At 44.9% G+C, this 288358-nt stretch overlaps 1 long non-coding RNA gene across 1 annotated transcript; it reads right to left on the bottom strand.

The window, feature by feature from the left end:
* Positions 1-21915: 21915 nt before the first annotated feature.
* LOC138247169 (uncharacterized) lies at positions 21916-234608 on the bottom strand. The gene is made up of 3 exons (XR_011194353.1): positions 234415-234608; positions 101026-101192; positions 21916-27363 (listed from the first exon to the last, which is right to left on the bottom strand). It is a non-coding gene; the product is annotated as an uncharacterized lncRNA (long non-coding RNA).
* Between the last annotated feature and the right edge of the window lie 53750 nt (positions 234609-288358).

The raw sequence follows: 288358 nt of genomic DNA on the forward strand, positions 1-288358 counted from the left end.
ACCGAAAGATATTTTTGTAAATAATGGCTAAACCGCCGCCTCTTCCGTGGAGTCGATCTACATGCGCCATAGAGTAGGTGGAGGGTAGAGAATTGCAGATATCTGCTGCTGAGTCACTGCCCAACCAGGTTTCGGTAAAAAAAAAGGCGTCAGGGGAAAGATCTTCTATGAGGGTATATATGTGAAGGGAATGTGCTGGTAAAGAACGACAATTGAGGAGCAAAAATTTGCCGGTTACGGATGGGGGGGAGGCAGGGGGTGAGACAACCTTAGAGGAACTCGGGCAGGCCGGGCAGAAAGAAGAGGCGTAAGACCCACGGGGTACTAAGAGAGATGGGCCAGATCGTGCCCCTCTGAGTGCATGAAGCTGCAAGGGAGAGTAGACTAACCTGTCTGTGGAAAAAGGAGCAGCATTCATGATGGTATAAGTCTGCTCGACTCAGCCATTCACTGATGATCAAAAATATAATTGCATCTTCTGCAACTTAATAGAAAATCCAGCATCTAGCAATCTAGCACATTGCTCCATATTCTAGCAATCTGTGGTCCACAAGGCCTGTGTTTCTGATCTGCTACTATTCACTCTGTCCTGCAGTATCCAACATGACTATGGATCAACTTCAGGTGCATCGAACAAACCCTTCGCCCATCTATATGAGGACACTGCCCTCAGGTTTATCAGAGCCATGTGTAAGAAGGTAATCTAGTTCAGGTTTTATTTTGCATTCTGCATACTTGTAGTCCCAAATTTATGAAAAGAGAAACAGGAATAAAAGTAACAGAGTACATCCCCATTATCTCTTAATCTTTAGCACCGCCAGAAAAGTTTGAGGATTATATATTTGTGTTCCATTCTTTTTGGTGCAGTGGCAACTAAAATTGTAAGCATGGTCACAATCTTCTGCTCTATATTTCATCATGGAGGCTTTCATACTTTCCTGTTTAACTATAGATGATATAACCTGTGCTACTCCTTTGATTCTAAACCAGATCCCTTGATTCTAAACCAGAGCCCTTGGCAAACTACACACAAGTGAGTTCAGTCCAACATAGCTATATTTACATGAGGCTTTGGACACTCCTTTGAACACACTGTTTTCACTCAGTTAAAACAAGAAAATAAATCCTACAGAAAAAGCTTAAAAAGCATTTGATTTTAGTGAAACTAAAGACATGTGCACATCAGAAATCTAATAGTATATTTCACAAACGTTTACTGCAAACTACCAAGGCCTGTATCACATAATAGTTGTGTCTGGTGGTATTACATGTCCTTGGTGGCAAGTAAAGCAGTGCTTTGTACAAACATCTTTTGTCACTGTATTATGTAACAGATTTCTGTAGATTACAAGCTATGACAATAATGTTTGTGCGTTGTGCGACACTTATTCGTTGTGATGATATGATGTGTGGTGTATGTGCTGTTTTGCTTATGCATGTGAAATTTTTGTGTTGAACTTCCTGCTTTGACTGTTTTGTTTTATACTTTTTGTGTTGTTTTTCCTGTTTTGTTATATAGTACCCTTTTATGTGTTAGTGGTGGTATTTTCTGCTATGTGTATATAATTGTCTTATGTTTTGTTGTTTACCTTTGGAATGTCAACAAATGCTGCTAAATTTCCTGCCAATCGCATCATGTTCCTTTAAAGTTTAAGTGACATTCATCCATTTACCACTGCCCAAGGTGGTAAAGTAACATTGCTTTGCATTTCAACTATTTAAAACATGGGTCAATCCAAAACTGTGGCAGAGACTAGCCTTTAAATAGCACTTTCTGTATGCATCTTATGTAATACAAAGCAAACTAGTTGTGAACCTGTACACTTACAGCACATATTTGCTTATGGCCATAGTTTTGTGTTTTATATGTTTATAAATGGTTGAGTTTGCATATGTATTTGGATAGGAGAATGAGAATCACTACATACGATTTGCAGATACACAGATGAACCAGTGGCTAATTACTGTATGGGGTATCTGGATGAAAGGATGAAGGAATAAGCGTGAAAGGTATGTTGTGAGGATGAAAGGGTGGCTGGGTGGACAGACAGATGGATCAATGAATATCTGAACTGGTTTGGGGCATATGCTGAAAGCAGAGGCCTCAACTGTCGCTCTGCAAAGGATTGTTGTCAGAGCAAGACAAAAGGCTGGGCATCATAATGCACAAAAGCCCCATCATTTACCAAATGGAAGTTCTTCAGAAAGAGTAAGCTGTTACTCTTCTCCTCTGGTGGGTGAGCGTCTGAAGACACTATCACAGATTTGGAGCCAAGGATAGTTAGATTTGGGTAGAATTACACTAACAGACTAGCATCTTATCCCACTGCTTTGAATGACAGAGCTGCAGGGAAAGCATGTGGTGCTTGGTTTGAAGTACTACCCCTATGAAGGACTAATATAGTTCTAGGAGCTTTTGGAACAACTAGGAGCATGTGGCTCAAGAAATAGTTTACTGTGTCTTGAAAAGGATTTTGTCAGCTTTGAGTCCAAAATTGCCTCAATGAACTGAATCGTTTTGGAAGACACCTTGGAGTGTTTTGGGTAGTTTACAGTCAGTGCAGCATTGACTATGGGCATGTGAGCTAAAGTTTAAATTAGTTCTGCTGCATATGTTGTAGTTTTGGTGAGTCCGTAATCCAGGTAGGGGTAGCAAACAACGTTCCCCAAAAGAAGAGAGGGCAGGACCCAGTGGAGTGCACTGTGGCCACAGTGCAACAAACTGCATCAGTAATGCCAGTTTCTTCCTGCAAAACAGAGGGAATTTCGGTGCCCCTGCAGAAAGGCCTATGGAAAGAAGCATCAGGTAGGAAACCATAGTGCAGCCAGGCATTGGTCTGGATGTCTGTCAGGACCTGATCCAGACTTTGCATCTTCAGATTCTGCATGGGGAGGAATTGATTCCAAACATAAATGTGTGTTTTTTTCAACCCCATGTAAGTCTGATTATCACAACTATTCTTTGGTGTCTTTACATCCAGCTGTATTCTCTTCGGTGAACTAATAGCTTCTTTACTGCCTGTAGTGAGGCATTCTCCCTACTCCCCTCCAATTGTGACCTGTTGGGACTCTTGCAACTCAGGGTTAAGAACAGCAAGGTTAATTCCACCTTCGAACAGCTCTGCTTTCTTGTATTACACTGCAGGACAGTAGGGAAGGACTGATTTTAAATGCAGGAAGAGGCAATATCGGATTAAAGAGAGGAAACACGTGCTTCTAGCAGGGTGGTCGGTAGATGCCGTGCACTGGATTCTTTGATACAGTATGGCGCAACATCACAAAGGCACAATACAGCCCACGGTCAAGCGAGAAAACAGAAGGCAGAGATAACGAGATATTAGAAGAAAAATTTCAAAAATAAGTAAGTACTTTAGAAATACTTGAGGCGGCTTACCTGGTGTGAGGTGAAGTGTCACAGTGACTGTCTCAGGGCAAACCTGGAAACTGCCCAAGAACCAAAGATGCATAGTGATCCTTAGCACTAGAACGCTGAATCGTACTTTCCAAACCAAAAGAGTAAAAACTAAGCCAGGTCAGAAATGAATTCTAGTTGACAAAGCTAAATCACAAGGAATAGCATGAGCAATATCAAAAAGCTTTGGGCAAGTCAAAATACCGGGATTCGTCCAAAACCAAATGCAGGGGTCAGCACAGGGAAGCGAGAGAAGAAAGACCGGGGTAACTGATAACGGGAAAAACAAAAAAAGATATGGGAATTAATTTACAGGTGTGAATTGTAATGTCAACTGAGGGAGTCTACAACTGATGTTGCCTGACAGGGTTGTCTGCGTCCACAAACCCTCAAAGGACTCTACCATTTCTGACCTGGAAGTCAACTAGAGACAAATTAAAATTAACCAAAAAACACTAAGTACTGTTTCCTAAGATTTAAATAAGATCTAATTCCCACCTAAAGTATAAAATGCAAATTTCACTATTATGCAGTAAACATTTTTAAAGTTAAGTATAGAATCAATTTAAAACAATTTAAGGATTTAAAAAAATTAAAAGTACATTAATGTTTACATTTCTCAAAAAGGTTATTAACATATCCTATAATGAACTAATATTAATGTTTTATTTTATCTATATGTCAACATTAACTTATATGTACTTATATTTTTTTAAAGTAAAATAAGTTAATTTAATTTAGCATTATTTCCTATAGGCTTCTATTTTAAGTCCCTGGCTCCATTATTTTCTATGGGAGGATGATTCAGTACCTATGGTTAATCATGTATGGTGCCGAACCTACCAAATGTCTGAGCTGGAGTACATTTACAAATGTTTTGGATCTTTTTTGGCAGTAGTAAGTATAGGAGTGTAGTCTGTAAACAGCAATGGGCTTACTCATTTGTGAATGAGTGCATGTCATTCCCTAAGCCCCTCCCTGTTGTTCCCTTAAACTCTCCTTTCACCTCTGTAAACTTCTCCTATTTGGTTCATAAACATTCCCTATTTTCATGCCACTCCTTATGCACCTCCAACAATTTCTACTAAAATGTACACTTACGCGTGCAGAGATCTCCGTAGACAAGCTGGAGATCTTCACACATGAAAGGCGGGAGAGGTGGAGGCGTAGAACTCTGCGCATATGTTATCGAATAGCATTTTTTTAGAACGTTAGCAGTACTATTCTAGTACTGCGAAATGAAATAAAAAATGCAGTGTGTAGTGGAAGGATCAGTGAGAAAGAGCAAGAAGGGAAAGGGCACGCTGTGGTAGGAAAATTGGAAAAATGCATCGTCATCAGGACGCTGAGGACAGACGACATGGGCGTGGTCTGGGGATGGACACAGAGAGAGGATCTGGCAGCCCCAATACTGAGAACTCAGGAGGATCTTAGTAGAATGATTTGTCTTGTTTGGTGGGATCATGTCGAATTTAGGGGTGACACTACACAAAAGAGCAAGGAAAGATACTTGACAGAGGAAATGGAGAACAGGAAAGTGGGGACTACAGCTTCCAGGATGGATATGCCATCTTCTGCTCTCTCCCTTTTAAGCAACACAGCAAATTCAGTTGCTGTGGTACGTGGCATAAAGCACCACCCATGCCACTTTCCACACGCGGAGCTTTGCCGTTCAAGGTAGTGTTTTAAAAGACTTCCAGAGTAAAACATTTTGCATCTGTTTGCACATAACTACCGCATTACTGTCCTTTTCTCCTGCGCTCGCGCACAATGGGTTGACATGCTCCAATGCAGGCACCGTTGCACCGTGGTGCAATGGGGTCTGCGTTGTAGAGGTGATTGTTTTTGTTGTAGAGATGATTGTTTTTGTGCAGGAAGGAACACCTTCCTGCACAGAAACAATCATTGGAGGATTTTTCCTCTTTCTATGCACACATGGAGACATAGAAAGAGGAAAAAACTAGGAGAAATAAAGATATTTCTCCATGTTACGCCTCCCCTTGGGAGTTGTAGGCTTTTGACTTCCGAGGTTTACGAAATCTCATAAATCTGAGAATGTGTCAAATGCTATGGGTGTTATATGGGAACACCCACTGTAACGCCAATCGTATGCCTCTCTATCGCAGTGTGACTTGGGCTGTGCTCTCACTCCATATCTACGAGGACATGTAAAGCCTCGCCGGACCATCATAAAAGTGACAATCCAGTGGCACAGAGTGGCTTGTAAATAAGCCCCCCAATGTCCTGAGTAGCAGAGGGATATCACACTAACCTACATTACTAATTTTAGGAGCTAGAGCTCTTTTGTTATCACTATCACCTAAACAAGTCATTGTAATGCTTCTGGAAGAGTTGTGGGTTACACCTGCTCAGAGGTGGCTCTCTAAGCAATACTGTTTTACAGCAGCTACTGGGACCAGATCATGATGCAGTTTTCAGCAGTGCACCAGCACAGAAGGGGTCTGTGCACTTCTTTTTGAAGCTATGAGATCTTACATTAATTCAAAATATCTCGGTGTTAATGCATATTTTGCTGACAGCAGAGAGGCAGTAAATGCCTCTTTATGTTTCTGAACTCACCTGTCCGAAAAACATACATTACCTCAGAGATATTTTGAGTCAATGTTTCTTCTTGATATCCCTAAAAGCACCTCAAAGGTCTCTTCTGTGCTTGGCAGCACAGAAATTTCAGCAACAAGTGATGGATGAAATGGTTGAAATAATCTGAGCCACAGGCAATCACTCACGCTGTATTCAGTCCACCATTTTCTGCTTCCTATGCTACCCTAGACAAAGGCACACCTTATGCAAATCAGCACCAACCCTTCTCTATTGATTCAGGGTCAGGCTGATTTGCATATGTCTGGGTCCAAAACAAAGTGACAAGGTACGCAAAATAACAATGGACTGGGATGCCACCTGAGTAATTATCAGAGGCTGTGATTAATTCAAGCATTCCTTCCATCAATTTTTTGTTGTACACTTCAGTGCAATTCCCCAAATGTGACATCAGTTTCGCACTCACTGTACCAGTGGAACCTAGCTGCACCTGGCAATATGTGGACTTTATGCAGTGTTTATTTTGACAACAGACGTTTTGCTGCCTACACTGCATTGTGTAATTAAACTGATTTGCATTTGAATGGGTCCCAACCAAGGGCAACGGGGATGGGGCCCAGAATATTTAACAGAGGGTGAGATTAATTCAAGTACTTCATCCATCACTTTTTTAAAATTCTTTGGTGCAACACCAAGTGTGGCGGGTATACCACTGGTACCAAGATGCACACTCTTGACGAGCCTCAATGAAGGCAGAACATGACCTGGGTTGCTTGTGTTTCAGCTCTGGTAGGACCTGGCCCGGCAGGATAGCTGGACTGTTCCTATTGAAGCAGAGCCAAGACTAATTTGCAAATGGCTGGGTGCAAACTGATGTGGCAATGGGCTGGGATCCGGTCTGAGTAATTACCAATGGCTGAGATGAATTCAAGCATGCCATACATCACATTTTTTAAGCCTTAGATGTTAACATTGCACGGCATTTGTATGTTTGCTGTTGACTTGATGAGGTAGTGAGATGAAGTCTGCTAATGTGCTAACATGACCCTCATTTATCACGCTTGACGTCACTTGGGTCACAACCTGCAGAGTTATTCCTTCATGCTTCGTCCTTTGTCATGTGCTATGATTTCTTGTGACAGGTTAGTCCCACTGATATCATCATTATGCTCTCTCATGTTTGTGAACTCCTACCTATTTTTGCCCCCAAAATGGTCCACGTGCACATGCACAAACCTATGTGATTTATGGAAAATACATGACCACTGCCACACAGTTTGCTGTTTACACACACACCGTGAAAGACTCTGGCACCCTCTTCACTGGGATTACTGCAGTGATTTACACTGCTTGAAGTGTAAACCACCACCCCCACCTTGTTCACCCAGTGCACACATAAATACTGTTTTAATCACTGCATCTCCTTCCATTTTCCACTAACTGGCTTCATATATAGTGCTTTAGTTAGAAGACTGTTTTCAGAAGCTCATATCAGAGTCTGAGACTAAGAGAGTTTGAAGCAGTTGCGGAAAAAGGTCATTGACATAGTTAGGCATTTTTAAATCAAATTATGAGTGCAATTTACCAGGAGGTTTTAGAATTTTTCCACCTGCTGGAGAAGGATATATATATATATATATATATATATATAAAAAACATAGCTTTACACAGAGAATAATGGTATTCTGGGATGTCACCACTGGCTTCCCTGCTTAAAATACAACCTTTTTATGCCATTTGCAGAATAAAAACATGATTTTTTGCACAGTGTTTAAAAAAACAGTCATTCTGAATGAAAAATGTGTGTTTATCAATAGAAATTATAAAAAGAAGTGCAAATCCACAAATCTGTGGTATAATTACAATACTCAACTTGTGTGAAGAAAGGATATGAAGGTTTGAATGCCAAAGTGGTCTTAAATCAAAAAGGGTTGTCTGGAGATCAGAGCCTTCAGAATTCAAGAAGGTAAATAAGTCAAGATAGAGGTCTATAGATGGAGTTCTTAATTTCTACCTGTATTTCTCGTATAGTTGTTGTGCATGCGACACTGATGTAAATTGTATGCTCTGTTAATGGAGACCTCTGCTGACACATTGCATGTAGCATAAGATGGTGGTTCCCTGAAGCTAAATAAGGTGATTCTAGCTTTGCTTTCTTTGGAGCAGCCCCTCAGGTCCACACCTAACAATGTCTGGTTTCCTGACTGGAATCTACTCTTGGCCGTAAATCTGCCCTGCAACAGGATGTTTTGTTGTTGCAGGGCAGCAACAACAAAGCATGGCCTTGGCTGCTGGTGAAACTTGGGAAACTGAATCAATCTGCCCAGGAATGGCTTGACCCATCCTCAGATGTCAGTCATGTAACTTCCCGAAACCAATAACCATGACTGTTTGTCACTCTGCACCTTGATGTCCAAGAAGCTTGGTGAACTGCCAATGAAGATGCTCTCTGCATTAGTTATCAGAGAAACATAAATCTGAAGCCAATACTCTCTAAGAAGGGGCACTAGTTTCCAGGAAGTTTTCACAGTTTTAAATATGTACTGATTTTCTGTACCTTGAGTACTCTGACCTTCCCTTTAAGCACTAGAGTCACAGTTGAAAGGAGGACAAAGTATCAGTGACCATGTGTAGCTGTCATCCCAGAGGTTGTAAAGAACGTAAGACCAAGGAGAATTTCTTGCAGTATAAAACCTATGCTAAACTCACTCTGACAGCTTTGCACTATGGTGTAAAGGTGTGTGCCTGGTGTTCAGCACTATGGGCCTGATTCTAACTCTGGCGGGCGGCGGAGGCCGCCCGCCAGAGTTCCCCCCTCCAAAATACCGCTCCGCGGTCGAAAGACCGCTGAGGGTATTTTGGGTTTTGCACTGGGCTGGCGGGCGACCGCCAAAAGGCCGCCCGCCAGCCCAGGGCAAAACACCCTTCCCACGAGGACGCCGGCTCAGAATTGAATGAGCCGGCGGAGTGGGAAGGTGCGACGGGTGCAGTGGCACCCGTCGCGTATTTCAGTGTCTGCAAAGCAGACACTGAAATACAAAGTGGGGCCCTCTTACGGGGGCCCCTGCAGTGCCCATGCTGTTGGCATGGGCACTGCAGGGGCCCCCAGGGGCCCCGCGACACCCCATACCGCCATCCTGTTCCTGGCGGGAGACCCGCCAGGAACAGGATGGCGGTATGGGGTGTCAGAATCCCCATGGCGGCGCAGCGCACTGCGCCGCCATGGAGGATTCTGATGGGCAGCGGAAAACCGGCGGGAGACCGCCGGTTTTCCGCATCTGACCGCGGCCAAACCGCCGCAGTCAGAATGCCCTGCGGGGCACCGCCGGCCTGTCGGCGGTGCTCCCGTCGACTGCCGGGGTCAGAATGACCCCCTATATATCTAGTGTCTAAATTGCACAATGTGAAACTAAAAACTTGAGATTAGTCCCGGCGTGTACACTTAACTGAATCGTGTGATCCTAGGCAATTGTTTTATTTCACTTTCTCTCCTATTTGTCATTATCACATATGAGGACCTCGGAAATATATGACTTCAGAATGTGCAATGTACAAAGCCTTCTGTGTTTGATTTAATAAACTATATCGTTCATGTATAGTAGAAACCCAGGTCACCCAAAGAGTGCACATAACTGAGTTGCCTCTTAGTTCAGCATTGCCATTGTTGTCAGGGTGGTGGGGAGACTTAGGGGGAGAATGAATGTTTCGAAATTCATGTTTAAAAACTATCACCTTTAAAATAATACTTCCCAATGCCTGATACATTCTTATGTACTAAGGTGAAACAATTCTGCATGTTAAAGAAATACACTTTTTGAATTTTGAACAGATTATCAGACTTTTGCAATTTTACTACAAAGATTTCTTTAAAAATGAAATAGTTTCTAAAGTTAAATGGTGCAGGACACCCTAGTTATTTTATTTCTTTAACTTCAAAAAAACCTTTAAATAAATGCTTGCCTGTTTATTAAACATCCTTTTAATGTGTGAGCACAGTGGAGTACACAGCAGCCGAGTGCAGCAGTGGAGGAGGGGGTAACATGTCAAGGTGGGGAGGGCTGCATGCGGCCCCGAGCCAAACTTTGAGTATCAAAGATCCAGGCAAACCGTACATTATTTGTTTCTGAAGAGCAGTACGTCCCCTGTGTACTGCATGAAATCCTGAGGAAAGGGATGAATGTGTTTGCTTTGCTAGCTCACTGTGTGGAATATGGGACTAGCACTAAAATAATTTCTGGACTGGTCAACTTTGTAATTCCAGTTGAGTCTCGCAGATACAATGATGGTGGTCAGGTGGTTCTGATGTAGTTCATGGTCGAGAAATAATTCCTAATAAAGGCAGGGTTGTAGCTTCAGAGAGGTGTGTACATCCCAAATATATGCTTTCTTGGCTTGGTAGTTGACTCTGGTGGCCCTGAGTCAGGTCTGCTATGTTTGGGTCAGTCTTTCCCATCGTTCAAATCTTATTGAGAGGTTTTTCTATTTTTTTGGATCAGGAATTTAAATATTCACAATAGTGACCAGTTTATCCGAAACATAGTAAATCTGTACAGTACTCCATGAATGGGTGCACACTTACTACTTTTTGGAATTCACAAACACTGGTAGTATACTTGGAAAGCTGCAATGTTTCCAGGCATGCTACTGTCAATCAAGCACCCAATAGGTGATGGGATGAATGCTTGAAATAATCACTGGCAGTCTCCCAGGACAGCATTACAAGCAGCGGTGCGTGAAATTCGCAGAATTTGCTTTTGCATAATTATGCAAAATTTCTGCAGAATGATGCAATATTCAATGAAATGCAAATGGGACATCTTGTCTATATTTTAGGGGAAGTGCATCCTCGCATCAAGTTTTAGTGCACTTAGTAAAAGGATGCGCTCAAACAACGCACTGGGAAGAACAGCCGATTGTGTTCTATAATTTGTGATAAAGTTTTACAGCAATGGCACATTTTGCTGAAAATGTTTACTGCTAATGTCTCTTAAATACACGAAGTGGCTCAACGGCGTGATTTTGGGAATGTTGCATAATATCACATTACTAAAATTACGCGAATTACACTGGCGTAATTTCACCCAATCCTAATCCAATCATTGTTTTTCCCCAGTGTGCCATTCTAAACAGAGCCTCACCTAATGCCAATATGTTATTGACTCTGGTTCTCAAGAGAACTGTGTGTCCCGAACCTTGGCCATCTCACCCCTTCACCCTAGGGCGCACTGATTTTTTAGGTGAGAAATTTGACATTTACACCCCCTGAACATAATTGACTGAGGTATGACTAATTGACTGACTCTGTATAAAGGGACAAAGGTTTTTGAAGTTCAGCGACAGCATATTCTTAATGGAAATTCCAGGCGTTGCATTTTTATGAAAACTGTGTAATTTACCAATACCTAGTGATAAAACAATGCACCACTACTAGTTTACACAACTCTCAAATTATAAAACAGGGGGGCTAACCTCGTAGATGAAAACAGGCCTCGTCAGGAAGTCGGTGCTCGGCTCTCCCTACAAACGATGCTGCCGGAGTCCAGCAATTCTAAAACATGCTTCAGCAGCATCGGTGGAAAGACTTCAGCGAAGGCACCAACCCAGGAGGTGAGAAGGAAACACGGGCTCCAACCAACATGAACGCTGCTTTGTAAATGTAGTGAGAAATAGCAAACCTTAAAGTACAGTGATAAGTCAAGTCAAGATTTGGAGGTAAAAAAGGAATTCAGGCAGGAAAATAAAATGTTTCCCGCAGCCTCCCTTTTCAATGCTGCAGCATTTATACACCAGCTTCTATGTTATCTGTGTCTTGTGCCTCCAGGGATGTGATCCTTAAAGTGGTCGTAGAAAAAATGTAGCAGAGAGCAGCAGCTGCAGAACAAAGGCAAGTAGAAGTCAACTGTTCATTTAAGGCCTGAACTTTGCCCCCAGTGGTGTAAAGCTTTGCAGTGAAAGACCAATTTTCAGAGTTGGACGTGACAAGATTTACTGACCACCCATAGGAAAGAAAGTCATTAAAAGTCCTATGTGGATGAAACATTTAACCTGTTGAATCCAAGGCGTAAAGTTTCCGCAAGGTAAGATCATGGGCAGGTGTTATTTTTGTTCAAGTTTGATGTCCATTTGTGGCCTGAAGATGGTCTGCACAGCGCTGGCTGCCTGGTCCATGCACTTCAGAGGTGTCCATAATACTCACTGCACTTAAATCTAGAATGGACAATTTCAAGGATATTATTAGCCTGGATGTGAAGAGAAAGTTGGTCAACAACACAGTTTTCTATCACCTTCTGAAAGGTGTTTCTTCCTGCACAAAAACACTCTCCCTCTCAACGCGACCATGTTTGCACTATGATGCAAGGGTGGCTGCGTTAGCTCACGGAGGTAAATTTAGCACAGGGGGAAACACAAGGGTGCGCCGTATTCTAGAAAATACAGCGCATCCTTGTGTTTTGAAAATGACGGTGTGCAGCGCTGCCAAATTTGGCGCAGGGACGCGCAGCATCATTTTCTGTTAAACCTGGCCTTTAAAGTTTTTCAAAGTGATACCTGGTCCTGTGAGCTTTACAGATCAATTTACAGTAGTCTGAGCTTTCAGATGCCGGTGGTCAATAGAATTTTATTTCTCACTAAATACACAAAGTCCCCACACTTGGTGTCAGGAACATAGAAATTTTAGATAATTCTTAGAGGTCTCTGGGAGCGATTTATTGTAAGCGGAATAAGCTCTAAAAAATATAAAATGTATAGCTTATTTTAGCATCTCTACGAGTTGGTAGTTTTCTCAGACATGTTCTTATAATGTAAAGATCATTTGAGACCCAAAGGAATGATGGTTTTGCTTCTTCTTTTATTCTTTTTTTTAGCGGTGTATAATCATCTAGTTTTTTTTCACAGTAAAGATCATTTAAGAAACGGAGGAAGGGAGGGTTTTTCCTTTTCATTTTGCTTTTGAGCTGGGCAAATTCATCCATCAGGTCCTTCATAAACTTCTTGTGGGCAGGAAATGCTGCATTAATGACTAACTGATAACTAGGAATGGAAAATTCACCGAGCCTTGTTGGAAAGAGCACTAAAGTCAATGTTTTAGTGCTGCAACACCACATCTTGTCTTGTTGCCCTGAGGTTTTCTGGTGTACAATTTCCAAACTTAAAGGGAAACTTGAAGGGGATCTGAAGGTGGCCTGATCACTGAACTGGGATGGGGTTGTTAGAGCGTCAGACCTTAATAAGTATACTTACAAGAGGACGCGTATAGGTCGATGAACCTTTTGACTCTCAATTAAGAAGTCCTTACCGTAGCTCCTGCACAGGAATCAATACACAATAATCAACAAACATTAGTAATCAACAAATCAATAATCAATGGAGTCAGTAATTATCATGCACCATGACCTTTCAAGTCATGAATAATCACACCTTTAGTAAAAGTTTAGAATGTTTATTTTCCTGTATTACCAATACTAAGGTCATTTAGATTAATCTCAAAAACAAATGAAACACATACAGAAACAACACTGGTTGTTCAAAGCCGTGGAAGAAACGCAAACTAATCAAAGCTTGAACTACAACACATTCTAAAGTTACAGTGCAAATCAATAGCAAAGTCAGCTGCGTCAACAAGATTAAATATGTGAAGTTAAGTAGAGAAATCCATCAAACATTAGTCTCTTTTGTCGTAAATCAGGATGCTCAACTAACACCAGATTAGCATCAGCATGTTGGGCTTCATGCAAAACAATTTAGTAACACCAATTTGCAAAAACATCTAACTATGGTAGAGTCATAGACAAACAGCACAGTTGGCACCTAGAAGGGAAAAGCAAATATGCATAATGATCACATTTCAATTTATACCTGTCCTCGGTATGGGTCAGCAAAGCAGAATCAGTCTTTGTCCGCAGGACATCAGCCGATCAGGAAGGCATCAGGCTCTCAATCAGGGATTATGAGCCCAGTGAGACAGAATATTGGAATAATCTGTCTTCCCTCAGAATGTTGGAGTGAATTGTCCCTCTCGTAAAGGCTAAAGTCGCTAATCTCTCTAACTTTGCTCTCTGCGGTGTTGTTATATCAAAGTCACCTAAACTATCCCCTAATTCCCTATTGGTCAGTTAATCGTATGTTTACACTCTGTCCAATAAAACTGCTATACCAAATCTATGAATTCTAATATTTCTCTGTTCTCATATTGTTGATTGGTTTGTCTTGCGATGTTCTCATCATCCAGCTTGTTGCAGCTTCCACTCTAGTCAGTATCTTCATAGTTCTTGTCCTGAGAAAGTCAGTGTCATGCATATTACACATAAAATGTTGCATTAAAAAAAACATCATCTCCTAACAGTCAGTTCTCACGAAAAGCTTCTGTTATGAACACACTTAAACAATACAATAGACATTTCACAGTTTAATTCACTTGGTCAGCATTTTTATTAAATGCTAAAAAATACAGCTTCTGCGTGAAGCCAGACAAAATAGGCCAAGACACTTGCTAAGTTAAGGCCTACAATTAATAAAGCTAAAGCATACTTTGTAACCCTTATTATGACATACTTCTGCATTAGTCTAACAGATATGCAATATTTCATAAGTATTAATCATTGATTAGTACATTTCGTTATCATTGGTGGCCATTCTTTGAGGCCACATTTCCAAATGCGTGCCTTATTTTTCTATGTTATTTCATTTTCTACATAAACTCATTATTCAAAATACATAAACACTCATTAATAATTTCTTATTAAAACACCTGCGCTAGCAGGGTCATTAGTGGAGAGTAGTGTATCCTTTGAGAAGATCAGGTCAAAAAGAGAACTGGTATTTTGGCAAAGCTGGAACAGGTTGTAGTCGTTGGCAGATTGAAAGCATCAAAGAAATTCTCATTCAATTGAGTTATAAATATGCCATTGTGAAAACTAGAGATGTCTTTCCCTGTGAAGTGTGATGATGGGGAGTCTTTCGCTTTTGGCCACAGGTGATGATGGGCATTAAGAAGATAAACAGGCTAATATTTCATTAGTCTACCCATGCATCAGTGGTAAAGGTGAAAAATAGAAGGTCAGTTTTGAGGGTCTTTTTTCTGGGTACAATGATATTGATATGGGATTAGTATTTCCAGATATCATCCTGGATTTTATTTGACGTTTTTAGTAGCACAATTGAGGCATAGCCTGGCATATAATGTATGAAAATTGCTGAATCATATTTTGTGAGAAATTACACCTCTGGAAGTAATTTTTGTTAATGTAAATGCACAAATGTAGTATCTTCTGGGATAATGAATCATTATGATTTGAAAACCAAATATACTGAATAGCAGTTTCTACAAAGGTTAAATTTACAAACTGTAAAGGTCACAATAGCAATTGGCAGCCACACTTTTTAGAAAAATGTGCACAATTGCAACCTCCTAATACGATTAAGAAACTCCAATCATTGTTGGGTTTTCTAAATTTTGGCAGAACCTACATTCCTGATTATGCTACACGTATAAAACCATTGTACGAGTTGATTCGCCCAGATTTTTTTAGTAGATTTTGTATGATTGAACATACACATATTCTTCGAGACTTGCAAACTGATCTCTTGGCTGCAAAACATCTACACACACAGGACAATAAGACACATCTGGTCAACAGGGTTATAGCTGGGGCCGTTGGGTTTACGTATGTCACCTTTAATGAGGGTGAGACAGTCCCTATAGGATACAAGTCTCACTTGTATTCTGATGCAGAACAACGTTTTGCACAAACTGAGAAAATTCTCACTGCTGTACAGATGGCTGTGATTAAAGAACGACCTCTTGCCCAGGGCCAACGCATCATTGTTGTTTCCCCGATTCCAGCTTTTGAGGCTGTTACAAAAGGGAGTGTTCCTAATGCGAAAGCATTACACCTGCGATGGATACAATGGGGTACGTCTTTGACAGCCACTGATGTAGATTACATTTTTGACCCAAAACTGCAGACACAGGAATTTCTCCAATATGAAATGGAATACCCGGTTCCTGCTGGCAAGTTGCCTATTGATCAATATCAAGTGGTCATGTACACCGATGGCTCTGCGCAACCTGCGGTGGGAACTAAACAACAGTATTCTGCTGCATGTGCGGTAGTGAGTGGCTATATGGAGGGGGAGAAGTTCTGCCCCCAGCATACTTGTACACAGACCTTGGGAGACTGTACGGCACAGTTGGCTGAGCTGAAAGCTCTGTTATTAGCCTTGGAACATGCGGATCCGGCACAGTTTACACTGCTTGTTTGTGATTCCTATTACTGTGTTCAGTCTTTCAATGAATATTTGCATTACTGGAGGTTAAATGGGTTCAGAGATTCCAAGGGTAACACCATAAAACACAGGTTACTGTGGGGGAAGGTTGCGCATCTGAAGGAGACGCTTCCTAAGGTCCATGTTGTGCATACACTTGGACACCAGGGCGTTGGAATACACGTTGCTGGAAATACTTTGGCTGATGAAGCCACCAAATCGGCAGTGGCTGTTGCCACTGTGGCCGCAGTAACTCGTTCGAGTTCCAAACCAGACACAGAGATATTGGCAGCCGTAAAAGCTACGGCTGATGGCACGGCATATCCTAAAGGATTTCCGTCTAAATATCATTACTCAATGGGTGGTATGCTGAAAGCTGAAGTTAAGATTCCAGGCGTTGGTATACGCGACATGCCCAACAAAGTTGTGCGAGCTCAATTAATTACTGCAGCACATGAAGGGGCGGCATCTGCATATGCTGGCGTGGCTGCCACAATTTTGCTGTTACAGGCCTGTTACTGGTGGCCTGGTCTCTATAAAGAGACGAAGCAGTATGTCCTTTGTTGTGACATCTGTCAACAAATTAAAGTTTCCACGGCTAGACGCCCACAGCAATCGCCCCTTCTAATATCAAATAAACCATTACAGTGTGTGTACTTGGATCATTGTGGTCCGCTGACACCAGATAGTGCATACAAATATATTTTGGTAGCTGTAGATTCGTGCTCCAGATTTGTGTGGGTGTGGCCACAGCGCTCGGCTGACGCTCGAACTGTTATTAAAGATTTGCGCATCTTTGTCGATACATATGCAGTTGCGGCTTTCCATTCGGACCACGGCCCTGCTTTTGCCTCTAAGGCATTCAGGGACGCCATCGCTTCGTTGGGGGTCCAGCTCCAGTTCTCGTCTCCATTTCATCCCGAGGGAAATTCTGTTGTGGAGCGTTTAAATCGCGATTTAAAGCAGTCCTTAACAGCCAGAGTTATAGGTACGGGTCATGGTTGGCTAACCCACCTGTATGGAGTAGAGAGAGCACTGAATAACTTGCCTAGAAGGTCCCTGGGGGGTCATACTTCATATGAGTGCCTGTTCGGAACACAAATGTTTGTTCCAGATCTAGATGGTCCTGGTGTGGAGGCGGCAGAAACACCGTTTGACATAAATGATTGTCACTGTTTTGCAGGATTTACAATTCCATGAAGATAACTCTTCTGCCAGTGCTGCCTGCACAGGAATAACGGATGAGCCAGTAACGCCTACTGGTTGGATTCCCAGAGTTGTGGATCTTGAGCGTGAAAAGGTCGCAGTGAAGAAAAAATTTGGCCCTTCGTCTCGAGCGCCAGTCCCTGTACTGGGGGTCCACGGAACAAGAACTGTGATTTTGCCGCCGTTGCAAGGAGCCAAAGGAAATCGCTTTGTCTCCATCGACAATGTCAAGTTACAACATGTGGCCGATTCTGCACAGCAGACCAAGAGGAACGCCCAGTAGTTCCCGAATCCCTCTTACTACTGGGGATGATGTTCCGCTGCAGGTGATTTGCACCGATGCTGTATCCTCTCCGGGCGTGGGGAGGGTGGACGCTGATCTTGCGATTGTTCCACTGACGGCAAATAATTTGGACTCTTTTGATCAAGTTGTAGTGACTACTGATGTTACTGAGGGTGTTATCTACAGTGTGCCACGGCGAGAGACGCCTGCTGCTCCTTTGTTTACAGTGGCACCTTTTGCGAGAACTGCCTCCAGATGTTTTAATACCAATGATGATGGTATGTCGGACTCTTTGTCATCTTCAACACCAGACCTGGGTCCATGTAAGCTGATGTATTGGCTTAAAGATACGTATTTTATTTTTCCTTGGAACTATCTATGGCTTTTCATGACTCTGATGGCTTTTTTTCTGTGGATATGGTTTGTTGTTACCTTTTTTCTAGTAATACATGGTCATTTTCTTCCTGAATGATCGGAGGTTGAGCAGGTGGAGAAGGTGTTCAAACCACATTTTTCATCGCATAAGGTTCGAAGAGACTTGTCCTTTGTGAGCATTTCTGCTGTACCTATTCCGGATGGGATTGTGTGGGATAGAGTAATGTTTGATATATATGGTCCCACTGAGATAATTCAAATACCGTATGTTCTAAAGTTATCAATGAATGATATAGTTATACCAGGCATTGTATCTGATGATTGGGATGTGAAGACAGTTGATTCTATGTTGACAGAATTGCAGTATTATACTGTCTATGAAAATGAAGATGCTTACCAGTTTAGAGATAATTATGGTGACATGCTTTGTTACAATTATTATGGACACCACTTTATTCATAAAGCCAGTAGCCCTAAAACGATATTTGACTATATGCAATGGGAACATTGCCCAACTCCTCCGCAGGGGAGTTCTAAAACATATTCTGACAAACTTGCATATTTTTCTGGGCATCATCAATAAAATGCTAAGTCGTATTATTTTAAGATAACTCCGCAAGCAGATAAGCAAATACTGTTGACCAATACCAAATTTCTGTATTAAATTTCGTTTGTTTCCCAGCTGTCTAATGAAGGGTATGAATATTGGTCCAAGAATGTTGATTTGAAATGTGTTTGGGGAACAAAACATTGGGAAACGCGGGGTAGAGAAACATTGTTTAGGGCATGTATCATTCCTGTCCAAATGATATTCTTAAATGACACTGTACAACAGACTAGCTGTCTGGGCTTAGCATCCATTAGAGAATTGAATATGCCTAGCATACCTGTCCCTTCCAAAATGAAAGATTGGCAGCAACATATTAATGCCACTTTTACTGAGCTTACAGGGTGGGTCCAGAACTCTTCCTTGACACGTCCAGGCAGGTGGTTATTGTGGCCCATTGACACTAATGGGTGTCATCAACGTTTTGTTACTTCCTCCGGGGGTTTCAGGACAAGTAGGGCAGACCCTTGCTACATATCACCTGAACATGCTGATATCATTACTACATATAGGTGGTCATTACGACCCTGGCGGATTACTTCCGCCAGGGCCGCGGGAGGCGGTGGCACCGCCGACAGGCCGGCGGTGCCCCGCGGGGCATTCTGACCGCGGCGGCTTAGCCGCGGTCAGAGAAGGGAAACCGGCGACCTCCCGCTGGTTTCCCGCTGCCCCCAAGGAATCCTCCAAGCCGGCGCAGCTTGCTGCGCCGGCTTGGGGATTCCGACTCCCCCTCCCGCCATCCAGTTCCTGGCGGTTCTCCCGCCGGGAACCGGATGGCGGGAGGGGGAGTCGCGGGGCCCCTGGGGGCCCCTGCAGTGCCCATGCCAACGTCATGGGCACTGCAGGGGCCCCCGTAAGAGGGCCCCAAAATGTATTTCACTGTCTGCATAGCAGACAGTGAAATACGCGACGGGTGCAGTAGCACCCGTCGCACCTTCCCACTCCGCCGGCTCGATTACGAGCCGGCTTCATGGTGGGAAGGTCGTTTTCCCCTGGGCTGGCGGGCGGCCTTTCGGCGGCCGCCCGCCAGCCCAGGGGAAAACTTGGAATACCCTCCGCGGTCTCTGGACCGCGGAGCGGTATTCCTGACGCGCAACATTGACGGGCGGCCTCCGCCGCCCGTCAATGTTGGAATGAGGGCCATAGTGTGGGGAAGCTTTGTCAACAATGGTTAAAGTCATCCACGCTAGATGCAGTTAAAACACATATCACGCTTCTGTCTAATTATACTGACTTGCAAGATTTTTTGTCAGGCCCGAGAGTGCCCCGGAGAAAGCGTTTTTTGTTTGAAGTGTACAATGAGATATGGAAACTGTCCCAACAGGAGGCAGCGGCCCGGTTGAGGCAAATAGATCAGGAAAATTTAAAACAAGCATTGTCTGTTGTGGATAATGGAATACACACCCTGTCCGACTGAATATATACGATTGACAACATCGTTTCCTCTGCTATAGACATTATTAGATCTGATATGTCTTCTTTATATCATGGACGGAGTCAAAAGCGGTCTATTATGCAGTTGGGTTGGACACTTCAGACACTGAAGGCGGGTCGCGTTCCGTGGCAGCATATCAGAGCCAGGGAAATATTTTTTTCCTTCAATCTGACACGTCAACAACAGCTGATGGCATTGTTGAATATTGAAAAATTGGAGAGGTTGCCTTTTACTGTGGCCGAGATTCCCTCAGCCGAATGGTTAATACACAGGGTTATTAATCTGCCTATTTCCACTTTACAATTCACTTCTTGTTTGAAACATGTTCCGGTGGGCAGATATGAAAGATTGGGAGACAGTTATATACATGAGGTGTGGGAGCTTCCCTTTTTATACAGATGTTTTAATGGCATGAGAGAGGTTTTTCTTAGCGGTAGTGAATGAGAAACTTCTGTCAGCCATTCGATGGTTTGTAAGCAGCTGTCCTTGCATGGGGAGTGTAATGCCTCGGTTGTGAACTTGGCTTGCTATCTAAAGGGAGTTCCAGTCCCTGTGATTAAAAACACATTCCATTTGCTTTCAAACGGCAGCTATGTCCTCCTTAACAGTGAAGATTGTTGTGGCATGCGTGCCGGAATAGTTTATGTGGTCTTGGTCACCAAGGCCATTACATGCTGCGGGAATGTGTTGTTTCCCCCCACTAAATTAAGGGAGGTAGCGGATATCTGGCCTCACATTGCTACTTCCAAGGTGAATTTCGACAAGTTGAGTCGACTAAAGGCTCTATTGTTTCAAAAGCATGTGGCCCTTACATCTGCACGCGAGACCTACGCACTTCAGGTGGCGAGGTCATCGGCAGAAATACAGTCCCTGTTAAATACTAACTTTCCGAGCCACTTTGGTGAACTCGTGGGATGTATATTTAATGCGTCCAGCACTGCTGGAATTGCACATTTTTTCAAAGCCATTGGTGTTGGTTTTGCTCACGCCTTCTCTTCCATATTCGGTTTGATACCTTCGGCTATTCATTCTATTTTCGGAAGCATTTTTGGAGGATTTCTGATAACTTTGGCTTTGTTGGCTGGTGTTTTGCTGTTGCTGTTGCTCTTCCGCAATGGCTGTCCCACCGCAACAAGAACAAATGTGGGCGCTCCCATCGGCGCAGCTGTGTCGTGAGCGCATGATGCTGCATTTTGGAGCAACATTCCTGGAACATTTGGAGTGTGACTGGTCTCTGTCATTCAGACCGGTTTTTGATTGTGTGCAATCCGTGTTTCTATGCCTTTGGTGCTCTTTTGAACATGCACTGTCTCTCTGTCTCTCACTACAGCACCCCCCAGTGGTTGATGCTGATCTGTTGATGTTCCCGGTTAGGGCTCATTCCCAGACATGTGCCCTGTAGTTGCGTTTGCTGCGTGAGGCAGTCTACGAGATTCCCTTCCTGGAGGAAGATGGTATTATCTCGTTCGTGGGCCCTGCACGGGATGCCGCCTTGGATGGTTCTGAGGCTTTGGAACACACCTGCTCCAAGGTAGTGTTTGGCATGGATTTTCTAGTTTTAACATCTGCTGAAGTGGAGAATATCCTGCTTTCCGTGGCTTCCATTTGAAATTGGACTTCTTCCAAATTGACATTGTATGAATTTGGCTCTTCAGTCACATGCTTACACATCTAAATTTGGTTTTTGGGCTTTGGTGTCCTCTGGACTTGTCGAAATATGTTTTGTAGATTTGTAGATTTTTATACCTGGGGCATATTTTTTATTTTACGTTTTTGATTAGAACCACTTTCTACCGACAAGGGGAGGGTGTAGTGTGGTCATTTTTATGTATCCTTTGCGCGTTTGCTTCAGGCGTTAGGCCTTCGTACACTTTGCCTTGGATGTATTTTATTCCTTTGCTCACAGCATCGGGCCTCTGTGCACTTTGCTCTAAATGCATTTTATTCAGCTTCGTACTGTTATTATTCAAATAGCCAGATCTACGGTCTTGTTTTATTTTTTATATCACACTGTTTAGCCTACTTCAGCACTGGAGTTCTCAATAACACATTCTTGCTCACTCTGTGCTTCAGTCAAGGATACAGTCTGGTACATTGCCGATAGATGTGGTAGGAGTTTAGTCTTTGGGTTACATCTTGCGTAGGGACGTTTTGTTACCACATCAACATGATAGTTATAAAAACACATTCCTGTCCTAATACACGCAAGAGGGAGATTCCGACCAGGGAACCACAACTTGACGCTGACTGCCCTGTTGCAGATGCTGATCCAGATCACAGGCCTTTGCTCAGGTATGAGGGTTGATGTCTTCCTAGGGAATCTGAAAGGCAAGCTTAGAGCTTAACATGCTGTGCTCGAAATAGAACTTACTTAGAGACAACGTAACCTATTAACACTATGATAGCGTTGTTCTTATGTTTCACTCTCCTTGTGACTATTTCAATCCTACTGTGTTGTATGGTTCTGGTTATTGCGGCTCATGCCTTATTATCTAAAATGCAGTTGTTTTATTAAAAACAATCTATAAAACTTAAACTGCCTTTGTCATTTGTATATGAGATCATACTGTAAATGAGAGAGCTGGTTGGGATCTGAGCGACCACGACTTCCCTGAGAAGTTCTAAAGATGTCATGCGCTCAGCTGCCCAATCATCCCTTCCCTTTGGAAGAGATGAGGCACTGCTAGTTAGCCGGAGCAAAACCGGATTCAAGGTGACAGAGGTCCTTCTTAGTGGGTCAGACTCAGTCCCCCACACCAGGAAAGACCCTGCTACCTAGAAATCCAGTAGTCTCATTTAGGATAATGAGAGCCAACGCGACAAGCTTACCTGCTCTCAGGTACTGGGCCATGGCCCTTCTTCTGCTGCCTTATCATTCCTCGTACTGGTTTTATCCTTTTCTCTGGAATACATTGACAGAGGTATTCAGGACCTGAAAGTGGTAGTGCACCCAGTGCAGTGGCACTTTTCTTCTACCCCCTAACGCCACCATGTGTGATACCATGCACCATGATGGTAATTATGGGGGCTAGCGTCCAAATTTTGGACGCTAGTCCGGAGCTTTGCAGGATTAGTCTAAAAAAAGTTGACGTTAATCCTGCAAAGCCTATTGAAAACAATGGAGTGCCTCCTGCTCTGAGCAGGCATTATTTTCACCCATCCTAACTGGTGAACGCCCACTTTGCATACATTATGCCTGGCGCGCGCATAATGTAGCACAAAGGGTTACAAAGTGGCGCAATGCATGAGTTGCACCACTTTGTAAATTTGGCACTGCGATTTCGGCCTTGCTGGGTCACATTGGATTAAAAAAATGCTGCTAATATGGTGCAAGTAGGTGCTAGGGGCTCTTAAATCAGCCCCTCAGTCTCTTGCTTGCCCAGCTCAAACTTATCTATCCTCACCCGCAAACCACTTTGGTTCGCAACTGTCACAGTCAACAATGTTAGCCTATGGCTGGGACCACTGTGGATGAAACTGCCTACCGTGCGGTCGACTTCCGCCAGCAGCGGAAGCTTCCAAAAATCCAGTATACGAGGTCAGGTACCACCATTTTAGTGGTTGAAATTACAGTATTGCTAACTTGTAAATGCGTCACTACCACTACAAATGTGTTGTAACATGTACACTTATGTGATACTCCACTGATATAGAATTTCTAGTACACAATCAACAGTGTAGTGTGTTACTGGTCATAAATGCCATACAACCGTGGTGCAATGTATTTTGGGAAGAGAAAACATATTATTCTATGACAAAGGTGTGAATATAGGTGTGTGATATGCACACATATGTTGTAGACACATGCAGACAACAATGGTAATCATAGCAGGATCTTGGGGAGTAGGCAATTGAAATGTGAAATGTGTGTAATGTTTTTTCTGCCAGTAATGTTTTGTCACACCACTTTTGTCTTAATCATCATATATGTATCTCTGGACACTGTGACTGATGCACCTATTAATTTGATTCCACACATAGATACCTTGGGAGAGGGAGGAAATAACAATCTCTAGTGTACCATCCATTTCCAGACCTTCAGACCGTAGAAGAAAGGGGTGTGATAAAACAGTTTTGTCTGAATAGGCAAACAATACAAGCTATTTGTTGCAGTTGGAGCCAGATCTCATGCCTCAAAAGACTAATCCAACATGTATACTACCCATTCTGAGACTCATGGCAGTATTACACTTTTTGGACACAGGGTCCTTTCAGTATACAATGGCCATAACTGGTGGAATGTCACAACCTATGTTCAGTGGTGTTTAAAAAGACGTGCTAAAAGCAATAATGAACCACGTTGACAGCTTCTTCAGGTTCCCCAGACATGAGGATATAGCCAATGTGAAGGTTGGCTTTTATGGATTTAGTCACCTCCCACATGTGGTGGGAGCCATTGATGGAACCCATATTGCACTGCATGCAAATGAACAAGTCTATCGGAGCAGGAAGTACTTTCATTCTATCAACATGCAAGTGTCTGCTTGCTAGATCTTTACATTTCAAGCATCTGAGCCCGGTTCCCAGGTTCAGCGCAAGATTCCTTTGTAATGCGGAACAGCACCATACCCCAGCTGATGTCACAACTGCAACCAGAGAGGGCCTGGCTTGTTGTTAAGTAACATATGTCCTAACTTTGTGTGTGCAATGTCAGATGCTATGATCAGTAAGTGTGTGACTCATTGTAGCTTTTATGTCTCATTATAAAACAGGAGACTCTGCAAATCCCAACCACCTTTGGTTGTTAACACCGCTGCAGAATCTAACTACGCCCAGGGAATTCTGCTTAACTGAGACCCATGGAAGAACATGGCAGCCAGTTGAGTGGGATTTTGGGCTCCTGAAGGTCAGATTTTGCTGTCTGGAGGAGCCCTCATCTACTCACACAGGAAAGTGTGTTAGATCACCTTGAACTGTTGCATGATCCATAACATCTCCCTTTGAAGGAACATTCCATACACTGCAGAGGAGGGAGAGTCTGAGGTGCCACCGGGTGAGGATCCTGAAATGTCAAATGATGATGATAGTGTTGAAGAGAAAGGAGCTGACTTGAGACAAGACCTTATTGACAGCTTCTTCTCATGAGTGTAAGTATGTCATGAGATGTCCTAAGTTTGACTGTACAATTAACTCTTCTTGTGATGATGTGAGGGGTATGTTTTTAGAAAGGTATTAGGAGGGTTAAGCTCTAGAGAAATCTGGCAAAGTGTGTTTGGTGTTGACGCTTTTGACACATTCACATATAGTAAATGTTGCTTTGCGTATTTCATATTTTTGTCATGGACTGCGTTCTCCAGACGTTTGCTATGTGAATTGTGTCATATGTATGGTTTTATAACTACTCTTTGTTTTTGTGTTTGTTTATGTACCTGCATCAAGACATCTTCATTTGAACATTCAGAGTTGTGACACTGGCAGGAATCTGGTGCTATTAGGACATACAAAGTGGGAAAGGATTGTTCCTGGGAATGTATGTGACAGAGTTCGGGTGTACAAGACCTGTGTCAAGACAGCCTGCACAGTGATAGGATGAAAGTTCAGGAGACTCCAGTGGATTTGTTCCTTGTGGTGTGGAGGCCATGATGCATTATGTGGTCAGTATTTATGTAGTTGTAGGCCTAATCCATGTTAGTTTTACCTCACAATGGCTAAACACTCTTTTTGTTCGAACTTTCTGTAGCTGTTGATGTGTTCCATCACTGTAGGCCAAAGTGCCTATGTACTTCACTGACATTTGTTTGTGTCATACCACCAGATGCAGAAGCAATGAACTGTATTGACCCTGTGATCAGAAACTGGTACACTGCCGTCTGTCTGAATGCTGCATTTTGTGATGTTGGATTCCTTTTCTGAGGTAGGTGATATGGCTCCAGCTGATAACAACAACCCAATTCATTTTTGACTATTCTACAGGACAATGTCTGATACATCCCTTCTTTCCATGTTATGGAGATCTGTACCTGGAATTCGATCACTTACACACTACAATTCAATCATCTTACATAAGACACTTGTATGTGTTGGTGTGGCATGGTTGTGATCCTGAGATAAACATTGTGTGAATGCAACATGTCCATGCTTACACAAGTATCTTGTTTTGTCATTGTGTATTTCACATGATCCTACATATCTACATTGGTGTTACAGCAGACAATGAGTTTGTGACTTGTGAATTTGTTCAAGTGTTAAAGGTGAATCATACTTTGTGCAAAAATAAACAAATAAAAAGTGAAGGAGTAACTTATTGTGAATGAAACCATCTGTGTAGATGCCAAATCATCTGAATTCAAAATCCCAAAATACTTCTCCCATCAGGAATGGAAAAATGACCTGAATTAGTCCACAGAGTGAATGTGTGACATATAAAGGAGGACATTAAGGTTGATATTTCTTGCTAGCAGTGGTGGGTGTCTTGTCATCCGCACCTCCTGGATTTTTGCATGGATGTCCCCGCTTGCGAGGACAAGAGGGCAGTTCAGCTGCTGCAGAGGCTGGGGTGACTGACAGTGCTTCTTCCTCTGGCAAGACCTCCCTTGCTGTGTCTGCCACAGATGTAGATTGCCTTCATGTACTTGCACCACAGGAAGGGGTACATGCTGGTGGAAATGCCCTGCTCAGGGTGGTATGGATGGCCATCAACACCCCTGTAAGGGTGTCCATGTTGGAATTATGGGCCTCAATCTGTTGGTACATGTCCCTCTGCAGCTGCTTGATTTCCCAGAGTTTGGTAACTACCTGACTCATCACTCCTTGGGATTCCTGATAGACCCCCAAGACTTAGCTGGTGGTGTCCTGGTCGTGAGTGGCCCCAGTGGCCTCACTCTGCTGGTATACAATATCCCTCCCACATACCCTACCCCCACTAGCCTGTGCCCTTGGCCCAGGGTGCCCTCTCCAACTGGGTCCTGGTCCGTCTCTGTCAGGGGTAGTGATTTGCACTTCAGGATGCAGGACTGGGAAGCTTAAGATTGTACTGACTGGTCTAGGTACACAGGTTGGGGGGTATGTTGCTGGCTGAGTAGTTGTAGCAGCTGAGGTGAGAGATGTGGATGTGGACACAGTGAGAATCATTGTTGCCATCTGACCAAGCTGTCCAGATTTGCCAGGTACGTCATCCATGTCCATATGTCCAGGAGTGTTACCATCCTTGAAGGCTTCATCCGAGGGTGGGTTGGGAGTCTGTTCAGTGGGTAATGTCTGCCCATGTGCAGTGTCAGTTCGGCCTGTTGAGAAATAGAGTACATTGTTATTGGTGGAAGTGTGGAATATTCATCCAAATGTTTATTCTCACAGTAAGAAGGGACAAAGAAAAATGTTAATAGGTAGGGCTTCTAATTGAGATATATTTTCATGGTATTGAAGTTGTTGATAAGACATTTGTGAAAGTTGCAAAAACAATAGGATTGAGCAGCTCAGTAGAAGTCCTGATAACTTGCATTTTGGACCAAGGAATGAACATGACTTCTAACAAACAGTTAAGGCAACACAGCAGAGAAGTGTCATGCATATTTGACCATTCCAAGGCATAATTGTATAGGATACAGGTGAACACACCGCTTAGTTGTAAATGTAGCAGTAGACATCATGTGAGCAGTGCAGTCAATGGGGTACCTGCCACTTACAATTGGCTAAAGCAAAGTGGTGCCTCCCAACTACTTGATGTAAACAGTTGGTAAGGTGTCATTCATGGCATCAATAGTGTCATGTGGGGTTACTAGGAAAAAATCAAGCTAGATAGGCAAGCACATATCAGAGTTAAGCATGATATGTAGATTGTTCAGTCCATGATGAGTCAACATCAATTGTGACATGGCTAACAATTGTCTTTGGGCAAGTGCACAAGGGCCTCTTGTTCTCAGTTACAGAAAGAGGGCATCCTGGTAGTTGTAATACTGTCACTCTCTTTACTTCCCAAGGACAAATGGTGTACTCCATGATGAGTCAACATCAGTTGTGACATGGCTAATCAGTGTCCTTGGGCAAGTACAGAAGGGCCTCTTGTTTTGAGTTACAGAAAGAAGGCCTCATGGTAGTTGTAATAATGTCACTCTCTTTACTTCCCAACACTACACAAATGGTGAACTCCATGATGAGTCAACATAAGTTGTGACATTGCTAACAAGTGTCTTTGGGCAAGTGCACAAGGGCCTCTTGTTTTATGTTACGGAAAGAGGGTCTCAAAGTAGTTGTAGTCATGTCACTCTCTCTACTTTCCAACACTACAAAAATGGTGAATTCCATGATGAGTCAACATCAGTTGTGACATTGCTAACAAGTGTCTTTGGGCAAGTGCACAAGGGCCTCTTGTTTGAGTTACAGAAAGAGGGTCTAATGATAGCAGTAGTCATGTCACTCTCTCTACTTACCAACACTACACAAATGGTGAACCCAATGACGAGTGAACATCAGTTGTGACATGGCTACCAAGTGTTTTTGGGCAAGTGCACAAAGGCCTCTTGTTTTGAGTTACAGAAAGAGGGCCTCATGGTAGTTGTAGCCATGTCACTCTCTCTACTTCCCAACACTAGACAAATGGTGAATTCCATGATGAGTAAACATCAGTTGTGACATGGCTAACAAGTGTCTTTGGGAATAGCACAACGGTTTCTTGTTATGAGTTACAGAGAGAGGGCCTCATGGTAGTTGTAATCATGTCACTCCCTCTACTTCCCAACACTAGACAAATGGTGAATTCCATGATGAGTCAACATCAGTTGTGACATTGCTAACAAGTGTCTTTGGGCAAGTGCACAAGGGCCTCTTGCTTTCAGTTAAGGAAAGAGGGCCTCATGATAGCGGTTGTCATGTCACTCTCTCTACTTCCCAACACTACACAAATGGTGAACCCCATGACGAGTGAACATCAGTTGTGACATGGCTAACAAGTGTTCTTGGGCAAGTGCACAAGGGGCTCTTGTTTTGAGTTACAGAAAGAAGGCCTCATGGTAGTTGTAATCATGTCACTCCCTCTACTCACCAACACTTGTCAAATGGTGAACTCCGTGATGAGTGAACATCAGTTGTGACATTGCTAACACGTGTCTTTGGAAACTGCACAAGGGTCTCCTGTTTTCAGTTACAGAAAGAGGGCCTCATTGTGGTTGTAATCATGTCAGTCCCTCTACCCCCCAACTCTAGTCAAATGGTGAACTCCCTGATGAGTGAACATCAGTTGTGACATGGCTATGAAGTGTTGTTGGGCAAGTGCACAAGGGCCTCTTGTTTTGAGTTACAGAAAGAGGGTCCCGTGGTATTTGTAATGATGTCACCCTCTCTACCTCCCAACACTAGAAAAATGGTGAATTCCATGATGAGTCAACATCAGTTGTGACATGGCTAACACGTGTCTCTGGGACCTGCACAAGGGTCTCTTGTTTTGAGTTAAAGAGAGAGGGCCTCATGGTAGTTGTAATCATGTCACTCCCTCTACTTCCCAACACTAGTCACATTGTGAACTCCATGACGAGTGAATATCAGTTGTGACATGGCTAACACGTGTCTTTGGACAAGTGCACAAGGGCCTTTTGTTTGAGTTACAGAAAGAGGGTCTTGTGATAGCGGTCGTCATGTCACTCTCTCTACTTCCCAACACTACACAAATGGTGAACCCCATGATGAGTGAACACCAGTTGTGACATGGCTACCAAGTGTCTTTGGGCAATTATACAAGGGCCTCCTCTTTTGAGTTACAGAAGAAGGCCTCATGGTGTAGTAATAATGTCACTCTCTTTACTTCCCAACACCACACAAATGGTGAACCCCATGATGAGTGAACACCAGTTGTGATATGGCTAACAAGTGTCTTTGGGCAAGTGCACCAGGGCCTCTTCACACTCTACCTCTCAACACTAGACAAATGGCGAATTCCATGACGAGTGAATATCAGTTGTGACATGGCTAACAAGTGTCTTTGAGCAAGAGCATAATGGTCTCTTGTTCTAGGTTACAGAAAGAGGGCCTCATGGTAGTGGTAATTATGTCACTATCAGACTTCCAACGCTACACAAATGGTGAATTCCATGATGAGTCAACATCAGTTGTGACATGGCTAACACGTTTCTTTGGGAACTGCACAAGGGTCGCTTGTTATGGGTTACAGAAAGAGGGCCTCATGATAGTTGTATTCATGTCACTATCAGACTTCCAACACTACACAAATTGTGAACTCCATGATGAGTCAACATCAGTTGTGACATTGCTAACAAGTGCCTTTGGGGAAGTGCACAAGGGTCTCTTGTTTTCAGTTAAGGGAATAGGGCCCCATGGTAGTTGTAGTCATGTCACTCTCTCTACTTCCTAACACTAGACAAATGGTGAATTCCATGATGAATCAACATCAGTTGTGACATGGCTAACAAGTGTCTCTGGGACCTGCACAAGGGTCTCTTTTTTTGAGGTACAGAAAGAGGGCCTCCTGGTGGTTGTAATCATGTCAGTCCCTCTACTCCCCAACACTAGTCAAGTGGTGAACTTCGTGATAAGTGAACATCAGTTGTGACATTGCTAACACGTGTCTTTGAGAAAGTGTACAAGGGCCTCGTGTTTTGAGTTACAGAAAGAGGGCCTCATGTTAGTTGTATTCATGTCATTATCAGACTTCCAACACTACACAAATGGTGAACTCCATGATGAGTCAACATCAGTTGTGACATTGCTAACACATGTCTTTGGGAAAGTGCACAAGGGCCTCTTGGTTTGAGTTGCAGAAAGAGGGCCTCATGTTAGTTGTAGTCATGTCACTCTCTCTACTCCCCAACACTACACAAGTGGTGAACCCCATGACGTGTGTACATCAGTTGTGACATGGCTAAGAAGTGTTGTTGGGCAAGTGCACAAGGGCCTCTTGTTTTGAGTTACAGAAAGAGAGCCCCGTGGTATTTGTAATGATGTCACCCTCTCTACCTCCCAACACCAGAAAAATGGTGAATTCCATGATGAGTCAACATCAGTTGTGACATGGCTAACACGTGTCTTTGGACAAGTGCACAAGGGCCTTTTGTTTGAGTTACAGAAAGAGGGTCTTGTGATAGCGGTCATCATGTCACTCTCTCTACTTCCCAACACTACACAAATGGTGAACCCCATGATGAGTGAACACCAGTTGTGACATGGCTAACAAGTGTCCTTGGGCAATTATACAAGGGCCTCTTCTTTTGAGTTACAGAAGAAGGCCTCATGGTGTTGTAATAATGTCACTCTCTTTACTTCCCAACACCACACAAATGGTGAACCCCATGATGAGTGAACACCAGTTGTGATATGGCTAACAAGTGTCTTTGGGCAAGTGCACCAGGGCCTCGTCACACTCTACCTCTCAACACTAGACAAAAGGTGATCTCCATGATGAGTCAACATCAGTTGTGACATGGCTAACAAGTGTCTCTGGGACCTGCACAAGCGTCTCTTGTTTTGAGTTACAGAGAGAGGGCCTCATGGTAGTTGTAATCATGTCACTCCCTCTACTTCCCAACATTAGTCACATTGTGAACTCCATGACGAGTGAATATCAGTTGTGACATGGCTAACAAGTGTCTTTGAGCAAGAGCATAATGGTCTCTTGTTCTAGGTTACAGAAAGAGGGCCTCATGGTAGTGGAAATTATGTCACTATCAGACTTCCAACACTACACAAATGGTGAATTTCATGATGAGTCAACATCAGTTGTGACATGGCTAACACGTTTCTTTGGGAACTGCACAAGGGTCTCTTGTTATGAGTTACAGAAAGAGGGCCTCATGATAGTTGTATTCATGTCACTATCAGACTTCCAACACTACACAAATTGTGAACTCCATGATGAGTCAACATCAGTTGTGACATTGCTAACAAGTGCCTTTGGGGAAGTGCACAAGGGCCTCTTGTTTTCAGTTAAGGGAATAGGGCCCCATGGTATTTGTAGTCATGTCACTCTCTCTCCTTCCCAACACTAGACAAATGGTGAATTCCATGATGAATCAACATCAGTTGTGACATGGCTAACAAGTGTCTCTGGGACCTGCACAAGGGTTTCTTGTTATGAGTTACAGAAAGAGGGCCTCATGATAGTTGTATTCATGTCACAATCAGACTTCCAACACTACATAAATGGTGAATTCCATGATGAGTCAACATCAGTTGTGACATGGCTAACACGTTTCTTTGGGAACTGCACAAGGGTCTCTTGTTATGAGTTACAGAAAGAGGGCCTCATGATAGTTGTATTCATGTCACTATCAGACTTCCAACACTACACAAATTGTGAACTCCATGATGAGTCAACATCAGTTGTGACATTGCTAACAAGTGCCTTTGGGGAAGTGCACAAGGGCCTCTTGTTTTCAGTTAAGGGAATAGGGCCCCATGGTATTTGTAGTCATGTCGCTCTCTCTACTTCCCAACACTAGACAAATGGTGAATTCCATGATGAATCAACATCAGTTGTGACATGGCTAACAAGTGTCTTTGGGCAAGTGCACAAGTGCCTCTTGTTTTGAGTTACAGAAAGAGTGTCCCATGGTAGTTTTAGTCATGTCACACTCTTTACTTCCCAACACTTGACAAATGTTTAGTCTGACAGAACAGTTACCACCCTTCAGTCAGCTTGTATCATACATTTACATTTTGACACATACCATGGGTCCTGGAATGATCTTTTGATATTAAAACACTCGCTAACTCCATTCCAACACATGGCATGTAATGGAGCTTGATAAATATGATATTATGTACAACACTACACATTGACAATCTACCATCTCTAAAACTTTGGGGATTGCAGGCTATGAAAGTAGATGAGCAACACAATGGCAAAAGATGAGATGTAATCATACTGGACATTGAAGTTTGGGACAATTTTTAATGGTGTGACTTACCAGACGCTACTTCACCAGCTATACCTGTCAAGCCCTCAGGATACAGGAGGGCCAAGACCTTCTTTTCCCAGGGAAAGAGTTGTAATGGGGCACTGGGGGGACCACCACCGGTTTTCAGGGACTCCAGCTGTTGCCTGGAGGCCAGGGAATGTGCCTTCCCCCTCAGGTCATTTCACCACTTCCTAATATTCTCCTATGTGCGCAAGGTGGTGCCTACAGCACTCACTCTGTTGACTCTCCTTTTCCACATTTCCATTTTCCTACTAAGAGGAGTATGTTGGACTTGGGCTCCAAACAATTATGGCTGTACTCTTATGATTTCATCCACTATGAATCTCAACTTGTCCATTGAAAAAAGTGGATTTTTGGGACGTGACTTGATTGAAAACCAAGTGGGTGAAAAACTAAACAAGAAAAGTATTATTTGGGACAAAAAAATTGAAAAATAGAAGGAGTGTGTGTAAGGTGGAAAATGGGATAGGAGAAAAAGGGCTGCCTTATGTGAGAAAAATTGCAAAAAGCAGTGTGGTCTCTGTCTTGCTATGTTGCAGTGGCAAGGCAAAGGATCACGGTCTGGGATGGGGTGTTTTTTAAAGTGTCATTTGCAGGTATGCCCACTTGGTCAATGGATGTCAGCTGTGTTGTTTTTTAATCCCTCCAATGGCCACTTTCCTGGTGCTTTGCATACCGTGATGGCCACCTGCCGTCTGTTAACTGACGAAAGAGGCCCGCCATGCCAACTGTGTTTTTGTAATAGAATCAGCGGTTTGCTGCGCCATGAAGGTGATGGAGTAGGCACTGCCAACATTGCAGCCCTCTGCACCACTAGCGGTCAGCCAAATGTCTAAGAGGTCAGTGGTTCAACCTGCATACATCGCAATACGGCCGGGGGGAGACTTCCAGTGCAGCGGTCTTCTTGGGACCACCAGCATGGCGGTTTGACCGCCAAACTCATAATCAGGCCCAAAGTTATTTTTGGCTTTAAAATTGGAGTTTACTGTCTGAATCTGGTCGGTTGGAATTTATTCTGTTATAGGACTGATGGCACTGGCCCCCTGCAGAAGGACCTACTTCAGATGGAATCATAACACTACTGTAATTCTGGATGTAGCGGTATTTCTAAGGCCCAATCTTATTAGTAGGTAATAAGTGCTAATGTTTGTTATAAATTCCTTGCTCTAGTTATGTGACAGAAACTGGTAGCAAAGATAATCTTTCTCCATTCAGAAATAAAAACCTAAATTATGGAAAAGAACTTTAAGATGTGCATTGTTGCCATAACTTCCTTGGATTTTAAAAACCCTGAACACGTCAGTTGTTAACAGCCCTATTGGTGATGGCTTTGTTTGTAGAGTTCAGAAGCAGTGCTCTGATGTCATCACTGTGCACCAAGCAAGCAATGTTTTCAGCCTTTCAGTCTTTACTAAGAAGCTTCCTAAAAAGTGGCAGAAAGGGCTACTGGCAGCAGCAGGGCAGAACATGTTGTCATTTTAGGTTCATCAGAGGTTGCAGTGGCTCTATGAAGATAATGTCACCAAAAAAGGTTAGGAAAATCACTATTGCACCTTTACCAACATCTCATCCTAAATGCATATTTGTTATCATATGACAGCCCCTTCTCTGCAATGCTCCCACATGAAAATCTGAAAATAAAATACATCCCAGAATAATGACACCCCCCCACAACACACTCAGCCATATATATGCATTCTTACTACTAGAACACTCCTACTTGTGAAATAGTTAAACATGCCCCTGGCTTTCCAGTCCATAGACACATTTCATTGGAAGGCATAATATTTGATAGTAATTGTGCAGATTTTTCTGGGTGTACCTTAGGGGGCTTCCTTGTAGTGACAGCTCCTGGATGTGTCACTGAGTAGGTAGTTGAGGTAGTCACCCACAAGCCATGTCCCTCACTAAGTGGCACTGCAATTAAAGTGACATAGCAGGGAAAACCTGGAGAAGACTATGATTCTTCTGCAGATTCTTGCACTTCCCCCAACTAGACATTGCTCTCCCTCTCCTCCTACTCCCTCTGGCAGCAGTGGATAGTAATCTCACACACCCACTTTCACTGATTTACACCTCCAGCTTGTTGGTAGCAGAGTTAGTGTTTGCTGTCACTTGGTAGGAACTGTCACAGCTCCCACCAAGCGAAAGCAAACGGCCATCTCCCAAGGGTGGGCACCTCTGGAGATAGCAGGAGCTGGCCCTGTGGGGAGGCAGTCCCCAAGGCCTTTAATGGCTTCAGGAGGGGGACTGCAAGGCCCCCACCTTTATTGTGCATGGACTAGCCCTGGGGAGGTAGTGGTCCCCGGGGCCATATATGGCCTAGGAGTTGGCCCATGAGGCTCCCCTCCTAGTTTTAAATTATATTAGTGGCACCAGGGAGGTGGTGGTCCCCGGGTCTGGGAGAAGTTTCCACATGGCTACCCTGCAATATTTGTAATCAAGCCCTGGGGAGGTGGTGGTCCCTGGGACTCATAAGAGCCCAAAGGAGGGGGAGCTGTACACCCTCCTCCAATATTTTAAAAAATCCCCAGGGAGGTGGTTGTCCCCCGGGTTCATAAGAGCCTTAGGTGGGGGCCCGTGAGCCCCCCTCCTTTATTTTTTTAAATATGGAATGCCCGTAGGAACCTGGCTCACCAGGTGGCTAAGGTGTGAACAAGCCCAGGAGATGTGATTTTTTTTTTGATGTTCAATAGATTTGCTGATCTTTTTAGCCCTGGAGGGTTCCAGAGCCAACACCAATGCTAGGGGGTCAGGGTATTCTCCCATGTTTTGTATTCTTTTTGGCACTCAGTTGAAGCCGAGTCCCAAAACAGCTGGCAACAATTCCTGTCTGAAGTATTGGCAGCCAAAAAAATCTCACCATGAGATGTCTGGGATCTGCGGAGCCTTGGCGTCCATTGATATCTATGTCTTCTGACCTTTAGTACCTCCTAAACTATTTCATGGATTTACATCAAATAACAAAAAGCATGATCGGCGCACGAAGATCTTGCTTCCTGCAATATTTGGTGTAGTTGCATTGAGAGGCCCGTACTGTAGTCCTTTCTAAAGATCCTATGGTAAAATGCCTAGGGAAAATGCGTTTTGGGACCCTCTTCTTTACATCGGCCCCTGCTTGATGAATCACCCCGAAATATTTAAGACAGCAGCTGAACAGACCAAAGTATACGTTTTGAAAATTTCATGAAGATTTTGCAAGCAGCGCTAAAGTTCTAGGCAAAACAATAAATGCTCCGTGTGTAGAATCTAGGTCCTCACTATAACTACTTAGTGGTGACCACCAATAGGTAATATATATATATATATATATATATATATATATATATATATATATATATATATATATATCTACATCTATATCTATTTCTATATTTATTTATATCTGTATATATATATATATATATATCACTTATTTTTTATTTAAGTTAGTTTAATAACGTATTCCGAATTAAAAAAATAATGTAACAAAATATTTTATTAAAGATAACTGAATTCATTTAATGCAATTATAATTATTAATGCACCTCAAAAACAAATGTTTCGGTGTGAATTTATTTTTTAATTTAAACTTCAGAAAAACAGTTTTACTTTAATTTAATATATTTCCGTAAACTAAAGTTCAAATTAAAAAATATATTTAATAGTGCTGCAGATTTTCTATTTTATTATATTTATTTTCTAGGTAAATACATTTTTAAAATTTTCCCTGTAGGTTAGCATACGGGGGCTTCACATACAGGGCGGAAAACCCTGCAAGGTAAACTTTAATTCATGAAAATTAATTTGCTGTTCAAAATGTTCTTGTTGTGACCCTCATATTATTCTTTCAATTCAATATATAGCTATATATTTTAAAAAATATAATATATTTTTAATGATTTCAGTGCAGTTATTCCAGGGACGATAAATTCATGACCAAGTACACAATAACATACTCATAAGGCTCCTAAAAAACCTTTTCCCACCCTTAACAATCAATTTAGTTCAACCCCAACAAGATCAATTTCCATTTACCTCTTATACAGGGCATGTAACATCAGGGGAGAAATAAAATTGTCTTCTAAAAACATATATATCCCTGATATACAATACATAGGACAAGGCTTTCTAAAACATTCTAAACGTCATTCATATTAATGAGAAAAAATGTTCTTCCTCCCAGAGCTTAAAAATCAGTCCCAAAGACTTTATACACCCTAAAGTGATAAATAACAAAAGAGTGTCATTGCTTCCTTAAAGGGCTAGGGCATCCAATAGTCCCCCAGACTTGTAAAGCCTTTGAGTGCAGAACAGCAAAAAAGTGACTGTACTCATCAATCTTAAAAGTGCATTAGCACAGTGGTGTAACAAAGGCCCCCACAGCCACTGCAGTGTGTAGGGGGCCCAAAGCTCCAGGGGGCCCCCTAGGTATAGTACACTGTGCACAGGCAGCAGGCCCCTGACCGTGTTCGGTAGGTAAGGCCCCATCAAGGTACTTTGCCTGCATTAGTCTATATTTGTATGTACACATGGGAATTGGTTACTAGGAATATAGAATGTCATATTATTCTTGTCTCAAAGCTATTGTGTGTTGTGTTTGAGAGTAGTGTTGAGTGGTTGACAGTTGTAGGAAGATGCCGATCTGAAAGGATGCTGCTGTGTGAGCTTGCCTCGTATTTCCAGCACTATTCAAAACAAAGAATACATTTTTATCTTATTGCAAGTAGATCAAAAGACTTCTTAGTCCGTGGGATAAGCACTACATATGTGGCCAAGCACTGCAGAGTTGTGTATAACCATCACAAGGTGGCTTACACTTTTCCAGGACTTCAGTTCCATCTCAGCTTGCCATCGGGTGAGCACTGGCCCTGTTTCGGCTGGGGAAGGCAGTACCAGAACGTCCTGGATGCGGTGGTGATCTGTAAGCTATGGAGGGCTTTGTATCCAGAATCATTGCCTCACAGTACTCTGAGGTGTGTCAAAGGTGATGTACCTTCCTGACTCCAGGCAAACAAGCTTGTATTTGGCTATGCACAACGTGCTACCAGGCAACCAAATGTGCAGACGCACGGAGCGACCATCTTTGTTATCTTCAAGTCAGCAGTTCATAATTTTGATGCGAACACTTAAGCATGTTATGTATGCGTTCATATGGATTTCACTTTGTACTGGTTAGAGATAAGACTTATTGGGAAATGTTAAACCTCACTTTCCATTTTTGCTGATTTTTCTCTTCTAATTTTTTTTTCATACATACTTTTAGTAAGTTATTATCAATATGGGTAGTGGATAACGTGCAACAGCCACCACATTTTCTACCAAATCCTGGAAACGCTGCTCTAGAATGGAAACATTGATTTTGTGCATTTTTAAATTATCTAGTGGCAATTGATGCTGATAGTAATTCACCTGCAAGGAAGTTTGCTATACTTTTTAATTGCTTGGGCAATGAAGGCCGAAACATATTTTATCTTTTACCACAATTACATCCCCCAAATAACTCTGGCAATCATAATGTTTTCATTGAAGCTGAGAAAAAACTCTCAAAACATTTTCCACAAGAACCTAGCATTGTTCTGGAACGTTTACATTTTTATTCACGCAAACAGAATGTTGGAGGAACAATAGATCAATATGTTGCTGTGTTGAGGGTGTTAGCCAGTACATCTGATTTTGATAATGCTGTAAATCAATACTTAAGTGATCAAATAGAATTGAATTGTCATATTAAGAAAATTCAGGAGCATTTATAATGCTGCACTAATCCTACATCAGAGGAGACTATAAACATTGCTATAGGCATCGAACGTTCAGTTCAATCCGTAAAAGTATTGCAGGGTGCAAGTGCTATGGAAGTAAATGAAAGTGTGAAAGTGAATGCTTTAGTTGACAAAGTGAAAGTGAATGCAGTAAAAAAATGCATTAATAAAAAAATTAAAAAGTAACTTTTTGCAGTGGTACATGTTTCAGATGCGGGTTGAATAATCACATGGGAAACAGTATAAATTGTCCTGCACTGGGTAAGAAAATGTGGTAAATGTAACAAGATAGGACAATATCTGAGAATATTCAAGAGTAAGTGGAAAGAAACTAAAATTAATTGTGTTATGGAGGTTGAGTCCCTTCATAGTAAAAGAAAATAGCTACTATTCTTATGGTTGATATAAATGGTGATGCTGGTGAAATTGCAAGCAGGAATGGTCCATATAGTTTAGTGAAAATAGGTCATGTTGAATTGAGAAATATGATTGATTGAGGTTCACCTGTTTTTATGATATCTGAAAAACCTTTTACGGCTTTATGGTGAGGAAAGCAACTAAAGAAAACTGACATAAGAGCAGTTGCTTACGGTATTTTGTCAATTTTAGCATTAGGTTTCCTTGAGGATCATTTGTGTTTTGAAGATAGAATGATACTCACTAACATTTAAGTGGCAGTTAAAGGAAAATATATTATGGGATGGATAGATCAAGGTAAACTCTCATACCATAATGTTGGTAGAAGAAAAAATGAATACTGTAGATGACATTTTGGATAAATATCCCCAGGTTTCTGAGAATAGAGTATGAATGGTAATAGGATTTGAACATGAAATAATCCTCAAAAAAGAAGCTATTTCCGTAGTGCATACATTGCGTGATGTTCCCTTTTGTACTAGAAATCAATTCAATTTTTTTTCTACCAACATTATGGTATGCCACAGACAACGGCATACAATTAGTATCAGAAAAAATGTTATCCTTTACAAGGGACAAAGGAAAAAAACACGACACCGTTGCTTTGTACAGCCCTAATACTAATGGAGCCATTGAAAAAGTTAACAGATACTTAAAGATGGAATTCAAACAGCTATAGCATGTGGAATCAACATTGAAGATTTGGTAAGAAATAAAGGGGCATATTTATACTCTGTTTGCACCGAATTAGTGTCATTTGTTTTTACTCTAATTCTGTGCAAAACTAACTCCATATTTATACTTTGGTGCTAGACCCCTCTAGCACCAAATTTATGGAGTTAAAGTCATTTTTGGGAAGTGGAGACCTACCTTGCCTTAATGAGATGCAAGGTAGGCTTTCCCGTGCAAGAAAATGACTCTATGGCCTTAACGCCATATTTAGGGGGATATTTATACTCTGCGGCATATTTATACTCTAATTTGGTGCAAATCTAACTCCATATTTATCACCAAGGCCCTGATTTATACTGTTTTGCACTGCATTAACGTCATTTTTTGATGCAAAAGTGGGGCAAACTTACAACATATTGGCCCTTATTTATACTTTTTGCTGCAAAACTGCACTAACTCAGTTTTGCACCAAAAAGTTTAGCACCGGCTTGCACCATTTCTGTGCACCAGCCGGGCACCATATTTATGGAATGGTGCAAGCCGGTGCAAAGGGAAGAACGTAAACTTAAAGTGAAGAAATCTCAAGAAAAAATGAAGAAATATTTTGATCAACTTCGTTCAGTGGTGGAGAAGAAGATTGATGCAGTTATTCTAAAGAACATGAAATCTAAAAAATCTAAAGTGGAGTTCAATTTTAGTGGCCCACTTAGGGCTGTTAAATCAGCACATACTACCGTAAAATTAGTTGATGTACAGTGGTGGGCAAAAAGAAACTTAATTCCACTGGATGAGTGTAAAAAAAAAGTATTGGTGAGGAAATTGAGTATACCTGATGTAGATTTGTTTCTTTTCTGTGTTTCCCAGCAAGGCTTGGTAGACAAAGAGTCAAGTAATATGTGTTCTCTACAAGAGAATAGTATTATGGAGTCTCAAGCTAGTGATGGTTCTTCTTCACATTTTCCAGATGTTAGTTTTACTACCCTTGGGTTGAGTCAGGAAGATATTCATCATGAAAATCAACTGGTCAATGATAATGCTGTGGTTACTAGAGTTAGTCATATGTAAAATAAAAACGAAGTATTTACTAGAGTTTGAAATTTAAGTATATATCATTTATATTTCTTGTGTTCTTTATTTCTATTATTTTTGTTTTTTCTTTTTACAAACAGAGATGTTGTATTCAATATTTTATGTACACATTGGAGTTGGTTACTAGGAATATAACATGTCATATTATTCTTTTCTCAAGGCCATTGTGTGTTGTGTTCGGGAGTAGAGTGTTAGGTGGTTGACAGTTGGAGGAAGATGTCGATCTGAAAGGATGCTGCTCTGTGATCTTGCCTCATATTTCTTGCACTATTCAATATAAAGAATATATTTTCACCCCATTGCATGTGGATCAGAAGACCTCTTCCTCCATGACATAAACACTACAGGGCCCCCTCAAGTATTGTTATGCCACTGCAATAGCATCTATAAATAACAATACACATTTTGCTCAAACTAAATACCCTGCTACTCCCAGGCCCATTTCCTCCATTTCCTGTGATATTGAATGGAGGAATTGACTCAAACATGGTACCAGGCTTCCCCCTTGCTGACCTTATGCATTTTTGTTTCTTACTATGCGAGCCTGGGAACAGTAGAATGTTTACAATAAATGGTAATGAACAATTTATTTTTCAAAAGCTAGATGAGGTTTAAGGACCTGTATCTAACTTTTTTAGGTGATTTACAAATTGTAATTCATCACCTTAGTTTGGATACTTCCAAGTTCTTCAACATAAGTTGGAGGACAAAATTATCAAAATTGGAGTTTCAGATTGGCAGATGCTACAATTGTAGAATAAAAGCTGTCGTGGAGTATTTCTGAAAATCTGGGAACCCCTAGACTCCCTCAGTCTTGAGCATTTGTAATACTGTCAGATTCACTGGTGGGCATTTCTGATTGAACAAAAAAGATGTTATGGCTTCTTGCAATTTGTTTAAAAAAGGAAGCCTCTAACCTTCAGAGATGGCTAAAACTAAGAACAAAAACAGTGGTAAAATTGTCATTTTAATCAGAGGGGTCTGCCCAATAAATGATAGCCTCTCCACATTTCCACTAAATTAGAAACATTTTTCACCAATGGTTTCAAATTATTGTTAAACACTCCCTCCTCCTCTTAGGAGTAATAAAACCCACATACCTTTTAAGGCCTCTACAATAATTTTCCCTCATAACTAAGGGGAAGGCTTCTGAAGAAGTATTAAACAATAAACATTGCATTTTTGCTTCATTCATTTCATAGACCCCTACACTTGTGAATGTTTTAATCAACGGCAGGGCCAAACTAATATTAAAAATTGTTTGAGTTAAAAATACAGAAATGTCACCTGCATACAGCTTTTTTTTTCAACCAGAGGGCAAGAGTGATACAATATTTGTGTTTTGCTGCATATACTGAGCCAGGGGTTCAATAAAAAGGCCAAATAAAAGTGGGGAAACAGGGCAACCCTGATGGGCCTCCCTGGTTTAAAATGATTTGGCCTGACAAAGAATCATTGATTTGTTATAATAGCTGAATAGATCCTATAAACTGGTGTGGGAATTGGAACTTACCCATGATTAAAAATAAGCACCTCCACTTTATGAGATCAAGGGCCAGATGCATCAAATTACTGCTTTGTACATCTTAAATAACGAATTTAAAGAAATCACTTTTTAAGAAATGCAAAATGGCATGTAAAAAAACAGTGATTCCATAATAGAAATTCCCACAGAGTCGCAATCGCTATTAGGGAGTCGCTATTAACAAATGCAACTCCATTCGTTCCTATGGGCCTTCTGGCCCATAGCTGTGAATGTTTTTGAATTTCCTAAATTGCGATTCCTTATTAGGGAATTGCAAATAAGGAAATGCAAAACCATGGTGCCAAGGGCCTAAGGCACCCTTTGAGGCACCCCAAAATGTAATTGTGCACATGTGAAGTGCACACATGCACTAGGGGCATGTGTGAGGTACATGGTACTTTTAAAAATGCATTTTTAATACATTTTTAAAAAGATGCCCAGTTTACATTTAGGGAATGCTTTATACATGTGCATAGGGAATCGCAAATGGGAAAAATTGGGATTCCCTAAAATGGGACTGCGATGCCTTTCATTCATTGTGAAAGGCTATTTTGCATTGGCAAATGATGGAAGTTTGCGATTCACACCATTTGCGACTGCTAAATAGTTTGATACATCGGGCCCCAAAAGCTTTCTCAGCGTCCAACAAAACAACTGATTGAGTATACATTTTAGCTCTGTTCCTCTTGTCATTAAAGTCAACGGACTGTGACGAGTTTTAGTTTATGAACGTTCATGAGAGAAAAACTAAGGAAGAAAGCTGCAATGACACACATTTTAAATGTGCATTTATCTGTATTTCACAGTTTGGCATAGGTGACTTTTTATTTAAGGCATATGCTAGAAGGTTAAAGTTGATGTTAAGATGTAATTTAGACTCTAGGCTAATAGCACTTGTCCAAAGGAATTTACTTTTCCGTGTGTTTAATGAAAGATTGATGACTTTGGAAATATGTGTGAGAAAATGCAGATCGGAGGCGTGTTTGTGGAGGGAGCGGATGGTGAGGAGCAGGCAGTTGATGGAGTTGTGGAAGTTGTTACTATCTTTGTGTGCGGAGAGCACCTTCAGCTTGTTGAGGCTAGCGCTGACGCTTGCACCCCTCTGCCTTAGCGTGTGGCGTTTGCCACAAGCTATTGTTCCCACCTTCAGCCCTTAACACAAAACCCCAGCTTGCGCCCTTTTGATGATGAGCGGAGAGCACTCCCCTTTGAGAAGGACAAAGGCCACAAAGACGCAGAATAGATGGGTCTTGCTGTGTTTGGAGTACTCACAGGCTTCGTTTGAACACAATGAGTTACAAGGCTTTTTTATGTGTTAATTTACAAGTCACTCTGAACTCGAGCCGGGGGGGGGAAGCATTCAGCTTGTGAGAATGCCCAGGCTGTGTCAGTTAAGAGTGAGATACACTAACACTGTCACTCAGAAATCTAGCAGTGCCTACTGTGAATTACATACGCACACAAGGGAATTGAGAGCGGCCACGTACTACGTGGGGGTTCATGCGCCTGCAACAGAAACCTGCACATATCATTACAGCTTCATACACATTGACTTTACAAGTTCTCCCCCAAGCACTCTCCCAGCTGTCCCTTTTGAAGTGCAAACACAGAAAGGGAAAAGCAAAACTTTGAACTGAAGCACACTGCTCTTCAGTACACACACAAATTGTATACAAACAGAGTGAACCCCACAAACAGAATACCGTCAAACAGTGAGAAACATCAGAACATTAAACACACACAAAACACTCACAGTGTCAGCAGCCAAAAAATGCACTGACACAGAAAAAGGAGCAATATTCAAATAGAGGAAAAAATAGTTCCAAACAGCATGCACATTAAAAAGCACATACAGAAGCATACACAGAATCATTAACACTAACAGACGTTAACATACACAGAAAAGACAAAAACAATCGAAGCAGGGTTATAGGCAAATGCACACAAAGTGAATATACATGTTCTTGCACACAAACAGGTTAAGAGTATAATTGCACAGAGACACACACATATCAACAGTGTACAGACAAACGTACAAAATCCACGTAGTTTGTTATTTCATTCCAGGAGATTATCTATTGTAGACCATCTCAGGCACTGAAATAAACACGCATATCACACATGACACAAAGACAAGCCAGTTCAGTCATCGGAGCACTGTAAGCGAGCACCCTCAAATAACACAATGGAAAATCACCCACAACAGTGTATGGTAGAAGGGATGTGCACAACACACAGCTCCCCTCACGCAACATTTGAAAAATGTATCGATGTATTTCGAATGGATACTTCGTCCAACATAATTTTCACAAGACACCCTTCAAATGCGTTAGGCCGGATCCAGAAGCCTCATGGTCAGCATCTGCTGCCCTTCCCAGCTCCTCCGGCTGCTTCTGCCTCTGCCTTTTGCTGGGACAAACTGAGAGTCTCCTGACTCTCAGTTCGAGGCCCTCCTCCAACCGCAGGCTCATCCCCATGCTGCTCATCCCTGGTGGTCTAGTGGCCATCACAAGTAAGTATCTCTTTCTCTCTGTCTCTCTGTCTCTCTTTCACTCTTGCTTTTTCTGCCTATTTCAATTTTTTTTCTTGTTTTTTCTTTATTCCTTTCTCCCCTCTTTCTTCTGGCCTTCCTCCCCCCGTGAAACACTTTTCCCGCCCTCCCACCTCTCAGCTGACGCTACCCATACCCCCCTTCTTAATGTCAGCCGCAGCATAGCAGCTGCGCCGCTGGCAAGCCGAATGCGCACCAAAGGCAAGCCCGTCTGTGCTTGTCTGTTCCTGGACCACACCCAGCACCAGGAACCTTGGATCTCCGTTACAAATCTGAAATCCTCCTCCGCCTCAACACCGGACATCTCAGCAACTGCTGCACCATCTCCCCTAAGGACACCCTGCGGGAACTGCAACTTCAGTGCCAGCCTCAAAAAGCTGAAGGTACTCTCCGAACACAAAGATAGTAACAACCTCCACAACCCCATCAACTGCCTGCTCCTCAACATCCGCGCCCTCCACAAACACGCCTTCAAACTCTGGGACTTGATCAACACTGCCCGATCGGACATCATCTTCCTTACCGAGACCTGGATCAACCCAACTCGGGTCCAGACATCGCCTTCGTCATTCCTTACGGTTATAGCATCCTAAGGAGGGTCCTGCCTTCCCACCCGGGTGGAGGACTCGGCATCGTACACAAGTCCTCACTACTTGTCAAGGCCGTCCCAGAAGAACACTGCACCACCATGGAACACCTTCACTTCCTGGTCCACTCCAACCACAACTCCTCCATCTGGTGTACAGGCCACCTGGCCCCCGCCTAGATTTCATAGACAACGTCATAGACATTGCTACCCCCAAGCCCTGGTGTCAGTTGACTACCTCCTCCTTGGTGACCTGAATTTCCACCTCAAGGACCGTACCAACCCAAACACCAACGCTTTACTCAACAACCCCGCCACCCACGGCCTCGGGCAGCTGGCCTCCACACCCACACACATCGCAGGAGACACACTGGACCCCTCTTCACCTCAAGCAACTGGATCACCATTAAGACCATCTTCACCCAAGACTGGAACGACCACCGCTGCATACACTTCACAATCACTGCACTCAGCAGCTGCAGCTGCACCTCAAAGACCCCCACAGGAAATGGAACAAAATCACCAATGAGCAACTCACCTCATCACTCACCAAATCCCTCCCTCCTCCCTCCGACGACACCAACACAACAGCATGCAATCTCAACGCATGGATCACCGAATGCGCCAACACTCTAGCCCGCTCCGTCTGACATTTGCCAAACGTGTACCCAAGAAAGCCGTCTGGTTCACCACTGAACTCCAAGAATCAAAGCGTACCCACAGATGTTTCAAGAAAAAATGGATGAACAACCAAACCAGCGAAGACCTTGCTTCATTCAGAGCTGCAACCACCGCCCACCGCCGAAAAATCAAGAACACTAGGAAGGGTGTGCTTCGGGAGCGCATCAACTCCTCCACACACAACTCTAAGGAACCCTTCTCAGTCATCAATGAGTTCACAGATCCCCCCTCCAAAGCCACCAGCATCCCCCCTGTCACAGGACCTCGGCGACAAATTCACCTCCTTTTGCCACCACAAGATCCAGGACATCTACAACAGCTTCCTTCCAAAAATCCTGGCACCAGAACCTGTGCTGACCCACCTCCCCCAGACCTCACCCAGACCATATACAGCTGGTCCACGCTCACCACAGAGGAAACAGTCAACATCATGAACAGCACAAACTCCAGAGCCCCCTCGTACCTCTGCACGCACCACATATACTTCAGAGCCAGCGCATCCATCGACCCTGAGCTCCAGAAAACAATCAACTGCTCCATCAACACAGGCACCTTCCCTGAGGACTGTAAACATGTCGAAATACGCCCTCTGCTGAAGAAACCTTCGGCAGACCCATCAGAGCTAAAGAATTTCCAGCCCATCTTGCTACTACCCTACCCCGCCAAAATACTGGTGAAAGTAATCAACTCCAGCATTTCATCAAGGCCTACAACTCCCTGGACAGCTCCCAGAACGGCTTCCGCAGCAACCACAGCACAGAGACAGCCCTCCTGGCAGCCATCAACAACATCAGATTACTCCTAGACTGCGGCCACACCACAGCACTCATACTCCTCAACCTCTCTGCAGCATTCGACACAGTCTCCCACAGCACTCTGTGCACCAGACTCCACAACATAGGAATCTGCGTAAAAGCCCTGGAGTGGATCCACTCTTTCCTTTCCGGGAGGACACAGAGGGTCAGGACTCCCGCCCTACTCTTCCATACCCCCACCAGATCCCTCCGCTCAGCCCAGATGGCCCTTGCCACCATCCCTAGCAAAACCACCACCGGAGGACGATCTTTCACCTACACTACAGTGAAGAGCTGGAACAACCTCCCCCTGCTGCACCTCAGACAAAGCCCGTCACTCACCATCTTCAGGAAAAACTTTAAGACGTAGCTCTTCAGATGAGGCTCCTCCCCTACCCCACAGCGCCTTGAGACCCTCACAGGTGAGTAGCTGTGCTTTAAAAATACTGATTGATAGATTGATTGATTGAGAAGCTATTGCGGAAATTCCAGGTCGGTCGCCAAAGATTACTTTTTTTTACAGCACCAGACACATGTATTAAAAAATGTATTAACAAGGGAAATATATCTGTAAACTACAGATATGGTGGACAAGTGACAGTGTCCCAGATGATCATAAGCAACACCAGCAGAGGCATCCCATAGATGTCTAGGTTTTCATGAACAGTGCTCCAATAGAGATCGTGTGACGAAACTGAAAGAAAGGCATCACACAGGTGCTGCATTCTGAAGTCACAAGAAAGCACCCAAACGAACTTCAAGCAGATACAGAAATATAAACTCTTGCTGCTGAGGAAGATTATCTGATTTTCCTGCTTTAAAGCCCAGGGTATGAAAACGAGTCTTTACATGTTATAGCCAGGCACAACTTATAGGCATGGTTAGCATGAGCAAAAAGATGGCCACAGCAGTTATAGTTATGCTAAAACAAACATTTTAAAATCTCACTGTCACAACCACATAATCTCATGGCTGTCACTAATGGATCATACTTCACGGATGGCAGTATGTGGCAGTTACCGTTATTCACTTTTTAGGTTGAGCATAGCAGCGCGCAGGTGCTGCTCTTTTCAACATGTAATCTATTCTGTGGGCTTTAATCATGCCCATGTCATGCATATTACTTTCAACCGTTCCTGCCTTTCAGTAATTCCCTTGATTGCTGGCAAATGCTCTACGTTTGTCCCGCCTTGAGCTTGTTTCGTTTCGCCTTGCAGACTGACCATGTTACATGGGTTAATACACGATCGGCTATATACTTTTGTGTGTGTGCACTACCTTTTACTTTGGCCTCTTGGCTTTGAGGATCATAAAGCCATCTCGGGCCTCGTCAATCCATTTAAAGCCACTCCCTGCCCCTTCAGCTCACTCTTGCAGCTTTCTGCTTTCTCCCTGTTTTGTTTGCATCAAATGCTTGAGACAAAAGAATAAGCCCTGGCCCTCAAAAATAAGTGCCGGTGCTCAGCACCGGAAACAACAAGCACAAATTAAGCACTGCCATTAACATTCATTGGGGGTGCTCGCTCACGAAGGAGTCAGATTTGCCAACCTCCCGCGCACCGGTGCGGGTGCCTGTACAAAGGGTACAATCACAATATCAGGCACGTCAATGGGCTCATCTATATTTGTCTAGCGCACTAAACGTGCATATTATGCACATGGACTAGAGGTGCTGACATTGCGCATTCAGTTTACTTTCTTGACCCACTCTCTCCCCGTACAACGCATCTGAGATGTCACGTTCTTCCTCCTCTTGTTCATCAACTCCTCACTCTCCCTTGTCCCGCCCTCTTACCATCTTTGTCTTTCCATTATGAGGTACAAGGTAGTATCACATTTGATGTCATATCTTAAGAAAGATTGCTTTGCTCCCATTCCAAAGGTGCCTTCGAATCATTCACTCACCGCATGAGGCGGGTACTCTCCAGGCACTCGCTGTGTTTGTACTTGTTTTCCAGCAGCTCGGGCGAGAACAGCAGCGGCCAGAACAAAAGCTTCAACTTTATCAGTAAAGCCTTGCCGCTTCCTTCAGCAAACGCCTACGTCATTTTTGCGAGATGCTCATATCATATTGGTCTAATGGTGAATAACCAAACAGTTTGCAAATGATTGGCATTCCGAATAAATTTGCGTTAAATGCATAACGAAGCTCAGCATTTTAGCAAGCAGTTCTCTCTACTGCTGGTTGAAAGGGTGAGTTCCACTCCACGTGCCATGAATGACCAGTGAAGCGTCATCGCCACATATCCATCTTTTAAAATGAATGCATGGCGGCTGTTTCATACCGGTTGGGGGAAAGACCGCAACGCAGCCCCTGATCTTGAGTGCTCGTCCCTGCGCTATCTCATCTCTTCACTGTAACCCTGTAGCAGGGGTGAAGGTGCTCGAGCACCAAATATTTCTCTAGTCCTCGGAGTTTAGGGGATTACCGTATTACCCCTAGTACGAGCACAGATGCGCCACTTTGCTGTGTTGGATGATTGGTGATGGATCAGTATGTAATGATCCTGGCGAATGTTCATTGCTTATTGTGTTATATGCTGAACTGGCTCTCTTTGCTGTGTTCGGTCTGTCGCTTATTCTGTTATTTTTTCGCGTTTTGACACTTTTATTGATGCTGTATTTTTGTGATCCAGGCCTAGAGTTGTATTTTTTGATTGGCTCCACAATCCTCACAGAAGCTGTTGAGTGTGTTCTTTGCTCTTTTTTCTCTTGGTAGGAGGGTGCCAGGTAAGCAATATTCAGACCCTAAGTCGTGCACTGCTTTAAGTGGCTTGTACAGCATATTTCCATAACTGAGTAGTCAAATGTGAACGTTTTGTGATTCTTTTGTGGATATGTGTCATATGCTTGTGGGCTGCGCCTGTAAGTCACGCACCACAGGGTAGTGGAGTGTTGGTAAGGGAAGCAGGGGTATGCACATCCTATTTCCACTTGTGCTTGGTCAAGTGTGATTTTAAGGTCGTGACAATTTATGTTGCAAGAAAAGTCCAGTTATACATTTACAACACCAATATCCCTAATTCAAGCAAATGTGAGACCAATTACATTGCAAATGCTTGTTGCATTTTTGCCTGCATTTGTTAATCCCCATACATGAATTTCCTGATTTGATTAGATATAGGGTTGACCTACGCCCAGACAAGGATTTTTGACTCTGCTAATTTGGATTGACTAATGACTGTAAATTTGGAGCAACGTGCCATTTCTGTGTCACAGATATTCCTGTTGACATTTTGCATTTCTCTTCTTGAATGCTTTGTTTTGTTAATGTTAGTTCACCTGGACCTATTTCATTGCACTGGGCAACCCTTGGTGATTATGTAACTTTATAATTTGGTTTTGCTCATAGTCTACATGACTTTGAGCATGTGTTTGTAATAAAGCATTGAAATATATTTCCTGATTGGAGTTTTACTTTCGTGGCCACATTGGTCATGGTGTTTAAATTGTTGAGGTGATGCTGAAGTAGTTGTTTATGGCTCACCACAAATCTTACTGGATCAAAAGGTTTTTCAACTTTGTTGTGCATGTCATTTCTTCAAAGGATGAAGAATGCATCCCCACAATCACAGATGGGATGGCATCTGCTCTCACAAGGACAATAAATTCATTCAATAATTGAATATTATTTAATGCTTTTTTTAACCCTTTCTTTTGCACGACAGGTTTAAAAGCAGCCCATGAATTCTACCTCCTCATAAACTTGTTCCTGAAAAGTTTGGTTATTAACCATTGCCTTTTGTAGGAAGAAATCTCCTATCTTTCCCTTTGTCCTAATTCTCCTGTCCACTGAAGCATCAGCCCCAAAGCTTGATTAGCTCTATCTGCATCAGCTTGCAGGAAGGTGAGTTATTTCCTCTTTTTCTTTACTCGGAATGCTTGTATACAAATAAGGACCCCCCCATAGTACATTTAAAGCCTCCGAAATTATTGATATATCCTCCGAGAACTCATTAATTGTAAAAAGCTGCCAATCTCTAGTACAATCAGCAACCACATCCTCTTCCAAAATAATTGTCTTTTCCATCACCCATCACTTGATGCTTCTTATTAAGGGAACAACGCATTCCAGAGCAATTGCCCAATGGTCTGTCAAACCACTGGCAAAGTTCAAAATGTCTGTGATAATGAAGGCAGGGAGCCTTAGAAAAATATCAATGCAAGAAGCAGTATTAAACTGCATGGAATAATAAGCAGAGGATTTGTGTTTCTCCTCCACAAATCAGCCACCCTTAATCAGAGAGAAATGTCTCTAAAAATCATTTCATTGAGTTGCTTCCATTATACACATGATGGGTTAGACGAATCCAAACCCATATTAGGTACACTCCTCCAATTAAAGTCTCACCCTGCAAATAGCTTAATTTGCAACCAAGCTTCAGTAAGTAGTTTGGGTCATCAATTACTGGACCATAATAGGAGCCAATATTAACTTTTTGATTATTAATCTACATTGAAAGTATTGTCCAATGCTCCTCACCATCTGTGATAAGTAGTTGATACTTGCAGCTCTTTTTTAATGAAGATAGCAACTTCCCTTTGAGTGGAATAAGCAGAAGAGAAAAAACAATCCAAGTGTTTTAAAGATTGTACCTTGTTGCTCTCTTTCCCCCCTCTCAATAAGTCTCCTGCAAAAAGCTTTAAAATTCCCTACACCGAGCATCAATGGCTTCCCTCATTGCTCTATTTTTTAGCCCAATACCATTTGGGCTAATCACTGTCAAGCCCATCAAAAGTGAAAATCCAGTGTGAATGGCCATCTTCTACCAACCTGCTCCATCTTGGAAGGGGCCCTTCTCGTAGCCCGGCCTGTATCTCACAAGTGTCATATCTCGGATCCTTGTCATCGCCACATAGCCAATTACTTTTTTGACCACCCAAACCACCCCCGTCAGGCAGAAACAGTGCTACAAGATAGCACTTGGCTCCCTTAAAGTAGTTGAGTGCTATCTCTTAGCACAGAGGGAGCCGACCAGCACCCTCCCGATGGTGATGGTCAGGGTGGCCCGACACTGGTTCTAGGTAAAGTGGTTCAATGGTTTAGCATTTGTAGTAGTTTCAAGTTTCTCTGACTCTGAGATTTTTACAAAGTGAGACCATGTCTTGTGAGCTTTACAGATCAACATGCAGTAGTCTGGTCTGTCAGATGCTAGTGGAAGAGAGTGCTCAATAGACTTTACTTTCTTAGAGAAAAAACGCATAGTTGGTGTCAAGAACATAGAAATGTTAGCCAACTCTTAAAGATGTTCAGGAGCGATTTATGGTGGAAGGAATAAGCTCTGAAAATACAAACTGTTTAGCTTATTCTGGCAGCTCTAAGACTATAGAGATTTCTCAGACATTTTCTTTAAATGTAAAGATCTTTTGAGAACCCAAAAAGATAAGTGTTCCTGATTTTTCATTTTGTTTGCATATTCATCAAATTTTTCCACTTTAAAGATAATTTAAGGGTCATACACTTCTTGTAGTCAGCAGTTGTGGCATTAATGTCTAACTGATAATGAGGAATGGAAACTTCCCCTAAATCTTGATGGAAAGAGCACCAGTGTCAATGTTTTAGTGCTGTAACACCATCTCTCGTTTTCTTTCTGTTGCCCTGAGGTTTTCTGGTGGACAGTTGTCAAATTGAAAGATGTCTGAAGGTGGTCTGACCAATGAATTGGGATGGGTCATTGGCGGTCAGCAGTGTATCCTTTGCGATGGTCAGATCAAGACGGGAACTAGTGTTTTGGCAATGTTGGAAGAGGTAATTGAAATCACCAATGAAATCATCATTTAGTTGAATCATAAAGATGCCATTGTTAAGAAATAATGGTGCAAAGACAGAGTAATTCCCACTGAAGTGCGACAGTGGTGAGATTTTACTTTTCAGCCATAGGAGATGTTGATTATCTAGGAGGTATACAGGCCATTATTTAGAGAGTCTATCCATGCATCAGTGATTAAGATGAAAAATAGAATGTCAGTTTTGAGAGTCCCTTTCTGGGTACAATGATATTGATGTGTGATCCGTATTTCCAGATATCCTCCCAGAATTTGTGTTTGATGTTTTTACTAGCATATTTGGATAAACACAGGAGAAAGGTGATTTTAACAGACCTACTGACTAATGTATGAAATTGAAAATTGACAAATCATATTTTGTGAGTAATAAAAACCTCTGGAAGTAAGATTTGTTAATGTACACATTTACCATTGTCTGGGATATTGAATCATTATGATTTGCAAGCCAACTACAATTAACCACAGTTTCTACCTAGGTACAAGTTGCAAATTGTAAATGTCACACTGGCAGTTGCTGATGACATTAGCAGTCCAGGAAATGAGCCATGCTCAGGTGCAATTCTTCCAGAAATTGGGGTATGAAAATGGCAAGTCAACATTCAACAGAGAATGGCATAAGGAGAAGAAAAACAAAATTCAGTGATGCTGAATTTGAGTTGCTAGTGGAGGAGTGCCTTGCAGAGTATCATAAACTTTTCAGTAATTAATCATTCAAGGTACCAAAATCCACTAAAATCTTACCTTAGGGAACAATCAGAGGCAGTATAAATGCAGGAAGAGTCACTAGCCGGACCACTGAAAATGTGTATGTGTGTGATATAAGATCAAGGCTGAAGGAAAAGTTGTCCCCCAGAAGAGCAGAAACTACTGCTATAGAAGTTGGCCCTCTCACTGAACCCTCCATCCCCAGAACCATATTGGAACATGATTGCAAGCACATTACACTCTGAGGCAATTAGAGGTGTGAGTAACATCAACACTTCAGCCCCAGTGAACAACAGCATAACATGTACAAATTAATTGATATATATTTTGGGTTTTAAAATGAGGATCATACAGAGTTAAACAAACCTTAAAATACAGACCCCCTCAAAACATACCCACACTGAAACAGTCATATCCATAACTTTGCATATGTGCATAGAATAATACATTTAGGTATTTTTAGTGCTGATATGAAAATCTGTTTATTTTTTCAAAAAGTAGAAGAACGTAAGAGATTATGTGCAATATCATTACTTAGAAGTACTAACCATCCTACATGTCTTGAACGTCTTTCTCAAATGTTACGTTTGAAAGAAATATACTACAATATTTGGGCCCAAATTTATACTTTTTGACGCAAAACTTCAAAAAGTACAGCACCGGCTTGCGTGATTCCAGAGCACCAGCCGGGCGCCAAATTTATGGAAGCCTGTAAGCCGGTGCAAAGGGTGGGCTAGTAGGAAAAATAAAATGATGTTAGTAGGTCGGGTTGGCGGTATGGGGGAAAGGAGTTTTGCACCAAAAGTGACAGTTGGCAGGTTAGAGTAAACACAAATGCCTTTAACCAGCCTAGCATAATTTCCTGACGCAAACCCATCGATATCACATGACTCCTGTGTTTGAATAGACAGGAGTCATGCCCACCACCCCAATGGCCAGCACAGGTGACCAGTGTCCCCTAGGAATGGCCATTATACCCTGTGCCATGCAGAGGACCCTAAGTTGGCCCCCGATGGCACTTTAATTTAAAAAAAGAAATACTTACCTATACTTACCCTACTTACCTGGGATGGTGTGCCCATCCTCTGGTGTGCCTCTGGTGGGGGTGTTCCTGGGGCTTGGGGAGGGCACCTGTGGACCCATTCCATGGTGTCTGACTATGGAAATGGGTTCACAGGTCCCCTAACTCCTGGGCGTTAAATAATGGTACAAAGCAAGATTTGCACCATTATTTGGCCCAACCTCCCTCCTGTGTGTCATTTTAGCTGGGGGAGGTAAATATGCGGGCATGGGGATAGCACCACTTTTTAGATGGGGACATCTACCTTGCATCTCATTGATGCAAGGTAGGTTCACACATCTGAAAAATCTGTGGACTAAATTTTGATTTCTGCCATCTTAGGAGTGTCAAAATACAGGGCTGTGGGTAGCAAAATGTGACCCAATCCACCGGATGTTGTCCCCTCAGGGGCAGACTAGCTGCAGGAGCTAGCTGCCCTTTGGCCACTAGCCTCTACACCCTTAACTCCCCTAAAACCAGGATTTAAGGGACAACCTTGACAACAGAGCCTGAGATCGGATCCGCCAACTTCAAAGAAGGACCAGTGGGCAAAGTCTGGAACAACCAGACTTTGCCCACTGCAAAAAAGCAAAAGAGGGATACTCTGTACATGAGGCAACAGACTGGGAACTGCATGAACAACCCTCGTCCTTGGCTAAAACTCTGCATCACTGACCAGAGGGACTGCTGTGGGTGCCAGAAACACCCTCAGACTCCCCTGGAATAGTGTCACTAGTCCCCTGCAAACTACAGGTAAAAATGCTCACAGGATCCAAAGATTCACCGGCCATCGGGCACTCCAAAGCACTGCCTGAATCCAGGTGGTCCAGTGTCTTCTGGGAGTTGTAGTCTCACCTGCCAAATGTTTCAGGCAGCAATGTCACTCCCCCGGACCTCCTGGACTTTCTCCAGACCCTGTGAAGTCCCCAAAGCTTTTCATCATGTTTACAGCTGCCAAGGCTTGTAGGTTGCCAGTCCAGAAACTGATCCCCACACTTGCCGCTGCAACTGCAGGGCACACCGGGCAACCTGCATCTGACATCGCTAACCTAGCCCCAGCTGAGTTTTTGCATCTTCCTCACTGCATCGTTGTGTAAGAGGTAAAATCAGCGCACGACGGACAGCCAGGCAACACTGCACCCAGATGCCACGGTCCAGGTAAAACTAAACCGACTATAATGGCCTGGTCTTAGGAGCCCGATAACTTTAACCCTGCAAGGGTTAAACGTAACTCGACCTCTAAGTGGTCTTTCGCCACAAGTGTTTTTTTTTTCCCACTGACTTCAATGCAGCGTTTAAATGCCATTTTTGCTGTGATTTAATTTTGCTTAAAAAATCCATAACTCTAGTTATACTTATGCAACTCTGCTCATTTTGGTGTCTAAATTAAGATAAAAAATAAGCTCTATTGTTATAAATTGGTGTAGTGCTTCATTCAAGTTGGGTCAATTACCTATCGTCCATGTTGGAACTCTGAACACATGTTCCTTCAAGTAAAGCCTGACGGCTCTTTGCCACACTACCAGGACTGATCTAAGGATTTACTAGTGTGAGTGCATGGACCATCTTTCGGGTATTGAGAAAGTGTTAAATGGTAAGGACTAACCACCACACCACATAGTACTTCACTTTCCCCCACTGAGTTTTTTAAAAATGTGTGAAAAGCTGTACATGTGAAATATGGAAAAGTGCTAAGGAAAATCCAAATTGGCATTCTGATGGAAAAACTTTATAAAGCAGTACATTGTGTAACTTACATAATGATAATGCCTGTGGCACTTCTGCTTTTGAAAGACAAAAATAAATCTGTGTGTCTCAAGCCTAAACTTCATTAGTGTGCATAGGTTTAATTCAGCAAAGCTGCAGTTAGAGAAATTGGAAGTATCAAGATTCACTTTGCTCATATATTAAGTAGGTAAGAATGTAAGGGCTGTATTTATAGGCCCCTAGCGCATGATGGGACAAGGGTGCCTGCATTGGCTCAGGCAGCTAAACTTAGCGCCAGCGCAGGGGGAAATGCAGGGATGCGCCGTATTCACTTAAATACGGCGCATCCCTGCGTTTCTAAAATGACGCAGCACAGCGCTGCCAATTTTGAACGATGGATTAAAACCAGATCTGTGACTGGGGGTGAGTGTTTGCATTGTTCAGCAGTCCGTCCATCATCCTTTTGTGTTGCCAATTTTGGCGCAGCACTGCACTGGACCACTTTTCCTTAAATATGGCTCTAAGTTTCAAATCCGTGCCCACGCAACTAGAGAGAAGCCCAGTTGTAGCAGGTCTTTCATGTCATGAAGAATGCAACAGACAGAGATATATCTACTCCCTATTTGGCACAGCATCATCCACGCAGAAAGAGTTAATTTACCACAAAAAGTAACATGAAAAAATGCAGAGCAGAATTAGTCGGTAATAAAGAAAAAACAACGTTGCTCTAGAAAAAGCACAGACAGGGTCTCAGTTCAGCAATAATGCACAATGTACATTCCCGCTCCAGGCAGTGACCACGTCTCTGTGTATTCATATGGAAATGCTCAATACTTTCTGATTGTATTTCAATAAAAAAGAAATGTATTTATACTTTACATTTTTTCTATTCTTTTTTTTTTCAATTAAGGGTGATGTATGTTTTGTTAATATATGTTTGTTAATTTACAATGTAATTCTTTGTTATATTTATGTATTTTTTTGAATTGCTTGAATATTGTTTTTCTATTTTTTAACATATAATTTTACCTCCACATATGTGTGTGTGTACATTACCTACTGGCAATTAGCAGTAGATAGTTAATATTTATGACTAACGTTTCCCACAGACGAAGAGTTTTTTGTTTTTTGCTAATAACTTTGGCACCATTTGACAAATTTTAATGAACTTTTCGAACTAGTTTGCCACTCTATTCAGCTGCTGTCTTGAAAGTTTTGGGATGATCCGTCTAGTGCGGACTGAGAAAAGAGTTTGCCCCAAAACACGTTTTTTCCTATTCTATGTCTGTTGGGGATTTTGCAATTTTTAAACACGGTTACAGCCCGAACCACTGAACGGAAGTTCACCAAATTTGGCAGAAAGGAAGACCTTGGTCGAGAAGTAGTGATTTTTGTTATTTGTTGCAAATCTGTTCAGTAATTTTGGAGTTATTAAAGGAACAAAAATATATTGATACCTAGGGACGCAGATCCAAGTCCCAATAAGAGAAAACTCACCCACCATACCTCTGACATGCATGCCGGAAGGCTGTTGGAAGCGTGGATTTGCATGCATTGGGAGGATTGGCCCCGCAGCCAACCGCCGCCACACATGGCTGAAGACTGTGCACAACAATGGTTGTATTAACACACAGTATTTATATATTACTTGTTGAAAAAACATTACAATTCACTGAAAAATACAAAGGATACATGGACGTCATTATTAGGTTCACCTTTTACCTACTCAAAACCAAAGAAGCTCAGCAGTTATAGTTATACTTATACAAAGAGAATAAATGGTGGGCGAAATGCTGAGCAATGTCAATCTTTCACCCCCAATATCAGATTTGGCCCTAAATCCATCTTTTTTTGCTTGTCACATCATTCCAGTTTAAACCCAGCCATATGCAAATGAGTATTCATTCTGCTCTCCATGGGGACACTCAAGCCTGAACTGCCAGGCCAGGATCTCCAGGGACCAGAAACAAACAATAACTCTCTCCTTAAGTTTTTTGTACTGGATCAGGTCCCCCACAATATTCGCGGTGGTGACAGGGTTGCAACATTGCAAAAACTAAATTCCAGTTACATAATCAGGTTCAATACACTCCATCCAGTAGGGCTTAATAGGGAACATCTAATCAAGTTGCACTGGTATTCTTCTGCTGCTTTGCTCTTGAAAGGATTGATTATTTTGCTTATTTTTTTACAGAGGTAATTTTGTGATCACCATGGAGGTATTTCCAGACTGCTTAAGCTAAGGATCTCTTACTGTTTGGGTTTACATGTCACTGTGTACCATGCCTAGGTTTGAAACATGTTCCAACGAAGGGCCTGATTATGAATTTGGCGGTCTTTTGGGAAGACCGCCACGGTGGCAGCCGCCAAAAGACCACCATGGTGGAGGAATCCAACTGCCATATTAAGAGTCACAATCTGAAGCCCGCAAAACTCCAGCTAAAAACCTGAAACCACCAGGACACTGAAGGGTGGGAAAGAGGTGGTCCCACCACCAGCACCGCCTGACCGACACAAATCTACACACCAGATTATGAGCCGCAAATCACCACAGCGGTCTTTCCATGGCGGAAAACCATTGGTGGTGCGAACTGCTGCGGTCAGAACTCACATCAGTCAGAACACCACACCACATTGGATAGTTTGAATACCCCACACCTGACACACATCCATACACCCGACACACCTACTCACTGCATTATATAACACACCCCTACACAACCCACAATCCTTTGCAACAAAAACACCATTCAGATACCTAAAGAGTAGGCAATATAATAGGTACAGCACCATCACACATTAGACACACATACTCATTACACACAGCACACATCCCACACCAGAACAACTATCACAATACACACGTAACTAGCACACACAATCCGGAAAACCGACACATCCTCACAATGCAGCACCCACACCTCACCAATTACCCAACGCTGCACCCTACACTCACAACACCCACACACACACAGTCATCACAACCACTACCATGTCCCCACAAAAACACCCACGTTTTATGCCGACGAGTTGAGGGCCATGGTGGATGAAATTGTTAGGGCAGAGCCACAACTGTTCGGAGCACAGGTCCAACAAACATTGATTGGCAGTATAATGGAGTTGTGGCAAAGGATAGTCAACAGGGTCAATTCAGTAGGCAGCCATCCACGCACAAGGGACAACATCAGGAAGAGGTGGAACGACCTCAGGGGTAAGGTGCATTCCATGGTATCACAAACCCAGATAGCTGTGCAGAAGACTGGCGGTGGGCCCCCACCTCCTCCCCACAGTTCACATCATAGGATGAGAAGGGCATAAACATACTGCATCCTGAGAGCCTGACTCGGCTACGTGAGGGACTGGAGTCTGGTTAGTACCCACAACAGTAATGTCACACATTTGTCTTGTCTCGCATGCTTCTCACCACCCAAATCCTCCCTAATTAACTAAATGTCCCACTACACCTCCCACCTAATCACCTAATGCCCCTCACTTGCATGCCACCACTCCACTCAGCCCAACTGCCTTCACAGCCCTTGGCACTGGCATGCTAACTACTGGCTTATCATATCAGTAAGACTCCCAGAATGCACTAACCCATCATTGTGAACATCTGGAATGTGCACAACACATCACATGTAATGTTTGTACAACTAAAGTACTATCCACACCATCTAGTTCAGTGGTTCCCAACCTGTGATCCGGGGACCCCTGGGGGGCCGCAAGGCCTCCTCAGGGGTTCCGTGACTGCTTAGAAAATTAAATAATATTAACAGATTAAATCCTGAGCTTTCAGTAATGACTCAGGATTCCAATAATGCTTTAGTGGGGGTACCCGGGTTCCAGTACTGATAAAGTGGGGGTCCACAGAAGTCAAAAGGTTGGGAACCACATATCTAGATCTTTCTAGTGAGGACGAATACATGCCAATGACAGCAATGTAATGGCACACACTAAATAGCAAACAAAGCAAAACACTACTACAGCTGAGTGACCATTCACAATGGCCCCAGATCAAATATCCAAAACCAGAAATACAATGACCTGGGTTGGAAAGTAAGATGGCTAAGTCGATGCACATGCACAACATCTAGATATAGGACTATTACCCTTGTATACTAACATACTGTGTTCTCACTAGGACATCGTTGTGCATTGTGCAGCTTAAATGTGTTACATCTAGCAAGCCTGACAGTCCACTAGGTAACAGAAGTGAACAGTCATGTCAATAATCAGACAAAACCAGGACCTTACTGCAGTGTAATCTGTAGCAAATGTGTATGAAAGCTCCCAACAAGGAGTATGGAAATCAAGTCACAGAGTAGTATGTACAACAGTGGTATGCCGTGCAGCATCTGCCAATGTCATTGCAGGGAATCATGTAAAGCCACTGTCTGCATCACACAAAGAGGCAACGAAACACGCATTCTAACCTGAACTGTGTGCCTCACTCCCTCCACAGGTAACCCTGCCATTGCCATCATGGAGAGGATACCTGAGACTGCCAGCCCCCCTCAGGATGAAGGCCCCAGTGAGGACAACATGCCTGGATGTTTGGACAATGACGAACAACCTGGCTGACCTGGGACACCTGGTAAGTCAATGACTCCCTGCCTCACCCTTCTCACAATAACCCCCCCCCCCCACACCTGGGGCATTCACATCTCAGGAAACCATTAGCTCCCAAAGCTGTGTCCCTAGGACTGTTCAATCAATTGTGTGCCCCATAATAGCAGGACCAAAGTCGAACTTTAACATCCCTGACAATGAAGGACCTGTTACAACTGGGAGTGGGCACACATGTCAGGGGCCCAGGTACCTGGGGGTAGGGTGTGTGGGAGGGATGATGTGTGCCGGAGGATGGGGCTCAAATTGACTTAACTGACTAGGAAACCATCTCCCAAGTCCTGGGAGCATACCAAAGTTCCCAGGACAGGATGGGCCAAATAATCACTATGTTGGGGTAAAATCAAAGGCTGCAGAGGGAATACAACCAGGACGTTATGCAGCAATGGTGGACACAAAACGCTGACATGTCTTCCATTGCAGGGGTGCTGAGGGACATCAATACCACCCTCATTGGTTTCTCAACACACCATCTGGCCCCTTCCACTAACAAGGTAACATCTGCCCCATCTACATCTGTGGGAACTAGTGGAATGGGAACCACATGACTCAGACACCCCTCCCTCTGTAGCAGAAGAACCCCCCACAAACGTGGACGTCCACCCAGACATCCAGCTGGAGCAGATGCCAAGATGAAACCCACTGCCAGGAAGTGAACCTCTTGATATGTTGCCTTTGTGTGTCACTGTGACACCCTGTAGGGTATTCTGAGACATAACTCCATTTTCCCATGGTACTAGGACACTGGACCTGTGTTATCAACTGGTGTAGCAGCTACTCTGATGAATCCATCTACCATGATCTCACTCATCACCTTATTTTTCATTTATGCACTTTTGTTTTTACATCTTGGATTCTGATATGCACAATAAAGCACAATCGAACACAGCTACTATACATGTGTACTTTTTAATAGAACAACAATTGTCATGCTAACCAACTGCTGTCTGGTTATGCTCCCCTGCATCTAACAGCGAGTGTAATGGTCACTACACAGAGGACCCCTCAGCAGGAGACACATGACAACAAGAATGTCACAGGACAGATGTGAGAGAGGTAGTAATCCAGGGCAACACAATAGTATAGTCAGTATTACAATCTGCAAAACGAACATGACAGAGAGGACCAGTAGGCATAGTAGGCATGGTGGCATACAATGCACATTTACAGATAATAGAAGTCATGCTCTTGGAAAACTACTTACAAACGGGGCACCCAGATTGAACCTATACATCACCAGGTACAGGCTCTTCGCATACCCATACCATAACTACATGATCACATATGCCATGGAGCACACAGAGAACATCACTGAGGAACCCAGTACTCTTAGCATACCCCAACATAGGCACCATACCTGTAGGACAGTCACTCACCTTTGTCAGAATACAGTTACCTGCACATTGGACAGCAACGTCAGAATACAAACACAGGTAGGTCCCATGGTCATCACAAAGTACACCACTCATTGTAAAGCCAGATGTCATGATCCAATCATCACACATGGGCCACAAACTTCAACTGACACATAATACACAATTTCACATCCCCCAACCCGACTGGTAAGAGGAAAGGACTAAGCAGTCACAAACCCACGTCTATGAAGAAAGTACTATCAAGGCACCAACCCACTGTAACTATGGTGGTAATTATGTACTAGGCGGTGTGGCCTGCCATGCCGGCGGTGGTGGGAAAACCTGCCAGCCGGCATGGCTGGCCACACCGCCAAATAAAGAACACCATGAGGGCCGCCATCAGCAGGCCTCACTCACCGCCAGGCTGCCTCCATCAGGCAGCCTGGCAGCGGTTGGAATCATTATCCGACAGGGCAGTGGTGCTCCCCGTCCGATAATGATTCCTCAGCCTCCAGCCTTTCCCTGGTGGGTTTCCCCGTCAGAGAAAGGCTGGCAGAAGGGGTGCACCGGGGCACCCCTGGGGGCCCCTGCACTGCCCATGCACTTAGCATGGGCAGTGCAGGGGCCCCAGTGCAGTTCCCCATCGCTCAGGCAGTGATCTGTGTGACGGGTGCAGCTGCACCTGCCGCACAGAGGCATTGGCGGCGCCTCCATGCTGCTGCCAATGTGCCGGCCAAGAATTACTGTGGGCCAGCCCACAGGAATGTACATTATACGTCCGACGGGGATCCGGGGACGCTGTCGGTCAGTGTTTTGACCGCCAGCATGAACACAGCGGTTTTGACCCCCGTGTTCATAATGAGGTACACCTCTGATGTCCGTCAGCAGTTACCATTACCTACTGACAATGAATACCTGAAGCCTAGCTTCCAGAGCCAAGCACGAAATAGCTATGAGAGAGAGTGGAAGGAAAAGAGGATAGGAGACTGCAAAAAAACATATCTAAATACTGAGTAGTGCTTTACAGAAGTGTATGTTAGGATCAGATGTAACAATACATGATATAGCAAACCTTATTGTACTGTACGTTTTACAATCCATCAGTCTGCATCCACAACTCAAACATAGGCATTGGAGCTCATGACAATCCCACTGATGAAGCAGGAAAGGAGGTGTAATGGCAGCCATCTACTTCATATTGTGCACATTCAACACATCATAAGGTCGAATTCACATACCTGTATGTCAGTTGAAGTACTGATTGATGAGAGATGTCCTAGAGTCACCCGCTCCTTCTTCCTCTGGCTCTTCATCACTTGCCATGTCAGCATTGCTAGCGACTGGTCCACCTGCCTCCCCCTCATCTGCTATCAATGATATCTGACGTTTCAGGGCTAGATTGTGGAGCATGCAGCGTGCACTGATTATTTGGCATACCTTGTGGAGAGAGCAGAGGAAGGCCCCTCCATATCTACCCAGGTACCTGAATCTTGCCTTCAGGAGCCCAAATGTTCGCTCAATTACATGGCTTGTCTTCTCATGGGTCTCATTGTAACGGAGTTCCCCTGATGTGGCTGGGTACCTCACTGGTGTTAACACCCGAGTAAGGTTTGGATAGTATGAGTCACCTGTGAACACAATGTTAGAACAACTCATAAATAGTTCCTGCGACTGGCTATATTGTGATGAAAGGAGACATAACACACAAACACACACTACAAAGCCAACTTACCAACCAGCAAGGCCCTCTCAGTTTGTAGTTGTGCCCTCAGATGTGGGACATCGCTGTTCGGCACGATGTAGGAATCATGCACAGATCCTGGAAACTTGGCTGTCACTTGTGAGATGTACTGGTCTGCCAGACACACCACCTGTTCATTGATTGAGTGGTACTTCTTCCTGTTCCTATACACCTGTTCATTGGCACTGGGAGGGACCAGGCCTACATGGGTGCCATCAGTGGCTCCTAACACATGAGGAATGTTTCCCATCTCATAAAAGTCTGCCTTCGATAGACCAAATCCACTTGTTAGGGAAACCTGATGTAGCTGTTCAGGTGTTTCAACAATGCGCACAGTACATCCTTCAACACCAGACTGAACATGGGCTGAGACATACCTGCTGTTAAGGTGAGAGTATTCTGAAAGGAGCCTGTGGCCAGGAAGTGTAGCACTGACAAGACTTGAACATTGGGAGGTATGCCATAGGGATTGCGAATGGCAGGTATCAGATCTGGCTCCATGTGAGTACAAAGATCCTTGATGGTATGGCGATTCTGACGATATGTCTGGATGACATGCCTTTAGTCCATGGTTTCCAGGTCTACTACTGGATGGTACACAGGTGGCTGCCTTACTCTCCTCATGGCTGGAAAACTATGTTGAGAGAAGACAATATACCAAAAGTTATGCAGTATGCACACATCATTAACACATTGTATATCACCTGACACCCAACATCTGTAGAGGATGTGTGGCACTTCTGACATGTACAGTACAGACCATAGATATGCACCTAGTTCACCCTCATTGCTGCACATGGACTAAGATGTAACTGGGATTGTACATATGACACTTATGTTGGTGTACATGTGTGCAATACTTAGTTATCCTGCACAAATCACACATATGTTTTGGATGCTTCCAATGTCTACCCATGGCCTATGTATCGCAAAGTAGCTTGACTTAGTTCTCATCATATACAGTTCCTCAGCACGCCATTTTGTTAAATTTGGCACAATATGTTGCACAACCATGATAGCACTACATACGGATATATAGCATTTTGGGGGAGTAAGTGATTGATGCAGATAAGTAAGCACACCCATTGGTGACATGTGCCCAAAATGGCAGGCGTGGGACCTACTGAAGTGGACATTTTGAAGTGAGCAAAATCGGCCGGCGGAAGTCATATGACGGTAGGCGGTCGCAACCGCTGTGCAACTTCCCATTGGTTAACATTGCTCCCTTTGGCAGTCTTGAGCCAATGGCCATGACCACCAGTGGTGACGGTCCGGTACATGGTGGCCGTGACCATCACTTCTGCAGTATTGCTCAATTGACTCCTGACACTGTTGCCAGCAAGACCTCCACAATGTGGGCTGCTGTGTACTGCGTCTGGGAGCCAGCATGCCATGTCCTGCAGGTGATAGGGCCCCTGCCTTCACCCCAGAAGAGCTAGAGAGGCTACTGAAGGAGGTCCTACCCCTGTATGAACAGCTATGTGGGGCACCAGAGGAGCAGGTGCATCCAATGCCCTAGCCATGTGCGATAGGTGTAGGGTGTGACGTAGAATCGGGCATGTGAACTTGTGTGGGTGTAGATGCATGCAGATGGTATAATGTGAAGGCGTGTGACCAGAGGATGGATATGTGTGCCTACTTGCTGTGACTGATATGTATTGACCACTCCTTTTGGTATGGTGCATGAGTACATGACTTTCACCTTTTGTCTGTGTCATCCATGCAGGTTAACGCCCATCAGAAGAAGGGGATCTGTCACGCCATCGCCAAGCAAGTGCGGGCCCTGGGGGCTATCACAGCCATCAGAGAACCCATTGTAGGAAGCAGTGGGAGGATTATGCGACGCTGGGCCCGGAAGACCACAGAGGCCCAGCTGGGGATGTCCTCCCAACGAGGGTGGGGTGCCCGTCGGAGCCAGACCCCTTGAATGGCCTGCATTCTGGTGTTGGCCTACCCTGAGGTGGATGCGCATTTGAGGGTAGCACAGAAGCCACAAGGGGGTAGGTACTGACTGTATCCTTGTACTTTGCTCTGGTAGTATGGTATTTGCTGTCACACTTTAGCGGATGTGACAATGTAGTAGGTGCTACATGTATGTAGACTAGTGGGAATACATAGTGCTCACATTGCCTGACTAATAGTTGGAGCTCTGGCATTAGGGAGGGCCATGTGTATGTTTACATCACCTGTGTCAAAGAACATCTATGAGTGCATGTGGAGATGCACAATTGACATTGCCACATTTGTGACTCCACCCATCCTTTTCTATGTATTTGTGCTGATGTATAATCCGAACCATCCAGTATTTTCAGTTCCATGCATCTGAATATGCAAATATGTAGCTCAGAGATGTCAGACCACTCCCTTCTGCGTTGATCACCTGCTACCGAGTGCCTGACATATTTGGTACAGGGCCTAGTTACCTTTAGTTCTGGTACAGGTATTGGCTCCATGTGAGGCTGGCATCTCAACAGATATGGCCAGAATGGGAATGCACATGTAGGTTGTGGAGGTGTCCCCATTGTCCCTTCATATTCATAATATGGGGTATGTGAAGGTTGTAACGGAAGGGCATCCAGTTATGACTGTCTGATTGTTAATATTTGGCCTTACCATGCATTTCCATGCCATTGAACTGTAGGCGATTGACTAATATCCCAAAGCCAATGTTTTAGATGAGGTAAGTGATTAGGCTGTCCTACCCTCTGACAATGTGCAATGTCCATGCTATGGGTGCCAATGGCCTACCAAAACTAGTGCAACATATGGTATTAGCCGCACTCATCATGTCACAATGGTTACTTGGGGGCAGATGTTGAGTGGGGCAATCATTTCTAGCCTTAGTCTAGCTGATGTGGGCAGGTCGGACAGGAAATGTTTTGGATCACTTCTTACTTTAAGATGTTATGGTTTGGCTGAGCTACTTTTGGTTATACAGATGTGTTGTTGTATGATATGTTTTAAGTGCACTGGCTGTCATGTAGAACCATGTGTACATCATGTGTACAAGTCCTTTCAGTGGGGTATGTGTATTCTCTGGACTTAGGTACAGGTAATCACATGTCAGGAATGGTGTGAGTGACGTTGTTTCACTCATGTTGTCATGTCGTAGAACTGTGTCTGCATGTCAGGTGGAATGTCATGTGACCCATTATGATTTAGTTGGCTGCCCTTTGTTTAGTTGTCCTTACGCTGCTCTCTGTAATTGTCAGTGGATGTCTCATGTGTGCTATGTAGGCCACTGTAGCTGTACATGCATGTATGATGTGATGTCATGTATCTGTATATAGTGACTGCCGATATTCCTCTGTGATTTGGTACATGTAGTGACATGGCTGTTTTCCAGACATGGATTGTAAACATCAGATAGCACCTGTATGGGACTGCCACATGTTGTGTCTTCATCAGAGATTGTAAATATAAGGGCATATATGAAACAAGGGTTTAACTAGGCATGAGATTGGAATGGCAGGTGGTATGTCGTATGTGAATAGAGTTGACTTTACTTGCATGGGACATGACTTATGGACATGGACAGGTCAGGTGTTGTATCAGAACATGCATGATATGGTGTGATCAGTCAACTGCTTTTCCTAAAGGTGATAGGAGTATGGAGAGTTGTGACCAGGATGAGGACTGAATTTCACCTTTATCCAGGGAATGATGAGCACACTGACATAGCTTCACAGGTTATTTGATGGAATGCTCCAGTTATGCTACCTTACGTGGATGATGATTAAAGTGAGAGAGATGACATGAAGGGGTGGATAGAAGTAACATGTTGTGACATTATGTAGGATATGTGGTTTTCTATGTGGGATTGCCTAGCCAGGAGTTTATACCTACAGTTGTGCATTTTATAATACAGTATGTGTATGTGAAGGATGTGATGTTCCTCTCTCTCCCTTCCTATCTCCCCCTTCCTCTCTCTCTCTATTTGTGTGCATCAGCATTGGCAGGCGAAGGAGACAGGGCACAGGTAAGTGGGGATGCTGCTGGCCACGGAACCTGGAGTGCTGGGACCACCGACAGCGAGGGACCCAGTGGCCCGAAAGGTGAGGGGATTGCCATGGGGGAGACCAGATCTTTTGCTTCATCAACTTCAGAATCCTCCTCTGGTGGGTACGCCCTGGTGGTGGTGGACCCTTCTGGGACCACTCCAGCCCCATCTTTGTCAGCCACCCCCTTACTTCCACCACCCTAACTGTAGCTCCCCACCTAGTTGTCTGTGCCTGCTCACCCAAGAGGGTGGGCATATCCTTTGACCACAGGCACTTCTGCCCCTGCCCTAGTCAGCCCTGCTGCCCTCAGTGAGGAGGCTATTGACCGCCTGAGGTCCATCTCTATGGGTCAGTCAACCATCATGAATGCCATCCAGGGACTGGCAACTCAAGTCCAGCAGAGTAATGCATTCCTGGAGAGCATTAACAGTGCACTGGCTGGCCTACAGAGATTCTTTCAGGCTCTAGTCTCCACACTGACAGCAGCCAGTCACCCTTTGTCTTCTCTCCCCACTCCACCTTCCTCTTCCCAATCCCAAACCCCTCTTCCCCAACCCAGCAAAAGCACACAAACTGACAAGCATGCATCCACCTCACCAACCAAGGGTACCACTGACAGACACATGTACCACAAGACCCACCACTTGCATGTACACAAACAACACCTACCTGAAGACACACCAAGTGTCACTACCTGCATGGACTCCCCCATCACCTGGAACATCACAGACACAACACCCTACACAGCTGCAAACACCACACCAACATTCCCCGATCTGCAGGCTGCAAGTCCAATCCTATCCACTGTCAAAACAATAGCAGACCCTCAGATATCCACCCCAGTCACCATATTCACAGACACCACAACCACAGACACGCCTACATGCAGCACATCCACCATTCCTGCAGTCACCACCCCAACAGATAGTCACCCATCCACCATGGTATCTCCCAGCACCTCCACCCCCCCTTCCCAAGATACATAAATGCCCAAACTCACCCACGCAACAGACACCCAGCACCCACAAGCATACCTCGCACACACATGCACCCAAGACATCCACCAAGACACCTCTTAAAGCACTCCTCTCCCTCCACTCCCAAACCTTTTGCCATGACCGTCCCCTCTCGGAGTTTAACCTTTTCCCTACTCCTCTCCCACCCTGTGATGCCTCAAAATGCTCAGTGTCCCTCCCCAAGTCCAACCCTTCCACCTCCAAGACCTCCCCTGTCCCCTGCAAGTACCCATGCCCCCCCTGCCAAGAAGTCATCCCCTCCCAAGAGTTCCCAGCCCTCCCAAGCCTCAACTTAAGCCTCCCCTCCCAAGCCAGAGGACCCCCCTCCCAGACCTAAGCCCAAAACCCCCTCTTCTGCCCCCCAATTCCTGAGGTGCCTGCCTGCCCTCTTGATGCCCCTACTTGTGGAGGTTACATGGCAGTCAGGAGTCAAGTTGGGGCACTTAGAAGTGCCATATGTGCATGTTCCACATATGTGTTTGGACTGGCCTATGGCCTTACTCTATAAACAATTCTATGCTTGTATATTTTATTTCTTTACATATATCTGGGCCAATCCGTTGCTGGTTCCAAGGTTACATCCTTGTCCTTCCTTTCTTTTCCTAGGACTGTTTTGGTCTTGTCTGCTTTTGTTTGTGTGTGAGTAAGTTTTGTGTGTGTGTGGTGGTTGTGCTACCAGTTGTGTTTGGGCATCATTGTGGGTGTGTGCATTGCATTTGACCTGCAGTGATTGCTGTATATTGTGTGATGTGCATGTATTAGTTGGTGACATGTATTTGTGTTGATATTGTGTGTTGTGATTGTGTTGACATGTTTTACTTGCACTGTTGTGTGCCTTTGTGTGGTTGTATTGTGTGTGTGGTCATTGGTATGTCAGAACTGTTGTGATGTGTGTTTGTGGGGCTTGAAGTATACCTCGTTGTATGGATGTGTGGTTGTGAGTGTTAGTACTCAGGTGTTGTTAAGTTGTGTTGTATATATGATTTGTCAAGTGGAGGTGTGTATTGTGGATGTTTAACAGTGTTTTTGAGCTGTTGCAGTTGTGGTGTAGTTGTGTCATTTGGTGGTGTTGTTGTGGGTGACTGTGCTGGTGTTCTGTAGGTTGGCGGTTTATTTGGGCCTGACCGTTTTTTGTTGTTTTGCGCCTTCAAACCTATTTTATTGATGTGCGATCCTGGCTGGGAAGCACAGATTAACACCCACGCTTTTGTGTGCAAAACCAACGTTATATATTGTGAACATGCTTCTTTGCTGATAACCAGAAAATTTTTCATTTACTTACCGTTTATTTAGATAGAAGGATGAACACAAACCTATTTCAACATGGTGTAGCTTCAGCCCCTTCGCTGCAAGGCCTCTACCCCCTCAGGTGCCAGGCTGTTTTTTGGCTATTTGGGGCAGTTCACGCTTAGGCCCTCATAACATTTTGTCCACATAAGCTACTCACGCCAAATTTGCGTCCTTTTTTTCCAACATCCTATGGATTCTAGAGGTACCCAGAAGGAGACCACGAAATTAGCCAAAATACAGCGAAAAAATTGTTTTTTAAAAACAAATGGGAAAAAAGGGCTGCAGAAGAAGGCTTGCGGTTTTTTCCCTGAAAATGGAATCAACAAATGGTTTGCGGTGCTACAATCACCATCTCCCAGCTTTCAGGAACAGGCAGACTTGAATCAGAAAACCCAATTTTTCAACACATTTTTGCCACTTTACTGTGACAGTGCCTCCTTCCAGTTAGTGGCAGAAATAGGTGTGAAACCCTTGCTGGATCCCAGAAAGCTAAACATTTATGGAAAGTAGACAAAATTATGAATTCAACAATGGGTAAATTGTGTAGATCCTACAAGTGTTTCCTACAGAAAATACCAGCAGAATTAAAAAAATATTGAAATTGAGGTGAAAAAAACAGCAATTTTTCTCCACGTTTTACTCTGTTACTTTTTCCTGCGATATTAGATTTTTCACAGCAATATACCATTACGTTTGCTGGACTCTTCTGGTTGTGGGGATATATAGGGCTTGTAGGTTCATCAAGAACCCTAGGTATCCAGGGCTAATAAATGAGCTGCACCTTGCAGTGGGTTTACATTCTATACTGGGTATACAGCAATTCATTTGCTGAAATATAGAATGAAATATAGGTATCAAGAAAACCTTTGTATTTCCAAAATGGGCAAAAAATAAGGTGTTGAGAAGCAATGGTTATTTGCACATCTCTGAATTCCGGGGTGCCCATACTGGCATGTGAATTACAGGGCATTTCTCAAATAGACGTCTTTTTTTACACACTGTCTTACATTTGGAAGGAAAAAAGTAGAGAGACAAGGGGCAATAACACTTGTGTTCCCCCAAGTCTCCCGATAAAAATGGTACCTGACTTGAATGGGTAGGCCTAATGCTCGTGACAGGAAACACAACATGGACACATCACATTTTTACATTGAAATCTGACAAGTGCCTAGTTGTAGATTTTGGCCTCTAGCTCAGTCGGCACCTAGGGAAACCTACCAAACCTGTGCGTTTTTTAAAACTGGACACCTAAGGAAATCCAAGACGGGGTGATTTGAGGGGCTCTCTCCAGGTTCTGTTACCCAGAATCCTTTGCAAACCTCAAAATGTGGCCAGAAAAAACACTTTTTCCTCTCATTTCGGTGACAGAAAGTTCTGGAATGTGAGAGGAGCCACAACTTTCCTTCCACCCAGCGTTTCCCCAAGTCTCTGGATAAAAATGGTACCTCACTTGTGTGGTTAGGCCTATTGCTCGTGAAAGGAAATGCCCCAAAACACTCTCTGGACACATCAAAATTATCAAATACAAAGCTACCTGTTTTTGCGGGGGCACCTGCGTTTTTGGTCCTGGGCTCACCTGTCAGGGAAACCTAGCAAAGCCAGACATTTCTGAAAACTAGACACCCGAGGGAGTCCAGGGAGGTGTGACTTGCGTGGATCCCCCAATGTTTTCTTACCCAGAATCCTCAGCAAACCTCAAATTTAGCTAAAGAAATCACTTTTTTCCCACATTTCTGGGTGGGATCACCGCACTGGGACAAATTTCTTCCCACCCAACGTTCCCCTCAGTCTCCCGGTAAAAATGATACCTCACTGCCTGTGACAGGAAAGAGACAAAAACATGTCGAAATAGAGGGGGAACTAAAGCTGGTCCAAAAGGGCAGTTTGAAAAAAAAACATTTTTAGGCTGAAAGACTGTTATCCCCTTCAGTTGGGGTGGGGGTGTAACCAAGCGCATACTGTTTGGTAGTCACCATCGCACTATTTTTTCTTTTTTATTCCATGGCATCTAGTAGACTTTCTGCCCCCCAGGGGGAGATTAGAGGTAAATGCCCCATCTGCCCACTGGTGGGCAGAACAACTTTGGCTCCATTTATTTGGGGTGGGGGTATGGCAATACCCCCGCCCTCTTATTTTGAAAAAAAAATCTTCCCTGGTCTAGCCTACCCTTTGCAATGGCTTGCACCATTCCATAATTGTGGTGCCCGGCTGGTGCACAGAAATGGTGCAAGTCGGTGCTAAACTTTTTGGTGCAACACTGTGTTAGAGCAGTTTTGCACCAAAAAGTATAAATCAGGGCCAGATTACCAAGACAATTGGGCAACATGTAACTCATATTTTGGAGCCAAAATTTTACATTTCTGAAAATAAGATGAATGTCAGTTAAAAGAAGATACAGTGACAGTATCAACATTTTGAAGGAACAAAAAATGAAATTGATTAGCATGGGGTATCAACCATCATATGCGTGAGGATAATGGAGAGCAATTAGTTTTAATAGATGTGTATTTTAAACCGAATGTTCTTTCACATTTCAAATAAATTTCTGTCATCAAAGAGACCCTCTTTGAATGTGACGGAAAGTGTGATATATGAATAATCTACTATGCGCAGATGACTCTAAATATAGAGTACTTCTAATTTCTTAAGGGGCTTTATGATAGCACAATGGTTTCCCACGTGGTTCTGTAGCAGAAACCTAAATGCTTCACATGGATACTAATTAGTATGTCGCGATTTGTGTACCTGCTGATGGGTATGATAGCTGGGATGGTGGCCTGCAAGTGAACCTCTATGCCTGCATTCGTTCTCCCAAGAGGAAATCCTTTTGTTGAGCAAAAAATGTCCCTCAAAGGGACAAGAGCTGTCGAAAAGAAAAAAAAAACATCAGGGGGATATGAGCAATGTCTGATTCAGCCCTGATGCCAGCCACCTTTGCAAAGCAGATATACCACCACAACTTCAAACGCCAGTTCCTTGGCAATGGTTTGTGAAAGCAATAGCTGTCAAAAAACCTTCAACGCATGTCATTACATTTTGCAATTAGGAGTGGATCCACACCTCTCTTGATTTTAATTGTAACTCCCAAAAGGGGTATGCTACAGAAAATTATTTTTCAGTCACAAACAGTATTTTTTTTACTTTTTAGGCTGTAAATGTGTGATAGGATAAAGCATACACATTCTTGAACTAAAATTAACAGTTAACAATAGGTTTGACCATATTGCAAACCTTCAAAATAAAAATGTGATGTATGAATTAACTTGTTGCTGAGGTTCAATTAAGTTGCAGAACAAAAGGTACATTAAAAAAGTAATTGTAGGAAACTGAAGTGAGACATTATAATGCAAGTAAACTAATATTGCATTTTTTTAACCTTTATTCACAGAGGATAACCACATGTGTCATATTTTCTTTTTTTCTCACCCATTTCTTCATCACACTCTGACATTTATCACTAGTTACGTTTATGATTCATCATATTAAACTTATCCAAGACTAAAAATATAATGTTTTCTTTCCACTTCATAACCGAGACCACCAACTGTTGCACAGTTCTTCTTCTAAACAACAAGTCCCACTCATGTACTCTACTTAACACAGCTAAAACACTAATTAGTTCATTGCTTCTAAATAATAATAAATAAATAGGAGTACAGCAAAGGACAAAATCTTTTATCAAAATGGTGTTGCTGCTAAATTTGTAAGTGTTTGCAATAAACGTCATAATAAATTAAATTATTGATAGTAAAACAGTATTTTTTGGTTTACAGTAGTGTATTTCTAAATAGTAATATAAAGTACTCACAAGTGTAAACTATATTTGTGAAGAGCCCTGTCAGTCTGTATTATGGGGCTATTCACAGACCACACTTTGTAGTACTTTTATCAGTTTTACAATATTACTATCGAAGAAATACACAATGACTTTCTCAAACTAGCCAATGTAAATCTCTTGATGCTAGTCACAAAGCTAACTTACACTTGTGAGAAATTTACATGTGTAATTTAAACTTACACTTTTAAGTAACTACTTTTGGATACTCACCTTTCAGTTTCTTCTTTCCAATCCCTCTATCAATAAACTACAGATACATACAAAGTAATGTTCTGTATATCCTTAATCCATCATCCAACCATTACAATATCTGATATAAAGTGTATTAATAATTTACATGTTTGTATTAACACAGATGTACATTATAATCTGAACATAAATGATAAAAAACAGTAAGTTTGTTTTCCAAGTTCCATATGAGGTTGATGACATTCAAAACCTTTTTTTTTTACATTATATATTTATAGTGTTATTGTAACTATTTATTATGTACAACTGCAAACAAACAGTGTAATGTATGAATTGTGTAGTGTTGATTGGTCAGGTGCATGATAGTAAGACTTTTTCTCCACTTCTCAGGAGTTATCATGGGTGAAAAGTGGTTAAGTCTCTAGAGGACAGTTCACAATGGTAACTGTTAGACCTGACAGCCTTAGGGTGGTCATCCCCCAACTTTTTGCCTGCCTCCCGCCACTTTTTGACACTGTTTTTGCTGGTTTTAGGACTCTGTGCACTTTACCACTGCTAACCAGTGCTAAAGTGCATATGCTCTCTCCCTTAAAACAAGGTGACATTGGCTCATACCCAATTGGCTTATTGTATGTACTTATAAGTACCAAGTACAGTGCACTACATGTGCCCAGGGCCTGTAGATTAAATGCTACTAGTGGGCCTGCAGCACTGATTGTGCCACCCACATAGGATGCCCCTTAACCATGTCTCAGGCCCGCCATTGCAAGGCCTGTGTGTGCAGTTTCACTGCCACTTTGACATGTACTAGCCAAGCTTTAAACTCCCCTTTTTCTACATATAAGGTAGGCCCTAGTTAACCCATACGGCAGGGTGCTATGTAGATGAAAGGAAGGACAGATACCTGTGTAGTTTATATATCCTGGTAGTGTAAAACTCCTAAATTTGTTTCTTCACTGCTGTGAGGCCTGCTCCTTTCATAGGCTAACATTAGGGCTACCCTCCAATACTGTTGGAGTGGTAGATTCTGATCTGAAAGGAGTAACAGGGTCATATTTAGTATGGCCAGAATGGTAACACAAAAGCCTGCTGATTGGAGAAGTTGGATTTAATATTACTATTTTAGAAATGCCACTTTTAGAAAGTGAGCATTTCTCTTCATTTAAATCCTTCTGTGCCTTACAATCTACATCTGGCTAGGTTACTTGACAGCTTCCTTGTGCATTTCACTCAGACAACCCCAAACGCAGGATGCTCAGTCACACCTGCACACATCTGCATACTGAATGGGTCTTCCTGGGCTGGGAGGGTGGAGGGCCGAACACTTACATTTCAAAGGCTAGTGGCCTGCCCTCACACAATGGACTGGCAAACCCCCTACTGGGACCCTGGCAGACATATCTGAACTGAAAGGGGACCTTGTGCACTTCAAAACCACTCTTTGAATTCTCCCCTGCTTCAAAGGAACATTTGGGTATTTAAGCAGGGTCCCTGACCCTACCAACTCAGACACTTCTGGACCTGAACTTGCAACCTGTCAAGGGGAACTGCCTGGCTGCCCAAAGGACTCACCTGACTGCTTTTCTGCAAAGGACTGCTACCCTGCTGTTGCTCTCCTGCCCTTCTGCCCTCTAACTCTGCTGAGAAGTGCTCTTCAAGGGCTTGGATTGAGCTTGCCTCCTGTTTTCTGAAGTCTCAGGGCCAAAAAGACTTCATCTCTGCAAGAAACTCCTTGTGTGCTGGAAATCGACAAACAGCCTGCCATAAATACCGCACAGCTGTGGTGCGATCGATGAATTGCCGCACAGACAAAGTGGAATGACATCGCCCATCTTTCCGATTGAAGATTCGACGCAGCGCCTGCCTTACGACCGAAGATTTGCATCACAGCAGAACTGGAATGATGCAGCCCGATTCCCTGAGTGGAGACTGACGCAGCCCCTGCTGTGCGACAAAAAATATGATGGATCACCACACCGGATCGACGCAACTCCTGTGACTTCGTCCTACTCACCCAGGATTTCTCCGCATCATCCCAGGGGCGTCCAAATACCGCGCAACCCAAAGAGGATCCAAGTCTGCGCACCGGAAATCGATGCAAAGCCCTTGCTGTGTGGAAAAGCACCGATGCATGGTCTGTGTGCACCCGGAGAAACCCCGTTTCCCAGCATCTCCTCCTCTGCGGTCTCTTGCGGATAATTTAGACACAAACCAGGTAGTTTGTGCTTGCAAGAGACACGTTGCTTTTTGAGAACAAAAGACTCTTTTTATAATTTCTAAAGTGATATTTCAACGTGTACTTATCAAATCTTGATTGTTTTGACCTGCATTTAATCAGATAAATATTCTATATTTTTCTAAAAACTGTGTGGTGTATTTTGTGGTGTTATGTGGTGTTATTGCCGGATTTATTGAGTGTCCTTGCTTTGACAGGGGGTAGCCTGACTGCCAACCAAAGACCCCATCTCTACCAGTAACTTACACATGTAAGTTTACTCTGACACGTTTACGTGATTTTATTATATTTGGCTATTCCCAGTTCACAATTATAAAGTTATTCAAAAGTGTAGCATTTAAAGTCTCCACCCCCTGAAACAAAGGGTAAAACCATATTTAAGAGTGTGAATTATTGCTTCAAAAATAAACAGTAGTGTGCCCAGGCCTACACAGGGCAAACAATGATTCTTCAACACAGACCCATAGCAAAGAATTGAGGTAGGATCTTAGAATAAAACCCCCAAAATAATGTTTAATTAAATTAAATTATGTAAACTATATCAAATATATCAATAAACTTAATTTAATGTAAAATCTAAAATGTAATAAAGCTCAGGGGGATTATGAGTTTGGTCATTCAATAAATGGAGTGCCAATACGATGGTAGGGAGACTGCCGCAAAGCCAGTGGCCTCCCCACTGCCTAATCATGACTCCCCCCTCTTTCGGTCAGCGCACACAATGCAGTGGCACTGGCGTTGACTCTCAGGGAGATCAGAGGCCAATGCCGCAGCACTGTGAGCTGGCAGCTCACTTGGAATGAGCACTGTCGACCAAGACAGACAGTGCGCCTTTTGAGTCTGCTGGGAGGTGTCCTCATGGGCAGTGAAGGGGTCCCCCCGTGGCCCCATTTCTGCCTTTCCACCAGATGTTTCATGGTATGGAACCCACCATGAAAAGCCTGATGGAAAGCCAAGTCGTAATCAACACAGAGGTACTGAAATTGGCACCTCCTTGGTTGACCACGACTTGCCCCGCCACCAACCCATCGGGATCTCTGATCCTGGTGGTGGCAGTGGTGTGCTGGTGGTCCCAGCACCAGCATCATAATATGGCAGCCGGACTGCCAAGGGTGCAGCGGTCCAACCACCACCAGGGGTACGGAGGACCCATGGACCAACGTACTCGTAATCAGGCCTTTAATTTAAATTTAACCATGAAGGTAAGTTAATTAAGTAAAACAATAATTAAGTTACTTTTAATTAAGTCTATGCAACACATTTCATGATTACTAATCTATGATAACAAAATATGCTTTTCTGCCCTGTAGTTTGAATTGTTTTCAAATTTAAACTTCCGAGAATTATCTGTAACTTGATTTAATGTATTTATACTATTTTTTTTAATTCAAAATTTTTAGTAATGCTGCAGCAATTTTCCATTTTGTGATTCATTTAAAATATATACATAAGATTAATTGATATTAATAATTAACATATAAATATTATGCAATTTTTTCAAATTTAATAAATGTTTTTAGTTTTTCCCAATAGTGATAATTACATTAAATCATTTTTGCTGAAGTTTAAGTTTGAAAAAACCCACCTAAAATAAAAAAAAATATTTGTTTATTATCTATTAATAATTATTAAAAGAGAGGTTTACATGCTGTGGTGATCTCTTCCTGGGTCACCTTGCTTCCCTCAGCCCCTCGAGACATCCCTAGGGATAAGTAACATTTTCCTCTTTTATCCGGGATAAACATTTTCTTAAAATCTTCTCAGCAGCTCCTGTTTACAGAGCTGATCACTGGTAAAGTGGCTAAAAACACTCCAGAGCCTAACCAATCACGGCCGGACACAGCATTGGACATTATTATGAAACAGCTGATAGCCCTTAGATCGACTTTGGAGGTGGTGGCATACAATGCCTCCAAGACATCAGCAAACATACTATCTATCTGGAGACATATTTCCTCCTTTAATGTCAGAATGCAAGCTATAGAAGGTAGATTGGACAATACGGAAAGCAACATAGCTGGCTCAATAAACTGAGAACAGGACCACGGGAATCTCCAACAGAAGCTCATGGAACTGGAAGATAGAAACCAGAGGGACAACCTCACACTCTTAGGAGTGCCAGAAGTACTTGGAGACAACATAATGGCCTTCCTACCACACTCCACACCAACCATCACCCAAGTGTCCATTGACTCCCCATTGGAGAACTGGGAGCGCAAAAGGTGTGATCCAGATGAACGCCTCCCAAGAGGGACCGAGACAGATTATTTACATGCTTCTTGCATCACCAACAAGCAAGACAGATAATCATAGAGGCAAAAAAAAAAGTTCCTATTTGTAAAGCAACCACAACATTTTCATAAAACAGGAATTTTCACAGGAAACAATTATTGTTTGAAGACGGTTTCTCCAAATGCTCTCCTGTTTTAAGCAACTAGGAATACTTAATGGACTCCTGGACTGTTCCATAATACTCATCATGCACACCAACATAACGTCGGAGTTGAGATCCGGGAAAATGTAAGGGATATCTTTATTCCTTCTCAGACACAGATATAGAGGTCTTATCAGAAGCAGTTGCCACAGCTCAGGATTCTAGGAAGGATACTGAGGACAAGTGAAAAGTGCCAACATTGACAGAGATGCAGAATGCCAGTGACTCAATGAGGTCACCAGACGTTGGTCTTCGGCTCCATGATATAATCCTCCAGGCAGACAATCACACACAGGGACAAATCACATTCCCCATTAACAGCACTGAAAACAACTTAGGCCCTGAATTATACTTTTTGGTGCAAAACTGCACTAATGCAGTTTTGCACCAAAAGGTTTAGCACCGGCTTGCACCATTTCTGTGCACCAGCCAGGCACCATACTAATGGAATGGTGCAAGCTGGTGCAAAGGGTAGGCTAGCCTAAAAAAGAATGACGTTAGTCGGATGGGGTGGTGGTATGGAAGAAGGGGGTTTTTCACCAAAAAATTACATTAGGCAGGTTAGATTAAAAGAAAATGACTCTGACCTACCTAGAGTCATTTTCTGATGAAAATCCATCCATACCATATGACTCCTGTCCAAAAGACAGGAGTCATGCCCTCCACCCCTTTTGCCAGCACAGGGCACCAGGGTCACCTGGGCATTGCACCCAGTGCCATGTAGGGGGGTTCATTTCAGGGCCCCCAATGGCGCTTTTAAAAAAGAAAAAACTTACCTGTACTTACCTATACTTACCTGGGATGGGGCCTACATCATCCGCTGTCCCTCTAGTGTGGGTGTCCCTAGGGCCTTGGGAGGGCACCGGTGGGCTTATTCCATGGTGTTCCACCATGGAAATAGGCTCACAGGTCCCCTAACGCCTGCCCTGACCCAGGTGTTAAAAACCACAATTTTTCAACCCCTCCTCCACCCCCTGCATGATTTTTGCACAGGAGGATAATAAAAGGCGCTGGGGCCTTAGAGTCATTTTTTACCCAGGAACGCCTACCTTGCATTTCATTGACGCAAGGTAGTTTTCCACAGGCCAAAAACGACTTTAACTCCAATATTTTGGCACTAGACATGTCTAGCGCCAAAATATAAATATGGAGTTACGTTTGCACCGGATTTGCGTAAAAAAAAGAAATGACACAAATCCGGCGCAAACAGAGTATAAATATGCCCCTTAATACATGCCAATTGAGTGATCTGCTCAATAGCCAAGTCACATACCAGTGAAACCTGCACACCCACAGGAGATCCTTTGTCTCTCAGTTCTCCTTCTTTACCTCTAACCTCCCACCACTCTCCACTTTCTTGGTCCCCTCCTTTTCCATCGCCTCCTTTTTTTCTTATGCGATAGTACATGGCTCGGCAGGGAGGGCAGTTGGAGGATACGTGGGCTTGATAGTCCAGGGCTCGATAGTGCAGGACTGGCCATTCAAGCGTGTGACATCTTACCCAACCAATTCCAATCGGGACATAACTTGGCACTTCAATAAAAACCGATATGAAATACACTACCTGCTTGTCACCTAATGTCAGGGAAAGTCACTATTCACCAGATAGGTTGACAAAACTTCCAACTCCTCCATTTCCTGCATCCACAAAATATAGATAGCCAAAGAACCTCAACACTCAATAATTTCATGGAATTTAAATGGCCTCACACACTATGTAAAGTGGAAGAAAATATTGAGCTACACAGAGTCTCTCCAGCCAAACATAGACATGCTCCAGGAAGACCCATCTCACTGAATCAGAAAGTCAAAAACTCAGGAGAGATTAGGTAGAATGATATTCCCTCCTCAGAGTTACACTGTAAAGTGGGGGATGGCCACACCAATCTTGAAAAAGCTAGCACTAAAGGGCAACAAAGTGTGGAGAGATCCACAGAGCCATTATGGCTGCACAGAGCTTCCATACACAAGACAATGCTCCTTATAGGCTCAATACACACCCGGATTACTACAAAAAATACACATGATAAACGCAATATCCAGAATCCTACAACATCAAATCAAACTAAAGCCCTCTAAGGCTGATATTGAAATATGGTACTTCACCAGTTCATGGACAAATCAGATAATCCATGATCTCATTCAGACCTTGATAAGCGGCAGATAGGAGAAGTAATGGCAGACTTCTTCCTTCTAGCCTATACCTTCACCTTATGCGTCCATGGTAAGCGAACATGTATAGATTTCTTCTTGGCATCGACTTCTCTTCTAGGATAAGCTATAGATGCTGCCATTAAACTTGTGAGGGTCTTCGATCATAATGGCATTCAAATGTGGCTAGACATGGCCTTATACAGTCATGGGTGAAGCGGGCAGTGCTAGAACCTTTTTCATTATACACTCAGGGATGATAAACGGAGTTCGAAGTCCTTCTTTACGGTATTCTTTGAGGCTAATAAAGTGACAGTAACTTCACCTTTGATACTATGGGCTGTGAGCAAAGCAGGAATATGCATGGAGATCATGAGAGACACTGCCTACAGGAGAGCATCCGCACATAGACTATCTTTAGCGAAATATTTGGAATCACTAATGACTAAATACTCCTCCCGACACTGTACGGACATCATTAGAGAATTGCAGAGGTTAAACATGAGCTCAATACTTGGAACACCTCACAGGCAGAAACAAACCTGTTTCACCACTGACAGAGATATTATGAGGGTGAGAGAGAAGGCAGGGGGACTCCTGGCCCTGCAAATGAGGCAACAGAAGGCGTACCATCCAATCCTGGCAACAATAAATACTTAAAACTCTACTCTAACACATCCACTAGACATATTGGAGGCGTTCCAGAAATTTTATAGTTCACTATACTCGACCGATGGCATGGCCACCCAAACAGAGATGGGTGAGATAGGTGAGTTCCTGTCTAAATACACACTTCCAGTGCTACCACCTGAGCAGTGGCAAAATCTAGAGAAGGACATAACAGAGGAGAAAATTGCTGGTCTGATATAGTATGGCACCCGGTCTAGATGGATATCGGGCAGAATTCTACAATTATCATAAAGACCAATCACCCACTTAAACAACTACAAATGCTAAAATCTTGGCAAAGCTCCTGGCCAATTGCCTGAAACTGGTGTTACCTTCCCTACCTCCCCTTATTCAGAAAGACCAAGGCCAGATTTATGCTGGCCTTGCACCATTCAAATGCCACATTAGCGTAATTTTTTTGTAGGCTAATGTGGGGCTGGAAGGGGAAAAACACTATGCCATAATTACAAAGTGGTGCAATGCTTGCATTGCGCCACTTTGTAACCCCTTGTGCCACATTATGCCTGAACCAGGCATAATGTTTGCCAGGGGGGCATTCCGGCATTAGGGAGGCATTAAAAATGCCACAAAGGAATCTCTGAGATTCCTTCGTGCCATTTTTATTGACATTTTTTTATGCCTGCTAAGTGCCTGATTAACTACTGATATGGTGTGCTGTATTTTATATTTTGTGCTACCATGGTGGTGTTAGGGGGGCGCTAAGGGACGCAAGAAAAGTGGCGCTGCACTAGGTGCTGCGCTACGTTTTATAAAACAGCACTCAAGTGTGCTTTATCCCAGCATCACACTTCCGCTTCCTGATGCATGTCCTATGGCAAGTACAGTCAGACTCAAATTAAAAACTAGTGGTCTTTCTCAGTGCTAAAAAGGTGTTCAATAGGGTCAAGTGGGCCTATCTTTTCCAGGTTTTACAAAAAGTGTGCGTGGTTTCGAAATTTCTTTCTAGAATTCAGAGGCCTTACACATTCTCAACTGCCATGGTGACTTGAAATGGATACTTATCTGCACCTTATGAGGTAAGAAATTGCACCAGGTAGGATGCCTACTATTCCTGCTTCTGTTATTAGCATTAAAGTCATTTGCAATAGGCGTTAGGGAAGAACCAGACATCCAGGGGATATTGATGCCAGTTGGGTCGCACCAGGTGCTGCTGTATGGGGAATATGTGCTGATCATTTACTTCTCGCAATTGTCCGGTTATAAGATTATCTGAGTTAAATGTGAGGCTCTAACATTGATGCATCATACAACGATGGAAGCCCCTGTAGACCAACTGTTTAGGCGGAAGCCCGAAGTTTAAGGAACTGGAGTATGGCTCAGGTTCAATAGTTGTGACAGAATACGGGCCAGATGTATCAAGCTTTTTTGCATTCGCAAATGTTGCGCATTGCAAAATTCGTCCGTTTGCGAATACAAAAATGCCTTTCACAATGTACGAAAGGCATTCGCTGTGCAATTTTAAGGAATCGCAAAAATAGTGATTCCTTAAAATTGTGACCCATTTAGAGAATCGCAAATTGTGATTCCCTAAATAGGAAATCGCAAATAGGGAATTCCTATTTGCGATTTCCAAAGCATATGTATCAAGCATTTCCTAAATGCGAATTGGGCATTTAGAAAATGCAATTACCACAAACTAAAGTTTGGTGGTAACCATGTGCAAAATTTAAAAATGCATTATAAATGCATTTTGTAAAATTGACTTGTAGCGCACACATGCCCCTAAGACAAGTGTGTGCTTCACATGTCCGTAAAAATATTTTTGGGGTGCAGCATAGGGGGCCTTAGGCCTCCAGCACCCTGGGATTTGCATTTCCTAATTTGTGAACTCCTAACTGGAATTTGCAATTTGGGAAGTGCAAACACATTCACAACAGGCCCATAGGTGCAAATGGGGTCGGATTCTCTATTTGCGATTCGGTAATAGCATTTGTGAATTTTAAGAAATCTCTATTACCGAATCGCAAAAATCACACATACCATTTTGCATTTCTTAAATAGCGATTTCTTAAAATTGTCTATTTAAGAAACGCAAATTGTTTTTTTGATACTTCTTGCCCATAGTTCCCTAACCTGGGAAGTAAAGGCAAATGTTAGAGTTCAGTTTCGAAAATATTAGAAGTATGCAGGTTTGAAAATAAAATGGATGAATATTTATGCTAGTTGTTGACCACACATAGCCTTCCGAAACTGAAATAAAGAACTTATTAAAAAAACAAGTGTTACATGGTCAATTGAAAGTAATTTAAATAATTTTTTATTAAAAATGAATATTACGTTATTTTTTGAAGCAGAAAAATGTTATTGAACTATTTGAAAATTAAAATGAAAAAATGAAATGTATTTAATGTTTTAAATAGTGTCAGTATTTTCATTCAGTTTATCATTACTTCCTAAGCTGTTTTATTTTAAGTTTTCACCTCTATTTCTATGTGAGGTTTTTGTATTACCTGTGGTTGGCCAGGCGTGATGATCCACTTACCCAAGCTATGAGCTGGAGTACATTTACAACTGCTTTTGGGTCATTTGTGGGTGTAGTAAACGTAGAAGTGCAGTTTGTGAATAGCAATTACTCTGCTGTGGGTAAATGCATGTCCCTCCTTAAACACCTCCCTATCCCCCTTAACTACTCCTTACTCCTGCTGAACTCCTCTCCTTTATTCATACAAATGCTGCCTTTTCTAGCCACCCCCCTCTGTTCCTCCCACATCAATTAAAAAGGTATGCTTATTTATGTGGAGTCTTCACAGTTGGGATGGAGATGTCAGCACAGAAAGAGATGGGAGAGGTAGAGGTGAAACCTCCAAATATAGGCTTGTGAACAGTATTTAATAGTATATTCATAGTACCACTGTGGTACCACTAATGTACTTCAAAATGCACTTTCCTAATAGGATCATATGAAAGTAGGAGAAAAAAAATGCAAGAAAGCACACTAAAACACTTGCTTCACGGTCCACATATATACTGAAACCCCAGTCATTCTTAAAAATGCTGCATATTCACCAGTATAAAATTAAGATGTAAATCATTACATTAGATATACCAATTTCCGGTAGATTTTTCAAAGTTTTACCACAAAGTATAACTACACTGACCAAAAAATATACTTCAGGGTAAAACTCGAGTGCTTCTTTTTCATTGCAGCCATGAAGGGGTTGAATAAAAGTTAGATGATACTCAGGTGTTCTCCGAGCCCCGCAAGTATTTCCCACTGGGTGCAATGAGAAGACTATAGGGGTCATTTAGAGATGGGTGAAGTACAAGCACTGCAAAAATCAGGGGTGCTCCGCCCACCAAGCTTGCGGTCAGGGAAGCACTTGGGGGCATATTTAAAAGCCCATAGCACCTCCTTGCGCCACATTAACGTTTATGGTAAAAGTGTCACAATGCCTGCATTGCGCCACTTTGTAATCCTTTGCCCCAGAGTATGCCTGCGTCAGGCATAATGTATGCAAAGGAGGCGTTCTCCCGATTGGAGATTACCTTGCGTCATTTTTTCCGGCACATTTAACACCTTTCAGAGCAGGTGTTAAAAGGGGGCACACCATTGTTTACAATGGGGCCCAAAATGTTGGAGCTACTCTTGCAGAGTACATCAATAGCTTCATAAAAAATGATGCTATTGCCCCTTACCCTGCACCATGGTGCGCCGTATTTTAAATACGACACACACATGTTGGTGGTAGGGGGGCGGTAAAGAGCGCCACTTATCTTAAATATTCCCCTTGGTTTTTGACAATGGAGACCCAGCTACACAAAGTGGCATAAGAGGCAGATGTACTAGGAGAAGCCTCATGCAGCACCATGTCCAGTTCCCACCACAAATACACAGGTATGGGACACTGGCTCTGCTAGAAAGTCAAGCCCTGTGCACAGAATCTGCTGGGTATGCCTAAATTGCATAACAAAGAAGGACTGGGCGGCAAAGAGTGCACCCATTTGGTAGATTGAAGGGCAGGCTATTTATTGAGAGCAGAAAGCCCACTAAGCACAGCCCAGCCAAAACACTTCTCTCTGCATTCTTCGGAATAGTGGTGTGATACTTGGGAAAACAGTGTATTCCTTTGAACATGCCCTGTGCACTGAGCCCACTAGGAATGGCTCATGGGCTTGTCATATAGGTTCCAATGTTACATGGATTAGACACAGGATGTAGCTAAAGGCATTGCCCTGCAGACAGATAAATTAGGAAAACTGGCCTGGGTTTCGGCGTAGTCCACGGCCACATTCAGCACCCATTACACAGCTACATGGCTGCAGACCATTCCCGGCCGCAGACCTTTTCCCATGTGCTCTGGGGCAGAAGGATAGTGTGTAAGGCATGGACAAAGGTCACATCCTGAATTCACTGCATGCTAGATATGTAGGGTGCAGGGAGGCACAGAGTTCAGAGACGACAACAGAGCCTGCTATGAATGACAATGACAACAGGATGTGTGGGATATGGGCCACTGGCCATGTGCACGGCTGAAAATCATCCCCTGCCTCAAAAATATTTTGTGAATGGCCAGAGGCCCTGCACAGTTGACTGGTCATTAATTATGGTACAGGGACTGAAGTTACAAGAAAACCAAGTTTATCATAAATAAATAAATGTTAAATTTACTGTTATGTTTTTGGGGGGGGGTTTCCCCCAAAGCAAATGTATGGCTCTTTACTTACACAGCCAAACAATGGATATCATGAAATATAAATATTTGATGACAAAACCTTCAGTATTGTTATGATTACAACCCAAATCTATTAAAAAAACTCGGAAATGCACTAGCCATGGCTTGCAAAGCATATATAATTCCCCAATGTATTGTCCATTATCTCTACCATGATGTCATAGGTGGCACCTCACATTGTATCAAAAATAGCATCACTAGGCATCAGTGGGTGTGGCGGATAATGGAAAGTCAAAATCACCATTCTAACTGCAGCCCTAGGATATTTGGGGAAAGAGTAACCTTCCCCCAAATATTCCAGAAGTCGTATTTAGTTTTCCAACTCCAGTTCTAATTTGGGGAAAGATATGTGTTCACCAAGTATTTTTAGGAATCATTGAAAAGTAGTAATTTTGAATACACAGAGAGTGTAGCCCCGTGGGCGCAGCCCAGGACAAAAAACTTGGAATGGCCATCACATGTGGCATGACATGTCACATTACAATTGGCATTATCCATCACTACACCAAAGCTGCAAATGACCCTCTTTTACTAATCTACTGTCTACTAGAATGAAATGCCTAGCTTCAACATTTTTAAGGATACCCTTAAGGTTACCTCATTCCCCCTTGATATCCCAGACTGTGAGGGTCTATTTTTTTCTCTTTTCTTAACCCTCAGTTTTAGTTTTTCAGGAGCCCTGATCTATCGTCCCCCGGGATCAGTGCAACGCTTTATAGAATTATTCCCAGAATATGTTGCTGAGTTAATTTGTAATAAGACTAATTTCACTATTTTAGGGGACTTCAATATACACGCAGAAAACGAGGACCTGACTACAGTCCAGAAATTTCTGTCTGACATGAAAGCTTTGGACCTCTCACATTTAATTACAGATCTGACACATAACAAAGGACACACGATTGATTTTATTTTTAGCAATATAATGAATCTTACAGTCTCTTCTCTGACCCCCGTACCATGGTCAGACCACTTCTTAATTAATTTTAGTCTTCCTATCCAGCAGGTTGGAAAATCTCTGCCAACTATATTTCAACCCCTTAAATGTTGGCATACGCTTCATGTGACTGACTGGTCTAATATACTAACCAGCACTAAACCCACTGTGAATGAGAACTTGAGTAGTTCCATAGATTCTGTAAATAACAGGATCACGAATAGTTTGGACGACCTCATACCTTACACAGTGAGGCGGAGCCCATCCTCTAGAAAGAAAAGGGAACCTTGGTTCTCCTCTCAGTTGCAAGCTCTCAAAAGAGACTGCAAAAGGTTGGAAAGGAGATGGAGAAAATCATATAGTGCTTCTGCTAAACAAGACTATAGGAGAGGCATTAGACATTTCCATTTGGATATTAAAACAGCCCAAAGAATTTATTATTCGGCAATAATTGAACAGAATGCCAACTCTCCTAAAGCAATCTTTCAGTTATCAAAAGATATTGTTTCCCCCCAGCAGCAGAAGGGGTAGAAGCTTCTCAGAAGCATAGTAATGATTTAACGTCCTTTTTCCAGGATAAAATCATCGAGCTCTATTCAGCTTTTCAGGCCAACCCCAAGAGTCATGTACATATGGAGGTAAAACCCTTCAATGGGTCAGTTAGGTTCTCAGATTTCGATCACGTCTGAAAGTGTCATAAGAGCTATGGGTACTCTTAAATCAGGCTCCCCCCTCGATCCTGCCCCTCCGGCGATTCTAGTCCAAGGATCACTAGTATTAGCACCGAGTCTTACTGAGCTATTGAATCTGTCACTGAAGAATGGCATTTTCCCTTCTCAATGGAAACATGCGATTGTTAAACCTCCTATCAAAAAACCTAATTCAGATCCTCTAATCTTACAAAATTATAGACCCATCTCCCTGCTACCAGCCTTTGCTAAAATACTAGCAAAACATGTAAATAGCCAGCTGTCTATTTATCTTGAGGACAATAATATTTTACTCCCCTCTCAAATGGGCTTCAGACCCTTACACAGTACTGGATCGGCTTTGATTGCAGTGATGGAAGGGGCCAGGCACCGCCCTGATGATGGTCAGGTGTCAGCAGTAATGTTACTGGATTTGAGCGCCGCCTTTGATACAATAGACCATAGTATCCTTCTCCAGCGGATGAAGGAGATAGGAGTCATGGGGACTGTGATAAGTTGGTTTAGTGAGTTTCTAAGCACACAGTCATTCCAGGTACAGGTTAGATTGTTCTACTCACACAGTTTCAATAGTAGATGGGGTCTACCTCAGGGCTCCTCCCTTAGCCCCTCATTGTTCAATATATATATATATATATGTATATATATATATATACTGCCCCTTGCTAAGGCAGTGAAGCCTTTTGGCGTCTCTGATAACCTACGCCGATGATACACAATTGGTGTTTCCTCTGACTTCAAGCCATAACTCTTTAGACACCTCGCTTGGCCCTTGCTTATGTGCAATATCTGATTGGATGTCAAATTGTAAATTGAAACTTAATACAGACAAAACAGAGGTCATGTTCTTGGGCTCTCAAGTTCCTTCAATGCCATCTTCCTCTGCTCTGTCTTCTTTGAGAGAGCGTCCAGCACCCAAGGAACACATTCAGAATCTTGGGATTTGGCTTGACCCGTGGCTAGCCATGGATCAACAGGCAAAGAACATTTCAGCCTCGTGCTTTGCCCTATTCAGACTCCTCAGGAAGGCGTTTAAAATCCTTCCGTTTGTAGCCAAGAGATTAATTTTACAGGCATTGATTAGTTCACGCCTGGACTATGACAATGCCCTTTTTCTAGGGTCTCCAAAGTATGTAAAGAGGAAACTCCAAGTGGTACAGAACACCGCCGCTAGATTACTCTTTAATAGCCCTAAATATGAATCAGTTAAATCTTTATTTCTTACCCTGCATTGGCTCCCAGTCAAGCAGCGAATTAAATTCAAGGCCCTATGTTATGTACACAGAGCCCTACATGATAAAGAGCCCCCTCATCTGCGGTTTTTGGCCACGTTTTTCAAGCCTCCAAGACATCTTAGGTCTTCATCAGCAGCCTTAGCAGCAATCCCCTCAGTAAAAAAGGCCAGATGGGGCTGAAGGTCCCTGTCGTATTTAGGTACGAAGCTAGGGAATTCATTGCCTTTATCATTGCGGCTCACGGACCAGGAATTAATTTTTAGGCAACTACTGAAAACATGGCTATACTGATCTCTTTTGTACTCACCTATAGGTTCTGCTGAAGCGCTGGGAGGCCTTCGGGTAGCTATGCGCTATACAAATTGAATTAACATAACATAACATAACATATTTGCACATAAATAGATAGACTTGGCATGACTAATAGCCCTAAGAACCTGGACAGGCATATACATGAAGACAGATAAACCCAACCATTGCCCTCTTGTAGTAGTTTCTGTTTGCATCCTTTGAAAAGACATTGACAAGTTGACTGGAGTGAGCTGTTTATTTCTTGGTCGTATTTTCGAGGAGGTGGGATTGTAATCTCAAACTTCTGTCCCACAGGCTAGTTGATGGAGTATTTTGCAAGGGTTTCTTGATTTTAGGTCAATCTAGAAAATCGGAACTGTTAGCTTTGGGACGACCAAACAATATTAAAAATACCTACTGATGGCCCATTGAGAATATTAATTATTTTGGGATATATATCATACCAAAATGTTGTAATCTATGCTCTGCAAATTGGGAACAACGTTCAGAAATATCTTACTGTTCAGCTGTGGTTGTTTACTGAACTTTTAATGGCTACAAAGGTTTGTTAAGTCAAACATTAATTATAATGTCCCTGGAGCTTGCAACTCAGACGCAGTACCTGCTGGCATAAATAGTGGTGCCATTATAAAGGATGCACGAGAGGAAGATGCTGAAATGTCGCCTTTACATCTTAACTGATACTTGAGATGTATTTCTTATGATGATCTGCCCTTTCTTAGTATTGTTCTTAGGCCATTTTCATGTAGCCGGGCACATCCCGCGCATTTGTGCACAGAATCTTTCAGTGGCGAAGCTGTGCCCCTTCCACCCTTTGGAGGTCCTGAAGCATCTCTGTGAATTGCTGAGCTCCTGCTGCTTGTTGGATTCTGCGTGCAGGGCCCGTCTTCTTGTTGCTACCACTAGTTACTGATGTTTCATCTACAAGGTTAGTTGTTCAGTAGAGACAGTTTTGTTTAGCTTTTCCTGCTATTTCTTCTTGTCACTAGCGGGGATTGCCTGTTCTTTCGTCTTCTGTTTTTCTGAGCCGCCTGAAGTCCTTTTTGGAAGTGGTGACAAGTCCTTGGCAGGATCTAAAACGTTTGCACGCCCAGAACAGTCACCTGATCCTCACATTAGCTGAGCTGTGAGCTAAAAACAGCTTTGACACTGTTTCTTTGCAAGCTAGAGATTCAGCAAGCCAGGTAAGAAAGTCCAAACCTCTCACCTTGGCCAACAGCCAGGAGCATCATTTCTCCGCAGCAGCAGATAATGTATGTGCCTGAAGGAGAAGTGATTGGTGTATTGTGAGGGCTATATTTCATTCATGGTGTTTAATGCCCTCTCATAGTACAGCGCTCCGTGATCTGAAGTTCTGTCGTCCTCCTGGTTCTCCAGCAGGGGCATTGATTCGGGGGGTAAGTGGGACCGGCTTGTGGTTTAAGGTGTTACACCCCCCCACCCCCACCCCCCCAAACAAATGTATTTATTGATGAATAGTTGGCACAAGTGCTTTCAGTCAGATATGGTGAGGCGTCTGTCGGATTTCACCTTGGATTTTAACATACTCAGAACAACAAGCACATCTCTCTGTTTTGAAGGTCTTAAAACATGGTTAATGTCTTTTTTTTTATTGTGTTTCAAGTACCCTCACTATCTGCACTCCTTTCCCTTTCCACTGCCCCTTAAGACCCCCATGAGCTGCTTCTCATATAATGATTAATATGAAGTGCTAGCCTGATTGTTGGAAAATCTGAGGCCCACCAGGTCCCCCCCGTCTTTTCCTCCACTGGCTTACTGGCCAGGCCACGCCCTGCTCTCCAGTGGTGGGCCAGCCAAGAAGTCAAGCCTCACACCAGGAGGAGGGGGGGGGGCGCAAATACATTACGACGCAATAGCGAAGCACATTAAAAGAAAAGGCCAGACACAGACCAAACAGATAAGAACAGGAAATGTGGTGCTCTCAAGGTGCGTCACGCCAAAGTAATTAGAGGTTCATTGCATTTTAGGGGTCACTTTGGGCTCTAACGGGTGGCGTAACGAAACCTAAAGGGTCCCCCCTGCAGAGTACCTGTAGGGCCCCCCCTTTCACCTGGACCAAGTCAGCAGCCTGACGCCTGTGCACAGTGTACTGTGCTGAGGGGGCACTCTGGATTTCGCCCCCCCGCACCGCAGTGCTTGCAGGGGCCTTTGTTACACCCCTGGTTCCAACTACTAATGCAATCACTCACTAAGTTGCTTTAATTGTTAAAATGGAGGGGTTCAAAGGACAGCTTTATTCCTTGGAGCCAGATTGCAGGACTCCTAGACCACAGGTCCATTGTGTCTTGTCGGAATTAGGCAAACACTGCGTATTCTCTGCATGCCAAGCTGATGCACTCAGATTTGTAAAAAATGCATAGTTCGTTATATTTCCCTTTTCAGCACTCGAGAAAAGGAATATAGGATTTTTTTTTCCAAAAGGTACACCATGTCAGTAGTACTGGTATGGTCATGTTTACACCAGGGGCGTATCCTGATCCGGTTTCAGACCGGCGCCACACATCTTTGAGTGGTGTGTAAGCCTCACACAGCAGAGCTTGGAAGCACAGAGCAGTGATTGCCTCTTTCTGTTTCCTAAGCTCTGCTGTCAGCAAAACATGCAGCAACTCAGATCTTTTTCGAGTTAATGTATACTGAAGATAAGCTGAACATGTAAAAAAGAAACACATACTTCTGCATTGACAAAGCTGAGAAAACTTGATGGAGACCCTGAAAGCCTTTTATGTGAAAAGCTGCATCCCCTCTCGCAGTAACCTTCCACTCAAGGCCTTGATGTGTTTCAATTTTCTGTACTTTTAGACTGAACAAGGCATTCTATTAAATGTGCAAGGAAACAGGGCCAGATTCTTCACAGGTTTGTGTTTCCCTTGCATAACCTTGCATTCACGATGCAAGGGCAATGCAATCCTCAAGTCAGATTTACGAAGCCACGCAATGCCACCTTGCATGGCCCTGCGTTGCCTGGTAAATCAAGAATAATGCAAGGCAGTGCAAGTCTCTGCCTTATTTTACTCTTTGCTGAGAAGGAGTTACATAGATGTAGAGTAGATGCTCCCATGCATCCATCCATTTACTTTGGCACATTCTCGGATTGACCAAGACAGTTGAACCTGGGAATGCATCCGCATTGTATGCCTTTGCCACAGAGGCACAATGAAGAGAAATAGCTTTATTTCTCCTTGTATTTGTCCTCTAAGTTTGCTGCCTTTTGCAGCACACTTATAAAATGGAGAACACCTCAAAGGAGTGTTTTTGTGCAGGAATGTTTCCCTCCCTGAACAAAAACAGTCCTGCTCCATGGCACAAGGGTGCCTGCGTTGGCGCTAAGCAGCACAAAGTGTGCCAGCACAGAGGGCGAGAGCAGGAATGCATCATATCTTAGGAGATATGGCGCATTCCTGCCCTCTCCATTTGATGCAGCAAGGCAACTTGCCTTGCTGTGCTGCACTGCATCAAACAATCATAAATCTGCAGCCAAGTTTACATATGCTGATGGGATCACTCTGTAGGCAGCCTACCTGCTGAAGAGATCAGGAAGAAACTCAGGGACTCAGTTTGTCTTTTTCCCCAGCCTCTTAAAATGAGGACCATTTTGAGTTGTATGAACATATACTACTGAGGGGTTGAAAGGCAATTCAGTGCTTGGTGTGTGCCAACATAATAACATAATTCCTATTTCTCAACCTGACCTACAAAGCTCTGCATGATCAAGGACTGGCCTACATCCATCATCGACTGAACTTCCACAGACCTGCAAGACACCTGCACTCTTCCTCACTAGCCCGGGCTCAGACGCCCCACATTCGTTGCACCTGCAGCAGGGGTTCGCTCCTCCTCCTAAACAGCCTCCAAGATCTGGAACAAACTACCCTTTTATCTTCGTACAGCACCCTCCCCGGCGGACTTCAGAAAGAAACTCAAGACCTGGCTCTTTGGCAGAGACGCTGCACCCACAGCGCCCAGATACCCCTACCGGTGACAGTGCCATGCTATGTAAATGCTGTTTGATTGATAGACTGATTGATTTAAAAAAAGTTATATCTGCAGTAGCTTCTGTGTATGTTTGAAGTGGCTTCTGTGATGCTGACACAATAGTACGTGGATTTGAAAAACTACAGCCTCTTTGTATATAAGACATTGCACTTTTATAGAAACAAAACCATGTTTGGCTTTCCGTTCCACTAGAAGTAGTATTTAACACTTTTTTAATGTAGAAACCTGTTAAAATCACTAACAGAGTGGCATTTAAATTTTCAGTGAAGCAGGGATGTGTTCTTTCACCAATTTTTTTTAACCACTATGTGAGGCAAAATATGCTTGTTGGCTAATATTACTATTAATGTTAATATTATTATTATTATCATTATTATTATTATTATTATTATTGTGGTTCAGGATTAAAATAATATAACTGTCCACCCCTAATGCATTGTTGAATGACTTTGAATATTACATCCACAAATATCCTTGCTCACTTTAATGAAAGCTGCAGACCGATGTCATTCTGTCCTTCACCTGGAGAAACTGGTTCCGGGTGTGGTTCAGAGGACACCGGCCTCATTGGAGGATTCAAAGTGGGCTCTGGACCTGTTGGAAGGTCTTCTACGAACGGAATTCCGTAAGCCCTACCTCAGAGTCAGATAGGAGACGATAGTTTGGAATCAGGATAGTGTGAAGCACAGGACTTTGCAGCACTGACTCTCTTGAGCTGGTATGGTGCGATTATCCATGCTAGAGATAGTTCCTAACCAGGCTAATGGTGTAAGTGTGCAGCAGTAGAAAGACTATGGTAGGACATACCTAGGCTGGTTTGGTAATCTAGGACTTGGGGGGGGAGAGGTTTTAACTCTAGAGAAGGCAAAAGTGTCATTCAAGAACATAGTTAGTGAAGGCTACACTGAGAACAGGGATTATGAAGGTGATATCTCAGCTCACAGGCACAAGAGATCTTTTACCATTTGTGGGCTCCACCTTAAAGGGAGAAAGGGATTTTTTATCTGGCTATGGTCAAAGGGTTTGAAGACAGTCACAGGTTTATGAGGCCATAACATGAACTTGTGTGTAGACACAAACGTGAGTTGTGCATCTGTGTTTAAGGCACTGCTCCACCTGAAACAGATACACTTAACTCATAAATCCTCTCAGTTATCACAAAAGGTGCCAAGAAAACAGCGAAGACATAAGGAGAGGCAACAGTTTCTCCCTATTTCCAAGCGGTGCTGACTGCAGCTCATAATTAATTCAAAGAATTTCCGAGCTAAGTTTACTTACTTTAGAAAGTGTATTGTCTAAACAAGCATTGGCAAAACCAACAGTTCTGGCTTTCTGTCAGGTTACGTGTTTGATAATAGCCGTGTAAAGGTGCATGGGTTACTCTAACCTAATCAATTTGCTGTGCTACAACAATGTAGCAGCTCAGAGTAGGGCGTCTTTACTGAACGGACCACATTAACAGAATTAAACTTTACACCTAAACAGTCTAAAGATGTACTTTATATTGTAGATAGTGCATTTAAAGGCATACAGAGCAAGAAAGAAACAGGATTGTCATTGCACCTTTAACAAGGATATGTGTGCAAGCATTTTTGTATTATGATAAAACTAGTTGTAAACCTGTAAAAGCTGCAAAGCTGTTATCATAACTGTAAGTAAAATAAATTATTGTGCCATTGAGATTACTAAACAGAGAACTGTGTTTTAGAACAGGCTAGGGCATCCAGACTGCAAAAATGTTCTAAAAGAAATACACCGTAAGGAAGAAATTTAAATTCTTTTGTATCAGAAAAGTAAATATACCAAGGACCATACAAGGGCCCAGATATACTAAATTCTCACACAACGCAGTGCAGTTGCCAAAAGTGCTGTGCTGCGTTGTGTGGGAAGGAGAGAGCAGGAGTGTGCCATGTTTACAGAGATATGGCACTGTCCTCCCCTCTCCCTAGCGCCGGGGCACAAGTAGGCAGTCCTGCACCACACACACAGCTTTGCACCATAGTGCAAGGGTGTCTGCATGAGTCTAGCATAGGTTTTGCAGTGGAAGAATATCATTCCAGTACAAAATACCAACATCCCAAGTCGCAAAAGAAAGGAGAAATAAAAGCATTTCTCCATGATAGCACCTATTTGAAATGGGCATTATTTTTTTTAGCAAAACACAGTCTACTTTTTTAAGTAACTAGATGTTTGCATAGAAAATCTTGGGTAGTTGCATGAGAAAGCCTATGCACCACCCATAGATGCCCCCTTGGTTCTAAGTAATGCAAAGCAGCGCTATGTGTAGCTTTGTGTTACATTGAGTGTTTTTTCAGCACAACACAAGTTTTGTGATGGAAAGTGAATTGGAGAAAAAAATATTTTTTGTTGATTTGCATCACTTTGAGACAGAAATACGATGCACGGTGACACATGATGCAATTACCTTGATGGAGATTGCCGACCTGAAAAGTTAATTGGGTTTGACATGGGATTTGAAGGCAATGAGCGCAGGTTCGGCAAGACTAGAAATGAATATGTCAATCATGAATTATTAAAGTGTCAAGTAAGTGTTGAATGTTTTATTTATGCAATGTTTTTGTACTATGTTTTAAAAAATTCAGTTTACCTGATGGTATGTATAGGTAACACACACTACTTATTTATTTAAATTGGCTATACTGCTTCCAAAACATTTAATAAAAATAGTAAATACAGTAGAAATGTTTGCAGTGCAAAAACATGAAAAGTCTAAATGCTGGTGTATACTTCATATCAGTTTTGTTCCAGTTGCCTGCTTCTAGCTCCCACACTATAACATCATGATGTGTCTAATCTCATCTGAAGCTGATCCCACACTCTAAAAAAGAGATCGCTGTTCAAAGAAGAGTGTTTAATAGCTACAAGGTGGGTGTGTTCTACATGCTTGTTGTGATGCACGGGTCCTATGCCCATTAGTTTTTAGCTAAATAGGGTGTTGCCTAACTATGAAGAATAACCTTTTCAAAGTGCTCTTGTGACCAGTGCAGCTTTCTATTCATATCTAGTGTGAATGCACCTTTGGAGATTAGACTGACATGCCTGATTCAATAGGCAGACAAATTTGACTGCACAGTGTGTCTGCCTTTCATAGAAGCAAATATGGAGGGGTAGACATGGGGCCCCTCCTATGCTAGGCCCTATAATCTATGAAAATGGGACCAGGCAAAAGCAGGAGGCACTGTGCAAATGTTATTATCAGCAAGAGAACTTGGAACACCCCTTCTTTGAGGTATGTAAGGGTCCCAGAACAGTACTGAAGCATTACATATTTATATATTTTATGTAGTGCTACGGTGTCATTTTGTGATTACCTCAGACCTCTTGATATGAGACAGGGTTCACAACCTTGTCAAAGGTAGTGAGAATCTTGCTAGATGGGATGTATCCTTTATCCAGTAATCACCAATCATCGAAATTTGGAAATGACCATTTTTGCATGTTGTTCCATCATGTGCAATGTATTTAAAAGTAGGACATTTAATGATACAATATTACACGTCATTACAGTGAAAAAGCCTCAAAACTGCTTTCCCTGTTACAAGATTGGCTGTTCAATAGGATAGTATTCTGTAAGTAAGAATATTATCTCTGGTTAGGAAATAACTACAAATTTAATTGCTGGACTGTCTGAAATATCTATAAAAATCTCAGTTCACTGGTGAAGTTGAGTTTTTAATAAATATGTTGGAAAATGTCCTTTTAGAAAGTTACCTTTTCCCGCTTGAAGACTTTGCAAGAGTACACTTTGACACTAGCCAAGGGTTCAAATGTCACCAGGCAGCTGAATAGCCCCTATAGGATATATCCATTATCCAATAATCACCAATCGTCCTGGATTTGGAAATGACCATTTTTGCATGCTGTTCCCCCATGTCAAATGTATTTAAAAGTAGGACATTTAAGGATACAATATTACACGTCATTACAGTGAAAAAGCCTCAAAACTGCTTTCACTGTAGCAATATTGGCTGTTCAATAGGATAGTAGGAATGTCATCTCTGGTTAGGAAATAACTAAAAATGTAATTGCTGGACTGTCTGAAATATGTATTAAAATCTCAATTCACTGGTGAAGTTGAGTTTTTAATAGATTTGTTGGAAAATGTCCTTTTAGAAAGTTACCTTTTCCTGCCTTAAGACTTTGCAAGAATACACTTTGACACTAGCCAGGGGTTCAAATGTCACCAGGCAGCTGAATAGCTCCCCTTGACAACATGTAAATACTGCTCCCAGAACAGGACTGATTAAGAGTGGCCACAGAGGAAAGGTTGCTAATTTCCATTACCATACCCCTGCAGTGAGCATAGGAGCTCTGCACATGGGAGAAAACGTTCTGTCATCTTGATTTTAGGTAGAGAAGAGAACTGTGGGTTTGTTTGCAGTAGGGCACGAAGTAAATGCTGCAATGATGATATTGTTATCCGTGGGAACTTCTACCACATTGGTTATGTAGTGGCTAGGAGTTTCCCCCACTCACAGGGTATATCCAGGCATACATGTGACATCACCAGTTCCCTCATCAGAAAAGTTCCTGGTCCTGTAGAAGAACAGAAGAGTATTGGACATGCTGTCTGTGACCTGAGAATACCCCATAAGACTGGACCTGCTCTTCCTCTTGTGCCCAGGGCAAAGTTGTGGATTCCAAAGGTTATAAGGCTAACCTCCTGTTCATACTATAGGGACACAACATGCTGATTAGTCATTATCCTGTAACTGCCCAACTGACCAGTCGCAACTGGACATGCTCTGGACCCTGCTTCTGGTCTCTACTGCAGTGATTCTCGACACCCACATGCTGTGCCCAAAGTCCTGGACCATTGGCTAGTGTCACAGTGTACTCCTCATAGCTAATCCAAGTCCATCTGATATAGGTGAGTCGCCACTGTTTGATCTTTATGTAAAGAAAGGTGACTGTGGGATAACCTAGCCACACTCCCTCAAGTTCTGCATGTGTAATGAATCGTAGGGGCCAAGTGCTCAACCAGTAGTGACACCGAGCCACCCAAACAGTGTCAAGAAATGCAGGGAAACCGTACAGACCAGTATCCAAAGTCATTGAATACAGACAAATTTAAGGTACATACATCAAATGCGATGGTAGTGCAATCAAAGTTCCTTTATTGCAAATTAAGCATAGGCAACCAACACGCGTTTTGTCATAAACTACTTTCTCAAGGCTAATCAATCGACTGTATCTACTCAATCATTGTTCAGCGAGTCAATGTGACCACAAAATGAGTTTTGTTTGTCTATTCTGTAATGGGAGGAAAACTTTTATTTGTGGAAGAGTGTTTTGTAGAGGGGCAATGTAGTCAAAAAAGTGAATCCATAATATTGAAGAAAAGTTGCACGCCACTTTGATACTCCATGTGTCGGTAGTGACATGGGGGTCTAATCATGGTATCTCCGGTAACATGCATCTAAGATAATGCTAAACCTCCAAAGGTTCTTACTCTTTCAGGCTATTGGAGGAGTTTGACCACGGCAAAGACAGACTAGTCTCTACCATTGTCAAACTTTGGTCCACCTAAATGTAAATCAGGCAGGTGGACCATAAGGCTGGTGGAGAGAGAAAACTTCCAACCAGGTTCTGTATGACACAAAGTACCCTGGGGCAAAACAGACATGTGCACCCACTTTGTACACCTCCAGGACACTTTACTATTACAGAAGGGGTGCAGCAGACACTTGTGCAGCCCTTCCTGTAATACTGATAGCACTGGCACACATGTAGCATCAGTGAGAAAGAATTCCATCCTTTGCACCAAGGTGTGTCCCGATGCAAATGAGGGAATCTCTTTGCTTCTGCGCCCTATTACCTACATGGGTACAAAGGCAAAGAAGCCAGCAGGAGGTGCGCTGACAGTGTGCCATAAAAACAGTGGTGTACAGCCAGTGTTTACTCTGAGGGCAACCCTCTGGAGGGGACAAAGGGGGTACGATGATCCCCCTAGATATCCCCCTGAAAGCAGGTACGATCACTCACTGCTCCCAGGGGGATCTTGTCCCCTCTGTAAAGTGCAGGCGGGTGCCGCATTCACAGTGAAACACAGAGTGGCTGATTAAAGTAGGTGTTCTGTATTTCACTGAATGCAGTGCCCCCAGGCCAGCCCCATGTTTGTGACTACCCCAAGGGCAGCATATTCATTGTAATAGGACACACTCTTCTTGTTTGTGCAAGGACACCAATTTAAAGGTGTGCGGTGGCCCACACATGATCCGTGACCCAAAACATAATATGATACCAGGTTGAACCTGGTTTCTGCATCTGAACCATGCTTTATCGTGGTTGGCCTTAGATTCACACCTGTGTATTGGTAAAGCACAAGCAATTGACTGTGGTTGGTGCTTGAGGCTTTTTAGTGCTATTTTGAACTATAAACTTTAAAAATCTGTAACTCCAGTTTCCCTTATTGCAATTTTTGGGATTTAGCTTTCTTTTGTTGATTACAATTCACTCTATTCTTGTTAATTGGTTTGGGATTTTTCTTTTGTCATAATACTTTATACATTACCTCTAGGTTAAGTGAAAGCCCTGTGCCATAGCTACCAGGGGGTTAAGCTGAAGTTTGTTTAGTCACTTTAGTGGTTCACACTGACATGGGTTGTGTTAATTACTTGAGGTCGGTACTAACCCTCTTTAACTAATATTCCCAATTTCTTTCATGTCTAGTCATTCTTCTGTGTTCAATATGGTGCTCCTACCAGTTTTTTCTTCCTTTCTTATTCTCTGCATTTTGTGTAATTCTTTTTCGGTGCTTTGGTATTGTTCTTCATCGTGCATATTCAACTTCAGACATATTTTCCTAACTATGCCCCGACTTCTTGTTTACCCCCTTTCCTGAGTGTTCAATCTCATATGCCAACTCAGTGTTTCGTTCTTCTGCGTTTACTATGCTGTTTCGGCCTGTTGTGTCTTTTTCTATTGTCTGTCTGTTCTCTATGTTTTTTTGCAGTTCTGTCTCCATGCCTTGGTGTTGTTCCTGAAAGACAGTTTTGATTTGGTAGAGATATTTTTCACCTACCCGTACATGTGATTTTTTCCAATACATTTCTCAATCTGACCACTGAATGTTGTCATTTCTCCTTTCTTTATAGACATTAGCTCACATGATAATGATTCATTCCTTATAAGGGATTCCTGTCCATGACTTGTAATCATGCTGTACTTTGCCATATCAAAAAATAAACTGTTTTTCGTTAGGTCCCTTTGGGATTAATGTGCCCAGTTTGTTAACTCACCATGCTTCTCTGCAAAGTAGTCCCTTTTCATTTCATTATTAGCCTTATGTTGGACTCCATTTTGCCAAGTAGGGGCCACAGGTCTGGAGCCATGGTGAGGCCTCGGATGGTTTGTTTCAATTGCCAACGGGTCATCATCTTTACCAAAGGAATATAATAGAAAGCACCTAGAAGAAAAGAAATATGAATCAAATATGACCCGTTGGCAATTGCTTTACCCTTAGGGTCGAAACATCGACATTAATTTACTGTGGATTGTTGTTCAAAAAAAGCTGTTATCTAAGACATGCAAACAATGGATGCTGTATTATTTTTGGAATACTGAATGATTTATCAGCCACAGTTTTATCTGAACATATTTGTAAATCTTCATGGATGCACTTTTTCACCCATTCACTTTTGCAATGTGCCCTCCCCTCTTAGAAGCACATCATTTTAGGAATGCTATTTTTATTTTTAACTTGGACAATACCAGTGCAATTTGTTTTTGACTTGTATAATTTTTGCTAATAAGATAGGAATTCTATACATTAAAAAATAGAAAATAAAAACGATTAGAAGAAACTAACAAAGAAAATGAGGAAAATGTTTTCAGGCAATTAATTTGAATGTACTCTACTTTTTGGGTTGGTAAATTTTACTGTGGAAGTCAAGGCTGACACTTCGTCCGCAGGGACCTTTGTTTGTTTTTGTCCCAAAGTGGGGTTGTGCTGAGATCTGCCAACATTGTGCCACTGCAACTCATTGTTTTTCATTTTGCTAACTCTGAGGGCTCTCTGACTTCAGGGAGTCAGCATGCAACCAGCCGGCAGTAACAGGCAGCCCTCTTTCACTTTTGGTGGGGTGAGCATACTGTGGTTCCAATGCGACCTCCTCTGGCTGCAGTAAGGTGATGGTTGAAGAGCAGTGTTGGGAACCACCGCTGTTGACTTCAAGATGCCTTTGGCCATGCACAACAGGGTTGGCCGCAGAGCTTGCCCTACATCCAGGCTGGGAGTCCAAGCCATTGCATCTGTGTACATGCCTTTAGCCATAAAAGCATGGTTTTGCAGTAGGATTACACAAATCAATATGGGGGATTCTTTACCTCCTCATGTCTTCACCAGGTAGGCTTGGGCCTCCCAAATTAACCCATGGTCCAGCACTCAATGTAACTTTACAGGCACAGTGTATACACACAGCACACACACAGTATAACATTGTTACCTCTATGTATTTTGCTACAACTGACACACATACACTCAGCACACACATTCACTCTACCCATACTGCTTAGTAGTGTAAACATTCTGTGTTGTGTCACTTGCAGGCACAGATACACCCAGCACACACATTCATCATGCGCACACTACACAATATTACACCCTTCGGGCATATTTGAGAGCCCCTAGCGCCACTGGGGTGTCATTTTCCGTGACGCTCCGGTGGGGCTAACCACTGCTCCATATTTACAAGGAGGTGTAACACCACTTTTTGTGGAGTTACGCCGCCTTGAGGTCGTACAATGGGTGTTGCAGTGGGCATTCCATCTCAACACCCATTGCTTTTGACACTGGCCCAGATTTAGCATGACAAAACGAAGAGGAATGCTTTTATTCCTCTTCATTTTTTGCTGTTTCTGTGTGTGCTGCCATGGATGAATGTTTATGTGCAGGAAGGTGTCGAGTTGCACTGCACTGCATAGGTTTGGATGTAGGCAACAGATAGGCTGGTACAGCACATTTAGGCTCACTTCCAAGGGTCCAGGACTGGGTCACCAGTTGGTGGGGTCAGGACTCACTGCAGACAGGGTCCAGGTGCAGGGCTCAGGAATGTTGTAGCATGATATGTCCCAGTAATTCAGAACAGCAAGACAGCCAACAAACCCTTCAAATCACTCTGGTGGTCTTTTTTTCAAGGTGCAGTTTCAGGCCTTTTTGCTCAGCAACAAGGCAGTCCTCCCTGCAGTAGGGCAGCATGGCAGTTCTTCCAGCAGCACGCCAGCAGAGCAGCCCTTCTTTTGAGCATTCCACATGTTCAGAAGTGATCTGAAATTTGGGTCTGAGGGTCTTATTTTCATACCTGGTGTTACCTTTGAAGTGGGAGAAGCTTCTGGAGTTTTCTCCCTACAGATGAGTTGGGAATTTCCTAACTCCCTTCCCAAGCCTAGGACTGAAGTAACAAAATGGGCTAGTGTGTAGTTCTTTGTGTGTGCACTTGGACAGGGTCTTTAAAGTGCAGTTGGGGCAGTGCGCAACTCTGCCCCTATCCTGTTAGAGATGGCCCATCCCACTAACATCTAGTCCCTATATTGTGTGGCTGTCTGCGGGGAATACAGAAAGGCCAGCTGTCAAATACCCATAGTATTGTGACTCAGGAAACATGCTGCATGCCCAGAATGGTTAGGACTTGAAAATTACAACTTTCTATAAGTGGCACTTTTAAAATTGTGAAGTAACATTCAACTTTACCGTTACATAGGATTTTAAATTACAATTTCTTAGACATCAAACATGAGATATCCATCTGCTCCCAAGCTAAAGTTATCACTAATTAATTATAAAAAATAAAATTGAGTTTTTCACTAGGATATGTAAAACTTAAAATTACATGCCCAGCTTTTTAAACAGAATGCACCCTGCTCTATGGGCTGTTTAGGACCCAGCCAAGAGTTGACATATTTATTAAAATGGGAGCTATAGTCTTGGCAGAGGATTATTATGCCAAGTTGAACTGGCTGTTTAAAACTGCACACAGGCTGCAATGACAGAGCAGAGACTTACTTAATAGGGCTACTTAAGTGGATAGCACAATAAGAGGTGCAGACCCACCATTAGCATTTAATTAATAAGCCATGGGTACATGTTGTACCACTCCAATAAGGTAAGTGAATAAAATGGACCAATCATGTGAATGCCAATTTTACCATCTTTAGAGGAGTGAGCACAACAATGAATTCAGAAAAAAATGATGGGTAAAGGCAAAAAGCACAGGGGAAGACAACCCTTAGACGGGCAGGTCTAACATCCAGCATCCATCCCCCTGCGGGCAGCCAACACTACGCTGTGCCAGGTTGGAGGTTGGATATGCCCTACTCCCACTGGTTCTCAACTCCCCATATGTGCACAAGCCATGCACATTGGGGGGGGGGGGGGAGGTCTGGCACACAAACTCCCACAAGTGCACAGATCTGAGTACAGTAGTGTCAGTTTAAGTACAGCATAGATACTGACTTTGTCAAAGGGTTAGAATACCAACATATAAAGCCCATACATAAAGCAGATGTATTGTTTTTGTCAGAAAATAACTATTAAATATAATGAAATGTACAATTCATTAACTGGCACAGTACACAATTTTATAAAAGTGATTATCATTAAAACATGTAATACATCTTTATTAAATCATAACTAACAACACTTTTTGAGCCTTTTTAAAACATTTTTAGGCTCCAAAGTGCAGCAGTAGAACCAACCACAAAAGGGTTCCACACTCCAGTTCGGGATCATAGAGCTGCAGCCAGAAGTGCTCTAAAAAAAATATGAGCAGCTCTCCTGGGCATCATAAATTTAATGACCCAGGAGACTTCCTGTTTTCTGCAATGTTAATGAGGATATTTTTCACTCCTACAGACCCCACACCATTATTAAAATGCTTGGTGGTGCCACCTGCCCCTTCTAGGGACCCCACCAGGCTAAAAATATGTGTTTCAAAGCCCTGGCAGGGCATTATGAGGTGCCGTAATATGTCATTGTGTAGAGTTAAGTGGGGTAGAGTGGCCTACCCCAAGTGGTGTGCAGTGAAGTGGTGTACAGTTGAGTGGCATGTCATAGAGTGGAGCGGCCTGTTGCAGAATGCAGTGGCATGGATTGTCGTAGGGTGGAGTGGAGTGTTGTACAGTGAATGGGCATGTGGTACAGTGGAGGGGGAGTGATAGGGTTTAGTTGTGTGCCATACTGTGGAGGGCATACTAGTGGTGTAGAGTGGAACAGTGTTGTTTCGTTGAGTAGTGTGGTGTAGTTTGTTGTGGCATAGAGTGCTGTGGAATACAGTTTTGTGGCATAGACTCTTGTATTGTAAAGTGAAGTGACATAGAGTGAAGTGGTATACACTGGAGTGGTATAGAGTGGTGTGGCATATAGTGGAATAGTGTAGTGCAGTGAAGTAGAATGCAGTAGTGTGCCGTCAAGAAGAGTGGAGTTAACTAGCATGGAGTGGCATAGAGGAAGTTGTGTTGAGTATTATACAGTGTCGCACAGCAGCATAAAGAGTAGTAAAGTGTAGGAGAGTGGCATAGAGGGATGTACTGTCTCATAAAGTATAGGAGCGTGGAGTATAATAGAATTAAGTAGGATGTCATTCATAGGGCATAGATTGGAGTGGTGTACAGTGGAGTGACATGTTGTAGAGTGGAGTTCCATGTAGTAGAGTGGAGTGGTATGTCACCAAGTGAAGTGGAGTGTCATAGTGTGGAGTGGCATGGAGTGTGAAAGGGTGGTGTGTCGTTAACCTAGAGTGGGGCATTGTAGAGTGGAGTGGCATGCAATTGTGTGGGGTAGGGTGTTATAGAGTGGAGTGGTGTGACACAGAGTGTTATACATGGAGTGAAGCCGGACATTGTGGAGTGGAGTGGCAGAGAGTGGAGTGAAGTGGAGTGTGGTAGACTGGAATGGTGTGTTGTAGAGTGGAGTGGCGTGTTGTAAAGTGGCGTTGAGTTACATACAGTGGAGTAGACTGTTGTAGAGTGAGGTTAAATGTTGTACAGTGGGTGGCGTGGAGTGCAGTGATGTGTCATACAGTAGAGCAGAGAGGCGTGTCATAGAGTGACATTTGGTACAGTGTCTTAGAGTGGAGGGGAGTGGAGTGGAGTGGTATATAGAGTGGAGGGGAGTAGAGTGGAGTGGTATATCGTAGACTTGAATGGTGTGCCTTAGAGTTGAGTGGCATGTCATAGAGTGTAGTGGTGTTTCATCGACTGGAGTGGCGTGGAGTGTGATAGAGTGGAGTTCCCTGTCATTGAATGGAGGGGTGTTAGACTTTTCATCCTTAGCGTTGTCTCCCTTAACTTTTTGCCTCTGTTTCCCAGGTTGTTCATGTGTGCTGGACTTTTGCTATTTTTGTTACTCTGTGCACTTTACCACTGCTAACCAGTGCTAAAGTGCAAGTGTTCCTTTACAAAATATGTATGTAATTGGTTCATCCACGATTGGCATTTTTGATTTTTTAGTAAGTCCCTAGTACAGTGCACTAAAGGTGCCCAGGGCCTGTAAACCAAATGCTACTAGTTCGGCCTGCAGCACTGGTTGTGCCACCCTCATAAGTAGCTCTGTAATAATGTCTCAGATCTGCCACTGCAGTGTCTGTGTGTGCAGTTTTTAACTGCACTCACTTGCCAGGCCTAAACCCTCCCTTTTCTTACATGTAAGGCACCCATAAGGTAGGCCCTAGGTAGCCCCAATGGCAGGGTGCAGTATACGGTTAAGGTAGGACATATTGGTGGTCATTACAACCCTGGCAGTTGGTGTTAAAGCATCCGTAAGACTGCCAACAGGCCGGCAGTAAAAAAAAATTGAATTACGACCGTGGCGGAAACCGCCAACATAGACAGCCACTTTAACACTCTGACCGCCACGGCGGTACAAACAAATAGCGCGGCGGTCACGCTAACAGACAGGCAGAGGACAATGTACCGCCCATAGTATCACAACCTACCAATCCGCTACCTTTTCCGGGGTGGATTCACAGCGAACAAACACACGGCGGAAACAGGACTTCGAAGGGAAAACGCTCACCTCAACACACCCTACGAGGAACCAGGACGCCATGGAACCAGAGCTTCACATTTTCCCAGCCTTCATCTTCTTGCTCCTCTACCAGGAGCATGAAAGCCAGCGGCAAAGACCCCGGTGAGTACTGCGCCTAAGACACAGGCGAGGGGGGAGGGAAAAAACAGGGACACACACACGCAACACCCCCACCCCCACCCTCACCCATGACAACACACACACTAATTCATATTGAAACATCACAGTTACACCCCCCAACCCCTCCGGAAGAATGCAAAGACAAAAGAAAATGAGTGTAACCATTGTAATCTATTAAAATCCAGTACGCAAAAATATATATACACTATTAACAAATATATACACCAAGAATAGAAGTCCAGGTATTGCTCCATTTAAGTCCATGGAACATTGGGCCCACACTGCATGGGCGAGGCCCACACATGGTACCCAAACATGACAGAGAGAACACTGCAGATGCATCAGATAGAAATAAAACAGGCACCTCAGGTGGAAGGGAAAGGGGGGCACCTCAGCCGGATGAGTGCACAACACCAAATCCACGAGGGGGCCACATACCTACTGTTCAATCCTGGGGAGTGCAAAGCCACAGTCTCTGAAGTTTCTACAGTGGGTGGGTTGCCCACTGTTCAATCCTGGGGAATGCAAAGCCACAGTCTCTGAAGTCTCTACAGTGGGTGGGTTGCCCACTGTTTAATCCTGGGGAGTGCAAAGCCACAGTCACTCAAGTCTCTACAGTGGGTGGGTTGCCCACTGTTCAATCCTGGGGAGTGCAAAGCCACAGTCTCTCAAGTGAATAATAGTCTCCACTGGTTCTGGAGGGGGCTTTGTGCCCAGAGTGCTTCATCCTGCCAAGGACAGAGGTAGTGGATGCCTGTCTCCACTGGTTCTGGAGGGGGCTTTGTGCCCAGAGTGCTTCATCCTGCCAAGGACAGAGGTAGTGGATGTAAATCTCCACTGGTTCTGGAGGGGGATTTGTGCCCAGTGTGCTTCATCCTGCCAAGGACAAAGGTAGTGGATGCCTGTCTCCACTGGTTCTGGAGGGGGCTTTGTGCCCAGAGTGCTTCATCATGCCAAGGACAGAGGTAGTGGATTTAAATCTCCACTGGTTCTGGAGGGGGCTTTGTGCCCAGAGTGCTTCATCCTGCCAAGGACAGAGGTAGTGGATGCCTGTCTCCACTGGTTCTGGAGGGGGCTTTGTGCCCAGAGTGCTTCATCCTGCCAAGGACAGAGGTAGTGGATGTAAACCTCCACTGGTTCTGGAGGGGGCTTTGTGCCCAGAGTGCTTCATCCTGCCAAGGACAGAGGTAGTGGATGCCTGTCTCCACTGGTTCTGGAGGGGGCTTTGTGCCCAGAGTGCTTCATCCTGCCAAGGACAGAGGTAGTGGATGCCTGTCTCCACTGGTTCTGGAGGGAGCTTTGTGCCCAGAGTGCTTCATCCTACCAAGGATAGAGGTAGTGGATGCCTGTCTCCACTGGTTCTGGAGGGGGCTTTGTGCCCAGAGTGCTTCATCCTGCCAAGGACAGATGTAAGGGATGCCTGTCTCCACTGGTTCTGGAGGGGGCTTTGTGCCCAGAGTACTTCATCCTGCTCGTGGCGGGCTCAGTGGCGTCAGTGCTCTTGGTGCTCATGGGCCAGCGGTGCTTGTGGCGGCGTTGTCCTTTGTAGCGGTGCTTATGTCGGCAGTGTCCTTGGCAGCGGTGCTTGTGGCGGCGGTGTCCTTGGCAGCGGTGCTTGTGGCGGCGGTGTCCTTTGTAGCAGTGCTTGTGGCGGCAGTGTCCTTGGCAGCGGTGCTTCAGGCGGCGATAGCAGGGCTTTTGGCGGCGGTGTCCTTTGTAGCGGTGCTTGTGGCGGCGGTGTCCTTTGTCGAGGCGGTCTCCTTTGTAGCGGTGCTTGTGGCAGCGGTGTCCTTTGTAGCAGTGCTTGGGGCAGCGGTGACCTTTGCAGCGGTGCTTGTGGCGGCGGTGTCCTTGGCAGCGGTGCTTGTGGTGGCGGTGTCCTTTGTAGCGGTGCTTGTGGCGGCAGTGTCCTTGGCAGCGGTGCTTGTGGCGGCGGTGTCCTTGGCAGCGACTCAGCTACTGGCGGTCCTGTCTGGGCCTGCCGGGCTGCTGCTGGTGGTCCAGTCTGGGCCAGTGGGGCTGCTGGTGACGGTGGCATCCTGGCCTGCGGGGCTGCTTCTGGTGGTCCTGTCTGGGCCTGCGGGGCTGGTGCTGGTGGTCGCCTCCTGGGCAGCGGGGCTGATGGTGGTCGCCTCCTGTGCAGCGGGGCTGATGGCGGTCGCCTCCAGGGAAGCAGGGCTGATGGCGGTCGCCTTCTGGGCAGCGGGGCTGGTGCTGGCGGTCGCCTCCTGGACAGCGGGGTTGATGGCGGTCACCTCCTGGGCAGCGGAGCTGATGGCAGTCGCCTCCTGGGCAGCGGGGCTGAAGGCGGTCTTCTCCGCCGTGACGATCTTCCCAGACTTGCCGGGTTGCTTGTGCCCCTTCCCCACCTTGGAAGTTGTCGCAGCTGACTCCATACTCCCACCTGTACCCCTGGGAGCAGCTTCAGTGGCTGGTGTCTTCCCCCTCTCCCGCTGGACACTGATGCTTGACAGGTGGGGGACTGTCCGTGCTGTGGCTCCTTGCCACACTGGCTGTCCTGCTGCCTGGTGCACTCCAGAATCTGGTGACTACTGGCACCACTGATCCCGCCGATGTCGTGGCTGAGGTGCTAGGTTGGGACCTGGAGAGTCGGGCCCTAGGAGACTGATGGGGTGGGGGAGGTGAGGGAAGGAGGTCAAGTTTGGGCAGGAAAAGTTTCTTGGGAACACTGGGACGGGTAGCTGGAGGGGGTTTGGGAGTGGATGAAGAGGTTGTGGTTGTAGGAGGTGTACGTTTGGTGACTTTGGGTGAAGGTGCATGTGCTGGAGGCTGTCATGAGGTGGATGGCTGTTGGGTGGGTGTGTGCCTGCGTTTGGGTACCTTGGGAGGTGGCGTCACAGAGACACTGGGAGATGATACAGGGGATGTGTGAATTGTAGTGGGGGTGGTGACTGCACGTGATTGGGGTGTGGTGGTGATGGCAGTAGTGGCTGTAGATGTAGTGCATTTAGGTGTGAGTGGAGACGAGACTGGGAGGGAGACGAGGAGGAGGGGGACACAGTGGAGGCAGTGGATGTTGCTATGTCTGCATGTGTGGGATGTTTGCGTGAGTGCCTGTGGGATGTGTGGTGCTTATGTTTGCCTGAGCTTCCTTTGTGTGTTGGGGTGTGTGCATGCTGGTTTGATGGTGTGCTTGGGGTAGGCTGAGGTACAGGGGTGTGGGTCTGGGTAGAGGAAGATGGAGGGGGGAGGCTAGAGACAGGGACAATGGCTGCCATCAGTGCTGAGGCCAGAGTCTGAAAAGCTCGCTGAAGGGCTGCCTGACCAGAATGAGTGCCCTCCGGGAATGCATTGGTTTGTTGCAACTGCCTCTCTACACCCTGGATGGCATTCAAAATGGTAGACTGCCCAACAATGAGGGACCTGAGGAGGTCAATGGCCTCTTCACTGAGGGCAGGGGTGACTGGGGCAGGGCCTGAGGTGCCTGGGGCGAAGGAGATCCCCACCCTCCTGGGTGAGCTGGCACGGGACAAAGGCTGAGGGGCTACTGGGAGGGCGGTGCTGGAAGGGGGGTGGTGGCTGTACCTGTAGATCCGGGGGGCACAGATGGGCCCGCCACCACAAGGGAGCTCCCATCAGAGGATGAGTCTGTATCACTGGTCTCAGCTCCTGTCCCCGCCGTGGAGCTCCCCTCACCCTCTGTCCCACTGGTGAAATCAGACTCCATAGTGTCGCCCTCCAGGGCCATGTGGGATGCAGCTTCATCCTGCTCCGGTGCCACTGCTCCTCCGCCTGATGATGCTAATGCACACAAGAACAAGGATAACACAAAAAGGGGGGGGCGAAAGAAGAAAGACATGTTGAGTGCATGCATTACCACTACCGTTGCGGACACGACAGACACAGAAGCCCCCTGCACTACGCCACGCACTTGGGGTCCACTATTCAATCCCTGGGACATGGCCTTCAAGGCTATGACTGACATCTGCACACAAGGATGTCACAGGAGCCTGACTAGATGTAGTTGGCACTGTACTCAGGTGGGGTGGGGTGCCACAGGGCCTGCCTGAAAAAGGAGACCTAACTACACACTCGCCCTGGCCTAGGGGAACCCACAGCCCACCTCCCCCACCCAGACACCTCCACTACACGCTGAATCAGCAGAATGAGAGTGTACTCACCCCCTTGTTGCTGCTATGATGCCCTCAAGTGCCCATCCAACTCCGGGCACGCCACCGCCAGGATCCTGAACATCAGGGGAGTCATGGTGCGACGGGCACCCCTCCCACGTTGGGAGGCCATCCCCAGCTGGGCCTCCGCCGTCTTCTTGCTCCAGCGGCGAATGTCCTCCCATCTCTTACGGCAGTGGGTGCTCCGTCTTTGATAGACCCCCGGGGTCCGGATGTCCTTGGCGATGGCACGCCAAATATCCTTCTTCTGGTGGGCGCTGACCTACAGGAATTGTACAGGGGAAAAAGAGAAGTTATTACCAACTGCACTGTCACAGTCATTGGCCCGCATCCCTACCCTTGCCATGTGGCACATGTACTCACCGTTGTTTCATGCACGCCTCATTCCCCCCCCCATCGTTCATCCACCTCACTCCACACAGGCATAGCCCATACAGCATTCTCCCAGTGTACTTACCTGTTTGTCTGGAGGACCGTAGAGTAGCATGTACTGGGGGAGAACCCCATCCACGAGTTTCTCCAACTCCTCCGATGTAAAGGCAGGGGCCCTTTCCCCAGACGTACGAGCCATTGTCTCTTCCAGACTGAGGTCACAGCAGCACTTGCAGTGTAGGTCCTCTCCTGTTGAAGATCTAGTATTGAGTGATTGAACAGATAGAAAATGGCGGTCACGTCCGCGGCGGTGCGTACTGTCACCTCCAGCGTACATCGTCATTGGCTCCTGGGACCCATAGGGTCCAATGTTAACCAATGTACAATTGCGCTGCGGTCTTCGACTGCCTACCGCGACGGTATACAACGCCAGCGCAGTTACCTCATATCCCACTGTCCCACTTTACAGGTCAGGCAGCCACCATTTCAGGGGCCCACAAGGCTCTATTTTTAACTGCATCACACATAACTAGGCCCTGCCTCAACACTCATACATACTCATTTCGGATTATGAATCGTGTTCTGTGTAAGCTGTGTGTACGTACCTCTGAGTTGGTTGACTCTGTGCTTGCTGTTGTCCTTCATCAGCACCATCCGCTGGGACATGTGAGGAGATGTCGACATCCTCCGGTGTACAGACCGCTGGTGGACCTGTCGACAATGGAGGAAAGACATGTAATCATCACATACAGGCTTGATCGTGCCACAATCCTGGAACTGTGTGCCCAGTTGGAGCCAGACCTGATGTCAGCTATCCGCCATCCCACAGGAATCCCCTCTCAAGTGCAGGTGCTGTCAGTACTCCATTTCCTTGCAAGTGGGTCATTTCAAACAACAGTGGCCATAGCATCAGGGATGTCCCAGCCTATGGTTTCCAACGTGTTGTCCAGAGTGTTGTCTGCCCTGCTGAAACACATGTGGAGCTACATCGTTTTCCCTCAGGTGGAGGATTTGCCTACAGTGAAAGGTGACTTTTATGCTCTGGGACATATCTCCAACATCATAGGTGCCATTGATGGGACACATGGGGCCTTGGTACCCCCCCGCAGGAGTGAACAGGTGTACAGAAACCGGAAGAGTTCTCATTCGATGAATGTGCAGATGGTGTGTTTGGCCAACCAGTACATCTCCCATGTGAATGCCAAATTCCCTGGCTCAGTGCATGACGCTTACATCCTGCGGAATAGCAGCATCTCTTATGTGATGGGGCAACTATAGAGGCACCGGGTGTGGCTATTAGGTGAGCACCTGGAACCAAATCAGTGGGAATAGTTGTCTGGGTCTGGGGATATCCCTACAGGTTAGTGTGTGTCTAACAGTTGTCCCTCGCCTTTTTCAGGTGACTCTGGTTACCCTAACCTGTCATGGCTACTGGCCCCAGTGAGGAATCCCAGGACAAGGGCAGTGGAACGCAACAATGAGGCCCATGGGCGAACTAGGAGGATTATAGAGCGGACCTTCGGCCTCCTGAAGGCCAGGTTCAGGTGCCTCCATATGACAGGTGGTTCCCTATTCTACTCACCAAAGAAGTTGTGCCAGATCATCGTGGCCTGCTGTATGCTTCACAACTTAGCTTTGCGACGGCAGGTGCCTTTTCTGCAGGAGGATGGTCCAGTTGGAGGTGTTGTGGCAGCTGTGGAGCCTGTGGACAGTGAAGACGAGGAAGCAGAAGAAGAGGACATCGACAACAGGAACTCGGTTATCCTGCAATACTTCCAATGAGACACAGATAAGAAGACAAACCTGCCTAATACATGTAATGTAACACTACTACCTCTTTACTGTCTGTCCTTTTCACCCAGTGTATGGTCACTGAGTTTTCACTTTCCCTTACGATTTCACAGATGTGGGTCACACTGTGTGACATCTGCTTTGTTTCCTCATGGACTAGAGCTGTGTGACATAGGTATGTTGACATTACATTTGAAAGAGCATTTTGTCACTTTAATTGCTAATACACTATTCTGAAATCACAGACAGACTCCAGATTGTTTTGTGCTTTAAGGGTGTTTATTTAAGTGCTCTATATTGGAGGGTGCTGTAAAATGGGGAGGGGTGATGGTGGAGGAATGTCCATGGCAGAGATCAGTCTATCAGTCTCACAGGTGCATTGTCCAAAGGGGCATTGGAAGTGGAGCTGGGGCAGTTTGAGGATGGACAGGGTGACAAGGTGGGACAAAAGGATGACATTCAGGGCGGTCTCATTTCTTGGCGGGGGTATTGGCATCGTTCTCTGTCTTTGTCCTGGATCTCAGGGACCGTTTGCAGGGTGGTTCTCCATCTGCAGGAGGTGGGGTGCTGGTGTGGTGGTCCTGTGGCGGTGCCACCTGTCCACTAGCGCTGGCGGAGGTGGTGGGCAGTTCATCGTACAGGATAGTGTCAGGGGCCCCTTGTTGTAACACAGTGTCCCTCCTGGTGTTGAGGACTTCCTTCAGCACTCCTACGATGGTGCCCGGGGTGGAATTGATGGATCTGAGTTCTGCCCTAAAGCCCAAATACTTTTCCTCCTGCAGCCGCTGGGTCTCCTGAAACTTGGCCAGTACCGTTGCCATCGTCTCCTGGGAATTATGGTATGCTCCCATGATGTTGGAGAGGGTCTCGTGGAGGGTGGGTTCCCTTGGCCTGTCGCACAGCAGCCCTCCCAGTTCCCCTGTGTTCCTGGGCCTCTGTCCCCTGAATGGTGTGCCCACTGCCACTGCCCCCACGTCCCTGTTGTTGTTGGGGTGGTGGGTTAGCCTGGGTTCCCTGTAGTGGTGGACACACTTTTGATTGACGTGTCCTGGGGACAGAGGTATGGGCCCGCTGGGTGGGTGCTGTGCTGGTGTTTCCAGAGGGGGAAAGCTCTGTGGTGGCCTGTGACTGTGTGAGGGGAACCGACTGTCCCGAGGTCCCAGATGGGCCGGGCTGGTCGTCTAGATCCAGTTGGAAAGAGCTGCTGTCATCAATGTGGGCCTCTTCCGTTGGTGGTGTGGACTTGTGTGGACCCTCCTGTGCGGTGACATTGGGTAGGGGTCCTGCAGGGGTGTAAAAGCATGATTATTGCATCTGTGTGTACCATGGTGTGCAATGGGTGGGTGACCGTGTACCCCAGTGCTTGCATTCCTGTGTGGGACCTTGTGTGATGATGGTTTAGGGGAGTGTATGGGTATGTCCCGTGGCCATGCATTGGTGATGGGTGTCCGTGCTTTGGTGTTGTATGCAGGTCTTGGTGTTGGGATGTGTGGTTTGTGATAGTGTCACATGTGTGAGGAGTTGGAGTGATGGGGTGAGGGTGGGGGGTATGTGATGGCATGCAGGTAGGGTGGGGGTTGTAATAGTTAAGGTTTGACTTACCAGAGTCCATTCGTCCAGCTACTCATTTGAGGCCCTCAGGATGCAGAATCGCCAAGACTTGCTCCTCTCATGTTGTTAGTTGTGGGGGAGGAGGTGGGGGTCCACCGCCAGTCCTCTGTACCGCGATGTGGTGTCTTGAGACCACGGAACGCACCTTCCCCCGTAGGTCGTTCCACCTCTTCCTGATGTCATCCCTATTTCTTGGGTGCTGTCCCACTGCGTTGACCCTGTCCACTATTCTGCACCATAGCTCCATCTTCCTAGCTATGGAGGTGTGCTGCACCTGTGATCCGAATAGCTATGGCTCTACCCGGATGATTTCCTCCACCATGACCCTGAGCTCCTCCTCAGAGAACCTGGGGTGTCTTTGCCGTGCCATGGGGTGGTGTGGGTTATGTGTGGGGTGGTGTGTGTTGTGATATGTGGGGAGATATTCAGTGGTGTGTTGTGTGGGGTGCGTGGATGTTATGTGGGTAATGGTGTTGTGTGCCTGTGGATGCCTAGTTATAGATTGTGGTGTCTCTCTCTGGGCTTCTTTCAGGATTTTTCTCGTAGGGGTTTGTGGGTGATGTGGGTGTGTGTTTTATATTGTATTGGATGTGTGGGAGTGGTGTGTGTATGTGTATCAGGTGTGTGTATTTTGAATTGTCCAATGTGGATGTGTTTTGTATGTGAGAGTGTATGTTGAGCGCAGTGGTGTGTACCGCCAATGGAATACCGCGGTTGAAAGACCACCGCATGGATTTGTGGGTCGTGATAGTGTGGCCGTATTTCTGTTGGTGTGACGGTGGAGGTTTTGGTATTGCCAGTTTATCACCGACCTTTGGTGTGGCGGACTTGTGTGGGTGTCTGAATTTTGGCGGATTCCGAGCTGTGGGTCATAATAGCTGTGGCGGATTTCCGCTGCCGCAGCGGTGTGATGACGGTCTTCTGCACGGCGGTAAGCGGCTTTTACCGTCAATCTTGTAATGACCCCCATAGTAATGCTTTTTATATATCCTGCCGGTAAAATATTGCTAAATTTGTTTTTCACTGTTACAAGGCCTGGCCCTCTCATAGGTTAAAATGGAGGCTCCCTTTAAATATGATTAAACTGTATATTCCCATTGGGAGCGGATAGACATTTGGAGTTTGGGGTCTCTGAGCTCACAATTTAAAAATACATCTTTTAGTGAAGTTGATTTTTAGACTGTGTGTTTGAAAATGCCACTTTTAGAAAGTGAGCATTTTCTTGCTTAAACCATTTCTGTGACACTGCCTGTTTGTGGATTCCCTGTCTGGGTCAGTTTGACAGTTGGGCTGGTTGCATCTCTCACTAGACAGCGACACAAAGGGAGCTGGGGTGTAGTCTGCATTTCCTGATGAGCCATCTGTGCTCGGAGGGAGGGGAAGAGTGGTCACTCACACCTGAAAGGGCTGTGCCAGCCCTCACACAATGCAGTCTCCAACCCCCTGGTATGTGTCTGGGGCCTGGCCTGGGCAAGTCAGGATTTTACAATCAAGAGAGACTTTCCTTTGAAGTAGGCCTACTTCACGGGCAAATGGGTATAAGAAGGGCAGCCACAACCACAGACTTTAGAACACTTCTGGAAACCAGGAGGAACCTCTGCTTGGAGAAGTGCTGAAGAGCTGAGGAAAAAGAGCTGCCCTGCCTGTGACTGTGCTTTGTGGAGCTACCCTGCAGTTGCTGCTTCTGCCTGTGCTAGAGGACAAAGACTTAACTTTGTGTACCTTCCATCTTGTGAAGAACTCTCCAAGGGCTTGATTTAGAGTTTGCCTCCTGTTATTGAAGTCTCAGGGACAGCAAAGACTTCTCTCTGCCAGCACCTGGAATCTCTGGAGAGACTCCTACTCTGCCCTTTGGCGCCCATCCAGATCATGGGACCCTGAAAGGAGAAGCTGGCAGCCCAAGAGTGAGAAATCCATGCACCGACTGCCTTGTAGGGAAAAGATCAACGCGACTCCGATCTGCGTCTAAAAAATCGACGCTTGCCTGCAGTACAACAGGAAGATCGATGCCCGGAGCTGGGGAAACGAAGTGCAGCATTGGTGACAGAGGCTGGTGAGATCGCAACGCGCGCTGCATGGTTTTCGGAACATTGTGCAGCTGAATTTCTAACGCAAACACCGCTGGGCATGTAAAAACAATGCAAGGCCTGCCCGGACTCGAGAGTGCTGACTGCATGGATGCATCGCTCTCCTCCGGAGAGAAGAAATGACGCACGCTGACCATCCTAAAGGAGAAACAAAGCAGGGTCTCACTCGTGAGTGAAATCGACGCATCAGAAGCCCTTTTTGACGCACACTCGCCTGTGCAGGGTTATTTTGGATGGCTTTGTGTTTAAAATTACATGAAGACTCTTTTTGGTTTTTAATTGATAACTTGACTTGTCTATTGTGGATTTTTGTTGTTTTGGTCTTTTTTTTTTAGATAAATATTGTCTATCTTTCTAAACCTGTGTTGTATCATTTTGTAGTGTTTTCATAGAATTACTGTGTGTGTTGGTACAAATACTTTACACCTAGCACACTGAAGTTAAGCCTACTGTTCGTGCCAAGCTACCAAGGGGGTAAGCAGGGGATAACTGAGGGTGATTCTCTTTTACCCTGACTAGAGTGAGGGTTCTTGCTTGGACAGAGGGTAACGTGACTGCCAACCAAAATCCCAATTTCTAACCAGGGGCATGTGGTAAACAGGAGTAGTGTGTCATTGACTGGAGTGGAGTGTCATAGAACTGAGTGGCTTGGACTGTCATAGAGTGTAGTGGACTGTCGGAGAGTAGAGTGTGGTGTTGTAGAGTGGAGTGATGTGTCATAGAGTGTAGTGGTTTGTCCTACAGCTGAGTGTAGTTCAAAGGGATGCAGTGTAAAAATGATTTTAAAAGTTTAGACTAAATGTGTCAGAAATATAGATTATGGTTGTAAAGGGTCTTCTTTGGTAGATGATCTAAATTGTTAAACCAGTTTTTAAGTGTAGAGTCTGATTTCACAAAGGTAAACTTAGACCTTTGTATAAAATTTGTGACTGTTTGCTATTCACAAAGATGTTTTACGAGTGGCATTTTTACTGCTGCAGAGTGTCCATAAATAAAAAGATAGGACATCGATATCTTTCTATGTGCAGAGACTCCTCGGACGTAAAGATACTACTAGTAAAATGTCTTTCTAACTAGCAAAAAATGGCTTAAACAAAAGTGTAAGTTTACCATTGTGAATCTGGCCCATGGAGCACAAACATTTAGGCCCATATTTATAGGAAAATGATGGAGCGTGACATTGTGGCAAAATTGGCAGCGCCGCACTCCGTCATTTTCACAGCACAGGGATGCGCCATATTTAATTGAAAACGGCACAGCCCTGTGTTGTCCCCTGTGCTGGCCCTCAATTTAGCTGCCAGTGCCAATGCAGGCATCCTTGCACCATCATGCAAGGATGTCTGCATTGAGCGGTGTGATTGTTTATGTGTGGGAAGGTGTCCCTTCCTGCACATAAACAATCCCTAATGGCAAATTAGCCCTTCTGTGTGTGCTCCAGAGTGCACCACACACAGAAGTGCCAAAGCGTCATTTTCAAATTATTGTTTATGTGCAGGAAGGGACATCTTCCTGCATAGAAACAATCATTTCTGGCATTTTGCTCTTTCTATGCATGCTGCAGAATGCAGCATGCATAGAAAAAGAAATAAACGTGGGGGAATAAAAATATTCCTCCTTGTTGCGCCTTGCTAACGTCACCCCTTGGGTGGCGTTAGATTTTGGCGCTGCCTTAGGTTTACAAAATCTCGTAAATCTGAGGCGGCGTCAAAATACAATGGGTGTTGCTGTGGCTTGCCCACAGCAACACCCATTGCATGCCCCTTGCACGCAAAGGGCTGCATGTGAAGAGGTCGTATCTACAAGATGGTGTTAAGCCACAAAAGTGGCTTAACGCCACCTTAAAAATACGGCGTACAGCATAGCGCCACCATGGCATCAGGAAAAGTGACACTCCGGTGGTGCTAAGGACTCTTAAATATGCCCTTTAGTGATATATTGGGCCAGGGTATATCACACAAATTTCATGCTGATGACAAAACAGTATATGATTGAAATGACTGCCCTTACAAAAGTAAAAGGAAGCCATATTTTTTGGACCACACTTTGGCTGTGTTCTGGCTTTTAGGTGTAAATGCAGTGTCCTATTGTTTTATATGTGTCTTGGAAGCGATGACACAGTGTATGTAAGTGTGTAAATGGTAAGGAAAAGTTGTTTTATTCCTTTATATATTTTTTGAAAAGTTTGTATAGTACCAAATTATTACCAAATTGTTTAGACCACACTTAGGGCCAGATTTACAAGGACCTGGCAGCGCCACGCTGCATCAGTTCTGAAATGCAGGAATGCACCGTATTTACAAAAACATGGCACACCCCTGTGTTTCCCCTAGCGCTGGTGCTAAATTTAGCTGTCAACGCAGGCATCCTTGCACCAAAGTGCAAGGGTGCTTGTCTTGCAGGGAATGATTGTTTATGTGCAGGAAGGTGTTCCTTCCTGCTCATAAGCCATCTACAATGGCGAGTTTGCACTTCTAGAAGTAGCAAATCGCCATTATTGAATGATTGTTTATGTGCAGGAAGGGACACCTTCCTGCACATAAACAATCATTGATGGTGTTTTGCTCTTTCTATGTGTGCTGCAGAATGCAGGACACATGGAAAAAGAAAAAACTGGGAGAAACAAAAGTATTTCTCCTCGATGCGCCATGCATTAGTTGTTGATGCTGCCACAGATTTATTAATTCTTGTAAATCTGGGGCAGCATCAAAAGCAATGGGTTTTGCGGTGGAACGCCCATAGTAACACCCATTGCTTGCCCTTCTGCCACAGAATAACTGCATTGCTAAAACCCTTTTTTATTAAATTTAGACTAGGGATATTGCCACTTAAGACATTCACTGTAAGATGGAGCAAGGAGGATTACAAATCGAGTTTTTGTCATTTCTGCCCTGAGCAACCAGAGACACTTGCACTCTTTATGTTTTTTTTGTCCCAGATATTCGGTGTCCAGGAAGAAGTGGATTATTCCTCTATGTAGATTAATCGGGATAAGGAAACATAACATATCCTTGCTAATTCTTGCAAGTGACACAAGCGATAAGGTAGTTTTTGCAGTTGCAAGGTATCTACAAAGCACATGGGCCATAAGAACCAGAGAAAATTCTGCTGATTGATTGGTATAGCCATAACCACTTTAGGCAAAAGAAGACTACTATGTGCAATCAAGACCGGAAGACTTAGCTTTCAAAAAAAGAAACTCTGATGTTAGTCTTGTATTGTTGTTATAATCCTGTGTGTTAATAATTCATTTTAGATTAAATTACTTTAGGCAGAAACAGACTACCATGTGGAACCAAGATAGATAGGCTCACAGGATTTTAAAATTTTACATCCGTCCTGTATTGTTTTTATAATTGTGTTTTAACAATTCAACCCAGTAGAAATGTTACTGCTCTTTAATGTATTATGTGGAATTCTTCCTTTTATCTATTTATAACTTTACTGTATGATTATGGTTTGCTGTTTATTGCATACTTTAATGGCTTTTAGACGAAATAAAGTTATTTATTGATTGATTGATTGATTGAACTGCATTGGAGGGGCCCATATTTACAAGGTGACGTTAAGCCACAAAAGCGCACAGCGCCACTGAAGCATCACAAAAAGTTACGCTCTGTTGGCAGTAGGAGCTTGTAAATATGCCCCTTAGCCTGTGTTCTGGGTTTTAATAGTAAATATAGTGCAGTGTATTGTTTTTTGTTTTTTTTGCATTTTTTGTTTTTTTAAGTACATCGTACTACAATATTTTTACCCTAAAATTCCAGAACACACACTATGAGGTGACCGAACCATATTTCAGCTTTCCAAAAATTGAAGCACAGAATATAGTTTATATCACGCTTAGTGTGTATTCTGGTATTGAATGAGTAATATAGTGTAGTACAGTGTTTTTTTAAACAGCTTACACATTTATTTCTTTTTTACTTTTTTTAAGTACACTGTATTACTCTTAAAACCCAGAATGCAGACTAGGCCTGATTTAGATCTTGGCGGACAAGTTACTCCGTCACAATGGAGATGAATATCCCATCTGCCAAAATTTAGATCCCATTGTATCCTATGGGATTTGAATTTCGGCGGATGGGATATCCGTTACTGTTGTGATGGAGTAACTCATCTGCCAAGATCTAAATCAGGCTCTAAGTGTAAAATAAAAATGTAAAACAACAGTCCTGCACTATATTTCCCCTTAAATATAAAGCAATAGTATTTTGTTGTAAATCATTACATTGTTAAATATCTTTTTAAGTGCCTGAAAAGATAAGAGGCTTTTTTTTCTTTTTTTTAGCTCAGCATAGATGCTTAAAGACTTTCTGCAAAAAATGGGAACAGGATTTGTCAGTTTTCTAGGTTGACATGGATGACACTATGCTAATTCCATGCCTAAAAACTACTAGAAACAAATATGTTTGAGTTGAGCAGTTTTGGGGTGTTGGTGTTATAGAGTGGTCCTTATAAAAGAACTGCTCTCTACCTAAAACGGGTGAGCTACATAAAGTTTCATACTTCCGTTTTGCCATAATTTATTTTCATGTGTATACTGACAGTGATGTGTACAGTAGTTAGATCAGACTTTCCAAAGTAAAAACATATTTTTTTTTTCTTAACAGCTCGAGCAATTTTTGACTACCCTGCAAAAAACTTTCCATAAAAAAGTTCACACACTTTGGTGCTTTTGTGGAAATGTTATGCTGATCCATCATGCGAGGGCTAAGAAAAAGGTGAGGGGGATCCCTAAACTTAAACTTCCCATTTTGAATCCCATAGAAAAGTCAGCAACCTCACAGTGAACAAGCCAGCAACTATGACTTAGACATACCACACCTTCGTCAGTTTCAGCCTACTCTCCCACACCACCAGAGACCTACAAGCACTGGACCCACCCACCGTATCTGGAAAGCCATCACAGAAGAGGACTCTTCGCACATCAGCCTGAGCACACCAGCAACTTGCAGAAAGCCATCATGAACTTCAACAGCTGGATTACTACTTGTGCCGAAATCATGGCTCCCCTAAAGGGCAACCCAGTGGCAAGAGCCAAATCAGAGGCTAGTTGGTACACAGAGGAACTAAGGCTAATAAAATGCTACTGCAAGCAACTGGAGTTCATATGGAGATCAAGTCAGAATACTACAAATAAAGACATCTTCAAATCAGCCGTAAGAGGCTACCACAAGCAGATACAGAACACCAAACACACAATTCTTGCAAATCGCATTGACTCTGGCACTTAAAGTAGTAAGGACATTTTCACCATAATCAAATGTTCTACTGCACCTCCTGCCACCTTCAACAACATCACCCCTTCACAAGGCCTTTACAACAAAATCTCAGAATTCGTCTGTAACAAAATCACCTCCATATACAGCACCTTCGACCCTTAACTGCACCGAGTCACCATCACAACTCAAATTTCCATCACAGCTGAAAAATGAACACTGACCTCTTGGCCTGCCTTCAACATCATTGAATTCAATGCTGCCATGGAGACCATCCATTCTGGGGCCCCATCAGACCCCTTCCCCACCCATGCCTACATCAAAGGACTCCTATCAATCAGTGAAGCACTAACACCCATCCTCAATGCCTACTTTGACTCAGCCACATTCCCAGACACCTGGAAACATGCGACAATCATGCCTCTGCTCAATAAATCATCTGTGGACCCAGCCACGCTTCCCAGCAACAGATCCATATCCCTCCTATCAAGCCTGGCACAGAGAAACTAATCAACCAACACCTTACTGACCACATCAGTAGCCACCAGCTCCTCAACACCATGTAGTCCGATTCAGACCCAAGCACAGTACAGAAACAGCACTCGTTGGCACCAAAGACGACATTGGCATGATCATTGACAGAGGAGACACTGCAGCTTTATTCTACTGGGCTTTTCTGCAGCACAGTTTCACACCCCATTCTCATTAGGCATCTGCATGAGACTGGCATACAAGGACCCGCTCTTCACTGGATCTGCTCCTTCTTAACTGGAAGAACTCAATCTGTAATACTTGCACCTTACTTTTCCAAAGCCCACAAAGTCATCAGTAGAGTGCCAAAAAGGTTCATCGCTCATCCTCACCCTTTCAATGCATACATGAGCCCTCTGGCCAATATAATTTTTGCACATGATATCAATATCCTCTTGTATGCCAAAGACACACAACGCATACTCTCCCTCTCAAATAAGACCCCCTACACAAGAAACAAGTTCACCATCTGCACGTCTGAAGTCACTAGCTGGGTGAAAGCCAACTGTCTGAACACTGAAAAGACAGAATAGTGATCTTTAGCAAAAAGAGCGCACCATGGGAATCCAACTGGTGACCAACCAAACTATGGCCCATACCGAGCACCTACTCCAGGAACCTCAGCATACAAACTGGACATGACGGAGCAGGTCAACGCTGTCATTGCTCCCTACTTCCACACCTTGAAGATGCTGGGTAACACTAGAAAAACTGTCACTCATGCCCTAGTTACCAGTAAGTTGGGCTGTATATTGGGCTTACCAAGCAACTCACTAGAAGACTGCATACTATCCAGACCTCAGCAGCCAGACTCATCCTCAACCTCCCACACAGAATTCACATCACACCACACCTCAGGGAGCTCCACAAACATGCTGATTTAAAACTCCTCACACACACATTAGAGGCACTACACAACTTAGGCCCCACCTACATGAACAGTTGCATCTCCTTCTACCAAACACTCAGACACCTTCCCTCCACAGGACTCCTACTCACACACATCCCAAGCATTCACAGAACCAGGGCAGATCAATGGGAATTCTCTTACATTGCTCCAAAAGCATGGAACAGCCTCTTACTCCACATCATCACCCTTTCCTCTTTTCACAAATTCTGGAAGAAGCTGAAGGCCGGGCATTTCACAGGCAGAGCTAGGCACACACACCTGCTCAGTGCCAGGATACACTTGCAGGTGATAGTGTGCTCTATAAATACAAATAACCATCCTAATTTAAGAAACTGTGGCGTGGTCTAAGGTGATTTTACCTTGTGAAAAATGCTGATATGCTACTGAGATTTGATCAACTATGTTTTCAGAGAAAAGATTCCTCCCTTGCTTTTTTTATTGAAGTGATGGTAGGTGTTCCAGAAGCTACATTAAAACATATTTTCTATGTGAGCAACCTATCTTCTTCAACCATGTGAGACTTTCAGTAAAACATGTACTTTTATCAGCAGCATCTCAACCACAATGTTCTAATGAGCAAATAGAGCACTAATGTTCTCTATTTATGACCCAAATTGTGGCACAACAATGGCAAGAGCCTGACCACAGCTTAGTTGTTACACAGAGGAACTCAGGTTAATACAATGATACTACAAGCAACTGGAGCGCATATGGAGACCATGTGGAGAGCAAGTCAGAATACTATGTATAAAGACATCTTCAAATTGCCACCTTGATGGAATTAAAGCTGAAAAGCTTAAAGAATGTCCTAAAGAGGATACTGCAGTAAATGAAGAAATTAGGGTTTCTTTTTGTTAAAGAACTTATGTTTGGTATCCCAGAAAGCAAGAATTGGGAGATATTTTCTATGAGTTCTCAAATATTTTCCTCATCCATTTCAGTAAAACCTTTTGAAATGCAGAGTGAGACACACCTCTAACAGCAGCAGCAGCCAATCAGTTAAGTTCCTAGTGAACAACAGAAGCTCCACCACAGACTTCTAAAGAACAACGTAAGCACTAACATATTTTATTAACGACAAAAGTGAGATACTCCTAGTTCGAAATGGGGTCCTTGGATGGCAGTCAGGTTATCCCCTCTCCAAGCAAGGACCCTAACTCTAGTCAGGGTAAAGGAGAATCACCCTCAGTTAACCCCCGCTCACCCTCTTGGTAACTTGGCATGAGCAGGCAGGCTTAACTTCAGAAGCAATGTGTAAATTATTACCAACACACACAGTAATATAGTGAAAACACTACAAAATGACACAACAAGGGTTTAGAGAAATAGTTCATATTTATCTAAACAAAACAAAACAAGACTAAATACGATGAAAATCCACAATCTACAGTTTAGCTCTTTTTAGCTCTTAAAAGTATGAAAACAGTGCATTGAGGCATAAATACTGAAAGTCTGTATTATGCGACGTCGTGACAGAGTTGTTTCCTACAATGCCACGCTAATGGCTCCGTTTATGTAGTCGTTCGACCCCCAGGTACAGTACCTTAAGAAACAAGTAGAAAACAGTCTTGTGCACGGGGTCGTGGAGAGCGGCGTCCCTGGGCCCGAGGCGGCATCAGTTACAGTGCCACAGAGCAGAAGGACAGCAGCGGTGTGCAGCTGGATCGGGTCCTCACTACAGGGCTGTGGAGGTGAAGCGGCGTCAGATGTGAAGTCGGTCCCTTAGTTCCGGCAGATGCAAAGTCCATCAGAGTCACGATGCTCCGGGGTGACCTCGCTGTTACGTCACAGGGCTGCAGGCACTGTGATGGCATTGGGTCATCACAGACGTTGGACTTACGACAATCCGGTGTCAGCGAACTCAGGTGAGATAAGCGGTTGCAGCAACGTGAGGCCTACAGCGTTGTTGGTTTTCTATGAGGTCCATGGCCTGGGGGCAGGCAGCACCGTGGCTCACAGGGTTGTCGGAGTCATCGCACTCAGCAAGGTCTACGGCCTTAGGCAAGCGGCATTGTGGTTCCGGGTAGCGGCATCCTTTGCGAAGTCGCACAGCGTCATCTTTAGACTGTTTTTTGTCCAGGAATTCACTTCCAGGGGTCCAGGAACTGGAATAGTACCATCTGACAAGCTAGAGTCCACAGCAAGTAGACTCAGGTCTGGTTGGTGAAACCTCTGCTGTCCCTGAGGCTTTAAAACAGGAGTCAAGCTCTAATGCAAGCCCTTGGAGTTACTTCTCAAGCAGGAATGCAACAAAGTCCAGTCTCTGTCCCCTTGAACAGCAAAAGCAGCAACTGCAGGATAGACCAACAAAACACAGTCACATGCAGGGGCAGCACTTCTCCTTCAGCTCTTCTCCTGGCAGCAGTTTCTGTTGAATCCTTAAAGTAATCTAAAAGTCTGAGGTTTTGGGTCCATTATTTATACCCCTTTCTTCCTTTGAAGTTGCCCAAAATCAAAGAAAAGTCTCTGCTTTTTACGACACAGGCACAGTTCAATCAATCAATCAATCAAAAACATTTAAGGAGTGCGCTACTCACCCGTGAGGGTCTCAAGGCACTTAGGGAGGGTTAAGGGGGGGTTACTGTTCGAACAGCCATGTTTTGAGGTTTTTTCTAAAGAGGCCGAGGTCTTTGGATTTGCGGAGGTTGGTGGGGAGCGAGTTCCAGGTTTTGGGGTGAGGTAGAAGAAGGCCCTGCCTCATGTGGTGGTTCGTTGGATGCAGGGGACTGTAGCTAGTGCGAGGTCGGCTGATCAGAGGTTGCGGGTGGGAGTGTGGAAGTTCCCTCTTTCTTTGAGGTAGGTTGGGCCGGTGTTGTGGAGGGATTTGTGTGCGTGGATGAGGATCTTGAAAGTGATTCTCTTGTCTATGGGGAGCCAGTGAAGGGATTTGAGGTGTGGTGAGATTTGTTCATGGCAGGGGAGGTCCAGGACGAGGCGTGCGGCTGCGTTCTGGATTCTCTGGAGTTTGCGTTTGAGTATGAGTGTGGTGCCGGCGTCTATTCTGCTGTTGATGAGTGCATGGGTGACTGTCTTCCTTGTATCTGAGGGAATCCATTTGAAGGATTTTTTCAGTGTGCAGAATGTGTGGAAGCAGGAGGAGGTTACTGCATTGATTTGCTGTGTCATGGAGAGGGAGGGGTCCAGGATGATGCTGAGGTTGCATGCGTGGTTTGCGGTGGTGGGTGCGGGGCCTAGGGCGGTGGGCCACCAGGAATCGTCCCATATGGTTTTGTTGGGGCCGAAGATGATGATTTCGGTTTTGTTGGAGTTAAGCTTGAGGTGGTTTGTTGTCATCCAGTTGGTGGTATTGAGGAGAGCAGCGTGTAGGTTGGTTTTGGCAGTGGTGGGGTTGCGGGTGAGGGAGAGGATGAGCTGGGTGCCGTCTGCGTAGGAGAGGATGGTGATTCTGTGTCGTCGGAGGATGTTGGCGAATGGGGGTAATGTAAATGCTGAAGAGTGTGGGGCTGAGGGAGGACACTTGGGGGACTCCGCAGATGATTTTGGTAGCGGTGGAGTGGAAGGGTGGAAGGCGGACTCTTTGGGTCCGGTCGGTGGGGAAGGAGGTGAGCCAGTCTAAGGCTTTGTGACAAATTCCTGAGTTGTGGAGGCGTGTGCGGAGTGTGTGGTGACAGACAGTGTCAAAGGCTGCGGAGAGGTCTAGGAGGATGAGTGTGACGGTCTCACCTTTGTCGACTCTGGTTCTGATGTCGTCAGCACATGCGATGAGGGCGGTTTCTGTGCTGTGGTTCTTGAGGAACCCAGATTGGGAGGGGTCAAGTGTGTTGCAAGTCAGGCAGAGGTTCCTCTTGAATCCTTGAAGTAATAAAATTTTTAGGGGTTTTGGTTCCTCTTCTTATACTCCTTTCTGCCTTTGAAGCAGGCAAACTTCAAGGAAAAGTTGCTCTTGCTTGTAAGATCCTGCCTTGCCCAGGCCAGGCCCCAGACACACACCAGGGGGTTGGAGACTGCATTGTGCGAGGGCAGGCGCAGCCCTTTCAGTTGTAAGCGACCACTCCTCCCCTCAGCTCAGATGGCCCATCAGGATAGGCAGGCTACACTCCAGCTCCCTTTGAGTCACTGTATAGAGGAGAGGTATCAACAGCCCAACTGTCAAACTGACCCTGACAGGGAATCCACAAACAAGTAGAGTCCCAAAATGGTTTAAGCAAGAAAAGGCCTACTTTCTAAAAGTGCCATTTTCAGACACACAATCTAAAAACCAACTTTACTAAAAGATGTATTTTTATATTGTGAGTTCAGAATCCTCAAACTCCATATTTCTATCTGATCCCAAAAGGAATCTGCACTTTAATAATATTTAAAGGGAGCCCCCATGTTAACCTATGACACAGGTAGGCCTTGCACCGTGAAAAAGCTAATTTGGCAGTATTTCACTGCCAGGACATATAAAACACATTAGTGTATGCCCTATCTTAAACATACACAGCAAACTGCCCATGGGGCTACCTGGGGCCTAACTTAGGGGTGCCTTACATATAAGAAAAGTGAAGGTTTGGGATTGGCAAGTGAGTACACTTCCAAAGTTGAATTGGCAGTTTAAAACTGCAGACACAGACACTGGAGTGGCAGGTATGAGCCATGTTTACAGAGCTACTAATGTGCGTGGCACAACCAGTGCTGCAGGCCCACTAATAGCATTTGATTTACAGGCCCTGGTCACCTCTAGTGTACTGTACTAGGGACTTACTAGTGAATAAAATATGCCAGTCATGGAAAATCAATCACACATATATTTCACATAGGAGCACTTGCACTTTATCACTGGTAAAGTGCCTAGAGTTACAAAAACAGTCAAAAACAGAGTCCAGCACACATCAACAACCTGGGAAACAGAGGCAAAACGTTAGGGAAGACACCGCCAAGGATGCCAAATCTAACACATGTCCACCCAGCTCAAAGTGGGGAGAAACTGCCTACCCTAATGGGAGTTCTCATCACTTAGGTGGAAGAATCTGAATAGACCATCAGCATTCGCGTGTTCTGTGCCAGGGCGGTGTTCCACCATAACGTCCATCCCCTGTAGGGAAATGGACCACCTCAACAGTTTTGGATTCTCACCCCTCGTCTGCAATAACCATCTGAGGGGCCTGTGGTCGGTCTGAACCCGGAAATCAGTCGCAAACAAGTAGGGTCTTAGCTTCTTCAGCGCCCAGACCACAGCAAAAGCTCTGCGCTCTATTACACTCCACCTACGTTTCCTGGGAACTCATCTCCTGCTAATGAAGGCCACAGGTTGATCTAGGCCCTCTTCATTAAGCTGTAAGGGTACTGCTCCAATACCATGCTCTGAGGTGTCTGCTTGCACAACAAACTCCTCATTAGTCAGGTGCCTTCAGCACAGGTGCTGTGCACATGGCAGCCTTCAGGGCATCAAAAGCGTTCTGGAAGCCTCTGTCCAGATCACATTCCTGGGTTGCTCTTGGAAGTCAACTAAGTCAAGGGGGTAACAATAGTACAATTGTAAAGGTTCTCACCTCAGTCTGGATTTTGGGAGGCTCCCAAGCCAGAATGGTGTAAATGTTTGGCTGGAGGGGTGCCACCTGGCCACTCCCTACCTGGTGTCCCAAGTACACCACAGAAATCTGCCCGATATGGCACTTGCTTGCCTTAATAGTGAGGCCTGCCTACTGCAGGACTTCTAACACTCTCCAGAGGTGTTGCAGGTGTTCCTACCATGTGGAACTAAACACAGCAATGTCATCTAGGTAGTCAGCACTAAAGTCATCCAGCCCAGCCAACACCTGGTTGACCAACCTCTGAAAGGTGGCAGGGGCATTCTTCATCCCAAATGGCATCACTTTAAATTGAAAGTGTCCATCTGGGGTAGAGAATGCTGACCTCTTCTTGGCCCCTTCAGTTAAGGCAATCTGCCAGTACCCAGATGTTAAGTCAAACGTACTGAGGTACTTGGCAGCTCCTAACTGGTCAATGAGCTTATCAGCTCAGGGAATGGGGTGTGCATCAGTCTTGCTGACCACATTGAGTCCCCGGTAGTCCACGCAGAACCTGAGATCTGAAGTGGCACCAGGTGCAGCAGCCTTTGGGACCAAAGGACTGCTGGAGTGCTCAATAACCCCTAGGGTTAACATTTTGGATACTTCATCCTTAATGCAAGCCCTGACCCTGTCAGTCACCCTGTAAACCTTCTGTTTAATGGATGGACTGTCCCCAGTGTCCACATCATGTATGCACAAGTGTGTGACACCTGAGATCAGGGAAAACAGTTAGGCGAACTACGTCCCAACACGTGGCGACAGTCACTCTGCTGCTCTTCAGTCAGGGAGGGGGAGAGGATCACTCCCTCCACAAACCCCTCTTTCTCTCCTGCAGACAGCAGGTCAGGAAGAGGCTCACTCTCCTCCTCCACCCCATCACCTGTCGCAAGGAGCATGGACAGTTCAGTCCGCTCAAAGTGTGGTTTGAGGTGGTTGACGTGCAGTACCCTTAAAGGGTTACTTGGAGACCGCAGGTACACCAGGTAGGTGACTTCACTCTTGCGCTCCACCACCTCAAATGGCCCAGTCTACTTATCTTGGAGCACCCTAGGCTCCACTGGTGCCATGACCCACACTGTTTGTCCAGGTTGAAACTCGACCAGAGTGGCATTCTGGTCATACCAGCGTTTCATGTCCTCCTAGCTTTCTTTCAGGCTCTCCTGTGCAATACTCCTGAAGTGGGCAGTCTGGTTTCTCAAAGCCAGCATGTAACTGAATACATCCTGGGGGGGTTTACTAGGAGCTTTTTCCAAAGCCTCCTTGATCAGACTTAACGGTCCCCTCACAGGGTGGTCATAAATCAGCTCAAAAGGACTAAACCCAAGTCCCTTTTGAGGCACCTCCCTGTAGGCGAACAGAAGGCGTGGCAAGAGGACGTCCCACTTTCGGCTCGAGGGCTCTGACAGGCCCAATCATCCTGCCTTTCAAGGTGCAGTTGAATCTCTCAACCAGACCATTACTTTGGGGGTGGTAAGGGATGGTGAACTTGTAGGTTACCCCACACTCCTTCCACAGAGACTTCATATATGTGGATATGAAGTTGGCACTGCTATCAGATACCACTGCCTTGGGGAACACCATGTGAGTAAAAACCCCCATCAAAGCATGACCCACCACAGGGGAAGTGATTGATATCAAAGGAATGGCTTCTGGGTACCGGGTGGCATGGTCCACCAAGACCAGGATAAACCTGTTGCCCATGGCTGTCTTGGGATCCAGAGGCCCACAATGTCACTGTCTACCCTCTCAAAGTGAGTACTGACAACTAGTAAAGGTTGGAGGGGAACCTTACATTTCCCCCCACTCTTGCCACTTGACTGACAAGTCTGGCAAGACCTGCAATGTGATTCTGAGTGCCTGCGCATTAGGGGCCAGTAAAAGTGGGTGGCAAGCCTCTCAAAGGTCTTGTCCTGCCCCAAATGTCCGGCTAAAGGCACATCATGAGCCAACCCCAGAAGGAAGGCCCTGAAGCACTGGGGTACCACCAGCACACGGGCTGACCCAGGCTTAGCAACCTTACCCTCACTATCCAGGAGGTCATCCTTCCAATAAATCAGGTGTGATCCTGGCTCCTTCCCAGCCCCCTGGTCTGCAGACTGCTGCCACAAGCCCTCCAGAGTAAGGCATGTCCTCTGTGCTGCACAGAATGCTTTCCTGGTGGGCCCCCCTTCCTGCTGCCACAGCGACAGCTAAGGGACCTCACCCAGTTCATCCGCCTGTTCCCCTGTATGCTCCGGGGCATCACCCTCAGGCTCCTCCTCCTCCCGGACCACGGGAACTTCTGGGGCTGGTTTCCCGCACCCCTGGCCCTTCCTCTTCTTGGTGGTCCCCTGGGCCACTGTTTCAGGCTCCAGGGGCTCTTGACTATCCTGACAGGCTGCCATTGACCAGGTGGATACCCAAACCCACCCAGGCAGACCCAACATCTCCAAGTGAGACCTGTGTTCCACCTCCTTCCAAGGGGAATACACCCGGTCAATGCCCAGCAAACAATCAACAGGCATGGCTAGACTCACAGATACCTTCAAGGAACCTGAGAACCACTCCCCCCCATTCAAAGGGAACCTATGCCACTCTGCACAGGCACTTTGAGTTGTCCACTGCAACTACTTGGTGAAGTACCCGGGGATCAATCTTCTCTTCAGACACCAGCTGACTCCTCACTGTAGTCACACTGGCTCCTGTGTCTCTCAGAGCCTCCACCCTCTGTCCATTGATGGTCACCCACTGCCTGTACTTCTTAGTGTTCTCAGGCACGAGGGTTCTCTGGACCATCTCATTATCCGCTAGTGAGACAAGGGTCATCTCAGCTGGCTCCCACCCACCTGGAACCAACTCCTCCCCAAGCTTTTCGGGCATTTGGGGTCCCCCTTCACCTGACCCATCTGGTCACATTAATAGCACTTACGTGGAGGACCACCTGCCAATGGCTTCCCTTTGGAGAACCATGGCTTCTTCCCACTGGGGGGTGGGAATCCTTACCCTGGGAATCAGTTTGGGGCCCTTTAGAGAACTCCCCCTGTTTACCCTTGCCCCCCTGTCTTCTGAGGGGGACCCTGCCCACCCTTGGCATGGTCTTCCCAATACCTCTTGTGGACCCTGGTGCTTGCCCAATGGCCCAATCCCTGCACAAGCTTCCTGGGGTAAGTCAGCTTGCTATCAATCAGGTGCTTGTGCTGCTCTGGAAAACATAAACCGTACAAGTGCTCCCAAACAATTAAATTGTAAAGCCCCTCAAGAGTTTTCACCTTACTGCCCTTCACCCAACCATCCAGTGACCTGCAAATAGAATCTCCACATTCCAACCATGGCTGGGATTCCTTCTTTAATGTCATATGGGTATATAGACACCCAATACCATCGGCATGCCATTGACTGAGCTACATCCCTCATCACTTCATTTAATATCATTTGTTACACCCTTTGCCGCATTCTGGTGTAAACACATGCCATTTGGACTGGCATTCGTGTCATCCTTCTTTCAGAGACTCATTTAGAAATGTATTTTGGGGAATCAAATTGGGTGTTTTACTTTCAAGAACATATTTTAATATTTGCCAAGGATGAGAAAGGACATGATGACAGATTAAAAAGTGCACCCCTTCATATCCACGTGGAATGGACAACCGAATTTTTTGCCTAACCACATATTAAAAGAGCATATATAAACTTCAAGATTGACTTCAGAAATTAAAAGACTCATGGGGTGCATTTATTCACTTTCTTGAACCATGGTGCATTTTCTAGGATTTCTGGCATCCACAGGATAGAGGGTCTTACCCTTCATACTATGCACTTAGCCATGGAGCCCCAATAGATGCCCCAATGGATGGGAGTGCAACTGACTTTGGGAGGGGATGCCATGTTTGTGAGTATATTATAGTTTTAAAATCCCGTGCTGCAGCATTCCGTGCCTCCAGCAATTATCAGGCAACAGTAAATATATCAAGATAACTTAATAATTAATAGTATGCCTGAAGAGAGTTCTGAGTTTTCTCCAGTGGATGTTTTAAGGTTTTGCAGGAGATTACATATGCCTCCTGCAAAGAACATGTACCATGCAGATCACAAATAGCATATAACGCAGACAGGTCAGTGGGTCACTGTTTTTGTCAGAGAGGACCTTTTGTTACTTACAGTTTATAAGTTAATATTCTAATATAGTAACAGTAAGCTATTAACTGTCATCAAAGAACTGCATGCATTCTGCAAGGTATAGATTAGAGCGTTTTTATTTTTTCCCAGTCTCTCATTTGGTGTTACATTTTAAATTCTGAGTTTGTGCTTTTCCAGACTAAGGGGGTCATTATGATCCCCGGAGGTTCAGCCTGCCATGCCGGCGGCGGGTGAAAAGACCGCCGCCGGCATGGTGGGCTGATCCGCCATTTAATGAACACATGGACCGCCAGGCTGCCTCCGACGGTGGAGGGAATCATCATCCGACAGGGCACCGTTGCTGCCCATCGGATAATGATCCCTACTGCCACCAGCCTTGGGAAAGACTGATGGAAGGGGTGCCCTGGGGCCCTCCTGGGGGCCCCATCGCGCAGGTCACTGTCTGATTAATGGGCAGTGATCTGCGCGACGGGTGCAGCTGTACCCGCCGCACAGAGGCATGGAGCTGCCGGCAACTTCCCAGCCATTCATTCTGCTGGGCCGGCGGGCTGAAACAATGTTTCCACCCGCCGGCCCAGCAGAATGTACATTATCTGGCCGGCGGGGTCCCAGGGGGGCTGGCGATCAGTTAAATGACCGTGAGCATTAACATGGTGGTTAACACTGCTGTGTTCATAATGAGGGCCTAAGTACTCAAACTATACAGCCTACAGGTATGGATGACATGTGACCCCTACAGCTTGTATTGCTCTGTCTTATGTAACATATTTATACGCTGCTTTACACACTTATGATTGATTGTCTCTGTGTAATGTGTGTGCGATGGAAAGTGATCTGACACTACATTGGAATGAGTGTCACTGCAAAACTAATTAAATGCATCTGAGAGAGAGTGGCTATGGAGACTTGAGGGACACTGTTAAAGGGTGGTAGTGAGGGAATTAGTGGCAGAGGTGGTCACTGGGGGGCACCAATAAACATTGTCATACAGGGCACCACCAGCGCTAAGACCCGACCCAGTCCTATAACAATAATGGCTAAAAGCATGTCCTGTATAAGAACTAAAGTGCAAAGATAGAAATTCAGTACCAGCGTTTTGACTATCCATATGAAATGCACATACCTAGAAGCGTATGGGATCAATAGAACAGTGAAGGGCATGATAGAAGATTTTATGTTGCAATTATAGCAAATAATTCAGTGTAGTTTAGCTGTTCTAAGTTGCCCTGCATTGAGTATTGCAAGCTTCTATTCTTGTCTCTGCAAGTGCTAGGAATTTCATAAACCTGCAGCTGAGGAAAGCATCCTTTCTTTTGAAACAGGAAATTACATGTGTGCAAATTGTGCTCCAGAAAAGGGACCGTCTGCAGCGTTCTCCTTTCCTTCATAAGTGCAGGGAAAATGCAAATTAAATGCATAACGTACTCTTTGCAAACCAGCATAGGCAGCACTCATCATGGACCCCCCATATACTCCCATGGCGATTGATTAGATCCTAATACACTAATACTAGATCTGTATATCATATACCTTAGCTTCAGGTAGAGTGAATACGTTTCTCCCAAAAAGTATTGTGGTTTTAGTTTCATGTAGCTGCCAGTAATCATCCAGGCCTGCAATCTTTAGGTAATCATGCTTTTATCTTCAAGTAACAATGTCTTTTTGACCAACAAATTGACTGTTTTCTTGGGCCAGGGGGATCCATCCCAAATGGAATGCAGCTGAAGACAATTTATTGCTTTCTCCAGATAATCATTGCCTGGACTTAAGGGACTTTAGTTTATAGCTATCTATAACATTTTATATATGGTTCTGTAAGCGGATTTCAATCTATAACAGCACTTTGTGTAGGCTCCATATCTTGCCAGAACTTGTTTTGGGATCCCGATTTCCAGGCACATTTGAGCCAGCAATGGACATCATGGGATTGAAAATACTTGTCTGTATGTTCGCTCTATTGATCTTGCATCACAGCTGCAGAGCACCACCGACCCATATGCCAGAGTTGGAAGGAGCTTGGTGGAGATCCCCTTCAGAAATGGTAACATGCTAGGACCTTTTAGTGATTTAAAGAGAACATTGAAGGCTGATATTGGTGTGGTGCCTTTTCTAGTTTTGTGCAGCAAATGTTCCTTTTGAGCCCACCATAACTCCCAGATACTTATGCTTGTTTACATTCTCTAGCAGCTGATCCTTTAGGAACCGCTTGTGCAGCACCAGCATTTTCCATATTATTGACAGGATTGTTGTTTTCAAGTGCTTGATCTCCATTATGTCATGTGAGAATGTGGTTCTGACCATCTAATCTGTGTAGGAAAGTAGCTCCTTGCTAGATTTGTCACTCTCACTTTTTGCCTGTATGTCAGTGTGTTTAACTATTTGTCACTATGTTTTACTGTATCTACTGTGATCCTGCTAACCAGGACCCCAGTAGTTATGCGCTCTCCTTGTAAATTTGGTTGTTGGATACTTTTAACACAGTATTCCACTCATAATTGGCATACTGGTGCCCCCTTATAAGTCCCTAGTATATGGTACCTAGGTACCCAGGGCATTGGGGTTCCAGGGGATCCCTATGGTTTGCAGCATTTCTTTTGCCACCCATAGGGAGCCCATGCAAAGACTTCTACAGGACTGTCATTGCAGCCTGCGTGAAAGGATGCATGCACCCTTTCACTGCCATTTTCACTGCACCATGTCACTCATAAGTCACCTATCTGTCAGGCCTTCCAGACCTAAAGGCTAGGTGCAGAGTACCTGTGTGTGAGAGCACACCTGCACTAGCAGAGGTGCCCCCACATCGTTCAGGACCATTTTCCTGGACTTCGTAAGTGCAGGGAAACCATTTTAAATGTGTGCTAGACATAGGTCACTACACTACCTATGTCTAGCTACATAATGTTAACTCTGAATATGGTCATGTAAGGTGTCTAACATCTTGGAATTATACCCCAATGCTGATTCTAGCATTGGTTGTATGATTCCATGCTCTCTGTGGGCTCCACAGTGGACCCTCAGTACTGCCATTCCAGCCTTGTGAGGGTTTGAAGGCAGCCCAGCTGCTGCCACCCCACAGACAGGTTTATGAACTCCTGCTGCTAGTACAGCTAGAGTTCAGAAAGGCAGAAACAAAGAATTTCCTTTGGGAGAGGGATGTTACACCCTCTCCCTTTGGAAATAGGTGTTACAGGCATGGAAGGGGTAGCCTCCCAGAGCCTTTGAAAATGATTTGAAGGGCACCCATGGTGTCCTCCTTGCATAATCCAGTCTATACCGGGTAAGGGACCCCAGTCCCTGCTCTGGCTCAAAACTGGACAAAAGAAAGGGGAGTGAAACCCCCTTTTCCATCACCACCCGCGGTGTGGTGCTCAGTGCTCCTCCAGAAGGCCCCTGGGTTCTTCCATCTTGTTTTCAAGATGGGCAAGGAACTCTGGGAGCATCTGAGTGGCCAGTGCCAGCAGGTGAAGTAAAGAGCCCCTGACAGGTGCTTACTGGTTTAGCTGACCAATCCCCCTTTCAGTGCTTTTGAGGGTCTCTCTCTTGGGTGGTTCTTCAGATTCAGATTGCAAGACTCCAGCAGGAATCCCCTGCATTCTTCACTTCACCTTCTCAGTGAGGAAACTCCATCTGGGTCTCCAGGAACTCTACAAAACTGCAACAAAGAAGCCAGGATGTCTTCTCCAACACTGTATCTTCAGCTCCTGCCAGCAACTGCAACTGTTTCCTGGTTGTGCATCCTCAGAGGGCATCCAGCCTTCAGCCTGCACCAGAAAAGCAAAGGAATCTCACTAGAAGTGAAGGTATCACTTCCCTTCTCCAGCAGGTACCCTCTGCAGCAAGGACTGGGGGCTTGAGTCTCCTCTCCTGGTGAAGTGCGTGGATCCAGCACCACGGGTCATGGACTGAAGTAGTCCAGATGTTCCTGACATCGAGTTGTCCAACTTTGGTGAAGGTAAGAGCTTGCCTCCCCACGGAAGACAGTACCCCCATGCTCCAAGTGATTTGCAGTTGCCAAGGCTTGTGTGCGACCTTCCAGAAAGTTCTTCATACACAGCACAGCTCCAGCCCCCAGCACTCCCTCCTGCAACACACAGCTTCCTGCAATGTTCTCCGTCAGGGTGGGACCCTTTGTTAGAGTGCCGCATGGGCCTCCATTTGCACCTTCTTTGTCCTCGTCTTGTGGGACTCCTACTCATGCTGCCTGGCCTTCTGAGGGCTCTCTGGACTGCTGAGGGCCCCTCTGACTCCCCCTCCTGGGTAGAGTAGACCTGGTCCTTTCTGGTCCCGCGCATCGCCATTTTCCTCCAACTGCAAGCTTTGTGTTTGCCAAGGTTTGATGGTGGAATCCAGCAATGTAAACCAGACTGCAATCATCCATTCGGCGTATGACATCATCTGCAACACACAGGAACCTTCTTGGGTGCAGTGGTGACTCTTGTTCTTCACCGGTGGTTCCATTTTTGCACCTTCATCCGGGTTAGCAGGGAATCATGTTCTTCCTGGACTCTTCTGTGCTTCTTTCTCTTGGTCCCCTTCTTTTACAGGTCTTCAGGTCCAAGAATCCACTATTGGTGTCTTGCAGTCTCTTTTGGTCCTTGCATTATCTTCTTTGTTGTTTTCTTCTGTGTAGTAGGAAAGTTCCTGTGATTTACTCCCACCTTCCTGGCCTCTGTGGTGGGTTCTATTACTTCCCTTTGGTGTTCTTCTACACTCACAGCGTTCCTCTACACACTACTCTTGCGTAGGTAGGAAGCCGACATTCACATTCCACTTTCTTAGTATATGGTTTGTGTTTCCCAGGCCTGTTTCTAACTACTGTGATTTTCACTATTTGCACTGTTTTCTGACTGTTTACTTACTGGTTTTTGGATACTAGTGTACATATTGTGTGTATTACTTACCTCCTAAGGGAGTATAGTCTCTGAGGTATATGTGGCAAGTGTGTCACCAAAATAAAGTACCTTTATTTTTGTACCACTGAGTATTTTCTTTAATTTTTGTAAGTACTGTATGACTGTAGTGATGTTGCATGAGCTTTGCATGTCTCCTAGTTAGGCCTTGGCTGCTCATCCACACTACCACTAGAGAGCCCCGGCTTCCAGACACTGACCACATACACTAATAAGGGATAACTGGACATGGTGTAAAGTGTAAGTACCTCTGGTACCCACTACAAACCAGGCCAGCCTCCTACAATCTGCCTCAATTTTTTTGCTTTTTGATCACCTGTTTTTTTATCTTTTACTGTGAAACTGAGACTCACCAACAGTAACTCATGGTGACAAGGACTGCCCTTGTTTACCACCAGTGCCTGCCTTTTAAGACAAGGCCACTGCGACGCAGCAAGAATAAGAGGCACCTGGCTGATTACATGTGGACATGTGTGCATTTCCATGTTCACCCATGTGAAAGCTGCAAGTGGGAGACTCCTGCCGTGTGCACTCCGAGAAGACTGTGCAGGGAGGTTGGGACAGAGGTGGAGAGGTGATATGGCAAATCAGGAGTCGCAGACCTGCTGGACACTCCAGCCCCCACTTAAAAGACCCTGCACAGGAGAGAGAGCTCCCTCTTGGGTGGGCTTTTATGCCAACCACACAGGGCTGGGGCTGGATCAATGGACAACTGGTGGGAAGAACCCCCTAACTGTCCACTGGATCAAGGACTCTGATTCTGATTGACCCCATCACCAGCGAGGGAAAAACCTGGACCTTGCACAAAGAAGAGAGGCCCAGAGGAGAACAGAGTGAAATGCTGGCGCAGGGAACCAGTGAAACCTGCTCCCTGGAAAGTTTGGAATCTCTGAGGCCACAAAAGTGCTCCAGGTGGCAAGGGCTCACCACAAGGAGCAAAAGTAGACCAGGGTCATTAGAATTGGCCAGCGGGGCCCGAGATATCCCTGTTAGAAGTGCTGCAACCTTTGGCAGCACCAGCGGCAAAGCAAAAGGGGCTCCACTGACTTTCACAGACTTGCCTCCAGGGTGGGCCAGGGCCCACAGACTGCCCTGGGAAGGAGAAGAAAGGGGGAGAGGTGGGCACCATTGTGCTGTACCCATGGGAGAAATTGCTGAGGGTGGAGCATTGCTATCATGCTATTCCGTCATACTATGAAGGGGACCCAAGACCCCATCCCTGGGCCCCATGCAGACAATAAGAGTGGGGCAGTGCAGCCTCACCCCCTGCGCTACCGTGAAGGGGGCCTGGGACCCATCCCTGGGACCAGAGAAGACCCTTGGCTGGGGGAGCGCTGTTGCAGCTCCAAAGGAATGAAGTGGGCCCAGGACCCCATCCTTTGGCCCTGGGAAGGCATTGGACATGGGGGAGAACTGTCACCCTCCCCCTGTAGAGGGGAAGAGGGGCCCAGGACCTCACCCCTGGTGACATCTGCCCGCAGGAGCAGGAAAACCTGAGGGAAGTGCTGAACCCAGCTGCAGCACTCAAGTGTGCTTGCCACTAGTGGAGCCAGAAAGAGCAACCAGGAGTGGGTTCCCTGAGCCGGTCTCCAACAGAGGAGATCCGCATAAGGGGTATCCGTGTGGGAGTAGACACTCTGAAGAAAGAGAGAACCACATTGTGAGGCTGCATGAAGTTCAGGAAAGAACAGGACAATAACAGTGGCTATCCCTGGTACACCAAAAGAGCCACTACTCCTGGAGGACCGCCCCATAATGCCCTGGTTGGCCTGCCCACATTTTTTAGTAAAACCTCACCCATTTTGGCTTTGTGGTGGCCCAAGGAACCAGCCAGGAAGGACCAGCATCAATAGAACTACTGTAGTCATCCACAATCCATTGTCTAACTTGGCAACTTAAATACGTATTGGACATTGCACAGTTAGTAAAGATATCTGGAGATGTCTAAGAATCCAGCAATTCCACTGGCGGTTAGCATGCACCACACATGGGGCTTCATGAAAGTCCCAAACTATTATGTTTAGTTGTATTCCTAATGGACACAGATATTTATATGCAACTTCTGAGATCTGATAACAGACATATTAATCATTTATATAAATAAACACTGACACAGTCTAAATCTTCTAAAGTTGTAAATGAATGTTCAATACTAAGTATTCTCACTCCTTCTATGGATACCACAAATCGTGGTTATATGGTTCTTTTAACTTTTACATTATATGTAATAGGCTTTACATTTTATCTAAAGAAAACATATTTTCATTTGAAATTATGAAACCTTATGTTACCACCATGGCAGAAGTGGATTCATGCACACTGTGCTGTCATTGTCTTATGTCAAAAATGATAATGCATCGCAGCTGCAAAACTATGTGTGTGCGTCAACCGCAATATATTTATTCTAAATGTTAATATCAGAACTGTAACTGTCTAGTGCCATGCCCCATATTGATGTAGCTCGTCTCTTTATTTGCAGATTTTCTAGATAAACCGACACCTGGAGACTGCTTTACTGGGAAAATGAAAGAGGAAAATCACACTTCAGCAAATGAGTTTATCATTTTAGGTTTCCTTGATCTTCCACATCTGCGAGTTCCTCTCTTTGGTTTCTTTTTGCTAATTTACTTACTAACGCTTTTGGGGAATGTTCTTATCATGGTAATTGTCTATTCCAACAAACAATTGTACACACCAATGTATTTTTTTCTTACAAACTTAGCTTTCGTTGACATCACTTACACAACAATCATTTTCCCTAAAATGCTGGCACACTTTTTTAAGGCGGGGACCCGCATTTCTATCACTGGATGCCTGCTACAGATGTACTTTTTCATCACCATGATATCTACAGAATTCCTCCTTCTTGGAGTCATGGCCTATGATCGGTACATGGCCATCTGCCATCCCTTACGGTACATGACCATCATGAATAATGTAAAGTGCATCACACTGGCTGCAATAAGCTGGATAGTTGGCCTCATGGACCCCATACCACACATTGTCCTTATGGCTGGGCTCACCTTCTGTGGGTCTCATACAATCAATCACTTCTTCTGCGACGTTACAGCTGTAATGAAGCTTTCTTGCAGCAGCACTCGTGCTATTGAGGGAATGAGCTACATTATAGGTGTTATAGTTGGATTGATACCTTTTGCATTAACTATCACATCTTACATTAGAATTATCTCTACAATCCTAAAAATCCAGTCTACAGAAGGGAGGAACAAAGCCTTTTCCACATGTACCTCCCACCTCATTGTGGTTATTTTATTCTATGGTGTTATTTGTTCTACATACATGCGACCAACATCAACGTTTTCAATAGAAAACAACAAACTGCTATCCCTGTTATATGTGGCTGTAACTCCATTGTGTAACCCTATTATATACAGTCTGAAAAACACCGAAATTAAAAACATCCTGAGGAAAAGGAAGACTACAGAATAGTCAAGGTCACTAGGAGTGCTCCAATCAAATGCAATTGCACGTGATGTATAGTTATGACTTTTCCACAGTTGCCTGATAATCCACTTTAGAAAATGCTGTCCAAGGGGTGCAACCTTTGTTTAAAACACTTTGGAAAGTTAACATTTCACCTTTCAGCTATGGATTGCTTTTTCTGGGTATGAAAGGAGGTGGACATTTTCCCAGACAGTGTAAATATCCCCACTTGATGGAAAGACACAACAAACTTACAAATATAAATCTAACTCAAGCAGGCTGAATAGGCTATTTACTTATTTGTTATGAAGTGGTGTTTCAATGTTAATTACAATTTTTCTGTTTAATTCATAGACAGATTCTTACAACAGCAGTTTTGCATCAGGAATTACGATTTTAGAAGAGTCCCCAAGGTTCTACATCTCTTTTTAGTGTCTGACGTTGTCTTTTAATGCATCCAAGGGAGACCCACGCATGCTAAAGATTGTTTGCAAAATACTGTTCTGGGTGACTAGTTCCTAAATGAAGGAGGTGCTTTCAGAACCATTGTAAAGTGAGTTGACAAGTTGTAAATTAAAAATGGGAGGTGCAACTTTTATAAACAAAAGCAGTGGCAACAGACTTACTTTGTGATGACTGCTACACCATGTATGTTTTACAAAATCTATTTTTACTCTGGCAGCAAAAAATAACAAAATCATTAATTGGTTCCTGTGCTTCCACCCAAAGCAGAATCATTAATGAAGATAACTTTCTTTAAATGATCTGCTGAATATGCTTGCTTTCTCTTTAGCAAATCTTTATAAGTTCTATAGTAATACAATATCCCTTGTTTAAACATAACAGTATAATAATGTCACACAGTGTACAGCAAAATGTGCTTTTTGACATAACACGCGGAATGATTTCCCATTCATTGCTACTGGTTTAGTCAGAACTGCAGCAATCGTTGCTCCTCTCTCGCATTGCAGTCACAGTTCTTCTGTACATAGAAGGTACCGGTAACAAGCATAAACTAACAATGTATCCACAGACATGCAGTATAATGATACATATTGTCATTTAACTATGATTTTTTCCAGAATGTTGCACTGTTTGGTTCTGCTATGATTGTGCTTTGCTGTAAGTGTTACCCAACTTTGTTATAACAAAGGTGTAATTATTGTATCACACTTCAGTTAGTTTGTGTTTTATCCCTATTTATAAGACGGTCTTGTCAATTCTAGAAATTATCAGTTGAACTAAGATATCGAAAATGTATCTACCTGCATACTGGTGCCCTCCACGGTCATGTTTCTACCAACTACTTCCTTCTGTGTAAAGTTTACATAATATGTAATATGATCAAAGTGATGCTCTCATGTCATTATGTAATATTGTTAAAAGTCAGTTGTTGTGAAATTGAATTCTGAGTTAACCATGATAGGTCCCAAATTACAACTAAACAAAATATTAACTATTAATTTGTAGGTTTATATAGTGTGAACTGGATTGAATGGGCAGTAAAGCATTTCACATAATAAATATTAGAAATGGGGTCTCTGGTTGGCAGTCAGTTTGCACTCTGTTTAAGCAGGGACCCTCACTCTACTGAGGGCTATGGAGATACACACCTAGGATAACCCCTGCTCACACCTGGTAGCTTGGCACAAGCAGTCAGGCTTATCTCAGAGGCAACGTGTGAAGTATTTGTACCATCACACACAGTATTACAGTGAAAACACTACAAAACGGACACCAAACCAGTTTAGAAAAATAGGCAACATTTATCTAAAGCAGACAAGACCAAAACCTCAAAAATCCAACATACACATGTGAAGTTATGAATTTTCAAAATAATAAGGCCCATATTTATACTTTTTTTGCGCTGCATTGGCGTCACTTTTTGACGCCAAAGCGGGGCAAATTTGCAAAATACAATTGTATTTTGTAAGTTTGTGCCGCTTTTGTGTCAAACAATGACGCAAATGCAGCGCAAAGAAAGTATAAATATGGGACCAAGAGTCTTACTCCATGGAAAACAATGTAAACATTGTTGTTACAGAAAGTACCTGGTTAGCATTAAAAATAAAGCTGCACCGGCGTGCGTGCATAGGAAAAGTCATCGATGCGTCGATTCCTTACTCGCAATTGAGGCCGTGCGTTGTTTCTTCTCTGGTCGGGTCATCGATTTCGGGACGGGCAGCTCGGATCCGCACAGGCTTCCATTGATTTTTGATGCCCAGCGATGATGCGTGGGAAATCCGGTCGTACGGTGTTAGAAAACATGCTGCGTGGGTGTCGCGTTGTTTCTCCAGTCACGATGCAGGTGATGTGTCAATTTCTCAGCTGCGATGCAGTTGATGCATCGATTTCAGCCGCGAAGCAAGTGGCACGTTGTTTTTACAGCCGCATTGTAGGTCGTGTGTCAAAAGTTTCCCCGCATGGCTTCCTGTGCGTGGATTTCAGTCCTTGCTCTACCAGCGACACCTTTCAAGGGCCCCGGGCCTGGATGGGGCACCACTTGGCAGGGCAAGAGTCTCAGCAGAGAGTCCAGGTGCTGGCAAAAGTCTTTGATTGCCCTGAGATTTCAAAACAAGAGGCTCAGTCCAAGCCATTGGAGATTCTTCACATGCAGGGCTATAGCACAAAGTCCAGTCTTTGTCCTCTTTTAGGCAGAAGCAGCAATTGCAGGCCAACCGAGCAAAGAACAGTCCCAGGCAAAGGGGCAGTACTCCTCCTCCAGCTCTTCAGCTCTTCTCCTTAGTAGAGGTTCCTCTTGATTCCAGAAGTAACCTGAAAATCTGGGGTTTTGGGTCCACTATATATACTCTTTTCTGCAAACTTCAAAGGAAAGTCTCTTTTGTTCACAAGATCCTGCCTTGCCCAGGCCTGGCTCCAGACGCACACCAGGGGGTTGGTGACTGCAGTGTGTGAGGGCAGGCACAGCCCATTCAGATGTGAGTGACCACTCCTCCCTCCACTCTAGTTCAGATGGCTCACCACGATATGCAGGCTACATCCCATCTCCTTTTTTGGCACTGTCTAGAGGAGATTCACAAACAGTCCAACTGTCAATCTGACCCACATATAGAATACACAAGCAGGCAGAATGGTTTAAGCAAGAAAATGCCGACTTTCTAAAAATGGCATATTCAAACTAACAATCGAAAAACCACTTTCACTAAAAGATGTATTATTAAATTGTGAGTTCAGAGACCAGAAACTGCATATCCCTGTTTGCTCCCAAAGGAAAACGACACTTAAACGTAGGCAGCCCCCATGTTAACTTATGAGAGAGATAGGCCTTGCAACTGTGAAAAACAAATTTGGCAGTATTTCACTGTTAAGACATGTAAAACACATGTCCCAACTTTAACATACACTGCACCCTGCCATTGTGGCTACTTAGGGACCACCTTAGGGGTGCTTACATGTATACAAAGGGGAGATTTGGGCCTGGTAAGTAGGTTGAATTGGCAGTTTGAAACTGCATACACAGACACTGCATTGGCAGGTCTGAGCCACGTTCACAGTGCTACCTATGTGGGTGGCACAATCAGGGCTTTAGGCACACTAGGAACATTTGATTTACAGGCCCTGGGCACCCCTACTGCCCTTTACTAGGGATTTACTAGTAAATCATATATGCCAGTAATGGAAAAACCAATTGCCAATACAATTTACACATACAGCATAAGCACTTTAGCCCTGGTTAACAAGGGTAAAGTACCCAGAGCCCTAAAGACAACAGAAACTGGCTGACAAAAACAGGAGGAAGGAGGCAAAAGGTATGGGGATGACCCTGCAAAAAGGGCCAGGTCCAACAATAATTGTTAACAGCTTCAGTGCGGGCGTCGGCTGCAGGCCGACACCCGCACTACCCTCATGGTGTGGGTTATGACACTACCAGGGAGGGCGTTAAGAAATCCTTGGGTGCGAAAAAAAATGTAATAAAAAAAAAAAAAAAACGGGAGACACAGAAGATATTCTGTGTATCTCCCCTCTGCCACTGGCCCCCACCAGCCCCTTGTGGCCGCTTCCTGCTCACCTGGGGAAAACAGGCCCAAATGGCCTCCCCGACATTCGGGAAGGCCTCGTTTGAAAGGGGAGATTCTTCCCTTTTGAACGAGCCCTTCCTGAATCGGTTTCCTGGCCCTCGATCACAGCACAGCTGCTATTGAGGGCCAGGAAAACCACTAGATACCAGGGATTTCACCTTTAGGGGGTCGGCCCCCTTTGTAAAATGGGCCCCCCCCCCCCCAGGGCATTTTTTTTTTTTTTTTTTAAAGGTAGATTTACCTCTGGGGTGGCGCTATCACTCTCGTTCGCACCCCGCAGGGGTTTAAAAATGTCAAAAAGAAATAAAAAAAAAAAAATGCCAGGGGGGTCGCCCGTTAGCAGGGCGACCCCGTGTGGGGGCAATAATTTTAATAGTTGTATGGCTCCCAAGGCAACCATACAGCTATTAAAAATATATATAGATCTATATATATATGTTTACATATTGACGTATCTATGTAGATATATCTATATAAATTGATATATCTATCTACATAGATAGATACATCTATATATAGATATGTATATCTATATATAGATGTCTATATATAGATATATAGATATATACATCAATAAATAGCGATCACTTCTGTGAACGCGTGTGTGTGGTTTTCCTGGGGGCTACGATCCACCCCCAGGAAAACCACACACACATATAAAAGTGATCTCTTTATATATATACATTTTCGCCACCAGTTCTCTTGCACTTGCAGATTGCAGAATGTGCAATGTACAAAGCCTTCTGTGTTTGATTTAATAAACTATATCGTTCATGTACCATGTCACCCAAAAAGTGCACATAACTGAGTTGCCTCTTAGTTCACTATTCCCATTGTTGTCAGGGTGGTGGGGAGACATAGGGGGAGAATGAATGTTTCTAAATTCATGTTTAAAAACTATCACCCTTAAAATAATACTTCCAAATGCACTGATACATCCTTATATACTAAGGTGAAATAATTCTGCATGTTAAAGAAATACACTATTTGAATTGTGAACAGACTATCAAACTTTTACAATTTTACCGCAAAGATTTCTTTAAAAATGAAGGAGTTTCTAAAGTTAAATGGTGCAGGACACCCTAGTTATTTTATTTCTTTAACTTAAAAAAAAACTTTTCAATAAATGCTTGCCAGTTTATTTAACATCTTTTTAATGTTAGAGCTGAGTGGACTACCCAGTAGCTGAGTGTAGCAGTAGACCAGAGGGCTCCATGTCAGGGTTGGGAGAGCTGCATGCGGCCCCCGAGACATACTTTGCGCATCACTGATCTAGGCAAACCAATAAGTCTCCTGGGTACTGCATGAAATCCTGAGGAAAGAGCTGAATGTGTTTGCTTCACTAGCTCACTGTGTGGAATATGGGACTAGCACTAAAATAATTTCTGGGACTGGTCTACTTTATAATTCCAGTTGATACGGTGATGGTGGTCAGGTGACTCCGATGTAGTTCATGGTCAAGAAATAATTCCTAATAAAGGCAGGATTGTAGCTTCAGAGAAATGCTTTCTTGGCTTGGTAGTAAAAAGTTAGGGGGCCTCTGCAATCAGCCCTGTTTTCTCACACAAGCCCCCCCCCCCAGCCCACACGCCCAGGAGTCTCAGCCCAACCCTGGGAGAGTCTTCCTGGCTTGTTAGGCCTTTGGCTCCCTGGAACTCTCTTTAAGAGTGGCCTACCCTTCCTTTTCTTCTTTCCTTTTCTTGGGGACCCCTGTCTCCTAACTGTAGGGACTGACTCCCCAGGATTTTGGGTTGGGGGGGCGCCCTGGGCGACCGCCCCATCTGGGACCAGACTCACCTCTGGGAGGTCATTGCCCAGGATACAATCTAGGGGGAGGTCAACACTGACTACCACCCTAAACCAGTCAATGATACCCTCCCTCTCTAGGGGCACTATGGCTACAGGTTTGGAGGTGACCTCCCCTGTGGCTATCCTGACTTTCCTTGTGTCTCCTGGGACATACATGTCTGGGGTCACTAACCGGTCACTCACTATAGTGTGACTGGCACAGGTGCCACTCAGGCCAGTGGTAGGGATCCCATTCACCTCAAAGGGGTGGAAATGCCTACTCCCCCCCTCAGGGATCACCAGCTTACCATCTGGTCCTGTCTCCCAGCTCAATGCTAGGAGGACTTCATCATCTGAGGAGTCCTCCTCCATGGCTACACTGGACAGCCCAGTGCTAACCACCTTCTTTGGACAGGCTGCATCTCCTCTGAAGTGATCTGTCTGCTGACAGTCAAAGCAAGCCTTATTGTCGAAGAGCTTTTTTAACCCTGGGTCTCCCTGTCTCTGCGTGTCAGAGTGGGAGTGGGATTTACTCTCCTCCTTCTTAGGGTTCTGGGGTACAGAGGGAGTCTCTGTGGTGGGCTTACCACCTCCCTCCTTAGGTTTTTGGGGACCTGACCCCCCCTTCTTGAAGTCTCCCCCCTGGGACTTGACAACCACCCTGGTTCTCAACCACTCATCAGCTGCCTCTCCTAGCTCTCTAGGGTTGGTCAGCTTAGAGTCCACTAGATGCTGGCATAACCTTTCTTGGGTACAATTGGGCAAGATGTGCTATCTCATGATCAGATTGTATAACCCCTCATAAGTATTTACTTTGTTACCAATAATCCAGCCCTCTAGTGCCTTAAGTGAGGTGTCTACAAAGTCAACCGAAGACTGGGTACTGACCTTCTGGGTGTCCCTGAACTTCATTCTATACTGCTCTGGGGTCAGACCAAACTTCTTGGTTAAGCACCTCTTCATACTAGGGTACGAATCTGCCTCCTCCCCCCTTAAGGTCAGAAGCCTATCCCTCCCTGAGTTGGAGACCAACTCCCACAAAAGAGAACCTCAGTATTGAGGCCTAACCCTTCTCATTTGGAGTGCCCTCTCAAAGGCCTCCAACCACTTGTCTACATCATCCCCCTCTATATAAGCAGGAACCACCCCCTTGGGTAATCTGGGGCAAACAATAATTTAGAAAAATCACAAAAATTCAATAATTGAAATTATTTCCAAATTAAAAATTAAAAACTATTTTTGCACTAGGACAATTTGAAGGATTTTTAATTTGTTTTACTTAAAACTGTAACGTGATACTGAACATAAGTACAGGATCCCACCACTGCTCACCAAAAATGTTGGAAAATGGGTTATTGGTAAAGGCAGGGAGGTACCTACACTTAGCAATAGGCCACTAACCTCCACTAAGGTCCAGTTAGGTCTCAGTAAATTAAACCCAGCTCAACCCTTGGTAGCTTGGCAACGAGCGTCAAGGCTTAACTTAGGAGACAGAGTGTAAAGCATTCAAATATCACAAAACAGTAATTAAATAAAACACAGGAAACAGTTTAAAAATCCAAAACCAATTTATAAAAATAGATTATATTTTTATCTTTAAAATGACACCAAAACGAATAAAATCAAATAAGAGGAACCGGAGATATGAATTTTTAAAGAATTATTATTTTTTTAGCGCCTAGAAACAAAAAGCGCCAATCGGGTCATCTGGTTACACCTCGACCAGAGCAAAGTCAAAGTTTCAGGCCGACTGCGATGGAGCCCTGCGCGGCTACAGGTCGCGGGAGGCCTCGGTTAAAAGTTTACCTTCACACTTAGGCCCTCATTCCAACCCTGGCGGTGTGGATGTCGACGGAAGCACCGCCAACAGGCTGGCGGTGCTTCATTTGGCATTCCGACCGCGGCGGTACAGCCGCGGTCACCCAGCCGGGTCCGGCAGTTTCCCGCCGGATTTCCCCCGGCTGGGAGAATCCTCTATGGCGGCTCTCATGGGGATTCCGACCCCCTTCCCGCCAGCCTGTTTCTGGCAGTTTTTACCGCCAGGAACATGATGGCGGGAACGGGTGTCGTGGGGCCCCCTAACAGGGCCCCAGCATGATTTTCACTTTCTGCATAGCAGACAGTGAAAATCGCGACGGGTGCAACTGCACCCGTCGCACCCCTGCAACACCGCCGGCTCCATTCTGTGTTGCAGGGCCTTTCCCGCTGGGCCGGCGGGCGCTCCCTTGGCGGGCGCCCGCCGGCCCAGCGGGAAAGTCTGAATGGCCCCCGCGGTCTTTTGACCACGGAGCGGGCAAGTGGCGGCGTAAGTATGACCACCTTAGTCTCTTTTTTCGAAGATTTTCTTCAGCTGGACGAACCTGCCAGTCCAATCCGACCTCCTGGAGCCCTTCTCCGGATACGCGATGCGGGAATCCTCGGTGGAGATTTTTACCTTCGGACTTAGTCATTTTTTCGAGGTGAAAATCCTTCGACCGGGGTAAACCTGGACCTTGATCCGATGTCCATGGAGCCCTACTCGGATACGCTGGCTGGGAGATCCAGGTCAACTTTTAACCTTCGGACTTAGGTGGTCATTACGACCCTGGTGGACGGTGTTAAAGGTGCGGTAATACCGCAAACAGGCCGGCGGACAAAAAAAGGGAATTACGACCCTGGCGGTAACCGCCAACAAAGACAGCCACTTTAACAGACAGGCGGGAGACAAAGTACCGCCCACACTATTACAACACACCAATCCGCCACCTTTCCCGGGGCGGATTCACCGTGGATAAAAACCCAGCGGAAACAGCCTTTGCTATGGGAAAACGCTCACCTCAACACACTCCACGAGGAACGACGAATCCATGGAGCCGGAACTCCAAATACTACCTGCCCTTGTCTTTCTGCTCCTGTACGAACAACAGCGACGTCGGTGCAGAACATACCAGTGAGTACTGCATCTACGACACAGGGGAGGGGGGAGGCAAAAGTTAGGGGGACACAAACCAAACACCCCCACCCTCGCATTAGACAACATACACACCAATGCAGTCAAAAATATCACATTAACAACCCACAATCCCCCCGGAAGAATGCAAAGACAAAGCGAGATCCTTTCAAATATTGTAATGTGCCAATATACATGTCATATAAAAATATACTGAATCATATCTCAAAATCGGTCATAATTATGTATACAATACAAGAAGTAGTGCAGATATGTACACAACAATGTCCGTGCACCAACAGTCCAAAAATGCATGGGCGAGGCCCACAATAGATACCTGACCAAAATCCGAGAGAACACTGCCGGGGCATCAGATTGAAACACTACAGGCACCTCAGGGGGAAGGGAAGGGGGGGCACCTCAGCCACATGACTGCAAAGCCAGATCCACGACTGGGCTCCATGCCCATTGATGTATCCTGGGGAGTGCAAAGCCACAGTCTCTCAAGTCTCTACAGTGGGTGGCTTGCCCACTGTGCCATCCTGGGGAATGCAAAGCCACAGTCTCTCAAGTCTTTACAGTGGGTGGGTTGCCCCCTGTACCATCCTGGGGAGTGCAAAGCCACAGTCTCTCAAGTCTTTACAGTGGGTGGGTTGCCCACTGGACCATCCTGGGGAGTGCAAAGCCACATTGACGCAAGTAGATGCAGTTCTCAACTGGTACTGGGTGGGACTGGTGGCCAGACTGGATGAGTCTCCCCGTGAAAGTTCCTGTCCTGTCACTGTCCCAGCTGCACATGGGAGAAGGATGCCTGATGTGGCGGCCTATTCATACCCACACGGTGTTTGCCCTGTTCAGCGGTCTTCACTATGGCGGTCTTGGCCTTGTTCAGCGGTGCTTTGCCATGGCTGGCTATGGACTGTTCAGCGGTCTTCACCATGGCGGTCTTGGCCTTGTTCAGCGGTGCTTTGCCATGGCTAGCTATGGACTGTTCAGCGGTGCTTTGCCATGGCAGTCTTGCCCTTGTTCAGCGGTGCTTTGCCATGGCTGGCTATGAACTGTTCAGCGGTCTTCACCATGGCGGACTTGGCCTTGTTCAGCGGTGCTTTGCCATGGCTGGCTATGGACTGTTCAGCGGTAGCCTGAGATGGCGGTTCAGATACTGACATTGGTGTGTGGCATGACGAACTCCACACTGGACATTGGGGTGTGGCATGACGAACTCCACACTGGACATTGGGGTGTGGCATGAAGAACTCCACACTGGACATTGGGGTGTGATATGACGAACTCCACACTGGACATTGGGGTGTGGTATGACGAACTCCACACTGGACATTGGTGTGTGGCATGACCAACTCCACACTGGACATTGGTGTGTGGCATGACCAACTCCACACTGGACATTGGGGTGTGGCATGACGAACTCCACACTGGACATTGGTGTGTGGTATGACGAACTCCACACTGGACATGTGCGGGGCTGTGGGATCCTGGTCCCTCCTGGGCACTGACTCCGGCGGTGGTCTCCTGACCAGTGACGATACTCGGGCCCTCCTGGGCACTGTCTCCGGCGGTGGTCTCCTGACCAGTGACGATACTCTGGCCCTCCTGGGCACTGACTCTGGCGGTGGTCTCCTGACCAGTGACGATACTCGGGCCCTCCTGGGCACTGACTCTGGCGGTGGTCTCTGGACCAGTAACGATACTCGGGCCCTCCTGGGCACTGACTCTGGCGGTGGTCTCTGGACCAGTAACAACGGTGCTGGCGGTTGTGTCTGGACCGCTGGAAATGATGGCGCACTTCTCCGCCGTGACACTCAAAACAGGCTGGGCAGACTTCCTCGGAACCTTCCCCATCTTCTTTGGAGTTACAGCTGACTCACCAATCGCCTTCAATCCCATTTCACTTGTTGTCCCACCAGGAATCTTGACACGGTCCCGTCGTCCACTCTCCAATTTCGGTGCCTTTACAGGGGGTGGGCTGCCAGTGCCTTGGCTCCTGGTCCTACTGCCTGCCCTGGTGGACGGTGCACTCCAAAAACCTGGAACACGCACCACTGGTACTGGAGGCTTTTTGGCTGAGGCGCTACGACAGGACTGATGATCTGGAGGGGGGGTGGGGACAAACAGGTCAATTTGACAGAGGGACAGTTTCTGACGGACACTGGGATGGGTAGTTGGAGGGGGTCTGGGAGTGGAGGTAGAGGAGGTGGTTGTAGGAGGTGTCACTTTAGTTGTTTTGGGTGCAGGTGCAGGTACTGGAGGCTGTCGTGAGGTGGATGGATGTTGGGTGAGTGATTGCCGGCGTTTGTGTACTTTGGGAGGGGGCGTTACAGACACACTGGGAGAGGACACAGGGGACGTGTAAATGGCAGTGGAGGTGGTGAGTGCAGGTGAGCGGGTTGTGGTGCTGGGTGTTCTGGTGCGAGTCCTAGTGCCTGTAGATGTGGTGCATGCAGGTGTGTGTGTAGACGAGACTGGGAGGGAGGAGGGAGAAGAGGAGGAGGGGGACACAGTGGAGACAGTGGATGTTGCTGTGTCTGTATGGGTGTGATGCTTGTGTGAGTGCCTGTGGTGTGTGTGGTGCCTATGTTTGCTTGAGCTACTTTTGGGTGTTGACTTGTGTGCCTGCTGGTCTGTAGGTGTGCTTGGGATGGGCTGGGGTACAGGGGATTGGGTCTGGGTGGAGGAGGTTGGAGGGGGGAGGCTGGACACAGGGACAATGGCTGCCATCAGTGCTGAAGCCAGAGATTGCAGGGTTCGCTGAAGGACAGCCTGACCAGAATGAATGCCTTCCAGGAATGCATTACCGTGTTTCAACTCTCGTTCTACACCCTGGATGGCATTCACAATGGTAGACTGCCCAACAGTGAGTGACCTGAGGAGGTCAATGGCCTCCTCACTGAGGGCAGCAGGGGTGAATGGGGCAGGGCCTGAGGTGCCTGGGGCTAAGGTGATGCCCACCCTCCTGGGTGAGCGGGAACGGGACACACGCTGAGGGGCTGCTGGGAGGGCGGTGCTCGTAGGGGAGGTGGCGGCTGTACCTGTAGAAGTGGGGCGCACAGATGGTGCCGCCACAACAGGGCAGCTCCCATCGGCGGACGAGTCCGTGTTGCTGGTTGGTGATCTGGTGGCCGACGTGAAGCTCCCCTCGCCCTCCGTCCCGCTGGTGAATTCAGAGTCTGTGGTGTGGCCCTCCATGGCCATGTGGGATGCAGCTCCCTCGTGCTCCGGTGCCACTGTACCTCCGCCTGTTGATGCTGATGTACAAAAGGACAGGGAGAGCAGGAAAAGGGGGGAGACAGAAGAAAGAGAGTTTTAGTGCATGGCATACCGCTACCGTTGGCGGACAAGACAGACGCAGCAGCCCCATACATTACGCCGTGCTCCTGCCCTCTGCACATGCTATTTCTGGGATATGGCCTACATGGCAATGGTAGTAATCTGCCCACAAGGATGGCAAAGGTGCAACTATACATCAACTTGCCTCTGCTTTGAGCTGGGGTAGAGTGCCCCATGGCCTACATAATTGAGGGGCCTTGCCTACCTAACTCGCCCTGGCTTAAGGACACCCACAGCCCACCACCCCCACCCAGACACCTCCACTGCACGCAAAGTCCATATGATGAGGTAGTACTCACCCCCTTGTGTCTGCTGTGATGTCCTTAAGCGCTCATCCAACTCCGGGTAGGCCACCGCCAGGATCCTGAACATCAGGGGGGTCATGGTGCGACGGGCACCCCTCCCACGTTGGGAGGCCATCCCCAGCTCAGCCTCCGCCGTCTTCTTGCTGCAGCGGCGAATGTCCTCCCATCTCTTACAGCAGTGGGTGCCCCGTCTCTGATGGGCCCCCAGGGTCTGGACTTCCTTGGCTATGGCACGCCAAATGTCCCTCTTCTGGTGGGCGCTAACCTACATGACATGCACAAGGAAAGAGGACAGTCATTACCTACTGCACCGTCGTTGTGATTGGCCCCCTCTAAACTCTATCCCTGTGTCCCATTCATCCCCATGCATAACTGTTCTATGTACTCTGCCCCCTTCCCTCGTCCACCCAGCCCTCTCCACCCAAGCCTAGCCCATACAACGTGCTCCCTGTGTACTAACCTGTTGGTCTGGAGGACCGTAGAGTAGCGTGTACTGGGGGAGGACCCCATCCACAAGTTTCTCCAACTCCTGTGCAGTGAAGGCAGGGGCCCTTTCCCCAGACGGAGCAGCCATCGTCGCTTCCAGACCGAGGTCACAGCAGCACTAGCAGTGTAGGTCCTCTCTTGTCGAAGGTCAGGTATCTAGTGATTGAAGATGATGGCTCCTGGGACCCATAGGGTCCAATGTTAACCAATGCAGCATTGCGCCGCGCTCTACGACCGCCTACCGCGACGGTGTCCAACGGCAGCGCTGTTACCCCACAATACTATTGTCCCAGTTTAGAGGTCAGGCAGCCGCCATTTTAGGTGCCCACATGGCTTCATTTACTTCTGCGTCACACATACCGAGGCCTACACTCAAAACATTTTCCGGATAGGTTAATAGTCTGTTGTAGTCTTGTGTGTGACTGTGGGTACATACCTGGAGGAATGCTGACAGTTTCTTCGCTGTTGTCCTTCTTAGTCACCGTCAGTTGGGACACATTGGAAGATGGCGTAATCCGCCGGTGTACCGACCGCTGGTGGACCTGTTGACAATGGAAGAGCGACATGTCATCGTGACCTACTGGTTTGACCGTGCCACAATCCAGGAACTATGTACCCAGTTGGAGCCAGTCCTGATGTCTCCAATCCGCCATCCGACTGGAATCCCCCCTGACGTGCAGGTGCTGTCAGTGCTCCATTTCCTTGCAAGTGGCTCTTTTCAGACAACTGTGGCCATGGCATCAGGTATGTCCCAGCCTATGTTTTCCAACGTCTTGTCCAGAGTGTTGTCTGCACTGCTGAAACACGTAAGGAGATACATCATTTTCCCTGAGGTGGAGGATTTGCCTACAGTGAAAGGTGACTTCTATGCCCTTGGACATATCCCCAACGTCATAGGTGCCATTGATGGGACCCATGTAGCACTGGTCCCACCCCCGCAGGAATGAACAGGTGTACAGGAACAGGAAGAGTTATCATTCTATGAATGTCCAGATGGTCTGTTTGGCAGACCAGTACATCTTGCAGGTAAATGCTATGTTCCCTGGCTCAGTGCATGACACCTACATCCTGCGGAATAGCAGCATCCCTGATATGATGGGTGAACTCCAGGGGTACCGTGTATGGCTATAGGGGGACTCTGGTTACCCCAACCTGGCATGGCTATTGACCCCAGTGAGGAATCCCAGGACCAGGGCAGAGGAACGCTACAATGAGGCCCATGGGCGGACTAGGAGGGTGATTGAGCGGACCTTCGGCCTCCTGAAGGCCAGGTTCATGTGCCTCCATATGACTGGTGGATCCCTATTCTACTCACCGAAGAAGGTGTGCGACATCATCATCGCCTGCTCCATGCTCCATAACTTGGCATTGCGACGCCAGGTGCCTTTTCTGCAGAAGGATGATCCAGATGACGGTGTTGTTGCAGCGGGGGAGCCTGTGGAGCCTGTGGACAGTGATGAGGATGAAGCTGATGTAGATGAAAACGACAACAGGGAGTTAGTCATACAGCAATATTTTCAGTGAGACACAGGTGAGTACATTTTCATGTTTCACATAATATTAACTTTCACACGTCTACCTCTATCCTGTACCTACATTTCACTCCCTATTTCTTAACTGAGTTGTCCCCTTCCATTTCAGTTTCACTAATGTGGTAACCTACGTGTCAACAGCTTGCACCCTTGAAAGGCTTGTGATGTGTGACATTGGTATGTTGGCCTTCCGATGGGTAACCTTTTTTAACACTGTAATTGACAATACAAAGTTCACAATCATTGACTGACTCTAGTTTTATTAGTGTTTCAAGGGTGTTTATTTAAGTGCATAACAATGAATGGGGGTTGTGAAATGGGGATGGGTGATGGTGGAGGAATGTCCATGGCAGAGTCCAGTCTATTAGTCTCACAGGTACATTGCACATCTGGGCATTGGAAGTGGAGCTGGGGCAGTTCCGATTTGGACAGGGTAGCAAAGTGGGACAGTGGGAGGACGATCAGGCTGGTCTTATTTTCTGGCGGGGGTCTTGCCATCTTGCTCTGTCCTGTTCCTGGATCTCAGGGCCCGCTTTTGTGGTGGTTGTCCGTCTGCAGGGGATGGGATGCTGGTGTGTTGGTTCTGTGGCGGTGCCTCCTGTCCACTAGCGCCGGCGGAGGTGGTGGGCATTTCATCGTCCTGGCTAGTGTCAGGGGCCCCTTGGAGTGCCACGGTGTCCCTCAAGGTCTTTTGAATGTCCGTCAGCACCCCTACAATGGTGCCCAGGGCGGAGCCAATGGACCTGAGCTCCTCCCTGAACCCCAAATACTGTTCCTCCTGCAGACGCAGGGTCTCCTGCAATTTGCCCAGTACTGTTGCCATTGTCTCCTGGGAGTGGTGGTATGCTCCCATGATGGAGGAGAGGGCCTCGCTGAGAGTAGGTTCCCTTGGCCTGTCCTCCCTCTGTCGCACAGCAGCCCTCCCAGTTCCCCTGTGTTCCTGTGCCTCCATCACCTGGACTGTGTGCCCACTACCACTGCCCCCAGGTCCCTGTTGTTGTTGGGGTGTTGGGTTACCCTGGGTGCCCTGTAGTGGTGGACACACCGCTGATTGACCTGTCCTGGGTAGGGAGGTTTGGGCCCGCTGGGTGGGTGCTGTGCTGGTGTTCCCAGAGGGTGGAAGTTCGGTGTTGGGCTGTGGCTGGGCACGGGGAACCAACTGTCCTGAGGCCCATGATGGTCCGGGCTGGTCATCAAGATCCAGTGGGGCAGAGCTGCTGTCGTCACTGTGGGCCTCTTCTGGGGGTGGAGTGGTGTTGTCTGGACTCTCTGGTGTGGTGACGTTCCTTCGGGTTCCTGAGGGGGTATGAGTACATGATTATTGCATGTGTGTGTTTCATGATGTGCAATGTTTGGGTGTGTGTGTACCCCAGTGCAGGCATTCCTGTGTGGGGGCTTGTGTGGTGATAGTTGGGGGGTGTTGTGGGTCTGTGCAGTGGGCATGCTTTAGTGATGGGTATCCATGCTTAGTTAGGTCATGCAGGTCTTGGGGTTGGGATGGGTGGTTGGTGTCATGGGTAGATAGGTGAGGATTTGGAGTGATAGGGGAGGGTGTGAGGGTGGGGAGGTGTGAAAGCATCCAGGTAGGGTGGGGGATATGATATGATAGTTAAAATTTGACTTACCAGTGTCCGTTCCTCCAACGACTCCTGCGAGGCCCTCAGGATGCAAGATGGACAAGACTAGCTCCTCCCATGTTGTTAGTTGTGGGGGAGGAGGTGGGAGTCCGCCGCCAGTCCACTGTACCGCTATGTGGTGCCTGGATACTGTGGAACCCCCGTAGGTCGTTCCACCTCTTCCTGATGTCCTCCCTATTGCTTGGATGCTGTCCCACAGCGTTGACCCTGTCCACTATTCTTTGCCATAGCTCCATCTTCCTGGCTATTGATGTGTGCTGTACCTGTGATCCAAATAGCTGTGGCTTTACCCGGATTATTTCCTCCACCATGACGCTGAGCTCCTCCTCGGAGAAGCGGGGGTGTCTTTGGCATGCCATGGGGTGGTGTGTGTGATGTGTGGGGTGGTGTATGTGTTGATGAGTGTGGTGAGTGTTGTGGTATGTGGTGTTTTGTGCGTGGGTGTTTTGTGCGTGGGTGTAGTGTGCCTCTGTGTGATGGGGTTCTCTATTCTGTGCTGTCTCTCTCTGGCCTTCTCTCAGAAATTGTGGTCGTAGGGGTTTGTGTGTGATGTGGGTGTGTGTTTTATATTGTGTTGGGTGTGCGGGAGTGGTGTGTGTATGTGTATCAGGTGTGTGTATTTGTAATTGTCCAATGTGGCGGTGTTTTGGAGCTGTGTGTGTATTTTGAGCGAGGCGGTGTGTACCGCCAATGGAATACCGCGTTTGAAAGACCGCCGCGTGGATTCGTGGGTCGTAATAGCATGGGCGTGTTTCTGTTGGAGTGGAGGTGGAGGATTTGTTTCCGCATGTTTATCGCTGACCTTTGGTGTGGCTGTGTTGTGTGGGTTTCTGAATTTCGGCGGATTCCGAGATGTGTGTCATAATAGCTGTGGCGGTCTACCGCGGCCGCGGCGGTGTATTGGCGGTCTTCTGCACGCCGGTAAGCACCTTATACCGCCAAGGTGGTAATGACCCCCTTAGTCTCTTTTTCTGAGATTTTCTTTACCGGGACGAACCAGCAACTCAGGCTGGGTTGCGGTTGAGGCAAGCCGGCTAGAGTTGCTGCGGCAGGTCGGTCCATCTATGGAGCTTTTTTTTCAAAAGTTGTCCAAACTTCTCCAAACTTCTGGGGCTTCTCCCAGATGTCCTTTTAAGGTTAAGGTCCACAGCTCACTCCAAGGGTCCGGAAGTTCTGAGATGGTCCTTGGGGGGCGCAGACTACAACTCCCAGAATGCACCTGGCGCAAACTCCTTTTTGGCCAATGGACAGTGGTCAGCTGGTCGCTTTCTTCAGGAGTTGGTGCAGGGGACTCTGGATAGCAATTTTTCACCTGTAGCAAACAGGGAGTCCCTCCTTGAACCAGTTGAAGCCAGGCAAAGTCCTTCTTGTGGTGAAGCCCAAGTGTACAGCTGGTGCAGTCCTTCTGAGTGCAGGTTCCAGGTGCAGGCCAGGGGTCCAGCAGGGCAGTCCTTCTTCTCCTTTGGTTCTTCCTTGTTGGAATCTGATGGGGATCTGAGGTGTGGGTGCAGGTCTGCCAGTTTTATCCTTGCTCCTGGGTGAAAAGCAGGGGGGTCCTGGTTCTCCAATCAGGTTCAGGGTCCTTCCCCCTGTGATGACCACTTCCTGGGAAGTGTGGCAAAAATCAATCCCAGGAGGCAAAATTCTCTAAAAATCCATCATGGCTGAATCTGATTTTTGGAGGTTACATCTGGCTGAGCCCACCTACTGGTGTGGCTAAAAATCATAAACACACCCCTTTCCTGCCCTCTCCTAATCTAATCTAGGGGGGACCTAGTTGTCTGGGGTTGCAGGATGTGGGGGTGTTGCTGGTTGCTCCAAATGTCCTTCTCTGCCTTTGAAGGCCAGTTTGGCAGCCCTCCCCCTTCCTGCCTCCCCATCTGCTGAGGGGAGATTCCTTCCCACAGGCACATTCCTTTGTGTGAAGCCAGGCCACTTCACACCTCATCAAGGCAGCTTGGCCAAGCTGCTACAGGCTGGCCAATCAGAGCACAGCAGCAACAACAATGCAGGGCTGAAATTGGCAACTTTTCAGGTAAAGTTTAAAACTCTTTACCTGAACAAGTTATATTAAATCCCACAACTGGAAGTTGTGGGATTTATTACAACAATTAATTTGATAGCAAACTCTTGGTATGCATCATTTAAGGAGACTTTAAAAATTAAAATAAAGTCTCCCCATTCTAGCCTATGAAGGCCATTTACTAAAATGAGGGAAAAACGAATTTGGCTGTTTTCACCTCACCAGGGCGTATAAAACTATTTTTATAAAGTCCCTGCTTATAGTTACATGGCACCCAGCCCTAGGGCACATAGGGCATACCTTAGGGGTGACTTATATGTAAAAATAAGGTAGTTTAAGACTTTGGAACTACTTTTAATTCCAAGGTCGAATTTGCAAATAACTTTAATTTAAAAGCAGCCAGCAAGGCAGGCCTGCCTTTAAAATGACACTGGGCACCTCAGCAGTGCACCTATGGGTGCACTACCTATGCTGTGGTCCCTAAACCTACATGCCCTACCATATACTAGGGACTTATAGGTAGGTTAACTTAGCCAATTATAATTAGCCTAATTTGCATATCCATTTTACACAGAGCACAGGCCCTGGGACTGGTTAGCAGTACCCAGGGCACCATCAGAGTCAGGAAAACACCAGCAAAAAGTGGAAAATGGGGGCAAAAAGTTAGGGGGCCTCTGCAATCAGCCCTGTTTTCTCACAGTAGTTGACTCTGGTGGCCCCGAGTCAGGTCTGCTATGCTTGTGTCAGTCTTTCCCATCATTCAAATCTTATTGAGAGGTTTTTCTTTTTTTTATCATGAATTTATATATTCATAAAAGCGACCGGTTTACCAGGAACATAGTAAATTTGCACAGTACTCCTTGGATGGGTGCACAATTACTACTTTTTGAAATTCACAAACACTGGCAGTATACTTGGAAAGCTGCATTAGGCCGATGTTTCCAGGCATGCAACTGTCAATCAAGCACCCAATAGGTGATGGGATGAATGCCTGAAATAATCTAATCACTGGAAGTCTCCCAGGACAGCATCCCAACTAGGGATGCGTGAAATTTGCAGAATTTGCTTTTGCATAATTATGCAAAATATCTGCAGAATGACGCAATATTCCATGAAATGCAAATCGGTCATTTTGCCTGTATTTTAGGGGAAGTGCATCCTTGCATCAATATTTAGTGCAATTATTGAAAGGATGCACTCATACAAAGCACTGGGAACAACAGCTGTTTGTGTTCTATTATCTGTGATAACGTTTTACAGCAATGGCACATTTTGCTGCAAATATTTACTGCTAATGGCTCTTAATTACACAAAGTGGCTTAATGGTGTGGTTTTAGGATTGTTGCATAACATCATATTACTAAAATGATGTGAATTACACAGGCATCATTTAAATTTTACCCAATCGTAATTCCAACCATTAATTTTCCCAACTGTGCCATTCTAAACAGAGACTCACCTAATGCGAATATGTATTGACTCTGGTTCTCATGGGAACTGTCCGTCCCGAATCTTGGTCATCTCACCCCTCCACCCTACGGCCCACTGATTTTTTAGGTGAGAAATTTGACATTTACTCTCCCTGAACATAACTGACTGAAGTAGGCCTCTGAATAAAGGGACTAGGTGGCAGATGTATTTTAAATACTGCGCACACATGGTGGCAGTAGGGGGGGTCTAAGGGGTGCAGGGAAAGTGGCGCTGAACTCAGTGCAGCGCCACTTACCCTGCGCCCATTAGCGACCCCTACCACCACCATGTGTGTGCAGTATTTAAGATAGGGTGCACCATGGCACATGGTAGGGGGTAATAGTGTCATTTATCATGATGCTATTCCTGTACGCTGCAGGAGTAGCAACAAAATATTGGCGCTACTCCTGCAGTGTACATAGGACCCCATTCTAAAGAATGAAAGGCCCCTTTTAGGCGTTAAAAGTGCAGTAAAGAATGGTGCAAGAAAATCTCATAGATTTCCTTACACCATTTTACCGGCTCCCCTAACGGGGGAACACCCCCTTTGCATACATTATGCCTGGGGCAGGCATAATGTAGCGCAAAGGGTTACAGAGTAGTCCAAAGCATGCATTGCGCCATCCTGTAAATAAGGCACAGGATTTCGGCCTCGTTGGGCCATATTAATGTAAAAAACAATGACGTTAACGTGGCGCAAAGTGGATTATACCTATGCCCCAAAGTTTTTTTGAAGTTCAGCAACAGCATATTCTTAATGAGAATTCGATGCGTTGCATTTTTATGAAACCTGTGTAATTTACCAATACCCAGTGATAAAACCATGCACCAGTCCTAGTTTACATCAGTCTCAAATGATATCCACGTAGATGAAACAGGCCTCGTCAGGAAGTCGGTGCTCGGCTCTCCCTGTAAACAGAGTCCACGATGCTGCCGGAGTCCAGAAATTCTAAAACATGCCTCAGCATAGAAAGTCTTCAGTGAAGGATGCTGGGCACAAACCCAGGAGATGAGAAGAAAACACGGGCTCCAACCAACATGAACACTGCTTAGTAAATGTAGTAAGAAAAAAAAAAACAACCCATAAAGAACAATATAAGTCAACTAAAGATTTGGAGGTAAAAAAGGAATTCAGGCAGGAAAATAAAATATTTCCCGCAGCTTCCCTTTTCAATGCTGCAGCATTTATACACCAGCTTCTATGTTATCTGTGCCTTGTGCCTCCAGGGATGTGATCCTTAAAGTGGTCGTGGAAAAAATGTAGCAGAGAGCAGCAGCTGCAGAACAAAGGCAAGTAGAAGTCAACTGTTCATTTAAGGCCTGAACTTTGCCCCCAGTGGTGTAAAGCTTTGCAGTGAAAGACCAATTTTTTAAGCTGAACGTGACAAGTTTTTACTGACCACCCATAGGAAAGAAAGTCATTAAAAATGTTGTGCTGATGAAACTTGTTGAATCCAAGTAGTAAGGTTTCCGCAAGGTAAGATCATGGGCAGGTGTTATTTTTGTTCAGGTTTGATGTCCATTTGTGGCTTGAAAATGGTGCCCAGAGATCTGGCTGCCTGGTCCATGCACTTCAGAGATGTCCATAATAGTTACTGCACTTCTGATCAGTAAACTTCAAGGGACAACTCCAAAGGTTCTAAGGGAAATGCATTGTGCCACCTTCGCCTATAAATAAAAATATAACAAAAAAACAGAGCTAATGAAACTAATATTACAGCAGGTCATGGAATAATTGTGGCACACAGTATGTAGCAAGCTCATTCCACTGTGTAAACTGAGTGTCATTGAGCGATATTCCCACTGTAAGGTAATCGAGCCGACACCACACTGGTGCTCAGGCATTCACAAGCTGAGAGCTATCACGATCAATTAGTCTCATTAAAGACTTCCCCTCTTCTGAGCATGGATGTGAGTGAAGGAGACGCTGACCGGGTGGCTGCCTCCTCACCCTTGACAAACATACTGCACACTCATGCTGCACACTCATGCTGCACAAACTGCACACTCATGCTGTACACTCATGCTGCACACTCATGCTGCACAATCATACTGCACACTCATTCTGCACACGAATGCTACACATACTGCACATGAATGCTGCACACTAATGCTGCACACTCATACTTCACACAAATGCTGCACAAGAACGTTGCACACGAATGCTGCACACGAATGCTGCACACTCCTGATGCGCACTCATACTGCACACTCATGCTGCACACTCATGATGTTAGTACTTACTGATGATTGCACACTCATGGTGCACACCCATGCTGCACACTCATGCTGCACAATTATACTGCACACTCATGCTGCTACTACACACTAATGCTGCACACTCATGCTGCTACTACATACTCATGCTGCACACTCATGCTGCACACTCATGCTGCACACTCATGCTTCTACTACACACTCATGCTGCACAATCATGCTGCACACTCATGCTGCACACTTTTATAGTAACAAACTAGGTATTCAGACTCTACTTACAATTCACACTCTCTGTTTACAACCAGTTAGTGAATGTCAAAGGGAGTGACTTTAGGTTATTGAAGGTAAGCGATGTATGTACTTATTTGGAGTTTTCTGTAGAAGAACTGTGGCCCAAAAGCAATACAGCTCCTTAGACGAGATCAGAAATTGGGAAACGAGCGACAATCAACAAATGCATAGACTTCAGTATTAAATCAGAAAAAAACCCAAGTCAAATGAGTGGGATGTCAGATTAGGAACTTGAAAATAGGCATGAAATTCAGAGTTCTCTTTCACAACCAAAGTGTCTCTGAAATGGAATGATTTTGTGTTCCTTGTTAAAGCTAGCCAGGCTTGTTGTCATGTTCAGAGCTAGTGGAAGTGAACTCCATAGCCCTCTAGTAGTGCCTGAGAAGGACTGATTCATACATCACTCTTGCTTGAGTGTGGAAGGTTTGAGGAGAACTGATTCTACATTTCTCGACCCCCGTTGACCTCCAGGGGTTTTGCGGTTTCTCAGATCGGGGGGGGGGGGGAGGGGGGATTGGTGAACAACTTTTTGGGTGATGCAGGCAGGCTTAAATAGTGCTTTTGCTCCAATGGGGGGCCACTACACAGTTTCAAGAACGTGAACAATGTGGTCATATTTCTTGTGCCATGAAGCAAAATGGCCTGCAACCAAGAAAATGTTGGTAGACCAGAAAGACATGACGAATTAGTTCTCATAGACTGGTCTGGAAATATTTGAAGCCTATACAATGGGCTTTAGGCCCGGAGTAGGAATGAATTGCCTGATGCCCAAAAGTTGTCTGAACTGGTAGTGAGTGCTCTTGGACCCAGAAGGGATTTGCCAGTGTAGGTTGAACTATCTGTCAGGAATACATCTCATGGATTATCCACAATGATCTGTTTACAATCCCCGGGGCCAACATAGGTCCAGCACATTTGAACAGGAAAGATTAATGTCTTCAGTGAAATTAACAGATGTTCTGTTTTTTGTTAGATTCAGTTTTATGAAGAAGTTTTTGACATTCATTTTTGGATACTGTCCATGGTATTGAACAGCAGGGGTATGTCACTGTGGCATCATATCTTAAGATGGATCTGGGCATCTTTCACAGATTGATGATAAAGAATTCCAGTTTTTGTTACAAATCTCTCCAAGTAGTTCCTGATACAGATTAAATAGAGTTGGACAAAGGATTGAGCCCTGCGGGACTCCTAGCTGAACAATGTAGGGTTCCCTGTTTTTAACACTTGAGAATGGTCTGATAGACAGGAGGTGAACTAGTTCAGAACTACCCCTGAGATGACCACTCTTTCGGTCAAGTTGGTGATCAGAGAAAGGTGATTAACTGTACCAAAGTAATCCAAGAGATATAAAAGCAACAATAGGCAGGAGTCACCTGAGTCAAGGAAGCATAGAGTGTTATCAGCAACTTGTAGCAGGGTGGTCTGTATATTACAGCCTTGCCTAAATCTGGGATGGAAAATTTCAAGGAGATTATTAGCCTTGATGTGAAGAGAAAGTTGGTCAACAGCACAGCTTTCTATCACCTTCTGTAAGGTGTTCCTTCCTGCACAAAAATACTGTCCCTCTCAACGCGGCCATGTTTGCACTATGATGCAAGGGTGGCTGCGTTAGCTCAAGGCAGCAAATTTAGCACAGGGGAAAACACAGGGGTGCGCCGTATTCTAGTCAATACGGCGCATCCTTGTGTTTTGAAAATGACAGTGTGCAGCGCTGCCAAATTTGGCGCAGGGACGCGCAGCTTCATTTTCTGTTAAATCTGGCCTTTAAAGTTTTTCAAAGTTATGCCAGGTCCTGTGAGCTTTACAGATCAATTTACAGTAGTCTGGGCTTTCAGATGCTGGTGGTCAATAGAATTTACTTTCTCACAAAATACACAAAGTCCCCACACTTGGTGTCAGGAACATAGAAAGTTTAGATAATTCTTAGAGGTCTCTGGGAGCAATTTATTATAAGCGGAATAAGCTCTGAAAATATCAAATGTATAGCTTATTTTAGCATCTCTACGAGTTGTTAGTTTTCCCAGACATGTTCTTATAATGTAAAGATCATTTGAGACCCAGAGGAGTGACGGTTTTGCTTTTTCTTGTATTCTTGTTTTTGCGATGTATAATCATCTAGTTTTTTTTCACAGTAAAGTTCATTTAAGACATGGAGAGAGGAAGGGTTTTTCCTTTTCATTTTCCTTTTGAGCTGGGCAAGTTCATCCATCAGGTCCTTCATAAACTTGTTGTGGTCAGGAAATGCTGCATTAATGTCTAACTGATAACTAGGAATGAATAATTCACCCAAGCCTTGTCGGAAAGAGCACTAATGTCAATGTTTTAGTGCTGCAACAGCACATCTTGTCTTGTTGCCCTGAGGTTTTCTGCTGTACAATTTCCAAACCTAAATGGAAACTTGAAGGGGATCTGAAGGTGGCCTGATCACTGAACTGGGATGGGGTTGTTAGCGTGTCAGACCTTAATAAATATACTTACAAGGGGACGCGAATAGGTCGATGAAGCTTTTGACTCGCAATTAAGAAATTCTTGCCATAGCTCCAGTACAGGATTCAATAATCAATACACAATAATCAACAATCACTAGTAGTCAACAAATAAATAATCAATGGAGTCAGTAATTATCATGCACCATGACCTATCAAGTCATAACACCTTTAGTAAAAGTTTAGAATGTTTATTTCCCTATATTAACAATGCTAAGTTCATGTAGATCAATCTCAAAATCAAATGAAACACATACAGAAACAACACACGTTGTCCAAAGCGGCGGAAGAAACGCAATCTAATCAAATCTTGAACTACAACACATTCTAAAGTTACAGTGCAAATCAATAGCAAAGTCAGCCGAGTCAACGAGATTAAATACGTGAAGTTAAGTAGAGAAATCCATCAAACATTAGTCTTTTTGTCATAAATCAGGGTCCTCAACTAACACCAGATTAGCATCAGCATGTTGAGCTTCATGCAAAACAATTTAGTAACACCAATTTGGAAAAACATCTAACTATGGAAGAGTCATAGACCAACAGCACAGTTGGTACCTAGAAAGGAAAAGCAAATATTCATAATAATCATATTTCAATTTATACCTATCCTCGGTATGGGTCAGCAAAGCAGAATCACTCTTCGTCCTCAAGACATCAGCAAGGCACCAGGCTCTCAGTCAGGGAATATGAGCCCAGTGAGCCAGGATATAGGAATAATCTGTCTTCTCTCAGACTGTCAGAGTGAATTGTCTCTCTCGTAAAGTCTAATGTCTCTAGTCTCTCTAACGTTTCTCTCTGCGGTGTTGTTATATCAAAGTCGCCTAAACTATCCCCTAATTCCCTATTGATCAGTTAATCGTCTGTTTACACTCTGTCCAATAAAACTAATATACCAAATCTATGAATTCTAATATTTCTCCGTTCTCATATTGTTGATTGGTTTGTCTTGCAATGTTCTCATCATCCGGCTTGTTGCAGCTTCCACTCTAGTCAGTGTCTTCATAGTTCTTGTCCTGGGAAAGTCAGTGTCACGCATATTACACATAAAATGTTGCATTCGAAAGAACATCATCTCCTAACAGTTGGTTCTCATGAAAAGCTTCTGTTATGAGCACATTTAAACAATACAATAGACATTTTACAGTTTAATTCACTTGGTCAGCATTTTTATTAAATGCTAAGAAATACAGCTTCTGCGTGAGGCCTGGCAAAATAGGCCAAGACATTCGGTAAGTTAAGACCTACAATTAATAAAGCTAAAGAATACTTCATAACCCTTAATATGACATATTACTGCATTAGTCTAACAGATATTCAATATTTCATAAGTATTAATGATTGATTAGTACATTTCGTTAACATTGGTGGCCATTCTTTGAGGCCACATTTCCAAATGCGTGCATTATTTTTCTATGTTATTTCCTTTTCTACATAAACCCATTATTGAAAATACACAAACACTCATTAATAATTTCTTATTAAAACACATGCGCTAGCAGGGTCATCAGTGGAGAGGAGTGTATCCTTTGAGAAGATCAGGTCAAAAAGAGAACTGGTATATTGGCAAAGCTGGAAAAGGCTGTAGTCGTTGGCAGATTGAAAGCACCAAAGAAATTCTCATTCAATTGAGTCATAAATATGGCATTGTGAAAACTAGAGATGTCTTTCCCTGTGAAGTGTGATGATGGGGAGTCTTTCGCTCTTGGCCACAGGCGATGATGGGCATTAAGAAGATAAACAGGCTAATATTTCATGAGTCTACCCATGCGTCAGTGATGAAGGTGATAAATAGAAGGTCAGTTTTGAGGTTCTTTTTTTGGGTACAATGATATTGATATGGGATTAGTATTTACAGATATCATCCTGGATTTTATTTGAAGTTTTTAGTAGCACGTTTGAGGCATAGCCTGGCATATAATGTATGAACATTGCTGAATCATATTTTGTGAGAAATTACACCTCTGGAAGTATTTTTTGTTAATGTAAATGCACAAAGGTAGCATCTTCTGGTATAATGAATCATTATGATTTGAATATACTGAAGAGCAGTGTCTACAAAGGTTAAATTTGCAAACTGTAAAGGTCACAATCGCAATTGGCAGCCAACCAATAAATGAGCCAGGTGCAATTCTTGCAGAATTCGGGGTATCAACATTGAGCAGAGGATGGCAGCAGGGAAAGAGACAGAAAATTCAGTGATGCTGAATGAGAAATATTACTGGAGGAGTGCCTTGCAGAGAATGCTAAACCTTTCTGAAAATCATCATTCGATATACCAGAAGCAACCGAAATCCAGATTTAGTGAAAAATTAGAGACGACATAACTGAGGGGAGGGTCCCTACCAGGACCACTAAAATATACCTTAATGGTTGTGTGATTTGAGATCACATATAAGGTAAGGTCGTCAGCCAGAAGAGCAGACCCTTCTGCCACAGGGGTGGTCCTATCCCTGAACCCTCCATCTCAGCACCAGAGGGGAGATGACTCTGAGCCCATCACAATTTGAGGCAATAAGAGTTGAAAGTGACATCAGCACTTCAGCCCCCATGGCCAGCAGATCAGGTATGAAATCATGTATACACACGTTGAAACAAAATCACATCTGCAACTATGCACATGTGCATAAGGTAATACATGCATTGTGTGATATTACGCAAACATAGCACACCTGGGACTTGCAGTGTACATATGAACATCCGTTTATTTTTTCAAAAAGTGAACGAATGTAATGGATTATGTGCAATATCAGTGCAAGTAGTAACCATCGTCTATCTCAAATTTAAAGTTTGCAAAAACTATACTGAAATACGTGGTGTCACAACGAATAATGGAGGACAATCATTCATCGATACTTCATCCAGACAGAACAAGCTACACAAGTGACGAGACACGTGGGTAGAGGCCACAAAGAGTGCACGTGCAACAACCCTGCACATCTGAGGAGGCGCACACGACTCAGGAAGCCAGAGCAGCTTGACAAGGGATGGGACACACAGAATTAGAGTCTCGAGCTGCTGATGCGACGTTATCTAGCGCCACAACCCAAATGCCAGAGTCAGTGTCACTCAAGGACGCTCGATGCTTCGCCTGCGAAGAAGCTCTGCAGCCCCCTCCTTGGAGAACCAGCTAGAACAGCTTATGAAAGAGAAGATACCGAGGCACTGGAACAGCAATCAGGAGCTCTAAAATGCCATATTTGGATTACAGAACAAACAACATGAGGCTATTTGTGACCTAACCTGTGAGGTGGTGAAATTACAAAAAGACCTGTGCAAAATAGCTTGGAACCCAACCACACAGTCTGATTGACACTGTGGACGCAGTGCACGCCGAGGTTGAGAAACAGCTGAAGAAGGCAAAGCGCAAAGGGGATGGCAATGCCAGTCCGACTCATTTTCAGGCCCTTTGTTACTCAGTAAAGCATTTTGCAGCACGTACCTCTCACAGGTGTTGTCCGTCTTCAAACTCACGGGACGAATCAACTCGTCAGAATGGAGGCCTAACAAGACCATTAGGTTAGTAGAGTCTCAGAAGAAACATCAACCCAGGGATTGGGGTTTTCTTACAGATACCCGGGGGTTATGAGGGTCTGGTGGGTGGTGTCAATGCAAGAGGACAGCCCTGGTACACGCACCAGGAGAAGGAGTTGTGAAGTGCAAGGAACTGTGAGGCCAACCGGGGGTAGATACAAGACAAGGGGCCAGATGTAGGAACGCATTTGCGATTCGCAAATGGTAAAATTTGCTGTTTGCGACTCGCAAATGCGTGTTTCCTATGCAGAAATGCATTTTGCGAGTCGGGACCGACTCGCAAAATGCATTTCCGAATCGCAAATAGGAAGGGGTGTTCCCTTCCTATTTGCGATTCGCAATGGTATGCAATTCCATTTGCGACCGCGTATGCGGTCGCAAATGGAGTCGCAGTTACCATCCACTTGAAGTGGATGGTAACCCATTCGCAAACGGGAAGGGGTCCCCATGGGACCCCTTCCCCTTTGTGAATGGACCCCAAAACATTTTTTCAGGGCAGGTAGTGGTCCAAGGGACCACTACCTGCCCTGAAAAAAAAACGAAACAAAAGGTTTCGGATTTTTTTTTAAGTGCAGCTCGTTTTCCTTTAAGGAAAACGGGCTACACTTAAAAAAAAAAAAAAAATGCTTTATTTAAAAGCAGTCACGGACATGGAGGTCTGCTGTCTCCAGCAGGCCTCCATGTTAGCGAGTGCCCATAGTCGGTATGGGGCCGCAATTTGCGACCCACCTCATTAATATTAATGAGGTGGGTCTTTGCGACCCCATAGCGACTCGCAGAAGGTGTCTGAGACACCTTTCTGCATTGCAAATTGCGACTTGCAAATTGCGAGTCGCTAGTACTCGCAATTTGCATGTCGCAAAATGTTATTTTGCTACATCTGGCCCAAGGTAACATACATATATTTATATATTCGTAATATATATGTACAACAAAGCTTTGTTTTTCTGTCCTTGTTTTCCTTCAGTGTAAGCCATTACTTTTCATATTTGAACATTGTGGGAAATATCTTTGAATAAACAGCAATAGTTACACAGATACTAGATGGTCGCAACAGAGATACTGCTGCGGTCACCTCTGATGCTCAGCTGTTGTATTCACAGTAGGCACCCAGATACACGGTGTAAGCCAAAAGTCCTTAAGGAAAAGCACAGCACAAATAAACCGCATCCTTCGTGGCCAGGCGTCAATCGTCACACTTTAGACCTCCACCATTCTAGCGCGAGGCCAGAAGGAACCACGGAGGACATACGGAGAGACAGTGCTTAATTTGTGCTTGTTGTTTCCGGTGCTGAGCACCGGCACTTATTTTTGAGGGCCAGGGCTTCTTCTTCTGCCTCAAGCATTTGCTACGCGCAAAAGACACACATGGGAAAGACAGAGGAAGAGAAAAACGAAAAAGCGTCACAAAGGGAGAAAGTAGAAAGCTGCAAGAGTGACTGAAGGGGCAAGGAGTGGCTTTATATGGATTGAAGAGGCCCGAGATGGTTTCAGGATTAGGCCGCCTCAGTATTCCGTGTTCACACATTTAATTGCAGCCGCCGCATGTTTAAGAGAAGGGCTTTGGGCACCTTTTTATTTACAAATGAAACACTGCGGAGAGGGGGGTAAAACTGGGAAAAAGGACAGAGCATAGCATGGTAGCGAAGAGAACAATACGTATTGAGACCAAAAGAAGAATATAGCGCTAAACTTCCATTATTCCTTTATTTTCGGTAGCCACACTCTAGCATCTCACAGTCTCTCACATAACTTTCGCTCTTCTCTCTTTCTAATCTTTTGTGGTCAATTTCCAACCAATCCAGTCTTTTTATCTGTTTGGCCTAATTTATGTCCCTTAACCCCCCATACCACTTTAGATTTATTTTTTCTGAGTCTGTGTTTTTCTCTCTTTCTGTGTGTCCTATCTTCTATTTGTTTGTGAAGTATGTACGGTAGTAGTAATGTGCCCATCTAAAATAAGACCTTCTTAAAATGGCAGGCAGCCTAAAGCAGACTTAGATCTTCCATAGTTGTCAGAGACACACCTCTCAAGAGAAAGAAGGAAATCCACAAATAACCTTCTTTGGTGTGTGGAGAGCCAGAGCACTGGTGTGGGTACCAGTTGCCACTATGTAGAAAACAGGAGAAATGCAATTAGGTTTTTCTGCTCTTTTTTAACCTTTTTTCTCCTTTTCCCCATCCCTGGCTGGTGTGGTGCCTCCTAGGATCACTCCCATGCCTCCTCGCTACTGAATGATTGCAGCGCTGCTGAGCCACAGGTGTGGCTAACCTCCTTTGAGATGCCAATGACTCAGAGTGGTGCAAAAATAGCTGGCTGATGGGCATGGAGACCACCCCTGCTTGTAGAAACCTCACAATGTGCTCCCCCATTATTTGAAAAGAGCAAGGCCCAGTGAGTTTAGAAAGATGAGGGAAGAGGGAATTGAGGTCTTGCAACCCTGGGATGACATATGTAGGATAAACTCAGATCATGACTATCACCTGGTCCTGGATGAGCATCTAACACCATAATTTTTACTTCTTGTAATATTGGTTCTGAAAAAAAGCTGCAAAATGAGGGTTTCTCTCTTATTTCCTTCCCCTGTTATACGGTTCCTACTAAGATAATAGAACTGCATACCTAGAACTTCAGAATATGGGGGACCGATTCCTTCCACACCATCAGAGACTGTCAGCCTGATTCCTGGTGAGCTCACAGTGCCTCACCCAAACCCCCAACCTACCAGGGTGAAGGCTATTAGGGTAACCTAAACATGACCCTCTGACTCACCAGGGAAGTCGTGGAAAAAGAGCTGCATGTTGAACACAACTTTTTTCCTAGTATGGTCATGGATGGTATGCCCCTCTGCTCTTTCAGGGCACAATTTGTATAATACACTGTGTTGGAAGCACAGGTCTGATGAAATGCTATGCCTAGATGTTGGAAGCTGTCTTCTGGACAGGCAACACACGCACTAGGATATAGTGCACTGTGTTTTTAGCCTTGAACAGAATGTAGTGAATACATATCAAGGAAATGCTAACTAAAACAAGCAACTCATACAGTATATTCCTAGAATAAAATCATGCAAGAAAAGTGCGTAAAATGTCACTAATATAAGGGCATACTAAAAGCAATGTAGCGAAATTGTGTAATATAAAATATACCATGAAGCTAAAAACAAGAACCAATACAGGTCCAAGGGGGGCCTGACTACGCCCTTACCTCTACTCTTTTTTTGTAAATAACCTTCTAGTATGTGGACACCTTACTGCGTAAAATCAATCCTCTGAGATTTTTTTTGTCTTTCTACGTGTGGTGCATGCTGCAGGACATATAGAAAGAGGATAAATAAACATATTTCTCCTGCTTATATCTCACCTAGGAAGGCATAGCATTTTGACCCATTCTCAGGTTTACTAGTCTCAGTAAACTGGGATTGCGCCAGAATCCATGGGTGGATGCATGGGAACACCCACACTCCACCCATGGAATGTCTTTCCATTGCAAAGTAACGCAAGGCAGAGACTTGCACAGCCTTGCGTTACTCCAGATTTGCTGAGCCACTCAGAGCCAAGCAAGGTGGCTTTGCATGGTTTCGTATATCTCACTGAAGCCCTTACATTGCCTTACGCTGCCTTGGGTGACTTGATGGTAATGCAAGGGCTTCATAAATCAGGGCCTTGGTCTCCAGGCCACTTAGAGAGTGGGCCTATTGTTAGCTGTAGGGCACTGTTGACAGCTATTTTAAACGGGGACACAGTAGGATATCACCCCCGGGCAAAAGACACAAGAAAAACTTTACGAAAGCTCATTTTATTGCCAGCATTTCCAATACATCTGCCATAGACCTACCACATGTAAAAACAGGAACTAAAACTTCTTTGAATCGCGTATTGCTTCAAGAAGATGTAACACAATGAACCATCCCACTGACAGGATGGTAGTTGGTGAAGTAATATATTCTTTTATTAGGAAAATATGATAGGAAGGCACGGGAGGACTATACTAACCCTTCAGCCTAGGCTTGGCTCATCAATGAATGCTATTACCTCCAAATCTCTGACAGCCTTTCAAATCAATATATCCAAGCCACATGAAAGGGCTAGTCACAACAAGTATGCAAAGATCAACCTTGCTAAGGCAGACATTAACAATGCAATTGATTATCTGATGGAGAAAGTAGAAAAGGAAAATGTGCATAGTACCAGGGGTACCCAGGGTATAAGTGGTAAAGGGGTTCCCAGGGCTGCAGCATGAATTTGTGCCATGCTAGGTGACCCAAACAAACTGCTGGTAGCAGGTCTGCCGCTGCAGACTCCAGGAGCAGTGCAAACTGCTCAAGTTCAACTGTGCCCTTACCATGATTGGCAAAGTCCAATGCACTGCCCTCCATATAAGTCAGACACCCCTAAGGAAGGCCTCTGCAGCCCAGGAAGCAGGATGCATTATTTGTAAGTTACAGGCATGTAAGCACATGCTTATATGTCTCTATAGTGTCTTTTCCATTAAAGTACACTATAAGTGCTGGCCACTCCATCGCATAACATGGGACTTGCAGCCGGGCAGACTTGGGTTGCTGGCTCCATTATGGTATCACCTAGATACGTTGAATTTGGTGTCAAACAACGTGCTTTCGCTCCCCTGACACAAATCTGGTGCTGAGTAACGGCTGGCATGTACACATGTGGCACCATAGAGGTTACCCACTTGTTTGCACCAACTTCTTTGTGCTCTGGCCAGTCAGCCCACCCTTTCCCATCCCATGCCTGCTGCCATCAAGACAGGGTTCTGACCTCCTGCCAGTTAGTGTGGACAGTCTCAGGAGTCAGAGACAAAGGCTCAGCCATGAAGGAGGTTGCACCTTCCGCCCCTCAGCTGGACTAGTGAATAGGCATTTCAGGGAGGTAAGCTTCAAAGGCTTCACCGCCCCTTATAGCCATCTGTGCTGTCCCTTAGAGGATGTGGCAGAATACAGTGTTCTGGGTAGCAAAAGGTGACCCACCCCATCAGATGTGGTCATCTCAGGGGCAGATTAGCTTCAGGAGCTCACTGCCCATACGTCACTAGTCTCCACACTCTTAACTCCCCTAAATACAGGATTTAAGGGACAACAGTGACACTAGAACCTCAGATCTGATTGACCAACTTTGGAGAAGGACCAAGAGGAGCCCTGTGTCACTGACAATTGGACTTTGCCCAGTGCACTAAAGCAAAAGTGGAATACTCTGTACCTGAGGCCACAGACTGGGAACTACATAAATGGCCTTTGTCCTTGGATAAAACTCTTATCTCCTGACCAGAGGGACCGCTATGGGTGCCAAAAGGACCCTCAGTCTCCCTTGGACAAGAGGCACTAGACCCCTGCAAAGTCCAGGTAAAATTGTTAACAGGATCCTAAGATTCACTGACCATCGGGAACTCCATGGCATCGCCCAAATCCAGGTAGTCCAGTATCATTTGGGAGTTGTAGTCTCACCTTCCCAAATGTTTCAGGCAGTTACATCACTCCTTTGGACCTCCAGGTCTTCCTCCTGACCCTGTTAAGTTCCCAAAGCTTTTCATCATGTTTACAGATGCCAAGCCTTGTTTGTTGCCAGTCTGGTAACTGATGTCCACACTCGACACTGCAAAATCAGCTCTAGGACGAGTCCCAGTCAGCACGACAGACAGCCAGGACAACTCTGCACGCAGATAACACGATCTAGGTAAAACTAAACTGACTATCGTGGACTGGTACTAAGAGCCACACAACTTTAATCCTGCAAGGTTTCCACATAACTCGACAAGGCCATTTTTGTTGTGATTTAATTTTGCTTCAGAATTCTATATCTCTGGTTATACTTATGCAATTCTGTTAATTTTTGTGTGTAAATTAAACTCTATTTTTATAAATTGAGGTTGTATTTCTTTTGAGTCGTGTCCATAACTTATCGTCCATGTTGGTACTCTGAAATGCTTAACACATGTTCCTCTAAGTAAAGCCTGACTCCTCTTTGCCACACTACCAGGCTGAGTTAAGGATTTACTAGTGTGAATCCAAGGACCATCTCGGGGGTATAGAGAGAGTATTACATGGTGAAGACCAGCCACCCACACCACATAATACTCCACTTTCCTACACTGAGTTTTGTTAAAATGTGTGACGAGTTGTATATGTGAAATATGGATAAGTGCTAAGGAAAATTCAAATTGGCATTCTGATGGAAAAAAGTTATAAAGCAGTAAATTGTATAACTTACATAATGATAATGCCTGTGGCACTTCAGTTTTTGAAAGACAGGAATGAATCTGTGTGTCTCAAGCCTAAACTTGATTAGTGTGCAAAGGTTTAATTCAGCAAAGCTGCAATTAGAGAAATAGTAAGAATTGAGATTCACTTTGCTCATGTATTAGGTAGGTAAGACTGTAAGTTTGAAAACCATTCCCACACAGCTGGAGAGAAGCCAAATAGTGGCAGATCTCTCATGTCAGGAAGAATACAACAGATTGTGAAATATTTTACTCCCTATATGGGACAGCATCCTCCACACAGAAACAGTTTATTTACCACAAAAAGCAACAAGAAAAATTGCAGAGCAGAATTAGTCGGCAATAAAGAAAAAACTGCATGGCTCAAGAAAAAGCAAAGACAAGGGTCTCAGTTCAGCAATAATGCACAATGTAGATCCCTGCTCTAGGCAGTGTTGACGTGTGTGTTTTAACAAGAAATATTAATACGAAGGCTTGCATATATTGTGTGATGAAGCTGCATTAAAGATGTGTTTAACGTAGAAAAATAATGCACGCATTTGAAATGTGCCCACGGGGAGTGGTTACCAATGTATACGATGACTAATGAAAAGGCTTATTAACTCTGAAATGTTATGCAGTATGTTTTAAATTTGTAGTAGTATATCATAATTAAGGTTACATGTTAAGAGTTTGCTTCATTTAATAAAAGCATTAACTTAGCAAGGGTCCTGGCCTCGTATTTGAATTGTATTTTCTAACGTGTAGAATGTGCTGTTTTCTTGAAGGACACGAAGCTGTACTTTTCCAGAAGTTATGTGTTTGTAACCGTAGTAAAATTCTTTCTCGTGTGAATCAGCTTACTCAAGGCGATGTTCTTGCTAAATGCAACAGTGTAATTCATAACAGGTGCAAGGTTAACTCTCCTAGGAGAAGACAATGAAGACACTGACTGGAGTGCGAACTGCAACATTTGTTACCTGACATTCCAACCGTTGAAGACGTCAATGAAATGGACCAATCCATGACATGGGAACTGTGAATTGTCGAAAGTTCTAGTAAGGTGTTTGCAAATTATTGGACAGAGATACGACTGCAGCAAAATTCATCCAATAGGGAATTTGGGAATAGTTTGACAGTTTTTGACTTAACCGCACGGCACAAGGAGAAACCAGCCACTTTTCTTTCGGACACTCCAAGCCCATTCTTTCGTACACTCTTTTCAGTCACTAAGCCTTTTAGATGTCCTGTCACCTCAAACCATCCTCTATTCCCCCCCCCTTTTTGCCTGATATTATCTTCTCCTCTATCTGAGGGAAGCAAATCATCCTCTAGCTATGCTATCTTAAGACTTTGCCCCGTTATAACTCTGCCCGATGCTGATGAACTGATGTCCTGAGGACGAAGACTGACGCTGCTTGCTGATCTGTGGGGTTGGTAACTATCCAATGTAAATTGTGATTGTCTGTTTGCCTTTTCTTTCTGGGTACCAACTGGTATTTTGATAGAGGTCTTAGTTTATATGTTTTCTAAATTTGTGTTAACTAAATGTTCTGCATGAAGTCCAACATGCCAATGCTAATTTGAGGTTAGTTGAGGTGTTCACTAATATCTTAGGCAAATAGACAAATGACTGAGATCTTGCTTTGTTGATTCATGCACTAATCAAACTCTGCTAAGTTGATTCATATTAATGATGTGCTTAAATTCTGAATTAGTATAATCTATGCATTAATTCAGTTGTGTTCTGTTTGCCAAATAATAGTGCTTTCTAAGGTGTTTCATTGCTATTGAGATTAACCGACATGATATTAGATTGCTACAAATAGGGAAATAAATATCCTAACCTCTAATTAAACTGGTGTGGGTTTTCATGACTGAAAGGTCATGGTGTGTTCAATAATTGACTTCTATCGATTGTTTATTGATTATTGATCAGTTATACTATATGTTTGTCGACTTATTGATTGATGATGCTAAGAGAATAATTCGTGCTGGGAAGTCTCCAAATGCAGTCCAAAGGTTCATCGACCTAAATTGGGTCCCCTTGTAAGTTTACTTTTTAAGGCTCTGACGCACTAACAGCAGTGACCACTTCTCTGTATATTCACAAGGAAATGCTCAATACTTTCTGACGGTATTTCTCCAAAAAGGAAATTTATTTATATTTTTCATTTTTCTATTCCTTTATTTTTATTTTTTCAATTAAAGGTGATATATGTTTTGTTAATATCTTTTTGTTAATTTACATTTTAAGTTATTGTTATATTTATGTATTTTTTTAATTGCTTAAATATAGTTTTTCTATTTTTTAACATACAATTTTACATATACATATATGTGTGTGTGTTCATTACCTACTGGCAATTGCCAGTAGATAGTCAATAGTGAGGCCCAATTTTCCTATGTAGGAAATTTGTGAAGATTTGTCAAATGACGCCAAAGTTATGAGCACTAATAACTTTGGTGTCATTTGACAAATCTTCACAAAATTTTAGAACTAGTTTGCCACTCGCTTCAACTGCTTTCTTGAAAGTTTTGGGATGATCCATTGGCGACTGAGAAAAATGGGTAGCCCCATAACACTTTTTCCCTATTCTATGTCAATTGGGGATTTTGCAATTTTTAGACACGGCTACAGCCCAAACCACTGCACGGAATTACACCAAGTTTGGCAGAAAGGAAGATCTTGGTCAAGAAATAACTCTTTTTGTCATTTGGTGCAAATCTGTTCATTCGTTTCAGTGTTATTAAAGGAACAAAAATATATAGATACCTAGGGGCGCAGATCGAAGACCCAATGGGAAAAAAACTCACCCACTTACACACCATACCTCTGCCACACATGGCCGAAGGCTGTGTGCAGTGTGGGGTTGCGTGCATTGGGGGGTTTGGGCCCACAGTCAACCCCGCCGCACACGGCTGAAGGCCGTGGACAGGGATGGTTGTATTAACATACAGTATTTAACTTTGTGTTGAGAAAAACATTATAAATCACTGAAAAAACAAAGGATACATACATGTTATTCACAAAACGATCGAAATTTAGCACTTATAATTATACTTATACAAAGAGAACAGATGATCGACAGAATGCTGAGCAATGTCAATCTTTCACCCACAGTCTCAGACCTGGCCCTAAATCGATTGTTTTTTTGCTCATCACACCATACCAGTTTGAACCCAGCCATATGCAAATCAGTCTTGACTCTGCTCCTCATGGGAGCAGCTCGAATTGCCTGGCCAGGTCCTCCATGGACCAGAAGCAAGCAATAGCTCACTGCTTAAGTAGTTTGTACTGGATCAGGTCCCCCACAATATTCAAGGTGGTGACAGGGTTGTAACATTGTGAAAACTAGAATCCAGTTACATAATTAGGTTCAATACACTCCATGCAATAGGGCTTAATAAGTATAAAGAATTGACCATTCATTTGTGTAATACCGCTTGCTTCTGCAGCGTCCTATGTTTGGGACGCAGTGGGAGCTGCGGTCCATTTTCCCAGCCGCGGGGCTTGCCGCGGTCCATTTTCCCGGCAGCGGGGCTTGAAGCCACCCTTTTTTTGGGCTGCGGCCTGCATTGTTGCCCGCTGCGAGGTCAGAGGCCCAGGGTTGGGCATCGGGCCTCGTTGTGTTCAACCTGCAGCATGGGTGTTCGCCAGGGGGTGTCTGCGCCCGGCCCCCCACTTACCTGGTGCCCTGTTCTAGGGCTCTTTACTTCTTCCATTTTTCTTCCTTTTTTCTTCTTTCCTTGTTCCTAGTGGGGCCATATTATCTTCTTCCCAGCATGCCATTCTTCTTGTCTTTTCCCTGCACGGATCTGTTTCCCTTTCTAATATGGTGCCTTCATCTCCTTTATTCTATAGCCTCCTTCCCAATCCAACATGGCGCTCTTGCTTTTTCCTGCATGTCACTTCCTGCCACGGGGTATATAAGGGGCTTGATTCTTGTTCTCTTTGCATTGCAACACTTCCTTTGGTAGTGATCACGCTCCAGCTGGTTTTTCTCTGATTCCTGTTTTTTCCAACTTTTCCAGTTATTCTTTTCTTGGCGGTGGAATTCGGATTTTTTACGTGTTCTTTTTTCTCTGTTCCAGGGAGTTCCTGTCAAAGAGGTTTTTTCCCTTGGGTGTTTTTCTTCTGGGACTCCTTCTGGAGGGCAATGACTGTTGTGATGTACCATTGTCAGCAGTATCGTGGCTACCGGAAAGGGTCGCCCCTACCTCGGCCTGAGCAGGACCTGTAAGAATTGAGGTCGCACTTCAGCTCCAGCTGACAAAGGCAGTAAGAGAAAAATAGATTGTGACAATTTGGGCTAAACAAGTTGTGCTGTTATTCTTCTGTTGTTTCCCTCTTGAAAGGATTGATTTGAACCTTTTTCTTATTTTTTACACAGGTGATTTGGTAATCACCATGGAGATGTTTCCAGACTAATTAAGGTGGGGATCTATAGTTATTAAGTTTTGGTATACATGTCATTGTGTACTATGCCTAAGTTTGAAACATGTTCCAACTAAATATTTACAATTATCATCACAGAATTTGTATGGCAAATTTTATCCAAGAAGTCAGACTAATATAGGTGGTATATTGACTAATAGTACTTATACAGCCACCAAGTAACTACAAATTCCCTCCTGGGTTGTTTGTATAAAATGTCTGTCAAGGTTGAAATTGACTACTTGGGCTTTTTTGGTTTTCTCATGTAATTAATTTGGATTTGGTCAGCAAGTATTATCCGGCATGTTTGATTGTTTTATAAATGGCACCACTTGTCACCCTGTAAGAATAATTACAGCTACGGAGGACAATACCTGCTTGGGCAATTTATTTGGCCTGGCTGTTTTTTGTTGTTTTGTGCCATCAAGCCTATTTTATTGATGTGCGATCCAGGCTGGGAAGCACAGATTGAAACCCATACTTTTGTGTGCAAAACGAACCTTATATATTGTGAATAGGTTTATTTTTTGATAACCATGACATTTTTAATTTACTCAAACTTTATTTACATAGATGAATGAACGTAAACCTATCCCGAGATAGTGAAGCTTTAATAATACAGAAGCAGGTTTTTGTTTACATTAAGGGGTTCTTCACAGTATTTATTGTCTGCCTTTTATTTTGTTTAACCACCTGTGATCAAGACACCATGAGTGTCGAAACACGTTCTGTGTTTTGCCGAATAAACAAATTACACTCTATATTCTGCAGGGGGTGCACACGTTTTCCTTTTAGGAGCTTTGTTTGTATATATATATATATATATATATATATATATATATATATATATATATATATATATATATATATATATATATATATATATATATATATGTAGAGAGAGAGTGATAGATGGATAGATAGATAGATAGATAGATAGATAGATAGATAGATAGATAGATAGACAGACAGACATGTACAGAGGCACAGGCATGAGCTCCCAAAAGTGCCTGGAGCCTGGACCACTCAGGGGAGGACCGCGATGACTGGGGAAGCAAAACATCCTTGAATCTAGATATGGGAGCAGAAAGTAATGTGCTCACACGAGGGAAAGTGAGAAAATGGTGCTTAAATTCCACACCGCAGTAGATTCATTTTGGCCCCACTGGACCTTGGTCACATGATCTCCTCTTATACACTGATATAATTAGACTCACTAGACATAAAAACGGACAAAATAACACCTATCCATGTGTCAGTGTGATCTTGGAAGAGTAAACAGAAGAATAAAATAATATTAAATCATACCAAATTCAATCATTTGACTGTGTTTTGTGTGATCTCATAATGTGTATCTGGTTTCAAGATCGAAATCCAAACTATATCCCAAAGAGGCCCAAGTTGGCAGAGTAAATATTCAGTGTATTGAACCAAATAACGCAATGCATGACAGTCCAAACAATTTATTTTCAATGATTGTATTGTTTTCGTCTTTAATATTGTATGTAAATTACTTATAAAGCTGTATTAATTAGTATTTCAATGTACATACCCTATTTTTGATGATATTCTGTTACACAACATGGTTTACATGACATTTTTGTAATTTATATACAAAATAGGTAAACTCAATCATTTTGTAGATTATATTTTTGACACAATATTCTGGTAAATGAATATCACTGTTCTTGATTTTTTTGTTATACATCCACATATTTCTATGCATGAGAACATGAACACATGTTCTGTGATCTTTCCTGATAGAGGTATCTTCTGATTCATGTGATTTGTATGATTACCATAACAGACAGCAAACAATGCAGCACAAAACCATATTTTTACAGGTTTTGGCACACTTTATTCTCAAATGTAACTGTGCCCATGTGTGTACAGGCTAAAGTAACAGTTCTAAAAATGAGGTCAGTATAACTAATTTCAAATATGGCTAAGTGTCTGCAGCATAAAAACATTCTGCAGGAGCCATTGTCTTTCACAAGGGACAGATAACAATTTCAATATGTTTACCTGTCTACCTAAAAAGTTCTTGAGCTAGGACAGAATGTAATGACACACTTCTAACATTTATATACAGATTGCCTAGGCAGTTGAACAACACATGCCTAAAAACTATTTTTCAGTCACAAATATTGATTTTGGAATCAAGGGGTTTTCATTTTAGACTGTAAATGTTTCATAGGATAAAGCATACACATTCTTAGACTCAAATTATCAGTTAAAGAATTGGTATTGCTAACCTTCAAAATAAAAATGTGATGTATGAATTAACTTATTGCTGAGGTTCACTTAATTTGCAGAACAGAAGGGACATTAAAAAAAGTAATTGGAGGAAACTAAAGTAAGACATAATGCAAGTAAACTAATATTGCAGTTTATTTTTTTTATAATTTATTTACAGAAGATACCCACATTTTTCACTTTTTTTTTCTCACCCATTTCTTGGTCACACTCTGCCATTCAACACTGGTTACATTTATGATTCATCATATTAAACTTATCCAAGACTAAAAATATTCTGTTTTTCTTCCACATCATAATCAACTGTTGCACAAATTTGCTACTAAAGAACATGTTCCACTCATGTACTCTACTTAACATAACTAAAACATTAATTAGTTTGCTGTTTCTAAATAAATAATAATAAATAAATAGTAGTACAATACAGCAAAGGACAACATCTTTTAGCAAAATGATGTTGCCGCTGCTTCAACCTTTAAGTGTTCGCTATAAACGTCATAATAAAAGAAATTAATGGTAGTAGAACAATGTTTGAGTTTTACATTAGTGTATTTCTAAGCATTAATATAAACAACTCACAAGTGTATGCTATGTTTGTGAACAGCCCTGTCATCCCTGTCAGTCTGCATTATGGGGCCTTTCACAAACTGCACTTTGTAGTACCTTTATAAGTATTACAGTAGCACTACTGAAGAAATACAAAATTATTTTCTCAAACCAGCCAATGTAAATCGCTTGAGGCTATTCACAAAGGTAACTTACACCTGTGAGAAATTTACATGTGTAATTTATTCTTACACCTTTAAGTAATTAATTTTGGCTATTCACCATTCAGTTTCTTCTTGCCAATCCCTCTACCTATCAATAAACTACGGATCTACAGATACATTTTAGACAAAGTAATGTAATGTATATCTTGAATCCATCATCCAACTATTACCATATTTGGTATAAGGTGTATTTATAATTTTAATATTTGTAATGACACTTATGTGTATTATAATCTGAACATAAATTATAAAAAATAGTAAATCAGGATTCCAAGTCCCATACGAGATTGAGGACATTCAAAACTTATTTTTTGTCATTATATCTTTATAGAGTTATTTTAACTATTTTGATGTGCACCTGCAAACAAACAGTGTAGTGTATAATTTGTGTGGTGTTGATTGGTCATTTCCATGATTGTAAGGCTTATAGTCCACTTCTCAGGAGTTATCAATGGTGAAATATGGTTAACTCTCTAGCAGACAGTTCACAATGGTAACTTACACATGTAAGATTACTCTGACAAATTTAAGTAATTTTATTACATTTGGCTATTCACCATTCACAAATTACTCAAAAGTGTAGCATTCAGTGTCTCCACCCCCTGAAACAAAAGGTAAAAACAAATTTAGTGTGAATTATTGCTTCCAGAAAGAAGCAGTAGTGTGTCCAGGCCTACACACAGAAAAACACTTATTCTTCAGCACAGTCCCATAGCAAAGAATTGAGGTAGAAACTTAAAATAAAACCCCTCAAATAATTTTAAATTAAATTAAATTATATATAAAATATATTAATACATTTAATTGAATGTAAAACCAATGTAAATATCTGTATTATTTTAATCTAAGATATTGTAAAAAACTTAGGGGCTGATTATGAGTTTGGTGGTCCGATAAACAGACTGCCACTATGAAGGTGGGGAGGCTGCCGCAAAGCCGGCGGCCTCCCCACTGTGGTGTTGTGACTTCCCTGCCTTGTTGGCAGGTGCATACAGTGAAGTGGCATTGGTGTTGGCTCTCAGAGAGAGCCGAGGCCAATGCCGCAGCACTGTGTGTGCCAGCAACACACTCGGAATGTTCACTGTCTGCCAATGCAGACAAGGGGCATTCTGAGACTTCTGACAGGGGGGGGGCAAAAATGCCCCATCTCTGCCTTTCCACCTGCCTGTCAGAAAGGCAAGTCATAATCAATACGTCCGTGCCAAAATCAGCACCTCATTGGTTGACCACGACTTGCACCTCCACCAACCCGTCGAGATCTCTGACCCTGCCAGTGGAGGTGGTGTGCTGGCGGTCCCACCTCCAGCGTCATAATGTGAGGCTGGACTGCCAAGAGTGCAGCGGTCCGACCGCCATCAGGGGTACGGCGGTCCCATGGACCTCCATACTCGTAATCAGGCCCTTAGTTTTAATTTAAACATGAAAATAACTTAATTAAATAAAACATTATTAAATTAATTGTAATTAAGTCTATGCAACACATTTCATAATTACTAATCTATGATAACAAAATATGCTTTTATGCCCTTTAGGTTGGATTTTATTTAATTTAAACTTCAGAAAGATATCTGCAATTTGATTTAATGCATTTAAATTCATTTTTTTTAATTCAACATTGTTAGTAGCGCTGCAGCAATTTTCAATTTTGTGATTCATTTAAAATACATACATAAAATGTATTGATGTTAATATTTAACATACAAATATTATACTACTTTTTCAAATTTAATAAACGTTTTTACTTTTTCCCTGAAGTGGTAATTATGTTAAATAATTTTTGCTGAAGGTTACATTTGAAAAAAACACCTAAAGTAAAACAAATGCATTTGTTTATTATGTTTTAATAATTATTAAAAGTTAAAAGGGAAGTGCACATGCTGTGGTGATCTCTTCCTGTGTCACCTTGCTTCCTTCAGCCACTCCAGGGACAAGTAACATTTTCCTCTAGCATCTAGCATGAACATTTTGTCAAAATCTTCCCAGCAGCTCCTGTTTACAAAGGTGATCACTGGTAAACTGTCTAAAAACACTCCAGAGCCTGACTAATTACTGCCAGACATGGCATTGGACATTATTATGAAACAGCTGATAGTCCTTAGATTGACTTTGGGGGAGGTGGCAGACTATGGGGGTCATGGCCGCGGCCGCGGTCAGAACCGGAAAACCGGCGGTGTCCCGCCGGTTTTCCACTGCCCTGAGGAATCCCCCATGGCGGTGCAGCTTGCTGCGCCGCCATGGGGGATTCTGACCCCCTCACCGCCATCCTGTTCCTGGCGGTTTCGACAGCAAGGAACAGGATGGCGGTGAGGGGTGTCGTGGGGCCCCTGGGGGCCCCTGCAGTGCCCATGCCCCCTGTAAGAGGGCCCCACTTTGAATTTCAGTGTCTGCTTAGCAGACACTGAAATTCGCGACGGGTGCTACTGCACCCGTCGCACACCTTCCACTCCGACAGCTCCATTCGGAGCCGGCTTCCTCGTGGAAGGGTGTTTCCCACTGGGCTGGCGGGCGGCCTTTTGGCGGTCGCCCGCCAGCCCAGTGGGAAACCCAGAATGACCGCTGCGGTCTTTTAACCGCGGGACGGTCTTCTGGCGGTCCCAGCCAGGCCGGCGGCTACCGCCGCCGGCCGGGGTCAGAATGACCCCCTATGCCTCCAAGACATCAGCAAACGTACTATCCATGCGGAGAGATATAGGGGGTCATTCTGACCGCCAGAAGACCGTCCCGCGGTCAAAAGACTGCGGCGGTCATTCTGGGTTTCCCACTGGGCTGGCGGGCGACCGCCAAAAGGCCGCCCGCCAGCCCAGTGGGAAACACCCTTCCACGAGGAAGCCGGCTCCGAATGGAGCCGGCGGAGTGGAAGGTGTGCGACGGGTTGTGAGAAGGTAGCCTCTTTCTAGCCTTGTTACCCCCACTTTTGGCCTGTTTGTGAGTGTATGTCAGGGTGTTTGTTACTGTTTTCACTGTCTCACTGGGATCCTGATAGCCAGGCCTCAATGCTCATAGTGAAAACACTATGTTTTCAGTATGTTTGTTATGTGTCACTGGGATCCTGCTAGTCAGGACCCCAGTGCTCATAAGGTTGTGGCCTATATGTATGTGTCACTGGGACCCTGTCACACAGGACCCCAGTGCTCATAGGTGTGCATGTATGTGTTCCCTGTGTGGTGCCTAACTGTCTCACTGAGGCTCTGCTAACCAGAACCTCAGTGGTTATGCTCTCTCATTACTTTTAAATTGTCACTAACAGGCTAGTGACCATTTTTACCAATTTACATTGGCTTACTGGAACACCCTTATAATTCCCTAGTATATGGTACTGAGGTACCCAGGGTATTGGGGTTCCAGGAGATCCCTATGGGCTGCAGCATTTCTTTTGCCACCCATAGGGAGCTCTGACAATTCTTACACAGGCCTGCCACTGCAGCCTGAGTGAAATAACGTCCACGTTATTTCACAGCCATTTTACACTGCACTTAAGTAACTTATAAGTCACCTATATGTCTAATCTTTACCTGGTAAAGGTTAGGTGCAAAGTTACTTAGTGTGAGGGCACCCTGGCACTAGCCAAGGTGCCCCCACATTGTTCAGAGCCAATTCACTGAACTTTGTGAGTGCGGGGACACCATTACACGCGTGCACTACATATAGGTCACTACCTATATGTAGCTTCACCATGGTAACTCCGAATATGGCCATGTAACATGTCTATGATCATGGAATTGCCCCCTCTATGCCATCCTGGCATTGTTGGTACAATTCCATGATCCCAGTGGTCTGTAGCACAGACCCTGGTACTGCCAGACTGACCTTCCTGGGGTTTCACTGCAGCTGCTGCTGCTGCCAACCCCTCAGACAGGCAGCTGCCCTCCTGGGGTCCAGCCAGGCCTGGCCCAGGATGGCAGAACAAAGAACTTCCTCTGAGAGAGGGTGTGACACCCTCTCCCTTTGGAAAATGGTGTGAAGGCAGGGGAGGAGTAGCCTCCCCCAGCCTCTGGAAATGCTTTGTTGGGCACAGATGTGCCCAATTCTGCATAAGCCAGTCTACACCGGTTCAGGGACCCCTTAGCCCCTGCTCTGGCGCGAAACTGGACAAAGGAAAGGGGAGTGACCACTCCCCTGACCTGCACCTCCCCTGGGAGGTGTCCAGAGCTCCTCCAGTGTGCTCCAGACCTCTGCCATCTTGGAAACAGAGGTGCTGCTGGCACACTGGACTGCTCTGAGTGGCCAGTGCCACCAGGTGACGTCAGAGACTCCTGCTGATAGGCTCCTTCAGGTGTTAGTAACCTTTCCTCTCTCCTAGGTAGCCAAACCCTCTTTTCTGGCTATTTAGGGTGTCTGTCTCTGGGGAAACTTCAGATAACGAATGCATGAGCTCAGCCGAGTTCCTCTGCATCTCCCTCTTCATCTTCTGATAAGGAATCGACCGCTGACCGCGCTGGAAGCCTGCAAACCTGCAACATAGTAGCTAAGACGACTACTGCAACTCTGTAACGCTGATCCTGCCGCCTTCTCGACTGTTTTCCTGCTTGTGCATGCTGTGGGGGTAGTCTGCCTCCTCTCTGCACCAGAAGCTCCGAAGAAATCTCCCGTGGGTCGACGGAATCTTCCCCCTGCAACCGCAGGCACCAAAAAGCTGCATCTCCGGTCCCTTGGGTCTCCTCTCAGCACGACGAGCGAGGTCCCTCGAATCCAGCGACACCGTCCAAGTGACCCCCACAGTCCAGTGACTCTTCAGCCCAAGTTTGGTGGAGGTAAGTCCTTGCCTCACCTCGCTGGGCTGCATTGCTGGGAACCGCGACTTTGCAAGCTTCTCCGGCCCCTGTGCACTTCCGGCGGAAATCCTTCGTGCACAGCCAAGCCTGGGTCCACGGCACTCTAACCTGCATTGCACGACTTTCTAAGTTGGTCTCCGGCGACGTGGGACTCCTTTGTGCAACTTCGGCAAGCACCGTTTCACGCATCCTCGTAGTGCCTGTTTCTGGCACTTCTCCGGGTGCTACCTGCTTCAGTGAGGGCTCTTTGTCTTGCTCGACGTCCCCTCTCTCTGCAGGTCCAATTTGCGACCTTCTGGTCCCTCCTGGGCCCCAGCAGCGTCCAAAAACGCCAAACGCACGATTTGCGTGTAGCAAGGCTTGTTGGCGTCCATCCGGCGGGAAAACACTTCTGCACGACTCTCCAAGGCGTGGGGGATCCATCCTCCAAAGGGGAAGTCTCTAGCCTTTGTCGTTCCTGCAGTATTCACAGTTCTTCAGCCTAGTAAGAGCTTCTTTGCACCAACCGCTGGCATTTCTTGGGCATCTGCCCATCTCCGAGCTGCTTGTGACTTTTGGACTTGGTCCCCTTGTTCCACAGGTACCTTCAGACAGGAATCCATCGTTGTTGCATTGCTGATTTGTGTTTTCCTTGCATTCTCCCTCTAACACGACTATTTTGTCCTTAGGGGAACTTTGGTGCACTTTGCACTCACTTTTCAGGGTCTTGGGGAGGGTTATTTTTCTAACTCTCACTATTTTCTAATAGTCCCAGCGACCCTCTACAAGGTCACATAGGTTTGGGGTCCATTCGTGGTTCGCATTCCACTTCTGGAGTATATGGTTTGTGTTGCCCCTATCCCTATGTTTCCCCATTGCATCCTATTGTAACTATACATTGTTTGCACTGTTTTCTAAGACTATACTGCATATTTTTGCTATTGTGTATATATATCTTGTGTATATTTCCTATCCTCTCACTGAGGGTACACTCTAAGATACTTTGGCATATTGTCATAAAAATAAAGTACCTTTATTTTTAGTATAACTGTGTATTGTGTTTTCTTATGATATTGTGCATAGGACACTAAGTGGTACTGTAGTAGCTTCACACGTCTCCTAGTTCAGCCTAAGCTGCTCTGCTAAGCTACCATTATCTATCAGCCTAAGCTGCTAGACACCCTATACACTAATAAGGGATAACTGGGCCTGGTGCAAGGTGCAAGTACCCCTTGGTACTCACTACAAGCCAGTCCAGCCTCCTACATTGGTTGTGCAGCGGTGGGATAAGTGCTTTGAGACTACTTACCACTCTTGTCATTGTACTTTTCATAAGAGAAAAATATACAAAACAAGGTCAGTGTATATACACATAGCCAAAAAGTTTTGCATTTCCTCTTTTCACTCTTTTCTAAGTGCTGAAAAGTACTTCTAAACTTTCAAAAAGTTCTTAAAAGTTTAAAAAGTTTTTTCTGTCTTTCCAAAAAGTTCTGAAAACTTTTTTCTCTTTGTCTATCACTTTAACTCTCTCTAAAAATGTCTGGCACAGGCCAAAAAGTTGAACTGTCCAAACTTGCATATGATCACCTTAGCTGGAAAGGAGCAAGGAGTCTCTGCATAGAGAGAGGTTTGAGTGTAGGGAAGAATCCTTCCTTAGAACTGTTAATTAATATGCTTAGAGTACAGGATAAGGCCATAAGTGCCCAATCTGTAGAAAAAGTAGCTAATGGTTCTCAATCTGATCCAGGGACTCCCCCAGGAAAAGGTTCAGGAAAGAAACTTCTCAGCCTGCCCATTACTAGACAGTCTAGCATAGTTGGTACAGAGGTTGAATCACACCATACTGATGGTGTGCTCTCACATTATGCTGGTAGCCAAGCTGTTAGGGTGCCCTCTGTAAGGGACAGGTCTCCTTCTGTTCATTCCCATCATACCTCTGTATCTAGAAATGTCCCTCCCACCCACCCTGATGACAGATTGTTAGAAAGGGAGCTCAATAGATTGAGAGTGGAACAAACCAGACTGAAGCTCAAGAAGCAACAGCTGGATTTGGATAGACAGTCTTTAGAAATAGAGAGGGAAAGACAGAAGTTGGGTTTAGATACCCATGGTGGCAGCAGCAGTATTCCCCATAGTCATCCTGCAAAAGAGCATGATTCCAGGAATCTGCACAAGATAGGTCCCCCTTATAAGGAGGGGGATGACATTAACAAGTGGTTTGCTGCACTTGAGAGGGCCTGTGCTGTACAGGATGTCCCTCAAAAGCAGTGGGCTGCTATCCTATGGCTATCATTTACTGGAAAAGGTAGGGATAGGCTCCTTACTGTAAAAGAAAATGATGCTAACAATTTCCAAGTTCTTAAGAATGCACTCCTGGATGGTTATGGCTTAACCACTGAACAGTACAGGATAAAGTTCAGAGAGACCAAAAAGGAGTCTTCACAAGACTGGGTTGATTTCATTGACCAGGCAGTGAAGGCCTTGGAGGGGTGGTTACATGGCAGTAAAGTTACTGATTATGAAAGCCTGTATAACACAATCCTGAGAGAGCATATACTTAATAATTGTGTGTCTGATTTGTTGCACCAGTACCTGGTAGACTCTGATCTGACCTCTCCCCAAGAATTGGGAAAGAAGGCAGACAAATGGGTCAGAACAAGGGTGAACAGAAAAGTTCATACAGGGGGTGACAAAGATGGCAATAAGAAGAAAGATGGTGAAAAATCTCAAGATAAGCATGGGGATAAGGGTAAAACCAAAGATCCCACTTCAAATCTTAAACACTCTTCAGAGGGTGGGGATAAAACAAATTCTTCCTCTTCTTCCCAACCTGCACACATTAAAAAGCCTTGGTGCTTTGTGTGTAAAAACAGAGGCCATAGGCCAGGGGATAAGTCCTGTCCAGGTAAACCCCCTGAGCCTACCACCACTAATACATCAAGCTCTAGTGCCCCTAGCAGTAGTGGTACTAGTGGTGGGACTGCTGGCAACAGTCAAGCAAAGGGTGTAGTTGGGTTCACTTATGGGTCCATAGTGGAAACTGATGTAATCAGCCCCAAGACAGTTTCTGTCACACCTAGTGGCACTGGCCTTGCCACACTGGCTGCTTGTCCCCTTACAATGGATAAGTACAGGCAGACAGTTTCAATAAATGGTGTTGAGGCCTTGGCCTACAGGGACACAGGTGCCAGTTTCACTTTGGTGACTGAAAACCTAGTGCCTCCTGAACAACACATCATTGGACAACAGTATAAGATTATTGATGTCCATAACTCCACTAAGTTTCTTCCCTTAGCTATAATTCAGTTTAGTTGGGGTGGAGTTACTGGCCCTAAGCAGGTGGTGGTATCACCTAGCTTACCTGTAGACTGTCTCTTAGGTAATGACCTAGAGGCCTCAGGTTGGGCTGATGTAGAGTTTTATGCCCATGCAGCCATGCTGGGCATCCCTGAGGAATTGTTCCCTCTCATTTCAAGTGAAATGAAAAAGCAAAGGAGAGAAGGCCTGAAAACTCAGGATCCCTCTCCATCAACAGGTAAAAAGGGTATCACAGTATCCCCTAACCACCCTACCATTCAGGATACTATTCCTGTGGTGGGAGAAACCTCTCCTGGGGTGGCACCTGTTCCAAGGGAATCATCAGCTGGCAAAGCTGGACTCCCTGAGGTGGAAGTACCTCTCTGTGGGATAACTAACATTGGTGAGAAAAACAGCACCATTTTAGTTAACATGGAGCATCCCTCCAACCCTCCCAGAGAAACTTTAGTGCAGAAACCATGCACTACCTCACAACACTTAGGACAGCATCCCTGCCCTAGTGTGGAGCTCATAGGACAGCATCCCTGCCCTGCTCCAACTCAAGAGAAACAGCATCCCTGTTCTCTCTTCCAGCCAGATGGACAAAGTTTTTGCCCAGCTATGGCTTTTCTGAGACAGCATCCCTGTCTGGCATTTCCATCACTACAAATAGGTTCAGTGGACAATTCCCACTGCTCTAAACTAAAACTTACTGATAGAAACTCTGAAAATACATCTTCACATTGTTGCTTAGCTAAAAAACTTCAAACAGGGTGGTTTACATCCCCACAGGGAAGTAACCATATAGTGGATTATAAAGGGAGTAACCAGTCTATTGCAGAGCTACTCTCTACTTATCACCACTTAGACAATAAAGTCTCAACTGGCCAAGGTTAGCCTTATTGTCCTTCGTTTGGGGGGGGGTTGTGTGAGAAGGTAGCCTCTTTCTAGCCTTGTTACCCCCACTTTTGGCCTGTTTGTGAGTGTATGTCAGGGTGTTTGTCACTGTTTTCACTGTCTCACTGGGATCCTGATAGCCAGGCCTCAATGCTCATAGTGAAAACACTATGTTTTCAGTATGTTTGTTATGTGTCACTGGGATCCTGCTAGTCAGGACCCCAGTGCTCATAAGGTTGTGGCCTATATGTATGTGTCACTGGGACCCTGTCACACAGGACCCCAGTGCTCATAGGTGTGCATGTATGTGTTCCCTGTGTGGTGCCTAACTGTCTCACTGAGGCTCTGCTAACCAGAACCTCAGTGGTTATGCTCTCTCATTACTTTTAAATTGTCACTAACAGGCTAGTGACCATTTTTACCAATTTACATTGGCTTACTGGAACACCCTTATAATTCCCTAGTATATGGTACTGAGGTACCCAGGGTATTGGGGTTCCAGGAGATCCCTATGGGCTGCAGCATTTCTTTTGCCACCCATAGGGAGCTCTGACAATTCTTACACAGGCCTGCCACTGCAGCCTGAGTGAAATAACGTCCACGTTATTTCACAGCCATTTTACACTGCACTTAAGTAACTTATAAGTCACCTATATGTCTAATCTTTACCTGGTAAAGGTTAGGTGCAAAGTTACTTAGTGTGAGGGCACCCTGGCACTAGCCAAGGTGCCCCCACATTGTTCAGAGCCAATTCCCTGAACTTTGTGAGTGCGGGGACACCATTACACGCGTGCACTACATATAGGTCACTACCTATATGTAGCTTCACCATGGTAACTCCGAATATGGCCATGTAACATGTCTATGATCATGGAATTGCCCCCTCTATGCCATCCTGGCATTGTTGGTACAATTCCATGATCCCAGTGGTCTGTAGCACAGACCCTGGTACTGCCAGACTGACCTTCCTGGGGTTTCACTGCAGCTGCTGCTGCTGCCAACCCCTCAGACAGGCAGCTGCCCTCCTGGGGTCCAGCCAGGCCTGGCCCAGGATGGCAGAACAAAGAACTTCCTCTGAGAGAGGGTGTGACACCCTCTCCCTTTGGAAAATGGTGTGAAGGCAGGGGAGGAGTAGCCTCCCCCAGCCTCTGGAAATGCTTTGTTGGGCACAGATGTGCCCAATTCTGCATAAGCCAGTCTACACCGGTTCAGGGACCCCTTAGCCCCTGCTCTGGCGCGAAACTGGACAAAGGAAAGGGGAGTGACCACTCCCCTGACCTGCACCTCCCCTGGGAGGTGTCCAGAGCTCCTCCAGTGTGCTCCAGACCTCTGCCATCTTGGAAACAGAGGTGCTGCTGGCACACTGGACTGCTCTGAGTGGCCAGTGCCACCAGGTGACGTCAGAGACTCCTGCTGATAGGCTCCTTCAGGTGTTAGTAGCCTTTCCTCTCTCCTAGGTAGCCAAACCCTCTTTTCTGGCTATTTAGGGTCTCTGTCTCTGGGGAAACTTCAGATAACGAATGCATGAGCTCAGCCGAGTTCCTCTGCATCTCCCTCTTCATCTTCTGATAAGGAATCGACCGCTGACCGCGCTGGAAGCCTGCAAACCTGCAACATAGTAGCTAAGACGACTACTGCAACTCTGTAACGCTGATCCTGCCGCCTTCTCGACTGTTTTCCTGCTTGTGCATGCTGTGGGGGTAGTCTGCCTCCTCTCTGCACCAGAAGCTCCGAAGAAATCTCCCGTGGGTCGACGGAATCTTCCCCCTGCAACCGCAGGCACCAAAAAGCTGCATCTCCGGTCCCTTGGGTCTCCTCTCAGCACGACGAGCGAGGTCCCTCGAATCCAGCGACACCGTCCAAGTGACCCCCACAGTCCAGTGACTCTTCAGCCCAAGTTTGGTGGAGGTAAGTCCTTGCCTCACCTCGCTGGGCTGCATTGCTGGGAACCGCGACTTTGCAAGCTTCTCCGGCCCCTGTGCACTTCCGGCGGAAATCCTTCGTGCACAGCCAAGCCTGGGTCCACGGCACTCTAACCTGCATTGCACGACTTTCTAAGTTGGTCTCCGGCGACGTGGGACTCCTTTGTGCAACTTCGGCAAGCACCGTTTCACGCATCCTCGTAGTGCCTGTTTCTGGCACTTCTCCGGGTGCTACCTGCTTCAGTGAGGGCTCTTTGTCTTGCTCGACGTCCCCTCTCTCTGCAGGTCCAATTTGCGACCTTCTGGTCCCTCCTGGGCCCCAGCAGCGTCCAAAAACGCCAAACGCACGATTTGCGTGTAGCAAGGCTTGTTGGCGTCCATCCGGCGGGAAAACACTTCTGCACGACTCTCCAAGGCGTGGGGGATCCATCCTCCAAAGGGGAAGTCTCTAGCCTTTGTCGTTCCTGCAGTATTCACAGTTCTTCAGCCTAGTAAGAGCTTCTTTGCACCAACCGCTGGCATTTCTTGGGCATCTGCCCATCTCCGAGCTGCTTGTGACTTTTGGACTTGGTCCCCTTGTTCCACAGGTACCTTCAGACAGGAACCCATCGTTGTTGCATTGCTGATTTGTGTTTTCCTTGCATTCTCCCTCTAACACGACTATTTTGTCCTTAGGGGAACTTTGGTGCACTTTGCACTCACTTTTCAGGGTCTTGGGGAGGGTTATTTTTCTAACTCTCACTATTTTCTAATAGTCCCAGCGACCCTCTACAAGGTCACATAGGTTTGGGGTCCATTCGTGGTTCGCATTCCACTTCTGGAGTATATGGTTTGTGTTGCCCCTATCCCTATGTTTCCCCATTGCATCCTATTGTAACTATACATTGTTTGCACTGTTTTCTAAGACTATACTGCATATTTTTGCTATTGTGTATATATATCTTGTGTATATTTCCTATCCTCTCACTGAGGGTACACTCTAAGATACTTTGGCATATTGTCATAAAAATAAAGTACCTTTATTTTTAGTATAACTGTGTATTGTGTTTTCTTATGATATTGTGCATAGGACACTAAGTGGTACTGTAGTAGCTTCACACGTCTCCTAGTTCAGCCTAAGCTGCTCTGCTAAGCTACCATTATCTATCAGCCTAAGCTGCTAGACACCCTATACACTAATAAGGGATAACTGGGCCTGGTGCAAGGTGCAAGTACCCCTTGGTACTCACTACAAGCCAGTCCAGCCTCCTACACGGGTGCAGTAGCACCCGTCGCGAATTTCAGTGTCTGCTAAGCAGACACTGAAATTCAAAGTGGGGCCCTCTTACGGGGGCCCCTGCAGTGCCCATGCCATTGGCATGGGCACTGCAGGGGCCCCACGACACCCCTCACCACCATCCTGTTCCTGGCGGTCGAAACCGCCAGGAACAGGATGGCGGTGAGGGGGTCGGAATCCCCCATGGCGGCGCAGCAAGCTGCGCCGCCATGGGGGATTCCTCAGGGCAGCGGAAAACCGGCGGGACACCGCCGGTTTTCCGGTTCTGACTGCGGCCATACCGCCGCGGTCAGAATGCCCTCAGGAGCACCGCCAGCCTGTTGGCGGTGCTCCCGCCGACCCCGGCCCCGGCGGTCAAGGACCGCTGGGGTCGGAATGACCCCCATTGTCTCCTCTAATGTCAGGATGCAAACTATGGAAGGTAGATTGGACCAGGCGGAATGCAACATAACTTGCGTGATAGACTGGGAACAGGACCACTGGTACCTCCAACAGAAGCTCATAGAACTGAAGGACAGATACCAGGGGGACAACCTCACACTCTTAGGAGTGCCATAATTACTTGGAGACAACATGATGGCCTTCCTATCACTCTTCACACCAATCTTCACACAAGTGTTCTTTGACCATCCCATTGGAGAACTGGGGATGAAAAAGATATGATCCAGATAAATACCTGCCAAGAGGGCCAGAGACAGATTATACATACGCTTCCTGCATCACCAACAAGCGAGACAGATAATCATAGAGGCAAAAAAACACAGTTTGTATTTGTAAAGCAACCACAAAATATTCATAAAACAGGAATTTTTACATGAAACAATGAATATTTGAAGAAAGTTCCTCCAAATGCTCTACTGCTTCAAGCAACTAGGAATACGTTATGGGCTCCTGACCCTTCCACAATACTCATCATGCATACCAACATGACATCAGAGTTGAGATATGGGACAGTGCAAGGGATATCTTGACTCCTTCCAGGACACAGATATAAAGGTCTTATCAGAAGCAGTGACTAAGGATCAGGTTTCTAGGAAGGTTGCTGAGGACAAGTGAAACGTGCCAACAACTGACACAGATGAAGAACAACAGTGACTCAATGAAGTCACCAGAAGTTGGTCTTCAGCTCTGTGATATAATACTTAAGGCAGACAATCACACCCTGGGACAAAACACATTCCCCTTTAACGCCGCTGCAAACAACTTAGTACATGCCAATTGAGTGAACTGCTCAATAGCCGAGTCACATACTAGGGAAAGGTATAGTATCCCACCTGAACACCCATGGATGATCCTCAATCTCTTAGTACTCCTTCTTTACAACCAACCCCCCCTCCTCTACTCTCTTGTTCCCCTTGTTTTCCATCTCCTTCTTTTTTTTCTTACAAGCTAGTAAAGGGCGAGGCAGGGAGTGCGGCTGGAGGATACCTGGGCTTGATAGTGCAGGACTGGCCACTCAAGCGCGTGTCATGTTACCCAACCAACTCCAGCCGGGGCAAAACCTGGTATTTCAATAAAAAACAATATGAAATACACTACCTGCGTGGCACCTAGTGTCAGGGAAACTCACTACTCAGGAGACAGGTTGACAACACTTCCAACTCCTCCATTTCATGCACCCACAAAATATAGATTGCCAAAAAACCTCAACACTCAATAATGTCACTGAATGCAAATGGCCTCACCCACTATGTATAGTAGAAGAAAATATTGAGCTACACACATTCAGTCCACCCAGATATAGCCATGCTCCAGGGAGACCCATCTCTCTGAATCAGAAAGTCATAAACTCAGGAGAGATTAGGTAGAAAAGGAATACCATGCTTGTAAATCAATACAGGCCAGCAATGAGATTCCCAACACAAAGTTACACTGTAAAGGGTGGGTGGCCATAATAATCTCGAAAAAGGTACCCCTAAGGGTCCACAAAGTGTGGAGAGATCCACAGGGCCATTATGTCTTCACAGAGCTTCCATACACAAGAAAGAGATCCTTATTGGCTCAATATACACCCAGGTTACTACACAAAATACACACAATTAACGCAATATCCAGAATCCTACAGCAACAAATTAAAAAAAAGCCGTCCGAGGTTGAGATTGAAATGAGGCACTTCACCAATTGATCGACAAATTAGATCACCCATCATCTCATTCAGACCTGGATAGGGGGACAGATGGGAGAAATGATGGCAGACTTCTCCCTTCTAGATCCATTGGGAATCCAACATCTTATGGCAATTGATTTGTTGGACCTGGCCCTTTTTGCAGGGTCATCCCCAGACTTTTTTGCCTCATTCCTCCTAGTTTTTCTGACCTGCTGTTATTGGCTTTTGGACTCTGGGCACTTTATCACTGCTACTGCTAACCAGTGCTAATGTACATATGCTCTCTGTATAAATTGTATTGATAATTGGCTGTTCTATGATTGACATATTTGATTTACTAGTAAGTTTCTAGTAAAGTGCACTAGATGTGCCAGGGCCTGTAAATCAAATGCTACTAGTAGGCCTGCAACACTGGATGTGCCACCCATATTAGTAGTCCTGTAAACATGGCTCAGACCTGCTACTTCAGTGCCTGTGTGTGCAGTTTTAACCTACCAATTCAACTTTGCAAGTGTACCCACTTACCAGGCCCAAACCTTCACTTTTTATACATGTAAGGCACCTCTAAGGAAGGCCCAAGGTAGCCCCATGGGCAGGATGCAGTGTATGTTAAAAGTGGGATATGTACTGATTTTATGTGTCCTAACAGTGAAATATTGACAAATTCGTTTTTCACTGTTGCATGGCCTATCTTTCTCTCTCTTTCTCATAGGTTAACATGGGGACTGCCTTTAAATATCTTTTAAGTTCAGTTTTTATTTGGGAGCAGATAGAGATTTGGAGTTTGGGGTCTCTGAACTTACAATTTAAAAGTACATCTTTTGGTGAAGTTGGATTTAAATTGACTGTTTGAAAATGCCACTTTTAGAAATGTTTTTGCTTAAACCATTCTGTGACTCTGCCTGCTTGTGTATTCCCTGTCTGGGACAGGCTGACAGTTGGGCTGTTTGTGAATCTCCACTAGACAGTGACACAAAGGGAGCTGGGGTGTAGTCTGCATATCCTGATGGGCTATCTGGGCTAGAGTGGAGGGAGGAGTGGTCACTTACACCTGAACCTGTGCCTGCCCTCACACAATGCAGTCTCCAACCCCTCATGTTTGTCTGGAGCCTGGCCTGGGCAAGGCAGGATCTTGTGAACAACAGAGACTTTCCTTTGAAGTTTGCCTACTTCAAAGGCAGAAAGGGGTACAAGTAGTGGACCCAAAACTACAGATTTTCAGATTACTTCTAGAATCAAGAGGAACCTCTGCCAAGGAGAAAAGCTGAAGAGCTAGAGGAGGAGTACTGCACCTTTGTCTGTGACTGTGCTTTGCTAGGTTGGCCTGTAGTTCCTGCTTCTGCCTGAAAGAGGACAAAAACTGGACTTTGCGGTATATTCCTGCTTGAGAAGAATCTCCAAGGGCTTGGATTGAGCTTGCCTCCTGTTTTGAAGTCTCAGATCCATCAAAGACTTCCTCTGCCAGCACTTGGACTCTCTGCTGAGACTCCTGCCAAGTGGTGCCCTATCCAGGCCCGGGGCCCTTGAAAGGTGAAGCTGGTTGAAAAAGGCTGAAATCCACGCACATGATGCCATGCAGGGAAAATGTTGATGCACCACCTGCAACACGGCTGTAAAAATGATGCGCCACCCACCTCATGGCTGAAATCAACGCACCACCTGCATCATGGCTGGAAAATCAACGCATCACCTGAATCGCGGCTGGAGAACGACGCACTACCCACGTGCGGCTGCTGAAAATGACACAAACCCCATGTAGCACAGTTTTCCATCACCGTGCAGTCGGATTTCTCACACATCGTAGCTGGGCATCAAAGTCATCTTGAACCTTTGTGGATCCGAGGTGCCCCATCTGGAAATCGATGCATTGCTCTCTTGTGGGAGAGAAAAATTACACATCACCTACCCGACTGGAGAAAAATTGGCGCACGGACTCACTTGCGAGTAAGGAATCAACTCATTGCTGACTTTTCTGACGCTCACTCGCCCGTGCAGCTTTATTTTTGCCACCAACCAGGTATTTTGTGTAACAACAATGTTTCCATTGTTTTCTATGGAGTAAGACTCTTTTTACTTTAAAAATTCATAATTTGACTTGTGTATGTTGGAGTTTTGTCATTTTGGTCTTGTTTAATTTGGATAAATATTGCCTATTTTTCTAAACTGGTGTGTTGTCTATTTTGTAGTGTTTTCACTGTATTAATGTGTGTTTTGGTACAAATACTTTACACATTGCCTTTGAGATAAGCCTGACTGCTTGTGCCAAGCTACCAAGGGGGTGAGCAGGGGTTTTCTATGTGTTTATCTCCACTGCCCTTGCTAGAGTGAGGGTCCCTGCTTGGACAGAGTGCAAACTGACTGCCAACCAGAGACCCCATTTCCAACAGGACTATACTTTCATCTTATGCGTCCATGGTACGCAAACATGTATCGACCTGGCATTGACCTCTCTTCTAGGATAAGGTATAGGTGCTGCCATTAAACCTGTGAGGGTCCTCGATCATAACGTCATTCAAATCTGGTTAAACATGGCCGTGTACAGACATGAGTCAAGCCAGCAGAGTTAGAACCTCTCTCAGTGTACTCTCCCCGATGATAAACGAAGGCATAGGTCCTTCTTTAAGATATGCTTGGAGGCTAATTAAGTGACAGTGCCTTGAGCAAAGCAGGCATGCACAGGAGAGATAATGAGAGGCACTGCAAACAGGATAGTATCCGCACATAGACTATCATTGCAGAAATATATGGAAACACTAATGGCTAAACACTCCTCCTAACACTCCACAGACAACCTGAGGGAACTGCAGAGGTTAAATATGAGCTCAATACTTTGAACACCTCACAGGCAGAAATAGACCTGTTTCGCCTTTGACAGAGACCTTATGAGGGGGAGGGAGAAGGCGGAGGGGCTCCTGGCCATGCAAATGAGGCAGCAGAAGGCTGACCATACTATCCTGGCAACGATAAACACTTAAAAGGCTACTCTAGCACATCCAACAGACATATTGGAGGCCTTCCAGGAATTTTGTAGTTCCCTATACTCATCTGATGTCATGGCCACCCAAGCAGAGAAGGAAGAGTTCCTGTCTAAATGCACACTTCCAGCACTACCACCTGAGCAGTGGTAAAATCTAGAGTAAGACATAACACAGAAGAAAATTGCTGCTCTGATAGACAGCCACCCATATAGTATGGCATCCAGTCTAGATGGGTATCGGGCAGAATTCTGCAATATGCATGAAGGCCAATCACCCTCTTAAACAACTTCAAACACAAAAAGTTTGGCAAAGCTCCTGGCCAATTGCCTAAAACTGGTTCTACCTTCCCTACCTTCCCTTTATTCAGAAAGACCAAGTGCGTTTTATCCCAGCATCACACTTCCGTTTCCTGGTGCATGTCCTATGGCTGGTGCTGTCAGACACAAATTAAAAACCAGTGGTCTCTCTCAATGCAAAAAAAGGCATTTAATAGGATCAAGTGGGCCTACTTTTTCCAGGTTTTACAAAAAGTGGGCATAGTTCTGAAATTTCAATGCAGAGGCTTTACACATTCTCAACCACCAGGGTCACTTGAAATGGACAATTATCTGCACCTTTTATGGTAAGAAATTGCACCAGGTAGGATGCCTCCTATTCCTGCTTCTGTTGATATTAGCATTAGAGTCATTTGCACTAGCCTTTATGAAAAAACAGACATCCAGGGGATATTGATGCCAGGAGGGTCGCATAAGGTGTTGCTTTATGGGGACTATTTATTGGACAGACTCTCAAAATCAGAATCCTCTGAGCTAGGGCTCATTGTCCTGATCACTTGCTTCTCACAATTGTCCAGTTATAGGCTCAACTGGGATCAATGTGAGACTCTACCATTGATGCATCACAAAACAATGGTAGCCCCTGTAGACCAACTGTTTAGGTGGATGCCCAAAGTTTCAGGAAATGGAGTATGGCTCAGGTTCAGTAGTTGTGATAAAACTTAGTTCATTGAGCTGGAAAGTAAAGGGAGATGTTAGAGTTCAGTTTGAAAAATATTAGACATATACAGATTTGAATGTAAAAGAGGATGCAATATTTCTGCTAGTTGTTGACCACACATTGCCTTACTAAACTGAAATAAAGAAATGCTAAAAAAACAATTGTTACAGGGTTAATTGAAAGTAAGATTTTAATTAAAAATGAATATTACATTATTTTTAAAATCCAAACAATGTTGTCAAACTACTTGAAAATTAAAGAGTGTATTTTATTTTTTAATCAATCCGTTTTTTAAACAAAATGAAATGTATTTCATGTTTTAAATAGTTTCAATATTTTCATTCAGTTTAACATTATTTTCTATGTTGTTTTATTTTAAGTTCCCACCTCTATGGTTGGCCATGCGTGATGTTGAACTTACTCCAGCTATGAGCTGAAGTACATTTACGACTGCTTATGGGTCATTTGTGGGTACAGTATACTTAGAAGTACAGTCTGTGACTCGCAATTATCTTACTCTTTTGTTAGTGGAGGCATGTCCTTCCTTAAACACCTCCCTATCCCCCTTCACTACTCCTTTCTCATTCCTTAACTCCTCTCCTTTATTCACACAAATGCTGCCTTTTCTAGTCACTCCCCTCTGTTCCTCCCATATCAATCAAACAGGTATGCTTATTTATGTAGAGACTCCACAGTCGGGATGGAGATGTCTACAGGTAGAGGTGGAACCTTCAAATATAGGCTTGTGAACAGTATTTTATAGTACATTAGTGGTGCCACTGTTGTACCACTAATGTACCACAAAATGCACCTTCTGAATAGGACCTTATGTATGTAAGAGCAAAAAATGCAAGAAAGAACAACAAAACACTTGCTTCAATGTCCACATATATATTGAAGCCCCAGTCATTCTTAAAAATGCTGAGTGTACACCAATATAAAATTAAGATGTAAATCATTACATTAGACATACCAATTTTCGGTAGATTTTTCAAGGTTTTACGACAAGGTATGCACTGACCAAATAATATACTTTAGAGTAAAACCCGAGGGCTTATTTTTCATTGCACTCTTAAAGGAGTTCTTTGAGTAAAAAGTTACATGATACTCAGGTGTTCTCCGAGCCCTGCAAGTATTTTTCATCGTGCACAATGAGAAGACTATAGGGGTCATTTAGAAGTGGGTGGAGCATGAGCACCACCAAAACCAGCAGAGCTGCGCCCACCAAGCTTGGGGTTCACTTGTTCCATTTAGAGTTGGGGAATCACTTGCTTTTTGACAGTGGAGACCTAGCTGCACAAAGTGGCATTAGAGGCAGATGTAGAAGGAGAGGCGATATGCAGCACCATGTCCAGTGCCCAAAAGAGATAGGGGGCCTCATTATGAGGAGTTTTCCATCTGCCAAACTCCCGACAGGGTGGCCGCTGCCTACGCAGTGACCTCCCCGCCGGAGCTATTATGGGTTTCCTGCTAGGTCAGCAGGCAGAAACCTAAGTTTCTGGCCCCTGGCCTGGAGGGAACCGGGCAACAGCATTGTCTCCTGCTAGTAATTGAGTTGGCGTCAATGCTGTTGCCTGCAGGGTGTATTAGCAGCTTTGCAGACAGTGAACATTGTAAGGGTGCTGGTCAGGCGGGCCCCGGCACTGCCCCTTCCAAGTGCATGGGCAGTGCAGGAACCCCCCAGTGGCCCACGGCTCTGTTCTCCGCCCGCCTTTTCATGGAGGTGTTACCACCATGAAACCACTGGTGGAGAACAAGGTCATAATCCCCAGGGCAGTGCTGCCTGCAGCACTGCCCTGGCGGATTAGGACCTCGGCCACCTCCAGACCGCTGGGATCCAAGATCCTGGAAGAGCTGGCGGTTCCCTGGCCAACTGCCAGGGTTGTAATGTGGCAGTCCAGACCTCCACAGCAAGTGTGGCAGTCTACAGACTGCCACACTCATAATGAGGTTGATGGTGTTGGACACCGGCTTTGATAGAAAGTCAAGCCCTGTGCGCAGAATCTGCTGGGTATACCTAAATTGCATAACAAAGTGGGATTGGGTGAAAAGAGTGCACACAGTTGATGTATTGAATGGGGGGCTATTTATTGAGAACAGACAACCCACTGAGCACATCCCAGCCAAAACACTTCTCTCTGCATTCTGCAGACCAGTGGTGGGATATTTGAGAATACAGTGCGTCCTTTGAATATGCTTTCTGTACTGAGTCTGCCTGCAATGGCTGATGGCCATTTCATATGTGTTCCAATGTTACATGGATTAGACACAGCATGTAGCTAAATGTATAGCTCTGCAGGCAGATACATTAGGAGGACTGGCCTGGGTTTCGTCATAGTCCACGGCCACATTCAGCACTCGTTACCCATGCTACATGGCTGCAGACCATTCCCGGTCGCAGACCTTTCTCCGTGTGCTCTGGGCAGAAGGACATGGACAAAGGTTACATCCTGAATTCACTGCCTGCTAGACATGGCTGAAGCCAAGGCATCAGGTGATGAACACATTTCACTGCCAAAGATCACACCCTGTAACCAGTGCTCTGAGTCCACGTAACACAGCTGAAGGCTTTGCAAACAATCTCCCATGGTCAGGCAGTTTGGGGGCTGGTGGATGCAGGCACTGCTGAAGCCCAAACTCTGGGCCACATTACGACTCTGGCGGTCTAATGACTGCCAGTGTGGTGGTGGCTGTTTCCCCCCTGCGGTCGGACCACCAGCATCACCAGATTTCGACTACACAACGGACTGGCGGTGCTGGCGGTACTAATCCACTAGGGAAGTACTGCAAGCAATGCTGCCCTGCTGGTTATGACCCCCTTCTCCACCAGTGTATCATGGCAGTAGCACCACCATTAATAGGCTGGCAGAGACGCGGTGCAGGGGGCTCCAGTGGGGCCCCTGCACTGCCAAGGCACTTGGCTTTGCAGACAGTGAACATTGCAATGGGTGCTGGTGCCCCCTACGCACGACAGCATTGCCGCCGGCTCTATAATGAGCGAGAGACAGTGCTGTAGGCCATTTCCCGCTGGGCCAGCAGGTAGAAACTGAGTTTCGGCCCGCTGACCCAGCAGGAAACCCGTAATGGGCCCGTCAGGGAGGCTGCCACACTGGCGGCAACCTATCTGTCGGGACTTCAGCGGTTGGACTTTTCCATCCACCAAAGTCATAATAAGGCCCTCTGTGTCCAGAGCCAGTTGTGCACAGCTAAGAGTCATTTAAGTTCATGCACTGCAGGCTCTGTGGAATGAGAAATGGGGTATGTCACAGTTTTAAAGACTACATCATAGCTGGTAACACCTCTTACCATGCCTGCATTTCATGGGTCATTCCCTCCTCTTTATTCTTTCTCACAGCTCCTAGACTTGTATAGTGCTCTATCTTTTTGAATGTATGTTTGCGGTACAAGCAAACCATTTACTCACAGACCGATGCACAGCACCATTCCACTTGCTGTATACCTTGTGGTCTGGAGGCAGCAGCACTGAAAATGGGGCGTTGGGGACGGACACACTTTTTAACCAGGGCCATCTGTACATGTACAGGGTGTAAGTCATGCACAGAGGGTTCCGCTGCCTTGGGGTACCGCCTTAGGTCACAGACTACAACAGAGCGTGCTGTGAATGACCAAAGCCAACGGTATGTGTGGGTATGGGGCACTGGTTGTGGGAATGGATGAAAGTCATCCCTTGCCTCTAAAATGTTTTATGAATGGCCAAAGGCCCTTCACAGTTGACTGGGCATTAATCATGGTAAAGAGACTGAAGGCACCTTCTAGAAGAAAACCAAGTTAATGATAAATTTATTGTTATGTTTTTTCTCAAAGCAAATGCATGGTTCTTTACTCACAGAAAAATAATGGATATCATGAAAAATATACACTTGCTGAAAAAACCTTCATTAAAGGGCTGTTATAATTACAATCCAAATCTAAAAAAAAACTATGAAATGCATTAGCCATGGCTTGTTACGTAGGTATAATTCCCCAATGTATTGTTCATTACCTCTACCATAATGTCATAGGTGGCACCACGAATTGTATCAACAATGGCATCACTAGGCAGCAGTGGGCACGCTGGATAATGGAAGGTCAAAAATACCATACTGACTCCAGTCCTAGAATATTTGGGGAAAGAGCAATTTTTCCCCAAATATTCCAGAAGTCTTATTTAGTTTTCCAACTCCAGTTCTAATTTGGGGGAAAGTTATACATTCCTCAAGCACTTTTAGGAATCATTAAAAGTAGTAATTTTGAATGATAGAAAATGTAGCCCTGTGGGCTCAGCCCAGGACAAAAAACTTGGAATAGCCATCACATGTGGCATTACATATGACATTACAATTGGCATTCTCCATTACTTCACCAATGCTGCAAATGGCTGCTCTTTTACTCATCTGTAGACTACTAGAATAAAAAGCCTGGCTTAAATTTCATATAAAGAGATAGACTTGGCAAGACCAATAACCCTAAGAACCTGGACAGACATATACAAGAATACAGATAAACCCAGCACCAAGGAACCGTTGTCCTTTTGTAGTAGTTTCTGTTTGCATTCTTTAAAAGAACAATGACAAGTTGTCAAGGTGAGCTGTTTATTTCTCCGTCATATTTTGGAGGAGGTGGGATTGGAATTACAAATTTCTATCCCACAGGCTAGTTGATGGAGTATTTTGCAAGGGTTTCTAGTTTTAAGGTCAATCTAGAAAATCAGAACTGTTAGATGTGGGACGGCCCAAGAATATTAGAGATAGTCTTACAGAAATGACCCCCTACTGATGGCCCAAGGAGGTAATTAAAGATTTTGGGATATATATCACACCAAAACTTTGTGATCTATGCTCTGCAAATTACTCCTGATTGTTCAAAACAATCACTGCTGATGTGCGAAGATGGCACCGTTTATAGCTGCATTGAAAACAAATACCACACCTAGACTGCTTTATGTATTCCAGTCCCCACCAGTACGAATCACAGTCAGAACAGATGAACATTCAAATGAGTATTGACGTATTGATACTTTTATATGGGCCAGAAAGTGGGCCCAAACCTCGTGAAAAGTGCTGCAGGTGCATAAGAGATCAGGTGACTTGGGAATACCTGACATTAAAAGTTATAATAATGCTTCTCAACTGCAGGTATTTTATTCCCCCCTCATGCATCACCTATGGGGTTAATTTTGAGAAGTTACTTAATATTCACAGTGGGTGGTGCCCAGTGTTCAATGGTCAAACATGAAAGGATGGCAAGATATTGCTTTCAATGACTGATAGTCTTGGTGGATATATCCTCCATATGTAGCAGTGTACAATATAGAAAGGCGATGTGTATGTATAACGCACTATGGCATATGAAACCAACAAAACTGAAAGTGATGTTCCCAGACGCAACATGCCTGTGCTGGAGGGGATTTGACCATGAAGGAGATGTGATACACATGTACTGTGGGGTTGAAGCCATTTGCAAATATTTTGAAAAGAAATTCATAACCATATCAAAAGGGAGCTGTGCTAAACAATAAGTCCAGATCCTTCCCTAATCCTATTGGACCTGCGACCCACGGAGTATAAATATCTCACCACTACAAATTGGACATTTGGTAGTAACATGCTTCAAGTGGTGAAGTAATTGATTGCCCATAACTGGAAATCAAAGATGATATTGACGATATATGAATGGTTCTCATAGGAACTATCCAGCTACACTCTTATGTTTGTCATAATTTTTTCAAATCTTTTCCTGACTACCCTGAGGGCTCCTGATCTTTTGCCTTGTGTTATCTTGCTATCAAGGGGCCTGATTCACAAAGGTAAACTTAGACCAAAAATCTAAGTTTAGACTTTAAGTATAACTTTACTCAAGTAAAGTTGGACTTTTGGTCTAAGTTTAGACTTTTGGTCTACTGTTAAACCAAACGTCTTTAATTAGAGCAAAATTCTAACTTTACTCATTTTAAAGTTATACTTTTGTTCTCAATTTAGACTTTTGACTAAAAGTCTAAACAGACCAGAAATATAATATTACTATGAAGTAAAGTTAGACTTTAGGTCTAAACTTAGACTTTTGGTTTCAACTTAGACTGCCTAAGTTTACCTTTGTGAATCGGACCCATTGTGATTTACTTATCACCTCAAATAAAACAAATGACAATATATGGATGGGCGATTAAATTGCTCACTGTAATTGCTCAATGTTAGCAATGGAGAAATAATGTAAGATCTCCATGATCTGGGGAATCAGTAAGAAAAGACCTGTTGTACTCTGCTTGAGTATCTATCTAAGATGGTGTTGACTTTGGGATAACTGAGACCACTGACATCCCGGAAGCTGGTGGCAAAATCTGCAATCTTAAGTCTGGCCCATACTTGGAATGTGGTAATTGAAGCTTTAGTGGACTAAGCGAGAGCAAAGAGAAATATACTGAATGTGGCGCTTTTTCCTTTTATCCCTTTGTGCCCTCCCACCTAAGGGAAAGTTTAGGGGTGTGGGGAAATGTCTTCTTTACTCAGCCTGAATAAGGTATGTTATTTTTCAATGCTTACAAATACCAATAAAATACCTTTGAAAGACAAAAGTAAAAATAGAAAAAACATTGGCCATGGGCAGCAATTCTGAACGTGACCTAAGGCCAGGCTTTGTACCCTCAGTTTAATGGCCATGGCCAAAGATTAAGGTAATCTTTTGCTGTGATTAGTGGTGCTTAGAGTATGGCCAGAACAACCTTTCAGAAAACCCTCAGTTAGGGGGGGCAGGTCATGATCCAAAACCCAGGAGGTCAAATGTACCTGTCATTAGCTTCTCAGCCACCATCCCCTCAGTACTCTATCCATGACTTTACACGTGACGTTACTGATAGAATCAATGATGCCATTATGTACTTTTCTATCAGTTCCATTACCTACAAATCACAGATGTCTTTTTAAATATTGCAGGAATAGATAGATAGATAGATAGATAGATAGATAGATAGATAGATAGATAGATAGATAGATAGATAGATAGATAGATAGATAGATAGATTTGAAAGTGTGCATCTCAAGACAACACCATGAGAAAAATTCACAATATCAAAGTGATTTTGGGTTGCAGAATACATGGTTGGGCGGCCTCTATAAAGCTCAAATGTACTTTTGTTGTTTGCATATCTTCATTAAACACTATAAGGTGGTTTGTAGGTCAATTTGATAAGACCTAGCCAAAGGTGGCCTTGCCATGCACCAGATTAACAGTACTGTAGAAGGATGGACATTGAGCTCTCAAGTTAAAGCTTTCTCTGGACGATCTGTACATACATGTTTTTGCAGAAATACTATGGCCTAGGCACGACATACAGAAATGTTGTTAAAAAAATAACTTTAATTACTTGTGTTATGAAGTTTTCCCAAACGTTTTCAAATAACCACCTTTTAAAATTACTGTTACAAACTTTCACTGAAGAAACTTCAGATCTCAGGTGATAAAGTTCAGAAATATCTTTCTCTGCAGCTGTGGCTGTGTACCAGACTTTTAATGGTTACAAAGTTTTAAGTGAAACTTTAAGTATAATGTCCCTGGGGCTTGCAACTCAGACGCAGTACCTGCTGGCATAAATAGTGGTGCCATTAAAAAGCAGACACGAGAGGAAGATGCCCAAATTCCTCCTTTACTTCTAAATCGATAATATTTCCACATGATGCTTTGCCCTTTCTTAGTACTTTTATTAAGCAGTACTCATGTAGCTGGGCACTTCTGTTCCCTCTCATCCCCCGGATTTGTGCACAGAATCTTTCACTGAAACAGCTGTGCCCCTTCCACCCCTGGTCTTGAAGCACCTCTGGCAATTGCTGAGCTCCTGCTGCGTTTTGGATTCTGCGCATTATGGATTCTGTGTGCAGGGCCCGTCTATTTGTGGCTAACTACAGCTGTTGATGTTTCATCTCCAAGGTCAGTTGTTACATGGTTAAGTTGAGATAATTTTGTCATGCTTTTCCTGTTATTTCTTCCTTGTCACGGCAGGTATTGCCTGTTCTTTTGTCTCCTGTTCTGAGTCGCCTGACGTCCTTGTTGGAAGTGGTGACAAGTCATTGTCTGGATCTAACTTTTGCACACCCAGAACAGTCAACTGACCCTAACATCAGCTACAACACTAAAATGCGGGCTAAAAACAGCTTTGAAACTGTTTCTTTGCAAGCCAGAGTCTGGGCAAGCGAGGCACGAATATCCACCCCTCTCTCCTTGGTCTAGAACATTAGCCAGGAGTATTATATCTCTGCAGCAGCAAATAATTGATGTGCCTAAAGGAGAAGTGATTGTTGTTGCCTTGTGAGGCCTCTTGTGCAAGCCCAGGGGTAGCCAGCGGTTGTGAGGCAGTGTCTACGGTGTATACTAGATTTGACCTATTGTGTTTGATGTCATCACATAGTACAGCCATGATGTAAATTCTTGTCGTCCTCCCGGCTCTCCCAGCCGCAGCTTTGGGGGTTGGTTTTTTTGGGGGGGGAGTTACACCTCCCATTAAGTGTATTATCTAATAAAGAATTGCCTGCAGGTGCTTTGATGTCAGTTATAGTGAGGTGTCTGTCGGATTGCACATGGGATTTTTACATACTCAAACACACACACACACATCTATCTGTTTTGAAGGGCTTAAAACATGGATGTTTTCAAAAATATTGCGTTTTTAAGTACCCCTCACAATCTGCACTCCTTTCCCTATCCATTGCCTCTGAAGCCCCTCGTGATCTGCTTCTCATATGATGATTACCATGACATGAGAAGCGTGATTGTTGGAAACTCGGACGCCCAACCCCACCACCCACAGCCTTACTGGCCAGGCCATGTCCCTGCTCTCCAGTGGTGGGCCGGCCATGAAGTCAAGCCTCACACCAGGAGAGGTAGCCAGGTCGGAGCCAGTGCGTTAAATGGGCCGCTACTGTCTAGTACTGAGTATTGGCACTTTTATATTTTGAGAGAGAGAGTACCTGCACTTCTCAATATAAACGTAATCCTTTTAATTGGAGAGTACCTGCACTTCTCAATATAAACGTAATCCTTTTAATTGGAGAGTGCCGGCACTTCTCAGAAATAAGCAGGTACAGAGTACCTGCACTTCTATTTTTCCATTCCAAGCACTGGTGGGAGCTCAAATAAATGATGACACAACATTAAACACAATAAAATGAAAGGCCAGGCAGAGGCCTCCCTAACAGAAGAGAACAGGACATGTAGGGCTGTAAAGGTGAGACACGCTCAAAGTAATGAGAAGTTCCTGGCCACTTAGGGGCCACTTTTGGGCTCCAACTGCTGATGCACTCACTCACTAAGGTGTTTTAAATGTTAAAAAAGGAGGGTTCACAGGACAGCTTTAGTCCTAGGAGCCGGATTGCAGGACTCTTAGACTACAGTTCTGTTGTGTTTTGCCGGAGTTAAGCAAACAGCGCGCGTAATCTCTGCAGACAAACGTCTTCATGCAGCTTTGTAGAAACTGCATATTTAGGCACATTTCTCTTCGGCACTCGGGAGAAGGAAAATATGACCCTTTTTTTTACAAAAGGTACACAATGTCAGTGGGACTGGTTGGGTCATGTTCACACCAGGGGGCGGATCATGATCCGGGTTCAGCCCCGCGCCAGTGAAGTAAGAGGGTCTGTGCGTTTCTTTTTCACGCACGAGTCCAGACATTAACTTGAACAATGGATGAATGGTGCGTGAGCCTCACGCAGCAGAACTCGGAAGCACAGGGCAGTGATTGACTCTTTCCGTTTCCAAGCTCTGCTGTCAGCAAAACACGCACCAGCTCAGAGATTTTTCGAGTTAATGTATGCTGCAGATAAACTGAACATGTCAAAAAGAAGCACATACTCCTACAAAGACAAAGCACAGAAAACTTGATGGAGACCCTGAAAGCCTTATATGTGAATGGTGCACCCACTCTCGCAGTAACCCTCCACTCCAGCCTTGATGTGTTTGAATTTTATGTACTTATAAACTAAACCAGGCACTCTATTAAATGTGCAAGGAAACAGGGCCAGGTTTAAAACAGGGTTGTGTTGCCCTTGCATCACCTTGCGTGCATGATGCAAAGGCAATGTAATGCTCAAGTCTCAGCCTTGTTTTATTCTGTGCTGAGAAGGAGTTACATGGATGGAGAGTGGATGTTCTCATGCATCCATCCATCCATTTATTTTGGAACATTTCATATCGACCAAGAAAGTCAAACCTGTGAATGCATTAACATTTTATGCCTTTTCCATAGAGGCACAACTTGGAGAAATATCTTTATTTCTTCTTTTGTTTTCTTCTTTCTAAGTGTGCAGCCTTCTGCAGCACACATAAAATGGAAAACACCTCTAAAGAGTGTGTTTGGCAGGAATGTGTCCCTCCCTGCACAGAGATCGAGAGCAGGAATGCATCATATCTTGGGAGATATCGCACATTCCTGCCCTCTCCATTTGATGCAGCAAGGAAACTTGACTTGCTGTGCTGCTCTGTGTCAAACAATCATAGATCTGCAGCCAAGTTTACATATGCTGATGGGATCACTCTGTAGGCAGCCTACCTGCTGAGGAATGTTTTCAGCTGTATGAACATGTACTACAGAGGGGTTGAAAGGCAATTCAGATCGTACTGTGTGCCAACATAATAAAATAGTAACATAATACCTATTTCTCAACCTGACCTACAAAGCTCTGAATGCTTACGGCCGGCCTACATCAATCATTGACTGAACTTCCACAGACCCGCAAGACACCTGCACTCTGGCTCACTAGCCTGGGCTCATGCCCCCCGCATTTGTTGCAAGATCTGGAATGAACTACCCCTTTATTTTCGTACAGCACCCTCCCTGGCGGACTTCAGGAAGAAACTAAAAAATTGGCTCTTTGACAGAGACTTTGCACCCACAGCGCCCAGATACCCCTAGGGGTGACAGTGCTGCATTATAAAAGTGCAGGTTGATTGTTTGATTGATTGACTTTGAAAAAGTTATGATATCTGCAGTAGCTTCTGTGTATGTTTGCAGTTGATTCTGTGATGCTGACAAAATAGTAGGTGGATCTGAAAAATGCTCACCCTTTTTGGATTTAAGACACTGCACTTTTACAGAAACCAGACCACATTCAGCTGTCCCTTCCGCTAGAGGTAGCGTTTAACACTTTTTTAATGAAGAAACCTGGAAATATTACTAACCGAGTGGAATTTAAATTCTGAGTTTGGCAGGGATGTGTTCTTTCACCAATTCTTTTTAACCACTATGAGAGGCAAAACATGTTTGTTGGTTCTAATTATTATTGTTATTATTTTTATTATTATTGCTATAGTTCAGAATAAGAATATAACTGTCCACCCCTAATGCATCTTTGAATGACTTTGAATATTACATCCACAAATAGACTTGATCACTTTATTGAAAGCTGCAGACTGATGTCATCCTGTCCTTCGCCTGGAGAAACTTGCTCAGGGTGTGGTTCACAGGACACTGGCCTCATTGGAGAATCCAAACTGGGTTCTGGACCTGTTAGACAGTCTCGTACGAAGGGACTTCTGTAAGTCCAGCCTTTGCCTTTGCGTCGGGTAGGGTGAAATAGTTTGGAATCAGGATAGTGCGCAGGACTTTGCGGCGCTGACTCTCTTGAGCTGGTATAGCGAGGATGTCCCTGCTGGAGATAGTTCCTAACCAGGCTCCTGGTGGAAGTGTGCAGCAGTAGAAGGGCTACGGTAGGACATACCAAGGCTGGTTTGGTAAACTAAGGCTGGGGAGAGATTTTAACTCTAGGGATGACAACAGTGTCATTCAAGAACATAGTGAAGGCTACACTGAGAAGTGGAAATATGAAGGTGATATAACTAAGCGAACAGGGACAAGAGATCTTTCAACATAATTGGGCTTCATCTTAAAGGGAAAAAGAGGATTTGTATCTGGCTATAGTCAAAGTGTTTGAAGAAAGTAGTAGATTATTGGGCCATAATATGAACTAGTGTGTGACGCGAACCCGAGTGGTGCACCTGTGTTTATGACACTGCACTATCTGAAACAGATCCTGTTAACTCAGAAATCCTCCCAGGTAACACAGACTGTGAGAAACCAGCCCAGACACCCCCGTGGCTCCCTTTTTCCAAGCTGTGCTGTCTGCAGATCGTGATTAATTCAAAGATGTCCCGAACTAAGTTTATTTATTTTAGAAAGTGTATTGCCTATACAAGCATTGGTAAAACCAAGAGTTCTGGCTTTTTGTTAGGTTAAGTGTTTCACAATAGTTGGGAAAATGTGTAGGTTTACTCTCAGATTCGTTTGAAAGAATTGCAAGTTGCTGTGCTACAACAATGTAGCAGATTTTAGTAGCCCCCTTTCCTGAACAGTTCCCATTAACAGAATAAAGCTATACCCCAAAACAGTCTGAAGTTGTAGTGTACATTGTAAGAGGTGCGTGTAAAGGCTTAAACAGCTACATATTTCATTCTAGATTATTTTAACAAAGAACCAAGATTTTCATTGCAAGTTTGACAAGGCTCTGTATGCAAGCATTTGTGACTTACGATAAAAAAGTTGTAAAGCTGTGAAAGTTGCAAAGCTGTTATCATAACTGCAAGTAAAAGAAATGGTTGTGCCAGGGAGATTAAGGTATAGAGAACTTTTTTTTAAAACAGGCTAGGGCATGTAGTCTGTAAAAACTTTCAAAAAGAAAATAAAACATGAGGAAGAAAATAAGATGCCTTTTTATCAGCAAAGTAAATACACCAAAGACCACGCAATGGCCCAGATTGACTAAATCCTCACACAACACACCACCGCTGCCAAAAGTGCTGCACTGCATTGCGTGAGAAGGTGAAGGCAGGAGAGTGCCATATTTAGAGAGACATGGTACTGTCTTTCCCTCTCGCTAGCGGCAGGCATCATCCGCCAGCCCTGCACCATCCACACAGCTTTGCACCGTAGTGCAAGGGTGTCTGCATGAGTCTAGCATAGGTTTTGTACTAGAAGGATACCCCTCCGGAACAATATAGTATACTTAGGGGCTTATTTAGAAGCCCATTACCCTACCGGTGCGTCACTTTTCCTGTACAAAAAACGACGCAACAGCAGTGCAAGGGGTTTGTTAATAAACACCTTAGACCCCTGTTAAACTTTTTCCCACTTTGTATGTGAGCTGTACAGTGCAATACATGCAAAGTTGGAAATGAAAGGCGCAATAAAAACATTTTTTCTACGTGACAGCACCTATTTGAAATGGGCACTATTTTTTTAGCAAATCCCGGTCTACTTTTTTTCAGTAACTAGAGTTTTGCTTGAAAAACCTTGGGTAGTTGCATGAGAACACCTATGCACCACCGATAGAACCACCCCTTGGTGCTAAGTAATGCCGAACAGCGCTGGGTGTTGCTTTGCGTTACATTGAAATGATTTTCCAGCACAAAAGAAGTTTCGTGCTGAAAAGTCAATTGTGGGAAAAATGATTTTGCATTGACTTGCGTCACTTTTGTGATAGAAATAGGGTGGGAAATCTTAGTGAATATACACCAGCGACTCTATTTTAACAACAGGACATGGCAGCCTTGCACATGATGCAATTACCTTGATGGACCACCCGTTCCAGCACCGGCAAACACGAAAACAAGCCTTATTAATGCCAATTCGGAAATGCCTGCATATTTTGCCATTTTGAGAGATCTGTGTTTAATCACATTACTGGAAGTTGGTGAAAGGACTCTGGCCCCGATTACGAGTCTCACAGTGGCGAATAGACCACAGCCAAAGCAGTGTCCGACAGCCAGATTATGACCGCAGGCACTGCCACTCTTTCACAGGCCTACGGCCTGGCAGTACCAGCAGTCTTAATCTGCCAGGGCAGCACTGCAAGCTGCGCTGTGGTGGGGATTACAAATCCCCTCTCTGCCGGCTTTTGCATGGTGGTTCCACTGCCAATCAAAGGCTGGCAGAGACAGTGTGCCGGGGCACTTGGCATGGGAAGTGAAGGGGCCCCCATGGACAGCCCCGCCGTGCTTTTCACTGTCTGAATTACAGGCAGCGAAAAGCACAACGGGTTCTCTCACACCTGATGCACCGCAGCATTGCCACCAGCTCGATTATGAGCCGGCGTCAATGTTGTGGGTAGTTTCCCAGTGGACCAGCGGGAAACTCATAATAGGGCCAGCGGGCGGAAGACCGAAGTGGCAGTCTTCCGACCTAATGCCTTAGCTGGCCGCCAAACTCAATGAGGCCCTCTGACTTGGAAGGAATGTGATGTGCCTGTATGTGTCCTGGATTTGGAAAAGACAATTTTTTGCGGGATGTTGATCCCGATATTTGCCTTGACTGTTTTTGCTGGCTGCGAAACTGTGTGCACTTTACCCCTGCTAATCAGCAATAATGTGCCTGTGTTCCCTCTTTTAATATGATGAAATTGGCATACCCGTGATTGGCATATTTAACTTACCTATAAGCCCCAAGTATATGGACCAAAGGGTACCCAGGGCCTGTAAGTAAAATGACACTAGTCTTCTAGAGACCCATTCAACCACCCACTGCATTGACAGTTAAAGAAATTACCGCGGGTGCACCATTTGTAGCCTGGTTCTGCAGTATTAAACTGCAAATTCAGCTTGTTAAAATAACCCCTTTTTAATAGGTCGCAACCTTCCTTTTAAAGATTAATAAGCCACCCCTACGTAGGTCTTATTGCTTTTAAGCTGGATGCAAGATATTTAAATTAGGACATGTAAATGTAAACCATTGCAAGTCCTTGCAGTGAAAAAGACTCAAAAACTGCTTTCAATGGAGCAAAGTTGGCTGTTCAATAGGAAGTTATTCTGACATAATAATAAAAGTAAGACTATTATCTCTGGTTAGGAAACAGCTAAAAATGTCATTGTTGGACTGTCTGACATATTTATTAAATGCCCAATTCACTGGTGAAGTTGGATTTTAATAAATTTTTTGGAAAATGTTCTTTTAGAACGTTACATTTTCCTGCCTGAAGCCTTTGGTGGCCCATGGAGATGAACGCCAAATGTCACCAGGCTGCTGAATACCCTCTTCAATGAGAGGTGAATACTGCCGACAGAACAAAACTGCTTTAGAGTGACCACAAAGGAGAGGCTGCTAATTTCCATGGCCATACTTCCGCGGTCAGCACAGGAGCTCTGCACACATGAGAAAAAGTTCTGTCACCTTGATTTTAGGTAGAGAGGAGTGCTGTGAATTTTCTTGCAGTAGGACACACAGGGAATGCTGCAAATGTTAGTATAGTTACCACTGGGAACTTTAGTCATGTAGTGACCAGGAGATTCCGCCACTCACAGGCTATAGCCAGTCATAAATGTGACACCACCAGTACACTCACCACACAACTTTCTCGACATTTAGAACAACAGAAGAATACCAGACATGCTGTCTGTGACCTGAGAATACTTTATAAGACTGGACTTGCTCTTCCTTTTGTGCCCAGGACAAATATATGGATTCCAAAGGATATAAGGCTGACCTTCTGTCCAAGCTATAGGAACACAACAAGCAACAAGAGTCATTTTCCTGCAACTGCCCAGCTGACCACTTGCCACTGGACCTGTCCTGGACATTCTGCTGATCTCTACTATTGAGTTTTTTCACCTAATTGCTGTGCCCAAGGTCCTGGACCCTTGGTTAGTGTCAAAGTGTACTCATTCTATCAAATCCTGAAACTTGGGACTTTTTGCCATTAAAAAAAGTCTAGAGGAGTGAGCCTAACCTGCCAAGCCCATCTGATACAGGTGATTTCCTACTGGGCCAAAGATGCAAGTTATTTTCAAGTTACTTTCACTCACAGCTTCCAATTCAGTGGGACATTGCAGAGAAGGTATTGTACCTTGTGGAGATCCCTTCTGCTACAGCCTACAGCCTTGTTCTGCCGGAAAAGTCCAAGCTCCGATAAAGTGACTGAAGCCAGAAATCTTTACTCGACAAAGACACCAAAAATGTTTGTCCAGTTAGGAACCTTACTTGGGTACGAAGTTCAAATTTCTCCTGCTTGCTTTCCCCGCAAAAGTCATAGGCTTCAGTAGGACTTTGTCCAACAACTAAATGATGTCATGGTGCCCTTGTAGGCAACAACCTTCTCCCTGCTCTCCTTCTGACTTGCCACGCTCAGGATTTTTTACTTCCATTAAAATTAAAGAGACTAAAGAGCCTCATTTAAATCTTGTAGGGTGGCCCGTCCTCCACCAGGTTGAGGGAGTAAATAGTGCTGTCACTCTGATGGAGGTGCCACTAGCCAGGTTTAGAAATGCCCACTGTCCTAGGTTCCTGCTATTGTACACTGAATTTGACAGATTGCTCCATCAACGATGTGCAGCTGTAGGTAAAAATGTTGTTTTTTTAATTTAAAAAAAGAAAAAATGCCAAAGCTGAATTTTCTTTTTGAAAAAAAAAAAAAAAAGTCTTCACCCTTTCGCCATAGTAGTTTTTCCCCATGGCGAGAAGGCATTGTGTACTTTTTGAGGACCTTTACCGCCTGTTTTTTCCTGAAAAAATGGCTGTATGTCAGCCCACCTAAATTAGGTTTGCGGACATACAGCACACTGTTAAACTTCTGACGGCCCTTACCCCGTCAGGCTATTGGAGGACTTTGACCACGGCAAAGACGGAGTAGTCTCCAACATTGTCAAACTATGGGCCATCCAAAGTTAAATCTGGCAGGAGGACAGTAATGTTGGCTGGGAGAGAAAACTTCCAACCAGATTCCGTATCACACAAAGGGCCCTGGGGCACAACGGACATGTGGACCCACTTTGTACACCCCCAGGGCACTTTTGTATTACAGAAGGGAGCAGCAGGCACGTGCGCCGCCCTTTCTGTAATAGTGATACCACTGATGCACTTGTAGCCCTAGCGACAAGGCATTCCATCCTTGGCATAAGTGTGTTTCCCTAGCCAAATGAGGGAAATTCTTTGTCTCTACGCCCTATTATCTATGTGGGCACAAGGACAAATAAGCTGGCAGGAGGCGTGCTAACAGTCTTCCACAAAAAGGTGATGGACAGTCAGTGTGTACTCTGAGGACAGCCCTCTGGAGGGGGCAAAGGGGGTACCATGGTCACCCTAGATGTCCCCCTGCAAGCAGGTATAGTCACTCACTACACCCAGGGGGATCTTGTCCCCTCTTTTAAGTGCATGCGGGTGCCAGCTTCACAGTGAAACACGGAGTGGTAGATTAAAGTAGGTGCTTTGTATTTCACTGAATGCGTTGTCCGCAGGTTTGCCCCGTGTTTGTGACTACCCTAAGGGCAGCGTATTCATTGTAATAGGACACACTCTTCTTGTTTGTGTGAGGGCACTTGTGTAAAAGTACACAATGGCCCACACATGATCCTTGCGCCTAATACATAATATGGTCCCAGATTCAACCTTGTTTATGCATTCGACCCATGCTTCATTGTGGTTGGCCTTAAATTTGCACCTGTTTAAAGGTAAAACACAAGCAGTAGACCTTGGTTGGTGCTTAAGGCTTTTTGGTGCTATTTTGATATATAAACTTTAAAAATTCACAACTTCAGTTTTCCTTATTGGAATTTCTGTAATTTAGCTTTCTTTTGTTCATTAAAATTTACTCTATTCTTGTTAATTAGTTTGGGATTTTTATTTTGTTGTAATACTTTATACATTACCTCTAAGTTAAATGTGTCATAGGTACAGGGTGGTTGAGCTCAAGTTTATTTAGTCACTTTAGTGGCTCAACCTGACATGGGTTGTGGTGATTGCTCGAGGTTGATACTCCCCACATGGCGTGTTTTAGCTCCTCAACAGCTTTCTGACAGTTTGCTCTCCATAATACCGTTTTAGGTATTTTCTTGGAGGTGAGGTCATTAAGAGGGGCCACAATGGAGCCACAGTTCTTAATGAAACTCCTGTAATACCCAATGAGACCAAGAAAGTCTTTGACCTGAGTTTGTGTTGTAGGGAGAGCCCCGTCTAAAATAGTCTGGATCTTCCCCTGTAGTGGTTCAATCTGTTCTCTATCTACCAGGTGCCCCTAATAAACAACCTTTCCCTGCCCTATCAGGCACTTTGAGGCCTTGATAATGAGGCCTGCCTTTTGCAGGGTCTCCAAAACGTTCCATAGGTGGTCCAGCTGGTCATCCCAGGTGGAGCTAAAGACAGCAATATCTTCAAGATATGCTGCACTGATAGCTTCCAGATCTCGGAAGACTCTGTTCACCAACCTCTGAAAAGTGACAGGTTCATTCTTCTAACCAAACGGCATAATATTAAACTGATAATGCCCTCCAATGGTTGAGAAAGCAGTTTGTGGTTTAGCATCTTCTGATAGTTGGATCTGCCAATACCCCTCAGTCAAAAGTGCTCGGATACTTGGCAGATGCCAGTGTATCTATCAGCTCATCTGTCCTGGGTATAAGGTGAGCATCAGTCTTTGTGACTGTGGTGAGCCCTCTGGAATTTAGCCAGAACCTCATTTTGAGAGTGAGGTTTGGGTACAAGCACCACTGGGTTGGCCCAGGGGCTATCAGAGTGCTCAATTACTCCCAGGTCAAGCATTTTCTGAACCTCAGATTTAATGCAACCTCTGACATGGTTAGGCTGCCTATAAATCTTATCTTTGACAGGTAAACTGCCCCTAGTATCAATGGTGTGCGCACACCATGTAGTCTGACCAGGTGTCAGAGAAAAGAGTTCAGAAAACTGACCTAAAAGATTCCTGCATTCCTCCTTCTGAGACTCAGTAAGGCAGTCTGCCAGGACAACTCCATCCACTGAGCCATCAGCTACAGTGCTGGAAAAGAGATCAGGGAGAGGGTCACTCTCTTCTTCCTGTCCCTCATCAGTGGCCATAAGCAGGGTTGAGTCAGCCCTGTTATATTAGGGCTTTAGCCGGTTCACATGGGGTACTCTGAGAGGACTTCTTGGAGTGCCAAGGTCAACTAAATAAGTGACCTCACCTTTCTTTTCCACTATAATGTGTGGTCCAGTCCATTTATCTTGGAGTGACCTTGGTGCCACAGGCTCCAGGACCCACACCTTCTGTCCTTGTTGGTACACTGTCAGGACAGACTTCTGGTCATGCCACTGCTGTTGAAATTCATGGCTTACCTGAATGTTCGTAGTGGCCTTTTCGTGTACTCAGCCACTCTTGATCTTAGGCCAAGTACATAATCCACTATATCTTGTTTAGTGGGCTTCATGGGGTGCTCCCACCCCTCTTTCACAAGAGCTAAGGGACCCCTAACAGGGTTACTAAAGAGGAGTTCAAAGGGGCTGTAGCCCACTCTTTTTTGGGGTATCTCCCTGTAGGCAAAAAGGACGCATGGTAACAGGACATCCCATCTCCTCCTGAGTTTTTCAGAGAGTCCCATAATCATACCTTTGAGGGTTTTGTTAAACCTCTCAACCAACCCCATTTGTCTGGGAATGGTAAGGTGTAGTGAACTTACAGGTTGCACCACACTCTTTCCACACTGCTTTCAGGTATGCAGACATGAAGGTGCTTCCTCTGTCTGACACCACCTCTTTTGGAAAGCCAACTATGGAAAATATTCCAGGAGGGCTTTGGCTACTGCACGAGCGGTAGTGGTCCTCAAATGTATAGCATCTGGATATCTAGTGGCATGGTCCATTGCACTAAATGAATCTATCACCAGAAGCAGTAGGACGGTTGAGGGGGCCAACAATGTCAACCCCTACCTTTTCACATGGCACCCCAACTACTGGCAGTGGGTTCAAGGGGGCCTTTGGCGTACCACCAGTCTTAACTCTGGCTTGGCAGGGGACAGAGGAGCCATAAAACTCCTTTGTGTCCTCTGACATGTGAGGCCAGTGAAAGTGAGGGACCAGTCTGTTCCAAATCTTACTTTGCCCCAGATGTCCAGCAAGGGGAATATCATGAGCTAAGGTCAACAAAAATTCTCTATAATGCAAGGGAATGACCAGTCTCCAGGTGCACCAGGTTTTGGGTCCTTTGCGTCAGTGTATAAGAGATTGTTTTCCCAGTACATCCTATGGGTGTCACTGACATACTCGGTCTCTTGTTTGACAGCTTGCTGTCTTAAACCCTCAAGTGTGGGAGAGGTCTGCTGTTCCACACTTAACCCCTTCCTGGCAGGCCCCCCTGCACCTAAAGGCTCAGCTGTGTCAGCTTGCAGTTCCTCAGGTGTAGGTTCTGTACAGGGAGTTGACTCCTCCTCCTCAAAGGGGGAATCATTATTGGAGGGAGGGATATGGGATAACTTCTTATCCTTTCTACCCCTACTTTTGGGAAGCCCTTGGTCCATTGTTCAAGGATCCACGTTTCTCTGTCCTCTTTGCTTCTTTGCCTGAGCCCTGGTTAATGCAAAGATGTGCCCTAGAATGCCCAGCATGGCAGCATGGGGCTCTAACTCCACTTCAGTCCAAACTGAGGTCACCAAGTCATTCCCTAGTAGACATTCTACAGGTAGGTCTGTGGATACCACACACTTCTTTGGACCAATAAACCCCCACCCCCCAGTTGAGGTCATCAACAGTCATCGGGTGGCTTACAGTGTCATTATGGGCGTCTGTCACTTGGTACTGATGACCAGGTGGGTGATGACCATTGTGACACTGGCACCTGTGTCTCTGTAGGCCTCAACCTGAACACCAGTTACTAGGTGTTGTTGCTTGTACCTATCAATATTAAGGGGACAAGCAACAGGGGTGGCAAGGTCAATGCCACCATCAGAGACTAAAACAGCCTCAGTGGTTTCCCTAAGTAACCAACCCCCACCATACTTCCCAGAGTGGGCCCTGCTACACCCTTGGATTGACTATTGGTAGTGTTATTTTTCCCACCACCACTGCTATTGGTAGGGGTAGTAGCTGAAGCAGTGGGGGTCGTGATGGTGGAAGGCTTGGTGCTTTTCTTAGGGCAAACACTAACTCCTGCCCTATGGTCTTTATTCTTACGGATATAGCACCAAGGCTTTTTATTCTGATGGTGTGAAGAGGATTTAGACCTACCCCCAGAAGAGTTGTGTGGGCCCGATGAAGACTCTTTGTTTTTATCTTTGTCCCCACCTTTGTCATGTGACTTACCATCCTTCTTGTCCTTGTAACCCCTTGTATGAGCTTTTCTGCTCACCCTTGTTCTGACCCATTTGTCTGCCTTCTTTCCCAATTTTTGGGGAGAGTTCAGATCTGAGTCTACCATGTACTGGTGCAACAAGTCAGACACACAGTTATTCAAAATACGCTCTCTTAGAATCACATTGTATAAGTCCTCATAATCAGACACTTTACTGCCATGCAACCAGCTTTCTAAAGCCTTAACAGAACAGTCCAAAAAGTCAACCCAATCCTGTGAGGACTCTTTTTTGGTTTCTCCGAGCTTTATCCTGTATTGTTCAGGGGTTAAGTAAAATCCATCAAGAGTGCAGTTTTAAGAATACCATAGTTGTGTGAGTCTTCTCTGACAGTGAGAAGTCTATCCCTCCCCTTGTTAGAAAAGGACAACAACAGAATAGCAGCCCACTGCCTTTGAGGACCCTCTGAACTTTGCAATCCCTCTCAAGTGCAGCAAACCACTTAGATATAATCCCCCACCTTGTATGGGAGAACAGTTTTGTGCAAGTTTCATGAAACTCCAGAAACCCCTGCTGCTGCCACCCAACCCCTGCCTTTCCCTTTCCACAGCCAAGGCCTCCCTATCTAACGGTAGCTGTTGCTGCTGCAACCTCAGCCTGGCCTTCTCCAGTCTCAGCTTCCTGAGCTCCCTATCAATGGAGTCATGCCCTGGAGTTGAACCATGGGATCCCTCAGACACTGAGGTGATATGGGAATGGGAAGAGGCAGATCTTTGCCCAGCCTTAGTGACTCTAGTGACCTGGCCTCTGTGTGTAAAAGGAGCCCTACCTGGGTGTTCTCCCTTCCCACCACCAGCTACACTTGGGGGTCTGCTAGGTGGAAGATCTTTGGAAGAGCCCTCTCCTGAACCTGAAGGAAGATTCTCTGGCTCTCTGGGGTCAGAATCTCTCTCTACCTACTCTTCCTCCTCTTGCTGTTCACCAGCATGCTCCTGGTCTTCTTGGAGAAGGGGGCTCAAAAGGAAATTATTGTTGGGGTTCTTCCCCACATCTATTTTTCTGCTTGAACAAATCTCCTTCAATATCTGGAAGGTCATGCCCTCATAGGGAGTACCCATGACCTTAGATTTAGGTCCAGCAGTGGACATGATGTGTGTGTGTTAGTGTAGGGAAGACTAACATACACAACCTCTAGTCTCTTGAAAGGAAAGTAAGATACTAGATTCCTGCACTAGGTATATATGTTTAGCCCTAGGTACAGAGTAGTCTTTCCTGTGGAAAGCACAAGGTGACAGAGTGAAAAGGCAATTGCAAGAACTTATCCCACAGCCCCACCGCCAATGAGGGAGGCTGGCCTGGTTTGTAGTGGGTACCTGTGGTATGTACACCCTATACCAGGTCCAGTTATCCCTTATTAGTGAAATGTAGTCAGTGTCTACAAGCCAGGCTCTTTAGTGGCAGAGTGGATGAGCAGTCAATGCCTAACTAGGAGACATGCAAAGCTCATGCAATATCACTAGAGTCACACAGTACTTACACACATGAAAGAAAAAACTCAGTGTTACAAAAATAATGAGACTTTATTTAGGTGTCACAAATACCACAAAATACTCTAGAGACTGTACTCCCTTAGGAAGTAAGTAAAACAAATGTATATACCCTTTGTTTGCAGAAATAGACAGGAAAACAGTCTGAAAAAAGAGAAATTACTGAAAATCCCAATAGTTAGAAATAGGTTGAGGAAACTCAAACCACATACTAAGAAAGTGGAATGCGAATGTTGGTTTCCCACCTAGGCAAGTGTATTGTGTAGAAGGGTGCTGGGAGCAGTATAAAACACCAAAGGTAAGTACTAGAACCCACCCCAGAGCCCAGGAAAGCAGGAGTAAATTACAGTAACTTTCCTAGAACACATAGGAATTTTTTTTAAAAAGATAACGCATTGATCAGAAGAGACTGCAAGACAACAATAGTGGATTCCTGGACCTGAAGACGTGTGGAAGACAGGGACCAAGTCCAAGAAGCACAGAAGAGTCCAGGAAGAACAGGAGCCCCTGCTAACCCAGATGAATGTGCAAGAATGGGACCACCGGTGAAGAACAACGGTCAGTACTGTACCTAAGAAGATGGATGCGGGTTCCTGGTTGGTGCAGATGATGTCCGATGCCGGATGGATGATTGCAGTCTGGTTTGCGTTGCTGCAGTCTGCCAACAAGCCTTGGCAAATGAAAAACTTGTGGTTGGAGGAAAATGGCGGTGCCCAGGAGCAGGAAGCACCAGGTCGACCATACCCAGGAGGGGGAGCCAGAGGTAGCTCTAAGCAACTCAGAGAACCCACAGAAGACCAGGCAGTGCACACAGGAGTGCCACAGAATGGGGACAAAGAAGTTGCAAAAGAGGCCCATGCAACACTATAACAAAGGCTCCTAGGTTGTCGGAGAGGAAGCTTTAGATCGCAGGGAGCAGTGCTGGGGACCAGAGAAGCATGGTGCATGAAGGACTTCATGGAGGGATGCCAACAAACCTTGGCAACTGCAAAACACACAGTGCATGGGTGTACTGTCTTGCATGGGTAGGCAAGCTCTTACCTCCACCAAAGTTGGACAGCTGGGCGTCAGGACCGTCAGGACCACTTCAGTCTACCACTTGTGATGCAGGATCCATGCAGCTTGGCAGAAGAGGGGATCCAAGCCACCAGTCGTTGATGCAGTAGGTGCCCACTGAAGCAGGGGAAGGACTCTTTCACCCCAAGGGAGATTCCTTTGCTCTTCTGGTACAGGCTGAAGACAGGCTGTCCTCTGAGGACACACGACCGGTGAAACAGTTGCAGTTGCTGGCAGGAGCTGAAGATACAATGTTGCAGAAGTCATTCTGGCTTCTTTGTTGCAGTTGTAGAGTTCCTGGAGGGTCCAGATGCAGGTGAGAGGATGCAGAGAACTCCAGCTGGAGTCTTGCAATTCAAATCTGAAGAACCACCAAAAGGAGATACCCTAAATAGGCCTGAAAGGGGGGATTGGTCTGCTACACAGGTAAGCACCTAGCAGGGGAGGGCTCTGATGTTACCTGCTGGCACTGGCCCCTCAGATGGTCCCAGAGTTCCCCGCCAACCTTGAAAACAAGATGGCGGAACCCAGGAACCCTTTGGAGGTCCTTTGAGTACCACCCCTGGGAGGGGGGACAGGGTCACTCTCCTTTCCTTTGTCCAGTTTTGCTTCAGAAAAGGGACTGGGGTTCCCTGAACCGGTGTAGACTAGATTGTGCAGGGAGGGCACCAAATATGAAAAAGCATTTCCAGTGGCTTGGGGAGGCTACCCCTCCCAAACCTGTAACACCTATTTCCAAAGGGAGAGGACCCCTCCCCCAAAGGAAATCCTTTGTTCTGCCTTCCTGAGCTCAAACTTTTCAAGCAACAGGAGGGCAGAAACCTGTCTGGTGAAGTGGCAGCAGCTGGGGCTGCCTGGAAAACCTCAGAAGGCTGGAATGGCAATACTGGGGGTTCTCTAAGGAGTCCCCAGAGTGCATAGACTCATGCAACCAATGCTTGATACCAAACATGCCTATGTTCGTGGTTACCATTATGTAGCTAGACATAGGTGGTGACCTATGTCTAATACACACAAAAAATGGTGTCCCGGCACTCACAAAGTCTGGAAAAATGGTCCTGGAGGTTGTGGGGGCACCTCTGCTAGTGCAGGGGTGCCCTCACACACACAGGTACTTGACACCCTGCCCTCCGGGCCGGAGAGCCTGCCATAGGGGTGAATTATTAGTAACCTGGTGCAGTGTAACTGGCAGTGAAAGGGTGCTTGCACACTTTCACGCAGGCTGCAATGGCAGTCCTGCGGAAATGTTTGCATTGGCTCCCTGTGGGTGGCAAAAGATATGCTGCAGCCCATAGGGATCCTCTGGAACCCCAATTCCCTGGGTACCTAGGTACCACATACTAGGGACTTATAAGGGGTCACCAGTATGTCAATTGTGGGTGAAATACTGAGTTAAAAGTAAGCAGCAACCATATTTAGAGGAAAGAGAGCATCATCACTGGGGTCCTTGTTAGCAGGATCCCAGTAAACACAGTCAAGTACACTGACATCAGGCAGAAAATGGGGGTAACCATGGCGAAAGAGGGTACTTTTCTATAGTGGCATGTTGTACAGTATTTTAGAGTGGGAGGGTGTAGATTGGAGTGGTGTAGAGTAAAGTCGGACATCGTAGAGTGGAGTAGCGTAGAGTGGATGGGCATGCTTTAGAGTGCAATGAGGTGTGGTAGATTGGAATGGTGTGTTTTAGAGTGGAGTGGTGTGTCATAAAGTGGAGTAGAGTGTCATACAGTGGAGTGGCCTGTTGCGCACTGGAATTACATGTTGTGCAGTGGGGAATCAAAAAGTTAAGTGGTGTGTCATAGAGAATAGTGGAGAGCCGTGTCATAAAATGCCATTTAGTACAGTGCCTTAGAGTGGAGGGGAGTAGAGTGGAGTGGTATGTTGTAGACTTGAGTGGTGTGCCTTAGAGTGGAGTGGCATGTCGTAGAGTGTTGTGGTGTGTCATCAACTGTAGTGGCGTGAAGTGTCATAGAGTGGAGTTGCGTGTCACTGAATGGAGGTCCATGTGGTAAACTGCAGTAGCATGTTGTTGACTGGAGTGGCGTGTCACAGAGTTGAGTGGCTTGGAGTATCTTAGAGTGTAGTGCACTGTCGTAGAGTGGAGTGGAGTGTTGTGGAGTGGAGTGGTGTGTCATAGAATGTAGTGGTGTGTCGTACAGCTGAGTGGAATTACATATTGTAGAGTATTGTTTAAAGTGGTCCAATGTGAAAATGGTTAAAAGGTTTAAATTAACTGTGTCAAAAATATAGATATTGGTGTTTAGAGGGTCTTTTTTGGTAGTACATCTAAATTGTTTCAGTAGCTTTAAAGTTATAGGGTATAAATTCACAAAGGAAAACTTACATTTTTGTGTAAATTTACAATTGTTTGATATTCACAAAGGTATTTTACGAGTGGTATTTTTACCACTGCTGACAGCCTGCACATAAAAAGATTGGCCAGTCCTCAGTCATACAGATACTATTAGCAAAATGCCTTTGTGAGTAACAAACAATGGTTTACACAAAAGTGTATGTTTACCATTACGAATCAGGCCCATAAGGCACAAACACTTAGGGGGTCATTCTGAACCCCGCCGGCGGCGGATGCCGGCCTGGCGGGAACCGCCAGAATACCGTACCACGGTCAAAAGACCGCAGCGGTCATTCTGAGTTTCCCGCTGGGCTGGCGGGCGACCGCCAGAAGGCCGCCCGCCCGCCCAGCGGGAAACCCTCTTCCACGAGGATGGAGCCGACAGCGGAGTGGAAGGGGTGCGACGGGTGCAGTTGCACCCGTCGCGATTTTCAGTGTCTGCCACGCACGCACTGAAAATCTATGTGGGGCCCTGTTAGGGGGCCCCTGCAGTGCCCATGCCACTGGCGGGAAGGGGGTCGGAATCCCCATGGCGGCGCTGCTTACAGCGCCGCCGTGGAAGATTTCCTGGGGCAGCGGGAAGCCGGCGGGAAACCGCCGGCTTCCCTTTTCTGACCGCGGCTTTACCGCCGCAGTCAGAATGCCCCCGGAAGCACCACCAGCCTGTTGGCGGTGCTTCCGCGGCACTCTGCCCTGGTGGTTTACAACCGCCAGGGTCAGAATGACCGCCTTAGTGATATATTGAACCAGGGTATACCGCACTAATTTCATGGTATAGCGTGGGCATGCTGACCACAAAGCAGTATATGATTGGCTAAGACTGCCCTTAAAAAAGTAAAAGACAGCCATGTTGCTTAGACCACACGTTGGCTGTGTTCTGGCTTTTAAGTCTAATTATACTGTCCTACTGTTTTATATGTGTCTAGAAAGGGATGACTCAGTTTATGTAAGTGTGTAAATGGTAAGTAAAAGTTGTTTAATTCCTTTATATATGTTTGAAAAAGTTTGTTGAGTGCCACATTATAGCATATTCTTTAGACCACACTTAGTATGCATTCTGAGTTTTAATGGTAAATATAGTGTAGTACATCGTTTTTTTAATTGTTACATTTTTTATTTTTTTAAAGTACACAGTACTACACCATATTCCCCCTGAAAACCCAGAATGCAGACTTAGGGCCTGATTAGATCTTGGAGGATGAGGTACTCCATCACAACGGTGACGTACATCCCGTCCACTGAAATCAAAATTCCATTATATGTGATTTAGAATGCGGCGGATGGGAAATCCGTCACTGTTGTGATGGAGTAACTCATCTGCCAAGATCTAAATCAAGCCATAAGTATACAATAAAAAATGTAAAGAACAGTCCTGCACCATATTTCTCCTTAAATATGAAGTAGTAGTGTTTTGTTGTAAATTGTTACATTTAAAAAAAAAAAAAAGTGTCTGGAATGATAAAATGCTTAATTATGTTTTTGAGCTCAGCATGGAGGCATAAACACATTGCTGCAAAAATGGCAAAAGCTTGGGATGGATGGAACCATGCTAATCCTATGCTTAAAAACGACTTGAAAAATATATCTTTGGGGTAAGCAGTTTCGGCGTACATGGAAAACACATCAGGATACTATAGATTAAGATTTCTTCAACACAGCCATAAGAGGCTACCATCAGCAGATATGGAACTCCAAGCGCACAACTCTTGCGGATCGCATTGACTCTGGCACTTAAAGCAGCAAGGAAATCTTTGCCATCATCAAATGTTTCACTGCACCTCCTGTCGCCTCCAACAACATCACCCCTTCACAAGACCTTTACAATAAGATCTCAGAATTCTTCTGTAACAAAATCACCTCCATATACAGCACCTTCATCCCTGAACTACATCCAATCACCACCATAACTCAACTTTCCATCACAGCCAAAGAACGAACACTGACCTCTTTGCCTGCCTTCACCACCATCCAAAGTGCTGCTACCATGAAGACCATTCACTCAGGAGCCCCATCTCAATCCTGCACCCACTATACCTACACCAAAGGACTCCTGCCAATCAGTGAAGCACTAACTTATTGCCTACTTTGACTCAGCCACATTCCCAGACAACTGGAAAATTGCCACATTCATGCCCCTGTTCAAGAAACAATCTGCTGACCCAGCCATGCTTTACAGCTACAGACTCATATCCCTCCTATCATACCTGGCACAGGGAAACTAATCAACCAACACCTCACTGACCATCTCAGAACCCACCAGCTCCTCAACACCATGTAGTCCAATTCAGCCCCACCCACAGTACAGAAACAGCATTCATTGCCACCACAGATGATATATGCATGGTCCTTTACAGAGTGACACAGCAGCCTTCATTCTTCTGGGTGTCTCTGAAGCATTTGACACAGTCTCACACCTCATCCTCATTAGACACATGCATGAGGCACGGCATCTAAGGACCCACTCTCCGCTGGATCTGCTCCTTCTTAAAAGATAGAAAACAAGCTGTCAGCCTACAACCGTACTCTTTAAAAGCCCACAAACTCATCCCTGGAGTGCCTCAAGATTCATTGCTCATCCCCACTTTCTTCAATGCATGCATGAGCCCTCTAGCCAATGTAATTTCTGCACACGATATCAACACTCTCTCCTATACCAATGTTTCACAACTCATATTCTCCCTCTCAGCTAAGAACCCCCTACACAAAAAACAAGTTCACCGCCTGCATGTCTGAAGTCCCTAGCTGAGTGAAAGCCCATTGTCTCAAGCTGAACATCAACAAGACAGAAGTAGTAATCTTTGGCAAGAAGAGCTCATGCCCAACCAAACTAGGACCCACACCCAGCAGTCATCCTAAATCTTGAACACAGAACTCACATCACACCACACCTCTGGGAGCTCCACAAACATGCTCATTTGAAACTTCTCACACACATTCAAGGCACTACACTACTTAAGGTCCACTGAAATTAACAGTTGCATCTCCTTCCACCAATCACCCAGACAACTCCACTCCACAGGACTACTACTCGCACACATTACAAGCATTCACAAAACCAGATAATGTTAAATGGGGTGCTCCTACTTACTCCAAAAGCATGGAACAGCCTCTCATTCCACATCAGAGCCTTTTCCTCTTTCCTTGAAACCTGGAAGAAGCTGAAGACTTGGCTTTTCAATTAACCAACCTGCCATATGGAGGGCGAGGCACACACACCTGCTCAGCACCAGGGTACACTTGCAGGTGATAGTGAGCTTTATAAATACACATAACATAGCATGTTTATTTTAGGAACTGTGGTGTGCTCTAAGGTGACTCTACACTTTGAAAAATGCTGACATGCTGTTGAGATTTGATCAACCATGTTTGAGAGAAAGCAGTTTCCTCTCTTAAATTTTTCATAGAGGTAATTGTCGGTGCTCCAAAGCAAATTTTCTATGTGAGCACAGTATCTTCTTCAGCCATGTGAGACGCTCGGTAAAAAATTTACTTTTAACAGCAGCATCTCAACGACAATGTTCTAATAAACAACTAGAGTGCAAACATTCTCTATGTATGACCCAAGTGTGGCACACCTGAAGACCACCTTGATGGAGTCACAGCTGTAAAACTGAAAGAATTTCCTACAGAGGACACTGCAATAAATGAAGAAATTAGGGGTTCTTTTTGTCAAAGAAATTATGTTTAGTGCACCAGAAAGCTAGACTTGGGACATTGTTTCTATGAGTTCTCAATTATCTTCCTCATCCATTTCAGTAAAACATTCTGACATGCAGAATGAGACGTACTTCTAACAGCAGCAGCAGCCTATCAGTTAAGTCCCTTGTGATCAACGGAAGCTCCACCACAGCATTCTAAAGAACAACTTAACCACTAACATGTTTTATTAAAGACAAAAGTGAGAAACTGCTGAACTCAATTTTGTTTGAATAGTAGCTGCAGAGCAAGCTGAAGTATATGCAGGTACGAAACCAGTGGCTTAAAACTGTGATGAGAGATGTGGGAAACTGTGGTAAGTTTGAAGCATAAAGTATTTTTAAAAAGTCTAAAAATAGAATAAATGGAGATGTCTGCATAACTACAGCATAGCCTTTCCATTCTATTTACTCACCCTACACATTTCAGTCACTTAACAACTCAAGTTAGGAAGAATTTTGGTAGAAAAACTTTGGCCCAGTTTTAAGAAGCTCTAGTGCCACATTTTTGTGCGCTACTGCGGTGCTAGGCTTCAAAAATCGCCGTACCAGATTCACAAAGTGAAGCAATGCAACCCCTTGCACCACATTATGCCTGCACTAGGCATAATGTATAAAAGGGGGGGCGTTCCCCCATTAAGGTGTCCAAAAAAATGACGTAAAGAAATCTAAAATATTTCTTTGCAACCCTTTTTGCGGCATTTTTAGCACCTGCACAGAGCAGGCATTAAAAGGAGGCATACCATTAATTATAATGGGCCTCAATGTGGTTTGCAGGATTAGCGTCAAACTTTTTGACATTAATCCTGCAAGGCGCCATACTAGCGTCAAAAATGTAATGCTAATTCCTTAACTACCATCATAGTGTGGCGTATCTTAAATACAGCGCACATATAGTGGCATTAATGGGGCGCTAAGGGGCGCAAGAAAAGTGGCGCTGCATTGGATGCAGTGCCACTTTTCCTAAATCAGCCCCTTTGTGTGCAGTGGTGGACGGGCATCCTTTTAGAAATTCCTGCAGAGGATTTGAGTGCAGGCCCAGAGGCCAACTCATTCTGCATATAGCCAGTGGTTGTGCACAGCGCAATTTGAGTTCAAGTCGAGGGGTGGTCACAGGGCCTAGCTGACAGGCCTGGAACTGCAGCCCAACCCCCACTATTCGCGGTCGTAGGCCTTGAACAGCAAGGTTTGGATACTCATGGAATATTGGGTGCTGGGCCAATGTAGAATATGATACAAAATTGAAAAATAATTCAATTGAAAAGCAAAGGTTATAGTGCTGTTACAGTTAGGTGTTTAACTGAGACAAGAACTAATGTTAAAAAAAAAAACAAATCGACTGAAATATGCCAGTGATAGTTAACTATAACTTGTGCCCCAATCATGAACTGCTTCTGACCGCACATATTGCATAACTCATGACTTGTTAAATAACATGATTCATTTAAAGATCAATATTGTAAAAATTACTAATGAGTACCATGGTCCCCATGGTAACATTTGCGATGGAGCCCTTAGCAGTTGTCGAGTAAACATGACGCAGGGGTTCCTGCCCCAAAAGCACAACAGTTTGCAGCAGAAAAGAGATGGGATAGAACATAGGTGTAGGAGTTGTGAAACAAAACCACATTTATAAATAAACATTTCTCCATAGAATATCGAGGGAGGAGAAAGAAGCACAACAGGTCTTTCTGAAAACGTTTGTCCATTGTGGACCAACAGCCTACTCTGAAAGAAGTTCTACTAAAGATAGAAAGACCACATTAGAGCAAAATATTGATTCAATCAAAATTGAACTTCATTTGTTTCAGGAAATTTAACAACAGCGTGGGATAAATGGAGTGCTCTCATCTTAACACGACAAATGGCGTGAATACCCTAAACAACACAGTAAAAAGACGGAGGCACATATTTATGAAGCCTTTGTGTTGTGTTGTCCTTGCATCACACAAAGCGAAGCAAGTACAATACAAAGGCTTCATTAATATTTACAAAGCCACTCAAGGTCTCATTCGCATGGCGTTGCCTAGCCTTGTACACAAAGGTAACACAAGAAAGATGCTTGATCCACGTTATGTTACATTTCGAGGTGTTCCTTGGGTGGAGCATTGGCATTACCAAGCATCCACCCATGGATTTTAGCACATTCCCAGATTTACAAAGACTTGTAATTCTGGAAATGCGTCAAAATGCTACACCTTGCCAAGTGATGCACCACAATAAGAAATATCTTTATTTCTTCTTGGTCTTTACTCTTTCCACAAGAGCTGCATTCTGCAGCACACATAGAAAGAGTGAAAATACCTCTAAGGATTGATTTTGTGCAGGAAGGTGTCCTGTCTGTAACGCACCATAGTGCAAGACTGCCTGCACAAGGATAGAGCAGAAATGTTCCATATTGTTGCCAATATGGCGCATTTCTCCTCTCTCCCTTTTATTCAATGCAGCGTTGCAAGTTTGTTTGCTGCCCTGCGCTGCATGAAAGTTGCGTAAATGTGCGCCTGAGTGCAGAAATCAACCATATATCTCTGTCTAGAAGATGCCGAAAGACCATCTGCGTCTGACAAAATCAAAAGTAGGGGGAATAGGAGAAACAGCAGATGGCCTGAGCAAAGACGTACTTGTAGGGGACTGGATCAATACAGCACTGATGCCAAAAAGCCTCTCCAAAGCTTTTACAATGGAAATGTTCCACTGGGCCACCACCAAAATATTATACACTATCTGAGCCATTATTGTGAGACAGTTCAGTTTTTGAGACACTGTTCTACAGTCAGGAAGCCAGCAAAGTGAGATCCAAAATGAAAATCGTCTCTCCATCTGTTTCCCAACGTTATACCAACAGTATAAAAAAGAAAAAAGAACCAATGACAGGTACGTTTGTTTGTTCGGTATGTGGAGTTTTTCCAAAAGAAAGGAACAAAGATATCATAGGGAAGGAGTGAATATTTTTAGAGGGGAGGATTAGTGTTCATATAAAAAAAAATGTGAATGCATGCAGTGTGTCTCTGATCATACACCAGTCAGCATGCTTCTCCAGTGAAAAGCTTTAAATTCTTTCAAATTGCCTAATTTATTCTATCTCTGTAATGTGGGAATATATCCCATCTTCTAGTTCTCCTCCTCTCCCCACCTTCTCTTTTCCCTTCTTAGTAGGGATGACGCAGAGCCCTGGAATCGGGCACGTACCTGGGATAGCCACGTCCCTCCTGGGACGTGGCAGGGGTCTGGGTTCTGCTTCTGGGAGCCTCATTATCCCTCTGTTGGGCTGTTTCTTACAGGGAACCCTCCTGCTCCTTCCTCGTTTGCTTCGTTCTTCCTCCCTCCTGCTCACTGATCCAACCTCCTTGCTGTGCTTCCTCCCAAATCTTGTGCATCTTCTCCTTCTCTTCCGGTCGCATTCCCCTCCTGTTCCTGTCTGATTCTCACCGCCTCTCCTCCGCTTGCCTTCTTTTCCTCCCTTTCGGCGTATTTTTTCTCCTCCTCGTCGACCTTTCGGCATCTTCTCGACATCCTTGTCGACATTCGGCCTCTTCACCTCATCCTCGCCCATTTTCTCTCCTTCCCCGGCATTTCTTTCTGCTTTCCTCATTATGTCCATACATCGGGACGTATCACTCTTTCTGGCCCCAATGGGGAACTTTTCCTTCGCCCTGACCCCCGTTTCCACATCTACGTGGGCGGGGTTTAGTTCCCCATCACATTCGCCTCCCCCTGTGAAAGGATGTTGTACCCTCAAATCAACTGGATGTCTCGATAAATAGTCAGCATTGGTTAGATGGGAACCTGGAGAGTGTTGAACCTGAACTACAAAAGGTTGGAGGGCCATGAACCATCGTAACACTCTAGGGTTCGTATCTTTATGGCGGGCTAACCAAGTCAAGTCAAAGAAACATTATTTCAGCTACAAGACACATAAAAGCGCATAGCAGCAATAAATAGAAATAAATGCACAAGGTAATAAATATAACAATACATATAATGATAAAAATTAAATAAAGATAAAATACACTCACACAGTGCGATGGGACAGTCTTGTTGGAATCATTAAACAGATAAGAATTTCCTTCTGACAAACCAGTTAGCTCAGAGGAACTTGGCAACGGCGATCACTAGCATTGGCCTAGTGTCTGATCTGAGGATTCGCAGGGCTATTTCAGAGCTGCGGATTCCCAGCCATTTCGTACGTGAGGCGGTGTACGCTGGGCAGGCAAAAAGGACGTGAGGGAGATTTTCGACGGGAGCTTTGCAGGCTGGACAGGCGGTTGATTCATTGTGTGACCAGCGGCTGGTGAAAAGTCTTAATGGTAGCGTTCCAATGCGGAGCTGAAAGTACAGTTTCCTTTCCCTTGGGACCGTGATTATGTCCCAGAAAGCCTCACACTTGCATGTCTCTTTTAAGTTAACAAAATCACAAGATAATGTAGTGTGAAGTGTGGCCCCTATATCTTCGTGATCTGCCATTTGCCAATATAGGTTCTTTAGTTCGCTTTTCGAAGGAAAGACGGAGGTGGTTGGTGAATTCCAGAGTTCACTGAGCCCAAGTAAGTAAAGTGACCCCTTGATGTATCGTAGCCAGGGGATTCTGTGAAGATGATCAGCTTTTAAAATAACCTACAGGGCTCCAGTAAAGGTTTCAAGCTCTGGGGTAGTCCAGAGACGCCGCCAATACAGCAGAGGGCGTAGGCGGGCTTTATGACCGATGCGTTTTATGCCAAGATCCCTAAAAAGGGGAAACAGTGGAGTGCTTGGCGGAAGGGACACAAAGTTTCTCAGGAAGTTGTTCTCAGCTATGGTTATGTCTTGGATTTTAGCATAACCCCATAGTTCAGCCCCGTAAAGTGCTGAGGTCACAGCCTGGGCTTTGTCTATCCGTATTGCTGGGCGAATTGGTTTTGTGTGTGAAAGGTGAAGGTTTTTTGATAGTACCCCTGTTGTTTGCTTTAGTTTTAAGGCTTGCTTTCCTATGTGTGATTTCCTAGACATGTTGTCAGTCAATGTTATTGCCAAGTAGCTGAAAATGCCCACCTTCTCAAGTGTGATGCCCTCTAGTGTAAACTTCCCTCTAAAAGATCTATGGGGATTAAGGGTCATTAGTTTTGTTTTAGAGGCATTGATTTCAAGTCCCCGTGTTGAGCAGAATTTCTCAAAGCACGTGAGGAGTTTCCTTAGTCCACTAGGAGTCTTGGAAATCAGGAGAGTATCATCTGCAAAGAGCAAGACAGGGATTTTTTGTGTGCCAAGTGATGGTGCGTCAGCCTCCACTCTAAGCAGGGAAGGGACGATTTCATTGATACACAGAGAGAAGAGGTTCGGGCAAGGACACACCCTTGCCGCACACCCCTTGATACATGGATTCTGTCAGTTAGTTGCCCCTTGTTGTCCCACCTAACTCGTGCGTAGTTGTCCTCGTGGAGCCGTATCAATATTGCTAGAATATGCTCCGGAATTCCCATTCAGGAGAGAGTGACCCAAAGTTTGTTGCGAGGTACTAGGTCAAAAGCAGACTTTAGATCCACAAAAGCTACATAAAGGCTCCCTTTACCAATGAGCGCTGTTTTCCAGTATAAAAATAGGAACCTGAGGGCTTGATCAGTGGTCGATATTTTCTTCTGGAAACCGGCTTGGAAGGGACTAAGGATATCATGTTCAGTCATCCAGTCTTCGATCTTTCCCAAGAGGCAGTGGCAGAAGACTTTTTGCACACAGTCACTTAGACTAATTGGTCTATAGTTGCAGGGGAGTGATCTGTCGCCCATTTTAAATATTGGGATAACAATAGCCCCTTTCCAGGACTCAGGGATAGGTGCCCCAGATGCTACTGCGTTCCCTATGATGTTGAGGTATCTTGATCAGGATGCTAGTCAATGGGGCATGGTCTGTGATCAGGTTAAGAGGACGTCCAAGCAAATAATATTGTAAAGCTTCACTAGCCCATGTTAAAGCCAAGCATTCCTTCTCTAAGGTGGGGTAATGTCTCTCTCTCTGTAATAACTTTCTACTTATGTAAACCACAGGATGTGCAAGTTCTTTCTCGTCTTCCTGTGAGAGAACTGCACCCAGCCCGAGGTCCGTGGCATCCGTTTGGAACAAAAAAGGTCTCTTGAAATCAGGACATTGTAGAACGGGTTTTGTTATTATGTACTTCTTGAGTCTCTGATAACTTTCTAATTGTGGACCTGTTAACTCGTTTATTTTATGTGGCTGTCCTTTTCTTAGTAAGTCGGTTAAAGGAGCTGCGTGGGTAGAAAAGTGTGGAATATAGTGACGGTAATATCCTACCATTCCCAGAAAAGATCTTATCTCCCGTTTTGTTTTAGGGGGTGGTATTTTATTGATAGTGTCAGCCTTGTCCAATTGGGGATGTATGTGCCCTTTTTTTATGTTGTATCCAAGATAAGCTATGGAACCGCTAGCTAATTTGTACTTTTCCGGATTAGCTGTTAGACCTGCATCAGATGCTCTTCCCAGGTGTGGCTATAAACGACAATGTCACCAAGATATGCTGCAGCGTATCCCATATGTGGTCTTAGAATATGATCCATAAGAGATTGAAAGGTGGCAGCGGCTCTATGTAGGCCAAATGGTAATACTGTAAACTGATATAACCACAAAGGTGTAGCAAAGGCTGTTTTCTATTTATCCCTAGCAATCAGAGGTGTTTGCCAATAGTGAGATCAAGGGTAGATAGATATCTAGCCTGTCCTAGTTGTTCTACTAACTCATCTACCCTAGGCATGGGGTATGTATCAAAGTTCGAGATGGCGTTGAGTTGCCTGAAGTCAATACAAAAACGGATCGATCCGTTTGGTTTTGTACCAAAACAACCGGAGAGCACCAAGGACTCTTTGACGGTTCCATTATACCCATTTTTAACATATTTTGGATTTCCTGTTCTACAACCTCCCTACAAGCTTCTGGTATATGATAGGGCTTCAATCGGACTGTTTTTCCTTCTTTTGTTATGATATCATGTTGGACCAACGTGGTTTTACCAGGCTTTATTGAAAACAAATTCTTAGTTTGTTGTATAAGCGCTGGAAGTTAATTTTTTCTCTTCTCTGAAAAGTCTGTGTCTATATGGGGCATAAACTGATTTGTTACATCTGGTTGGCGACATCCTTTTTATAAGGAGGACGGTACCGTCAGGCGGGGTTGGTAACTGTTCGTCTTCCCATTCTTTGAGGAGGTTGGCGTGATATATCTAGGGGGTTTTCAGAGTATGCGTCATTTCCAGTCGGTATGTAACGGGGTAACTTACTCAAGGATTTTATAAGGACCCTGCAATTTCGCTAGCAGTTTGTTCTCTGAACTTGGTTAGAGAACCTGAACCTTGCTCCCTATAGGTAGGTCTCTCAGCTTTTTCCCCATGTTATAATATTTTCTCTTTTTTTCTTGGGCTTCTTCTAAATGCATCCTTACATATTCCCATATGGAATGTATGTTTTCTTTTAATTGATGAGTATATTCAAGTATGTCTCGACATTCGTTCTCATTCTCCTCCCATTGCGCTGCTGCCATGTCCAAGAGGATTCTGGGTTGTCTGCCAAATACCAATTCAAAGGGGCTATGCGCCATTGAGGCTTGAACGTGCATTCTAATAGCATACAGAACTAACAGTAGTTTCTTGTCCCAATCTCTACCCGAATCAGAAATTGTTTTCTTCAGGAGGGTCTTAATAGTTTGGTTGTATCGAGCTACCAAGCCGTTTGTTTGTGGATGATATACAGACGTACGAATATGTTTTACTCCTAGAATGTGGCATATTTGAGACATAAGACGGTACATGAATGGTGTGCCCTGATCCGTTAAAAGTTCCCACGGAACACCCACCCAGGAGAACAACCTGATCATTGCATGAGCCACGTTTTTTGTAGTCATGCTCATGAGAGGAATAGCCTCAGGGTAACGCGTAGCGTAATCCACTAATACTAAGATATATTGGTACCCCGCGAAGAGGATATCAATTGTCCTACCCAGTCCATACCTACTCTAGAAAAAGGTATTTCTATAATGGGTAAGGGGTGTAGGGGAGCCTTTGAGACAGCGGAGGGGTTGATTAGCTGACAATTGGGACATTGATTGCAGAACTTACATATGTCTGTAAATACTCCTGGCCCAAAAAAATGTCATAGAAGATATTCCTCGTTTTTTTCTCTTCCATAATGCCCACCACCTACTTGACTGTGAGCTAAGTGAAATACCTGTACTCGATAGGGAAAAGGTATCACTAACTGTGTTTTCTGTACGTTATTGTGTTGGAGGATTCTATACAGTAAGCCATTCTTTATAAAAAAATAAGGGCACACCTGCCCTGTAGGTTCTGTATATGTGGAAGCCCAGGCATGTTTCAGTGCAGGCTTCTCTCTGACAGATTCAGAAGTGTGCTGGAGTCAATAGCACCTTCTTTTCTGTGGGAAGGAAAGAGAGATCGTTTTTTTCCAGTAGTTCCATATTGTTTCTTTTGCTCTCTCTTTTTACGCTTGCTTAACTTTGGTTTCTCCTTACCCGGCTCAATAGAGGTGTTGGAAAAAGGGGCTTCTTTAATCCAGGAGTCTACAGGATTGGGCCTCTTTATACTTCAAATAAATTTTGGAAGTCATGATAGTCCGTCCCTATCATCATATTTTGTACTAGATGGGGTATTACTCCTACTTTTATCTTGTCTTCCTGTCCTTTCCATTCTATTTTTATTTCTGCTACTGGGTATTGTTTACTTTCTCGTTGTATACAACATATGGTTACGGATTCCCCTGTCTGCTATTGGTCCTTAGATATCAGTTATTCTTTAATCACGGTTTGACTCCATCCGGAGTCGATCAGAGCCCTAACAGGGTTTCTATTGATTAACAGTGTTTTAATGAACTGTGGAATATTCCCACCGGTACATAAAACCCTGCCTCTTGTTACCCCTATTTCCATGGGCTTGGGTTTGGCAATTTATGAGGACAATTGCAGGCAGTATGGCCCCACTCAGCACAGTGATAGCACTGTGGGTTTTGATTTGGTTCTTTTACCAGAAACTGTATACTCTGAACGTTCTCTGGGGAATTCTGGGGACTTTCTTTCAAGAAAGCAGTGGTATTCCTTACTGTCGATATTGGTGCTTTGGGAGAATTCAATCTAAACTCAGGAGCTCTATGGTATGCACATGCAAGTTCAATGGTTGACGTTATAGTAACGTGAGCTGTTGTTTAATCCAATTTCGTGTAGGAACTGGTAATGCTTCTAGGAACTGTTCTAATAATATAGTTTGAATAACCTCCTCTTTTGAAGGGTCCACAAGGTTCAACCACTTCAGACCCAGATCTTGAACCCTATGAAAGAGAGCTCTGGGGTTCTCCATGGTGTTCCATTTTGTCCTATGAAATTTTAGACAATAGTATTCTGAAACAAACCCAACTCTTTCCAAAATAGCCTTTTCGATATCTCCATAAGGAGTTGTTCCTCCCGGGTTTACCACTTAGTACGCTGCTTCTAGAGTACCCATCAATAAGGGTGCTATATATTGACCCTACCCATCTTGTGGCCAGGTCGCCGAGGTAGCGACCCTTTCAAAATTGATAAAGAAAGCATCTGGGTTGTCCCCTTCTTGAAATTTCTGTAATACTGAACTAGGGGCGGAGGGATGGACCAGGGTAGTAGCTATAGTATCCGTCAATTTTTGCAAAGCAGTCTTGTGTACTAATAGGTTGTTTGCTATAATCGTAGCTTGAGTTTTTAGGGCCGTTTGTAAGGTTTTTCTGTCAGTCCATGCTTCCCTTAACTGTTCTTCCCAGACTAACTGCATATGTCTTTGACCTTCAGCAGCCTTCTTTTATTGTCTGGACAAAATCCCACTTCTGACACCACTGTAAGAGGTTTCCAGGGAGGTTCCTTGTCTATGTCAGGTGTTTTAGTACAGCATAGGCCAAATGATGAACATGAATGGGTGTTAATTAAAGGGAATTTATTGTTTTGTACATAAAAGTGCACACTTTTTAGTTTAGTTCAGTTAGTTCAGCACTTATTTGTCTCTCTTTCCTCTCTTTTAGGTGGTTTCGGTCCTCTGGTAAGTGTCAGCTCATGAGTCACATATACAACATGGAAGAGAAGGGAAAAGGAAAGAAAAAAGAACCAATGGCAGGTAAGTTTGTTTGTTCGGTATGTGGTGTTTTTCCAAAAGAAAGGAAAAAAAAATATATATCATAGGGGAGGAGTGAATATTTTTAGTGAGGAGGGTGAGTGAGTGTTTCCTTCCGCTTTCCTCACTACGTCCCTATGTCGGTACATATTACTCTTTCTGGTCCTCCTGAGGAACTCTTCCTTCGGCCCTGACCCTGTTTCCACATCTACTTGGACGGTGTTTAGTTCCTCGTCACAGATTGTTTGGGAGATCATAGTATTGACCTGATGTTTGGGTGAGTAAGGAGCGGTAGAGGAGGGAAGAGCTTAGGCAGGGTTATTTTGGAAATTATAGTAGTAGAATGCGTTTAAAATGAGTCAAAGAGTAGGGATGGAGGATGGATTGATAGAGCCATATGGTGATAGAGAGACAGAGTAAGGGCTTATGAGAGAGAATTTTTTTTAATGTATTTATTTATTTCCCTCTTGTACGGTAGGGCTAAAGTAATAAATAAATAGATTCATAAATAAATAATAAGGGAATATATGTGTAAGGAATATAATAATGGATTAAATATTTTGAGATTTAGAGTTGTGTTGTATAAACACAGTTTCAAAATTAGCAATGTTTGAGGTTAATGTATTTGTGTACTTTTCTAACATTATGTTATCTTTCCTCAATTGTCCATAGTGAAATGCTTGCTGATAAAATAGTCAAGATACATTTGCCCATTGTGATAGATAAAATGTAAGCAGGGATTCATAAGTATCTAATCAAACAATTTATCTAGGAACTATGCAGTGACCCATGAACATGTTAAGCATAGAACAACATACACATATATATGTATCCATACATATATGCACATACATTGTATACATACTTCTATATAAATATATGCACACATATATACACGCACACACACATATTTATATATATATATATATATATATATATATATATATATATATATATTTAACCATGAGTAAATATAAATTTGTTAAACATGTTTAACAGGTATTACATATTTTATTATTACGAAATAGTAATTTTATAAATTTCTTAAAGAAATACACAAATCTGTGTAATATACCATACGAATAACTATAAGAAACAAAATGCACTGGCACTTGAGATTATCTGCCAGTAAATGAAAGACCAGCACAATTGCAATATAGGAGATTAAGTATGAGCTAAAACCATATTATTAAATATGCAATGTAGACCACACAGAAAAATTAATTTTAAGGAATAGCTGTTAAAGTTTTTTTTCACGAGAAGCCCTTGTGTGTTTTGGATCTAAACTATACTATACTATTATCCCTGCCCAAATAAATTACATAAAAGAAAAACACAGGGAGGGTAGGTGGTTATTGGAAATTTTGAAGGGCATTCTCAGATGAACATAATGAACATAATGAAAGCTTCAACACTCATTTCCTTTTACCTCAAACTGAGACCTTTTCCTTATGCAACACTCTCTGACCTCCCTCTTTTCTGTCCACGTGAGGAGTGTGGGCATCTCTAGCCTTATACTTCTTTTGATAATTTATTTTATAAGGTGATACGTATAGGGTAACCATCAATTACCCTCAGAGGTCGACACAGACCTTTGGACTTAGATAGGAGTAAGGTGGTTATCAGCTTTGAAATCCAATCAATAAACATCACTATTTAACATTGGAGTCAGTAATTTATACACATCGTGACCCATGTGGTCATGAATCACCACACCAGTTTAGTAAAGTTCAAGCATTTATTGTCCTTTAAATAAAAAATGCTAAGATCACATAAAACAAGCGCAAAACAAAATGTTACCAATACAAGAATAACACAGGCAGGCCAAACCTTCTAAAGAATCTCAGTTTTTACAGAATATGTATTATTGAACATTCAAGAATCACCATACAGAATAACAACAATAACAGGTGTTTTATTGACACAGTATACATTTAGCTATCACAGATGAATTATTCACACCCAGATTATATAAAACAGTCAAATTTAGGATGTGGCATCCTTAACTATTTCCCTAATCAGATAAGCACGTTTGGGCTACATGCAAGAAAAAAAGTATCTGGTTTGCATCAAAACTAAATCCACATGGGTGACTGGGTGTCGCAAAAGCCAGCAATGCATCAATTCCTTACTCGTAAGTGAAGCAGTGTGTCGTTTCTTCTCCTGTCGGGTCAGCAAAGGCTTTGTTTTTCTCTCCCGCAAGAGAGCAACACGTCGAATTCCGAAAGGGCACCTCGGATCCGCAGAGACTTGCATGTGAAATCCGGTCACAGGGTGTTGGAAAACCATGCTGCATGGGGTTTGCATCATTATCAGCAGCCACAAGCTGGTGTTGTGTCGTTTCTTCAGCTGAGATGCCTCAATCTCCCAGCCGCGATACGTGGAGCGTCGATTTTTGCCATGAAGCGGGTGACACGTCATTTATCGGCAGCTTTGCAGATGGTGTGTCGAAAATGTCCCCGCACAGCGGTCTGTGCGTGGATTTCTGTCCTGTTCTACCAGTTTCACCTTTCAAGGGCTCAGGAACAGGATAGGGCACCACTTGGAAGGGCGGGAGTCTCAGCAGAGTGTCCAGCGGCTGACAAAGGAAGTCTTTGATGGCCCTGAGATTTCAACAACAGGAGGCAAGCTCAGCTCAAGCCCTTGGAGATTCTTCTCAAGCAGGAATGCACAACAAAGTCCAGTCTTTTTCCTCTTTCACAGACAGAAGCAGCAACTTCACAGTTGCATGCAGGGGCAGCACTTCCCCTCAGCTCGTCAGCTCTTCCTCTTGGCAGGGGTTCCTCTTGAAACCAGAAGTGATCGAAAAGTCTGGGGTTTTGGGGTCCTCTACTTATACCCCTTTCTGCCTCTGAAGTAGGCAACCTTCAAAGGAAAGTCTCTGTTGTTCACAAGATCCTGCCTTGCCCAGACCAGGGCCCAGACTCACGCAAGGAGGTTGGAAACTGCATTGTGTGAGGGCAGGCATAGCCCATTCAGGTGTAGGTGACCACTCCTCCCTGCATTCTAGCCCAGATGGCTCATCAGGATATGCAGGCTACACCCCAGCTCCCTTTGTGTCACTGTCTAGAGGAGATTCACAAACAGCCCAACTGTCAGTCTGACCCAGACAAGGAATCCACAAACAGGCAGAGTCACAGAATGATTAAAGCAAGAAAATGCCCAATTTTTAAACGTGGCATTTTCAAACTAACAATCTAAAAACCAATTTCACTAAAAGATGCATTTTTAAATTGTAAGTTCAGAGACCTCAAACTCCAAATTTCTGTTTGCTCTTAAATGGAATCTGCACTTTAAGGAAATTTAAAGGCAGCCCCCATGTTAACCTATGAGAGAGATAGGCCTTGCACCAGTGAAAACTGAATTTAGAAGTATTTCCCTGTTAGGACATGTAAAACACACCAGTAGGTGTCCCACCTTTAACATACACTGCACCCTGCCCATGGGGCTACCTAGGGCCTACCTTACGGGAGACTTACATTTAGAAAAAAGGAAGGATGAGGCGTGGCAAGTGGGTACACTTGCCAGGTCAAATTGGGAGTTTACACATGAACACACAGACACTGCAGTGGCAGGTCTGAGCCATGGTTACAGGGCTACTCATGTGGGTGGCACAACCAGTGCTGCAGGCCCACTAGTAGCATTTTACTTAAAGGCTCTGGGCACCTATAGTGCACTTTACTATGTACTTACTGGTAGATCAAATGTGCCAATCATGGAAAAGCCAATTACACACACATTCACATAGGGAGAATTTGCACTTTAGCACTGGTCAGCAGTGGTAAAGTGCCCAAAGTAACAAAAACAGCAAAAACATAGTCCAGCACACATCAAAAACCTGGGAAGCAAAGGCAAAAATTTAGGGGAGACAACACCATGGATCCGAGGTCGAACACTTGTCAGTCCAAAATTTAGTTTCCCTAAAGTATCTATTGTTTCTTGGACTTTTCCCTTTTTCAGTTTGTCTCATATCATGAAAATATCTGCTCCTCATTGTCTCTAATTTAATTTCTTCCCTCCACTTATCATTTTTCATCTTTTTTTCTTTTAATCAGTTTGTACAATTTGTAGAATCCAACTGCAAAGATAACACATACAATTACAATTAATAATGGATTCAATATTTTTCCCACAACCCCTTTTCCAAAATTACCCAGCCAATTTTTCACATTTATGACACCTTTGCAACATTTTCCCATACCTCTGTTTCCTTCAGATCTTGTAGATCTGAATTTTAATCTGTCATGTTCTTAATAAAAGTTCTAATTCCTTTACTGTTGTCCGGGATATAGGCACAACAATGTTTCGGTTTCAGCATCGGGCAGACTCTGCCTTTCTTTGCTAAAATTATGTCCAACTCAAGACGGTTCTGAAGAACCATTGAACGGACAGCAGTCATTTCAAGATCCATTAAAATTACAGCTCCAGAAAAATCAGTTACATGTTATCCTCAATAGTAGACAACTTTCGAATTTTCAGAGCATTCAGAACAGCTCCTACAGAAGGAATAATTGCTCAAACTGTATCCCCAATTATTTCAGAATAATTGTCTCTTTTTGGTCTTGGTCTCTGCAATTCATTTGAGTTATGTATGTTATCTATATTATCAGTTTGGTAAAACTTTGCGAATACAACTCCAAAATAACATGTCTCATACCATTCCCTTGGGAGACGATAATAAACATTCTTTCCATAGATGTAATAAACCCCAGGAATAACAGGCCCCTGGCCATTTAGCATAAAGTCTTGTGTATTCTTAAAAAGAAATATATGTCTGCACTCACTTGTTCCCACAAAACTTGTGTCAGTTCTGGATTGAGGTCTGTGAACACAAAGCTTTCCTATATGTTGCAAATCTAAAGCTAACTTCCTTGGGTTTTAGTTTCACTAACTGCATAGTCATTTCTAAATGTCCTCTTCACTAACCCTTTCTCCATTGTCTCCTTCAAAGACTTTCTCCTTTTTATCTCAAAATTATTTTTCTACTGGTGAAAGCAGGCATGTGAGATTATTCCTATGCGCATTAGCAGTGCCAAATGTTAGTGTAGGCTCATAGAAACCTCCCACAATGTCAATATTTCTATCTTTAGCTATGTTACTCAGATGTTGATTAATCAGAACAAAAGAAAACACAACATCTAAATTTGAATAGAAATATTGTTATATACTCCTGGTTATGAAGCCTTGTTAGTAAAAGACTGCAACTAACTCCATACGTTAATGGCAAGCTGTGATAAGTAACTCCTTCTTGCACTGATAAAGGAATTTGCGTGGAAACATAACATACTCTCACATTCATCATCTCAACATATTCATACAGCAAGCCATAGATAACATTAAAAGAAAGATCTCCGTGTGAGTTGTATAAGTGTAAGTATTTTTCATCGCTGTTTTATAACTTTGAAAATGTAGTAGTTTCTAAAGAACTAATATAGCTATCAAATCAAATCAAATCATTAGCATTTATAAAGCGCGCTACTCACCCGTGCGGGTCTCAAGGCGCTAGGGACAAAGGGGGTGGTTATCGCTGCTCGAACAGCCAGGTCTTTAGGAGTCTCCGGAAAGCGGAGTGGTCCTGGGTGGTCCTGAGGCTGGTGGGGAGGGAGTTCCAGGTCTTGGCCGCCAGGAAGGAGAAAGATCTCCCACCCGCCGTGGAGCGTCGGATGCGAGGGACGGCGGCGAGTGCGAGGCCAGAGGAGCGGAGGGGGCGGGTGGGGACGTAGAAGTTGAGCCGTCTGTTGAGGTATTCCGGTCCCTTGTCATGGAGGGCTTTGTGTGCGTGGGTGAGAAGTCGGAAGGTGATCCTTTTGCTGACTGGGAGCCAATGCAGGTGTCTCAGGTGTGCGGAGACGTGGCTGTTGCGGGGTACGTCGAGGATGAGGCGGGCTGAGGCGTTTTGAATGCGTTGCAGGCGATTTTGGAGTTTGGCGGTGGTCCCAGCGTAGAGGGTGTTGCCGTAGTCCAGGCGGCTCGTGACGAGGGCGTGGGTCACGGTTTTTCTGGTGTCGGCGGGGATCCAGCGGAAGATCTTGCGGAGCATGCGGAGGGTGAGGAAGCAGGCGGAGGACACGGCGTTGACTTGCTTGGTCATGGTGAGAAGGGGGTCCAAGATGAAGCCGAGGTTGCGGGCGTGGTCTGCGGGGATCGGTGCGGTGCCGAGGGCCGTGGGCCACCAGGAGTCGTCCCAGGCGGACGGGGTGTTGCCGAGGATGAGGACTTCAGTTTTTTCAGAGTTCAGCTTTAGGCGGCTGAGCCTCATCCAATCTGCGACGTCCTTCATACCCTCTTGTAGGTTGGTCTTGGCGCTGGCGGGGTCCTTGGTGAGGGAGAGTATAAGTTGGGTGTCGTCGGCGTAGGAGGTGATGATGATGTCGTGCTTGCGTACGATGTTAGCGAGGGGGCTCATGTAGACATTGAAGAGTGTCGGGCTGAGTGATGAGCCTTGAGGTACGCCACAGATGATGTCAGTGGGTTCTGAGCGAAACGGAGGGAGGTAGACTCTTTGGGAGCGGTTTACGAGGAAGGAGGCGATCCAGTCCAGGGCCTGGTCTTGGATCCCGGTGGAGCGGAGGCGGGTGATTAGGGTGCGGTGACAGACGGTGTCAAAGGCAGCCGAGAGGTCGAGAAGAATGAGGGCGACTGTTTCACCGTTGTCCATCAGGGTTCTGATGTCGTCTGTGACTGAGATGAGGGCAGTTTCAGTGCTGTGGTTGGTTCGGAATCCGGTCTGTGAGGGGTCGAGCAGGTGGTTGTCTTCCAGGAAGGTGGTCAGCTGTTTGTTGACGGTCTTCTCTATTACTTTGGCTGGGAAAGGCAGAAGGGAGATGGGGCAGAAGTTTTTCAGGTCGCTCGGGTCAGCCGTAGGTTTCTTTAGTAGGGCGTTGACTTCGGCGTGTTTCCAGCATTCGGGGAAGGTAGCAGAAGAAAAAGAAGAGTTGATGACGGTCTGGAGGTGCGGGGCGATGATGTTGTCGGCTTTGTTAAAGATGAAGTGCGGGCAGGGGTCCGAAGGGGCGCCGGAGTGGATAGAGTTCATGATGGATTTGGTTTCTTCCGTGCTGATGTGGGTCCAGTTGTTGAGGGTGATGGTCGGGGATGTGGGTTCGGTGGTGTTAGGTTGGGTCTGGTGTCCGAAGCTGTCGTGGAGGTCGCTGATCTTGCGATGGAAGAAAGTGGCGAGGGATTCGCATAGATCCTGTGAGGGCGTGACGGCGTTGGCGCTGGGGTTGGAGAACTCCTTGACGATGCTGAAGAGTTCTCTGCTGTTGTGGCTGTTTTTGTCCAGTCTGTCGGTGAAAAAATTCCTTTTGGCAGTGCGGATCAGGTGGTGGTGTTTGCGGGTAGCGTTCTTGAGGGCGGCCATGTTGTCAGCGGTGCGGTCCTTGCGCCAGGCTTTCTCAAGTGCGCGACAAGTTTTCTTTGATTCTTTGAGGGTGTCAGAGAACCAGAGGGGTTTCTTGGTGTTGTTCTGTCGCTGCGAGCGTTTGAGGGGAGCAAGGTTGTCTGCGCAGTTGGAGATCCAGTTTGTGAGGTTGAGGGCTGCGATGTTGGGGTCGGTGGTGAGGGTGGGTTGGTTGGCGGCGAGTGCGGCGAAGAGTTGCTCTTCAGGGATCTTGTTCCACTGTCGGCGAGGGATGGGTTGAGTGCGGAGGTGGCGGGTCTCGCGCCGGAATGTGAAGTGGACGCAGCTGTGGTCGGTCCAATGAAGGGCGGAGGCGTGGCTGAAGAAGACGTGTTTGCTGGCGGAGAAGATAGGGTCGAGTGTGTGTCCGGCGATGTGGGTGGCAGTGTTCACCAGTTGTTTGAGGCCGAGGTTGGCGAGGTTGTCGAGCAGGGTGGTGGTGTTGGGGTCGTTGTTTTGTTCCAGATGGAAGTTGAGATCGCCTAGGAGGATGTAGTCCGGTGAGGCGAGGGCGTGCGGGGAGATGAAGTCGGCGATGGTGTCGCTGAAAGGGGCGCGAGGTCCGGGAGGACGGTAGACAAGGGATCCTCTGAGGGTGGTCCTCGGGTCGGTGCGAATCTGAAAATGCAGGTGTTCAGCGGCAAGAGGGGAGTCTTCAGTGGAGGTGGTGACGCTGATGGAGTCTTTGAAGACGATGGCGATGCCTCCTCCTACTTGGTTGGTGCGGTCTTTCCTGGAGATCTTGTAGCCTTCGGGGATGGCGGTGGCGATGTCTGGAGCAGAGGAGGCGTTCATCCAGGTCTCCGTGATGAAGGCGACGTCCGGTGCTGTGGAGTCTAGGAGGTCCCAGAGTTCAACGGCGTGTTTGTGAACGGAGCGAGCGTTGACTAGGATGCACTTGAGGTGGTTGATGGCGCGTGGGTTTGTGGTCGTAGTTGTTGCGTGGTGGAAGATGCGTTTGCAGGAGTTGCAGGCGAAGGGTCCATGGGTGCATTTGGGGTGAGCTTGGAAGCAGGTGTTGGAGCGTCCTGGGTTGAGGGCATGGAGGGTGGTGGGGTCATAGCGGATCATCGGGGCTTGGGAGCGCTGGGGACCAGGGGTCATGGCACTGGGCGCGGGCCAGGCGCGGACGGGCGCAGACGGGCTTGCCTCTGGCGCGCCTCCGGCGCGCCAGAGGCGCAGTCGCGCAGCGGCCGCCATATGAGGTAGGAGGGGGGGGAGGGGTCAGCTGGGGGCGAATGGGAGCTGGGGGGCGGGGGCGTGCAGGAGGTCGCGGCGGGAAAGCACGAGGGAGGGGGGGACAGGTAGAGTGAGAAGAGCTGGGGGAGGGGGGTTTAAGGGTGGAGGGGGGAGAGTGTTAGGAGGTTTAGGAGATTAGGGAGAAAGATAGGTGTAGGGTTGTGAAGATAGGGGAGGGGGGGTTGTAGAGGTGGGTGAGGGTGAGAGATAGAGTGAGGGGATAGGAAGATAGGTAATAGAGGGGGTGGCGGGAGGGGGGGAGAGATAGAGAAATAGGTAGAGAGAAAAGGTAGATAGAGAAATCGATAGATAGGGAAAAAGAGAGATAGGAAGATAGGAGGAGGTGGAGAGTGAGGGAGTTGGATAGTGGGATAGAGAGATGGAGAGATAGGTAGATAGGAGGAGTGAGGGAGGTAGAAAGTGAACGGGTTAGATAGGGGAGATAGAGGGGGGGATGCGAGTGGGGGAGGGGGATGAGGCAGGAGCAGGAGGGCAGGCGCGGGGAGAAGAGGACGGAGGAGGCAGAAGAGCCGAAGGCAGAAGACAAGAAGACAAGAAGAAAAGAAGAACAGAAGAAAAGAAGAACAGAAGAGCAGAAGACCGGAAGGACTGAAGACCGGAAGAGCAGAAGACCGGAAGAGCAGAAGACACACAGAAGAACACAGAAGAACACAGAAGAACAGAGAGGAGTACAGAAGAACAGAGAAGAATACAGAAGAACACAGAGGAAGACAGAAGAAGACAGAGGAAGACAGAGGAAGACAGAAGAACACAGAGGGAGACAGAAGAACACAGAGGGAGACAGAAGAACACCGAGGAAGACAGAAAAACACAGAGGAAGACAGAAGAAGACAGAGGAAGACAGAAGAAGACAGAGGAACACAGAAGAACACAGAAGAACACGGAGGGAGATACAAAAAACGAAGAAACAGGGTGCAGAATACCACAGCAGAAGATGAGGAAGAAGAGAAGAGGAGAGAAGACGGGGAGAAGAGGAGTACAGAAGAAGAATACAGACGAGGAGCGAGGAGGAAGAACAGAGAAGAAGGAAAGAGGAAAAGAAGCAGGAGCAGGAGAGAGGGTGAGTAGCGCGGGGCAGAACGAGGGGCTGGGAGGTGGGGGGTACTTACTGTGGGGTGGGTCTCAGGAACTCAGGAACCTGGAGGAGCTGCAGCGGCAGGGGGAGCGACCTACCCTTGGGTCAAGGGTCGCTACCACTGTCGCGCAGCGGCCGCCATATGAGGTGGGGGGGGGGAGGGGTCAGCTAGGGGCGAATGGGAGCAGGGGGGCGGGGGCGTGCAGGAGGTCGCGGCGGGAAAGCGCGAGGGAGGGGGGGACAGGTAGAGTGAGAAGAGCTGAGGGAGGGGGGTTTAAGGGTGGAGGGGGAGAGTGTTAGGAGGTTTAGGAGATTAGGGAGAAAGATAGGTGTAGGGTTGTGAAGATAGGGGAGGGGGGGTTGTAGAGGTGGGTGAGGGTGAGAGGTAGAGTGAGGGGATAGGAAGATAGGTAATAGAGGGGGTGGCGGGGGGGGGAGAGATAGAGAAATAGGTAGAGAGAAAAGGTAGATAGAGAAATCGATAGATAGGGAAAAAGAGAGATAGGAAGATAGGAAGATAGGAGGAGGTGGAGAGTGAGGGAGTTGGATAGTGGGATAGAGAGATGGAGAGATAGGTAGATAGGAGGAGTGAGGGAGGTAGAAAGTGAACGGGTTAGATAGGGGAGATAGAGGGGGGGATGCGAGTGGGGGAGGGGGATGAGGCAGGAGCAGGAGGGCAGGCGCGGGGAGAAGAGGATGGAGGAGGCAGAAGAGCCGAAGGCAGAAGACAAGAAGACAAGAAGAAAATAAGACAAGAAGAAAAGAAGAACAGAAGAAAAGAAGAACAGAAGAGCAGAAGACCGGAAGGACTGAAGACCGGAAGAGCAGAAGACCGGAAGAGCAGAAGACCGGAAGAGCAGAAGACACACAGAAGAACACAGAAGAACACAGAAGAACAGAGAGGAGTACAGAAGAACAGAGAAGAATACAGAAGAACACAGAGGAAGACAGAAGAAGACAGAGGAAGACAGAAGAACACAGAGGAAGACAGAGGAAGACAGAAGAACACAGAGGGAGACAGAACAACACAGAGGGAGACAGAAGAACACCGAGGAAGACAGAAGAACACCGAGGAAGACAGAAGAAGACAGAGGAAGACAGAAGAAGACAGAGGAACACAGAGGGAGATACAAAAAACAAAGAAACAGGGTGCAGAATACCACAGCAGAAGATGAGGAAGAAGAGGAGAGGAGAGAAGACGGGGAGAAGAGGAGTACAGAAGAAGAATACAGACGAGGAGCGAGGAGGAAGAACAGAGAAGAAGGAAAGAGGAAAGGAAGCAGGAGCAGGAGAGAGGGTGAGTAGCGTGGGGCAGAACGAGGGGCTGGGAGGTGGGGGGTACTTACTGTGGGGTGGGTCTCAGGAACTCAGGAACCTGGAGGAGCTGCAGCGGCAGGGGGAGCGACCTACCCCGAGCTATTATCAGGTGTATGATGAATACTCATGATTAGAATCAACAACAAACTAGCACACATATGATTCCCAAACAAATATACATGCACTTGCAGCACCTATAAGCTTTCACTTTATTGTGATTATCCATCCTGTAAAGAATCAGAAAGTCAAATAATTTTTTTTTTTTTTTAACTTTGCAGCCAAATATCAAAAATCTTCTTTGCAGTTATTAACAGCTTTCTGACTTTTTTCACACCTTTGTCAAAAATCCGTTCAGTTTGTCAAAAATCGGGTTTCAAAGACTCTTTCACTAGATCATAGTCTATTAGACAGTAAGTTTCATTTGCACTTGTAACATGAAATGTTCCTCTTGTTCAGCTGGCACTTTAGTTTCAAATTTCAGTTCAAAAACAAATTTAAGTTCCAAAATATTGATCTGGAAATTCACAATCACACTATGCCCATTCAGGAGCTGAGTATCTTCTACTTGCAAATCTTTTCCTCTTTGATGTCCGATTTGTACTTATTTCTGTTTCACTCAGATCTACATCTGTATCTGATCTTGTTGTATCTGGCTCTTCCTCTGGAACTCCTTCACTTGTCTGCGATTTGGGCCATTTATCTCCTTCCACAGCTTTCTTTGACAGTGTCTTTTGCAAAACTGGACTTATAACTTTTTTTGATTCAGCAGGATTTTGATTTTAATTTGATGTACTTGCACCACTAGCCAATTCAGGAGGATTCAAATCTGCATTCCTTTGTTTGAACTCTACCCCATCCTCAGCTTCTTCAGGAAATGTAATCTGTCTCAACTGATCTTCCCAATCGTCTGCTTCTGGGAGAGTTATCCTCTGACTTAACTCTCCTGCTATATTTGCTGATTCTTGAGCATCTTCAGGTACCTCTATTTCATCTCCCAGAGGTGTACCGGATCTTCACCAATTTGCACTGTCTCTGTTTCTGTTTTAACAGTCTCTCTTCTTGCTTCTTGAGACTGCACAATGGTCAGTACTCTCAACAACTCTTCTTCATCTTCCAGTGGATAGGGCACTTTTCTCGTGTGGCTAGTGTGAATCCAGTCCAGATTTACAGCACGTTTCACAAAAGTTGTTGTAACGAGTACGACTTGGTAGGGACCCTTCCACCTAGGTTCCAGACAAGTTTTTCTCATGTGCTTCTTGATAACCACCCGGTCACCAGCTCGCACACTATGGCACTGGTCTTCAGATGGCTTCACGCTTGTTTCTTCCACCTGTTGAGAAAAAGAATGAACCACATCAGACACATTCTTGCAGTAATCCAGCACTATACCATCTGTTATATTCACAAGAGAATTCGCAGGAACAGCTGGCAACCTCATTGCTCTACCCATAAGGATTTCAAGGGGAGAAAGTCCAGTCTTTCTATCTGGTGTGTTTCTCATGCTCATCAAAACCAAAGGCAATGCATCTGGCCATTAGATTTTTGACAGTCATGCTTTCAAAGTACCATTCATTTGCTTGACCAATCCAGATGGTTCAGGTCGATAGCTACAGTGCAATTCCTGCTCAATGTTTAAGGCTGAACATGGTAATTTCATCACTTCGTTATTTAAGTGACTTCCTCTATCTGATTCTAAAAAGGCTGGAAATCCGAAAAGTGGTATTAACTCCCTAAGCAAAAGCTTTGCTAATGTGAGACTATCATTTCTACGTGTAGGGTAAACTTCAATCCAGTGACTAAAAATGCAGACAGTCACCAACATACATATCAAACCACCACACACAGGCATCTCAATGAAATCCATCTGCATTCTGTTAAATGGTCCTCAAATTGACAACTGTTTGTTTCCCCACATTTCCACATGTATTTGTTGGTATGTGATACATCTGTGACAAACTGCTTTGGTAACCTGTCTAAACTTTGGATTGAACCAGGACTGTTTAAATGTTTGAATCATTGCATCTCTGCCAATGTGTGCTTGACCATGGCAGTGCCTTGCCATGTGCATCAGTAGACAGTTTGGCAACACCACCTGCCCTTCACTTGTGACCCATAGGTCATCCACAACATTTTGAAGGCATTTTACTTTGATCTATTCTTTTCTCCTATTATCAGACACAGTTTCTTGTAAATGTTTAATCTCCACCCATGTGTCATATGATGTTAACAAGTAATTTGCATTTATTTAATCATTTTTCATTTCCTAACATTCTTCATTAAAAGATATCCAATTCAATGCAAAGTATCTTGCGACTTGATCTGCACAAGCATTTCCCTTTGAAACAAAATCATTTGATTTCTGATGTGCACTGCATTTGACCACAGCAATCTTCTCATGTACGTGTAGGGCTTGTAACAATTCATGACTTATATCACCATTTCTAATTGGTAAACCAGAAGAGGTCATGAAACCTCTATGTGACCACAGCTGGCCAAAGTCATGGACAATTCCAAATCCATACTGGCTATCCATAAAAATTGTAACTTTGAGCTGTGCACAAATATAGCATGCTCTAGTAAAAGCTACTAATTGAGCTACTTTGGCAGAAAATACTTTTTGAAGACATGAAGCTTCAAGTATATCAGAAACTGTGCACACAGCATATCCAGATTTTAATGTTCCCACATTAACTCTTAAACAGGAACCATCAAGAAAGACAATTTGGTCATTCTCCTCTAACAGAGAATCTTGAATATCAGGTCTGGGGTTTGTACACAGTTCAGTAACCTCCAGTCAATCATGTTCAACTTCTTTCAGATTCTCAATTTCAACATTTTCTACTGGGATTAAGGTTGCTGGGTTAAGAACTGCTCATCTTTTCAGGGTAACATTTGAAGAACCTAACATGTGTGGCTCTTACCTAGTTAACCTGGCATTTGTCAGGTACTGAGTTTTAGTTTGGGTGAGCAAAACTTCAGAGTGAGGGATTAAAACAATTAAAGAATGTTCCATCACAATGCTTTCACATTGGGTTAATGACAAAACAACCGCTACCACTGCTCACAAACAGCCAAGTAAAGCTGCTTTGACTGGATCCAAAGTAGGGGACCATTATGCTACAGGGCGATTTACACCACCATGAACCTGTGTAAGGACAGAAACAGCACAAAAATCATGTTCCTGGCAAAACAACATAAATTGTTTCGTGTAATCAGGCATTTCCACGGCTGGTGCTCTGCACAAACTCTCTCTTAACTCTGTAAAAGCTTTCATACAAGCTTCATCAAAAGGAACAGGATCTGTTATATTGTAGTGGGTCAGTCTCTGCAATGGGTTTGAAATAACAGAAAAAATGGGAATATATTGGCAACAATAAATCACCATTACCAGAAACATCCTGACATCTCTTTGTGTGACTGGAGGTTTCATTTACAAAATAGCTGTAACTCTCTCTTTGGAAACTTTCCTTGCACCTTTTTCTATCTGGCGTCCCAAATATTTCACTTCTTTCTGACAGTACTATAATTTCTCTGGGGGACGCTTTGGGGGTCATTATGACCCCGGCGGTAGGTGATAATGTCGTGGTAGTACCACCAACAGGCTGGCAGTACATACTGCCACATTATGACATTCGTGGGTTGGCTGCAGTCAACCCGCCAATTTACCATACCTACTGCCATGGCGGTAGCAACTGCCGGGCCGGAGATAACAATCTCCAGCCGGCGGCCGCTACTGTACCGTCGGCGGCATTTTGACACTGCCTACTGCCATGGCTTTCATGTACTTTCAGTCGGCACTTCCTGCTACATCTAAAAACTGTTTGCCCTCATTGTTCATCTTTTGCTTTGTCATATGTATACTGTTGGCAACAACCTGTTTCACCCATAAAAGATATTTTTTTTAAAAGTGTACGCTGTCACCATCAGCAGAAGTGCCTGGTGCAGGGCAGGCTAATCATCAATTAATCAATTAACTTGATGCACGAGCAGCACGGACACAGCTGCTGTGCTATGCATCATCAAATTAGAAATTCAGAAAACTCTTGAGCCTCAGTTTACCATGACCAGGGCCACTGGAATTATGCGCCCTGGGAGGGCCAGTTTATGCGCCAGGGTTGACTAAATTGTGCGGCAGGAAAAGGCAAATTATGCAGCATGAGGTGGCACATTTTGTGATAGTATTAGTTCTTAATTTTGCCATTTTACGCTTGTTAACACTCTCGGGGCATTGGTTTCACCTCATTGAAACCAGCTTAACACCTAAATGTTAATAAGCAACAGAACTGTGACCAGTCAGCTTTTGGAAAGTGCCATCCATTCCCCGGCAAAACGTGTCGTTGTGCTTTTTTTAGTGACTTTCCAACCGTTTAAGCTAGAGACAATTTTTTTTTGTGAAAATCTGAAGACGATGCAGAAATGGTACATTATGTGGCAAATGTGGCAAATGTATAATTCTGTGAAAAACACTGCAGCTGCACAACCGCAGAATTCCAGTGGCCCTGATCATGACACACAGGAGAATGTGGAGACTCAAATACAGGTAGCTTGTAATACTACTCTGCTTCATCACAAACTTGGTGCAAATTGAACTCACACCTCACACACCCTCCACTCCCAGAAGAAAACATCAAGTGGGGCTTGAAGAAGGCCCAGACAGGCACTACAAAAAAATCTGAGCCCTAGAAGAAACTACAATATTTCGCATTGTTGCTCTGTGGGGGTGAACAGAGGGACATGGCAGACCAGACCCAGGGCGCAGGGAAAGCTTTGGAAATTCTATCTTGCTGTTTCATGACTGCCCCGCAGGTATTAAAACGTCCTCCATTAGCATTTTTGAAGACAGAAAACACATCTTTAAAAATGCATTTAGAAGTGCAGCTTCATCATTATCAGCTGCACTTAAAAGGTTCCAGTGACGCATTGAATGAATGGAATCCTCTGTAGTGCGTGCTGATTGTGGGTGTCTGCGTGGAGGGAATACTTGGTGTGCGCTCCCGCTCAGGGGCGCAGATTAGAGGGACCCATGACGGTGAGATAAAGAAGAGGTGCAAAGAAAAGAGGACATGCAAGGTGTTACTAGATAGTCACAATCCCCCTGAACAACCTAACAAGTGCACCGGCGCACTTGTGACTGCCTGGCGCCAACGCATGTACCTTTGCACCGTACTGGAAGAGTGCCTGCTTTGAGGGCAGGATTGTTTTGTGCAGGAAAAACAACCCAAAGCCGTTTTCCACTGAGTTTCTTGCCAACCTGAAACTTCATGGGAAGAGTAGGATGATGCATTCAAAACAAATATGCTTGCCTCAGGAAGTGAAAGACATGCTGATGACACAACTCAGGCTAAAATATTACACTTATTGAGAAAATAATTATCATTAATATATTACACCGTTCTTAATATACAGAACCCGGAAGAGGAGCGATATAGCAACATTGTATCCCAAAACACCTAAACAACTGGAAATATATTTTAGAAAAAAAGCAATGTAATTCTGGATTAACACAAATTGTTTTAAAAAATCTAAGCTGAGGGTAAGAATATTAGGCCCATACTTATGGATGGTTACCGTCGCTTTAGTGCCATTTATTTTGGCACTAAAATGTCGCCAACCAAACTCCATGTTTATATTTTGAAGCTAGACCCATCTAGCATCAAAATATTGGAGTTAGAACCGTGTTTAGGATGCGCGAACCCACCTTGCATCAATGAGATGCAAGGTAGGGGTTCCCGTCCTAAACACAATGCTAATCCCCTAACGCCATATTTACCTCCCTGCGCAGAAACGACGTGCAAGGAGGAGGCAGACCTAAATAATGGCGTTAAGTCCACTTAGGCCATTATTTAATGCCTGGGTCAAACCAGGAGTTAGAGTGCAGGTAGGCCCATTTCCATGGTGGAATACCATGGAATGGGCACAGAGATGCCCGCCCCTGCCCCCAGCAACACGACCACCCACACCACAGGGACACTACAGGAGGAGGGAGCCCATCCGCTAAAAGAAATGACACACAACTGTGGTAGTACAGTTGCGTGCCATTTTTCATAAATATTGGCCTCAATGCTTTTGTTACGAGTCTCAGGTCATATTAATGAATTGCACGTTTACAGGCAATGATGATGACTACATCCAACAAGTCTATTCAAAAGTAATAGTGGGGTGCCCACAATCCTATGTTATGGGAGGCTCTTGATACAGCAAGAGGAAAAGTACTCACAAATAAGTGCGTGAAAATAATGAATGAGAGCAAATAATGAATGGAAGTAAACAATTTAAAGGCAAATGTATCAAAGGGTTTTAACCATTCTGGGGTCATTCAGACCTTGGCGGACGGCGGAGGCCGTCTGCCAAGGTACCGCCGACAAATTACCTCATCGCGGTCAAAAGACCGCGGCGGCCATTCAAACATTTCCGCTGGGCCGGCGGGCGCTCTCCAAAAGAGCACCCTGCGGCCCAGCGGAAATGCCCCTGCAACGTGGACGCCGGCTCAGAATTGAGCCGGCGTAGTTGCAGGGGTGCGACGGGTGCAGTTGCACCCATCGCGTATTTCAGTGTCTGCAACGCAGACACTGAAATACTTTGTGGGGCCCCCAGGGGCACCGCGGCACCCCCTACCGCCATCCTGTTCATGGCGGGTTTCCCGCCATGAACAGGATGGCGGTAGGGGGTGTCTGAATCCCCATGGCGGCGGAGCGCGCTCCGCCGCCATGGAGGATTCAATGGGGCAGCGGTAAACCGGCGGGAGACCACCGGTTTACCCTTTCTGACCGCGGCTGAACCGCTGCGGTCAGAATGCCCTTGGGAGCACCGCCAGCCTGTTGGCGGTGCTCCCGTGGTCGGTGCAGAATGACCCCCTCTGTGTCTATGGGAAAAATGTGCTCATACAGATCATTAATACTGATGATCTGGACAATCGAAAAAAAAATGACACCAAAATGAAAAAGTTAATAGTGTTAATTCTAAATATAATGTAGGAAAAGGAAACTCAGGTGCTAAGTAAACGTCTAAAGCACTGGTTCCCAATCAGTTGTCCGGGAACCTCTGGGGTTCTGCAAAGCCTCGTCCAGAATAAAGTATGGACAATGTCTGGCTTGAATTGAATTTAGAAAAGCTCCAACCTCCCTATTATTTTTTTTTTTTTTTTATTTTCTTTAATTATAGCTGTTTGTGAATTATATAAAATATGTTATCATTTGTGTATGTGTTTGATGAATGCCTGTTTCTGTATTTTTTGTGCATTGTTTTGCGTTTCAAATCATCAAAAATGTTTAGGCCAGGGTCCCCGGCTTCCAGTAATGACTCAGTGGGGGGTCCCCTGATTCTAATGATATTCAGAGGGGGTCCTCGAGTTCCCAGAATGATAAAGTGGGGGTCCACAGAAATCAAAAGTTTGGGAACAGCTGGTCTAAAGTATAATCCAAAGTTTGCTGTATAAAATGCAGTAGTACTAATCATTGGCCCAAGGATAAGTCATGCCTAGCAAAGAATGCAAAGTATATGAAGTGCAGAAAGATAGCCCAATACGCATTGATGTGTAAGAGTGTTAGGACAACTAATAAGTCCATTAAAGCATTATATGAAGAAACTGAAGGTGAGATTGAATTTGGGGATGATGACTCGAATATACTTTGTTTGGTTGATGCGGTCATCCAAAGGGAACTTTAAATGAACAACTTTTAATGGCTTATGATGAAAAAAAGGAAATGGAGGTAAAGGATCCCAAGTGGAAAAACTGAGATTGATTGCGAACGATTTCAGATATTAGTGGATCCAGGAGCTATACTATCATATCATTATAAGATTTTAAAAGTTTTGGGCATTATAATCCAAGTACTTTCTCAAATCTGACATAAAATTGAAGGGCTGTGTAGGGCAGTATGTTGAGTTACAGGATTTCTTTGGAGCCAAAACTCTTGTACAAAGATAGAAAGATTATTGGTAGAGTGTATGTAGCAAAGTAAGGATCACCTCTGCTGGGCTTAATCCATTAGACTGCCAGTTAGGACCAGCTGCTGAGATACATATTACCTTGGTAAATCCAGTAATTGAGGTGGGTAATTTGGTCTCTGATAAAGTGGGAAATCTTTGAGTTTTCAACCCTAAAATTGTTTTAGAACAGTGTGTTCAGCTTAAGGTTCATAAGGTAAGAAATATACCTTTTGCTGTAAGGTATGCTGGTAAAGCAGAATTAAAGGAAATGATTGATAGTGGCATAATAGAAGAAATTGAGTAATCAGAATGTTTTGCGTTCATAATGGTAGTGCGAATTGAGATCCTTCGATCAGGATGTGTGTAGGCCTGCATGACTTAAACAGTGTGTTCAGCTTAAGGTTCATAAAGTAAGAAAAATATCTTTTGCTGTAACGTATGCTGGTAAATCAGAATTAAAGGAAATGATTTATAGTGGCATGTTAAAAGAGATTGAGTAATCAGAATGTTTTGCGTCCATAATGGTAGTGCGAATTGAGATCCTTCGATCAGGAGTTGTCATATGGGTATATAGACACCCAGTACCTATCATAAAATAAATGTTGGCCACTACTGGAAAATGTAAATGCTTCTCCACAATAGATTTATCATTGGCATGCCATTGACTGAGCTACATCCCTCATCACTTCATATAACATCATTCATTACACCATTTAGTGCATTTTGGTGCAAACGCATGCCATTTGGATTGGCATCCGTGTCATCCTTCTTTCAGGAACTCATGTAGAAATTTATTTTTTGTGGAATCAAATTGGGTGTTTTACTTTCAAGAATATATTTTAATTGTTGCCAAACATTAGAAAGAACATGATGAAAGATTAAGAAGTGCATTACACAAACATGTACCAGATTATCATGGACTCCTCGCATTCTCCTAGCACTCGAAGCACGACAAAGACATACTGGCGGATGACTCTAGGTCTCCAATACATAGATGAAGACTGGGCAGACTTTTTGACCTCCTATGACCAAGCCTTCTGGGAGGCAAGGATGAAATACAGATACTTTAAGATGCTCCACAAATTGTATTAGACCCCGTATATGTTGTGAAAAGCCACGCCAACACTAGATAATCAATGCTGGAGGTGCACCCAACCTAGCTGTGTCCTCTGTCATATTCTGCGGTCCTTTAGGGAGTTCCATAACTATTGGGAGGACCTTTAGCACACTTTAACGAACACTAGCCAACTTCCCCATTCAGAATATACAAAACTGGCCATTCTACATGATCTAACAAACATAGATGACGCCTCCCGTACATGGATGAGGTGGATGGGAACAGTGATGTGACAAGGACCTCCACAGGTCCGGGGGCCCCCTCAGAACAGCATCTGGGCTGAGTGAGCCCAGGGAAGGGCCCCCTCCATATTCTTTGCAGAGGGTCCCCTCCAATTTCGTTACACTATTGGATGGGAACAGCCCTCATGGCAGCAAAAATATGAATTGATAGATACTGGAGCATCTCTCCATATCCAAATGGAATGGATGACAGAATTTTTCTGCCTAACCACATATGAAAAATGAATTTATAAACTGCAAGATTGACTCCAGAAATTCAAAGATGTATGGAGATGATGTATTCACTTCATTGAACCATAGCCGATTAACTTGGGGCATTTTCTAGGATTTCTGGCATCCACAGGATAAAGGGTCTTACCCTTCATACTATGCACATAGCCAGGGAGCCCCAACAGATGGGAGTGCCACTGACTTTGGAAAGGGATGCCATGTTTGCAAGTATATTATAGTTTTAAAAGCCCCTGCAGCAGCATTCTTTGCCTCCAACAATTTTCAGGTAGCAATAAAAATATCGAGATATATTTGGTGATTAATGGTATGCCTGGAGAGAGTTTTGAGTATTCTCTAGTTAACGTTCTAAGGTTTCGCAGGAGGTTATGCAGATCACAAAATGCAGATAACTCAAATAGGTCAGTGGGTTACTGTTTTTGTCAGAGAGTACCTTTTGTTACTTACAGTATATAAGTTAAAATCCTAATATAGTAACAGTAATCTATTAACTGTCATTAAAAAAGCATGCATTTTACAAGATATAGATTGGAGGGTTATTATTTTTTTCCCAGTCTCTCATTCGGTGTTGCATTTTAAATTCTGAGTTTGTGCTTCTCCAGACTAAGCACTCTTAAACTATGCAGCCTACCGGTATGGGTGACATGTGACCTGTACAGCTTGTATTGCTCTGTCTTAGGTAACATTTCTTACACACTGATTTACACACTTATGATTGACTGTCTCTGTGTAATGTGTGTGCGATGGAAAGTGCTCTGACACCCTACACTGGAATGAGTGTCACTGCAAAACTAATTAAATGCATCTACAGAGAGTGGCTATGGAGACTTGAGGGACACTGTTAAAGGGTGGTAGTACAGGAATTAGTAGCAGAGGTGGTCACCGGGGGGCACCAACAAACAGGGCACCACCAGCGCTAAGGCCGGCCCTGTGGGCAATCATTTAATAATAATTGCTAAAAGCATCTCCAGTTTAAGAGCTAAAGAACAATAATTATGTCTAAAACCATATCCTATATAAGAACTAAAGTAGAAGGATAGAAATTCAGTACCAGCATTTTGACAACTAATATGAAATGCACATACCTAGAAGCATATGGAATCAATAGGACAGTGGAGGGCATAATCGAAGATTTTATCTTGCCTTTATAGCAAACAATTCAGCTGTTCTAACTTGCCCTGCATTGAGTATTGCAAGATTTTATTCTTGTCTCTGCAAGTGCTAGGAAGTTCATAAACCTGCAGCTGAGAAAAGTATCCTTTCTTTTGAAACAGGAAATTACTGTTTGCCTACATGTGTGCAAACTGTGCACCAGAAAGGGGGCTGTTGTCAGCTTTCTCCTTTCCTTCATAAGTGCAAGGAAAAGGCAGACGAAATGCATAATGTCCTCTTTGCAAACCAGCATAGGCAGCATTCATCATGGACCCCCCCCCATATTCTCCCATGGCGGTAGATTAGATCCTAATAGACAAATACCAGATCTGTATCTCATATACCTTAGCTTCAGGTAGAGTGAATACGTTTCTCCAATAAAGTGTTGTGGTTCTAGTGTCATGGACCTGTCAATAATCATCCAGGCCTGCAATCTTTAGGTAAGCATTCCTTTATCTTCAAGCATTGATGTCTTTTTGACCAACAAATTGACTATTTTCTTGGGCGAGGGGGATCCATCCCAAATGGAATGCAGCTGAAACCAATTTATTGCTTTCCTCAGATAATCATTGCCTGGACTTAAGGGACTTTAGTTTATAGCTATCATTAAAATTTAATTTTTGGTTCTGTAAGCCAATTTCAACCAATAACAACACTTTGGGGGTGATTCTAACTTCGGCGGGCGGCGGAGGCCGCCCGCCAAAGTTCCCCCACCAAAATACCGCTCCGCGGTCGAAAGACCGCTGAGGGTATTTTGGGATTTGCCCTGGGCTGGCGGGCGGCCGCCAAAAGGCCGCCCGCCAGCCCAGGGCAAATCAACCTTCCCACGAGGACGCCGGCTCAGAATTGAGCCGGCGTAGTGGGAAGGTGCGACGGGTGCAGTGGCACCCGTCGCGTATTAGACACTGAAATACTTTGTGGGGCCCTCTTACGGGGGCCCCTGCAGTGCCCATGCCATTGGCATGGGCACTGCAGGGGCCCCCAGGGGCCCCGCAGCACCCCCTACCGCCATCCTGTTCCTGGCGGGAGACCCGCCAGGAACAGGATGGCGGTAGGGGGTGTCAGAATCCCCAGGGCGGTGGAGCGCGCTCCGCCGCCATGGAGGATTCTGCAGGGCAGCGGGAAACCGGCGGGAGACCGCCGGTTTCCCGCATCTGACCACGGCCGAACCGCCGCGGTCAGAATGCCCTGCGGGGCACCGCCGGTCTTTCGGCGGTGCTCCCGCCGACCCTGGCCCCGGCGGTCTCTGACCGCCGGGGTCAGAATGACCCCCTTTGTGTAGGCTCCATATCTTGCCAGAACTTGTTTTCGGATACCGATTTCTAGGCATACTTGAGCCGGCAATGGATATCTTGGGAGTGAAAATATTTTTTTAAAATAGCTTCTTATATTGAACTTGCAAAACAGCTGCGGAGCACCACCGACCCATTTGCTAGAGTTGGATGGAGCTTGGTGGAGATCCCCTTCAGAAATGGTAACATGCTAGGGCCTTTTAGTGAGTTAAAGAGAACATTGAAGGCTGATATTACTGCGGTGCTCTTTCTAGTTATTTGGGAGTTTTGTGCAGCAAATGTCCTTTTGAGTCCACCATAACTCCAGGATACTTATACTTGTTTACATTCTTTGGCGGCGGATCCTTTAGGAACCACTTGTGCAGCACCAGCATTTTCCATATTATTGACAGGATTGTTGTTTTCAAGTACTTGATCTCCATCATGTGATGTGAGAAGGTGGTTGTGACCATCTAATCTGCCTCAATTTTGTTTGCTTTTTGATCACCTGTTTTTATATCTCTTACTGTGTAGGAGCCTCCTAACCTGTGACTCACCAACCGTAAACTGATGATGACATGGACTGCCCTTGTTTACCACCAGTGCCTGCCTTTTAAGACAAGACCACTGTAACACAGCAAGGCTAAGAGGCACCTGGCTGGTTACACATGGACATGTATGCACCCGTGTGAAGTGTGCATGTGGGAGACTCCTGCCGTGTGCAGCCCAATAAGACTGTGCAGGGAGGTTGAGACAGGAGCGTAGAGGTGATATGGCATATCAGGATAGGCCAGAGACGCAGACCTGTTGGACACTCCGACCCCCACTTAAAAGATCATGCACAGGGGAGAGAGATCCATCTTGGGTGTGATTTTATGCCAACCATATAGGGACTGGGAGCCAGCTCCATGGACAACTGGAAGGAAGAACCCCTTGACTGCCCACTGAATCAAGGACTTTGATTCTGATTGACCCCAGGACCATCTGGGGGAAAGACTGGCCTTGCACAAAGAAGAGAGGCCCAGAGGAGAACAGAGTGAAATGCTGCAGCAGGGAGCCAGTGAAACCTGCTCCCTAGAACGTTTGGAATCTCTGAGGCCAAAAAAGTGCTCCAGTTGGCAAGGGCTCACCACCAGGAGCAAAAGGAGACCGGGGTCATTAGAATTGGCCCAATGGGGCCAGAGAAATCCCTGTGTGAAGTGCTGCGACCTTTGACCTTTGGCAGCACCAGCGACAAAGCACATGGGGCTCCACTGCTTTTCTCAGACTTGCCTCCAGGGTGGGCCAAGGCCCGGAGGCTGCCCCGGGAAGGAGAAGAAAGGGAGGGAGCACCATTGTGCTTAACCTGCTGGAGAAATTGCTGAAGGTAGAGCAGTGCCATCATGAAACTCAGCCATACTATGAAGGAGGCCCAAGACCCAATCCCTGGGCCTTGTGTGGACAAGAAGAGTGGGGCAGTGCTGCTGCATCCCTTGCACTAAAATGAAGGGGGCCTGGGATGCCATCCCTGGGCCCAGAGAAGACCCTTGGCTGGGGGAGCGCCATGGCGTCCCCCAAGGAGTGGAGGCCCAGGACCCCATCCATTGGCCCCGGGAAGGCATTGGGCATGGGGGAGCACTGTCACACTCCCCCTGTAGAGGAGAGGAGGGGCCCAGGACCCGATCCCTGGGTCCGAAGATGCTGCAACAGCCTAGGAAAACCAGCAGCATCAGAGATGTCTGCCCGCTGGAGTGGGCAAACCTGAGCGAAGTGCTGACTCCAGCAGCAGCACTCTAGTGTGCTTGCCATGCGTGGAGCAGGCGAGAGCAGCCAGGAGTGGATTCCCTGAACCGCCCTCCAACAGAGGAGATCTGCACAAGGGGTGCATGGGTGGGAAGAGAGTACCACATTATGAGGCTGAAAAAGTTCAGGAAACAACAGGAAAACCACAGTGACTCTCCCTGGCACCACAAGAGAGCCACCACTCTAGTGTGCACTCTCACAGAGGAGAGCCCCATAATGCCCTGCTTGGCCTTCCCACATTTTTTAGTAAAACCTTACCCATTTTGGCTTTGTGGTGGCCCCAGGAACCAGGCAGGTAGGACCAGCATCAACAGAACTACTATAGTTATCCACAATTCTATGGTTAACTTGGCAACTTAAATACTTGTTGGACATTGCACAGTCTAAGAATCCAGTCACAGAGTGATGTCTAAGACTCCAGCAATTCCATAGTCTGTTCTCATGCCCCACACATGAATATGTTTAATGACATTCCCAAACTGTTATGTTTAGTTGTATTCCTAATGCATACAGATGTTTATATGCAACTTCTGATATCTGATAACAGACATTGGGGGTTATTCTAACTTTGGAGGAGTGTTAATCCGTCCCAAAAGTGACGGTAAAGTGACGGATATACCACCAGCCGTATTATGAGTTCCATAGGATATAATGGACTCGTAATACGGCTGGTGGTAAATTCGTCACTTTTCCGTCACTTTTGGGACGGATTAACACCTCCTCCAAAGTTAGAATTACCCCCATAATAATTATTTATTTAAATAAACATTGACCCAGTCTAAGGCCCTCATTTTGAACAATGCAGTAAACACTGCTCCACCGGTGGTGGCGGTAACTACCGCCAACAGTCAGGCGGTCTGGCCCACCAAATTATGAAGCACCTGAAAAACAGGCAGCCTGAAAACCACTCACCACCAGCAGAGGAGTGCAGACAAGATAGCAGAGGCTGCCCACAGCCCGATGGAAAGGCCCTGCCCGCCCATCAAATAATGAAGCACTAGACTGCCATCAGTTCCGGAGCGGGAACCACCGCCACACAAAGCCAGGCGGAAACGAACCAAATATAAGGAAACACTTGCCGGGAGGCTCACACAACACTCCGAAGCAGACATGGATAGAGAGTTGCAAATCATGCCAGTCCTGCTCCTTGCCATATACCTCCACGACTGCCGGCAAAGATGATGATGGGCAAGTACCGCAACCTACTAAATAAGGGAAGAAAGGGCACACTTACATAACCACCCACTCCACCCACCCCACAACCCCTCACAACAGCACAAGCCATGCACCCCAGAGCAACCTGACACAAGACAACCTGCCTAAAGTACACACATGTGCACAACACCCCACCACAAAGAAACGATGAACCACGGATCCAGAGTCTTCCAAAACCAACACTTTTATTAAGCTCCAGGGGCAACAGAAGCCCAACAGAAGGCCAATGGCCAGTCCATAGTTCAAAGTCCAATGGGCCCAAATGGCCTCAATTGCAAATGGTACTCCACCTTAAAGGGGCAACAATGGGGCATCTGGACAACACAGGGGTAGGGGGTGGTGGGGGTGGTGACTTAAGACTGGGATGGGGGGCTTGGCTTTACGTTTGGGGGGTGGGTTTTTGGGTCTGGCCTTTGAAGCTGGTGGAGTGGCCTTGGCCTGGGGCCGGCAGATGTACCTGGGCCAGCGCGGGGTCTCTTGCTCACTGGGGAGGTAGCACAGGAATGGGAAGGGTGGACGGGGCGGGCTGTGACATGGGAGGAGTGGACGGGGCAAGGAAGCGGGCACGTTTAGGGAAGAGACTGGTGGGCCAGTGGGTTTGAATAGATCAACACGGGATAGGAAAAGTTTTTTAGGGGCAATTGGGGTGGACCTGGAGGAAGGTGTGGGAGTGGAGGTAGAGGTTGTGGTTATGACAGGTGTAGGTGTGCGTGATGTGGGTGCAGGTGACTGTACAGTATGCTGAGGTGTGGTGGATGAGTGTTGGGTGGGTGTCTTGGAACGTTTGAGTATTTTGGGAGGAGGGGGGTGGACACAGTGGGACAAGACAGGCTGCCAGTGTAAATGTATGTTGTCTGTGTGTTTGGTGATTGTGCCACATTTGTCAACCAAAGTCATTGTGGTGAGTGCAGGTGTGGTGTCTGGGGTGCATCAAAGGATGTCTGATGTTGTGGTGACTGCCAGAATGGGGTCAGCAACAGTGAATGAGGGTGCAGTGCCTGTGAGTGTGCATGTAGAGGTGACAGACAGGGAGGTGGACACACTGGGGGTAGTGGATGTTGGTGTGTGTTCCTTTTTATGTTGGCTGTGTGTATGCCTGTGGTGGGAAGTGTGGTGCTTGTGTTTTTCAGTGTGCTTCTTGTGTGTTGAGGTGTGGGCATGGCTGTCAGAATGTGTGCTTGGGATGGGTGAAGGGAGTGGGGTGCTGGAAGGGGTAGAGGTGGTTGGAGGGGGGACGGAATGACCAGGGACACTTGCTGCCATCAAAGAGGAGGCCAGGGCCTGAAAAGATCTCTGTAGGCCAGACACAGCACCGTGAATGCCATCCAGGTAGGCATTGGTATGCAGTACCTCTGATGCTAGCCCCTGGATGGCATTGATGATGGTTGTCTGTCCTACAGAGATGGTCCTCAGGAGGTCAATAGACTCCTCAGTGAGGGCAGCAGGGCTGACTGGGGCAGGGGATGAGGTGCCTGGGGCGACGCCCACCCTTCTGGGTGAGCGGGCATGGGCAACTCGGTGGGGAGCAAATGGGAGGGCAGTGATGGTATGGGGGTGGCGGAAGATGACACAGAATGGGTGGGCCCACTAGGGTCTGCCACCACCAGGGAGCTCTCATCGGAAGAGGTGTCAGAGTCACTACCTCCAGTGGTAGTTACCTAGTGCCTCCCCTGTGTTACTCCCATCGCCCTCCAACCCACTGGTCCCCTTGGCGTCGCTCGACTCACCCTCCATGGAACCGTGGGCCGATGCATCCCCACTCGCCAGTGCCGCAGCTCTCTCGCCAGATGATGCTGATGTACACAGACAACACAAGAGAACAGGGATGGAGATACAAAACAGGAGAGACACTTGTAAATAGCTGAACGGAGGTACATAACTGGTTCACACATACTCCCACCCTGCAAATATTCCACCATGCAGCACCTACCGCTATACACATGGCTATGCCCCTGACTAGTGGCCACAACCCTGCTCTACAGCCATTTCCAACATCACAGAAGGACCTGAAGTACTGCAGACCTGTCCCTTACAACCTAACTTCCCATGGGGACCAATATGTAAAATGACATAAGTCAGAGTCCCTGCCAATAGACAGCATACATACTACAGCACACTCACACATCCATCAAGTAGGCATACAATGGCTTCTGTACTCACCCCCTTGTGTCTGCTGTGCAGTCTTCAAGAGCCCATCCAGGTCCGGATACGCCACTGCCAGAATGCGGTGCATTAGGGGGTCACGGTCCGACGGGAACCCCTTCCTCGTTGGTTGGGAGGCCGTCCCCAGCTGGGCCTCGCAGGTCTTTCTCGCCCAGCACCACAGGTCCTCCCATGCTTCCTGCAGTGGGTGCTCAGCCGGTTGTAGACCCCCAGGGTCCGCACCTCCCAGGCAATGCATGCTAGAGTCCCCTCTTCTGATGGGCGCTGACCTATATGGCACACACAGAAAAAGTAACACAGAGGTCAGACAATGGACTTTAGTTACAGCTGGCTATACGTCCCCTATGGGACGGACACTGACAACAGCATAACAGGACCTCACACATGCAGCATTTCATGAATCCCATGACTGAACATTGTCAAATCATGCCCACATGGTTACAGCCATCTACCACCATCACAAACATCCATGTCCCCCAATCCACCTACTCACCTGTACCTCTGGTCGACCATAGAGCTTGTCGTACAGGGGTAGGACCCCGTCCATGAGCTTGTCTAGTTCCTCGGTGGTGAAGGCTGGGGCCCTTTCCCCTGCCACTCGTGCCATTTCCAGGACCAGAGTCAGGACACAGCAGCACACTCACTGGAGCACCTGCATGCATGTAATCCGGGAGTCAAGTGAAGTTGGGGTGACGAGATGGCATACCCTCCGCGGCGGTGTGCACCATCACCGCCGGCGGCGTTCATGATACAATCATGTTGTCCACTGACAACCATGTTAACCAATGAATGGTCGCACATCAGTGAACACCGCCTTACGATATGACCACAACCACTAGTGATATGAGGTCACTTCCACTACAACATTTCTGGATTACAGTGGGAAGACATTTTGGCCATTACTACGCCGTTATTAATTTCTTTTTTGCCTCATGCAGGCCCTATTGTCCCCAACCCCCATAGGCATGAACAAATATACATTTACTCACCACAACAGTCCTGATGCATCATTGAGGACATGTCACTCCAGTTTAACATCCTACTGTGCATATGGGTCATCGACTTGTATGCCAGCAGTGCTGAATATTTAACATGTTGGGCAGATGTATGTGCGTTCCTCACATGTGTTCTCAACTCCTCCTAGGTACAGACCCATGTGGCGAGGGAGAGCCCCATCGGTGTACAGACCACTTGTTGATTTGGGGACCATGGGGGAGAGTCACATCATTATCAATTACAGACTCAACCGTGCTACTATCCATGAACTTTGTGCATTACTGGATCCAGCACTGAGATCGGCTAATCAGACTCAGCATGCCATCCCTACTAAAGTGCAAGTGCTCCATTTCCTGCCCACAGGCTCATTTCAGGTGACTGTGGGCATGGGTGCAGGTTTTTCACAGCCAATGTTTAGCCTCATACTGTCCAGATTCCTGAATGCGTTTGTACAACACCTGCAGTCCTATGTGAGGTTTCCCCAAAGTGCTGAACTCCCTGCCATCAAGTCAGACTTGTATGCCTTTGCCAACATTTCCCATGTGATAGGTGCCATCGATGGAACCCACATAGCTTTCATCCCCGCAAGAGTAAGTGAACAGGTGTACAGAAACAGGAAGAACTTTCACTCCATGAACATTCAATTGGTGTGTATTGCAGACCAGTACATCTGAATGCCGTGTTCCCTGGATCAGTCCATGATTCCTTTGTGCTGAGGAACAGCAGTGTGCCACACATGATGGAACAACTACAAGGGGACAGAGGATGGATCATAGGTAAGTGTGTCTGACACTTTTTGGCACATAGCTGACAGCCAGGCTGTCTGCAACTTAGGGTTGTCAGTGACAGTCCTGTTTTGCCCACTTTTGTGGTGATTCTGACTACCCAAATATGCATTGGCTCCTGACACCAGTGAGGAATCCTAGGAAAGATGCTGAGAGGAATTACAATGAGGCCCATGGACATACTAGGAAGGTGATAGAGCGCAATATAGGTCCCCTGAAGGCTAGGTTCTGTTGCCTCCATATCTCTGGGGGATCCCTGCCCTATGAGCCTCAGAAGGTGTGTAGAATGGTGGTGGCATGCTGCACAACGTGGCTGTGAGGAAATCTATTCCCCTCTTGGAGGAGGATGGTGCTGTATATCCAGACCACTTCCTCTGAGAGGGGATGAGAGTGATGGTGATGATGAGGAGGGGGAAGATGTACACTCCAGGAACTAACTGATCCAACTGTACTTCCAGTAATTAAGAGGTACTATTTGATGCTGTTGTTGTCTGTGCAGCATACTGTTCGTATGCCTTATACTCTATGGTGGTGTTGGGTCTATAGACATTGTCACTGTGACCGGGTTTGCATGAGACATGTGACATGATGGAAAACTTGTTAGACATTCCTGTTTCCACCACCCCATTTAATGCGTGGGGTGCCATTCCTGCAATAAAGATATGAATAAATGATTTCAATTTCAATTGCATGCACACTTCGATTTGATTCAACATACTGACAGGAGACATTTACATTGGTGAACAGGTGCTTTATTTGGTGTCAGGGATGCCATGGTGATCTTTACAGTCATGTAAGTGGGCTACTGGTGGATGTCCATATTGGCTACATGGTCTCAGCGATTGCTGGCAGTGGTAATGTGTCCATCTGTTATTGAGAAGTTTTGGGCTTGCTATTGCACAGTGGGGATGGTGGTTCAGTGACACACTTGGGGGACAGTTCTTGTCAGAGTCACTTCTTAGAGGGGGCCTTGGTCTTGGCAGGTTTTCCAGTGCCATATCTGGGCCTGGGGGACCATTTGGGTGCCTGGTGTTGGCCTGTACGGGTTGAGGTGCTGATCTCCTGTGTGTCCTCAGATGGTGGCTCAAGCCAGTTGCTGCTGCTGATGTTGTTGGCTGGTCTGTATCTTGGTCTGTAGTAGGGACTTCCTGGTCTGTGGGGGTCTCAGGCTGGGTTGGGACACGGTGCAGCAGTGCACCTGCTATGGTGGCCATAGTGGTATTGAGCAGTTTCCACTGCTCCATGGTCTCTTGGTGTTGGGCTATCTGCAGCCTTTGACTCTGCTCCATGGTGGCCACAATCTGGGCCAATCTGTCCTGGGTATAGTGGTATGCTCCCAGGACCTCAGAGAACACGTCCTGGGCTACAGCATCCATCCTGTGTCCTCCCCCCGGGTCACTGATGCCCTCCCACTGGGCCTAGCCCCCTGTGCTTGTGTCCCCAGCACAGGTCTGGGGGTACCACTTGTACTGGGGCCATCGTCTTCCTGCCTGTTGGTAGGTGGTGACTGTGGCCTCTGTCCTTGTGTTCCACCAGTCTGTGGCCTGGATACACAGATGTGGGGCCGGTTGCCCTTGGTTGATGTTGGTGGCTGGGTGGTCGGGGTGTCAGTGGTGTCCTGCGTGGGGCTGCTGGATGGTGACAGTCTAGGACTGTGTGAGGGACCAGGGTATTCCTCACTGTCGAGGGTTCCCTCTCCAATGTCCTGGGTGGTGCCTCTGTCTCCATGGGGGCACTGCCACTTCGTGTCCTGTCCGTCAGGGTGGCATGGGTGGTGGTGCCTGTTGGGGGGAATGGACATGTCTGTTACAATTGCAAAATCGGATGGGGTGCACAGGGCTGGGCTATTTTGTGCAGGTTTTCCACTGTTGGGCCATGAAGGGTGCCTTTGTGAGGTTGCCATTACATTTTGCTGGGGATGTGGAGGTGCATTGTGGGTGGTGTAGTGCCATTGTGTTCCCTTGCATGGGTAGGTGACTGTGCGCAGTGGGAGTAATGTTGGCCTGTTGGTGGATTTGTGGGCATGGAGGGTGACTGGATGTTGTGATTGTGGCCTAGGTGAGGCAGTGGTCCTGATGGCTGTTGGAGGGATGAGGTGCTGCATGCATTACAGGTGTGGTGGATATGGGGTAATTGGAGATGACTTACCCGAGTCCATACTCCAGTGAGTCCAGTGGGGCCCTCGGGGTGCAGGATGGTCAGTACCTTTTCCTCTCAGTCAGTGTAGTCGGGTAGTGTTGGTGGAGGTTCTCCCCCAGTCTTCTGGACCGCAATGTTGTGCCGGGATGCCATGGACCTCACCTTCCTGTGCAGGTCGTTCCATCTCTTGCGTATGTCGTCCCTCCTGCGTGGATGGTTTCCCACTGTGTTGAACTTGTTTGACAATGGTCTGCCATAACTCCATCTTCCTGGCGATGGGTGTGTGCTGGACCTGTGCCCCGAATATTTGTGGCTCGACCTTGAGTATCTCGTCCACCACGGTCCTTAGCTCCCTTTCTGTGAAGCGTGGGTGCTTTGGGGGTGACATGGTGTGTGTTGTGAGTGATGCGTTGTGTGGATCTAGGTGAAGGTGCTGTTGTGTGGTTGGGTGTGTAAATCGTGTGTTGTGGCATTCAGTGTCTGCTTGTGGAGTTCTCAATCTCAGTTGTCCTATTGGCGATGGAAAGGATTGTGGGGTGTGTCTGTGAGTGTTTTATGGTGTTGTGGATGTGTGTCAGGTGTGTGGGTTTCAAACTTGCCAATGTGTGCAATTCTTACTGCTGGGTCCCATTGCTGGCTGTGGCAGTCTGTACCACCAATGGTCGTTCTACTTCCACTGACCGCTGCAGTGATTTGTGCTTCATTATTTGGAGGGCGGGGAATTTGTGTGCTCTGCAGTGGCGGGATGGGATGTCCAGCATTTTCGCCGACAAGGCCCTGGTGGTGACTGGTGGCAGGGAAATGTTTGTCGGATTCTGATTTTTGCATCTTTGTATGGTGGGTTTCTGTTCACCGCCAAAGGCAGGATTCTGTTCAGCGTCACCATGGCGGGGAACGATGTATACCGCCATGTTCATAATGAGGGCCTAAATCTTGTAATGTTGGAAATGAACGTTCAGAACTAAGTATTCTCACAGTTTCTGTGGATACCGCAAATCGTTGTTACATGGAGCATTTTAACTTTTACAATATATGTAATAGGATTTACATGTTATCTCAAGAAAACATATTTACATTTGAAACTATGAAATTTTAGGTTACCACCATGGCAGAAGTGGATTCATGCACACTATGCTATCATTGTCTTATGTCAAAAATTATAATGCATCGCAGGTGCAAAACTACTTTATGTGCGTCAAATGTAAAATATTTCTTCTAAATGTTAATATAAGAACCGTAACTGTCTAGTGCCATGCCCCATATTGATGTAGCTCGTCTCTTTATTTGCAGAGTTTCTAGATAAACCAACACCTGGAGATTGCATTACTGGGAATATGAAAGAGGAAAATCACACTTCAGCCAATGAGTTTATCATTTTAGGTTTCTTTGATCTTCCAGATCTGCAAGTTCCTCTCTTTGGTTTCTTTTTGCTAGTTTACTTATTAACGCTGGTGGGGAATTTTCTTATCATGGTAATTGTCTATTCCAACAAACAATTGTACACACCAATGTATTTTTTTCTTACAAACTTAGCTTTCATTGACATCACTTACACAACAATAATTTTCCCAAAAATGCTGGCACACTTTTTTCGGGCGGGTACCCACATTTCTATGACTGGATGCCTGCTACAGATGTACTTGTTCATGACCATGATATCTACAGAATTCCTCCTTCTTGGCGTCATGGCCTATGATCGGTACATGCCATCTGCCATCCCTTACGGTACATGACCATCGTGAATAATGTAAAATGCATCACGCTGGCTGCAATAAGCTGGATAGTTGGCCTCATTAACCCCATACCACACATTGTCCTTATGGCTGGACTCACTTTCTGTGGGTCTCATACAATCAATCACTTCTTCTGCGACGTTACAGCTGTAATGAAGCTTTCTTGCAGCAGCACTCGTGCTCTTGAGGAACTGACCTACATTATGGGTGCTATATTTGGATTGATACCTTTTGTATTAACTATCACATCTTACATTAGAATTATCTCTACAATCCTAAAAATCCAGTCTACAGAGGGGAGGAACAAAGCCTTTTCCACATGTACCTCCCACCTCACTGTGGTTATTTTATTCTATGGTGTTATTTGTTCTACATACATGCGACCAACATCAACGTATTCAATAGAAGACAACAAACTGCTGTCATTGTCATATGTGGCTGTAACTCCATTGTGTAACCCTATTATATACAGTCTGAAGAACACCGAAATTAAAAACATCCTGAGGAAAAGGAAGACTATCCACTACACGCTGCATAATTTGGGAATTGTACAAAAGAAAATGTTTTGAAAGAGTTTACTCTTTAAAAAATGCTGTACAAGGGGTGCAACCTTTGTTTAAAACACTTTGCACAGTTAACATTTCACCTTTCAGCTATGGATTGCTCCATCTGGGTATTAAAGGATTTGGACATTTTCCCAGATAGTGTAAATATCCCCACTTGATGGAAGGAAACAACAAACTAACAAATATAAATCTAACTCAAGCAGGCTGAATAGGGTATTTCCTTATTTGTTAGGAGGTGGTGTTTCAATGTTCATTACAATTTTTTGTTTAATTCACAGACAGATTCTTACAACAGCAGTTTTGCATCAGGAAATACGATTTTAGAAGAGTCCCCAAAGTTCTAGATCTCTTTTTAGTGTCCGACGTTGTCTTTCAATGCATCCAAGGGAGACCCACGTATGCTAAAGATTGTTTGCAAAATACTGTTCTGGGTGACTAGTTCCTAAATGAAGGAGGTGCTTTCAGAAACATTGTAAAGTGAGTTGACAAGTTCTAAAATAAAAATGGGAGGTGCAACTTTTATAAACAAAAGCAGTGGCAACAGACTTACTTTGCGATGACTGCTACACCATGTATGTTTTACAAAATCTAATTTTACTCTGGCAGGAAAAAATATCAAAATCATTAATTGGTTCCTGTGCTTCCACCCAAAACAGAATCATTAATGAAGATAACTTTTTTTAAATGATCTGCTGAATATGCTTGCTTTCTCCTTAGCAAATCTTTATAAGTTCTATAGCAATATAATATCCCTTGTTTAAACATAACAGTATAATAATGTCACACAGTGTACAGCAAAATGTGCTTTTTGACATAACACGTGGAATGATTTCCCATTCATTGCCACTGGTTTAGTCAGAACTGCAGCAATCGTTGGTCCTCTCTCGCATTGCAGTTACAGTTCTCCTGTACATAGAAGGTATCGGTAACAAGCATAAACTAACAATGTGTCCATAAACATGCAGTATAATGATACATAATGTTAAATAACTATGCTGGTTTCCAGAATGTTGCACTGTTTGGTTCTGCTATGATTGTGCTTTGCTGTAAGTGTTACCCAACTTTGTTATAACAAAGGTGTAATTATTGTATCACACTTAGTTAGTTTGTGTTTTATCCCTATTTATAAGACGGTCTTGTCAATTCTAGAAATTATCAGTTGAACTAAGAAAGATATCGAAAATGTATCTATCTCCACACTGGTGCACTCCAAGGTCATGTTTCTACCAACTGCTTTCTTCTGTATAAAGTTTACATAATATATGTAATATGATCAAAGTAATGCTCTCATGTCATTATGTAATATTGTTAAAAGTTGTGAAATTGAATTCTGAGTTAACCATGATAGATCCCCAATTACAACTAAACTAAATATTAACTATTAATTTGTAGGTTTATATAGTGTGAACTGGATTGAATGGGCAGTAAAGCATTTCACATAATAACAAATATTAGAAATGGGGTCTCTGGTTGGCAGTTAGTTTGCACTCTGTTTAATCAGGGACCCTCACTCTACTGAGGGCTATGGAGATACACACCTAGGATAACCCCTGCTCACCCCTGGTAGCTTGGCACAAGCAGTCAGGCTTATCTCAGAGGCAATGTGTAAAGTATTTGAACCATCACACACAGTAATACAGTGAAAACACTACAAAATGGACACCAAACCATTTTAGAAAAATAGGCAGCATTTATCTAAAGCAAACAAGACCAAAACCACAAAAATCCAACATACACATGTGAAGTTATGAATTTTAAAAATAATAAGGTCCATATTTATACTTTTTTTGCGCCGCATTGGCGTCACTTTTTGACGCCAAAGCGGCGCAAATTTACAAAATACAAATGTATTTTGTAAGTTTGCGCCGCTTTGGCGTCAAACAATGACGCAAATGCGGCGCAAATACAGTATAAATATGGGTCCAAGAGTCTTACTGCATAGAAAACAATGTAAACGTTGTTGTTACAGAAAGTACCTGGTTAGCATAAAAAATAAAGCTGCACCGGTGTGCGTGCATAGGAAAAGTCATTGATCCGTCGATTCCTTACTCGCAAGTGAGGCCGTGCGTTGTTTCTTCTCTAGTCGGCTCATCGATTTCAGGACGGGCAGCTTGGATCCGCACAGGCTTCCATAGATTTTTGATGGCCAGCGATGATGCGTGGGAAATCCGGTCATAAGGTGTTAGAAAACATGCTGCATGGGTGTCGCGTTGTTTCTCCAGTCATGATGCAGGTGATGTGTCAATTTCCCAGCAACGATGCAGTTAATGCATCGATTTCAGCCGCGAAGCAAGTGGCACGTCGTTTTTACAGCCGCGTTGCAGGTGGTGTGTCAAAATTTTCCCTGCATGGCTTCCTGCGTGTGGATTTCAGTCCTTGCTCTACCAGCGTCACCTTTCAAGGGCCCAGGGCCTGGATGGGGCACCACTTGGCAGGGCAAGAGTTTCAGCAGAGAGTCCAGGTGCTGGCAGAAGTCTTTGATGGCCCTGAGGTTTCAAAACAAGAGGCAAGCTCAGTCCAAGCCATTGGAGATTCTTCACATGCAGGGCTATAGCACAAAGTCCAGTCTTTGTCCTCTTTTAGGCAGAAGCAGCAACTGCAGGCCAACCGAGCAAAGAACAGTCCCAGGCAAAGGGGCAGTACTCCTCCTCCAGCTCTTCAGCTCTTCTCCTTAGTGGAGGTTCCTCTTGATTCCAGAAGTAATCTGAAAATCTGGGGTTTTGGGTCCACTATATTTACTCTTTTCTGCCTTTGAAGTTGGCAAACTTCAAAGGTAAGTCTCTTTTGTTCACAAGATCCTGCCTTGCCCAGGCCTGGCTCCAGACGCACACCAGGTGGTTGGTGACTGCAGTGTGTGAGGGCAGGCACAGCCCATTCAAATGTAAGTGACCACTCCTCCCTCCACTCTAGCCCATATGGCTCACCGGGATATGCAGGCTACACCCCATCTCCTTTTGTGGCACTGTCTAGAGGAGATTCACAAACAGTCCAACTGTCAATCTGACCCAGACATGGAATACACAAGCAGGCAGAATGGTTTAAGCAAGAAAATTCCCACTTTCTAAAAGTGGCATATTCAAACTAACAATCGAAAAACCACTTTCACTAAAAGATATATTATTAAATTGTGAGTTCAGAGACCACAAACTGCATATCCCTGTTTGCTCCCAAAGGAAAACTACACTTAAACGTAGGCAGCCCCCATGTTAACTTATGAGAGAGATAGGCCTTGCAACAGTGAAAACCAAATTTGGCAGTATTTCACTGTTAAGACATGTGAAACACATCCGTACATGTCCCAACTTTAACATACACTGCACCCTGCCATTGTGGGTACTTAGGGACCACCTTAGGGGTGCTTACTTGTATACAAAGGGGAGATTTGGGCCTGGTAAGTAGGTTGAATTGGCAGTTTGAAACTGCAAACACAGACACTGCATTGGCAGGTCTGAGCCATGTTCACAGTGCTACCTATGTGGGTCGCACAATCAGGGCTGTAGGCGCACTAGGAGCATTTGATTTACAGGCCCTCGGCACATCTAGTGCCCTTTACTAGGGATTTACTAGTAAATCAAATATGCCAGTCATGGAAAAACCAATTGCCAATACAATTTACACATACAGCATAAGCACTTTAGCCCTGGTTAACAATGGTAAAGTACCCAGAGCCCTAAAGACAACAAAAACTGGCTGACAAAAACAGGAGGAATGAGACAAAAGGTTTGGGGATCACCCTGCAAAAAGGGCCAGGTCCAACAACGATTGTTAACAACTTCAGTGCGGGCGTCGGCCGCAGGCCGACACCCGTACTACCCCCATGGTGTGGGTTATGACCACTACCTCCCTGGTGTGGGTCACGACCAGTGGGCAATACCAGGGAGGGTGTTAAGAAATCCTAGGGTGCGACAATTTTTTTTTTTTTTAAAACCCCGGGAGACACAGAAGATCTTCTGTGTCTCCCCTCTCTGCCACCGGATGTCAACAGCCCCTTGTGGCCGCTTCCTGCTCACCTGGGGAAAACAGGCCCAAACGGCTTCCCCGATGCTCTGGAAGGCCTTGTTTGAAAGGGGAGATTCTTCCCTTTTAAACAAGCCCTTCCTGATCCAGTTTCCTGGCCCTCGATCACAGTACAGCTGCGATTGAGGGCCAGGAAACCCACTAGACACCAGGGATTTCACTTGGGGGGGTCGGCCCCCTTTGAAAAATAGGCCGCCCCCCCCCAAGGGCATATATATATTTTTTTTAGAGGTAGATTTACCTCTGGGATGGCGCTATCACTCCAGATCGCACCCCGCAGGGGCTTAAAATTGTCAAAAAGAATTTATTTTAAAAAATTGACAGGGGGGTCGCCCGTGAGCAGGGCGACCCCCTGTGGGGGCAATCATTTTAATCGTTGTATGGCTCCCAAGGAAACCATACAGCTATTAAAAATATATATAGATCTATATATATATAATTCTATATATAGACATATCTAAGTAGATATATCTTTATAAAGTGATATATCTATCTACATAGATAGATACATCTATATATAGATATGTATATCTATATATAGATGTCTATATATAGATATATATAGCAATATATAGCGATCACTTTTGTGAACGTGTGTGTGGTTTCCCTGGGGGCTGCGATCCACCCCCAGGAAAACCGCACACACGTATAAAAGTGATCTCTATATATATATATAAATTTTCGCCACCAGTTCTCTTACACTTGCAGATTGCATCTTCAAAGCACTGCACATACATCAACTGATGTGTTTCAATTGTAGCTTTGAGGCAGCAATAAAAGAGTCAAGTAAGTGACACTACCCTCAGAGAAACTCTTGTCTACAGACCCCCCAGCCCTGGCCACAGTTCAGTGACTCCATCGCCGACATAATCAGCACCCATGCCCTTGCCTCTACAGACTACATTCTCCTCGGCGACCTGAATTTTCACCTTGAGAACACCAATGACAGCAACTCCACTGCCCTGATCGACAACCTCGCCAACCTCAGTCTCAAACAACTTGTCACGATGCCGGCCACACGCTCAACCCCATCTTCTCCGCTATCAGCCACGTCACCTTCAGCCATACCACCGAACTCCACTGGACCGACCACCGTTGCGTCCACTTCACCTTCCAGAAACCCACCATACACAAACAGATCCCCCGCCACAGCTGGAACAAGATCACTGAAGACCAGCTGATCTCCACCCTCACCGAGCCCCGCCACCCATCACCACTGACCCCAACACAGCCGCCCTCAACCTCAGACAATGGATAGACGACTGCGCAAACAAACTCGCCCTGATCAGGAAACCCACCAACAGGCGCACCAGCACTAAGGCCATCTGGTTCATCGTCAACCTTCAGGCCTCCAAGCGGGAGTGCCAAAAAATCAAGAAGAAGTGGCACCACAAACAAACAGAGAGCAACCACACCGCCCTCAAGATCGGCATCCGCAAGCACCACCAGGTCAGCCGGACCACCAAGAGATCCTTCTACAAGGAACGCATGGACAACAATGCTCACCATATCAAAGAGCTCTTCAACATCGTTAAGGAACTCGCCAACCCCAGGTCCTGCTCCAACGACACCCGTCCTTCACCAGAACTCTGCGACTCCCTCTTCTCCTTCTTTCACCACAAGATCACAGACATCCACGACAGCTTCAACACCTCAACCCCCACAACCACCACGGTCACCACAAACCCCGATGCACCCGACCCCTGCCACACCAACCTCCTACTCGCCTGGACCCACATCAACAACGAGGACACCCTCAAAACCATGAGCACCATCCACTCAGGCTCACCCTCCGACCCCTGCCCCCACCATGTCTTCAACAAAGCAAGCCCCATTATCGCCCCCCAACTCCGTATGATCGTCAACAGCTCCTTCAAGACTGCCACCAGTTGGAAGCACGCTGAAGTCAAGGCCCTGCTAAAGAAACCCAAAGCAGACCCTAGAGATCTCAAGAACTACTGGCCCATCTCCCTCCTCCCCTTTCCTGAGAAGGTCACCGAGAAGATCATCAACGGCCAACTGACCCGCTTCCTGGAAGACAACAACACGCTGTCCAACTCTCAATCCGGCTTCCGTAGCAACCGCAGCACTGAGACCGCCCTTATCGCCGCAACTGACGACATCAGGACTATGCTCGACAAAGGCGAAACTACGGCCCTTATCCTCTTAGACCTCTCGGCTGCCTTCGACACCATCTGCCACCACACCCTTCGCACATGCCTCAGGGATCCGCCACAAAGCCCTGGAATGGATCACATCCTTCATCTCCAGCAGAACCCAGAGAGTCCGCCTCCCTCCCTTCCTTTCTGAAGCCACCAAGACCATCTGCGGCGTTCCCCAAGGATCCTCATTTAGCCCGACACTTTTTAAAATCTACATGGCACCGCTCACCAACATCATCTGATCCTACAACCTCAACATCATCTCCTATGCTGATGACACCCAGCTGATCCTCTCACTCACCAAGGACCCCGCCACAGCCAAAACCAACCTCCACGGCAGAATAAAGGCCATCGCCAACTGGATGGAGAGGAGCCGCCTGAAACTGAACTCAGACAATACGGAGATCCTCATCCTTGGCTCCAACCGTTCCGCATGGGACGACTCCTGGTGTCCAGCCACCCTAGGAACCGCACCGACGCCCACCAACCATGCACGCAACTTAGGGTTCATCATAGACTCATCGCTCACCATGACCCAGGAAGTCAACGCCGTCTCATCTTCCTGCTTCAACACCCTCCACCTGCTCCGCAAGATCTTCAGGTGGATCCCCACCGAAACCAGAACGACGGTCACCCAGGCCCTCGTGAGCAGCAGACTTGACTAAGGCAACGCTCTCTACGCGGGAACTATGGCCAAGCTCCAGAAAAAACTGCAACGTATACAGAACACCTCTGCATGCCTCATCCTCAACATCCCATGCCACAACCACATCTCAGCCCACCTGAGAGATCTACACTGGTTCCCCGTCAACAAGAGGATAACCTTCAAACTCCTCATCCACACTCACAAAGCACTCCACAACGCCGGCCCTGCCTACCTCAACGAGCGACTCACTTTCTACACTCCCAACCGTTAACTCCGCTCCACCAACATCGCCCTCGCCACCGTTCCTCGCATCCACCGAACTACAGCCAGTGGCAGATCATTGTCCCACCTCGCCGCCAAGACCTGGAAATCCCTCCCCATCCACCTACTACAGACCCAGGACCTGCTGACCTTCAGGAAACGCCTCAAGACCTGGCTGTTCGAGCAGTGGCACCTCCACCCCCACCCCCACCCCTCAGCGTCTTGAGACCCTAGCGGGTGTGTAGCGCACTCTACAAATGACTGATTGATTGATTGTGATTATGTTTCTGCTACAAAATTATCTGAATTTTGTCTAGTGGTAGTTTTGATGCTTTAAGTAGCACAGAATGTTTATATGCCTACTGCAAAGATCAAATCTGTATTTTATGTAAATAGCTGAGTAAATTAGTAAAGTCAGCCATTACCTGCGCTATAATACAAATGAAGTGTATGTGCACGGGGGCTATGGAGAGATGAAGGGCACGTTTGCTGGGTGGTAGCGAGGGAATCCGAGGAGTAGGTCATGGGAGAGGGAGCACCAATAATTATTGTTTGACTGGGCGCTAGAGGCGCTAAAGACTGTGAAAATTTGGTTGTGACAAGGTGAAGTAATAATGTGTCTTTTTTTGAGTGTCTTGAAAGAACGTGCTGATTGAGGGAAGAAGCGAAGGTAAGGTGACCACTACTGTTGCACTAACACCCCCCACACACACACACACACCAGCAATTTTGTGACTGTCTACCTAGGCTAGTGTTTTAGAGCAACAGTTTAGCCAGTAGTAGAGATGGCATCTCGTTGGATGGCTGCTGCTCATGCCCTTACTTGGATTATAGAGGACAGCTCTGATGTAGGATCAGAGACTGAGACAGCAGATACTGAGACAGCATCTGAGGGATAGGACAATGGTGCAGACTCTGGGAGTGATTTTTCAGTCGGAGGTGTCCCATTCGATAACTCCTCTTCCAATGATTATGAGGGAGGTGATGAGGACAGTCCTGCTGTCCCTTTGCAGGCACAGTCTGTGCAGCCGGACAATAGAGGGTTAGCCCAACCCAGAGAGCAAGTGCATGCGGCGGCAAGCACAGAAAGAGTACTCTCTTGGGAGCTCCCCAATTTAGTTCAGCCCCAAATTCCACCGCCCAAATCGTATTGTGGAGACATCAAAATGATATGTCACAAAACAACCTGGTTTTGTAAGGCAGGCACCTGCGTTTTTGGTCCTGGGCTTGGCGGCCACATAGAGAAACCTTCCAAACCCAGACATTTCTGTAAACTAGACATCCGGGGGAGTCCACAGAGGTGTGACTTGTGTGGATTCCCCAAAGTTCTTTTTACCAAGAATACCCTGCAAAGGTTAAATGTTGAATAAAAACTCAATTGAGTTCTTGCATTTCTGTCACACAAACTACAGGAATATGCTGGGATCCACAAAATTCCTACCACCCAGTGTCTCCCCACCTGTCCTGATAAAAATGCTACCCCACTTGAGTGCCTGTACCTAGTGCCTGCATCAGGAATAGATCACCCAAGGGTCAACAGTTGCCCTCATGTAAGGACCAACATTGACAGTTGTGTGATTTATTCCTGTCGTGGGCACTAGGCCTACCCACACATGTGAGATACCAATTTTATCGGGAGACTTGGGGGAATGCTAGGTGTAAGGAAATTTGGGGCTCCTCTCATATTCCAGAACTATCTATCGAAATGTGAGGAAAAAGTGTTTTTTGGCCAAATATTGAAGTTTGGAAAGGATTATGAGTAACAGAACCTGGTGAGAGCCCCACAATCACCCCATTCTGAATTCCCCTAGATGTCAAGTTTTCAAAAATGTATAGGTTTGCTAGGTTTCCCTAGGTGCCGGCTGAGCTAGAAGCCAAAGACCACAGCTAAGCACTTTGTAAAAAACAGGTTAGTTTTCTTTGGGAAAATATGATGTGTCCATGAAGTGTTTTGGGGCATTTCCTGTCACGGGACCTACTAGGCTTACCCACACAAGTGAGGTACCATTTTTATTGGGAGACTTGGGGAAATGCTGGATGGAAGGAAGTTTGCGGCTCCTCTTAGATTCCAGAACTTTGCAGCACCAAAATCGGAGGGTAAAGTGGTTTTTTTTGCCCAATTTTGAGGTTTGCAAAGGATTCTGGGTAACAGAACCTGGTGGGAGCCCCACAAGTCACACCATCTTGAATTCCCCTACATGTCTAGTTTAAACAAATTTGCAGGTTTGGTAGGTTCCCTAGGTGCCGGCTGAGCTAGAGGCTAAAATCTACAGCAAGGCACTTTGCAAAAATCACATCAGATTTCAATGTAAAAATGTGATGTGTCCATGTTGCATTTCCTGTTGCGAGCATTACACTTACCCATGCAAGTGAGGTACCATTTTTATCAGAAGACTTGGGGGAACACACAATAGCAAAACAAGTGTTATTGCCCCTTGTCATTCCCCACATTTTGTCCTTCCAAATGTAAGACAGTGTGTAAAAAAGAAGTCTATTTGAGACATGCCCTGTAATTCACATGCTAGTATGGACACCTCGGAATTCAGATATGTGCAAATAACCACTGCTTCTCAACACCTTATCTTGTGCTCATTTTGGAAATACAAAGGTTTCCTTGATACCCCCAAATGAATTGCTGGGTATCCAATATAGAATCAAAACCCATGGAAAGGTGCAGCTCATTTATTGGCTCGGGGAACCTAGGGTTCTTGATGAACCTACAAGCCCTATATATCCCTGCAACCAGAAAAGTCCAGCAGACGTAGCAGTATATTGCGTTCCAAAATCTGACATCCCAGGAAAAGGTTAAAGAGTAAAACGTGGAGAAAAATGGCTGTTTTTTTCACCTCAATTTCAATATTTTTTTGTTTCAGCTGTTATTTTCTGTAGGAAACTCTTGTAGGATCTACACAAATTACCCCTTGCTGAATTCAGAATTTTGTCTACTTTTCAGAAATGGTCAGCTTTCTGGGATCCAGCATTGGGTTCACACCCATTTCCGTCACTATCTGGAAGGAGGCTGAAAGCACAAAAAATAGTAAAAATGTGGAATGTCCCAGTAAAATGCCAAAATTGTGCTGAAAAATTGGGTTTTCTGATTCAGGTTTGCCTGTTCCTGAAAGCTGGGAAGATGGTGATTTTCGCACAGCAAACCCTTTGTTGATGCCATTTTCAGGGGAAAAAAACACAAGCCTTCTTCTGCAGCTCTTTTTTCCCATTTAAAAAAAAAAAAAGGATTTGCTGTATTTTGGCTAATTTCGTGGTCTCCATCAGGGGAACCCAAAAAGTCTGGGTACCTCTAAAATCCCTGGGATGTTGGAAAAAAAGGACGCTAATTTGAGATGGGTAGCTTATGTGAACAAAAAGTTATGAGGACTTAAGCGCGAACTGTCCCAAACAGCAAACAAAGGCTTGGCACCTGAGGGAGAAAAGGCCTTCGCAGCAAAGGGGTTAAATAAGACACATGTTAAAAATCGACTGATTGCAAATACAATTGGTAAGGAAGAATCCGTTTTCAAAATCCTTAAAGCTGGTAGGTATCTTGATACCCCAAAGTTTAAACAGATTTGGTGGATCCATTTTCTATGTGGGCCTGATATTCTGGACAAAAAAATAAAACATGGGCCACAGTCTCCACATCCACTCCACATGCAGGATACTCTTTTACACAAACATCTTTACCTCATTTGCTTACAAAGGACCTTAATTGTAATAAGCCACTCCAAAAGCGAATGTATAAACCTTTTGCTAATGGGGGGGTAATCACATCTAGAAATGGCTCAGAACATGGATGGGGTTTGAATTCCAGGAACTCAGCTGTTAAATGACCATTCCTCCCTCCCCACATAGGCTTGCTCGAGTATACTCCCAGTAACAGGATTTCAAGATCCCTAGATCGGCTTTACATAGGGAATCTGGTTCAACCCAATAACGTTCCAAACCCAATTTAAATGGCCAGTCATGTACGTATTTCACCCATGGAGTACCTCTGGCATTAGGAATATTTAATACATCTCTCATTAAGTCTCTTAATCACTTAGCTCATTGGTGGACCACAGACAAACTCAGTACAACCATGGCTTTAAACAAGCAACATTTGTTATTCTCCCTAAATCCAAATCCTGTGTGCTCGCAGGCAACAATTGCAACTTCCTAACAAAGTTGTTTTCAGAACAGCTAAGCTGCTTAACTTATTTTACTCCCAGATATCAGCATCATATAATGAAGCATTCTGTGCTTTGGCCCGATGCACTTCTATAGCCGGGGACACCCCACAGCTACCAGTTTTCTCATAAAACTTAATTATAGCATTTGATCTGTGTTCAACAGATAAGGTGGACCTGGGATCCACAAGAAGACAGAGTAGGATGCCAAGACCCCCGCCAGCAAACGATACCCCCTGATGTCATCCCACTGTCCCACATTGTCACCCTGTCCAAACTTAAACTGCCCCTGCTCCATCCTTCCACAGGCATATGGACAATGCACCTGTGAGACTGAAAACTGGACTCTGCCATGGACATTACTCCACCATCACCCATCACCGTTTTACAATCATGTCCCTAAATTTAGCACTTTAATAAAATCACTTATTGCACTTAAAAAATCTGGAGTCTGCTTGTATTTTGAACAAATGTATTAGACATAACGGTGCCAAAATGTTCAGTTACATTGTGATGACAACATACCACTGTCACACAGCTGTAGTCCATGGGCAAACAAAGCAGAGGTCATGCAGTGGGGCCCACAGCTCTGAAAACGGAAGGGAAAGTCACAACTCAGTTAACAGGAACTGGGGGGAAACACATACAGTAGAGAGGCAGGAGACTTTAAGTAAATGTAAAATGGCGGGGTTGATTCGTACCTGTGTGCTACTGAAAATACTGTTGTATCACTGTGTCCCTGTTGTCTGTGTCGTCCCCGTCGTCTTCCTCCTCTTCACTCTCCACAGGCTCCACAGCTGCTACAACACCACCATCTGGACCATCCTCCTGCAGGAAAGGCACCTGGCGTCGCAAAGCCAGGTTGTGAAGCATACAGCAGGCCATGATGATATGGCACACCTTCTTTGGTGAGTACATTAGGGATCCACCTGTCATATGCAGGCACCTAAACCTGGCCTTCAGGAGGCCGAAGGTCCGCTCGATCACCCTCCTAGTACGCCCATGGGCCTCATTGTACCGTTCCTCTGACCTTGTCCTGGGATTCCACACTGGGGTCAGTAGCCACGACAGGTTGGGGTAACCAGAGTCACCAATTAGCCACACACGGTGTCTCTGTAGCTGTTCCATCACGTAAGGGATGCTGCTATTTCACATGATGTACGCGTCATGCACTGACCCAGGGAACTTTGCATTAACATGGGAGATGTACTGGTCAGCCAAACAGACCACCTGGACATTCATCGAATGATAACTTTTTCTGTTCCTGTACACCTGCTCACTTTCACTGGGGGGAACCAAAGCCACATGGGTCCCATCAATGGCACCAATGATGTTGGGGATATGGCCAAGGGCATAGAAATCACCCTTCACTGTAGCCAATTCGCCCAC

This window comes from Pleurodeles waltl, chromosome 7, assembly GCF_031143425.1.
Source record: "Pleurodeles waltl isolate 20211129_DDA chromosome 7, aPleWal1.hap1.20221129, whole genome shotgun sequence".
NCBI lineage: Eukaryota > Metazoa > Chordata > Amphibia > Caudata > Salamandridae > Pleurodeles > Pleurodeles waltl.